We start from the raw sequence: 231,891 nt of genomic DNA on the forward strand, positions 1-231,891 counted from the left end.
ATATAAAACCCTGTATATGTTAACTTAACCCAAATAATAAAAGAATTAATACTGTATTATGAAAACAAAATGCCACTTGAAGCAACTTTCCAAAATGCATAGATAAAACATGTTCAATAAGTTGTCAATCTTGCAGCCATTGAAAGCCAGTGCATCTCACCATGTCTGTTTCCACTGCTGTTTCTGAAACATTGCAGCAAAACTCAGCTCTTTTCCAGCCATAACTCAAATTCCTATAATGCTTTGCAAGCTTTTTCTCATGTCACAGAATATTCAGGGTATTCAGGAGAAGAGTTGGATTCAGCTACATTGCATGTGAATACACATTGTAAACTTGTGGGATTCAGGACAGACCCTTCACTTAAGGCACTATATTACACAGGGGTGCCCATTTCAGCATACAAAACATAAATCATGAAAATAAATCCTGCCCTCTGGATGCTACTGTCACACATTTGATGAGTTCCCTCACTAAACTGAGCCCCTTGAGAACTACCAGAAAAACACAATAGGTTTGGGTCACCCCTCTACTCATGATACTTCTTTGGGGAAATCTCTTATCTTTCTGGCTTTCCTCTCAGTTTCCCAGACACTCTAAGTCACTCTGTCACAAAGCAAGTTCCAATATATGAGCTGGACTACTGGAATGGATCGCCTGGTCTGCTTGTTCCTTCCAGAACATTATGGGGCTCATTTATCAAACTGGGCAAATTTGCCCATGCATTAATCCATAGCAACAAATCAGTGATTGGCTTTTTTCCGCCAGCTGCAGGTAGAACAATGAATGCAACAATTCAATTGGTTGTCATAGGTTACTGCCCATGGGCAAATTTGCCCAGTGTTGATAAAAGAGCCCCTATAGGTTCGCAGACCAGACCACAAAGTCCTTTAAACAGAGAAAGCATTCTCTGTTTAGTAACATCACCCTTAACTTACATCTCTCATTAAGGGAAAACTCATATTTGTACCCATATGTTGGGTCACTCTACCACAACATATAAATAACTTTAAAACAAATGACAATTTCTATCTAACATATTATTAGACAGTTGTTAGAATTTAGTTTTCTTTAATGTAGAATTTATATTATTTACTAATATTTGGCTAAATTTCATTATTAAAATGTTTCTCCTTTTCAAAAATGAAATAAAAACAGAGTAACATTAGGTTTACAAATTGGTTTAGGGCAGTAAAATATGCAATTCCCAGACACAGTGTTGCGTATTCTTGAGCAATACTATCACACACTGTAGATAGTGGAAGAAAGGGTACATATGGCAAGGCTTAAGAGAATATACAGGTACCATCAATATGCAGAAAGCCTACCCAGTGACATGTTTTATATTGAGGAAATTACTCACATACAATATGAGTTGACAAACCAGCGAGGCAGTCCCCTAGGACAAAACTTTGTACAGCGCATCGTATAACTGCTTGGCAGCTGGCGCAGGAAATTCCTTGTAGAATATTACTTGGAGATTCAATTAATATAAAGGCAACACTGGATGCATTGATTATACAGCTATGACATGTACAGAGATCACTTTTACATTTCCTCTCACCCCTCTCATTTATCCATCACCATTATTCACAAGCTCCTCACTGTTTCATTGGTAATAAAGACAATACTGGTCAGCATTTGTACTTTCAACTCATCTGTACCATACAATTAAAAACTCCCCAGTGTTATTTTAATTATGCAGAGTGCAAGATAGTTAAAGCATTTTAAAAATACTCTATCACATACATATTTATTGTTTTCCCTTTCACATTCTCTCTTTATTATTAACCATCATCTCTTTATTATTTCATATAGTTCTTCCTGTCACTTTGTGCAAGGATCACTTTGTGTGCTTTGGGATTTATATGGTTTTCTTTGTACCTAACAAATTTTTATTAAAAGGAAAGTAAAATACAAGGGAAAAGAATTAGCAGATACAGCTACTTTCCGGTAGCATATCAAGCAGGACATTGATTCAATGCAAGAACAGTACATAATACATAATACACTTAAATTGCTCATGTGAATTCCAGAAGGGAGGCAACTTAAGGGGTGCTAAAGGAATACAGAGATGGAAATAAAGTGGGGAAGAGATGGAGAGGGTAAGAGAGAGTGAGGGAAAGGATGAGAAAGTTAAGGGAAAAAGGGGAGAATGAAGGGGGGGAGAAAGGTGGGGAAGAGAGAGAGAGAAAGAGAGGGGGGTTAGATGGGGGGGTATAACAACATAGAAACTTAAAAACTTTCAGCCTTGATAATTAAGGGAGTTTAAGATGCTTCAGGATAATTTGCACATGGGATGGGTAAGAAAGTAATTCTGCACATTGTTTAACGTCTAATCAGCGAGTCCTCTGATCACCCAAATGGATCAGATCTTCAGGTAGTTGGGGGATTTATTTTACAAAAATATTATTCTATCCTCAAAATTGTAATGTAAAAAACTTGATTGAATAAAACTGAATACAAATTCATGTCCTACTTATTTTCAATGGGTCAACAAACTGTCGAAAAAATCTGAAGATTTTTAAAAAAACTTGAATTGAACAAATTGCTTATATTTTTGCCCAGGACAGCTCCCATTGACTTCTACATGAACTTGCAAGCTTTTGGATACCAATGTTTAACATTTAAGTTTTTTGCACTTAATAAATATTGAACATTAGAGTTTTTGAAAACATAATTCGAGTTTTAGAGCAAAAAAACTTTAAGATTGCAGCTGCCATTTTAGCTTGGTCTCTATAGCTTCCTGCTGCAGCTTAGCCATTATAGCTTAAATTACACATTCCTAAACAAAGTGAGGAATGAGTTTTATGAATTCTTATGGGAGGTGGTAGCAAGAGAGGGGAAGGAGGAGAGAGCTGCACAGACTCTGGCCCCAGGAATGAAGGATTTTTCTGAGAGAGGAAGTCAGATACCCAAGAACATGTTTACAAAAAAGGAGACAAGAAATTGTGTGTTTCTTTTAATAGAGGACAGCATTTCTGTGAGTGCTTATGGCTGTATTTACCTTTCTGATAAAGCTTACTTCATTTTTTACCTTTCCTTCTTCTGTAAATTATTTTTTAGCAGACAAGGTATGGAGATCCAATTTACAGATTTATACAATTTATCTGGAAATCCCGAGCATTCCGGATAACAGGTCCCATAGCTGTACATAAAATAAAAATAAAAAAGTGGGCACAGGGCCAAATGAATTTATTTTTGGAAGGGATAGAGCTCTAATATGAAAATTGAATACCATTTCAAAATTGTGAAAAATGATTTTTTCTTTTAATTTATCAATGGTTCAGATTTCTTTTGAGCTCGATCCCAACAACAAATAAAATCAAGATGTTACAATGTTGAACCAAAATATTTTTATCACTTCATTTATCAGAGAATTCTTAGTTTGAGATATCATATACATATATATCATATATAAATTTCTTGGCCATCTTCGTGCTCTGATGAATTTATGCAAAAACTGATGAATGTGTGTAATTAAAAAAACACAGATGGGAAAAATCAAGAATTTTATCAAGCAACATATTTAATTAATGATCACGTACAATTCTGATGTAAAAGGCAGCGAATCCATGCATTTTATACCATTTTACATTGTTTTTATGCCTTTTTTATGTCTGAACTTATTTGCCATCTGAATTTTCCACATTGAGTAAAAATGCCATATTTTGCTTCACTAAAAACTAGTAAAATCACTGAATAATTTGTTAAATGGGATCATTTCACCAATTCATTAGAGTCAATAGGTTTTTCATTTTGCACTAAATGCATTGGAGCCAATGAGCATTTTTCTCAAGTTTTTCTCATACCAAATGCACTGAAGTTGCTAGACGTTTTCCCCCCCCTGTTCTAAAACAGATTCAAGCAAAGTTATGCCACTAATAAAAAGAAGAAGAGAATTTTGCTCATTTTTCGTTGAAATGGGGCAGTTTTGTTCATCAATATTGCTATTCCTACGAGATAAAAATAATGGTTAAAATAATAATTATTCATTTTTTTCCTATAGAAAATGTTAGTTTAGTTGTTAAATATGATAATGTAACAGCTTTGTAAATCGTTAAATTGCGCCTCCATCCTAGAATCTAGAACTAGAAGCTTGGAAGCAGCGAATGCAGGGTGGAACCTTCATCTGCTATAAGCACTGCATACATAAGGTTAGCAATTACTAACAATCTATAAAGGGTATAATTGTGCTTTTATCCCTCAAGTCAATGGCCTCTTTTATAAAAGAGAGTACTTTATTGGCTTTATCAGACAGTACACATTAATGCCTACAGTTGCAGAACCTGTTATTTACTACTGCCTACAGTTGTAATGCCTGTTATCCCCAATAAACCCCAAATCTATGTTGTGTTCCCCCATAGAATGATTTCCAGTTTTGTGCTTTACTTCCAATAAATCTAGCATCTGTATATAAACCTAACCCCTTTAGACAGCTTAAGCTCTCGAAAATCCTGTAATGTTTTACACTCTTGCTTGTTAAAAAGGCATCCAAACCTTTCCACAGGAGGATAAAACCTTCTTTCTGTTAATCTTAATGGATACCTTTGTGTCCCTTTGAAAGGTTTATGAATGGATAAACAGTCAGAGAGTTTATTGTACATATAACCTGTTTATACATAGTTATTCCACACCCACCCAAAACCATTTCTTCAGTGTAAACAGTTTCAGCTCCAACAGCCTATTTTTAAAACTGAGTTCCATTCCCCTTATTAACCTAGCCACCTACAACTGAGATCATGTGTTGCTTTTATGAACTCTATGAGTCTCCATTCTCTGGACAATCTCCAGTTACATAACAGCCCCCCTTTTGTACTGGAGTATAAAATAATAAAGTTGAAACAAGACATGGCTTTTCCAGTGTTTTGTAAACATAATTTTGTAGTTAGGAAAAATGCTTTCTGCAACTTAAAATGAAATTGCCTTTTCTCTTACAGCACAATTTTGTATTTTACATATTATTCATTTAGTGAGGTAAATCTATTTTAATAGGACTTTAAAACAAGATGCATTTGTAAAATGTTTCTGTTGACATTATAACAATTTTAATCCAGTTCAGTTATACCTTTGTCAACATTTTTTATACTGGTATGGGACCTGTTACCCAGAATGCTCGGGACCTGGCATTTTCCAGATAAGGGATCTTTCTGTAATTTGGATCTCTATAACTTAATTCTGCTAAAAATCATTTAAATGTTGAGTAAACCCAATAGGATTGTTTTGCCTCCAATAAGGATTAATTATATCTTAGTTGGGATCAAGTACAAGGTATGTTTTATTATTATAGAGAAAAAGGAATCATTCTTAAAACTTAGAACTATTTGCTTATAATGGAGTCTATGGGAGATGGCCTTTCCCGAACTTTCTGGATAACGGGTTTCTGGATAAGGGATCCCATACTTGTACTTGTTCCCAACTAAGATATAAGTAATCTTTATTTGAGGCAAAACAATCCTATTAGGTTTAATTCATGAATAAATGATTTTTTAGTAGACTTAGGGGACTATTTATCAAAGTACAATCGACTCCAAATACAAAAAAAATCGTATTTTTCGTACCTTGCATATTTTCACAGTTTTTTTCATTAATTTGCGACTTTTTCATCCTGTGCGTCAAAAATTATGCGACAAAATTGCATAGTCACAACAAGTACGAAAATTTCAGATTCATTCAAGCTTCGGTATCGTGACTTTCCTTGGGCCAGGTTGGAGCTGCAGAGTGCCATTGAGCCCTATGGGAGACTTTCCTTGGGCCGGGTTGGAGCTGCAGAGTGCCATTGAGCCCTATGGGAGACTTTCCTTGGGCCAGGTTGGAGCTGCAGAGTGCCATTGAGTCCTATGGGAGACTTTCCTTGGGCCAGGTTGGAGCTGCAGAGTGCCATTGAGCCCTATGGGAGACTTTCCTTGGGCCAGGTTGGAGCTGCAGAGTGCCATTGAGCCCTATGGGAGACTTTCCTTGGGCCGGGTTGGAGCTGCAGAGTGCCATTGGGTCCTATGGGAGACTTTCCTTGGGCCGGGTTGGAGCTGCAGAGTGCCATTGAGCCCTATGGGAGACTTTCCTTGGGCCAGGTTGGAGCTGCAGAGTGCCATTGAGTCCTATGGGAGACTTTCCTTGGGGCAGGTTGGAGCTGCAGAGTGCCATTGAGCCCTATGGGAGACTTTCCTTGGGGCAGGTTGGAGCTGCAGAGTGCCATTGAGCCCTTTGGGAGACTTTCCTTGGGCCGGGTTGGAGCTGCAGAGTGCCATTGAGCCCTATGGGAGACTTTCCTTGGGCCGGATTGGAGCTGCAGAGTGCCATTGAGCCCTATGGGAGACTTTCCTTGGGCTGGGTTGGAGCTGCAGAGTGCCATTGAGCCCTTTGGGAGACTTTCCTTGGGCCGGGTTGGAGCTGCAGAGTGCCATTGAGCCCTATGGGAGACTTTCCTTGGGCCGGATTGGAGCTGCAGAGTGCCATTGAGCCCTTTGGGAGACTTTCCTTGGGCCGGGTTGGAGCTGCAGAGTGCCATTGAGCCTTATGGGAGACTTTCCTTGGGCCGGGTTGGAGCTGCAGAGTGCCATTGAGCCCTATGGGAGACTTTCCTTGGGCCGGGTTGGAGCTGCAGAGTGCCATTGAGCCCTATGGGAGACTTTCCTTGGGCCGGGTTGGAGCTGCAGAGTGCCATTGATTCCTATGGGAGACTTTCCTTGGGCCAGGTTGGAGCTGCAGAGTGCCATTGAGCCCTATGGGAGACTTTGCTTGGGCCGGGTTGGAGCTGCAGAGTGCCATTGAGCCCTATGGGAGACTTTCCCTGGGCCGGGTTGGAGCTGCAGAGTGACATTGAGCCCTATGGGAGACTTTCCTTGGGCCGGGTTGGAGCTGCAGAGTGCCATTGAGCCCTATGGGAGACTTTCCCTGGGCCGGGTTGGAGCTGCAGAGTGCCATTGAGCCCTATGGGAGACTTTCCTTGGGCCAGGTTGGAGCTGCAGAGTGCCATTGAGCCCTATGGGAGACTTTCCTTGGGCCAGGTTGGAGCTGCAGAGTGCCATTGAGCCCTATGGGAGACTTTCCTTGGGCCAGGTTGGAGCTGCAGGGTGCCATTGAGCCCTATGGGAGACTTTCCTTGGGCCGGGTTGGAGCTGCAGAGTGCCATTGAGCCCTATGGGAGACTTTCCTTGGGCCAGGTTGGAGCTGCAGAGTGCCATTGAGCCCTATGGAAGACTTTCCTTGGGCCGGGTTGGAGCTGCAGAGTACCATTGAGCCCTATGGGAGACTTTCCTTGGGCCGGGTTGGAGCTGCAGGGTGCCATTGAGCCCTATGGGAGACTTTCCTTGGGCCGGGTTGGAGCTGCAGAGTGCCATTGATTCCTATGGGAGACTTTCCTTGGGCCAGGTTGGAGCTGCAGAGTGCCATTGAGCCCTATGGGAGACTTTGCTTGGGCCGGGTTGGAGCTGCAGAGTGCCATTGAGCCCTATGGGAGACTTTCCCTGGGCCGGGTTGGAGCTGCAGAGTGACATTGAGCCCTATGGGAGACTTTCCTTGGGCCGGGTTGGAGCTGCAGAGTGCCATTGAGCCCTATGGGAGACTTTCCCTGGGCCGGGTTGGAGCTGCAGAGTGCCATTGAGCCCTATGGGAGACTTTCCTTGGGCCGGGTTGGAGCTGCAGAGTGCCATTGAGCCCTATGGGAGACTTTCCTTGGGCCAGGTTGGAGCTGCAGAGTGCCATTGAGCCCTATGGGAGACTTTCCTTGGGCCAGGTTGGAGCTGCAGGGTGCCATTGAGCCCTATGGGAGACTTTCCTTGGGCCGGGTTGGAGCTGCAGAGTGCCATTGAGCCCTATGGGAGACTTTCCTTGGGCCAGGTTGGAGCTGCAGAGTGCCATTGAGCCCTATGGAAGACTTTCCTTGGGCCGGGTTGGAGCTGCAGAGTACCATTGAGCCCTATGGGAGACTTTCCTTGGGCCGGGTTGGAGCTGCAGGGTGCCATTGAGCCCTATGGGAGACTTTCCTTGGGCCGGGTTGGAGCTGCAGAGTGCCATTGAGCCCTATGGGAGGCTTCCAAAAACATACACAGATGGATCAAAGTCAGAAAGGTTTTCGGATCGCCAATACCGATATTACCGTGACTAATACGATTTTATTGTAAGCATTTTCGTGATATTTGCGATCATCAGAAATTATTGTATCTAATCCGAATTTTACCCATTTCGGGATTCAAACTCGTACTTTGATGAATCTGCCCCATAAAGTAGAAAAATGCACATTACATAAATACCTCTTATTTAGAAAACCCAGGTCCTGAGAATTCTGGATAACGGGATGGATATATATACATATTTTTATATACATATGTTACATTGACAAAGGCATCTAGGAGTTGGATTAAAATTGTCATAATAGATATTATTGTCATTATATATATATTTATATATGTCATATTCCTATAGAACGTGTCCAATTAGTTTTACAATGTTTGTTCTTGTTGCTATGCAACATAAAATTTTTATTTCTCACGCTAAAATATTTATAGTAGACAGAAACAAATGCGCTGCAGTGTATGAAACACATCATTTAAAAAATTATAATTGGCACAGAATTCCCAGTAAGACTGTACGGAGCAGTAATTGAATGCATGCAAGTGAATTTGACTCAATGAGGTGAAGGGAGGTCATTTTTAAGGTATTATTGACATTGTTTTGACACCTGTTATAAGTGCAAGTGTTTTCCATATAAAGTTATTTGAAATCCTATATTTGTCTGTTTCTTCTCTCAGACCAAAGACGCATACATTTCCTATGGCAAAACAGTCAGACAGAGATATACAGTGACAACTGAATGTTTTTTTATAAGAAACCTGTTCAAACCTCCAAAGGCGTTAAGCTAAAGAGGTGAATATGCTCTGACCTGTTTTTAAACGATGAAATAAATTTATGCTTTTATTTTTAAGTTTTTCTGTGCTCCGCTTCTTTATCAATTTTTGTTCAAACCTCCAAACTGTCTTTACCTTGGAGAATACAGGCAGTCGTAGTATCTGCTCACATATGTTTATTATTCTTGAAGAATCTGATTCTATGAATTATGATTCTTTTCCATGACAAACATATGGTGTGTGAACATATCAATTAACAAAACAGCTTACAAACAGTGAAGTCAACCATGGTAGCTTCAAAGTACATATAAACTGGATCTTAAAGGGATGGTTTACTTTTTTAATGAACTTTAAGTATTACTCGAGTATAAGCCTAGTTTTTCAGCACCCAAAATGTGCGGAAAAAGTCACCCTCGGCTTACTGTATACTTTAGTCAGGTGCCATGGGTCCCTCCAGACTAGCACCCTCTGTCCTTTGTGTGCAAATTAGGCCACCCGCAACCAGACCCTCCTGTGCCCTGGCCCGCTCCCAAATTCCCATCCTCGCCTGTCCCATTCTGCACTAGACATTGCACTTTATATACTATATAAACTATATATAGTTCTGAAGGATTTTAACTCTTTGTGTTTTAGCTTGGTTGCTGATTGAGCTAAGGGGGTAGTACACTTAAGGTATCATCGTTGATACCATATTGTTTTTGTTGACCCTCTTCTCCGCTTACAGAGCTAGTTTACTGTTTTTCTTTGAAATAAATATTGAAAAACATATACCCCACTGATGCCTCATTTAATGTAATTTTATTGGTATTTATTTTGATTATTGAAACTTAGCAGTAGCTGCTGCATTTCCCACCCTAGGCTTATACTCGAGTCAATATGTTTTTCCACTTTTCTTAGGTAAAATTAGGTATCTCGGCTTATATTCGGATCGGCTTATACTTGAGTATATGCAGTATTTAAGTATTAATTTTTTTTTAGCATTTTTTAATTATTTGTCTTCCTCTTCTACATCTTTCCAACTTTCAAATGGGGGTCACTGACTCCCACAGCCAAAAAACTATTGCTTAGTGAGATTTTCTTACAATGACAATTTAATCCCTCTCCTATTTATATTCCAGTTTCCCATTCAAACAACTGCCTGGTTGCTACGGTAAACAAGACCCTATCAACCAGATAGCTTCTGAAATCCCAAACTGGAAAGCTGAAGATAAAAAGCAAAATAACTAAAAAAAAAAACACAAAATATAAAATATTTGAATGTTAATTGTCTCAGAATATGAATGTCCATGTTACACTAAACATTAATAAACCCTTGTATTAATTTGTAGGTAGTTAGACCATATATAATTTATTAAAGAGGTTTTGTTCAGCAAAGTTATGAAATATTTTCATCGAGCCAAAATCGTTTTTTTCTGCATAGTGCACTTTGTTTTGATTAGTAAAAATATTTGGCATTTAAAGAACCAATTCCTATTTTCCTTTCTTGTAGATCGTTCCTACAACATAACTGTTTAGTCTAAGGGTTGTGACTATTTGTTTGTGTCAGGATCAGGGATACAACATTAGATCAGAACCAGATGAGAGAGAACAAATAAATACAATGTAATTGCATAGAGGTAACATGTAGAATTCATTTAAAAAATATATCCATATAATTGGATAATTTATAGGACAATGCTCATTAGTATGCTTAAGGGCTCTGGTACACGGGGAGATTAGTCGCCCGCGGCAAAACTCCCTGCTCGCGGGCGACTAATCTCCCCGAAATCGCCCTGCCGCGTCTGCCATCCCGCCGGCGACTTACATGTTCGCCGGTGGGATGGCAGGGGGAAGGCAACTCGGGGAGATTAGTCGCCCGCGAGCAGGGAGTTTTGCCGCAGGCGACTAATCTCCCCGTGTACCAGAGCCCTAAATAAGTGCAAATGATTCCTTCCCAGTGAACGGACTGTGTTGTAGAATAGTTTTGTGTTTGTACAGAACATTACTGAATCTATTAACAATAGTATCTTTATTTTCACAGATTAACTACCATTTGGTAGGGGAAAAAGACAACAGAACAGTAGATTTGAAAAGGACTGTGCTCTTCTCTGTTCAAAATACTGCTGCATCTGTTTTCACCACAGCACATTCCTACTCTGCGGCTTATTCAACATAATGAGAAGGTATCATGAATATTGGTTTATGTTGTCCTTGATCTGGACTTTCCAGAATGATCTTGTTGCCACAAGGGCACTAAAGATGTTTCTCAAATTTTCATTGTCATGTAAGAACTGTTGATTTTTGGCCTTGCTGCCTAACCATTGATAGGGGAGAATGGATAGACCTTGTGATGGGTGATTCTATATGACAACTACTTTTATTGCTTATGTGGCACTGGCAGATCTAAGAATGAGAGGGACCACAGCCCTTACAAAATCTTCTGCTGCAAGTGCTACAGTACTTTTGGGCACTAATATGGCCAGTAATAATATGCCCTCTGCATTTTATGTTTGTTGCAAGCCTGCCATCAATTGCGTTTGTTTGTTAAGTGGGAAGAAAATACAGTAATTTTTTTTAACAGGATTAGGAGCAAACAAAAGCAATTGATTGCAAAAAAACAAGTTTGTCAAGTAAGTCACTTTTTTTTTTGTTTTCTGGCATTGATTAGCCTGCCTATGAGAGCTGTCCTCAAGAGATTATATATACTCTCCATCACCTTCATTTCTTTCCATTTCCAGTGCTTAATATTTCCTAATTAATGAAAGCGTCTGTAGGACCCATAGAATTCACCTATGGCTTTGAAATTGCCCGCTGGTTTGGAAATCCCCTGGCCTTGGTCAACCAAGAGCTGGGCTTGAACCAGAAAGGTCCGACAACCACTGATGTAGGGCAATCTGCCATCTTGGCCCCTTGCATGTCCTTCTCCTTGTTGTATGCATATACTTTTGCCGACATTCAGTCTTTGGGACAGGTAGTGATAGCTTTTCATACCATTCATTCTACCTACTGTGAAAATGTTTCCATAAATGTCTTCTTATTAGAAGTTTACTGATTTATTCATTCTCAACCATAAGGCTTCAGTATGTTTATCTTTCCACTTATCTCCCCTCCAATATGTATTAAAATCTTACATTATGTATATATTTAGAGGACATCAAGGTAACATAAACTTTGGTATCAGTTTTTTTTAGATATTTTACTCATAGCTCCCTGGGCTAAACACTTTATAGATGGAAGTCAAATGCCCACCATTGGTTATGTAAAAATGCTGCATCTTATATCACCATAGTCGTGAAAACAGATTGAACAGTTTGGGAAGCAAAAACCTCAATTTATGTGGAAAATAACATTTATATTAAGTGATTTGTTCATTTAAATATGGAAAAATAAACAAGCTAAATCTGGTTCTCTCTGAGGATGGAGAGGGAGTCCTTTATAATGACCACAAGGAAAAATTATTCATTCAAAATCAATCCCAGCGTTTCCATTACTATTTATTGACCAAAGCAAAAGCAGATCTCTGAAAGGGGCAATACATGAGCCAGTTCCAAAATAAAAGATGCTTTGTTTTGTTTTAAACTGAAAATAATAACGGCACGAATATGCCTGGAAGAAGTTTCATTATAAAGTTATGCCTCAAGTAAAGCCAAACCCGTTTTCAATAATTTCTTACAATATTTTGTCAAATTGTTGCATCGTTTCTTCAGAGACTGTGCGTGTTCAACAAAGTCAGTCCTATGCCAGTTCCCACTATGAGAGAAATACTTATAAAAATATCAAGCTGCAAATTCCAGGATTCCCTGAAGTTCATTCTATAATTTCTCTAAGTTTTTAAGCTGTTAAACTTTCTCAACAGTCAGGAATGTGTTTTAGTAAACTGACATATTTATCAATGCAGATTTGTCAGTATGGCAGGACGCGTTCCGCATTCTGCTCTATGGTGTGTTAGAACTGAGCGGCACTACTGAGCTTTAACGCCTCTGAATCATTATCCCCTACTGAAAACTGCACATGGGGACTAAAGATTAATTCCAGGGTGGAAAACAAAGAGTTAAATATTGAATCAAAAAATGCACCTCCCTGCATGGTAGCATTTCTTGGGAAAAACATCTCCTGACCAGGGCTTAGTCCTTCTCCGCCATTAGCTTTTATAGGAGAGAAATTGCCTAGACCACAGCATTGGTTTCACAGACTTGTGGCTTTTAAAGGAGAGAGACCACCCAGGCTGACACCCATTTTTAAAGCCATACGACCACCATTTAAAGAGATGGGTGTGGGAGGTGCTGTACATGGAAGTGTGGCCCTTCTTTCTGCAGAGAAACTCTGCTGAAGTAGAAACATTCACAAAAAGGGGGTTGTGAGATCACTCCAAGGCAAAGTAAAATGATATAAATACAATGGAAGGGAACTGACCTGGCCAAATTATCAGGATGGTTCAATGCACATTCCCTGATCCCCTGTTTCACTAGTCATTTAGTATCTATGCAAGTGCATGTATTTACCCCCTATTGTGTCAAATTCACACTGTATTTCTACTGTATATCTGAAGGCATTGCAATACACTTTAATGACAGATTTCTCAGTATTTTAGTTCAATAGTAAAAAAGCACTTTACAATTAAAAACATTTTTTGTTTTATTCTCGAGCCCTAACATATTTAAGCAAAAACTTGTACAGAATAGCGGTACCCAAACAAAAATCACATTGTTCCAGTCATTTTTTAATGAGGCTGAAAATCTTGATTGTTTAATTTCCCTAAGCATTTATTTTCTTTTTTTCTGTAAAACTTGCTAAACTTAATTGACAGTCATATAATGTCATTTTAAGAGAGCATTTTACATAAAATCCTGTTTTCACCTTTCTTGGCTGGTTTTCTTGGCTTTCTGAATTGTGCCAAATTACCATTGCATTTAGGGGTGCCACCTGTCCAGTTTTGACCTTGAAAGCTCAGTTTTCGGAAGGGCTGCCCAGGTTAAAACCTCCTGCCTGCTTTCCCTAATTAGGAAAACCATGCAGGACTCGGGCAATAGCCTATCACTGTGTCATGGCCCCACCCCCGTGATGCCACAAGCCCACCTCTTCCCCACCCTATGCTGTCACTGCCACGCCTCCTCCCCACCCCTCCTTACGTCACCCCCGCCTCCTGCCTGCAGAAGTGGCAACCCTAATTGTATTTGTTTTTGGTTCTTGTATAATTTATTAAAAAAAAACACAAACAAGGACAGAAAACATGTCAACTACACATGCTTTATATGAGCTGAAACTGGAGGTTGTCTAAGAGGATCCAAAGTCCTTCATGAACATCTAGAAGGTTTTTGCTCATCAACATTTTGAATTAAATATCAGTTAGGTTCCTGTAAATTCATTCAAATGACCAGAGAGCTAGTTTCTAGAATCAGCCACTTCTTTTACTTTGGTTAAAAGAACACAGTGATCCTTAGACTAGAAGAAGTAAAGCCTAACTAAAGAAGTTGTACATTAGGGCATATTCACTACATTTTCCCTGTAGTCAGTTGCTTATGAAACCACTTTTATTAAAGGTACTTGCATCAAAAAGAACTACTTGCACTTCTGTGTAGTTGAGCTTGGCCTCACCTCCTGGCCAGGCAGTAGCTGCAGCGTTTCCTTCGCACCCAGCATCAACCTGTTGTTATAGTAGCTGAGCTTGTCATTGTGTTATCATCACAACAGCTATGATAGGCAGAGTTCCCCATTGCCAGTTCATTATGCTTTTAAAAGCTTTTAATGCTACATGCGACTACGCTGTTCTATCTGTCTATTTTTGAAAGACAAATATTGGCGAATAATCGCCGTGCTGCTGCTGAAAATGTGAAAATTTGTGTAGAGCATAGAAGTGTAAGAATATGAAGAATTTTTCAGTTATCTTTTTTTAAAGAGTGCTGAGTGCATACAAGAGTTAATGATGCAGTTAGTAACCCATATAACTAAGTATAGTATAGAACAGAGGTAGGAAGTAGCAAATTGTTTCACCAGGCATGGATTCACAACGAAAACCCACACTTTGCCATTTGGCAAGTTTTTCACAAATTTTTAAACTTTTCCGGCAAAACGGGACAGATACGCTCTTGTCGTATGATCTCTATGATACTCTTGTCATACTAGATATGAATATACACACTGTATTGAATTGAATGCATGTTACTAATGCCTTTATGAAAGCAACAGATTTTCTAATAGAAGCCACATGTAGATATCACAATACTAGGGCTGCAAGCACAGGGGGTGTGACACTTCATTAGTCCAAATGGTCATCAAATATAAAACTATCTATTTTAAAGGTTCTTCCACTAATTCTTCATTGTATCTTTGTGCAGCAGAAGAACAATAGGAGCTTTAAGAAACCTTGCTGTGTATCAATGCTGAACCCCAGGCGTTCTTATGAATTGATGATGCTGATGGTTGTTGGGTTACTCCTTTCTTGCCAGCCTGCATCAGGTAATTATAGAAGTCTTTTAGTTTGCACTGATGTGCCAGTATAAATTACTTCCCCTCGCTTCCATATTGATTGGAGCTTAGCGTTTTTAATTCTTTTTTTATTTCTTGCAGCTGTGAAACGAATCACATTGTTTGAACATAAACTAACAATTAAGGCTCATACTTGAAATCTAATTCCATGCATGTTCTACCCAGACCATGCAGTTGATGCAGTCATTCTTCGAGTAGAATGGGGCAAAGTTCCTGTAGGTGGGGGGGAAATATAACCCTTTCAATTACTTTTACAACAATGGTATAAAAACCTTCCATGAGTATAGTAAGAAGTACCAGCCTTTTATATCTTTGGTGTCAAGTGGGGACTGTACATTAATCATAGATCCACACCAAAACCACAGATAGTGGAACTTATGAATGAGTGGTTGAATGAGGATCAGTATGAACCCTACTTTCAAAATCAAATTCGAGGTTTTGGATGAAAAGGAAACTTTTTGTCTTTGAGTCTTTGAAACCTCATTTTAAAAAGGAAGGGAAAGAAAAATATCATAGAAATTTGCAACTTTTGTGTTGAATGTTTTGTGGGACCTACTCTTGCCATTTTCACTCTTTACTCACCCATCTTTGATTTTTTGGTTGTTTTTATAGCTCAGTCACGGAAATGTTGGCCCATGAAAAGGTAAACAAAGAAGGAACAAATGACAACTAAAGCCACTCTAAACACCACAAACATCACAACCACTGCAACCAATGTAACGGGCAGTACAGAGTCGCCAGTTACAAACAGCAGGGATTCTATTGAGAGGGTAGGAGTTATAGCAATGATGGTTATCGAACCGGCTCTTATGTTAACCTCAATTACGACAGGAGAAAGTATTACAGAAAGTCTTCATTACTTGTAAACTCGTTGTAATTTTGTACAGTTATCTGTATTGTAAACTGAAGAGAAGTTCCATCTGGGGATGTAGAAAACCAAGACATAAGCTCCATAGAAGCACAGCCTCAGAGGTATATAAGCCTGCAGTAAATGTTTCTTTCTTTTCTAAATCCAGGACTTTGCATACAATTCAGGGATGCAAAGAGATGGTATTTAGTGCATTGGCATGGCCCAAAATGGTAAATGTGAAGTGGAACAGTAAATATACGTGATAATTGATTATTAACAGCAGATTCAAATTTTTTTTCTATTTAGTAAAAAGGCTTGGGTACCCTGGATACATTTATTATGTTAATATGCAAACTATCCATTTTTGGAAAGAAAAAAGGATTCTGACGAATCCAGAATAGGTAAAACTGTCTGTGTACTCCAAACTACCAAGTTTCAATTCTCCCCTAAAGTTATCTGCTTTTATACAGTGTCTAGTAGAATTAAGTCTAAAACAACTGGACTTTTCTGAGTTTTTCTTGAAAATGTTTCACCACTCACCGAGTGGCTTCTTCAGTTCTAATGACTGTTAGGGAATTCCCCGGCATTTAAATCCTTAAGGGTAGTACAGTCACAGACATCCAATCACATTGGTTCTATTGAACTTATTCAGTTAGGTGTTAGCTGAAACTGACAGGTGTAAGAAGGTATGATCCAATCACAATGGTACCATGATTCTCGTTGATGCAGGTGTTAATCTTTCAAAGTACATGACTGGAATTGTGAACTGTTGTGAAACCTCCGGGGTAAGTCAAAGCGGCATTGTAAGTTGTTGACAAGCGGTGTCACAGGTCCCCTCCTATGCCCAATGTGCATAGGTTTACCTAAGTATGTGGCTTTTAGGGGAGCCCAAGGTGATACCCCCATATGATTTATAATTTCTGTCATTTCAGCTCCTGCAAAATCAACACATTTAAATTATTTTATGTGGGGTAAAGCTACAAAAAATATGCTCACCCCAAGAAGCCATATATTTTAACAAAGTACACATTCCCTCGAGTCCAAAATGGGTACACATGTTTTTCGACTCTAATGTTCCAAGCCATAAAGCTTTCCTAAAATTCCTAAAAAAGAGAAAAAGCAATTTTACTGTGTACCTGGGACATTTTAGATAATGGAACCAAGTCCAGTTATGTTTAATTATGACCTTTGTCAACCACTCCACCCACTTTTTGATAACCAAACCTACTTTTTGGGTTTGCAATTTATAACTATCTTACTAAAACAGAAATAACTTGAAAGTTTGTAATATTTATCTAATAATCAGGATCTGCGGTATATTCAAAGGAATCACCATGCTGAAGATAATAAAGCAACTTCATAACATGCACTTCAGTACCTAACAGACCATCTTCAGTATCACGTACAGTGCTTCGGATACAGTATTTTCATCCAGTTAAAAAAACAAATGTGGCATTTACTTTCCTTGGCTTGGGACATTGAGAAGCACAAGCAAACATTTCATGAACAACTCATTTCCAGTAAGGACACATGAAAGCTTGGCAAAAACATGACTGAGAAATAATCTGCAAGAGGCAGATGTGAAACTACTGATGTCATACTGGAAATTTACTATTTTCAATAAGTTGCAGGTGTCTGTAATCAGGTTCTGTGGCTATTGGACCTCATCATTTAAATGGCGACTAAGGCTCCTCAAAGGAATAATGTTATTTAAAAAGTTTGTGTTTGTGTTTCAAAGCACTGTCTAACATTCAATAGAAAATGGCTTGGGAAGAAAAGCAATTCACTTAAATCTGGAAAAGATAAAGTAATTTTGTATGCATACATAGGGAAGTATTATTCCTTGGTACTATGGGGCTGTATCTACTACATACCTTCCAAGAGCCAGCAGTGCCAAGCTGTCCTATGTTATAACTGAAAATCTGTCTTCAGCAGAATATAAAGTTACAGGAATTTTGGGTTTTGTGCAATCTTTAGAAATCCCAGTGGCAATAATTAAATAATTGGTATTGATACGCAACAGAAATTATGGTACTTGGCTTTAAAAAAAAAAATCAGCGAAACACATTTGTCTCGTGACTTTTTTGTCACCCACATTTTTTTATTTGTGGCCCGCGTCATTTTTTAACGTGGGTATTTGTATATTTAGCAAGGAAATTTCAGGCACCTTTGGCAACAAAGCGCTGTGTATTCTTTTTCATCGGCAATTTACTTTATTGCTGGTGGAAAAGCATTTCGGAGAGATTTGTCATCCACAGTATACTAGATTTAAGTATGAACGATAATCTCCGTGTGCCTTTAGCCTTATTTGTCGAGATTTGTAGACTATAAATAATGGATTTGTATTACTTTCCTTTCTACTGCCCCCTTTGATTTTGATGAAGAACTAATAAAACAAAAATACAGAATGAGGCAGAAGAATAGAATATACCATTTACTTGAACAATAATGAACTACAGCAAGTTGCATAATCCCCTGTGTAAATGGTGGTAATTCAAAGTGACTTATTGGTATAGTGTCAACATGTTACTCAGCCCTTTGTAAAGATTTGTAGCCCATAATAAAAGTTTCCTTTCTCCTTCCCCCTTTGATTTAAATGAAGTACAGATAAAAGTAAACATATCGAATGAGGTAAAAGACTAGAATGTACAAGCTACCTAGAAAATGAAGAATTACTTCTAATTGCCCAAGAGCATCCCCTGTGTAAATGGGGCTAATTCAAGTAGATATATTATTTGTATAGTGCCAACATGTTACACAGCCCTTTGTGGAGATTTGTAGCCCATGAGTAACAGTGTTTTATTACTTCACTTTCCACTGCCCCCTTTGAGCTTGACGCAGAAGTGAGGATCAAGAGACTATACCAGGAGGTGCCTTTGTGAAATAAACACAAGAAGGGACATTAAAAAGAAAACATAATAATGATGCTAAACAATACATGGTACAAAGTACCAAGCAGCAAGAACTCTCAATTGTAGAAATTTATGATTAAAACTGTTTTATCTTTATACAATTTAAGTATATAATACAGGTAAAAGGACCCCTGATGTTGTGTATAGCAATGGAAAAAAGTTGAGCTTTCGGAACAAAAAAAAGCAGTGGGATAAAAGTCTAAAATCTCTTTTGTTGTATAAGAGGTAATTTTGACTATTGAGAAAAAACTATTGTGTTCACAAGGCTGTTGTTAAGAGTTTTTATGACAAACAAAGACATTGTATAAAGAGAAAGACTAAGGCTCATTACCTTTCCTATTCACACTAGCCTACATTTTGGAGTTTTGCCTATGCTGTATATGGACATATTAATTCCATCTTTATAAGCATTTTTAAACATGTAGACAACAAATATAACAAGTGGGTATATAGACCTGCCTTTGCTTCTGTCCTCCATGCTTGGTCATTAAGCTACACTCTAGTTTGACATTCAGTAGGTTCCTAACCATGCCTGTATCTGGTGTTTTTCTGTTGCTGACCTGGCCTTTTCTCTGCTCTGATCTTGACACTTTGACATTTAAGGTCCACCTGCCCGGATGACTGGCCATTCTTAGTAATAGTTATCACCGCACTTCCCATACTGTATAAAGCCAACACATCTGATGCTTATCAGCTTCAGCCTGCCTCTTCACAACCTGCAGTTCTTGGCAATTTTCTGAGGAATTAGAGCGTTATCAAATTTTGTTTGGCTGTTCGCTTTGTAATTGATCCTGAGCTTACCCCAACACATATCTGGCTTCTCTACTAATTTGTAGCTCTCAGAGCTAATAACCGGCTTATCGAACTTGTTAACCTTTCAGTTCAACACAATGTTTAACAGAAAAAGTTACATTATTTCAATCCCCTCATAGATGCTTCCCCAAAAACATCAGTTTGTCAAGATAATAAATCCTATAACAGAAAAAGTTGGAAATGTTGGAAGAAATGTGGGATCTACAGCTGCAGAAGTTGAAGCAAATAAAGTATTCTTCCCTTCTTCAGAGACTTCTTTAGATTGGAATCTATTACAGGTATAAGACCTGTTATCCAGAATGCTCAGGACCCGGGCCTTTCCGGAAAAGGGATCTTTCCATAATTTGGATCCCCTTGTCTTAAGTCTACTAAAAAATAATTTAAACATCATTTAAACCCAATAGGATTGTTTTGCCTCCAATAAGGATTCATTTTATCATAGTTGGGATCAAGTACAGGTACTGTTTTATTATTACAGAGAAAAGGGAATCATTTAACCATTAAATAAACCCAATAGGACTGTTCTGCCCCCAATAAGGGGTAATTATATCTTAGTTGGGAACAAGTACAAGGTACTGTTTTATTATTACAGAGAAAAGGGAATCATTTAACCATTAAATAAACCCAATAGGACTGTTCTGCCCCCAATAAGGGGTAATTATATCTTAGTTGGGAACAAGTACAAGGTACTGTTTTATTATTACAGAGAAAAGGGAATCATTTAACCATTAAATAAACCCAATAGGACTGTTCTGATCTATTTGTACCTTGTACTTGATGTTATAACCAAGCTAGCATCATTTAATGCGGATAGTAATCATTTTTTAATTATATTTAGAATTCCCCATATTACAGTAAGACCCAGGTCCCAAGCTTTCCGGATCAGAGATCCCATATCTGTACTGCACTGATAACATTCTCAGATGACTGCAATAATATTATAAGCTTTTGAATGTGCCTTCAAAGGGAGATAAAAAAAAAATCAAAGTGAAGGAAACCCATTATTCCTTTTCCTTTTGTAAATTCCACATGTATATTCATTAAATACTGAATAGTAAATTAAAACTACTGTATATTGGGGTTTGGATTACATACAGTAGAAAGTATATAATAAGATATGCAGAAAACCTAATTTTGCTTTTATCTGTATGCATGGGAAATAGTCTGTGGTTTATTCTTACACACATGCCATATACACTGTGTATAAGCTCCTTGTACAATAACCATATTTTTTCCTACTTATGGGAAATAATGTTAATAGAGTAGTCATCCTTCTTATAATGTTTTTCACTTGAAAAACTGAAAGTTGCCTCTTTTACTGTACAGGTATGGGATCCCTTATCCGGAAACCCAATATCCAGAAAGCTTCGAATTACAGAAAGGCCATCTCCCATAGACACCATTTTAATCAAATAATTCAGATTTTTTTAAATTGATTTCCCTTTTCTCTGTAATAATAAAACAGTGCTTTGTATTTGATCCCAACTAAGATATAATTAATCCTTACTGGACGCAAAATAATTCTATTGGGTTTAATTAATGTTTTATTGATTTTTTAGTAGACTTAGGGGCTGATTTACTAACCCACGAATTCGAATCCGAATTGGAAAAATTCTGATTGGAAAACGAACATTTTGCGACTTTTTCGTATTTTTTGCGATTTTTTCGGCGCCTTTACGACTTTTCAGAAATTATCGCGACTTTTTCGTTGCCAATACGATTTGCGCGAAAAAACGCGAGTTTTTCGTAGCCATTCCGAAAGTTGCGATTTTTTCTTAGCGTTAAAACTTGCGCGAAAAGTTGCGCTTTTTTCGTAGCGTTAAAACTTAAAAGGCGCGACGTTTTGCGCAAGTTTTAACACTACGAAAAAATCGCAACTGTTTGCGCAAGTTTTAACGCTACGAAAAAATCGCAACTTTCGGAATTTCTACGAAAAACTCGCGTTTTTCCGCAAAAATCGTATTGGTAACGAAAAAGTCTCGATAATTTTCCGAAAAAATCGCAAAATACCGATCATTATGAAAAAAACGCAATCGGACGCATTCGGCCCGTTCGTAAGTAAATGGGCCCCCTAAGGTATGAAGATCCAAATTACGGAAATACCAGAATACCCTTGGTCCTAAGCATTCTGGATAACGGGTCCTATACCTGTAATACATACAAGGATAAAAAAATAAAAGACATACATTAAATACACAGAACATCCACCAAAATTTAACATTGATTTCACACATATACTGTATATATCTATGAATAATACAAATATACTATGTAAATATATTGGTTTATATGGAATTTAAGTCCTTTGTTTTAAAATAAAAAGAACAAACTATAAATACCAGGAAGTCATGTCTTTGTTCCTTTGGACCTTTCTTCTCCAAAGCTGGTCAGAGCCTATTTTGCTTTGGGCTGGATCTTAAATGTTTGTATTCTATAAGGAGAGAAGCCTATGGAGGAAATGCATTATTGTCCTTAAAGTTGGAATCAGAATTCCAAAACAGCTACAGTATTGTCCCATAGGGAATCAAAGTGGCAGGTAGCAAAAGGAAACCTGACTGAGGAACAAATGAAGGAATCAGTGGCGTAACAAGTCAGGAAGAGGCAAATGCAAAGACAAAAGGACCATACTGAGCTAAGAAGGAAAACGAGCTGCTTTTACAGAATATACATCTAGACTGTGTCCATGAATCATTTATGGGACTTATTAGGGAACAGCATGCCTGGAAAGGAGGGAACTGATAGAAAACATAAGCATTCCCCCTTGTTCAACATGATTTCAATGAATGGGTTTTCTGTTGAACATACTTTTTGTCTGTTGTTCCAGCCATGAAAAATGTATGGTTTTTATTATTTCTTGAGCTAAACAGGGCAGACAGGGAAACTGAAGCTACTCTGTGTTTGGTCCTTGCAAGGCAGTTAGATTAAAAGGAAAAAAAAAAACATTTTCACCTTTTGTTATGGTATGTTTTGTAAGCAGAAGTTCATTATAAAGGGTGTTATTGTTGAACATAGGGAAAAGGGCAGTCCTACAGAGACAAAATGTGGTGGTATAGTCTCATTCTAATGCATCCCCTCCCTCACATGTTATTGAGTCTTTTCCAGCTTTCTAGTATAAAAGTGATCAACCATTTCCTTTGGTCCTTTAGTCTTTGACCTGAACTCATCCAATACTGAATCGTTCATGCATGGTGAATCAGTAAGCAGAGTTACGCAGGCATACAGGGAATGATTTGCATAGAAATTAAATGGGGGCCTATCTTTAGCTATTAGTTGGTAGATTATAGGATCAAAGATAGGGAATATGAGACAATGTGAGGACGTGGCTACGTTTCATTTATGTCTAATTGCTACCAAGCTGCTAAAACAGTGGCAATAAGACAAAAAAAGGTTATAAGTTCACATACTAATCCCTGTTTTTCAACATTAAAATGATATTTTAAACATATATTTCAGACACTTCTTTATGATAATTCCACATATTAAAAGTTGTCAACTTTGAACCCAACACAGAGACTCTTGTCCACCTATGGTAAAGTTAAAGGGGAAGTTCACTTTTTAATGAACTTTCAGCATGATGTATTTAGTGATATTCTGAGACAATATACAGTTGGGCTTCACTTTTTATTTTTTGTGGATTTTTTAATTAATTTTTAATTATTTAGATTTTTATTTAGCCTTACAGAGCAATAGGGGTTTGGCCCGCATTTGAAACCCTGAAAAACTATAACAAATAAAAAATGAAGTCCAAGTGAAACATTTGGTGGTGCTGTATTGACGAGGGCCAGGAGGAGGGAGGCATATAGGGGTACCCTTCTCCTGGCCCCTCCCAGCCCCTAGCTTGGGCATTATGTGCAAGTTAAGAAGCAGCCATGGATGAAGGCTGCAACTGTGCCCACCAGTGCTGGGATTAGTGTAGGGATTACAAACTAAGAGTAATGGCCAAGCATTTTCTTTACTCCAGATGTGGTCTGGTAAACTCATGTCAAAGCTAAATCTCACTCTATGGATGTAAGTCTCTGACATTCATGTAATCTTACTGAATGTAAAGTCCTTAGCAAGAGACTACATTTGTTCCCATAAAGCTGGCAATATGCTAGAAGCCAGGATTACCAAATATGTGAATCATGAGGTGGTAGGCCAAATCAAGTTCATGCGTGCAAGCAATATAAGCCATTATATGGCTAATTTTTATATCCAATATTAGGATATAATTCATTTAACAAAATACACACTTAGGGGCCCATTTACTTACTCACGAACGGGCCGAATGCGTCCGATTGCGTTTTTTCGGAAAATTATCGCGACTTTTTCGTTACCAATACGATTTTTGCAGAAAAACGCGAGTTTTTCGTAGCCATTCCGAAAGTTGCGATTTTTTCGTAGCGTTAAAACTTGCGCAAAAAGTTGTGATTTTTTCGTAGTGTTAAAACTTGCGCAAAACGTCGCGCCTTTTAAGTTTTAACGCTACGAAAAAAGCGCAACTTTTCGCGCAAGTTTTAACGCTACGAAAAAAGCGCAACTTTCGGAATGGCTACGAAAAACTCGCGTTTTTTCGCGCAAATCGTATTGGTAACGAAAAAGTCACGATAATTTCCGAAAAGTCATAAAGGCGCCGAAAAAATCACAAAAAATACGAAAAAGCCGCAAAATGTTCGTTTTCCAATCGGAATTTTTCCAATTTGGATTCGAATTCGTGGGTTAGTAAATCAGCCCCTTACTGTATTCCAGTTGGTATATGGAGTTCCCTAAAGGCAGTAATAACACAGCGCAATAATATTGATAATGTTTGTCAATCATAAATATATTCAGCCACTTGTAACTTAACCTGGCAATGACTTCCCCAGAATTCACAGAATGACAGGTTACTTCTCCTTTAGATACTGAATAATGCACAATAAGGTAAGAAAGCAACTGCGTTTAACTTGATCTTGAATATGTGTGCAATTCACCATGTTTCATGACCTACCTAATGTGCTGCCCATTGTGCCTTATACACAGTATAAGAAGCAACAGGTACTCAGGTGCAATGTTCAAGCTTCCATAGAGACAAACTTATTGTGTATTGTATTTTATTGGGTCTAATCTCTATAAGCAATGGAAAAAAACAAAAAAAAATATGAATAAGAAGATGGGGGAAAGAATATACAATTAGCTACGTATATATTTTATTGCCTTATGCAAGTCAATCAGTGGTTCTTAATGTATAAAGAAAATTAGAAGTACATCATCCATATAACCATGATTCAGGCAAAGATTGATGGAAATGTAACTTGCTGACCATATACCTTACCCATACTCCTTTAATAAAGGTTATCTCCTACCCAGCAGTGCCCAGGTTTTGGTATTTAGCTGCTGGCACTCTTCATGCAGAACAGGGTTAATCTTCTTTCTGAAAAGAAAATAACAAGCTTGTTGCTCTTAATTTTCTCTGGCTGACTGACTTTCCTGGATCCTCTATTTGTTAACACAGGGCCAGTAGTAAGGCGTCTTCTATAATTCATCAGTGGATCTCTTCCATCCCAGCTACTGGGTGATTCCAATAGATTCCAAGTTTTTCATAATACAGGAATCACATATTTGCTTTGCTGGAGAGTACAGTGTCCGTATTAAAGCATCGTTGTATTTTATGTTCAAAATTCAAGGTACCCATTGGTTGTACTGATCTCTCCGAGCACTGACTGTGGTTACTGACAGGATGTACAAATATCCAAGTATGACCTACAACCTTTATCTGATCATTTCATGGGTAATTATTAAGCTTTATCATACTGATAAAAGGAAAGGCTTTCAGGAAACTCAAATTACCCATCTTCAATTCCAGGACCAAATAATTCCTAGGCCCAGCATGCAATGCAATGTGACATTGATAAATGAAGTTGATTAGGACTAAACAACTCCTCCTCACTCTCTGGTATATTGTGTGGCTAAATGTTCTGTCACATTTCAGTCCGCAAGGTTATTAAAGGTTCTTATCTTACCTGAGATAGCTAGGAAACATGTCCAATATCCACTCCACTAAATCAAAGCCTCCTCAAATCCTCAACCTTCTACAGATCTTAAAATCCAGCTTTTTTCCATTCCTTTACTGTCTTAACCTTTCCATCGGAAATATGGATAAATCACCCCATCTCCCGATTCCAACTGGCTCAGTCTGAGCTTTATCACTTTTATTTTATTACCAGGCATCCAAGCATATGGCAGAGGGAGGGTGGAATCCAATTGCAACCAGAGCAATATGGAGAGTTGGGGATAAATAAATCTAGGAGTTGTACTTCTCCAGCTGTTGGAATGTTGCAGGTTGCCTGCTCGTCTTGTAAATGATCTGATTCCTACATCTGCTCGACTGGTCCAGACGCTTCTCCAATCTGTGAGAAAATCTAAAGGGGGTTTAATTATATCATCCTTTGCTTCATTCTTGGCAATATCTCTGACAACGCTTGAGATTTACATTACAGATACATCAGCAGCTGGTTTATAGTCTGCAGTTTCCATGACTTCAAGAAAATGCAACTAGATTAAGTAAATAAACTAAGCAAAAAAAAGATTTTTTAAAGGGATATATAGATATATATAGACAGCAATGATCTATAACGAATGGTAATTGGTAAGTAAAGCAAAGATATTCCCTTGTAAAGCAGATGAGCATTTTGCCATTGTCTATTGATAATCTGTCCATGGTGGAGATATTGGCAGTGGTATCTTTGAAAGATATGTCATTTATCTGTTCAGGTTGAGCAGTCTGGCAACTCGCACCATTTTTAAAATAAAAAAACAAAGCTTTATTGCACTTGTGTGTGTTAATTTTAAAGCTTAAAGGAGAACTAAAGCTGAACTAAAGAAGTCGGCTAGAAATGTTGTACATTATATTTTGAGGTTCAGTACCAGCCCAGGGCAACCCCAGCCCTTTAGCAGGGAAGATGTGTGCCCCCAAAGATGCCCCAGTAGCCCCCCATCTTCTTTTCTGCTGATTCCCTGCACATGCTCTGTGCTGCTGTCACTTACTGAGCTTAGGGGCCCACTCACAATATACTGTATATATAGAATATAAATGGCACAATATACTGTATATATAGAATATAAATGGCACAATATACTGTATATACAGAATATAAATGTCACAATATACTGTATATACAGAATATAAATGTCACAATATACTGTATATACAGAATATAAATGTCACAATATACTGTATATATAGAATATAAATGTCACAATATACTGTATATATAGAATATAAATGTCACAATATACTGTATATATAGAATATAAATGGCACAATATACTGTATATATAGAATATAAATGTCACAATATACTGTATATATAGAATATAAATGGCACAATATACTGTATATATAGAATATAAATGTCACAATATACTGTATATATAGAATATAAATGGCACAATATACTGTATATATAGAATATAAATGGCACAATATACTGTATATACAGAATATAAATGGCACAATATACTGTATATATAGAATATAAATGTCACAATATACTGTATATATAGAATATAAATGGCACAATATACTGTATATATAGAATATAAATGTCACAATATACTGTATATATAGAATATAAATGGCACAATACAAGGCTGATTAGTAATTAAAGGAGAACTATACCCCCAAACAGTGTAGGTCTCTATAAAAATACACTGCATAAACAAGCTCATATGTGAAACCCTAATCAATTTAAATAACATTTTTTATAAAAATATACTTTTTTAGTAGTATTTGCTATTGGGTAATCCTAAATATGCATTATTTCCTGTCAGCTGATCTCTGAGGGAGCACACAGCCCATCACTAAATGGCAGCTCAAGGGAAAAGATGTAAAAGGGCAATATTTACTGATATATAAATTAGAGTTTGCCGAGATTCTTTAATAGGTCACTTAACATAATATAAACTGTCTGTTGGTTAAGTGTTCATTCTGGGGGTATAGTTTTCCTTTAATACAGCTAATTACTACCTGGCAGCTCAGAAACCAGTGCAATTAGCATTAGAGTTTAATAATGAATCCTGTAGCATCATACAAGACTAATTTTGAGCATGTGAGGCACAGACACTTTTCAAGATGGTGATCCCCTGTGACAAGTTTGAAGTCCTGGGTCATTGCTGCTATTCAGATGCTGGAATTTTAGGCTGGTGCAATAAGTTCATTATATAAAATATGGCATTTTTAGCTATATTGATTTTTAGGGTTTAGTTCTCCTTTAAAGTCTCTATACTGTATTATGAGCAATATCCAATCCCTGCTCCTTGCATCCCTGGCCAGCCTCTTCATGTGTTGGGTGCCCTACTCATACACAGAGAAATACAAACTACAATGTCAGTGGGACTGGTAGACCCCACACCAGAGGATATATAAAAAAGATGAGGCAAGACTGAGGTGTGATTATGAGGGGGGGGGGGCGGAGATGTTTGGTGCACAAGGCTATGGTTTTATAAGAAAACCCCTAAAAGCCATGGAGATCCCTTGAGAGCAACAAACAGACATTTACTATTTAATAAAACTGAAAATACAAACACAACAAGTAGATGAAAGAGGATAGAATAAACTGAGATAAAAAGTTCAGCTATTTCCACTCATCTTTTCATTGGTTATTTCTGGGAACATGAAGCAGAAGTTGACCCAAGTCAGATAAAAGTTTATTTTCTTTTTTATAAAGTTGAAACACTGATAGAAATGGTGCAGCTTTGACCCTCTGAATTCTGGGATGAATTTTACTTCTAGACAAATCCTTCACAGAGGACACACAAGCACCTGCAAATGGTTATGCCATGACAACATCTCATAAACCTCCTAAGGTTGTGGAGGGCTGTGGTTTGGGTACCAAGGGGTAGCTTTAAATCACCCAAACTATTTCAGGAGTTCCCTTGCTCCCCAAAAGTGAAGTCTGTATTCTAACCAGGATACACAGTACAAAACAATATAACAAGTATAAAAGCCTCAGGAAATCCGACTAACCTTGAAAGAGCAGGTATGATCACTAGAAGGGGGTGCAGAAATATTACCCCCCCCCCCCAGTGATTATGATCACATACCTGGTACCTGCTACTGTAGGAGTGCTACATTGGCATCTTCTTTTTTTTTCTGGATCCTATTTATGCCCTGTCTGGGTGACCCGAGCAGCACAGTTTTCAGTGAACAGGAGCACCATCCCAGGGTCTCAGTTAAGAGATTATAATGGGTTGAATGTACCCTTCATTTTATTTTAATTCAGGAAATGTAAGTTCTACAGTTTTCTTGTAGACAACATAGAATTTATGTTATTAACAGGGAAATGATTACATTAAATGGAATCTGTGCAGCCCTGGATTTTGTGTCATTACTTAAAAAAGGGCATTGACTCAAGGGATGGGAATATAATTTTGCCCCTTTATAGGTCCCTGGTAAGGCCTCACCTTGAGTATGCAGTGCAGTTTTGGGCTCCAGTCCTTAAGAAAATTATTAATAAGCCGGACAGAGTGCAGAGACTGCAACTAAACTGGTAAAGGGGATGGAAGGGTTAAACTATGAGGTTAGACTGTCAGGGTTGGGGTTGTTTTCTCTGGATAATAAATAAAATTTAATTTATTTGCATTAGGAAAAAATATTACTTACTTAAACACTGGTCGGGTTCAATAACTCCATCACAATCAGCTACAGTATAAAGCCTTTATCCAGGCACCCGTTAAACACTCGCTGGCCACTCCCTGGCATAAAGAGAACAGCGCTCTTTAAGTGAAATAGTGCAGATTAGTAGTACCGTAACCAAGACAATATGGGAGATGATTAAATGCAAAGTCATTTGATGACGAATATGCAAAAAGAAATACAGTCTTCCTAAGCTACACATATCATGTAACTTTAGGCATACCTCTTTATCTTCCGTGCCTTTAGGTGACAATTATAATTAGTTTTTCTCTCCTGGCAGAATAATGTAATCACTTATGATGCATTCTGACATCATTTGGGTTTATATTCCAACTGAAAAATGTTGCAGAAATAGTCATCTTTCTATTCATATTTCCATCTGAGCAAAAAACATCATCGCTGTTCCTAAGATTATTAGTTTACAGAAGTCATTTGCGCACGTATTTGGAGAAATATAGGTTTTTAGTAGAATCCCAACACTCAATTTAATATAACAGTAATTTGATGTAGAAATGTCCTGTAGTTGATAAAGAATTATCTGATTTCAATGCAAATGACCATAATTCCTCCTTTGCCTAATGCAAGCAGTGTAGATTTGAATCACATTTCCCACATGGAGAGAAATAAAATGGCATTATGCATTTTAACAGAGTACCAGAGGCTGAAAAAAAGACACACGTCCATCCATTAAGTTCAACCTTTAATTTCTATTTGAAACCTGCCTATCTGCTGTTTGATCCAGAGGAAGGCAAAAAACCCATCTGAAGCCTTTCTAATTTTCCTCATATAGGGATTAAATTCCTTTCTCATGCCAAGAACTATTTATGTTTTTGCTCACTTGCTAAAAACCCATCCAACCCTTTCACAAAGCTATCTAATGTATCTGCCAGTACAACTGACTCGGGGAGAAATCCACAACTTCACAGCTCTCACTGTAAAATCCCTTTCCAATAATTGCCCAGATTGCCAGTTTGTCAAGATCCTGCTGCAAGGATGCCACTTTCTGGCCGGAATAAATTTATGCTGCATAGTTTTGAGTTATCTGCACACATTACTCAATACATTACTGAATACCCTTCCCAAAGTCATTACCAAACAAGTGGACTGAATACATAACTCTGAGGGACCCCACTAAGAACTTTAATCCAAGAAGAGAATGTGCCAGTGACAACCACTCTCTGTGCATCAGATTTGTCTGACATGACCTACAGTACCCTGCATAAAGCCATGCTGATTACTGCTCATAATGCCATCCTTCAGAACATAATTTTTAAGGTGATCCCTTGTAATGTCTTCAAATAACTTGACCATGACAGATGCCAAATTTACTGGCCTAAAATTGCCAGGTTGAGATTGTAATTTTTTTTAAATACTGGGGTTATATCAGCTTTACTTCAACCCATAGTTACCACACTATAAGAAAGCAAACCTGAGAAAATCAGAAAGAGAGGCCTTGCTAAACCAGCCGGCCACCTCACCACTCCCCCCCCATGCGAGCGCATGTGCAGTGATGCAGCAGGGGAGGGCCAGAGAAGCGTGCAGTAACAAGCATCGGCTGCCGAGGGCAAGAGAGCCAAGTCTAGGGGCAGGCAGAAGAGGTACCTGTATAGAACCCCCCACCGTTATGCCCTTGGCAGGTGCCTCTTCTGCCTACTCCTAGTTCCAGCCGTGCATTCCTCATATCTTTACTATTAATATACCTTTTTTGGAGGTTAATCTTAGCCTTTGCCATAATCTGTTTCTCCTTTTCTAACTTCCTGAGACAAACAGTTGTGTTGTTTATATTCATAAACACAGGTTCTCTCCCCTTGGCCTTATATTTTTTAAATGTTTTCTTCTTTTTTCCTATTAAGGCACAGGTTACATAGCAGATAACTAGTAGATAAGCTCCATATAATGGGGGTTTATCTGTTATCTGCTAAGTAACCTGTGCCTTTTCTCCTTTGAATGGCTGCCCCCATGGCTACACAGCACCTTATTATATAAACTATAGTAGTCTTTCTGAGGCAAACACCCCAGCTGTAGCAATGCAGGGCAACAGCACATTATATTGTAATTACTTTTATACACTTTCATTTTTTGGTGTTACTGTTCCTTTAAGGAAATAAATTGAGAACAAATTTATTGTCGTTTTAAATGACTGTTCTGTGTTTTTAGGGTAAAATCTAATGCCCCAATCTATGCTCTGAAGTACTGCCCTTTAGGAACTAAAATTTACTCTTCTTAAGTTCAGAGTCTTGCTTTCCCCAGTGTAAATTTGTATTTTGCAACAAACATGAGATAACATTTTGTCACTATTGCCCAGGAGTTTTATTACTTGCACATTTGCTATACGTTCTCCATAAGAGATCATTAAATCCAGTATGATCTCTGGTTAACTTAACAGTAGTGTAACTATGTATACTGTAGACCCAACGGTTACGGGAGGGCCCGGACTGCAGGGTCTGCTGTACCATAGTCCCCCCTCCCCGGCCCCTCTCATAACTTAAAATATAGCGGTGCAAGAGAGGCCAGGAGGTGCGGTGTAAGAGGGCCGGGAGTGGGGGGGGGAAGGGACTGGTCATGCAGGGCACCTTGGAGAATTTTCCTGCAGGGGGGCCCGGAGCGACTAAGTTATGCCGCTGCTCCTCAACAATCTGTAACATAAAATTGTCATGCAGCAAATTTATAACTTTGTTCCCATCAACTCTCCAGGCAGTACTATTATTCCAATACCTGGGTATTTAAAATGTCCCATTATCATTACTTGCCCCAAACTAGCAGCCTTTTCTATTTCCAACTGGAGTTGAGCCTGTTGAGGGAGTCCATGGCTGGGCAAACAGACATACCCCTGCTCCTTTTCTATTTCTCCTGTCCCTCTGAAACAAAGTAGTGTAACCTCCTATACTGACTTCCCAGTTGTGTGACTTAATCAGCCATCTTTTAGTGACGCTGATTACATCATATTTCTTCATCTAAGGTTTTCTAACATGGTTAATTCTCAGATGTTTGCAATTTGGGTTCGCTGCGTTTTTTTTTCCGCTGCGTTTTTTCGCTGCGTTTTTTCTCGGCCTAAAAACGCCGCACAAGCCACACATGGCGTTTTTCAGCCTAGTACTGGTGTAAGCAAATCCCGTTTCCATGGTGCGAGATAGCAAAAAACGCAGCGTATTTCCGCTAGGTCTGCCAGCTGCCAGTATTTTTCAGAGAAATTTTTGCCCTTGATCCCCCTCCTGCATGCCACTGTCCAGGTCGTGGCACCCTTTAAACAACTTTAAAATCAGTTTTCTGGCCAGAAATGGCTTTTCTAGGTTTTAAAGTTCGCCTTCCCATTGAAGTCTATGGGGTTCCCAAAGTTCGCGAATATTCGCGCTTTTTGGCGTAAGTTCGCGAACGGGTTCACAAACTTTTTTTTTGAGGTTCGCTACATCCCTACTCAGTGCACCCTAGAGTCCATTTGAAACTAAAGCTTAAAGAAAAACTATACCCCCAGAATGAATCCCTAACCAACAGATTTATATCTGTTAAGAATCTCGCCAAACTGGAATATACATATGTATATATATGATTAAATATTGCCCTTTTACATCCTTTCCCTTGATCACATGACAGGAAATAATGCAGCTCTAACTGTAACAGGAAGTAGTGTGGAAGCAAAAGACAGAACTCTGTCCATTAATTGGCTGATGGGGCCTAGCATGTGTGTGTGTCTCGGCTTGTTTGTGTGCACTGTGAATCCTATGATCCCAGGGGGCGGCCCTTAATTCTTAAAATGGCAACTTTCTATTTAGGATTACCTAAGGGCTCATACTATTAAAAAAGCATATTTTTATGAAAATGGTTTATTTAGATGAAGCAGGGTTTTACATATGAGCTTGTTGATACAATATTTTTTATAGAGACCTACATTGATTGAGGTATAGTTTTTCTTATCTACAGAATCTACTGATTCCCTGCACATGCTCTGTGCTGCTGTCACTTACTGGGCTTAGGGACCAACTCACAATATACTGTATATATATAACTATGAAGGCCTGGATCATTACTACTATAGAGACGCTGAACCTTTAGGCCAGTGTAATAAGTTCAGGATATAAAATATGGCATTTTTAGCCGCATTCCTTTCTAGAGTTAATCTTACACACTTTTTCTAAAGAGACCTGTATGCTGTACCCCTGGCATTCCTTACTGTTCTATTCTACCTAATATTTTAGGAAAAGCCTTTCTCTAAGATTATTCTTTTAAAGATGAAAGAAAAATCTCTATATGTTAAATAACAAAACAATATGTTTAAATACTGACAAATGAGCTTTTCTTCCCCAAAAGAAGTGCTCCAGCAGCACAGCTAGACAGAACTAGGGCACAGCAAGATCTGGACAAAGGGATAGGAATTACAGTTCCCACATTGTACAACATAAGTCACATTGAGTTTCTGTATGCCTGAACTAAAGTTTAATCCTTCTCTGCATAAAGAAAGACACAGGATTCCTACAACTGAACAGAAAACTCTTTCGGTTGTGCCAACTTGCAGACTCCAGTAAAATGTTTTGATAAATGAGGTGTAATTTACCATCTTTGATAGGAATCATTGGACAGCATGTGTACTTCAAAATACTGGCACAGGAATATTCCTGCATTTATGAGTCTGTATGGAAATATTCAAATTGATTAATAGCAAACACTACTAAAAATGACTTTAAAAAAAAAAAAAGTTGGGTAAACACATTCAGGTATTGGCAGCCAATTAACCAGTTTCCATTCAATATCTGCTCGTGTGTTTGTGCTGGAAGGATGCAGTTTCTAGCTGGATTGGTGTGTGAGTAACCAGCTTATGTTTATATCACTGGCTGTATAGATTAATACACCATCTGCCAGGTAGGATCAATTGGGCTACTAGAGTGTGGATGGGTCATGTTTAAATGAAAAGTTTGATTATTCCCCCATCATGGACATATGCTGATATAAATCAGAACACACTGCAACCTAGAAAGCCACACAGTTAATTATGTTTTTGTGTTATACCATTGTGTTTTGGCAACAGAAACAGCTGAGGATAATACTGAGACTTGATGAAACGCCGGCCTTTTGCAGCTGAATCATCTGTTTTGTTGTTATTTTGTAAATTAAACCTCCCAAAAGGCTGTTTCTTGGACAGGATAACGCTGTGTAATGTTTGCAAGCATCAAATGGCTATGGCGATACCGTTTCAAATCAACTCCAGATAGGGCCTTTCTTATATTGTATAGATTTACTGACACCCAGCAAAGGGGGTAGAAAGTGTAACCCTTTAGAAGCCACTCGTCTCCAGAGGGTTATTTTAAGAAGACCCCATGCTGGGAGCACTTACATCCAAGATCATGCTTTATACCTCTCCCGATAATTTGAATCCAGACAGGGGATGAATGAGCAGAGAGTGCAGCAGTGGGGGCAAGGCAGCCCTGTCCTTAATACCCAGCAAAGGCCAGGATAGGGCTCCTTCGCACCTATACAGCACTCAATCACATGGGCATCTGAATGATGGGCAAGTTAAGGGCCAATAGATAGTCAACTTGCCTTCCTCCACCTGTCCCCAATGAATACAGAAATGATGAAGGTGGGCCATATTTATGGGGTTTTTGTACTTCTGTGGCAAAAGGCACTGATGTCAGAGCAAAGTGAGAAAATCATGGTGATTTGTGTCTGTTTCTTTGCATATTACACCCTGCCCCATTAGTAAAAGAGCCCTTGGGTCTCCTCGTGCCTAACTTAAGTGTTCTAACCTTTGTCCTTATTGACCATTTATAACACAGGCAGCAGAGTGGCACCACAGAGGCCCTACAGTAAAAATAAAAACTCTATCTTCTTGTTGCAAAGGGGAGGTACCCAAGTTATTAAAGAGGAAATGTGCCAACAAACAAGCTTCCTGATGGTGCTTCACCACCTCAAACAATACATTTTCCCACATTCTGACATTATTAGGGGTTCCTTCTAATTTACTTCAGATTGAGAACCATAGTGTAGCTGGGATGCCCCTACCCAGCTCTTAAAAAGGCCACCATATGCATCATCAATTCCGGCCATACAATATTGTGTCTGAGGGTCTGGTGTCCAGGGCAAAAGTACGGTACTAAATTGTCATTTTTCTACAAAAAAATAAGGAACAAAAAGAACAAAACTAGAATTAAAGGTAAATACAAATGTTGAAACTATAAAAGGAGCCTCACAAAGTAGGGTGAAGCAAAGGCTACCCCAAAACCAAAGGAGAGCATTGATGTTTTATTTGCTGCCTGATCTGTTCTGTGCAGCAGGCTCATGAAGCATCATTGATTGGCTTGATAAACAAGGTAGCAGTTGCCAGGAAACCAACTCATTCTGGAAAGGGGAGATTGAGAGATGACAAATAGTCATCAGCTGTAGAGGAGATATGTAAATGTATGAACCATTCAGGAACAGCTGAGCCTTCTGTCAGAAAATGATTGGCATCATTAGACAGATCCTGATGCACTACATGTAGGCCTCAAATACAGCAAAGAAGAAGTCTATGAGTTAATACAGACTGGAATTTGCTTTGGTCCAAGTTGCAACAAATGTAATAGGCAATTGCCATGCAAGTTAATGAACAGCTCACCAGATTGTCCACTTGTTTTTATTCTTTAGTTACAAGCTAGACTGGCAATCTGTGGGTTCTGGCAAATGGCAAGGGGCTGCTGTAAGATGCCATAGACTAGTGGCTCAGGGGCAACATGTTGCTCCCCAACACCTTGGATGTTGTTCCCAGTGGCCTCAAAGCAGGTGCTTATTTTTGAATCCCTGGATTGGAGGCAAGTTTTGGTTGCATAAAAGCATTTAGGCTGCCAGTCCACATAGGAGCTACCAAATAGCCAATCACAGCCTTTATTTGGCACCCTCATGAACATTTTTCATGCTTGTCTTGCTCGCCAAATCTTTTTACATTTGAGTGTTGCTCACGTGTAAAAAAGGTTGGGCATCCCTGCCATAGACAGTCACTATTTTTGGGCTGGTGGCCTCGGTGTACTAGAAATACCAGAGCCTATATTTGAAGCCTGTTTATTTATAATACCTATCCATCCCTGTCCCAGTGGAGCTTACAATCTAAGGTGCCTGACACATTTACACACAGTAGGGTCAGTTTTATCAGGAGCCAATTAACTTGTCTGTAAATATTTGGAGTGTGGGAGGCAACTGTAGTCCCCCAAGGACTGCACAGACAAAGGGAAAAAATGCTGACTGTGACCTAGGACACCATAGCTGCAAAGCATTTACACTAACAATTGCCCCACCACATCACTAAACTGGTTATACTTTCAGGCAAATGGATACTTGCATTAGAAATTCTGCATATGTGCAACTTATAGTTACCGTATATACTCGAGTATAAGCCGATCCGAATATAAGCCGAGGTACCTAATTTTACCTAAGAAAACTGGAAAAACCTATTGACTCAAGTATAAGCCTAGGGTGTCACCAGTAGGGCTGGTGCGAGTGAGCCAGCACACAAAGTGTGCTCACACTTTGGTTTAATTGAGTATCCCAAAAAGATTTATTTATTATAGCCAAAACCAAATGCACAGTTTCATTTAGAAAGTCATTTGCTCAGTTATGATTGTGTATAAACAGCAGCTGAAGGTCATGGGATTCCAAAGTCTATATTGATTACCAAGAACAGCACATTTAAGATTAGCAGAAATAGTACAGGAGTTGGTGCAGCCATTGGTATTCTGTGATGTTCTACCAATACCTAAGGTAATAAAAACAGCAATGACAATAGCCCTTTCCAGTTTGATACTATAAATGCATGGATTACAAGTGTCGGTGAAACAAAATAATTTTTTATTAACCAGAAACCATCAATCTAAAATTCAAAGATAAAGTTTCCCCTGACTCCTACATAGCAAAATCGTTTAGGATTAATTGCATACCCTTTAGGCTCTGTAAATTGTTCTAAAAATTACAAGAGTTATTTATGATGTGGTGGCAGCCATGAAGTAAAATCCACCTCAGTTCTAGGACCAGTCTTTGAAGGAAGTATAAAATAGTCAGACTAATACAGACCAGTGTCTTTTAACACACAATCCCCCAAGTTTGTAAATGTTCTGTCTTGCAGTTCAGTTTGGATATACTGCAGACCATTACTGGCGCCCCCCGACAGACTTGTGTCCTTGCGTACCTGTGCCCGCGCTCTCCCTATGCCAGCTTCCCAGAACGCCATCCTAACCGTTCGCTCTTCTCCTGTGCGCTCTGCTCTTCTCCTGTGTACGCTTCTGATCTGCTTGGCGCCGCAGTCGCGCCAGTGACGTCACGCGCCCCCTTCAGTTACTCATGGCCTGATCTTACAAGGTCTAAGATCAGGCCATGAGTAACTGAAGGGGGCGCGTGACGTCACTGGCGCGACTGCGGCGCCAAGCAGATCAGAAGCGTACACAGGAGAGGAGCAGAGCGCACAGGAGAAGAGCGAACGGTTAGGATGGCGTTCTGGGAAGCTGGCATAGGGAGAGCGCGGGCACAGGTACGCAAGGACACAAGTCTGTCGGGGGGCACATCGGGCACATCATGCCATATACTCGAGTATAAGCCGAGGGCTACTTTTTGAGCACATTTTTAGTGCTCAAAAACTCGGCTTATATTCGAGTATATACGGTATGTTTAAAGATGTCTGTGGATTCCCAGAGACTGGATTAACCTGGTTCTTAGTGAGATAGCTTTCTTTTCAACAGTACAGTATATATTATGAAGCCTGTATGATTTGCCATTCATAAAGCAAACTGCCTATACTTGTAGTTTTGGACACCTGCAATGCAAGTGAATTATTCTGCTGCTGTGCTGGCAGGGCAGGCTCAGATTTATTAAAGAAGCGCTTTACAGAAGTGGAAATAATATCCGCATTTTCATGAGATTATTTTTCAGGTGAATGCCAGTGATCCATATTCAAATTACAATGACAAATAGGACCAGCAGAGGTATAGCGATAATAATAGAATTTCCAATAATAATATCTCATTCCAGAAATAGAATTTGTCATGCGACCTTTTCATAGCTCAGAAATAAGTTTAGATGTAAAGGGAAAAAGGAAAAAAAACTAAGAAAGTAAAAGGGAAAACAAGCAAAAGTAGAAGCAAACACAAGAAAATACAATGAAGATTCCATTTACAAATGCAAAGGACAAAACTGCATGAATTTAAACACTAGTCGCTATGTACTGCTAGGCATCTATACACCCTTCTTTATACTTGCCCTTAGAACACTTTGGATCCAGGCTTATATCTCTGTGCAGGGCATGGGGCAGACATAGCGGTTTGTGCTGATTTCTAGCACTTTGCACACTGCCCTGAATTTTGTAAATGGCCCCTCGAATTCTTCCTTCTGAATTTAGGCCAAGGTGCAAAGTACAGGGAACATGGGAGCCATGGAAGTAACACCCGACTGAACCCTACACATGCATCTAACTTACGCATAATGAATCCTACACTAACGTGGCAAGCATTACAGAGCCAGAAATGATGCAATTCACAGCTTCAGCTGCCTCCAGCAAAATGCAAGAACAATAAGATTTACCAATGCAGACGCTAATTAGTGCCCATATTGGTAAATTGTGTGCGAGTTACATGATTTGTGCACATAGCGAATGAGATTGCAATAAGACACACACCCATCAAGATCAACCTTTTATGTCTATAAAAAACCCCATCTGAAGCCTCTATAATTTGCCGCAGAGGGGAAAAGTTCCGTCCTAATTCCAAGATGGCAATCGGACCAGTCCCTGGATCAACTTGTACTAAAAGCTATTTTCAATAATCCTGTATTTCCTTACTTGTAATAAAAGCTATTTTCAATAATCCTGTATTTCCTTACTTGCTAAAAACCCACCTCTTCTTGAAGCTATCATATGTATCAGCAAGTACGACTGGTTCAGGGAGGGAATTACTCAACTTTACAGCTTCACAGTAAAAAATCCTTTTCCAAATGTTTAGATTGAACCTCCTTTCTTCTAACTGGAATGAGTGCCCTCTGCTTAAAGGATCTGCTGGTAAATAAAGCATCAGACAATTTATGATATGATATTTATATATTTATACATAGTTATCATATCACACATTAAGCGCCTCTTATCCAATGTAAGAAATCCCAACTTGGCCAGTATTTCTTCATAACTGAGACATTCTATACCTTTTACAAGCTTAGTTGCCCTTCTCTGGACCCTCTCTTATTCAATAATGGTTCGTTTGAGCACTGGAGACCAAAACTGAACTTCATATTCTAGATGGGGCCTTACCAGCTCTCTGTAAAGTGGAAGAATAACCCCCTCCGCCTGTGAATTTATGCTCTTTTAATACAAACCTTATTTGCCCTAGCTGCTGCCATGCATTGCTTGCTACAGCCAAGGACTCCAAGGTCCTTCTCCATTATGAATTTGCCTAGTGCAGTCCCATTAAGAGTATAAGTGGCTGCAAATTATTATATACCGGGTGCATGACCTTACATTTATTGACATTGAATCTCATCTGCCACTTAGTTGCCCAGATTGGCAGTTGGTCAAGATCCTGCTGCAAGGATGTCACATCCTAAATGGAATTAATTGGGCTGCAGAGTTGGCTACAAACACTGATCCAGTGGGCAAGGTAACATGGCATAATTCAGAGCACTTTGGGGCTCATTTGCCAACATAGTTGCAATCTGCATCAGGTATTTCAAAAGATAATTGTAAAAAATGTAGCTACCTTGTGTGCATTTTTTGCACTTTTCCCATACTGCATAAATGAGGCTGGATGTAGTTTATTTTTTCCATTTGCAAATACAAAATGCATTTGTCATACCACAGAAACTTATTAGAGAACCATATTAAAATTATGGCTCATCATTCTCTATCTCACAATACAAAATCCATGTAAATTTATATGAAATCTAATTTTCCACTGATCCAGTTGATATTATATAGCTAGATTAGGTTTTTGGTAAGAGTAAGTCTATTAAAGAGATTGGTTTTATTCTTTGCCTTAAAGCAGTCTGTTCAGTTTACCGAAGAGTATGTTGTGCAAAAGGTAATTATATGAATAAAATCAGTGCATGCATTAAGGGGAGGGAGGTATTACTGGTACTTGGGTGGGGGTGTAAAAAAAGACTGAATTACTCACAGTATGTTTTACTTAAATATCCATGTGTTCAAAGGGAAATGTTTCTTTTAGCTGAATTCTAGAAATCTTGTTTTGCAGGTGTCACAATCTCCAGGTGGGACAATGTCTATAAAATACTTTATTACTACACATAGTAATACATATACCCCCAAGAGAAAACAGGAATACAATTTTAAACGAAAACCAACATGAGTTTGTGCAAATAATCACACTGTATACCTATGGAGGCTTATGTATGTGTACCATGGAATTTTTTTGTCCCAAGCCACACTGAGCGCCAACAGTTACTTCTCCATTCTGCTCTGTGGATAAAGTCTTATGAGATTTGGAATCCATTTCTCATGTCTATAACTACTCTGCTCCCCTCCCCTCTTAAATTTTCAAAGGTTCAACATTTTTGTGTTTATACTATATATTGTCTTTATACTATATATTAATAGTCTAGAAAGTCTTGTTCTTTGGATCAAGTGGCTCATAAGCTGTGTTACAGAACTTCAAACCAGCCACAGCCATAAGTTTCCATGCTATTCCCTGCTTCCTCGCCTGCCTCCGCCAGGTCAAGACAGAACCATTACAATGGCATCATAGTATTCTTTTCAATCAGTCTGCTTTGTTATCTAACTACTGATCATTCTTCTTTACTTTTCAGTCCTGTTCTCCTTATTAATGGCCCCGAGTCCATTTGAGTCTATACAATATTACTGCTGGAGATGGCACTGGGTTTGACTACCATAACCAGTATATATTTCACTCTGAGCTCTTTTTGCCTGCTGGCGCCTTTCCCTGCCAGTGCTGAATCATCTCAACAAACCCACGCCATTCACACATTCAGTCTTTTTTCAAACGTCTGGCAGGCAAAGATTGAATGTGTGGGCAGTGCGGGTAGCACGATTAAGCCACATCAATATTAGTGATTTATTTTAGTGATTAATAGAAATACCAAAATTTTGCACTCTAGCACCTTCTAGAAGCAGGATTTAACACTCAAAAATGGTTTCTGGACATGGTAAGACAAAATGTGAAAACTCGGTAGAAACGTTAAAACTAATGTAAATCCAAATTAGTATTTCTGCTTGATAAGTAGAGACTTCAATTAAATCATATTTTATTTCTGATCCTTTCAAAGCTGCAGGATTCCTCTTTATAAAAAAAAAAAAGTATTGTCACATGACAAGAGTTTTTCTTAATAAAGTTAATAAAGTTTTTGCTTAACACAAGAACAATTACTTTTCATCCTTAAAATGTTATCCACTTGAAGGCGCCCCCCCATTGGAGCCTGTAAATAAAGATGACCACCCCACAACCATCATGGGTGCTCTCACTCATATAAAGTAGCATGAATAAACAGGATAGCACCAGTATAATTATAATATTATTAATGGAATGCAATGGATTGCACCTTTAATCCTTTTTTCTTCCTGGTCTTAGCATCCCTTTGAATCCAGAGACAGGACTCTGTTACCAGGTAGGCTGCAGTCCCTGGGGAAATACTGTGCAAAATGATACCGTTGCCTTCTAAATAAGCAATTATTGATTGCGCTGGGATCACTGCTTGTCTGTTCTGGTTTGTGTGATGGGCAAATCTCAAGCAGCCACAGTTCAGAATGCCAATTGAAGCCAAATGAAGACAAACACACGAATAAACAACATAAGCATGTAAAACAATTTATCAAAATATTTCAAATCTCTGGAAGCAGTTTCTAAAATGCATTGCCAGCAGTTAATTTCATTAGGATGGTTCCTCATACTCACTGGAAAGAGTTGATTTAATTTTGAAAAATGATTTGTGATGAATGTGCCACCTGTGCAATGGTGCTGACTAATGTCCTGCTTTATCCAAACCCCTAGACGACTGTTCAAGAATGAAGATATCCATTTTTGGCTAGTTTGTACTTAGTTACTTGATACAGGTCATTTACCTTGCAGAACAGTCTTTTTTTTTTTTTTTTTTTTTGCATTTCACACACATTCTGCTCTCATGCTTTGCCATTTCAGAGCACAGAGGCCGGCGGCTTGCCCCACAAACACTGCACTAACTATGTATTGGTGATAGAAGATGAGGGGGCAGCACATAGGCAGAAGGTAAGAATAGGACTGGCCTACATCCCCTGAAGCTGCTCTCTGCATGGAGTGCTGAATTTTAAATCTGCTGCTTGGTGCAGAGTGCGGCATTTCCTGGGGCACACTTGTCTCCTGCAGGTCAGCAGGCCACAAAGGGCTTTCAAATACCCAATAACAGCTCTTATTTGGCATCCCCAATGAACTTTTTACATCTGAGTGTGGCTTGAAAGTAAAAAAGGCTGGAGATCCCTGCTCTAGGGAGAATTAGCTTCCCTTGAGATATAATGAGTTACTATGAGATTTATTTGTATTATGAACTGGGCAAGGCAAAAACTCACAGACATAGCCAACACACATGGTATGCAATGTATTTTGAGACCTCATTAAAGCTCCAGAAAGTTCCCATCTGATCTGAAAACAAACACTTACAAATCTAGAAAAGGGGTTGTGCATCTTTGACTAAGGTGAACTGAAGAACCAGTTATGTGTATTATGCAAGCAATTTTCATATTTCTCACCAAAGTATGTGCCTCCCAAAAAAAGGTATTTGATAGTTTATGAAAAATGAATTTAGTGATAAGACAGAAGCCCTGAATGGTTCACAGCTGAGGAGGGCTTCTATTGTCATTCCCAGTGATGGTTATCCTTGCAATGAGTATTACACATTTTTGTACAGATCTATTTAGATTACTGTTGCCCATAAAACCTTGCTCTGGTTGACCCTTTCCTCCGAGTGACCAGTACAATAACATGAGTAACCAAAATTCATTTGGGCTCTGCTTAGTCACAACTCCCTGCCTTATTAATGTTCAACACATGTCTGCTTTTATTGCTTCTGGGAATTCCAATTGCAGGGCGGCTGCACTACCTCCTGTAAAATGATTTATCCAAGCAGCAGCTCCATGCACCATAGCAGTTTGCAGTCCATATAACACTCTGAATATCAGAAGCTATAGATTTTTATGGTGCATTCCTGCAAAAGATACTAAACAGGTAGATTTATGAGGTTTATATATAGAAGTGCACATAGGAGTGTAATGTGTGTATGAAGGGTTGGGCTGCTAGTAGCTGGATGCAGGTACATGTACAGTAACTGCCCCTACAGGCAATCCAACCTCCTCTGGATACTGTATTTGTGCCCAGAATAAAGGGTGTGAATAAAGCATGTGAATAATGTGTGTGCAGGAATATTATATACATGACATTACCCTTCATATACAATGCTTATTCCCAGCCTCTCCATTAACTACAGGAACCTTCCCTACGTGTGTATATATATATATATATATATATATATATATATATATATATATATATATATATATATATATACAGTATTTGGAGGTAGAAATTTTTCCTGCTGGGTGAGTTCTGTGGCCAGAAGGGCAAAAAATAGTTTTCTTTGCCCTTTTCCTTATCATTTCCCATATTTATCAGATAAAAAATGTCTTTGGCAAGGGTTCTAGGACTCCCAACCATTAGCATACACTGCCGAGAAGTGCTTTCTCTTGTGCAACACACATAGTCCTGCAAGGGCACAGCCAACTTATTAACCATTTCCGATTCTAATGAGGGCACTAGTTACAGGCACAGTGTGGACAAAGCCTATCTACTTTGTCCAAAAGGATATGGGCTAGGAGATAATGTCCGGACCTGACTTAAACCAGTTTTGTTGCCAAAAAGAACATGCATAGTGGAAGGAGATACCACAGAGACATGCCCAGCCAATTTCAGAGCAGATTCCTCATTGACTGAGTGTCAGGTGTGGCTCTACCTGCCCCTCCACCCTTTTAGTTTATTAAAGAGCAGAGTTAATGGGGCCGCTTCCTAAGGGCAATGTCAGATGGGCTTTTTATTGCCTGCAGGAAATGACAAACCCTGTGAATGACAAAAAATCTAAGGATATCTTGCTGTAGTTATGCACTGTTGCAAGTAAAACATTAGAATCATGTAAAAATGCCTTCATCTGTTTTGTTATGTAATTATGAGATTTAAATGTTTGACCCATTGCAATTCACATTAACAAATACAAATAATGTATCTTTGAGCACAATTCAAGCATGGAGCAATAGGTGAAAAAACAGCAAGTACAGGTATACCCTTGAATGTAACCATCGGTATACACATGACCTCCCTTCTCTCCTCCTCACTCATTACTTCTTCTCACGGTCACATCCAGGACCTATTAAGTGCTACACCCATCCTCTGGAATGCTCTGCCCCATCCCATTAAACACTCTCAGGTCCTCCAGGGTTTCAAACATGTACTTTGCATTCAAGCCTATAACCTAACAGTGCTTGCTCACACACTTTACTACTGGTTCCCATTTTTCACTATGCACTTACCAATGCTATCCTAACCAACAGAAACTCTGCAATCACACTGGTTACCCTCAGCACATGTTTCACTTCTTCTCCCTCGTGGATTGTTTGCTCCCCCTTCTTTAAACGTGTAATTTAACAAAAAATAAAGTCCTTTTAAATGAAAAAATATATTACACTTACAAAATATATATATCTAAAATTAGTTATTAATTTACAATTACAATTCAGGTAAGAAAGTCTTCTGGTGGGAGCAACTGCATTTTTACTGTGTTTTCTGAGCCCTCTCGAGTGCTGCACTTGACTATGTTAGCACAGTACTAAGTGCCACAAGGCAGGCCATTAAGCGAATGCCAACCACTTTATACTTTAATGGCTCTAAAGAAATCGGTAAGCTTTTTTTTGTTGTATATTTAGAATATTGATTTATAAAGGACTACATGTTCTTGTAGTTTGAATTTCATTGAGGCCTTATTTTACAGGTGCCCTATTTAGGGTCCATTAATATCCTTTGGCATCAGCATGGGTCCATATGGTTTGGCAACTTTGGAGGGAATGAAATATTAGTGCCCAAAGTCACGAAAAGAAAATAATTTTCTCAACTTGGCCATTAATTCACTGGTCCCTACAGGGTTTTTTTTAAAACCTTAAAGGTCCAATAGGCAGCCAACTTGTTTTGGAGGGGCAGAGTTGGCATCTTATAATGGCCGCTTTAGGCAAAAAACCTGGAGTAGCACCTTGTGCATACTCTTCACTCCTGGCAAAGCCATTTCTTGGGCTGCATAGAGCTGCTAATCATGGGAAGTGACACAGCAGCCATTTGCCTTATTTACCAATATTAAAACTAAAATACTGAACCTTTAGTGACCCTTTAATAAAACTAAGGGGTGCTCCTGTTACACATGGAATAAAATGATAGCAAAAGTGCTCAGAAGAGCGCTCTGAGCAATTTTACACTTGACTGTGTCCCCTTTAACTGTGCCAAGTAGGGTAGGACTGGGACGACGGGATACCGGGAAAAACCCAGATGGGCCCCCGGCCCTCACCAACCATGCCTGCTCCTCCCACTCCCCCCCATCGGAAACTGCATGCACCAGCACTCCCACCCCAATCGCTGAGGGTGGTGCTGTACACAGTGTGGGCAAGCAGGACCTCGCAACTTGGGTTGGGGGCCCCCTGATGGCAGCCCTGGTGGGCCCCTGGCACCCCAATCCGACACTGGAGCCAAGTAAAAGATGATGCAAATGCTAATTTCCTCAGCCTTTGAGAAATGAAGGGGGTGGCTTTTTCCATTTCCTGCCCAACACACTAATTATGTTCTTATTTCAAGGTTTAATGCTTTGCCCATAGGAGAATTTGCTATACAGTACAATACAAAATAATGTACAAATATATACTGTAAATATAATTATATGCAAAGCAAAATTCTGATAATGCATGAACCCAAGCTGAAATTTAAAACTCTTAAAATGTAATTATTGTATTCTGTTAGAAACATATTGCTTGCAAAATTATATTCAAAATAGAATTAAACTCCATTGTTTTTGAATGTCCTCATATTTTCTTCACGAAGGAGATTGGCTCATGTTTGCCATAGTTAATGCTTTATTTTTCAGTGTATCAAACCAGTAGCCCTTATGGCCATGGCTACCATGGCTACCATGGCAGGAAGCTTTCCTCACTGATACGATAAATCAGTTAGAGTTGTACTAAAGGTACAGTTGCCACTACTGGGGCTGAAGGTGACAGCTAGGTGGAACATATTCATTCCTATTTAATGTTTCCCTTTAACAAATTTTTTAGCTTCCTTTACAAGCAATTTCATATCTTCAGTGTCTTTTTCCTCTGAATCTGGCATCCAGTCAGAGTCTTCATCAGTATTGTCAAAATCCTCCTCCTCATCATCATCTAGGAAGCTGTCCTCCAAGTCATATTCGTTGGGATCTCCATCATTATCGCTGTCATCATCCAAAACACTTTTTCCTGTAAAAAAAAAAAACATATAAGGGTCACTTAAACATTTAAAAGGGAATGCAATTGACCATTATTATACTGTAGACAGTAATATCCTGTGCCATTTTTCTGCAGTACAGGTATGGGACCGGTTATCCAGAATGCTGGGGACCTGGGGTTTTACGGATAAGGGATTGTTCCATAATTTGGATCTCCTACCTTAAGTCTGCTAAAAATCACTTAAATATTAAATAAACCCAATAGGTTTGTTTTGCCTCCAATAAGGATTCATTATATCTCAGTTGGAATCAAGTACAAGGTTCTGTTTTATTATTACAGAGAAAAACAAATCTGTAGTATGTAGCCCTTTTACTGACTTGGACCTGATAACCCAGTTGGTGATATCATAGAGTGGCTCAAAGGTTAATGGCTATGGGAACTAAAAATCATACTTTGTTGACCTGTGTCCCCCCATAACCCACAAAGTAATCCTTTAAGCTGCCCAAGCATCACTAGCTGCCAAGGCTTAATAAGCACTTCTCTTATTCAGATTACAAATAGTCACTGAGATAACTGCCTGCTGACCCTAGAAATATGAATTACAGCTGTATAACAAAAGGTAGAATTACTACACCCCTCTGAATTCTCTGAACACCACTGTCACATAATACCTAAAGTTAGACATAAAATGGTAGGAAACAGACACTCACGTGTAAGGCTAAAAAGGATGCCTGGGTGCAGTATTGTAACTTGATATACAATAGAAAGAAAGGTATCACACTCACAGGACTTAGTGCAAAAATTGTAAAGATTTATTTCAAATGTATGTCTAACATTTCACCAGTCTCCACAGCCTTTTTCAAAGTGACTAAACTACACACAAACCTACTGATAAACCCAAACTGGCACAAAAAAGGCTGATAAAAACACAGTGTGTGTGGCCAGTAAACTACTCCAAACACGTACATAATAGAAATAAATACATATAAATAAAAACAACAATAGTAGGCAATATTACAGCAAAGAAGCGGGAAACGTGTGTACAAAGGGTAAAGCAAATAGACACTGGGGAAAGAAAAGAGAAAGGTTGTGACAAATATTCTTCTGAGTCTCCTCTCTTTCCCCAGTGTCTATTTGCTTTACCCTTTGTACACACTTTTTTTCAAACCATATGGGTTTGTTTAAGACTGAACTGGGGAATCCAGGACACATAACAGTTCCATGTTATTTCCTATTCTATAATTTTTCTGGCTTGCAAGAAGGTGTGACTAATTTATCAAAGAATATATATGTGTCAGTTTTTCAGAATTTGTATAACTGCTTTGAGCAGTTGAATAAATTGATTTTCTATGGGTGTCAGCACTCAGACCAACCCCACCTGAATTCTTAATCCCCAATACAGATTGCATATAGGGAAGATTCAGACAATAATTGTATTTTTCATTCTCTACTACCAGTGTGTTTTCTCTTCTCCTTCCCATTTTTCCTCCCTTTAGTATTTCTCTTCTTCTTCACAACTTTTCGTTTTCTTTGGTTTTCCTATTTATTTCCACCATTTCAACTCTGTTTGTCGTACATCTACCCAACTTTAATTCTATGGTTACTTTCTGTCCTGTGCTTTTCTCTACTGCTGTTTTCAGTTCTTCTCTACTATCTCATTAGTACCACTTTTTCAGTGGTATACCTTGAAAGTACTGGCTCCCAAAACATTTTAATTGGGGTGCGTGCATACTATGCAATGTATTTATAGAAGTGGCATAGCCCAATGGAATCAGATTGCTTCTTAGATGTAGCCATGGGCTACAAACATGTAGGGCTCATGGTCTCCTCTGACATTATATTCCTGTGATATACAATGATTTTAATGAGATAAAATAAAGGTGGTACTTAATATATAATTGGCCAGATGCTCATGAAAACTCAATAGAAGTCTATGAGGAAATATGGAATTGAATAAGTAGATACGGTTTCCCCCTCCAATCAAATCTGGCCCATTATGGTTCCCTGGGTGCACTGCAATTTTTGTTTCTTCAAAGTAAGTCTTATGGACACACAGAAGTGTACTTCCATGAAGCTGCAAGGAGTAAAATGAATCCAAAATAATTTTTAAACCATGTAAATAGTAAAAAAAAAAAATGATAGAAGAAGGGGTTGGACTCTAAGTATCAAAGGACGGTAAATTAGTTGATGAGTGCAGGGATAAAGCAGTGGTTTCAAAGTTTTATTTTTCATCTGTTTACACAACCAAGGAACCAGCTTGTGAACATTACCCAATTTTAATAACATAACTATTGATGGCTGGTTTACTGAGGAGGAATTTCAAAAAAGGCTAGAACACATGAAAGTATATAAAGGTGGACAGAATGGTATACATCCCAGGGTACTAAACAAATCAGCTTTTCAGGATTTTTTGTCTGACGTGCTGCTGAGAGACAGGAGAAGTTCTAACATGGTGTTAATATTTAAAAGGGGATCTTGCTCTCAGCCAGCAATCAGACTTTAAATCTCGTTGTTTACTATGTGACAATGACAATAAAGATATATTCTAGATTCTAGATTCTAGAATACCAGAATATCAGAATACATTTCAACACTAGAGAGCTCATTTACATCTGCACACATTTGGCAATCGCCATGTTTTTTCCAACAATGCAGCATTTTTCCCCCAGGATTCCAGCATCAATGTGGTGTGCAACAATTAAATGAAAAAAGGTTGGAGACCCCTGCACTAAATGGTAGTATGTTGGGTGCCTGTTTAATTGACAATAATGTGTGAATTTTGTCGATCATAAATCATCATTTTGCCTCTTTATAGATTCCTGGTAAGGTTTCACCTTGAGTATGCAGTGCAGTTTTGGGCTCCAGTCCTTTAAAAGGGTATTAATGAAATGGAGAGAGTACAAAAACATGCAAATATAAATCTCCAGAGAGTTGGCGCTCCTCTTATATAAGTGAACACAAGTGTTTGTGTTTTAAATAAAATTTGTTTTTATTAAATCCATAATGTGGCAAATTCATCAGTGAATTCATGGGCTCCATTTTAACCCGTTTGAATTTGTCTATTAAGGGTTAGCAGTCTGATATTGTCCCTCTTTTAAGCCAGAGTATGTCCTATTTCGTTTGAACCGAGTGTGTCTGAGCTATTAGGTTTCCCACAACCTGGTGTATATAGCCCATCCGGCTCTTTTAATTGATTTGCATATATATATGTGTTATGTAAATCACGGTCATTATAATTGATGTATTTCACTGATGAATTTGCCGCATTATGGGTTAAATAAAAACAAATTTTATTTAAAACACAAACACTTGTGTTCACTTATACAAGTGAGCGCCAAATCTCTGGAGATTTATTTTAGTGTGTATTAATTGGGATTAGGTGGAGGAAGGCAGCTCACAATTTTGGGATTAATCTGTTAATTATTCACTTTATTCATATACATATTTTTTTCTCTCTTTTTTCTTGTTTTCTTTTTCACTTGTTTTTATTATAGAATTAAAGGGATACTTACGCTTTGGCACGGGTTGGCTATCTTAAAAAACATGCAATTAGACCAGTAAGGGTAAGAAACCATGGAACGATTCAGTCGCCCACAATCGATCTCTAACCACAACAATAGGAGTCGCTGGTGGAAAGCCCTTTGTATTGCTTTGTTTTCCGAAGTCGTGCAAATTTGCCTGCTGGAGGAAACTTTGCACGACTTCGGATTACCGAAGTAAACAATAAACGTCACCGGTGAAAAGCAATTTTGGAGAGGTTAGTCCCCTGCGATAGCAGAGATCTATCATGGGCAATTGAACTGCTCCGTGGGTTTTTATCCTTAAAGGGATGGATGATTTAAACTGTGAGGGTAGACTGTCAAGGCTGGGGTTGTTTTCTCCTGGTAGTGGACATAATTACACTTTACAAGTTAGATAACAATATAGACGTTTAGATAGATGTAGATGTTTTTTCACATAGAAAAAGTCAAAGAACAAGAGGTCACCCCTTTAGACGTGAGGAACAAAACTTTCATTTAAAGCAGCTAAAATGGTTTTGCATAGTAAGGTCAGTGAGGTTGTTTAATACCCAGGGATCATTTGGAGTAGTTGAACTTGATGGACTATTGTTTTGTTCTTCATCCCAAATTAACTATGTAACTATGGGATGTTTTGGTCCTGAGAGAATCATTATTTTAAAAATCTCAGTGGATCTTATCAATTAACATTAATGAGAAAAGCCAAAACTAGCCCACTGCCTGTTCTTATCATAAGAGTAAACATACAGGCATGTTTTTCAAATCATAATAAATTGAAAAGTATCACTGCTTTGCTAACTTCCTTTAGAAGGCATCATTTATTACAGCAAACATAAATAAAGAAGACATTTACAAATAATTAGTTTTATTTACTAATGAAAGGTTGAAGAGCTATTGCAAGTTACTAAACAAGGCTCAACATAAAGTCAACTGATAAAGGTAACTTGAATAGTTACTATCTGTTCAGTTTCTACATATGTGTGCTATATTATTATGCACTGCGGCTCGGTATTCATAAGGCACTGCTAGCTATAAAATACCAGGCCCAGTTCCTACAGAGATTTCTGCTCTATCCCACTCTTACTAAAAGGGGTTTGGTTGACAACAGTAATGAGTTCATTGCTACAAAAAAGAAAGAGAGGGGATAAAACCTATATAAAACCTATACTGATGTTTGCTGAAATTCCCTTGGACCTGCTAGATTGATGGTTTCCCTTTTAATAAAGACACAATCGTCTGAATTTATTGGTAGTGCCTGCTAGTTGGATATGAATAAAACATTGGCCCATTTTTCTGTGGAAAAAATGTAGTGTATGTTATTATACTGTATATAGGTATAGGATCTGTTATCCAAAATGTTTTCTGGTTAAGGGATTTTTCCATAATTTGGATCTCCTTTAAGTATACTATAGTTTAAGTATACTAAAAAAATTTGCCACCAATAAGGATTAATTATACTTTAGTTGGGATAAAGTACAAAGTACTGTATTATTAATACAGAGAAAAAGGAAAAAAATAGAATTATTTAATTAAAATGCAGTCCTTCCAATAATTTGGGGCTTTCTGCATAAGGGGTTTCTTGATAACAGATTCCGTACCTGTATCACGTATTTACACTTTTTTGGACAAAGTGAAAAAAAATATATTGGCAAAATTTAATATATGAAGAAAAGGGCAAAATATTCTAAAGCACAGTGGATATTTATGTGAGTGATAATGCAATTAACTAACTCCTCTTTTTGTCTAACTTTTTAGTTTAAAAGTGGTTTCATTGGGGTGCTAAAGGTACATCAAGGTATGATATTAGTAAAATTATATGTAACCAAAGTTAAAACAACTATAAAAATAAGTAGATGTTGCTTATGTTTGGTCAATGTACAAAGATAAAATTGTAAAAAAAAAATACAAATAAAAAATATATACAGTATATATATATATATATATATATAAACATTTGGGAAACAGTAAAATATTACCTTTCTTTGCTGGCCTTTTCCTTAACCTTCTACCCCCTTTTCCTGAAAAATCAAAGAAATAAAAGTGTTACAGCACCTTCATTTATTTTGCACCATTATATTATTTAAGGCTATATGGTGATTTCTTCATAAATTAATAAAATATTTAAAACTATTTAAAGCCAACGTATTAAATACAGTTTTTTGGGGATGTCAAAACCAAACAGTTCTACATGCAATGAAACGCTTAGTAGTTCAAATACATTTAGGGGCATAGTTATTATGCTGTGTAAAAAAACGGCGAGAAAATTCGCCACACATCGCCAGGCTTCGTCGTGTAAAAATGGCGTAAAAACGGCGTAATTGTTTTACGCGTTTTTTTCTTCCACCGGAACTTATGGAAAATAACGGCGTAATATCCGGCGTTCAGATGGTGATCTTTTCCATTTATTTTACACAGCTTTTTACTCCGTTTTTTCGGCGAATTAGTTTTACACAGCATAATAAATATGCCCCTTAATCACATGGCAATGTATAATATTCATATCTATATATTATTCATATCTATGTAATGTAACACTTGTTACATAGATGATTGATAGATGATAGATAGATAGATGATAGATAGATAGATAGATAGATAGATAGAGATTTCCTCTAGTTATTGTTAAGTCTAAGAGTAGAAAATATTTTATTAAAAAATAGTGCAACAATTGTACCTGGAGGTTTGGTGTGTTTATATTCTAATTTGTGCTGTGGATTTTTCCTGCAAAGAAAGAAACATTTATGTAAATGATCACATTTATTTGCTAGAAATAACAACTGTAATTACTCATAACAAATATTTTCTCAGTTTTGGCACGGAAAGCATTTTTCTGCATAAAGTTGCACAAATTGGTATCCTGTACATGCATTTACATGGGGAAGGGGGAAAAGCAACTCCATGGTGCCCAAATAATGTGCCAGGGAATACACAAACTTACCCCAATATGTAGGGATTTTATTAGTATTCCCTAAAAGAATATACTTTGCAATATAGGGGGATTATATTTATGCACCTTTTAGGACATATATTGAATTATGGCAATTGGAATTTATTATTGTTGTCTCTGCGTTCACTCAAAAATACGGCTGCTGATTGTGCTGGCTTGAAGAGGATCAAAACTACAGCTGTCAAATTTGATAAGAAAACGAGGACTATCTTTTAAACAGTACATAGAAATAATACATCTATACTGCAATTTACCTTCTTTTAAGACATTGTTTTTTAAGAATTGCTGGGTAAATAAGAGTAGTTCTGGTCCTGGTAAGATTTACAATCCAAAAGGTATTGCTTAGTAAAACAAACCAGATCTCATTTTTCATGGATATTTGGCCACTGGCAGGTAATGCTTCATTGTCTGAACAATCATGGCTCTTCTCATCTATCTGAAACTATATGTACTAAATATACACTTGCATCATAAATTCCACCTCAATTATTCATTAAACAATGCACTGCGCCCTAACTTAAAGTTGGTAGGGGTCACTACTATGTCATGATTAATGTCAAAATAAGAGCAAGATTAGATTTATTTACCTGCTTGTTTGCATTTGTTTGGCTCACCTACCTAGGCGTTCATAACCCTTACTGAAGAGATAGATATCTTGCATAAAAGCATTTATACATCTGTGACAAGAAATACATTTTGCCTTCTAAACACAATTTCCATGGATTTTACAGATAAGTGGAGCACATGCAGGCCAGCAGAAAACCTGCCCTTGAAGACTAGTACAGATATGGGACCCATTATCCGCAAACCTGACTCACAAATTACAGGAAGACCATCTCCCACAGACTCCATTTTAATCAAATAATAATTTTGTGTAATAATAAAATAGTACCTTGTACTTGACTGCAGCTAAGATATTAATAACTCTTATTAGAAGCAAAACAATTCTATAGGGGTCATCTAATTCTTAAAGAACCATTAGTGCGAGGAGAAATGACTTGGCCAAAACTTTGCCTGTTTTGCAAGCATATGCTAAAATGGAGTATCATTCAAGGCCCCACCTTCTGCTCTCCGCAGCAGCTGCTAGGTACCTAGCTGCCCTGTCTGAGTGCTGTGTCAGGATACAAAACTAATAAAAAGTATATCAACACTGTACATGTTATTATGGGAATGACTTATGGTGTTTATCATAAATAAATCAATAGATCATTCCCTATGTCATTTTGTATTTTGATTGCTGACTTTATAAGTCTACTTCAAGCCTGACAAATATACCCACAGCAAAGTATAAATATCTCCGCTGACACAGTTATCAGGTTTAGGTGAATCTCATCTTCTCATGAGTTTACTGCGATGTGGGACAGATATATACACTTTTCAAACAATGCATGTCGCATTAAAGGAGAAGGAAGCATTTTTCTTCCAATAGATTTGCCACATTAGTGCCACCTAGAATGCTATATTTATTCTGCATAAAGCATTACCATACCTGAGTAAACAGCCCTAGAAGCTCCCTCCATTTGTTTAAAATAACAGCTGCCATTTTAGCTTTGTCTCTGTAGCTTCTTGCTGCACCTCTATCCCTTGGTAGCTCAGATCACACATTCTGATGGGAGGGGAAGGGAATTCTTATGGGAGGGGGAGCAAAAAAAAAAGAAAAAATGGAGGGGCAGAGGGAGAGAGCTGCACAGACACATGCCCCAAAACTGAAGGAGCCCTAAAGGAGAAGTCTGATACCGAAAAACATGTTTACATAAAAGAAGACAAGAAATCCTGTGTTTCTTTTGAGGACTCAGTGCAGCTTTTCTGTGAGTGCTTATGGCTGTACTTACATAGAACTTTCTGATAAAGCCTACTTAGTTTTTACCTTTACTTCTCCTTTAATAAACACAAAACAGGCGAGGAGAGGTAATAAATGCTCTAAAAATATTTTACATAGTAATTAATATAGAGACTAGTAGTTACAAAAGAGAAAACCCACAAGGCACCCCAGTCTATGGGTCTGTAGTATATAAATCAAAAAAGGGAAGTAATATTCATTTATTTAGGACAAAGAAATGGCCTTTTGTCCTAAATAAATGAATTTTACTCTTTGTTACTCTTTATTTTTTGCATTAATAAACAAAACAACATTTACTAAACATTTTAAAAATGTTCTTCTCTTTCCAAAACAGAATGATCTGCTTCTTGGCAAAGCAATCACAGCCTTTGGAGTGGAATTGCGTAGAATGCATTATGATGATATATTTCTGACTATCTTATCAGTGTCATTGGATGTGTTAGCCATTAAGCAAAGGCATTGTTTGGCATATGAAGTGCTTATGGGTTTTATCATGACATTAACATACTGCAACAGACAAGGATTGCGTTAAGTCAGGAAAGTATTTTTTTAAGGATTATGTAACAGTAATGTGCCCCCACAAGCTGTGGAATATGTCACTGCTATAGAAATAAAGTATTAAAATAATAGCCCATACATTTCCTCCTAGCAGATTATGGAGGACATATAATATATTACACCTACAATGTTAAGCTGACACCGTCTCACAATAGGCAAAGCAATCACTGTATAACTACCAATTCCAGTATATCTCTTCTAATGTGCCTTGTTGGAGAATATTAAAGTTGTAGTTATGCAACAGCTGAACAGTCTATAAGTAATTTAAAGTGGAAGTGATGTTCGTGTTTTTTAATTTAGGCATATTTTTTGCATAAAGGTGTTTCCATGAAACCTGGAGGTGCCTGCAAAAGAGGCCCCAAGTCAGGTTGGCAGTATGAGGCTCTTACTAATATCATTTCCAAAAGCCAAGAGACTACAAATGTTTGCAGGAAACTTCTATAGAAGATAACAGCATATGATTTAGAGGGTTTTGTCCTCCCCTTACCGAGCAGTTAATCACCAGAAGCATCAAAATGCTGGAAATCGATCTATCTGTCACTGCCCTTAACCTTGAAAGTCCTCAGTGTCAGCATTAATCACCTTATCAGTATTTCCCGCAGGTTCACAGGCACTTACCGGTTTAAGTCAATGGATCTGCTGAATGCAGGCTGTAATGCGCGGCAGCAGGCTTTCCTAGCTTTAGATATAATCAGGTACCTACAGGAACTTTGAAGTGCCAGGCATCCCTCAATAAAAGTATCAAGTACAAAAGTTTTGCCTACCTGTCATGGAGGCACCCAAATGTAACCAACAAATTAGTTTATTACATAAAATGGCATTTAATTATATATAAACACTGGTTTGGCAAACATTATTTAACATTTGATAGATCCTATTTAACCCTTTGTGTGTCCTGCTGGTTTCCCCCTGCAGGATTGCAATTTGCCTTCAAAGAGGGGGACCTAAATGGGAACCTGAAAATGTAGAATGCTGAAGCTTGAGTATTACAGCTTCTTTGCAGATAAAAGATATACTTGCAAAGCACTCAAAAAAGGCAGAAAAAAACAAAATCTTTATTTGTATTTATTAAGTGGCAAGATGTAAGGGCAATCTCCAAATAAGACAACATTGAAGGATGTAGAGGATTTAATTTGTAAACAATCATCTGTCCTTTGTGAAAAACAATAAATGCCTCAGAGTTTATGTGTAAAGTTGGTATTGAAAGCTATTCCCTTTCCAGTTTGCCAGACTCCAATTCCCACAATGCCTTGAAAACTTTTGCTATTCTCTCTTTTTTATCATGATATGCAAGCATGCTGTGGGAAGGGAATCGTGACTGGAGAAGAGTTGACAATCAATACAATATTTTAGTGGTAAAGGTATGGGATCCCTTACCTGAAAAACCCGTTATCCAGAAAGTTCTGAATTACGGAAAGGCCATCTCCCATAGACTCTATTATAAGCAAATAGTTATAATTGTTAAAAATGATTTCCTTTTTTCTCTGTAATAATAAAACAGTACCTTGTACTTGATCCCAACTAAGATATAATTAATCCTTATTGGGGGCAGAACAGCCCTATTGGGTTTATTTAATGGTTAAATGATTCCCTTTTCTCTGTAATAATAAAACAGTACCTGTACTTGATCCCAACTAAGATATAATTACCCCTTATTGGGGCAGAACAGCCCTATTGGGTTTATTTCATGGTTAAATGATTCCCTTTTCTCTGTAATAATAAAACAGTACCTGTACTTGATCCCAACTAAGATATAATTACCCCTTATTGGGGCAGAACAGCCCTATTGGGTTTATTTCATGGTTAAATGATTCCCTTTTCTCTGTAATAATAAAACAGTACCTGTACTTGATCCCAACTAATATATAATTACCCCTTATTGGAGGCAAAACAAGCCTATTGTGTTTATTTAATATTTAAATGATTTTTAGCATGGAGATCCAAATTATGGAAAGATCCCTTATCTGGAAAACCCCAGGTCCCAAGCATTCTGGATAATAGGTCCCATACCTGTACCAGTAATTGGCGAAAGTGGAGGAGAGAATTGCTAGAAACAGAAACTGCTTTCAATAGAAATTACACTTACAAATACAGGTATAGAATCTCTTATCTGGAAAGCTCCAAATTACAGAAAGGTCTGGGATCTCCCATGGACTTCATTTGAATAAAATAATTTAAAATTTGAAAACATATCACCTTCTTCTCTATAACAATATAACAGTACGTTGTACTGATAAAATGAATTCCTATTGGAGGTAAAACAATCATACTGGGATTATTTAAGGTTTAAATGATTTCATAGATTTAAAGCATTCTGGATAACAGGTCCTATAGCTGCAACTTTAAAATAAATGAAAATGTTTAATTACATTGAAAAGTATCTTAAAATAAAATTTTCTTTCACTGTGCAGAAATTATAAAGTAAAAAATATTTGTTCATTCTTTGCATGGACAGTGAGTTAAATACCAAATTGTGGCACGCACCTGCAGCAGAAAGTAGCGCAGCACTACAGAATACCATGGCAACTGGCCATTGTTCATTTTCCGTCAAAAATGCTTAGTTAAGGAGAAAACTATCGGGTCTGTTATTGGCTCAAAATGTTGCGATTTCTTTCTTTTATTGAATCCTAAGCTAGGCAATAGAGGTCTATAATAAATTACATTTATTAAAAATGTTTATTGCTTTAAAAGTTACTTGTAAATGTATGCAGCATTTGCTCAACTCCTGGTTATAAACGTTTTGCCCCCAGTAAGTGAGGTCTGTCACTTTGCTGCCTTGTGTTAGATTGTTTCAAATGCCAGAGCCCCCAGGGCAGGGAATAGAAAAGGACATACTGTACAATTCTGTGTTTATTAGCAATAATATATAGAAATAACTTAAAAACCATTACAAATTTGTAATGAATGTATATTGCAAAGTTACTTAGAATAATGTTTTCTTTTATTAGGCACAAAAATTATTTTTGGGGTTGACTTGTCCTTTAACAAGTAATAAAGTATGGAATTCGTTATCTGAAAATTCATTACAAAAATGCCATCTCTTATACAGTATAATTTAAGCAAATAATGGGCTAAGCCTCTAAAAATCACATAAAAATCCCTTCTGCCGACTAAAAAAAAAAACTGCTACTATTGTAACCACTGGATTGTGAATATTTTCCAAGTGTCTTACCGGGTTTTAGTTCATTATTTACACACATTTAGCACTGTCTGTGTGTTTTTATCAGAATATTTCAACAGAAAATATGGTTTTTGTAAAGGGGATTTAAAGCTTGTTTCTGTTAACTTGATAAATATTGATACTGACTGATATTTTAAGATTATAAGTTCTTTTGAAAAAAGCCTTCCTTTCCTGTCTGCTTGGATGAGTATTTGTATGTCATAAGTAAGTTTGATGTATACACCCTTATGTTGTACAGAGCTGCGGAACATGTTGGTGATTCCTAAATATCTGATTAATAATGACCAAATAATAAAAATCTGATATAGTAAAAATATAAATGATCATTATTTCAAAGCAAATATACAACAGATTACACTCTTTTCAAAAATGATATGTTGTGCAATACTGGAACGAAATGTTGTCATCATTCCAAATAGTAATCTACTGTATTTATATTATTGTGCTGATCCTTACAAACAGTGAAAGTGTTACGAACGAAAACTGTAATTTATAATGGAAGTGCAACAAATATTTTTTTTCTGTAGTATTTAGAATGTAAGTGGGGTTATCTACTGTAGTAAAAGGGAATCATGTTTGTCTCAGTACAGTACCCCACAGGAACCAATCAGCAACTGATCAACTATAGTTGAAATACTAAAATTTACTAGTGGGAAATACCTACTACAGAAGTACGTTGCTTTGTTTGAAGGAGAAGAAATAGTAAAAAGCCGTTTAATTCACGGGTATCTAAACGAAGAATAAAATCCTGTCCTTGGTCAGAAGTATATCAGGCTCAGAAACCACACACACAGATGCATTCTGTACACCCTGCAGCAAAGAATGAAGATATGTAAATGAGACTCCCCTCCAAATGGAAGGGGATCAAAGGGAGTAAACTGGGACTGTTTGTTGAGTCTAGAGTGTGAGAAGACTAAAAGTCTGCTGCTTGATTATTGCAGAGGAGATAAACTTTTTACAGCACATTATGAAGTTCTGCACTGATGTGGCTTCATATTTCATAACCAGACAAGCCACATATCCAGACTAACTCAAAGATACCTCTCGTTTCTCTCTTTATGTACTACGGTTCTCTATATAGAACACTACCATCCAAAAGAGAGAGTTTTAATGGAGCAGTTCAGTGTAAAAATGAAACTGGGTAAAATAGACAGTCTGCGCAAAATAAAAATGTTTTCAATATTAGTAAGTCAGGCAAAAATGTAATCTATAAAGGCTTGAGTGAGCAGATGTCCAACGTAATAGCCAGAACACTACTTTCTCCTTTAAAGCTCTCTAAACTGTTAGCAGTCAGTAACCAATCAGTGACTTGAGGGGGGGGCATATGGGACATAACCCTTCAGTTAGTTTGCTTTTGAATCTGACCTGCAGGCTCACAAACTAACTGAACTATTATGTAGCATGTCAGTTAGTCACTGATAAACTAAAAAATTAGAGAGCTGTAAAGGAGGAAGTGGTGTTCTGGTTATTATGTTAGACATCTGCTCACTCCAGCCTTTATAGATTACATTTTTGCCTAACTATTTTTGAAATATTTTTTTTTGTGCAATCTGTCCATTCTACCCAGTTTCATTTTTACCTTGAACTTTTCCTTTGATACCTGAAAAAAACATGAAATAATGTGTAAATTAGATAAACTGATATTTATTAGGAGATACAGTGTCATTGTCGCAGTTAAAGTGGTACTCACACGTCTTTTAAAATTTGTTATAAAGACCTGTGAGTGATGTCACTTCTAGTGTATATAGTAGAAGCTATGTTATGTGGCAACTATGGAGTGCATTCTATCTGGCTCTGAATATATTTCGGATTTCCCCTCCTTCCAGACATAAGATTCAAGCTGTTATTGTTGCAGTAAATGTATTTTCATACATTTTATCTATCATTTTATGGGAGGGAATGCACAAACCAAAATAGGCACCTTTCACTGCACATTATTTCTTTCTGACAAACCTAATGCATACAAGCGACATAATATTTCATCACAAAAATTTTATACCAAGGTACATGATGTATCCTCGTTAAATAGGAAGGCAAATGAAGGGTTTTGAATCAATTGAGCTGATGATTAAATAAGCATGTTTGCTACAAAGTAAACAGTAATAACGATGCAAAAGGCAGGAGCTCCAAGTCTTTGAGGAGCGCTTCAGCAAACACTCAAACATTCTCTAAATGATGACGAACATCCAGAAATTAGAATTCCTGAATACATTCTGCTAGGCTACTAATGATGTTCAAAAGTTGTTGTCTCAAAATTGTTATAAAATCGACTTTTTCATCAGAGTCCAGGATGCTAAAAGATTTGTATGTACTGTGTAATTAAAAATAAACTCTTAAAAAAGATTTTATGGAAATAAGCGTACATAATAGTTATATTTGGACATTTACCTACTCCTATACATGCAAAAAAAAACCTCTTCCATGGAAGTACTATATCTTTGGAACTTCCTTCTTTGACAGTCACTGCAGTAATTTTATCATGTTTGCAACTGCGGTTTATAAATGAACCCTTATATATCCCATTCTTTGGGTGTTTTATGCTCTCCAATGCCTGCAATAAAGACTGCTAGAAAGCTGTAACATGGGCAATTTTAAAAGAGAACTAAACCCTACAAATGAATATGGCTAGAAATACCATATTCTACATACTAAACTGACTGCACTAGCCAAAAGTAGCAATGATATAGGTCTTTACAATTGTTACAGGAGCTCCCCATTTTAAATTCTGTTAGAACTGTCCGGGACACTGCACATGCTCAGTAGAGTCTGGGCAGCTGTTGAGAAGCTGAACTTAGGGGTTGTTGCAAATGATCAAGCGGAAAATGAAGCTGACCTGTTATATAAACTGATGTTGCAGGGCTGATTAGTAATCCATTCACATTCAAATTACATGGCAGCTTTAAAACCAGTGCAATTAGCATTATAATAGCCTTATATTGTGATATTTATATTCTATATATACAGTATATTGTGATATTTATATTCTATATATACAGTATATTGTGAGTGGGTCCCTAAGCTCAGTAAGTGACAGCAGCACAGAGCATGTTCAGGGAATCAGCAGAAAAGAAGATGGGGGGCTACTGGGGCATCTTTGGGGGCACAGATCTTCCCTGCTAAAGGGCTAGCTTTGCCTTGGGCTGGTACAGAAGGCCAAAACTTAATATACAACATTTTTAGCCTATTTCATTCATTAAAGTATCACTCCGAATCACGAAATCCGATAATTTCTGATGACTGCAAAAGTCACGAAAATTCCGTTGGTTTGAATACGAAGATTTCATACTTATGATCTGAAAGTTCTGAAATTTTCGGATGGAAACAACCATTTGTGAATAGTGATAGTCACGAAATTTTCGTATCCAAATAATTGGAAATGGCGGGAAAACCTTTCTGAACCTTCAGTGCATGATTTTGGAAGCCTCCCATAGGGCTCAATGGCACTCTGCAGCTCCAACCCGGCCCAAGGAAAGTCTCCCATAGGGCTCAATGGCACTCTGCAGCTCCAACCTGGCCCAAGGAAAGTCTCCCATAGGGCTCAATGGCACTCTGCAGCTCCAACCTGGCCCAAGGAAAGTCTCCCATAGGGCTCAATGGCACTCTGCAGCTCCAACCCAGCCCAAGGAAAGTCTCCCATAGGGCTCAATGGCACTCTGCAGCTCCAACCCGGCCCAAGGAAAGCCTCCCATAGGGCTCAATGGCACTCTGCAGCTCCAACCCGGCCCAAGGAAAGTCTCCCATAGGGCTCAATGGCACTCTGCAGCTCTAACCCGGCCCAAGGAAAGTCTCCCATAGGGCTTAATGGCACTCTGCAGCTCCAACCTGGCCCAAGGAAAGTCTCCCATAGGGCTTAATGGCACTCTGCAGCTCCAACCCGGCCCAAGGAAAGTCTCCCATAGGGCTCAATGGCACTCTGCAGCTCCAACCTGGCCCAAGGAAAGTCTCCCATAGGGCTCAATGGCACTCTGCAGCTCCAACCCGGCCCAAGGAAAGTCTCCCATAGGAATCAATGGCACTCTGCAGCTCCAACCCGGCCCAAGGAAAGTCTCCCATAGGGCTCAATGGCACTCTGCAGCTCCAACCTGGCCCAAGGAAAGTCTCCCATAGGGCTTAATGGCACTCTGCAGCTCCAACCCGGCCCAAGGAAAGTCTCCCATAGGGCTCAATGGCACTCTGCAGCTCCAACCTGGCCCAAGGAAAGTCTCCCATTGGGCTTAATGGCACTCTGCAGCTCCAACCTGGCCCAAGGAAAGTCTCCCATAGGGCTCAATGGCACTCTGCAGCTCCAACCTGGCCCAAGGAAAGTCTCCCATAGGGCTCAATGGCACTCTGCAGCTCCAACCCGGCCCAAGGAAAGTCACAAATACGTAAAAGTTGTAAACTTTGGAAAAAATACGAATTTTTTGTAATCGGACCTGTTGTACTTTAATGAATGGGGCCCCTCAGGTGTTTGGGAAAGTGAAAAAAATTGTTGTGGGCTAAATACTTAAAATCTCTCAGTGTTCTATTGCCTATAAGTAGCAAATAGCCAGAATGTTCTGCATAAAGGATGAATCCACCTGTGCCTCTAACATAAAGTATCTGTGACTGTTCTGTGAATCATCCTCAGTTAAAAAGATAGTTAAAAGATAATTGGCTTCAATGCTCAGTGATATGCCAGTAGTGATTCATATACTGTGATTCATATACTGTGACTTGCTGTAGCATTTGCCTTGCATTAAACAAAGAAAAGCTCCTGTCCCTTCTTCAGACGCCAGAGATGAAGTGAAAAAAATCATAATAATAAGGTATAGCAGCAATACTGAAACTGGAAAACACTTACATAGCTGTGTTCTGTGTACACATGATCAACTTAGAGTTTATCACATATATAATTATATACACTTTTAAGAACTGCTGAATAATGTAACAATGTATTAAACCCCCTGTATACTAGCACCCCCATATCTGTAAGGGGTAAGAACAGAGATGAGAAATGAGAATAAGAAATGTACAAAAACATTTTTAAATAAAAAAACAAAAAGGCATCACAGTTAGGATTTATACATGAAACATTTAACAAAGGAAAAGCAAAAACCAGCATTCTATGTTAAAAAAATACTGACATACAACTTACAACAATCTGACATACTGCAAACTAATATGTAAAAACGTGAACAAAATATCAACTCTTATATGTAATAAAAAAGCACCAAGTTTGCCCAGTAGCAGTAACCATTAGCAACCAATATGTTTGCTTTTAAACAGGTAAATTCTACCCGCTGATTGGTTGCTCTGGGTTACTGCTCCTGTGCAAACTTACTGCATTTTATTATATAAGACCCTAAAGGCTTTACTTTCAAAGTAAACTTTGGAAAAGTTAAACATTAAACGTGAGCTACTGACCATGAATAAGAAATAATAGAGGCACCATGTGCAGAATGTAATTATCGAGTTTAGCACTGTAATTTCAAACACAATCAAACACAAGCAAGATGGATTTATAGGTTATGCTCTGATTCAACAAAATAATTAAGGGATTTAATATACAACAAAGTCACATAAAATGAAAATGAAAAGCAATTTATTAAGGTAAACTAAGCTTTTCTCAATGCAATTAATAAGAAATACAATCCTGCAACAATCATTTCCAATACCAAAAGGAAAAGTACAAAGTTATAATCATGTGCACACATTCATACACACACACACATTTATTAAGGGGGGGTGCAGTGTGCATTGTGTTTCACAGGAGTTCTTTTCTATCTTGGGTGGGGTACTTTTACATAGCATTTAAACCACTTCCAATCTAGGAATTCTAGAATTTACCCTTTGACTTCAGTGGGTAAGACAGGTCTAGATAAACTAATAGTGTAATTGTTGGTGTTCATTAATCATAAAAAATACACACACATATAAATATATAATAATAATACATACGCAATTGGATTACATCAGTAACTGGAATGCATTGTTGTTAAGAAAATATGGTATTTATGTTTGTGGCATACATAGTTTTAAGTTTTTGGCAAAAAAAACCAAAACAACATTTTTAGACACTCAGACATGTCACTTGGTGTCAGAGTTATGCTGAAATCATGATATGGTTGCCCCATACCTACAAGAAAGAATGGGGTTGGTAACATCATGCTAGTGGGCAAATCTTGAAAAATAAGAGGATGAATGAGTGGTTAAAGGGCACCTATCACCCTGAAATTGCTTCTTCCACTAGGGGTACAGGCTAATAGAGCCCACACTCTGGTTTATGGAAACAATAATCCTTTGTTGTTTTTATTTAAGAAAAAAAAAAAAAAGCCTGCTATAGTGCTAGGCTGCCCACACTGGGAGAGAGCTCTACAAAACATTAACATGTGGGGAAAAAATACTTATGCAAAGAACAAATTTCAACAACAATGTAAACAATCCCAACAACTTTTTCTGGGAAGCAGTTATTAAGCAAAATAATTTTGGAATGCCTTTGCAAGGCACTGTATAGTGAATGGCCGGGAGAGTCTTAGAGGTGAGATGATAATGCTCCAGACCATGTGACATTGCTATAACTTGCTGAGACAGGAGAATGGGATCATTTATTTTAAAGGAGAACTAAACCCTAAAAATTAATATGGCTACAAATGCCATATTTTATATACTAAACTATCTGGCCTAGCCAAAAGTTTCAGCATCTCTTTATAGTTGTCACAGGAGCCTTCCATCTTGGATCTTGTTAGAACTGTCCTGGACAGTGCGCATGCTCAGTGGGCTCAGGGCAGCTGTTGAGAAGCTAAGCTTATTATTCAATTCTGATCCTAATTACACTGGTTTCAAAGCTGCCATGTAATGTAAATGTGAATGAATTACTAATAAGCCTTATACTGTGAGATTTATATTCTATATATATACAGTTTATTGTGGGTCCCTAAGCTCAGTTAGTGACAGCAGCACAGAGCATGTGCAGGATTGTGGAGACTTGTTCCCTCCCATTATCACTCTTGCCCCATTGCACCTAGCTGACAAAAGACGCAATGACACCATTGTGTGGGTGGAGTTCGGCCACAGCTTTGTTATCAAATAAAACGTCCAAAATTAGTCCTTGCCATCTATATTCAAACTTTTCCAAACAATAAACCATTTTGTTAACGAATGCCGGCCAAGACTGCACAGCGCTGCGTACCCTTGTGGAGCTTTATAAATAAAGTTATACATACATACATACTGCGAACGCAGTGGGCATGTAGAAGCCATAAGACAACATCAGAACTTAAATGGCCAAGGACTACCCTCTGAAAAACCACAAATTTATATTGATATGATGATTTTTTTTTTTTTTTTCATAAACAGAGTGTGCTTAAACAGGGAGGGTGGGAGGGGGATGCCACTCGGTGGAATCCAGGAAGCAGAGTGGTGGCAGCAGAGCGGGAATGCAGACACAGAGGAGGGAGGAGGAGCGAGCAAGGGGGGGGCTGCCCTTTCCTGACTGCACTGGTAAGTTAACCCCTTCCAAGCACGGAGGGAACTGGGCCACAGCTGGCTCCACAGTCCCTCCGCGCTTTCATTATTTATTTCAGCTCTCTCTAGGAATCAACAGAAAAGAAGATGGGGGGCTACGGGGGCATCTTTGGGGGCACAGATCTTCCCTGCTAAAGGGCTGTAATTGCCTTGGGCTGGTACAGAAGCACAAAACATAATGTACAGCATTTCTAGTCTATTACTTTAGTTAAGCTTTAGTTGTCCTTTAAAGAGTTTTTATTTTAGAAAGATTTGCAATCGCACTTACAGGCTGTGGATATATGACCCTCTTGTGTACACAGTGGCTGCATGCCAGGTTCAGAAATAAAAATGATGAAATGTAAAATTTACATGCGCAATGACCTGTTTTACATGAACGTAAGAAGCTGAGTAGTATAACTGAGCCTGCACTGTGACAACTTTATTTTTGCAGATCCTCTCAAACATTTTCTATGGCACACTTTACTCAAACAAACCTGTGGCATGTGTAAATGTATCCAAACAAAATTGATAGAGAATAAAAAGGGCTCCTTGTTCTTTATAGTTAAATCGTGATCTGTTTTAAATTTGACCATCCCTTCCAGCAAAGTATGCAAGAAATACAGTGCAATGCATGTAGAGAAAGAAATATCTTCACAAGATTTGCTTTGGTCTATAGAACAGACTGTGAAACAGCCAGATCCTGAAATAGCAGGGCTTAGCTCTTGGGCACACTTCAATTGAAAGGGTTCCCTGCTTTCAAATTGCCTCCCCCTGGAAATATTTTAAATCTTCCTAGATTAGATTATATGTATTATGCAGAGGAGCTAGTTGCACGTGTCTCATTGCATGAAATTACCCTGCAGGAAAGAATCGCTTTTATATTATGTTTAAATGGCACATTAACAGTCTCAAGGAGTGAGGGAGAAGTGTAATAGATGGAAATCTCACTGCAAACATCTTACTGGTGTACATTTATTTAGAGAGAACACTCCAGGGAAATGTACTTGGTGGTCATCAATAATATAAAACTTCCTTTCAACAAATTCATTTATGTCATTATTACTACAATATAGGCAAATAATCTTAACGGAATTGAATATGAAGCACTGTGTTAAAACCAGTAAGTAAATAGGGAGATTTCATTAGTAAAAAAAAAAAAACATACATATATGAAATACATACAGATATTGTAAAATCACATTCACAAAGTCCATTACCAGTGAAATTAACTACAAATATAAAAACAAACTAGACTTTGGTTCTAACTGGCATTTATAGTACAATTCTTCTTCCTTTTGAATTATTTGATAAAAACAGAGACTATGGGAGATGGACTTTCTGTAATTGGGACAGAATTAGGACAGCATGTGTGTGTGTAAAACTAGAAAATGTTTTGGAAATAATGTGTCCCCTTTTCATAGTACCACCATGTTCATCTTTACATTATATCAAGGCCATAACAGTTACTAACAGGGTTATGCATTGTACCAGTGCAATTGTTATATCAACAATACCATTCTAAACAACACCTCTCTGCTTTTGGATTTCTTAATAAAGTGAACTGCATATTGAGTAACTCTATTAATCTAAGGCTGATATGACATGTTGGCATCATTACACCTCTTTTGTTCTGTGGCACTGATGACTATTAGACCTTGGGGTTGATTTTTGAATATAAGTTCTAACTTACCCCAGTGACGTTACCTGTAGCAATCAGATTTGCTTTATTTTTCTAGTTTGTAGCTGACTGCTCAGTTGCCAGTGCCAATATTTTGTCACTAGCAAGTGAAATGACATGCCGTCCCTATGTTAGTAAATCAACCCCCTGGTGTCAAGGCACTCTGTTCAAAGAGCTGAAGAGTGTCCTCTTTCCATGACCCAACTAAGCTTTTTGCTCCCATCCTAATTCAGTTCTAAAAAATGGGTCAGACCATGTCTAATCCCTTTACTCTGGTTTGGTTTTTTTCTTCGGGTAACCATTATTTTTAGTAGTGATGTGCAGGTTGGGAAATTTCAAGCTGTGCCTGTTGCCTCTGCTAACTTTAACTTGGCTGGTTTTCTATTGCTTATGTCACCAGAGAAGTTGGGCTATTAAAGTTACATTGCAAGTAGGGAGGGGCCTTGTTAAAATGTATTCCCACAGTCTGCTGCCAAATTGGTCAGAACATAGTTTTGGGCTGACCCATGCACCTCTACAGGCCAGTAAGCCTTTTTTTTTTGGTTGCCTTGTCATATCATGTCTCCCTCAAATGCTTATATAGTATAATAATACATTCCAGGGAAACACCAAACCCAGTTTTTAGGGTTCAGCTGAACCCCCAAATCCATGTTAAGGGATTCAGCCAAATACCGAACCGCACGCATTAACCCTTCCAAATCCTAATTAGCATATGCTAATTAGGATTTGGATTCGGTTCGGCCAGGACCACCAAAAGCCTGCCAAAAAAGGGTGAATCCTGGATTTGGTGCATCCAGAATACATTCTTTCATAGAACTCTTAATTATCTATTGTTAACCTCTACTAGGTTTTCATTTTCTGGAGGCGATCTACTCTACCACTCTAATTCATATCTGTCTTTCATCCATTCAATCATCTACCTCTATCCACTATCTCTATTCGTCCATCCATACGTCTGTCCATCCATCATGTATGTTCATAAAAAGCCCACATATACCATTTTGCAATGCTGAATACAGGTAACCAACACAGGTAAAGCCACACTGCCAATAAGTGGTTTATAACTCCTATGAGCAGTGGCATAACTAATAGATAGATAGAAAGATAGATAGATAGATAGATACAGAGAGCAATAGAAAGGAAAGCATCTGTATGTACATACATTTTCAGGGGGATGTTACAACAGCGAAAGTTTTTTTCTAGACCTCTTGAGAATTTTATATAAGTGCCGAATCCATTAACAACCACAAACATGTCTAGTAGTGCGTGGGCAACTCTGGCCAGTTTGCTCTCTCTCTATCAGTACGTGTTTTCCCATAATGGACTGGACATTAATCATTGAACTTGAAATTATGGTTACCAGCGAGAAGGAGCTCTAACTTTCATCTTCCATTAGGGACACCATAATATTTCCTTTGATGCGCAAGAATGTATAAACAAATGCACATATAAGGTCACCTCAGTGGTGTTATATAATAGACTGGAAGACCCCGCAAGGAATAAGTGAATAGTCTGCCACTGTGAATCTAATTCTTACTGTAGTGGCTACATGGTTCCGCACAGCAGGTCAGCATATAAAGCATTCAGTGACCAGGTATTTTCAAGCAATGAAGCAAAAAGAACTGCAGCGACAATTCCTTCTTTCTCAATAGAGCGAGACTGCAGATGAAGTGCTACGTGCTGTGAAGAAATTGCTTGTGTGTTCAGCTGGATGTTTAACAGTTTTGCAAATTAAAGACTGGCCATATTCCTGCACAAATGCCATATGCACATCTGATCTGCTATATATAATGATTGCTGTTGTGTGTACGTATCTTCCTGTATCTAATGAATGGGAACTCTGACTGACTCCATTAGGGACTATCAAAAATCAATGATGTCTTACATTTTAACATAGGAAGAGCATTTAGAATAAACAAGCTCCATTTGTTGTCACTATATTTATGTTGTAAATGGATTAAAACTACATTTTATACGATTTTTGGACCGTGTGTGGGCTCCAAATTATCGTTTTTATAAATGTTTCTGCTGTGTAGCCATGGGGGCAGCCATTCAATCTGAAAAAAAGGAGAAACGGCACAGGTTGCAAAGCTGATAACAGATAAATATACCATTGTAGTCTACAGAGTTTATCCGATATCTGCTATGTAACCTGTGTCTTTTCTCTTTTCTTTCAGCTTGAATGGCTGCCCCCATGGCTACACAAGCAGGGTATTTATATAATATATAATAATACTGTATATAACTATAGAAGTTTTTCTAAAAAAAAGTGCAGGGCAACAGAACATTAATTTTTTTGGTGTTACTTTATTTAATGGTATTTATATAGCTCCAACAAATTCCGCAGTTCTTTACAGAGATTATACATCAGTCATATCGCAGGACCCCAGCACTGCCCATAGGACCATGCTGTAAATACAATGATCTGATGTGCATTTTCCTAATCTGGGATATTCTAGGATATTCTGTGATACTCTAGAGAGGTCAGTCCAGGACCGCCATAAAAAGGGTAAAAATTGGTACTGCAGTCAGGGGTCCCATGGGGAGGGGCACTAAGAGACATAAAACTGCAATTTGGGTGTGCTTAGCGTGGAGCATAGGTGAGGTTCTGGCAAAATGGTGTGTGGTCAGGGTAGATTAGGGGTGTGTTTGTAGATTGTAAGCTCTTTTGGGCAGGGCCCTCTTCACCTCTTGTATCGGTAACTGATTGCTTTATATGATACTCTGTATGTCCAATGTATGTAACCCACTTATTGTACAGCGCTGCGGAATATGTTGGCGCTTTATAAATAAATGTTAATGTAATGTAATGTAATGATTGTGCATGCAAGGGCCATTTTTCCATTGGGGTCCCATTCTACTTGTTGGCAGGGCCCTCTGCTTAGGGGACAAATGGCTTAATAACTGGAGCCCCCTGGGGGAGGGCCCTGCTAACTCAGTGGAACCCAGTAAATCCTGATGGTGGCCCTGGGTCAGTCCAACCCTGTTTGACAACCCTATATGACTGGTGCAACTGCAAGGGTTACTAAACTTAGGCAGTTTCTAGATACATCTAAGCTGCAGCTATAAAATTTCAGTGCAACAGTGACTCCCAAAGTCCTGATAACCTTTCCTTAAAAATAGTAAATAAAACAGTTAAAAAATTCCAATCAGCCAGACAGCCAGAATGCAAGGGACATAAACTATATTCTGACATCCAGACAACTAGGCAGTTTAAATGACATAGCTTGCACTTGATAAATGTGCTAACCAAACATTAAATGCTAAAAATTATCTTGCCCAAACATTAATAGTAGGATTATAACCATGGATATAACTTGCTTAAACTGTATTTTGTTTTATTAGTTCAAATAAAATAATTAACCCACTGCTTTATAGATAATACACACTATTTTATATGCACAACAATATTAACAAATAACCTTTTACAGTATGTTATCAAGTGTTTGCTTTAATAAAATCTCTTACTGATAAGCTAGGGGCTTTATTTCCACAACATATCTCCCCATTTGTCCCAGGTTAGAAGTGTGATTTCGGATCCATGGACCACAAAAATTGGTGGGCTTGCAAGTGGCTGAGGTTTGAGGAGTATCAGTGGGGCAGCTGGATATAACTTTATCTGGTCAGATTGCAGGTTTGGCCTTAATGTCCTTATTTTTGATCATGTTGGTTCAGGAAGGGACCAAAGAACATTTTTTTTAAACTTTGCATGAAGTAAGAAAAGAATTAATGTGGTCACAACAATTTGCAGCTTTAAAGAGTTGTGTCCAACAGCAGACAGAGATTAAAAATACAACCCTTCATGTATACTTGTAACTGTAAGCGAAATATTCTTGTTTGTTAGAGATTTAAAACAAAGAACAAAAAATACTATTATGGGTCAGGAAGTAGTGGGTATTTAATAGCAATCCTTTTGCAGCATAAAAAACAAAAAGCATGCTAATTCACTTAAGTGTACTATTGAGCAGATCAAAGTGGAGAATCAGGAAAGACACTACATCAGATATCCTGGTAAGGATGAGTAGACAGACTCAGTCCGCCAAAGATTGTCACATGACAATAGGAAAGGTTTATCAAAATTTAAATGTGTTTTTGTGCCAAAAATTGCAAATTCAAATTTATACACAAAAAAATGATGTAGAAGTTATTGGGAGTTGCATTTTCAAAATTCAAGCTATCTTTGAGATTTATCTGAAATTTGGCTCACTGAAATAAAAAAGTAATTTTTTTTAATGTTTTTAACTGATCAAGTTTTTTCTTTTCAAGTTTTTTCATAAAAAAAGCACATGTTCGAAATTTTTCAGGCTTTTTTCAAATTTGGAAGAAAACTCAAAATGTGGAATTTTGATCAAGCTTCCTCCACATGTTTTTCCAAACCGAAATCCATCTCTGAAGCTTTGCTCAAAAGCTTCTGAATAATGGAATCACTGACAACAATGGCTACAAAAATCTGTACAGAAAATTATGTTTTTAAAAATAGGCAAGACGCATTTTTCCAAGACAAAGTAGATTTCAGCCAATGCCAAATTCAGTCACAAAATGAGTCATTTATTGTGAAGAAAAAACATATAAGTGACTTTTTTGTTTGAAATGAAAGCAATTTCTCTATAAACCTGTCAGTCTCTAACTTTGGTTTAGCTATAGTGTTGAAGAATTATTAGCTGAATATTTCTCTCTAGGTAGAGTTGAACAGCTTTATTAGAACAGAGCATATGACATGTGTGTAATGGCAGAGGGAGATTTAGCATGCATATTCAGCCAAAAATGTACTAAGTGCCTTCACTGAAGTTTAGTGTGAGAAAAAGCAGAAGGCAGATCCCTGAAAAACCTCAGCATACCAGAATGGATGATGATGGCAAATTGGCAGGAAACCTAAGATCAGAGGCAACATTTAAAGAAATATGAGAAAGAAAAATAATAGATGTCTACTCAGGAGTAACAAGGATACTGGCCAGTACTAAATTATAAGCATTATCCTGTCTGTTACAGCACATTTAGAACAAGATCAGTGACAGAACATTTATATGGCGGCACAAAATGCAGTCGTGCAAAATGGTGAGCGACTCTTGGGTCAGGCACTGAGCCTGTAGAAAGTGTTTTACAATCTACACTCTTTTAGAATATAAGTATATTTATGTCATTGTTTTAAAAGGAAACTCCATATCATTTTGTTAACGTGTGAGCAACTATATAGCAGAGACATATGCATTATATTCTGTTCTTTTAAAGAAGGCAACCTACAGCCTAATACAGGGGTTCCCAGACTTTGACACCCTGTGATCTACTCTTGCCACCTGGCCTCCACCATGAGATCTACATTAATAAAAAATAGTATGACATCTATCATTAGGCACAAGCCAAAAGAAAAAGTATCACTCTTGATGTTTAATACACATAGCAACATATAACTACAGTGTCAAATTCACATGGAATGCCCATATAACATAGTACATGTGCCAACATAGCAATATATAAATACAGTACCAACTTCAAGCTTAAAGGAGAAGGAAAGGCTAAGTCACTTGGGGGAGCCAAAATGTAAGGCACCCCAAGTGACTTTAATCGCTTACCTTTTACCCCGGGCTGGTGCCCCTGTTAGGAGAAAACCACACCAGCCTGGGGTATCTGCAGTGAGCGCTTCCGTCTTCCTTCTATCGTCAAAATCCCTGGGCCGGCGCATGCGCAGTAGAGTGAAAAGCCAACTTTTTGTTAAAGTTCAGCTTTTAACTCTACTACACGTGCGCAAACGTGCGAAGAATAAAGAAGGAAGAGGAGACCATGCTCGTAGCTACCCCGTGCTGTTGCGGTTTTCTCCTAACTGGGGCACCAGCCCAGGGTAAAAGGTAAGCAATTAAAGTCATTTGGGGGTGCCAAAATGCTAGGCACCCCCAAGTGACTTTAATCGCTTACCTTTTACCCCAGGCTTGTGCCCCTGTTAGGAGAAAATGGCAGTGATTTAGCCTTTCCTTCTCCTTTAATGTGAAAAGGATTGTAGTACTTTTTACTTCCCTTGTTCACAGGCCACTCTGTAGTCTGCACACAGAAACATATATACAAATGAAACTACAAGGACGGAAGGCAGGAGTGGCCACACTCAAAAGCTCCAGTATGTTGGGGGGGGGGAAGTGGTGGGATAGCATTCAGCCTAGCGGTCTACAAAATTACAAATATGCCCCTATAGCCTCCTTTAAACTGTTAAACTACCCCTAAAGCCAACATAAATACATTTGTATAAGTCATGTGTAATTATCACACAATATGTATGCAACGTAACAAAACTTGCGAATACTCAAGGGGTATAAAAAAAATTGAATGATAAACAATTTCGCTATATTCAATGTATGTCATCAAATGGTACATAAACTAAAAAGATTCAACATACACTTGATTACTACTAAATATTGCTAACTGACTTTCCTTTTCAGTGCTGCATTAGTACATACTGCTCGAGAAAATAACACATTCCCAATAAGAGTTGTCAAACTGCCAAAAAGAAAGTAAAATGGAAAAAAAAGTGGCAAAAGCTTCTGTGCTCAAGCAAAGAAAAGTGTGTGCCAGTGCATTGTCTAACCTGTAACAGTCTGTGCCATACGGGCACTCTGGTCTTTCATCACTGTCATCTTGACTTCCCTTCTCAGTGTTATCGTAATCACGGTCTCCGGGGTGACAAAACTCTTCAAAATGGGCAGGGTTTTTTCTACAAAGAAGAAAACATTACATCAGTTATTTCAGTGTTTTTCTTTTAAAGATGTATATTTCGGGAGAGAAAAATAACAGTTATTTTTACGAACAAAATACTTTGGTACTTAGAAGCTCTTTTCTATATCATTCCATTTCAACCAACCCTATTCTATTCTGTATCATAACCATTCAACCACTTTACAAAAAGACTTTCAGTGTGTGCATTTAGGATATCAAATGATATCACTCACATCACTTGATTATTTACTTTTCATGTTACATACACATTTAAAAAACAAAAACCCTGAGGTGAAATAAATATGAAGGCAGGTAAGCCATAGGTTTAAAGTCTACTGTTTGTCAAGTGGATGAAAATCAGGTGCAATTGACTTTTTTAGCCCTTTGAACCCTGTTTTCCTTCCTAAATGAATTGCTCTGCTGCCACCACCATGATCACAGCTCCATGTTCTCCCTCCTGCGGGAGGGCTCAAACTCCACTCCGCTGTATACCTGCACTCAAACAGAAGCTGTACTTTTCAGTGCAAGTAAAGGAGCTACGTAAGGTAGTAGATACAATTCTCTCAGACTGCAGAAAGAAATTCTAACGCTAAGGAAACGCTCTGTGTGCCCAAGGCCTAAGTATTTAACTAGCTGTCTTACTTTTACTTTTCCAGCCTCCCCTCCATACACAACAAAGGCATAATCAAAATTAAAGCCACCTGATTTTAAGGGTTCAGATTCTGTTTGGTCAGGCACATGGATTAGGCTAAAGTCTGTAAAAAAAAGGCTAGGACTGGCTAAATCCAGGATTTGATGCATCCCTAGTATATAGTGCCAATTCTTATGCAGATTTTTTGTTTCTAGTTATCTCTTATACAGTTTCTTTTTCTAATTTACCTAATGGCCTTTAATAAATCACACCTTACTTTGGATGCCTGGAACAAAAAGATATGCTATACTCTGTTCTTTGTTAATTGGATAGATATTTGGTAACAAATGGATACATGGTTTTCATTTTATTCATTAAAGGGGATCCTTCTTTTATGTCCTTTCTTTTCTTTATAAACAAAAGATGGGTGAAGATTGAAGGCTTTGCGGAAAGACTGGAAATTTATAGAAATTATGGCCCTTGGGCCATAGAAAAAGAAGCCTACCTCTAAATAATAACAAGGGTTTCCACTTGCATATGCTACACTATTCAGGGTGCTTTAAATTGTCTAGGGTCAAAGTCCCCCTGATAATTTCCTAGTAGAGCACTGTTTCAACAATTCCAATATGTTTTTAGGACCAGGTACAATATTATTACAATAATATCTTCTAAACAACGGTAAACTTTACTTATTCTCCGGAAAAGCTTCCTCAACAAGTAAACTGTCATTTGCCATTAAAGGCAAATGTTTATGCAATGCACTTCTGGTGTGAGTGTGTTAGTTTGCAGAGAGCATGTTATAGGAGAAGGAAATGCTTAATCACTGGAGGGTGATCCCACTGACCTCCACTGATTGTAATGGCTTACCTGATACCCCAGGCCAGTGTTCCTGTTAGCAGAAAACTGCACTGGCAAAAGGTGTTTCTGGAGGAGCACCAAAAAGCGATACATTTCCTGCTTCTTCTTCTTTCTCAGGGGTTGCATGTGAGTAAAAAGCATGCATCTGCGGAAGCAGAAGAAGATTGCTCACTGACCCTAACCCGACCGCTCCCAACCCTGGGCCCAACCCGACCTAAAAAATCACCTGTATTTTCAGACCTGTGTCTGACCTGCCCATCGCTGAAGTCACAAAGAGACGCTTTCTATTAAGTACAGGCTGCTTGTGGCAGATGTCGGGCATTGTAAGATCATAAGCAGGGTGAGTGGAAGGAGAAGTTCAGCCCCAATGTGCCTGCAACCCACAAAGCATGTTTGGGTGTTGGCTTGAACCACCCCTGTGACCTGCAGAGTGTTTATGGATGTCAGCTCAACCCACCCAACCTGCGGCATTGGTTTGTTGCTTTGTGACTACCTGAATGGAAGGACATGATTTATTAAACTCTAGAAAGTAACTAGGCCTCCTGGGTGCACTGTACAGTATACCAGTGGTTTCTGGGTTCAGGATTTACTTTATAGACTGACAGCATTTTGTGGAGGATAATTATGTGTCCACCAAATCCTGCTCTTATTAGCCTTCAGGGATGTCTAGAAAAGAAAATTAGCATCTGGTGCACACTAAACAGTCTTAACTATATTGTGAACATTTTAATAAACCATTAAGTCTTACAATCTGGCAGATTTCACTTAGCTAATGAAAGTCAATCCCTTTAGATTTCCAACTGTACTGAACCTTGCAAAGTCTGTTTTTTTCTATTACAATAGTTCCAGGAATATAGTATGAACTTGTGGAATATGAAAAGTATTTGTGGAGCCATCAAACTTTAACTGTGGTATTAAAAAACTCTTAAGCCAAAACCATATCTCAGTTCGTCAAACATCATGCCTGACATAGGGGCATGCCCCGGAAACATTACTCTACAGGGGTTTCCCCGCTTCACTTGCCATGTTGTTCTATTTTGTGTTGTACTGGAATTTAGGAGAGGTGCTAACCCCTTCAGACTAAGTACCAGGTGTAACCTACAGGAGAGAAGTGGGGGGAAAAAGCAAACATATTAAGGTATCCTGGTCCAGCATATGCAGAATAAAAATAGCCTAAGCTCAATCCTTACATTTTTATTGCTAAATACTAAATATCCATAAGTTAGAGACACATACTTTTCATAAATTTAAAGGGGAAATAATACTATTTTTTTACATAAGTGCATTCAGTTGGTTTTATTCAAATACAAACTTCATTGAGAAGTGATGGATTCTGGGAAGATCTCTTATGCTTTCCAATAATGCACGGTAATTCAGAGATTCTCTGGAAATTCAAAGACCCCCTGCACTCACCCTTTGTCAATAAATATAGTACTATAAGAGATTATATATAGTTACTATAGTAAGAGATTATTTGAATTAAGCTACCTACTAAACATGCCCCCCTTTAAACAAAACAGGGACTGTTTGTCCATATATTCACCTTATTCATTAAGAATTCAACCGCTTCATTTTACATTTTTTCACAGTGAGTTTTACCTGTAACTCGAACGCTTTTAAGGTTAAAACCCCTAAATGGCAGTGGATGGGGGCTTTTGCCTTGGGGGTTAGTTCTCCTTTAAGTACTAGAATCCCTTACTTCTCAATGGAAAAATGTGAGGGATGGGTTAATTGACTAATGTCAGCCTAAGGGGGGGGGGGGGGAAGGTGCAAAAATGGTTCCTACTTGTGTTCAGACCCCCAGACGTCATCTTCAGCATACAGAACCCCCAGGAGTCCCTACATTGACAGACTACTGACCAATTGGAATTAAGAAGAACTGTCACAACCTTCAAACCCTTAGTAAGAAATACTGAATCTTTAAATACGTCTATTGATGAAAATGAATCACTGGATATGGATGAGGTCACTGGATGAATCACTATATGAGAGGTCTCTGAGGAAGTGCGCTGTCACGAAACACGTAAGACCTCAAGCTGTGTTTTTTAGATGTGCAAATAAAGGTTGATCGATTTTAATATTAACTGTTGAGGCTTTTTATGCTGACCTAGAGCGCACTGCCAATGTGTGAAGTTTTGTCACTGGATATACCTTGTTAATTATAAGGTCAAAACTTTGTTAAAACTACTCATTTTACCAAATAATATGTATGTATGTAAATACAGCCATAAGCACTTACAGAGTTCTCTATCAAAAGAAACACAGGATTGTTTGTCTCTTTTTTTGTAAACATGATGTTCCAGTGTCTGACTTCCTCTTCCTCAGAGTCTGTGCAGTTCTCTTCTCTCTCCCCTCTTCTGCTCCCCCTCCCACCAGAATGCTAAGAACTCCCTCCCCCTCCCTTAGGAATGTGTAATCTGAGCTATAACAGCTAGACTGCAGGAAGGAAGCTACTTAAAATGGCAGCTCTATCTGAAGCAAACTGAGAAAGCTTCTAAAGCTGTTTACTCAGGTATGGTAATGGTTTCTGAAGAATAAATATATTGTTCTTGGTGGCACTAATGTGGCAAATCTATTGGCAGTAAAATGCCAAATTGACTTTCCTTCTCCTTTAATCTCAAAAGTATGTATTACTTTTATTGTTATTTCTAATAAAGATATTTTAAAATTGGTTCCTACAAAGGGCAGACTATTATGGATTCCTTATTATTTAATGTAGTTTTGATATAGGTTATACACCGCTTTTAGGGTCTGAATGGGCCCAGACCCGATCCCGTCAGGTGCTCCCCCGGGCCACAGATGTGTCGGGGCCCGATCCTTACCATTTTTACATAAACCTAACTGAATGAACATATGTCAGTATGAGGTATATATTTTCCCTTTTGCATCTGGCTGAAGCACACTAGTCAATTGTATTGAATCATTCCTATCCCTTAGTTTATATATCTGATAACTGCAAAGGTTCTGACTTAACTAGATAATGATCTTTTAAACCTAACGTGCCATCTACTATGAGCAACAATCAACTGATCACAAAGCAAATTGCTCTATAGTATTAATATAATTAACACAGCAAGAACATTTGAAGCACCAACCACTTTTAATATAAAAATGATCATCCTGCCAAAATATAAACAATACATTCTTCTTTTGCAGATGCGGAATGCTAATCTATCATGTGAACATAAATGTTATTTATTACAAAGATTGCTAATGTAGTCCTTTGTGGGTTTAGAGATCAATTCAAACACTGTGACTTGATAGCATATCAATTTTTTAAAATGCCATTCAAAAATACTGATTTCCTTTCATTTTATTAGGAAATCTATTTTATTAGTATGCGTCCTACCTTGCACACAATTAAGTATGCATGTAAAATGATTTTAAAACAGAATACTAATAAAAACTGACAGAATTTATTGTTTTTCCAATACCCTGTTCAATCTCTCTACTTCTTTCTTGTTTTCCTGTCAAGACAGCTATAAAATAAAGAAGAGCCATGTTCAAAGGTCAGGCCCCGAAAGCTCAATAAAAAGCTGCTGGTTACTTTAAAGAAACAGTATCACAAAATAATTTGTGTATCAACGTGCCTGGGTAAAAGTTGCAAGTTTTCTGTAGAAATGCTGCTACAGTTTATATAACCAAAACTCCTGTGTAGCCAGGGGGTAAGCTATTTAAATTGAAATAGGGCTAAAAGGCACAGGTTTCATAGCAGATAACAGATAAGCTTTTTAAAACACCATTGCATTCTACAGAGCTTATCTGTGACCTGCTATATAACCTGTGCCATTTAGCCCTATTTCACCTTGAATGGCTACCCCCTTGGCTACACAACACCTTAGTCAACTTTCTAAAGAAAACACACAACAAGGGTGAAGACACACAGAGCTACAAGTAGCAGGTACTTGTTATGGCTACTAAAATAGACAATGCTGATCATTTACTGATAATTGTTTCTATGTGTGTTTTAACAAATAACATATTTCAGTGAAATTTATTGGCTCAAAATTAAACAAACAATTCAAATGTTGTTCGTTTGTTTAATTTTAAGCCAATAAATGTTTTGTTTATTTCACTGAAATTGTTGTTATTTGTTCAAATATTGATTCAGGACCTATCAGTGGGATACAACTTATAGATTCTCTTTCTTAATCTAATCTACTATTATAATTTGCTATGTGTGTTTTAGCAGAGGCAACTCTCAGTATTTTCTATGACAGGGTATTTTTTGGAATTTAGTAGCCTTGAAAAAAGTAGCTGCTACTAGTAGCGCAGCGTGTCTTCCCCTTTACCAGTTAAGGGAAACAGTACATTATATTTTAATTACTTTAAAACACAAATTTTTGGATGTCACTGTTTGTTTATGATTCATCCTGAAAATATGGAATGGAGTATAATTATATATAAAAAGCCACAAAAATCACAGTTCCCTGCTCTATATTCTATACAATATTAATTGTACTGCACAAATTTCCTTGACGTAAGACAATTTACATTTTTATATCCTTGTTCTATTTTACATTTACTTAACAAGCCTACAATCTTCTAGAGCAGTGACCCCCAACCAGTGGCTCGGGGGCAACATGTTGCTCACCAACCCCTTGGATTTTGCTCCCAGTGGCCTCAAAGCAAGTGCTTATTTTTTAATTTCTGGCTTTGAGGCAAATTTTCATTGCAATAAAACCAGGTGTATTGCCAAACAGAGCTCCCTGTAGGCTGCCAGTCCACATAGGGGCTACCGAATATCCAATCATAGCAATTATTTGTCACCCCCAGGAACTTTTTTAATTCTTGAGTTTCTACCTTGGTCTTTTTATTATTGAATGTAGCTCACTGGTAATAAAGTTTGGGGGGCAAGAAATATGTTAATACATATACTAGGAGGCTGTATACTGTATTATCTTGTGATTTGAGGACATTTAATAAAAATTAATTGCACTCATTCTGCATATGGTAGACCAAGATACATTGGCCCTTGCATTGTTCTTTATACATCAAAATGGAACTGTTATTCTGAATAAAATAAACTCTATTGGATCACTACTTGCTCCTGTGTATGTTTTATTTGCATGCAATTCTGTAAACAAGAACTCAGTTATATTGAGGAAGCTAATTGTACTATACTTTCTGTAAGTGTAGTTAACACAAGTCTTCCAGGGGTTTTTATTTCTAAAATAAAAAAAACCCTGGTCCGTATGTTCTCCGTTTGGCAACCCCATCTAGGAAACCAAATAAACCAAGAACTTATGGTATTGCTTTAGGGGTTCATTAATATCATGGTTATAGATGACAGCTCCACAAATACTTTACTGATATGCCCATGCACATCAATTCTTTAAGCTGATGTAAAGGATAAGCAATTATTTTTTTATACTACCACACACCCTGGCCTAGAAAAATACATATGTTTGTGTATGTGTCAAATATAGTTCCCCCCCCCCCCTTACGTTACTTTTCATTTCACAAGTTCTTTCTATATTGATGAAACGATGGTAAAAGAAAAAACAGACTCTGCATAGTGCAGTACAGTTGGAAATCTAAAGGGATTGACTTTCATTAAACAAGTGAAATTTGCCAGATTGTAAGACTCAGTAGTTTATTAAAATGTTTAGAACATTTTTAGGACTGTTTAGCGTACGCCAAATGCTTATCTGTTTTGCCAGACATCCCTGAAGGCTGATAAGAGAAGCATATGCGAGCAGATTCGCGGTGAATTCTGCTTAGTGTGGCTGCACCTGGGTCAACGCAATGGCTCTGAGCGCAGCCACAACTAATGTAGGTGCAGATTCTCCCCATGTGACACTAGCCTTAAGTGGACATTTACTCTGGAATTCTAAAACTGCAGGAAACCGAAAGCAGTCGACTCTGTATGACAAACAGGCAAACATGCTGCATGATTCAAGGCTGTTAAAATGAAAAATGTTCCAGTACAATATAAAAAAAAGTGTTTAAAAGTGCTTTGATGGCAGCAGGGTTCTCAGCAGCTATATATATCACTATGGGAATTTTTCAGCTTAGTAAACTTCATGAGGCAAATGCAATAATAAAGGGTTATAATGCAAGAACTGAATGACACTGTTTTTATGTTAATGGTGGCTAAAGAGTGAAAATAATAACAACATACAGCTCCCAATACATCACTTGATAGCATGCACCACTAGTGAAATGTAATATTCAATTATGACTCACTAAAATTAAGCAGCTTAATCTGGCACACGGGGAAGATGTAAATCGCCGGTGGGATGGCATACGCGGCGGTGCGATTTCAGTGAAATTGTGGAAGTTGCCTTGAGAGGAAACTTCCGCCACCACGTATGCCATCCCACCTGCGATTTACATCTTCGCCGGTGGGATGGCATTTCGGGGAGATTAGTCGCCTACGAACAGGGAGATTTGTCGCGGGCGACTAATCTCCCCGTGTGCCAGAGCACTAACTTGACCAAAATGAAAGTATTGAATTTACACATCCTCTAAAATTGAGGGAAAACCACAGAACCATTGTGGTTTCAAACAGCGAATACAGCAAATCTCATTAGTTCTGCTTTTAGATAATAATCTCAAAGAGTGATTAGATCACTTACAAAATGTATCCAAAAAAGTGTCCTTATGAATTCATGACATTGCATTGAGAAGTTCCAGAACAGGTTATTAAAAGATCCTATGTTAGTCGGTATTACGCCCAGAATTATTTTGTAAAGAAAAATCCAAAAGACATTGGTATCACTTTCTCAGTACCCAACATATTTTATTGAGGCTACCCTAAAGACCCATACTAATCTATGGTTGCTGGGTAAAAGGTAAGGAGGAAGTAATAGTGACAAAAAATATACTTTATGGGTAAGTAACACAATATTTACTCCATTTCCACCCCCAATTAAGTTAAGTACCACATATCTTTAGCCATAAACAAAGTCCTTGCATATCTACCACACAGTTAGGTTGCCACACAGTTAATTGGTTTGTCCATTTTCAAACAAACTGTCTATTACACTTGGGTATATCATTGAAATCACACAAAAATGCTTCAGAGGGCACTTTTGCAGGACTAGCCAATTTGAATATTTTACCGACTCATTTATACTTACAATGGCACAGCATTTTTGTCATTTAGTCACAGCCAGCCAAATGGCCCGCGTGTCAATGAGCTGCCCAAGTTGCTATACTAATGCATAAAACATGATGCAATCACAAAAGAACTAATCACCCAAAATGGAAAATGCAGTTGACAATTATCCCAATCATTGCACCTTCAAGCAACTTCGAGTTTCACATACAAGCTACGATTTATAGGAAGGCCATCTCCCATAGGCTCCATTTTAATTAAAGAATTCAATTTTTTAATGATTTCCTTTTTCTCTGTAATAAAAAAACAGTACCTTGTACTTCATCCCAACTAAAATATTACTAATCCCTATCGGAGGCAAAATAATCCTATTGGGTTTCATTAATTCTTAAATAATTCTTTCAGAAAATGTAAGGTTAGGTGATACCTGTTATTGGCTAAATGAGTAAGTAATAATCGCAAGTTTTTTAAGATTATAGTATTACATCTCTTCTTCAGGCTTAAAGCCTGAAGGTTAAACATTTCATTTTCTGCAACTTACAATGGCTAACATGGTACAACATCTTACTACTTAAATATTATTTTAGCAGACTTAAGGCATCAAGATCCAAAGTAAGGAAAGGTCTCTAATCCAGAAAACCCTAGGTCCCCAGCATTCTAGATAACAGGTCCCATATCTATATTTATAATGATCAAATCCAAAGGGCCACTGATGTGGCTACATTGAAGGACTTACATATAAAAACTGGCCTGCATTAGGCCCCAATTACTCCCTTTTTCTATAATGTTAGGAGCCATAAATATGATATTATTTTACATTTTATTTCCATGTTGTTTCCAAAACTTGGAAACAAGGCAGAAATTCACTAAGAAAATCCTTGGGATATTAAATTGTTTCAAAAGCCCTGAACATTAAGTCCTCTTAGCCTTCTTTTTACTCTTCTCTAAAAAAAAATGAACAAAAATTGCCTTAATTAATGTTGTCCCTTTAATGATCATTTTATTCCCTTCAGTCTGTTCTGAGGTTTTTTTTTTAAATCATAACATTTAACATAAGTAGTGATGCACAAAAAATAAACTTCAATGGGCACAAAAAAAAGTAGCCGCAAAATGAAAAATGTTGCAACTTGAATTTGTACTAAGACATGTTGGTATATTATGGCGGCTTGTTGCAATTGTTTTCTTTATTTTGGAGGTTAAATGTATTTTTGCTGTAGGGTATATTATTTCTTACATTTTCCATTAAGACAACATGATTTAAGCTTATAATTTATGCTCAATCTCATTAATATACATTTATGTACAATAAATGAAAATAACAATCAGGTAAATGAATTGAGACAAGTAAGATCACCTTCAGAAAAAGACAATGTGCACAGAAGTTAGTAAAATATTACCTGTAGCAATTTTCTCCATACATACAAGGTGTTCTCCTGTTTACAGCTTCATGGCCGCCATTGAAATTTGCCTTTTCAGATGATTCATCTTCTTCTGGGCTTAGACTGAGATCATCGTTGTGGGATGTTTTTGACGTCGATGCCTTAATTTGCTTAACTGAAGTACTATTAGATTGTCTATTTTCACTATACCTATTTGTCACTTCTTTAATATTCTGATTGCTCTCAACATCCAAACAATTATTTTTATCGTCATCATTTGACTTCTCACTCGGGGTTTTGGTCAGCAAACCTGTACACAATGTTCCAGGCGAGACCTAAGAGAGTAAACAAGAGAAGTACATTAAGTAAAAAGGGTTAAAAGATATGTTTTATTCATTAAAACACAAATTCTGAAATAATATCTGGATTATGTGCGTATACATGTGCGTATACAGGTATGGGATCTATTATCCAGAAGAACTTTCCCCAGAAAGTACAAAACATGGCAAATACCATTAAGGTTTATTTAAAAAGTAACCTGAAAAAACAGATCTAATGGGATGAAAGACATATGCTAAAATTACAAAGTCCTGAATGTCCTTAGGCAGTTACCATAGCTATGGTGCCTCGAAGAAAGGGGCAATGAATGTTTTGGGTGTCTGGAGGTGTATGCAAATGTCTATCCCCCAACTCTATCCCTCAGTGAGACCACAATCCAACTACCGAAATTGCTACAATGTACATAATGACCTTAACAATATTACTATTTATATAAATTCTTAAGGGCCAGGCTCACAATTGTAAGACTTCTGGAACCTTCCATACTACCGAAGAGCTATTAAACATTTACCTGTGCAGAAGAAGGAGCAGTACAGCAACTGCAACTAAGGTAGAGTGATATACTGATAAATAAAAGCTTTGTTGTATGTTTTACTATATTAGAGACAAAAGTTGGAGCCATTGTCATTCAGGCGTTCCCTGATCATACAAAAGCAAAAGGCCAAGTACTTTTATGCAGGCCGTTGGACTCAGCCATGACTTCTAATGTAATGTAAATTACATTAGAAGTTTCAGCAAAGAATTGTGACTGGTAATAACCGATTACATTACTAAGCACCATTACTATGAAGATTTTCATTGATAGAGGTCATGGTATATTAGGGGGCCCATTTATCAATGTACGATTGTGTCCAAATACTAAAAATTAGTATTTTTTCTAAGTTTTAGAACTGTGCGTATTTTCATTAATTTGCACAACTTTTTCATATTTTGAGACAATTTGTGTGACAAAATCGTATTTGTCACAACGAGTATGAAAATTTCGGAATTCATTCAAGCTTCGGTATTGAGACTTTCCTTGGGCCGGGTTGGAGCTGCAGAGTGCCATTGAGCCCTATGGGAGACTTTCCTTGGGCCAGGTTGGAGCTGCAGAGTGCCATTGAGCCCTATGGGAGACTTTCCTTGGGCCAGGTTGGAGCTGCAGAGTGCCATTGAGCCCTATGGGAGACTTTCCTTGGGCCGGGTTGGAGCTGCAGAGTGCCATTGAGCCCTATGGGAGACTTTCCTTGGGCCGGGTTGGAGCTGCAGAGTGCCATTGAGCCCTATGGGAGACTTTCCTTGGGCCGGGTTGGAGCTGCAGAGTGCCATTGAGCCCTATGGGAGACTTTCCTTGGGCCGGGTTGGAGCTGCAGAGTGCCATTGAGCCCTATGGGAGACTTTCCTTGGGCCAGGTTGGAGCTGCAGAGTGCCATTGAGTCCTATAGGAGGCTTCCAAAATCATGCACTGATGGTTCAAAGTCAGAAAGGTTTTCGTGCCGTTTACAAACGTTAGGAAAATTTCTTAACTTTTGGATAGTACCACAATATTTTGTACAAGCACGACGCGACTTTTTGCAAAATTAACGCACATCATAAATTTTCATATTTAATGCGAATTGTAGCAAATCGTACTCGTAATTCGGACTTTAATGAATTGGCGCCTTAGTGTAACTAAATCTAGAGCAACTCGGTAAGACCAGTTGCTCTAGATTTACTTATACTAGATATTACTAAGCACCAATTATAAGGATATACTTTACAGAATTTAGGAATACTGCAAAATACAAGCTGTTAGAGAGCTTATATTTCATTTATCAGTAATAACTTTACTGTAATAAAGTTTTAACCTCACATTTTCTTCCTTTGCCTCTTGTCCTCATATATTTTAAAGACATTATGACAGATAAAGAGAGAGATTTATAAAAATTTTTGTTCATCTGTCATGGCCTCCATCCCAATTCAGCATAATCCATTTTCTTCTTCGGTTCAGCTGCCATCTAAGAACAGTGTTGCTTCATAACTGACAAAGGGGAACAGATTTCTCTAAAACCTAGTCTAATGTAATTGGTAGTTGAAGTTCTCTTGGTATATTTGGTCTATTGAACACAAAATGCATTTTTGTTTCCTAGAAAATGATGGCTTTTACTGGAACATATTACAGTCAGAAAAGTGTTTTTATAAATAATTCCACAGAGCTGAATGCTCAACATTATTCTTTTATGTTTGAACAAATAGATCACTGAAACCAGTGGTAGAAGTTTACCTAGAGAAAAATAGTGTTTCTTTGCCAGAAAATGTTTGAGAATTAATAGAACATTTTAACTAAACACTAAATTAGATTCTAAATCTTGCCTGCACAAGATAAAGTATCTTCTTCTCACCCTGAGTCCTGTTCGTCATACATTGGTGGATTGCCACCACATGAAAAATGTGACCCAGTGTTTGTTAGTTTTGCATAAATATAGAAAGTGAGAGTGTCTAAGGGAAAACAGCTTTAAACCTTTCTTTCTTGCCCTCTACCAGTGGGGTAACTGTGCTAAAAAGATGTGAAATTAATAAAAGGTATGCTGTAACTCTGACTAGGCATCAAATCACTCTGCAAAGAAATGTCATTGGGGGTGTTGAGTAGTAAGGAAATTACTGTGCTGCTGCCCAAAACAGGTTGTTTGTATAACTGCCACGTACTGGGCCAGATTAAATTCAGTGAGAAAAAGTTATCTTATTCTCTTACACAGAGTTTATATCTCTTGTGATAAACTGAATTAAATCTCGTCCTTAAGTTTTCATGTGATAAACCTTTTTCTCACTGAATTTAATCTGGCCCACTGTTTTGAACATTGGTGAAATACTGCCAATGCTCCTGCAGCTATAAGGGTTCATTTGTCATGGTGCACTGTAAACTATACTTCGACAGCATATCATAGCTACATTAATAACATTTTTTTTAAGCATAGTGCAATGCATATATGTATACAGAATTTAACCCCAATACCGAGAGTCTGCAGCTGACTAAAGATACTCAAACACTACTCAACTGGAAACTATAATAACACAGTTATTGTAACTTATTGATAGACACCACAATCAGATGGCCCTCAGAAGAGCCCTTAGACATTGGCCATGTAACTTGGCAGGAGTGCTGAATAAAAATTCCTGATTGGGAGAGACAATATGTCTGTGCAGATATCATAATGCTGTTATGTAACTTCTTTGAGCTGTTGTCAACAAATGCAATACAAATGTTGCAAATGCAAATTGCACTGATATTTGTCAAGCTGAGTGCCTCCAAAAACCTATAGTATTGGATGCCTGACAGGTAGACAGCTGCAACACATACAGGCCTGGCATTCAGGACAATGGTTAGGGCAGGTGGTAGGCAGATAAGCAAGCCATAGGTCAGGACAGGTAGTAGAAAAATGCACTAGATCAGAACTGGCCATGAGTCCAGATAGATAGCAGTCAAGACAAATACAATAACTAGCCACAAATTAGGGTAGGCTGCAGGAAAATAGTTAGCCTAATATCAGGGTAGTAAGCAAACAGACCAAAGCAGTTGGACCACACAAAATACAGGCGAGGAGAGGAAAAGGAAATCAAGACCTGGCTAGATGAAGAACAGAGAATATTAAGGTGCAGGCTTTTATAGCCCTAAATGCAAACATGAAGTTTTTTCCACCTCGATGTTGGCTGGCTTGGCTTTTTCATGGCCAGTGTGCCTGAAGTACATGACTTAAAGGAACTGAGTGTCTTAATTATTTGCAAAGCTGGACAAAGCTTTTGTGACTCAGCCAGCATGTGCACTTGACAGATAGGAGTTAGTACGTAGGTTGATCAGAGACGCAGAAGTGCCTTCATAGCAGAGCTATGTGTACCTTCACATTAGTCACATAAATTGGATGGTGAAATGCATAGGGAATGCCACTTGGTAAATCCCTCTTGGTAAACTTCGATAAATTACTTTCTCAGTATTGAATCCACCAATGACTATAGACATAATTTATCATTGTATTTCAGTGTCACTTTATATGGTCTATAATATTATGAATACCCGTTTTCCTCAGTTGGTACAGTATATGTTTATGAACATTAACTTTATGGCATTTAAAAAGACTTCTAGTTTTGTAAATAGCGTATACAAACTGATTTTAATGATTATGCTATCAATTAACCTGTCTGGTTTTGGAGTGAGGGACAAAACGCATAAAGACACAGGGAGGACTTACAAAACTCCATGCAGACAGTGTCCATGTTGGTAAAACTCCAACTGTCTTGCATATAGCTGGCCATACAAGCACCAATGATATCGTACGAAACCTCGTTTCGTGCGATATTCGGTGCATGTATGGTGGATCGGCGAGACGACCAATATTGTAAAGGCTGAGGACATCAGTCATCTCGTGGCCTGGTTAAAAGATTTTGACCGGGCACCAATAACGGAGCCCAAACAAAATCCACATTGAGGGCTGAATCAGCAGATGTAAGTAGAATTCCTATTGTTTCTACAGAGGGCATCAATAATATATAACCTTTATAGGTTCCTGATAGGGCCTATGAGTATGCAGTGCAATTTTGGGCCCCAGTCCTTAAGAAGCATATTAATAGAGTGCAGAGATGTGCAACTAAACTGGCAAATAGGATGGAAAATTATGAGTTATATAAACTATGAGGCTAGACTGTCTTTTCTGGAGAAAAGTCCCTTGCGGGGGGACATGATTACTCTTTGCAAGTACTTTAGAGGGCATTATAGACAGATGGGTATGTGATTCCTGCTGAAAAAGGCCAAATCTTGGCTGAATCCTGAACCGAATCCTGGATTCAGTGCATCCCTACTAATTAAGTAAACATCAAGTCCAAAAAGTTGCATTGTGTAAGTCAGTAGTCAGAATGAGATATATTGCATTTATAATACGTGTATCAATGAGGCCTGGTAGATTAATTTATATTAATTTAAAGTGCCCTTAAATATACCAAAACAAATCTGGTTTATTTAGAAAGAAACGTAGAAGGCAAAATAGAACTAATTATATCTCTTTCTATAGAAAAACGTTTTAGAAAGGGAACAGCTATTCTTTTATTCTTAAAAGTTAATTAACCTTGGGCATTTAAATCCAAGGGGACCATAGGCAGAATGCAGCATTATATGCAGTACATTAGTGACAATACACAGAGTAGTTTTTAGCTTATAAATAATTTATCTAAGTGTCACTTTTCCAGTTGAAACAATAACTTGTGCAAATGAAAAGAAAGATTAAAAACATCTGACACGTGAAAGTATAATTAAGCCTGAATATATGATTTTTTGTTCAAATGAAAATGACTCTTGGGAAAAGATACCACAATAAATGACAAACTTAATTATTTTTTAAAACACAAGCATTAATATAAAGGATAATGGAATGCAGCAATTGATTTAGAAACCGGTAACTCTTAAACAAGACAACTAACCATGGGATGTCATTTAGCTATTCAGTGGCACTAAATAATTAAACAATAATAATTTTTAGGGTAAAAAATGTAAATATAATGTTGTTTTTCTAGCACTATACTACAGGCTTTAATAAAAAGTAGCACAGTGTCAAAGTTATTTTGAGCTTTGCACAGATTAATTAGGTATAAAATAGAAGAAATGTCTTATAGTAGAACAGAATCACTTTAAGAGAAGAATACAGGCATGGGGGGGATCCATTATCCGTAAACTAGTTTATCCAGAAAGCTCTGAATTATAGAAAGGTCATCTCCCATAGACTCCATTATAAGCAAATCATTCTAATTTTTAAAAATGATTTCCTTTTTCACTGTAATAATAAAACAGTACCATGTACTTGAACCCAACTAAGATATAATTAATTCTTATTGGAAGCAAAACAATTTAGGGATGTACCAAATCCAGTAGGGATGTACCAAATGCAGGGATTAGGTTCGAGATTCTGCCTTTTTCAGCAGGATTTGGATTCGGAAGTTATAAAAGGTAACAATAACAATAAAACTGTAACCTCACAAAGCAATAGTTTTTGGCTGCCGGGATCAGGGATCAGAAGGCAAATAATTTAAAAGCTACAAAAAAATAAGTGAAGACCAATTGAAAAGTTGCTTAGAATTGTTCATTTTATAACATACTAAAAGGTGAACCACCCTTTTAATATTAGAAATGATATGCTGTACTATATAAATATATACATGTCAGTATATGTCAGTACTGCCATAGAAACACTTATATTCACCCAATGAATACAGTGTTGCCTGTGTTCAGCAGCACTGTATTCAGGCATAAGCCTGAACAGAGAAGGCTTTGGTGCCCTTAGTGCTCTAGCTTGTATTATTTCTTTTTCCGAAAAAGTTTATACTAAACCCAATATATGAAGAGAGTACAGTGAAAGAACTGGTTATTTTAAAAGTGTTACACTTCTGATTAGCTCTGAATACACAACTGTCTATTTTAACTGAACTTTACATTGCTTGGGTTACAAGTAGAATGCAAAATTTTTTTTTTTTTACAAAAATGAAGTCTGTATTATTTTAAGCAAGTAATGAGCTGCCTATACAGCATGCACTACATCTACTTATGGCAGACTGCAGATTCATATAGAAATAGTATTAGAGCTTATAGTAGGTATGCATTAATCCATATGGTAATGTGGTTTCTATATGTTCTAAAAAATGCTTTTAAATTATATTTTTTGAAACAATTTAATCAGAATAAAAAAAGTCCAAAAATAAAAATATACATGAAAGATTAGAACAAAGTACCTGTGATTCAAGAGTACCCTTCTTTGTTACACAAGCTTCTTCTTGAGGTTCCTTAATAGAGGAGGGTGCCAAACATTTGTTACTTGATATACTTCTGTCTGCATTGCTTGTGGTTATGGTTTTTTCTCTTCCAATCCTCTTCTTTTTTCCTAAAAATAATTTGCAAAAAAAAAACATCAAAGTTATTGTCACATTGGATACTGATATCACAGAGCAATTCAATAATATCAATAAGTGCTGCACAACCTGTTCCATTCAGTGGACCAATGATCCAGAGGGAGTATAAAAATGAAGTCAAAAAGGTTCATGCAGTGGCCATAAAAATCTTTAAATATCTGGGCTTTGGGACCAGTGCAGCACAACTTGTTCCATGTAGTGGAACAATTATTCCATTCAACACAATTTTTCTGTCCGGAGAGAGTCAAACAAAGATGTTTATGGAAGGGCCACAAAATTCTTTGGTCATCTGGCCCATGGGACTCGGCTGGAAAGCCATGTTCTACATCACAAGACCTTATGGTGGTAATAATTTTGTGGAGTCCATTTCTGGTTTAATCACTCTAAATTAAAATAAATATTGATCAGGTTTTTATTTTGACAATTCTTTCCTTTCAAAACACAGGATTTTTGGCAGTAATATTGCCTACACTTCTGACTAGAATCACTGTAGAGAACAAGGTTCCTCTATACAAAACAGAATTTTGTTTTGTTATCTTAATGATATTGTTTTCTTGTGGATAAAATGTGGAAATTGAGAGATATGCCAGCTGGCCTTTAGTTTAACAACCCAGTTATCTGAATTGCTTTATAGAGATGTAGGGAACCTCACAAAAAAAGTTTGCGAACCCGTTCGCGAACTTCTGCCAAAAAGTGTGAACTTTTGCGAACTTTGCGAACCCTATAGACTTCAATGAGAAGGCGAACTTTAAAACCTAGAAAAGCCATTTCTGGCCAGAAAACTGATTTTAAAGTTGTTTAAAGGGTGCCACAACCTGGACAGTGGCATGCAGGAGGGGGATCAAGGGCAAAAATTTCTCTGAAAAATACGTTGTTGACACAGCGCTGCGTTTTGTGCTGTAAAGGGCAGAAATCACACTACATTTCTAAACTTGTGTAATAAACTGCTTTAAAATGTCCGGCGTCTACATGCCAATCAAGTCGTGTAAAGGTTACAGCCGGTTCACACGCAAAGACAAAACGCTGCAGTAATGGATACGGAATATATTATTGCTGGTGGAAAAACGTCGCTCAGGTGATTTTATTGCAATGCAATGTCACTACTATGGGGCTGATTTACTAAGACACGAATTCCGACCGAATTGGAAAATTTCCGATTGGAAAACGAACATTTTGCGACTTTTTCGTATTTTTTGCGATTTTTTCGGCGCCTTTACGACTTTTCAGAAATTATCGCGACTTTTTCGTTACCAATACGATTTGCGCGAAAAAACGCGAGTTTTTCGTAGCCTTTCCGAAAGTTGCGATTTTTTCGTAGCGTAAAAACTTGCGCGAAAAGTTGCGCTTTTTTCGTAGCGTTAAAACTTAAAAGGCGCGACGTTTTGCGCAAGTTTTAACACTACGAAAAAATCGCAACTTTTTGCGCAAGTTTTAACGCTACGAAAAAATTGCAACTTTCGGAATGGCTACGAAAAACTCGCGTTTTTCTGCAAAAATCGTATTGGTAACGAAAAAGTCGCGATAATTTTCCGAAAAAATCGCAAAATACCGATCATTACGAAAAAAACGCAATCGGACGCATTAGGCCCGTTCGTGAGTAAGTAAATGGGCCCCTATATGTAACGTGTTTGGTGCACTACTATGAACAACAGCAAACAGCACTGGACACGTTAAAGAACAGTAAGTTAAATTTAAAAAAAAAAAAAATTAATAATAAAAAAAAAGTGATCTCTGGTTGGTGCTGGGGGTGAACTACTAGGAGCAGCACACCAGTCCCCAACACAGCTAGACTAATAGCACTGGGCTCTATAAATTACAGTAGCAAAGTAAAAAAACACAAATAAAAAAAAATGATGTGAATGTGTGGTTGGTGCTCACTACTATGAGCAGCACACCTGTCTCCAACACACACAGACGGAGCTGCAGTACACAATGAAAAGAAGAGTAATAGTAATCAAAAAATAAAAGCAGTCCTTACAAGGACTATTGGGTTACAGCAGATGAAATCAGCAGGACAGCTGTCCACAGCAGCTACATACAGAGCAGTAGAAAGTAGATCACTAGTCAGCAAAGCTACCTAAACTGTCCCTCAAACCCCTGCACAGTTCTCTCCCTATGCCAACTCATCAAGCACACACAGGCAGAATGTAAAATGGCTGCTGGGCTTCGGTTTATATATGGAAGGGAGTGGTCCGGGGGTGGTCCAGGAGGGAGAGCTGCCTGATTGGCTGCCATGTATCTGCAGGCTCTGGGGTGAGAGGTCAAAATTTGGCTCCAGCTAAGGCGAACCCAAAATTGCGAACATCGCTAAAAGTTCGCGAATGATTAGTTCGCTGGCGAACAGTTCGCTACATCTCTATTGCTTTAGAGCCCTTATTAAGATTTCTACTTTTCCTAGGTTGCCTGAACATCCATAACAAAACAAGGTAGCTCCAATCATGCCCATAACCCCATTGGTAGTAAAGAAGAATTTGATTCCTTGGAACCGTATTATGAAAAACATTTAGAGCAACTCTAATAAGGTTGAATTATACTACTGCTAGGTGTCAATGCTGTGTTTAAAGAGAAACCTTTTCTATACTAATTAATTGTAATTGAAACTTGCCCTTATTTTTGGGCGATATTCTTTCATGCCCCATATCTATCTAAGCTGTTTTGAATTTGTAGTGAGACTACTGCATATATTGCTTTAGAAGAATTTACATATATTCTTTTTTATTTCATATAGAAATATAAGATTCTGAAGAAACAATTCAACATGAGTAAGAACAATGAAAAGAGAGCCAACAGCCTCAAAAATGGTAGAGTCCTATAGTGGGCCTAACACAAGATGATTGAGTGGAAAAAAAATGCTACGCCAGTGCGTTTTGCTAAGTATAAATACGTTCTGTGTAGATGCAATGGCACTGGCTGCAACACACAAAGTTAGCCATGAAGGGAACTCTTTTTTACTGCAGGTGTTTAATACAGGGCTCCCTTGCATTCATGCATCCAATATATTGTACTTTGCATGTGATTTATTTATTAAATCAGATTGAACCAGTACATTGGCACAAGGTACAAGTACCTTTGCTAATAGTGTATTTGCACAATTTCACAATTTACACTTACACTTGTGCTCATTCATGAACCCTCATGTTGGTCACATACTGTATCTAGCAAAACAACAAAACAACAGGACCAGCAGGATGATGGCTTTGTATGCTGCACCCATCAAGAGCATATTCTTTATTAATGAACATTTCTGTATGGCATTCTGTTCATGCCATGTACATGGAATAGTGATTCTTTTAGGAAGTGCCTATGAATTGGCACAGAGAAAATGAATGAAGACCTGATAGATAATGTACGAATGTTAATCAACATGTATGATTTTCCCATTTTCAGAAGTGTTTTCATTGCACAATGAAGCAACATTATGTCACATATTGTATACTCTATTTATCACTTAGAACTATGAAGTCACATAGGAATAGATGACTTTGAGGCAACAGAACAAACTTTACTGTAAAAGAGCCATAGCTTGGCTGGATTAGTGCAGGTTAAGGGTGCAAACATAGGGTACCTGATATCCTGATACTAAACCCTTGTTGCTCATCCACCAAATGTTATAGCTGACAATATTCATTAGACAGGATGGTTTCTCCTGGCATCCACCAAAATCTGACTATTTTATTAGACTGCCAGATGAGGATACATTTGTCACACCTGAAAAGTGTTTTCACAGTTTTAGAGTCCAGTTGCTGAGACCTTTATACCTTGTGCATTGTTGTTGTGCTAAAACTGCATCTAAGACAATTTTGGAATGGCTATCTTTGGGCATATACAGATACTTTTGGCCTTATAGTACAGGTATGGGATCTATTATCTGCCAACCCATTATCCAGAAAGCTCCAAATTAGTGTCCATCTCCCATACACTCCATTTATATAAAATAATTAGAATTTTTAGAAATGATTTCCCTTTTCACTGTAATAATAAAACTGTACCTTGTACTTGATCCCAACTAACATATACAGTAATCCTTATTAGAGAAAAAACAATCCTATTGGGTTTAGTAAACCTAAGGTATAAAAACCTAAATTATGGAAAGACCCCTTATCCGGAAAACACCAGGTCCCTAGCATTCTGGGTAACAGGTCCCATACCTGTATACATAGCTATTGGAAAATGCAAAATACATGCCCATAGTGTAATGTCCTGAAAAATATAAGGGTAAAACTTCAACTTACATCAAAAGAAGAATTTCCAGGGTTTAGTCACTGAACATTTTGGTAATGCTAAACTGAATGCAATACCAAGAGAGGATTTCATAAAGATGATATATTAGCAATTATGCTATCATGCAGAAGCATGGAACCTCACTGCTACATCAAGCAAAATAAAGCATAGAAAAATGTGTTCAGAGTAACGGAAGATATAGAAATTACATCTTGACGAACCCTTCTGATCCACAGTGTACTCCAGAGTACAAAGGAAATCTAAGAAGTATTTTAGTAAAGGAATGAGCCTTTATGAGACAACTTCGTTTTTTTCAATTTGTATTGCTTGTTAAAATAAGGAGCAAGTATAATGAACTTAACAGCATGAATTTAAAGGTCCCCCACTAGGACCAATTGCCCCCAAAAACATGCAAAACAAACTATTCATTGCATACACTGCATACAGATATGTCCCCTGATGCAAAGAAATTAGAAGTAGTCCGATTCAAATCATGGGGAAAATGCAATCAAATTTTGTTTCAAACACAGGTTGGTGTATTCTGTGGCAAATTAAATATTGTTTGATTGTTAGAGACCTGCAGTGATGTGCGTAATGTCACCATTGTCAGATCAAACACACGAAATATCAGTTGCCATGGAGAATGAAAGTGACTCAGATTAAAAAGCCACAAAACTTTATCAGAACAGCGGCTGATGATAGGGAATAACATTTTCATTAAAAGCAGCTTTCTCAAAAAATTCTCATATTCATAAAATCTTACATAGGACCTTATACAAGTTTTTTTGCTCATCTGCACCCCATCCAAGATAGCGGAGGCCATGGTTGCAACATGGGATGTGACCTTGGTGTAGTGACTTCATCAAGTTGGTGTGTGACATCATCGCACCACAGTTTAGCGCCAAATTAAAAAATGAAAGGACGCCAAGGATGTGAGTTCAATGCCCGATTATAGGACTTTTAAGTACCTTGGTGCGTTCTAAATTGATGGTGCATTCTATATTTGTTGCAATTTGGGTTCCTGACCCTCTTGCCTGATTCTGATTGCCGCCTGGCCTGAGAGCTTGTTGGACTGAGCACTTGTTATCCGAAGTGCAAAGCAAAGACCTGAATGATCACAAAAATATACCAAAAATGTGTAAAAAGTAATAAATGACGTTAAGGACACAACTGTTGAACTGCAGAGACACAAGACCACTTCCATACACTCAATGTAAAGCTGGCCATACACGTGGCGATCCGACGATGTTTCGTACGACCATCGGTCGCACGAAACATCGTAAGATCCGCCACACACCATTCAGGACTGAATCGGCAGGTAAGGAGGTAGAAACAATAGGATTTCTACCTCCTTCTGCCGATTCAGCTCTGAAGGGAGAATTTTGGTCAGGCGCCTTCTATGGCGCCCGATCAAAATTTTCAAACTTGTCCGATCGGCGAGTCGTCCGATATCGGCAGTTTCCTGCGATATCGGTCGACTCGCCGACATGCCATACACGCACCGATTATCGTACGAAACGAGGTTTCGTACGATAATATCGGTGCGTGTATGGCCACCTTAAGAGCTTGTTGCATTAAACAAAAGAAACTGGCATATAATGTTTGCAAATTTACAAAACATTAGAAGATCAAAGTGCCATACAGGTCAGATGTCCTGGAGTGTAAACTGATAAAAGTAGCAGCTTTCTATACAACAATTGTGGGTCAGTTTGATGTTTTTAGCTCAAATGTTACCATATGACATTCAGTGCAGTGCATTTTCACTGCCAACACACAACTGCTGTGGACCCAAACCATATAGCAACAAATCCCTTACAATGGTCACTTTATGGCAAAATGGCTGATGTAGCTGGATGAATATATACTTTATCATATTCCCCATCCATTAGCAACTTCAGTTACTTTGTTTTCAGAGATTTCAAGTGATCACTAAATCTAAAATGCAAATCTCCTACTGAAAAAGAAATTCAGACAACTTTTATATATGTAATGTGGCAAACTGACATATTAGATTTCCAAAGTCCTCTTAATAGGATACTGTCATGGACTTGGGGGTGTCAGTACCCTTTGTTCTTGTCCACTTGCTAAAATACAGATCCTCTTCCAACATGTGCTATTATCAGTGTTAGAAACATTGAAACATCAAAATCAGTTCAGGCAGCCGAATCCTTCATGAGAGGCATCAGGGAGGTTATCTTGTTACCTGTCAATAGTTCTGCTAATAGGCTAACCTAAAATAACTCAGTAGGTATATCTGTGGCTGGGGAAGAAGCAGGGTTTGACAACATCCCAGTAAAGAGAGGCTGAAGCTTATCAGTGTTCAAGTCACAAGGCTGAGGACATTTCCCCCAGTCTTAAGTCACACATATTCACATGAGTGAGCCAGACATGGCTGCCTGAACAGGGATCCCCTCTGACCAAACATGGCCCCCTTAACTAGAGATTCCCTCTTGGAGAAATCATTTTACTATGATAGGTGTCTTTGAACTGTTGTGTTTTGAAAAAAACATATTTTCTTGTCACAGCTTCATTTCATAAGAAATCCAGCAATCAAAACACTTACAGAATAGGTACTACGAGAGAGAGCTCAAATTATAAAAACACATCTATTCCAAAGGCTCAAGGTATTCTGAGGCTAATGGTACTTGTGACTGTCTGAAACCAACCCTTCAATTGACTTCAATGGGATCAAGCAGACACCACTAGTGCAAGCAGCTTTCAGTTTGCAAACACTCTAAAGTGCATTTTCAGGCCTTTCTTCGATGCCTGATATATTCTGTTGGGGAATGTCCACATGTGCCATTAGCCTTAGAAGCAAATCTCTACAATATGGCTCTGGACGAAAGGGACATTCTATGCATAGATGACTTTTTGTATGTAACCCTGGAAGCCAATATGAAATTTACTCCACGACAATAACTACAATGCAAAAACAATGAGCCCTAGCCAAAAAAATAGTTGGCAAAAGGTTACTTTTTCGCTCATTTTATCATCGTCTTCTACCCTGAAACATTAATACAATTTTCAAGATGTTTTTCTATTTGTGCCTGGTGGCTATTAGATTTCTAAAAGATTATATTTTTGGAAAAATAGTTTTTCTACATTTGCTCAGAAGAATGCATGTGTAGGTAAAATATACAATTGTATTAGTCCTATAATTTTTACTTTAAGAATTATAGGGCAGCATATAGGTCAGCATATGGGCAAGCTGCCTTTTTTCCCCCCAAGATTTTCTGCTGTTTTGACATCTTCCCCTGGAAATGTAAAATCGGGCTCTACTGCATACAAAACCTTTTGCTCTTCCTGGTCTCTATTGCACTCATGCTTTTTTAGCTTAGTGGATTATATTTTCCCTTAATCTTTATTAAGGAATTTAGGGAATTATGGGAATTAAGGGAATTATTATTATTATTATTAGTAGTAGTAACATTTATTTATAAAGTGCCAATATATTCCGCAGCGCTGTACAATAAGTGGGTTTCATATAGGAGGTGAAGAGAGCCCTGCCCAAAAGATTTTACAATCTTCAAGAAAAAGGGTTGAGACACAAGGTGTGGGAGTGGCCAAGAGCAGAGTTGTGAGAGGTGTGGCACTGGTTATTGCTTTCATGCACGCTGAGGTCATGTTAAACTAAATTAGGGTAAGCTTTTCTAAATAAATGTGTTTTTAGAGATCTTTTGAAGGCATAGAGATTGGGAGAAAGTCTGACAGATTATGGGCCAGTAAAAGTTGCTGAATCAGCATCTTGGCCAGTATATAAGGTCCTCCAACAGGTCTGCCCAAAAATTAGCCAGATATCTGCAAAAAATATTGGTTAAGACAGTTCCCATTGACTTCTACATCATTTGGCAATGAGTATTTTTACGTTTGAATGCATAATAAAAAGCGAAACATTCATGTTTTTTAAGTTGAAAAAAGAGGTTATCAGTGCAAAGAAATGCAAATCATGGACGTTATAAAGGAACCTTTCCATATGTAGACCATAGTAAGCAATGAGATATTTGCTTTAGACAGCAGCAGCTACCTTCTGGTTGGCTGTTAATGTTACTACTGCTGAATAAAACTGTTACTGTGGTGTTCATATTCTATCAGCTCTGATTAAATTACAGCTGCACCATTGCAATTCATTATATCCTGAATACCCCCTGTACTATTGTACCCCACTTAAGATTGCACATAAGAGGGACTAAAGCTTTCAATTTAGTGGCTAAACATGAAGAATTAACTTGCTTTGCTTTAGTCTTTAAACACAGTTTAGGGAACTACACAGTATAGAAAAATCCAGAATATCCTTTGCCTATCATTTCCTACTCACACTATCCATATACTGCACACACATGCTCTTTTCTGATTCTGCATTAATTACAAATTTCCATTGAGGCCCCCTAGAGTTTCCTCACAACTGCGCTAGGTCTGGGGTGTTCACACCCAGACCTATATATTTATTTGGTACGGGTTTTGATTTGTTTGGGGCTTCAATTTGTTATTCGTTTACATTTACTTTGTTATAAATACTATTTAGAGTAGAGGCTTTATTATTTGTTTTCTTATTAAGTAGCTGACTTAATCTCACACATGCTCTTAGCCAATTTTCTTTGTGCGTCACTGATTTATTTATTTTTTTTACAGAAAAGATACATAAGGTTCTGCTATGTTGCTTCCCCCCATACATTTGATACTTGAAACATTGATAGTCATGTTTTTATTTATGTTCTAATTGTAGGAAAGTAGATTCATTGCTTTCTGCAGCATGGCCAATTTGAGGCACTTCTGGGAATAATTTATGTTTCATGTGCGCGTCCAGGAATAGCAATGTCGATATAGCCTCTTTCTCCATCTTTTGTCTTGAATTCTATATAAGCGTTTGAATTTTTCTAGGAAACAATGAGAACTTTGTAAGAACACCAGTGTACTTTTCGCTGAAGACCTATTTACTTTTAGAAGTTAATTTGTAAAACGATTATCTGTTAAACCGTAATTGCTAGTATGAAAATTATTTATTTTAGCAAAAAAAATGTCTTTTGTAAAGTGCATATCACAAAGTGCTTTGAACTTCATATGTCGGATTTCCAAGTAAAGTCAACCATATAAACAAACAATACAGGTATTGTTATCTGGATATTATACTCTTATCCAGAATCCGTTACCCAGAATGCTCTGAATTATAGAAAGGCCAGATTTTTAGCATACTTCAGGTATGGTGATCTAAATTACTGAAATATCCTTTATCTGGAAAATTCTAAATCTGTAGAAAATTCTAAATTCTAAAAATCTGTAGAAAATGGAATTTAGATGCAAAAATAAAAATCTGAGTTCTTAAAAGATAGAAAGAAGAACTCACTTTTATAGCCAGCACCCAAGGGCTTGTATTGGGAACATCAAGGTACATAGTCCATTAATTTATAGTAGTTTATCTTACCCCCAACACAAAATGCCAAAAAGTGAAATGCACAAAGCACCCATTGATAACTGACCCATTCATACCCTGCCAAGTATTACTGATACACAGGCCGATTTCATTTGCCGATGATGCTCATTTAGACCGATTCAGCAGCTTATCTGCCCATGCATGGGCACCACTGACGGGACTCCCTGAACGGCATCTGGCCTGAAATTGGGCACATCTCAGTTGGGCAGGTTTGATTTTTCCATTAGATTGGGGACCACATCAACTAGCCAATGCGGTCTGTGTCAGATGCTTTCATCAGATCGTATGGCCCTAGGGCCAAACAATCAAATTAGCCCAATATAGCCCGCCCATAGGTCGGCATTTTGGCAGAAGATCCACTCGCTTGGCGCCAAACAAGCGCATCTTACAGTATATGACCACCTTTAGCCTAAGAAATCTAAATAAATTTAAATAAATATAAAAAAAAGTTGGGGAGCAACACAGAAGGGGTGACCAATGTCTCCAAAACTTGCCTCCATGTAAGAAATGTAAAAATGGGTACCTGCTTTGAGGCCACTGGGAGCAACATCCAAGGAGTTGGAGTGCTTGTGAGCCAATGGTTGGGGATCACTGTTGTTTATTAACTGTCTTGACCTTTGGCTTTTTATGATTTGTCTCTATGTTTTTTGCCTACTTAGATCACTGGCCTTTCTGTATGGCTAATTTTATGCTGAAACGGAACCTCAAAAATGCTCACTAGAATGTATCTAAAAGGGCTCACACCTTTACCTCATGGCATTTATCAGTGATGTAAAAGAGAGTCAAGGACACTTTCCAGCTGGCTAAAATACACTGGGATTAAAAAAAAATCAGTGTGCTTTATAGTGTGCTGGATAAAATCACTATTCTGCCTATACTTCATTACATATTACCACATACTTTGTTTAGCCTGCAGGAATTGCCAAAATCATGAACAACAGAAAAAAAATGTTTCTTTTGCTAAAAGTGCATCTAAATGTATAGGCAAAGAGTATCACAGCACCAAGCCTTTATACTGAGCATATGATCCTGCTATGTTAATACTGCTCTGCAAACACTGTAGTCACTAAAATCATCATTACTCAAGCAGGTGGTTTTAAAGAAACACTAGTAGTGAGATTACTAACCAGGATGAGCATGTAATGGATGAGGAAAGTGCAGTTTATACTTAGCTTCAATTTCTGTCATCAAGTCAGCCTTAGGTTTTTTAAAATGGCTATAAAGATTTCACTCTCAATTTTAGTCCAACAATAACCTATGAAATTACTGTCACATTTACCTATAAATCAAAACCATCTGAACAACAGACCGCATGCAATGAATTTAAAATATGTTTTATTAGTTACTTAGCTGCTAGGAATTGCCCCTTACACTGTTACTGCCACTCATTTTTTGCATATATCCAGGAATAAAGACAGATTCTTTTATAGAACGCATGTTAAATATATGAATTAACTATGATGCATAATATGTATGTATAACTTTATTTATAAAGCGATACTTATGTACGCAGCGCTGTACAGTAGAATACATTAATATAAACAGGGGTATTAAAATAGATAAATACAAAGTATAACAATAAATACAAATAAATACAAGATACAGTTGCAATAAGTTAAGAGTCAAAGACACAAGAGGATGGAGGTCCCTGCCCCGTAGAGCTTACAATCTATATGACAACAAAAGAGTTAACAAAAATATAATACAAGGAATAATGTGGACAACTAATTCATAATGCAAGGCAGGAAGATTGTCTTTAATTAACCATCATATTATTTGCACATGAAGAAGTCAATATAATAGTAATTATGTATCAGTCAATATCAAAAAATAGGTTTTTTTGGGGGGGGGGGGTGGCCCATGGGTGCCTATATATATATATTTTTTTTTTAATTAAAAAAAATGCCCCCAGCCTCCACTGTGGATTTCCAATGGAAATATGGTGACGAAGCAGGGGGTTTGGGGGTCGCGGGGTTTGCAGAAGTGACGTCACATGCAAGCTGCCCGTGATGTCACCAGCAGCGTCGGTGACACGTCACATGAATGACGTAGGGGCCTAGGGCAGCACCGGACCTAAATATGCCCCTGGCTTTTCACCAAGGACCGATTTTTTTTAATATGGTGCTCAGTGCAGGGTGCAGCATCCAAGGGGGTTTAAGTGCTTAGGAAACTAGCACTAGGGGTGAACTCTTGCCAGCCAGAACCATTTTAAGCCCCAAAGACATGGGCAGATGAATATCGTGCAGTACTAAGTGCTGAGGGTTAATAACACACAATAGCATAAATATCTTTGCATGAAGAGAACGGGAATCACTGTATCCTTGCCAGTAACATTACATTTTCACTTCCATGCTATCTTAATAAAACATAAATACAAACTTACCTGCTTTACTTGTAGGGGAAGACAGACTCTTAATCTCAAGATCATCATGTAACATCCAGTCTGGGAGAACCCGTTTCCTTTGTACAAAACTGGCCATTTCAGATGATATTTTATTGTCCGCAGAAAATAACTGGGGGGAGAAAAAATGAAATTTGTTTTGTTTTTTTTTCCCCATTACTCTCAGAAGAACTTCTGCCACTCCCATGTATGAACTGAACTTCATAAATGCTGCCAAATAACTCAACAAAGAAATCAATTTCTAGAACAAATATGGAATCTCATATCCAGAAACCTGTTATCCAGAAAGCTGGATTGGGGAAGGCCATCTCCCACAGACTTCATTTTAAGCAAATATTTAAGATGATTTCCTTTTTTCTGTAGTTATAAAAAAGTACCTTGCACCCAATGGTAATTAAGGTGCAAGAATCCATACTGGTGGCAAAACAATTTTATAGGGTCTATTTGATGCTTAAATGGTTTTTTTAGCAGATTCAATTATGGTGATAAAATGGAAAGATCCCTTAGGTGGAAAACCCCAGGTCTTAAGCATTCTGCATATTAGATCCAATACTTGTACCCGCCCTAATGCTGATTTACCAAGGAAGGATACAAATAAACCTGTCCCTATACTTCATTTTAGGTTTTAAAATCACAAATTTGTGAAGTCACTCAAGTAAACTCCACATTGTGGCCCTACCTATTTACCTCTGGCCATATAGATATTTTATAGTACGGCGCTTTCCTTCTTGGTTGCATTTTTTGGGAGACATGTCTCCTGACCAAATCATTGGTTTAACAGGCTGATACTTCCCTGCTGTAGATTTTATAACACCCATTTTATTAATATTCTTAAAAACCAGTGTAGCTACTGGGATACATCAAGCTGGGCTCCTATATCTTTCCTTTGACTTGCTGGATATGCACAAGAGTCAAGCTCTCATTAGCAGGTGCCTCTGCATTTGTGGTGAGGTGAAAGAAAACTTTGAAAATGTACAATAATAAAAATAGTGGAACTGACCAATGAGGACACAATCAAACAATATTTTAATGTTGCATCATAACAATTAGAAATATTATTTGAGTGTATGTGTCTAGTTTAGAGCAATTTTATCACATTAAAAAGATCCTCAAAATAAATGTTCATTCACTAACTGGTGTGAGCATGCCTGGCGCACTTGAACGGATAGCATCCGCTTTCTTTCATCATAGGGTATCCAAAGATGCCATCATTATTGTATTATGAGAATGATGATGCCTTATTTCGTTATCAAAATCAGCAAGGAGCTTTACAGCAGAAATGGCCTAACTGTAGCAGAAAAAAAGGCATTAAGGGGGTTATGTAATAAAATAATAATTATAATAAATTGTTGGTTGCTATGGGTTCTGTTACATAGGGGGCATGATGTATGCCTCACAGAGAAGTTCTTGGCAAGGGTGTGGCAACAAACTCCATCCAGAAATGGTTGTCAGACTTTTTCAATTTAGGTCCCTTTGGAGGCCATGACTTTGTTTGAGCCCCACCCTCCCCCTTGGCTCAAAACAAGGTTACAGATATAGGAAAACATTGGTGTAGCAAGCATTTAGACATAGCTCTCAAACGGCAAGGCAGCAAATTAGTTTTAATATCTCACCCTAACTGACCTTCACACAGCAGTTTTCTGGTGTATACGTTAGAGCAATCAAGAATTCTCCTTAAATCTTACCCTAACTGGCTTTAAAAATGCCCCCTCCCAAAGTTGTTTAAAGCCCCATAAAAGATCGAGCAAAACTGTATCCAGCTGCATTCATATTTCAGCCCAGAGGGAGAAAAAGAAAGAGAACAAAGAGGGAAATAGCAAATTGTGCCAGAAAATAGAAAAGAACCCCTTGCTTCCCAAGTCACTATACAAACACGCACTGATAAGCCAAGCATCTTAGAAATCCAACTTGTTTTGCGACAAATTGAGTGTTGTATTTAACCATGCACAAATGTACAATGAGGCTAGAGAAATACATTTTAAAAGTAAAAGCTGGTATGTTTAAAACTGGAACAATATAAGGATCTTATCACCTTATTTATTTAAAGGGTATTTAATTACAAATATTTCATTATACATAACATCTTGCACACCAGCATTATATTGCCCATTTATGCACTGCTGGTTCTGTTTCTTAAAACAAAGTACATGGAGGGGATTTATTGCCCAGAATGTTAGGGACCTGGAGTTTTCCACAAGATCCACGATACGGGATCTTTCCATAATTTGTATCACCAAACCTTAAAGGAACAGTAACACCAAAAAATGAAAGTGTATAAAAGTAACTAAAATATAATGTGCTGCTGCCCTGCCCTGGTAAAAGTTGTGTGTTTACTTCAGAAAGTCTACTATAATTTATATAAATAAGCTGCTATGTAGCCATGGGGGCAGCCATTCAAAGGAGAAAAGGCACAGGCACATAGCAGATAACAGATAAAACACTATTGTATTCTACAGAACTTATCTGTTATCTGCTATGTAATCTGTGCCTTTTCTCCTTTTTTCCAGCTTGAATGGCTGCCCCCGTGGCTACACAGCAGCTTATTATATAAATTATAGTAGTGTTACTGTAGCAAACACACCAGTTTTACCAGTGCAGGGCAACAGTGCATTATATTTTTATTACTTTAAAGCTCTTTCATTTTTTGGTGTTACTGTTCCTTTAAGTCTGCCAAAAATAACTTTTAAACATTAAACACAATATTGCTTTGTATTAAAGGGGACATACAGTATACCATACATTTTTACAATGTACTAAACCATGTAACATAATGTAAAATAGAAGTGCTTTTATTTTAATACCTTTGGATCCAAATATGTCCATAACTGCTTGAAAACTGTACTCTACCCACCCCTTTTGCAAGCTTCCAGTTTAGACTCTTATGTATGTGGCTGGGAGCCTGTCTGCTATGATGGCTCCTCTCTATGCTCTGCTTGTTCACCCAACAACTGATGGGTTCCCTCTTTCTCCCTCTCTGTGCTCAGATCGGTCCCCCCCCCCCATCCACGTTCATTTGTGAATCATGCACATTTGCTTTGAAAAAATACCATTCCACTATAAACAAAGGAAAATGTTACTATTATATTTTTTTTTACATTTTACAACTAAGGCTAATGTCAGACCAGTCGCATGGCGTATATTTTCGGCAAGCTGAAGAACGCTTGCCGAAAATACCGCCATATGCCTCCTACTTGTGCCTGCACCCGAATGAATGGAATATGCTCAGGTGCAGGTAGCTGATATCCACCGAAAAAAGTGAGACTTTGCATTCTCTTGTGTTTTTATGTGGATATCGGCTACATGTGCCTGCACCCGAGCATTTACCATTCATTTGGGTGCAGGCACAGGTAGGAGGTGTACCAAAAATATACGCCTGGTCTGACATTAACCTTACTGATGAATAACTAGCTTATTGATCTGGCAGCTGCACAAGCAAAACTATGCAGCCAGGGAGCAAAGAGACACAGAAGATCTATTTTTCCAAACTAGCCAGTCAGTTCTAAAACCAGCCCAAAACTAGCCAAAAGCCACTTTGGTAGTAGCCCAAAAATAGCCCAATATGTGCCATGAAAAAAATAAAAAATAAATAAAAGTATATATGGGAAAACATGCCGTTTTAAAGCATTTAATCACTGCCCATACTCTGTGCCCCTCTCCAGTTACTGAGATGGCTGATAATTCCCTGCCCTCTTTGCCAAGTCCAGCTGGGAAGTATGTCACTACAGAAATAGATTCTGAATGTTGCATCAACCCCAGACATGATATATATATATATATATATGGGTTCAATGAACTACAACTCTCAGAAGTCCCAAAATATCCTGAAAGTTATAGCTTAATGATCAACTGCAGAACTGCCTCCACATCACAGTAGAAAGTAATAGTACAATCACATACCCTATAGAGCAGGGAGCAGGTTGCAGAACATACAGGTTGAGCCTGAAAGAGCAAAAAGAAATACAAAATGGAGCCTGCGTCTATACTGCCCAATTGCATGCTGGGTATTGTAGTTTTATATTAATCCTAGCTGTAGGCTAATTGTTAGATACAAACGACATTATCCAGCATGCAGTGGAACAGGCACACTAGGGAGAAAAACTTTGGCTAGTTTCAAAACAACAAACCCGCCAAGGCTCCAAAAAATAGCCCAAAACTGTACCTTGGCGGGTATGTACTTTGGAAACCCACCAAGGCTTTTAATTAGTAGCCCAATTTGGCCAAAAAACGCCAATCTGGCAACCCTGCACAGAAGGAGGAAACTAGGAGGGGTTTTCGCTGCTACTGTTGAGTTACGCTTGTCAGTCAGTGTTGTGACCACTTCCTGTGGGAAACTAAAGCGACACTCCCACCTTTCATTTCACCGTGGCTTCTGACTGTGGAGGTTGTCCATGCAGCTCTCATATAATGACAGTTTTAGGAGGTAAAATGCTTTCAAAACATCTTTTTTTCTGCACCATTTCAAATTTTCAGGGAGTATGAATATTATAACTGATAATACAGAGGAAAAGAACATTATTTTTGTAAATATTGTATTTAAAATTGAATATACAGATGTATACTGATGTAATTCAGAGATTTCTGGATATCTGTTTTCTGAATAAAAGATGGGCAGAGCAGAGAAAAGAAAGGTTCAGAGAGATCCTGCTTTCAATATCAATTACAGTTATATATAATTTTAAAACCACTGCAAGTTTGTAATGAATATATACAGGGAAATTTATACTTAATTATATGTTCTAGTTACATGTTCATTCTTAAAGGAGAAGGAAAGATAAAAACTAAGTAAGCTTTATCAGAAAGATCTAAATACAGCCATAAGCACTCACAGAAACTCTGCACTGAGTTCTCTTTAAAAAGAATTCTGCTTTACAGGCTCTGCTGCCTTAGTGAAGTGACCCAAGTACTGACAAGGGTATCAGGAATAGTCTTCTCCCTGATCGATGTCTGCTGTAGGGGATTCGGACCATTAAGTTAGAAACCCTAAGGATAAAGAATTACCATCCAGACTACTCTCTGCAGTGGTGCTTTGCTGTTAAAGTTGTCTCACCTTGCCCACACACTGCTGTGCTTGGATAAACTGGTGGCCACTATTACAAGCTGCTTGCTCTGCATTGAACCTTCCTTTGCCATTCCATCTGCATTTTATGAGTATTTACTGCATTACCCATTTGTCTTGGACAATAAACAAGTTCAATTCTGTTTTGCTGCAGGAACCTTCTGGTGTCCATTCTTTTATGACTTTGCACTCAGTCTAAATGAGTTGTAGTTACACTACTTCCACCTTGATTTTTCCACATAACAAAAGCCCATCCTGTGTGTTAGAGTACAGTGTACCCCATTGCTCTACAGCTTATCTAGCTGGTCTTGTCCGTATCACAGTCACATAGGGGTTACAGAAATATTAACCAAGGGAGAGGGGGAAGACATATGAGAGATGAGACAGACAATAGACTTATTATGTGTTCATTTTTGGGCAGTGAGTGTGTCCAGAGATTGGACTGGACTTGCTGGCAAACAGAGCAACATATTATGTTATAAGATTTACTGGAGCGAAAAATAGCTACAATATATGTTTTCCAAGCAAACATCATTTGACAGCAGGGGTGTAGGGAAATAAGGCCATGCTGTCAAAGTCACCAGTACAAGTATATGAAAACAAGGTCTGTCCATTAATCTTGTCTGAATATACGCACAGGAGAGACAGAGGAAAAAGGAAAGGTCGCGAGAGCAGAAAGGAACGGTGCACCTAAGAACCTGCCAAGTATGGTAGCGAAGCGTTTGGAAGCATGAATAATGAAACTCTGTTCGTGTTGACGCATTATATGTCCTTAACTGTATACAAATGAATGCAGATGTGTTGGCAATATAAGGCCTACAGGGAAAGCTCTAACCATCTCAAGAAAAGATACAGAGACAGTTTCTACAATTTCCTTTCATTGAAAGGGGAAAGCCCATAAATAAGCTCACTGATTAAAAGGAGGACTTTCATCTTCAAATATAAATGCATTCTCTGAAACTAACATTGCTGGTAATGGCAACGTAAAAACCTAATTACAGACCTCAAGCGGAAACCTTAAAAAAGACTTGAGATAAGAGAGATGCCTCGAGAGCTCTCCTGGCTGCACAATAGGGAGAAAACATTTTCCTATCAAATTTCGCTTTTGCCATTACTGGACCCAACGTACTGTAAAGGCCTTCTCAGAACAAATCAACGCTTAACAACCATATTCACTGAGAGACAGAAATACAAGATAAAGGTAAATAAATATATATATATATATATATATGCAATAAAAAAACTTTTACAGTATAAAAGCCATCAAAACAAGAATAAAGGCATGGGATCTGTTATCAGGAAACCCTATATCCAGAAAGCATCAAATTATGGGAAGGCCATCTTCTAGAGATTCCATTTTAATTGAATGATTCAAAATTTTAAAACATAGGGGCACATTTACCAATCCATGAATCCGAATCCCGAATGGGAAAAAATCGGATTGGAAACGTATATTTTGCGACTTTTTCGTCGCCGTCATGTTTTTTTTGTATTTTGTATGATTTTTTCGTTGGCATCACAACTTTATCGTATTTTGCGCAACTTTTTCGTCGCCATCGCGATTTTTTCGAGTTGAGCAATTGTAAACAGAGGAAAAACCAATCCGATTTTTTCGCGACGGCGGTGAAAAAGTCGTGGAAAATATACAATAAAGACGTAACGGCGACGAAAAAATCGCAGGACATACGAAAAAGTCGCGACAGCGGCGAAAAAAAGTTGCAAAAATACTGATCATTGCGAAAAAAAACGCGTTCAGACGCTTTCGGTTCGTTCGTGCATTAGTAAATCTGCCCCAGATTTTCTATAATAATAAAAGTACCTTGGACTGCATGAATCAGCATTGGTGGAAAAACAATCCTATTGGGTTTATTTGATGTTAAAATAATTTTGGGGCAGATTTATCAAAATTCGAGGTTTGTGGGGAAAAAAACGATGATGTGAAAAAAACTGAAACTTGTCTTCTTAAATGCAAGCTTATTTACAAAAAAAATTCTCTCACACTGGCGAGAATCACAAACTTAGTAAGCTTTAGCAGAAAGGTCTATGTAAATACAGCTATACGAATTCTAAGAAGAATTCACTCCGCCTCCCATCAGAATGTGTGATCTGAGCTACCAGCACAGCACAGAAGCTATGAAGACCAAGCTAAAACGGCGGCTGCAATCTTAAACAAACAGAGGGAGCTTCTAGGGCTGTTTACTCAGGTATGGTAATGCTTTCTGCAGAATAAATATAAAATGTCAAAATGACTTTCCTTCTCCTTTAACTTGCTTTTTTTTTTTCTGGTGACTTTTCGAGGATTTTTTTCTTTAATAAATATCAACCATACTGAATTTTGATAAATCTTCATTTTTAAGTATGGCGATCCAAATTTTGGAAAGATTCCTTATCCAAAAAAATCCCGGTCTAAAGCATTCTGGATAACAGATCCCATACCTGTACAACAATTACAATGAAGTTACAAATATAGAAAGGAAATTCAACTGTGCCTGTCATACATGATCCAACTACATTGCAGAAATGAGTTATGAAGGAAAAGGCAGCAGAAATGTGTTTTCAAATATTTATACATATTTAAAATTAGATTATGAAAAAACAAAAAAAAAAATGTTGTGTCAGTACGAGTGAGAACATTTTTTGCAGATAAAAATGGATGATAAGCAATGACATGTGATTGATAAGCAGAAATAGCCAGGGAACAAATCAGTGTGGCATTTGAAACAATAAAAAGTGCTGTACTCTGAATATATTATACCAGCTGAAAATGTCATAGAAGGCTACGTTGTGGTGCATCTGATAAAAATGCCCAAATATAACATTTATAAGGATAGTGGAACTAAAATTAGGTTGTAGATAAGAAAAAATTAAAATCTCAGACACTCCTTTAACAATTTAAAGGGAAACAGGGAAAGACAATAAAGGTTACCATACACAGTTCAGTAGGGAATAGGATGTAAGACTGTATTTAAACTACTTCCAACAGCTATTGGGCTTAAATGGTCAAAATATAGGTTTATGTGCTGCCTTTTGTCAAAGTGGTAGTTCCCCTTTGGAGGCGGATTTATCAAAATATGAATTTGTGAACTTTTGAGTTTTTTAAAATTTGAATAAACTCAAGTTTTTACCAAACTCGAATGTGATCTACAAACTCTAAAAAAAAAAATCAAAACTTAAATTGAAAAAACCGACACATTTTGCTAGGACAACTCCCATTGGCTTGTACATGAACTCGCAACGTTTTACATTTGAGCTTTCTGCTTATTTTTTCTTAAAGGGATACTGTCATGATTTTTATGGTGTACTTTTTATTTCTAAATTACTGTATTTTTCGCCATATAAGATGCTCCGGAATATAAGACGCACCCAATTTTAAAGGCGGAAAATCTAGAAAAAAAAGATTCTGAACTATATAATATACTAATTATCAAGTACTTGCCATCCTGCTGTGTGCTGTGTTAATTGTTCCTCCCTCTGTGGACTGCAGCCCTGCCTGTCTCTGGGCTCGCACATAATGAGGCATGTGATTACTGCCTGGCTGCCCCAGCAGCAGCAGGAGGAGGCTCCAGGATTTGCATGGGCTGAAGGCTGCCGCACAGACACAGCCACTAACAGCGCATCTTCCGATCGGCACTGCAAGGGGAAGAGGACGCATGGTACGGACATCCACGGAGGGGGGGTGGATGCGCAACGAGCGAAACAATCGCCCCTCGATGGTGCAGCGTCGCGCCACGCATTATGTCATGCGCGCAACGCAGCGCAAGGTCGTCCACGGGGGGGGGGGGGGCTGGGTGCGCGCAACAAGCGCATATTGCATATACATATACGGTATTTGTTGTATAAGACGCACCAACTTTTCCCCCCCAGTTTTGGGGAAGAAAAAGTGCGTCTTATACGGCGAAAAATACGGTACACTGTTTCCATAGCAAATAATTCACTCTACCATTTAAAATTTTATTCTTGAACCAATAAATGTACTTTTTTTTAGCTGTAGTATTGTTGTGTAGGCGCCATTGTGCATTGTGCCTGAGTCTGAGCTTTCAGAAGGTGCCAGTGCTACACACTGTTTCTCCTACTCCCATGTAACTGGAGGAGTCCTAAGCCAGACTAGGATTTCTTACTATTGAGTGCTATTCTGATACCTACTGGGAGCTGCTATCTTGCTCCCTTCCCATTGTTCTGCTGATCAGGTGCTGGGAGGTGGGTGATATCACTCCAACTTGCAGCTCAGCAGTAAAGTGTGACTGAAGTTTATAAGAGCACAGGTAACATGGCTGTGGCACCCTGGGAAATAAAGAATATGGCTAGCCCCATGTGAAATTTCAAAATTAAATATAAAAAAATCTGTTTGTGTTTTTGAAATCAGATTTCAATGTAGGATTCTGCTGGAGAAACTCAATTAACTGATTCCTTTAATAAATATTGTACATTTGAGTTTTAAAATGGCTTTTGCACTCAAACACTGATAAATCAGGCCAGCCCCTTCAGACAATGCAGGCAGATATATTGTGAGACATTTTTTGACACTTTTTGTTTAGTCTGGAACTTTTTGTTTAGTCTGCTCTTTAGTTGTTTGAGTTTGAGTGGTTTGAATGAAAGACTGGAAGATAAATAGAAGAGGACCTGTATTGTAAGATAAGTAATAATAAAAAGTAAAATTAACAATACAATTGTAGTCTCATGGAGCAATTTTCTTTTGGCTACATTACTTATTTTAGTCGCGATTGGGGAGGGATCTCAGGGGGAGAGTGTCGCTGGTGATTGGGTCTGGGTCCCACCGTTTTTTTTTCTCAGTGCCCTGCCAGCCCAGTCCAGCCCTGTCCATAACATACTAAAAGTTAACTTGAGGTGAACTATTCCTTTAAATGAACTGGAAACGGTGGGATACAGGTGTCAGCATAGGCGGATTTTAATAGAGGCTTAGGGAGGCTAAGCCTCCCCAAACTTAAGTCCTTTGTAAATTTACCTGAACTTGTTTGCAATATAATGCTGTACAAGTTTCTAACTGAAAACGGAATGTGAGGGAGGTTGCAGGTTAAGATTAGACATCAGCGTATCACTAGCAGGGCTGTGTGGGGAAAGGAGGGTTGTGATGTGAAGGGGTGCAAGTATAATAACAATCCAGCCTTAATGTATGCCACCTTTCAGGCTAAGTACAATCTTCCTTTCTGCGCATAGTCTGCTACTCTCCCCTGCCTTCCTTCCCAGTGTAACATTAGCCCGCCCAGCAGAGGGAGTAGCTACACGGAGCTAAAATTACTGAGGGAAAGCAATGCAGAGAGCTAGAGAAGGTGCTGCTTTACCGTATTAGTAAGATAAGCACACGTATATTCCTTTATATATCATTTATTTTTATAGTCTTGTACTATATCGGAACTGTAGGAGTGCTGGCAAAGTTTTACATAGCTGTAATAGATCTAATGTTCAGCTCATAAAAATTAGAAGTACACCCAAGTTAAGTCTGAGGTGGAAACTGATTCTTTTGGGGCTATCTAGATTACTCTTTCTAGGAAATGATAGGGAGTGATAAAGGATTGGGGTGCTAGAAATATGAACTAAAGTTAAGGGAGAAATGTTGAGCTGGAATTGGTTATTGTAGGGGCTTAAGTTTTGGAACTGGAGATATTAAGCTGATAATGGCTGGACTGGCTGGGAGTTGACAGAAAAATGCAAGAGACAATCTGTAGAACTTCAAAATAAATGCTGGGAGTTGATTGTAAGGCAGCTGTTGGTTTAGAATTAATCTCATATTAAGTGTTCTTAGAGAGACAGCGTTATGGAACTGAATAGAGTTAAAAAAAAATTTCAGCTGTAAAGGACCAATGCCACCAAAACATGAATGTTTTTTTTCTGCTCCAAACTGCATTTTTACGTCAGAATTTTAAAGTTGTCAACGTATGTGTGTGACAAAAGCTTAAAAAAAATGTGTTCATGGCTCTTACAGACAAGTGTTTTTCCCTGCGTTTCCCTGTGCTGGATCTTTCATGTGTTTTATGTGCCACCTCCTCTCCCTATATGTCACTCTCATCCAACCACTATGTGTCAGTTACTGCCTTCTTCATTATTTTTATTTATTAACCTCTCTCCTATCCCCATATATCCCTCATGTAATGCCGGTCATAACAGGCTTTTCACCCATATGCCATTACCCATGTGTCACTCACTGCCCAGTGCCATCCTTGTGTTCATGGGGGGACCCATATAATTAACTTGTATGGGGACCCAAAGTTTCTGATGGCAGCCCTGATAAAAGTCTCTTGTGTTCTGGCACTTCCCACTGATTGGCAGCTCTGTTCCTGTTTGCTCATCCTGCTTCTAAACTATCTACCAATATCTGTCTGTCAATATACACATTTAAAAAGCAGAAACATACATGATATAAGTGGCCGGCCAGCCTTCTATGGAAAGTCTCTCATAAAACCCACATAGGGCTTTATTGGGTCCAGCTTGAATAGCCATACAAGCACCTGCTTTCAGGTCAAACACTTTTCAAATAGATGTTGTGCCTATTTTTATGTTATGAATAGTGCAGCACAGTTTCCAGATTAATTCTCTCTACTTAATTAACAGTCCCCCTACTCATACAGGTCTTGGTGCAAGCAGCTGGCTTTAACCCTGAATGTTTCCTTCACACACCATATCTAAGACAACAGACCAAAAAGATCCTCCTACAAGTGGGAGGACTCAGATAGCCTAGTGGTTAGGGAATCGGCCTTCAGTGGGGTGACTCACTGGGACTCGGGTTCAATTCCACCCTAGGTGCACCTTGTGACCTTGGACAAGTCACTTAACCTACATACCCATGTCCCGGCCAGCAAGCTGCGCGGGCAGCTTGAGAGCCGTTTTTACTTTTTTAGTGGCTACATTTACCTTTCCCCACCAATCCTCTAATGATTTATAATAACAGCTATGAAATTACCTGCCTTAATTATGGTTGATTGTCCCTGCCACAGTTAGTGGAACTGAGCTGTCCATGGCAGCTGAAAGTAACTATCACAGGAAAAATCAGTTTCTTTCCACTGGCAATAAGAAGTCAATTGATACACATTCCTAATGCTTGTGATATTAACTATGAGAGTCCACTAGATATCAGACCAATGCCAATGGCAGTAAAAGACTGAAAGCAGTTGCAGATCAGCAATAGCTGGATATTCTGAAGACGGGCGCCGCTGCCATAAGCCTGCAAATTACTATGGGCGGCAAAAAGCTGCTCCTGGTAGCTTTAAGAGCTGAAATTCAGATTTCAAATCGCATTTTCGACTCTGTACTAGCAATGTGGCCCCCTCTTCATACCTCTGCGAGGGAGGCAGCATCTGAAAGGCTGCCTCAGGGCAGCATAGACCCCAGAAACACCCCTGTTTGAAGATGAATAGTTTTATTTATGATTAATCTTTTTAGGAAATGATACGGAGTGATAAAGGATTTGGGGTGCTAGAAATATGAACTCATATTAAGTGTTCTTAGAGAGACAGCGTTATGGAACTGAACACAGTTAAAAAAAAAAATTTCAACTGTAAAGGACCAATGCTACCAAAAAATGAATGCTTTTTTTCTGTTACCCTAACTGCTCCAAACTGCATTTTTACTTCAGTATTTTAAAGTTGTCAACGTATGTGTGTGACAACATTTTTTAAAAATTGTTCTTGGCTCTTACAGTGTTTTTTCCCTGCGTTTCCATGTGCTGGATCTTTCATGTGTCTCAGCACAAGAAGAAATGCAGGCCTATTTACGTATTAGGCTGTACTCTTTGTGGTGCAGGTAAGCCCCTAACAGAGCACATTACACCTGCATTCCACGCTTGCCTGTGCCACAGTGACTACAGTCACAGTAAATAGAAAATACAGGCATGCGTTTCTTTTTGTGTTCCCCTGGGATGAAACACATGCAAGATCCAGCACAGGAAAACGCATGTAAAAAATGCTTTTCTGTATGAGTGGGGTAACTGTCATTGCATATAGATACCCAACATTTTTAGCCTCCCCAAACAAAAAAATCCCCATCCGCCTATGGGTGTCAGTCAGGTACAGGTAAAATTACTTCTTGTACACAATTACACTCTGGACTGTATTTAAAAGAAGTCCATTCAATAACCAGCACATCCTGAATACAAATTTAAATATACAGGTAATATCCTTTATGAAATAAATTCATAGTGACTTACCTGACTGTTTAGCAGGGATTTGGTCTTCTCACCTTGAGCATCTGAAGCAGGATTTGGGTAAGGTTTCTTAGCACCCCAGGCTGAGCAAGAAGGTTCCTCATCTCTTGTTTTAGTAGTATCCAAAGAGCAGCTGGGATTATCAGCTATTTCACTCGTCTTGTTGGTGATATGAACATTTCTGTAAAGTATAAGAATAGGTTTATAGATATATAGATACACACACATCCATGTACTATGTACTATTTTACTATGTGTGCATACCAAGAACAGACAGCAGTACCTGCATGTAGGTAACATAGGCATAGAGGAAAGCGGACAATATATTGAACTGTCAGGTCTTAAAAGGATAAGTAAACACCAAAAATGTAATGGAAAATTGGAAAAAAAGTGGTGCTGTTGTTACAAAATTCATTATATTGGCAGTTAATAAAAACTTAAACAGCTCTAAAACAGAAAAAATAATTAATATAAATTGCAAATGTGCTTAGAAAACCACCCTAAGTAGTTTTACATTGCTTATTTAAGGTTTAATTATCCTTTAATAAATCAAAATTTTACCTTTACCTGCTTATTCATTTAATGTTTCAGAGCCATTTGAAGGCCTTCACAAGAAGGGAAGTTTTTATTACGGTACATTTTTAAAAGATATGTGAGTGCAGTATATTGGCTGTTTTGCCACCTGACAAACACATTCATATTTAGTTGTGCGTGCATGATAACATAAAATTAATATTATAATGTATATTACTATATATTATTATAATAAATAATTAAAATAACGTGTAATTTATGCCAGGATTTATTTCCATGGATAGAAGAAAGATAAAATACAATAAATACAATAAATAAGTATAAATACGGAGAGGTTAAGTGCCATGTGGTATGAGACACAGTAGGAAGGAGGTCCCTGCCCCGTAGAGCTTACAATCTAAATGGTTGGGTAACATACAGGAGACAAATTGTACCAGGTATGTGCATTTGCCCTTAAGCGCAGGACTAGACAAAATAATGTTTTAGTGCTCCAGAAGGTAGCATCTGACTTTTATCTTTAAGAGAGTGAGTATTCCCTACGGAGGGATTCAAGGATAGAGTTACAAGGGCTAGTAGGAGATTGCAGTAATCTAAGTGGGAAAGGATACGGCCATTAGTCCATTAACTCCAGCCACAGGCATAAGGAGAAAATGCACTTTTCCACTTTAATTCCATCAAGTCACATAAGTTATTTAAGCAATCAAAAGGAGCTTTACACAAATGCCTCCTAAATAATCAGAGTTGATTCTTTACTTTCTATGAGTTTTACTCAACATGGATATAGAAGGGTTTGTTTATAAAACAGTGAAAACCACAGAACAGAATTATATTATTTTCTGCTGCCCTTTATAAAGCCTTGTAAAATCTAGAAAAACTGTGCTTCTCCTATTAGCTATTTTTCTTAAATCCTGTTTCCCATTCATCTCTTATCACCAGGGTCACTGCAACAGGGAATGTTCAAACCATAATTATCCTATAAGACTATTAGGTAGTTCAATTTATTAGAAAAAATATTAAAAAAAAAATCATGCATTTCTATGAACACCAATTATTATCCAGCAACTTGCTTACAGCCATCCTTGTGGGGCCTGGAAAAATATAGCTTTAGTAGAAAGACAAATAACAATCAGGCTGCAGGTGAAGGTTGAGACTATAATTCATGACTCATTTGTGAACAGCAAAAGCAAATTTAAAAGACATTGACAGAACCATCACCTGCCATCAGAGTGCTGTCAAGCCAAATTAGCTCTGTCACAACAGCCTTGAAACTCATGACCCAAAAGTAATAGCACGTTAGTTTAGACAACAGTAACGCCAAAGCAGACACATCATCAATCGACAAGCCTGGTGTTCTGGAAAAATAATTTAAGACGAAGTGCACTGAATCACGCACTTTCAACCAAAATTTTCTAAAATGATAAAAGTATACTATCATGGTAGCAAGCTGGAATTATATATTCCCATAAAATCAAGGTAATAAGGGGCTATTTAATTATTGTAAAAAAAACTTTTTTTTAAATGTGATGTTGGTTTTTAACATTAAAGTTATACAGTTAGAAGTCAGTTTGACTTTCACACGTGAAAAAGTTTTTTGATTAACTTTTGTTTTTTGAAATGCAAAAAATTAAGCCCCAACTAAACAAGAATAACAATGGCTAATATCAGCAAAACTGGCTGAACCAACAGTTCACAGGTTTATAGGGTTCTGTATTCATTCAAAATATTAAATAAATATAACTACATTTCAAAATATATCTGAACAGCCCTTAGATCATTAAAGAAAAAGTAAACCTTTTAAAATCCCTAAAAAACTCTAAATGACCCCGAAAGTCTCTCCCTACATTGAGTTTCTAAGATAGAAACTGAAACATGCTGCAGAAATCAGTCACTTTCCTTTTATAGGGTGAATCTCTGTTCCCCTTTAGTATGCTGAGCCTTCCTTCTACTTTGAATAGGTCAAGGAGCTGTCGGAACTTCCCACTAGATCGGACATCGGACTCTAAGTAGGGAGGTGTGTCATTTTAGAGGCTGTTTAGAGTCATTTTAGGCATTCTAAAATAAAAATGTGTACTTATTCCATAAAGGGGTGGTTCACGTTTGAGTTACCTTCTAGTGTATTATAGAATTCCCTATTCCTAGCAACTTTGCAATGTGTTATTACTATTTATTATAGTTTTTGAAATATTTGCCTTCCTCATCTGCCTCTTTCTAGCTTTCAAATGGGTGTAATTGACCCCAGCAGCTAAAAACTATTACCCTGTTGTTAAGCTACAATTTTATTGTTATTGTAACTTTTTTTGTTTATATTTTTATTCAGGCCTTCTTCTACTCATTTTCCGACCTCTCATTCAAACCACTGCCTGGTTTGCTAGGGTAAATCCCTAGTAGCCAGACAGCTACTGAAATACATACACAGACAGACGCCTATTACTTATTACCAGTACAGGTATGGGACCCATTATCCAGAATGCTCGGGACCTGGGGTTTTCCGGATTAGGGGTCTTTCCGTAATTTGGATCGCCAAACTTTAAGTCCAAAATCATTTAAATATTATTAAACCCAATAGGATTGTTTTGCCCCAGTAGGGATTAATGATATTTTAGTTGGGGTCAAGTACAATGTTCTGTTTTATTATTACAAAGAAAAAGGAAATCATTTTTAAAAAGCAAAATTATTTTTTTATAATAGGAGATGGCCTTTCCGTAATTCTGAACTTTCTGGATAACGGCTTTCCAGATAACAGGTCCCATACCTGTACAAGTCACAGTTAAAGCATACTTATTTTTTAAAGGGGTGGTTCACATTTTAATAAACTTTTAGTATGTTATAGAATGCCCTATTTCTAGCAAATCTATGGTTTTTGTTTTCTTGAGGGAAATTGAAGCTACTGCATGTTTGGTCCTTGTGAGGTAGTTTAAATTACCAGAATACTATCCCTAGCTTCCCTCTTTGCTGTGACTGTTTTGTTAGCTAGGGGATTACCTGTGTACTGGTATTCTAATTATTACCACTCAAGGGCCAAACACAGAGTAGCTTTAATTTCCCTGTTTAGCTCAAGAAATAACAAAAAAACAGATTTTTTGTGATTATAACAATAGGCAAAAAGTATGTTCAGCATAAAAACTATTCATTGAACTCAAGGTGAACAAGGGGGTGCATACCCCTTTCTGTACTGTTTACATACCCTACCCCACAACCCCTCCCTTTGCAGCAGATCTTCATTCATATGATCCTTCCTCTGCTAGGAATCTATGTATAAAAAATAGCAACATATATATATATATATTTATATATCACTTGAAATATGTTACTTTACCTTTCAGTACTCTCCTCTGTAGAAGTGTCAGCAATGACTTTGAATGTATATTTATCTGGCAAAAGAGAAAAACAGTCCCCAGAGTGTAACCAATGCCATTTGTCTTTTTCCAAAGGAATAAATGTGTTTCCACCAGGACCTTGATAAAAACAGGGATTCACATGCACCTACAAAAAAAGAAAAATTGCATTTTTGTTATTACAGAAAAGGAGATCAAAGAACAGCAAGTGTTTCAGCAGGGGGGACATCTTTTTTTGCAGTTGAAACCTGTCATTTTTTTGCATTCCACATAACGAAATGAAAAGCACAAAGAATCCATTGAAACTGAAGAAACGTCTCCTAGGGTATAAACTTTTGCTTTACAATTTTAGGCTTTCCAAATACAGTACAGTTATAGTCACTGTTTGACAGCTTTTCCAGACTGATCACAGCAATCTGCATCACTGGAAGGACTACAGCAGCCTAAATCTACAATCATTCACATTAAAGTTACACGTAATAAAAAGAAAAATATAACTATGATATAAAAAAGTTTGAAATATGTTATATGTAATTATGAACAACACATAAATAGGATGGAGGGTAAAAAAAGAATCCCAAAAAACAATTCTATTGTGCTGGTATTGTACACTACTTTTAATCTATATAGGATCTAACCCTGGCCATATACTGAAAGATCAACTTTATCAACCCTATATGCCAACCTTGAAGTGGGCAATATCGGATTGATCCGATCAGATCACATTGACATGATGCAGGCCATCGGAACCAGGACCACATTAATAAGCCTCACTCTTCACCCTGATGAGATTTTTAAACCTGCCCAATCGACATCTGCCCAATTTTCACCAAGATATCGGTCAGACAGACCTGTCTGAGGGCCCCAAACATGGGCTGATAAACTGGCATCTTAAATCGCCCTGTGTATGGCCACCTCAAAATATATCTGTTTAGGACTGTGCTCCAGTGTGTTGGAAGGTACAATGATCAGTGCATTCCATCAGAATTCACAGTTTAAGAAACATTAACCTAGGGAACTGCTTTGCTTTATATTTTTTATCTAGGCCTTAAATACTACCCACAGTTAGCACCTGGGTTTACTTACCAAAAAAGAAAAATCAGAAGGCAACATTTTATCTTACATATATTTTTCCCCAAAATTTCAGCTTAACTGCAGCGATGCATAATTGCAGGGTGCTACAGGAACCCTGGAGCTATCACTTGGTTTGGAGGTGGCAGTAGCTTCAGGGTTTCCATGCATTAATAGGTGCAGCAACACCCATTTCAGAATGGAAAACAGGACAGACTGAGCGCCGCTGAGTGCAACTATAGAGAGAGCACATTTTAATGCAAGTACCTTTTTTTACGCACAGCTGACTGCGGGGAAATTACCTGGACCGCAACTGGACTTGTGGACGTACATGAGCCCTATTGTATTTTACTAGCTTGTTGCTGAAACTGCTATCTCTTAGTTCATTTATAAGCAGAACATTTCACTCCCACGCTACAGGAATGGTAAAGATTACATACTGAAATCATAATGGGTTTGATCACCTGTAAGCTCTCTGTGAAGAGTTCCTTCATGAATGCAATCTCTGAATCTATTGTTCTATCAGCTGGAAGTACTAGGAGTTTTCATCAATCACAATCAACAAGAGCTTGTTTTCCATAACAACAAACTCTGCAGGTCAATTCCTCTATTAGTTGAAAGTTTGAACATCAATCACTTCCTCAATACAGACTCTAAAGTTAAAGGCAATTCATTTTTACACTGCATAGTGGGTTTCTTTTGTGCAATTATTAGGCTGTAAAACTGTAACTATGTAACATTTCCCATAGCTAGAAATAATTAATTTGTTCCCGAGAGAAGCGGCCATTTAATTAGGAACAGCAGGTATTCTACTTTATTACACAATGATCTATTCCAAGAATGTAACATGAAATAAAATTCAAATAACCAAACTTTTTTGGTCTCAATATGTAGATTTGCATGTTAATATAAAAAGCACGGAAAAGATCAAGAAATAAATGGTTTATACCTGCCGATATGTAGAATACAAAATGTACTTTTTTTTTTAATAGGACAATGAACGCGTGAAAACCAACTGCCCCAGGGTCTATGAATGTTGATGCATCTAGAGAAGGTCTACAGTGAAAGTAATTTAAAAAGAAGGAAACAAGTGACCACAAAGCAGATAACTCTGTTTTACACTTGGTGATGCTAATACACAAAGGAAGATGGAAGGCTAATGTCTTTAGGTGAGAAAACATCAATACGGAAAACATCAATGCTGATACTACTTGTGCCTGCAGTCAGTGACCAAAGAACCCCATCTGACATTGTATATATATGGAGTGGATTTCAGCCTGAAAAAGCTTGTGTGCGCATTTTTGGGCCTTAAAGGGCATGTAAATCCGCCCACAAAAAATCAGTTAACAGCCTCTCTGAAATCTTTAAATACCTGCCACTCCTGTTGGTCAAAGGTTAATAGTAAGGCTGCAGCATCCCCTTTATCACTTTGTGATTCCTTCTCCTCCTCTAACCCACTCAGCCCCTCCCTTGGGAATGTGTTTGGCTGTTGGCTACTGATCATGCTCAGTTCTTTATGGCATTACTGGTTTCCATGAAAACTAGCTGTGCACTCTGCTTAATAAATATGTTTTCTCTCCTAACCACCTCTCCTGGTCTCAGCTTAAAGGAGAAGGAAAGGCTAAGCCACTTGGGGGTGCCAAAATGTTAGGCACCCTCCAAGTGACTTAGATCGCCTACCTTTTACCCTGGGCTGGTTCCCCTGTACGGAGAGAACAGCACCAGCCCGGGGTAGCAGCGAGTGCTTCCTACTTCCTGTAGCGCCGCGCGTGCATGCGCAGTAGAGTGAAAAGCCGAACTTAAACAAGAAAGTCGGCTTTTCACTCTACTGCGCATGCGCCGGCCCACGGATTTCACCGGCAGAAGAAAAAGGAAGGAGGAAGCGCTTCCTACAGGTACCCCGGGCTGGGGCTGTTTTCTCATAACAGGGGCACCAGCCCAGGGTACAAGGTAAGCGATTTAAGTCACTTGGGGGTGCCTAACATTTGGCACCCCCAAGTGACTTAGCCTTTCCTTCTCCTTTAACCATTACAGTGCTCAATCCAAGCAAAAATGTATATCTCCATATGTTCTGCCTGTGTAAGCCTGCATTCTTCATTGCATTAACATTACAGCACATTTGTGCTGTTTGTAGATGTAAACATCACTGATGATGTGTCAGAGGGAAAATGGCCACCAGGTAAAAGCTGCTATTTTTTTAGTAACATGTAATGGCGCTGGCAAACTGAAGGGATATATGAAGTACACATCCTTTAATCCACCCCATGTTTTCAGTGAAAGATGGATGCCATTCATGTTATTGACTACAAGCATGGGCAGAATTGCCATTTTCTCTGCCAGTGAAGAAACTGCTTTCAATGGTGGTCGTTACACATATTCTTTGGAAAGCTTTAAATAATCAAGTAAAAATGGCCATAGATGCACATGGGCCGGAAGGACCAAGTTAGCAGCTTATAGGCCCTTGTATGGGGCACCCTGATGGCCCTGCATGAGTGGCAGCAAAATCATGCAGAAATCAGAGGGGCAGGTTTGATTTTCCCATTGGTGTATTGATGCTCTCCTCTTCTGATGGTGTGCAATGATGGCTATTATAATTTTTGGCCCAAGGCTGATCAGCAGACCTTGGCAACAAAGCTATTGATTGGTTTGGCATTTGCTTCCCTGAGACTGGTGAGTGTACACACTTATTAAACCACACTGGTGGAGGAGTTTATTAGAACATTGCACTTTATATTTATTGTGTGTTGCACTCTTTCATTTAAAATGTAATACACCATTTTTGTTTTCATGCGCTTCCGTTACATCCTGTATAAGCACTTTTGAAGCCCAATCAAAAGGGTCTTTATCAAGCAACATTTTCTGTGCTTTATAGAAGACTTCACTGGGAGAGGACCATATATAATGCTAAGTACATTAAAGGAACGCCAAAAAATTATTGTTGCCCTGAGCTGGTACAACTGGTGTGTTTGCTTCAGGAACCCTACTATAGTTTATATAAATACCCTGCTGTGTAGCCAGGGGGCAGCCATTCATGCTGGAGAAAAGGAGAAAGGGCACAGGTTACATAGCAGATAGCACATAATACACCATTGTATTCTACACGTTTTAATCTGTTAGCTGCTATATAACCTGTGCCTTTTCGCCTTTTAAATGGCTGCCCCCATGGCTACACAGCAGGGTATTTATATAAATTCTAGTAGTGTTTCTGAAGCCACCACACAACATTTACCAGTGCAGGGCAGCAGTACATTATAGTTTAATTTCTTTAATATATTTTCATTCATTGGTGTTACTGTTTCTTTAAATGCTGTAACAAATGAGAGTATGGTTAGTAAACCTTTCTAGGGGTTTATGCAGTCTGTCCTGGTCCTGTAGCATCCAATCTGTAACTTTTACTGGTCTATAATAGTTAGATGGTGGATAGGGGTTCCGAACATTACTTCATAACCCCCGGTGGCTTTTCAGAAACCATAGTTATTCAATATGATACCTATTTAATTAAAAAAAACTAATCTGGTTTGCACTTTTTCCTCCTTGTCATTACTGCTAGGTCAGCAAGTTGGCTGAAAATCCATTCAACGGGTCCCATCAGTGAAACAGCTGCACCGGGGAAATCGTTGTTAATAAGAATTAGAAGCCCTATTTTCATTAGAGTATTTTTCACAATGATCCCTTAATCGTAGACAATAAGGATATAGGATCACGCGTGCATGCTTCAATGAAGAGAATATAGCCAGTGCACATTGCCCATCGATTTTTCTAAGCACATATTTGGACTAATAGAGCACAGACTGTGTCCAGATTTATAAAAACATTCTTTCGAGGTTTTTTATTAAATCAAAATTGATTGTGCACTTAGATGCTTTATGGTCTGTTGCGCCGCAAAAATAACTTATCATGGAGGGGAATGACTTAAGTGGATTGTTGCAGTGCCAAAGATATTTAACATGTTAGGGTCACACTTATTACGAGGGTCCTTCCAAGGGTGCATGAATACTGCATTATAAATATTACGGACATGCATTTTACAATCTCTGCTTTGTGCTTAAATCAGCAAGGAAAAAAAGATAAGTAGAAAGCAAGCATATTTATAATTTTCTAAACCAATTTTATATAAAATCTCCAGATTAGTAAATGACGTTCTTTAGTGGGTAACAAATACATTCTATTTGTATAAAGGTTTGAACTCAACAGCATTATGTCAATGAGCAAGTATGTACAAACAATCTAATCCCATTCATACCATAAGAAACAAGGTTAAATACAAGATTGCAATCACTAACACAATCCAACACAGCTCAGTTAACACAATATAGCGTTTCTCGCTCTGAAATCATTCAGACTTGCACGCCTACGGTTAGGGTTTACCAAATATAGTATTGTAGCCATATTAAGCTTGTACGTTAGCTTAAAAAGTAGAAAAATAGACACCGTAAGGCAAGGGAACATTGATTGCACCGGTGCAAGTACTACTGTCAAACCCAATTATATATCCCATATTATGTTTTTCAAGGGGCTGGAAAAACTAAAATCAGGGAAATTAGTTACATTAATAATCATATCAAAATATTTTGCATATGTGGCAAAATAAACATACAACAGAACTCTTGGGACCTGGGGTTTTCTGAATAAGAGATCTTTCTGTACTTTGGATAACCATACCCTAAGGGGGTTATTTATCAAAATTGTATTTGTGCAATCTTTTCTACTTAGAATAAGTTAGAGATTTTAAAAAAAAACCCATAAAAATGTTATTATTACTAAATTATATATTGAAAGTGCTGAATGAATATGGCAAAATCAAATAAAACCACAAAACCTCCAATACCTCGAAATGCTGACAAATAAACCCAATAGGGTTGTTTTGCCACCAATAAGGACTTAGGATACTTATTTAGGATAAAGTATAAGGTACTGTTTTATTATTACAGGAAAAAAAGTAATTCATATTTAAAAATTAGAATTATTTTCTTTAAATTGATTCTATCGGAAATGGCTTTCACATTATTTGTAGCTTTCAGGTTTCCAAATAAGGAATTCCATAACTAATGAAAAAAGAAACTCCTAATTCATTGCAACCAAAGGGGGCAGTCTAAAACTGCAACAGACAGAAGAATAAGGGTGTAGCGAAAATCTTGCACAGAGATGCTCAGCCCCAATAGGGTTGTTCTGCCACCAATAAGGACTTAGGATACTTACTTAGGATAAAGTATAAGGTACTGTTTTTATTATTACAAGAAGAAAAAGTAATTCATATTTAAAAATTAGAATTATTTTCTTTATATTGACTCTATCGGAAATGGCTTTCACATTATTTGCAGCTTTCAGGTTTCCAAATAAGGAATTCCATAACTAATGAAAAAAGAAACTCCTAATTCATTGCAACCAAAGGGGGCAGTCTAAAACTGCAACAGACAAAAGAATAAGGGTGTAGCGTAAATCGTGCACAGAGATGCTCAGCCAGAATATTGCAGGGAAGCCCGAGATTTGGCCTTATGCTTGTGATGTATAAATGCACTTAAATGGCAGATTTATTTGATAATACCATTTGATGCACAGATTTACCATTTGATAATTACACTTCTAAAAATCCCATAGAAATTAATGAAAAAGTGGGTGAATTTTTCCATGGCGAGCTCTGATCTCATGTTTTGATAAATCTGCCCCTAAATCTTGATTGATTTGTATAATGGCTGCACAGACATAAGTATTCTTATGTCTCTAATACTTTTTACAGAATGTTAGACTTTTCCTACAGAGTTGTAAAATGATGAACATTTATGCATTATGTTATTAAAAAAAGGGGATATGAACCCCAAATTAACATTTTCTCTAGTAAAAAAAAATATTTGATGATCTATACAATATTTTAATGAATTTTAAATATGAACTCCTTTTTCCTCTGTAAGGGGGCAACATTGCATCAAAATTCCGCTTGCACTTCATTGTAAATGAGATGCAATTGCACTGACAGTTTCCTAAGTCTGGTTGACATCATTTTGGGTGTCTGCTGAGTGAAGCACGCGTCTGATTCTTTAGGGCTGTGACAGACGGAGAGATTAGTCGCCGCGCGACAAATCTCCCTTGTTGTGGGCAATTAATCTCCCCGAAATGCCATCCCACCGGCTAGAATGTAAATCGCCGATGGGATGGCATATGTGTCGCGGCAAATGGGCGAAGTTGCCTTGAGAGGAAACCTCAGGGATTTTGGAGCCACGTATGCCATCCCACCGGCGATTTACATTCTAGCTGGTGGGATGCCACTTTGGGGAGATTAGTCGCCCGTGACAAGGGAGATTTTGTCGCGTGGAGCCTAAAGGCTGCTACACTGTATACTTGACTTTCATTCTCCTTTAAGCAAAAGGCTCAGTGATCTGTAACTGCACTGTAAGTTTATTAGATTTCTAAAAAAACTGTGTTGTTCGGAAATTAGTATTCATTACTCAAGGTCTGCAGAATGACACTTTGCTAATGAGGTGATTCATATGGTTTCTTGTCCATAAACTGAAATTCTATTAGCATATTTTAGCAGTTTTTTTATTAAATAGCCCCTTGATATATAGTTATGCAAATATGCTAAAAGAAAAGAAATATAATTAGACCTTAATAAAAGGTATGGGAACTATTATTCATATTGTTCGGGACCATGGCTTTTTGGATACGGTTCATCTGTAATATGGAGCAACATGTCTGAAAAATACTAAAAAGCATCTGAACAAGAGAATACCCAATAGGATTGTTATTTCTTTAACATGGATTATTGCTAGCTTAGTTATCATGGGGTACAAAGGTATAGTCTTAATAATACAGGGAAAGCGTAACATAATCGAAAATAAACAGTCATTCATTTAAAAATGACACTATGGGAAACAGAACTACAAAACATCACACTGAGAAAGTTTATTGCCAATAGATTAGTCACAATAGAAAGCTACATTTATTCTGCAGAATGCTTTACAAGTAAACAGCACTAGAAGTTCCCTCTGTTTAAGATAGCTGCTGCCATTTTAGCTTGGTCTGGCTTCACTTCCCTGCTGCCTGTATCTCTTGCTGCTGAGGGGAGGGGGGGAGGAAGAAGAAAAAGGGGGGTGGGGGGGTGGTAGAAGGGAGGGAGAGATAGGAGGAAGCTCATGCCACACACTGACGTTTTTTCCTGAGAAGTGTGACACAGATGCTCATGTGTACAGAATAGAAGGAAAGAAATACAGTGTTTTTTTCACAGAGGACTCAGAGCAGCATTACTGTGGGAGTCTTTATTGGCGTATTTACATAGACCTTTCTGCTAAATCTGCCACTGGTAAATGGCTACTAACTGCTGCCTGAGGCATGGTTCTAACCCTGCCTAAAAGCAGTGGCCCTAATATGCACCACTGGCATCACTTGCTTTACCATATATACTGTATGTGTGGTAGGTAGGCATTCCCTGTCAAGCCCCCTAGTTTGCATGTCATTTAGATGCACAAGATTAGGAAGCATCAGTGAGTGCAAAATGCCCTGTACTTTATACCTGCCATTGGTGAGTGTTAAGTAAAGGACAGCCCTGGGTCCAACAGCACGGCACTCTGCTCCAATGCCAGGTGGAGAGCACAGCCATTGCAATCCTTTTTGCACTCAGTGCTCTTACACCCATAATCACAGTGAATAACCCCCATGCATATTAGAAAATATTTACATTTAAAAAATGCAATCGGTCGAGCGGTTTGCTGAAACAAAGCACGCTGGAAGAATTCTCTGTCCAATCGGCACATTTCCGTTGGGATTGTATCAGGGATGATGCAGTATGTGCAATGCTTCAGCAAAAATAATATACTCTCCGAGCTGTGGGGTGATTGATTTACCAGTGTTTGTTATGCAGCTGAGTAACGAGAATAAAATGTACAGACGGAAATAGAATAATAAGTCATCTGCCTCAATTACAAAATTATTACGATTGCCTAATGTAAAAAAAATATATTTACACATCAAAGAAAAGTCCTTCACTTCAGTCTTGATAGGTTTCATGCTAATAAGTCCATTAGTCAGAATGGAACAAACTAATAGGCACATACTGTAGTGAATTAATATATTCTTGGGAAAAAATAAAATCCAATTAGACAGCTTTTAGCGACTGTACACACCACTCAAAGCACAAATCTTAAACAGCACCAGACTGCTTTTAAATCAGTTCTAGAGTTATATGGTGAATAGTAATAATACAGTAATACAGGTATGGGATCTATTATCCGGCTAAAACAGGTTTATTTAAACTTTAAATAAATATAGATGGCCTTCTGGAAGTTATTTTGGAGCTTGCTGGATAACAGATTTCAAAACAAAGGATCCCATAATATGGTATAATGCATAATTATATTCTGTGTTGCAACCTACAGATCTCTTATATTGTTGCTCTGTTTCCCGTTCAGCCAATACTTGGCTCTGAGCCTGGGCAATTTATAGATAACATGTTTGGGCCACCATGATTTGCTTAATACAAACCAGATAAACGTCATTGCACTGAGAATATAAGGTGAAAAAACAAAAAGCTTGTGGTCCAAATACTTTAGTTCTTGGACAAATATTCATGGCCCAGTGGAGCCTAAAATCAAAGGTCCCTATAACATTTACAAACACTATGGTCAGTTTTATCAGGAGCCAAAGGAAACCCATGCCAACATGGAGAGATACAAACTGCCTGCAAATACCCAAGCTGGAATTAAAATCAAGACCCCAGTGCTTCAAGGCAGAAATGGTACCCAGTCAGCCACAGTGGTGATCTAAAGATGGCCATACACTGTCCTTTTGGAGTCAGCAGCTTAATGGCCTGTGCATGGGGCCTTCCAACCCCTCAATCATATCAAATTAGGGGAACACCATGGACACTGTGAGTTGTTAGTAATTATAAAAGGTTTACCTGTACTCATGCTTCCTGAATATGTCCTGCAGCAATGGTACTGCAGATACAATATTAAAAGTACATTGTGTGTTCCCAGGGGCTTGAACAACACCTTTTAATTTGCCAAAACACAAAATTAGCCAGTCTTGAAAATGGTCCTGGAGAGTGGCCAAGATGCTGACCTGGTGATTTTGTTTAGGGAGGAATGAAGATATTTTTTCATGAACATTGTCAAAACCTGCACCAAATAAAGCTTTATACTGAGAAACTAGCCTGTCAAATCTGCTACATTTTAGCTGCAACTTTCCCTAAAATATTGCCAGTGTGCATTTACAATACCTGTATGCAGCACTGCCACCTGCTGGCTGATAATAGCACCTGGATAATGCAGACTAAACACACTTTAATGTGAAATGACACTGGAGCCAGTTCCTCAATCCACAATAAATTTCTTAAGAAACCTATCAAGACACCACAAGCAAGTTGTTATTTAAGCCCAAAAAGGCGTGGCATCATATCATGTCTAAGTCTAATAAAATAAACCAGTGACAGAAAAGTCACATCTTTCCCAGGGCTAAGACAAAAATATCAAGCACTGAACACCCTTTCATAGCAGCTCTGAAATAGCTTATCAGGGAGCTCCATAAGTGCAGAGAAGCATTTTCTGGACAGACGCAAGGGTCCACTGATAAGCTCTTTTTGGGCAGGGCCCTCTTGTGTTGGTTATTGGTTGCATTGATGTTTTTTTTTTCTATGTTTTTTGTATTCATCTGTTTATTGTACAGCACTGCGGAAAATGTTGGTGTTTCTTAAATATGTGTTAATGACAATAATGGCAGAACTATACCCCACTATAACCAAGGCCAGTGCATTTGAAAGCAGTATTTGTTTCCTTTTTTTGCACTCTGGCTCTGCATGTTGGAAACAAAATGTAGGGGAACTTTGTTCTCATCCAGGTCTGTTATTCAGCTGGCTTCTGCTACATTGTTCCAGGAGTCAGTAGTGCACAAAATATTAACAGCTGGACAAATACTGCTTTCAGTAACAATTAAGACAAAAGACTTTAAAACAATTTAAAATTCATAACTGTTGACTCATTACATTTGTTTTAATTGTGAAAAAAAGGTTTTTAGTGGTGATTCCCTTTTAATTCTAAACTGTCTGAAAACTATTGTGATCAAAGTAAAATTTTCTTAACCCCATTATGTTACAGCCGTATGTTCAGAACTGACATATAATACTGTGAGTGCAATTAAGTCTTTGAGTCTATACACCAGAATAATTACTATTTGTTCACTGTAGATGGTACCCTCCTTGTATACAGTTACAGCTCCTCAGAGAGGCCGCTCCTATTAATTAATATCTGGTACAGTAACAATGTCAGAATTGGAGTGATACTGTTTTTGGTTTTTTTTAATCACGTTTATCATGTAGAATTGGATTTTAAACCCTGAAGGCACCAAATTTATTAGTAAAGCACCGAATTCACTTTTTCGTATTTGGCCGAACCCCCAAATCCTTTGTTAAGGATGCAGCCGAATACTGAATTGAATCATAATTAGCATTTCGCTAATTAGGTTTCAGAAGGGTTAAATGTCAACTTACGTGTACTTGACAAAAAGGTCAGGTGATTTTTAGGATTCGGAATCCTGACGAAAAAGGCTGAATCTTGGCCAAATCCCGAATAGAATCCTGGATACGATGCATCCATAAAATATATATTATTTATTTTTTAAATAATAAAAGTATTATGTCTCTGCATGTGGCTGAGAGGGTACAATCTATTAATATGGAACACTCTACTTATCCCATACACAGGGGGTAGCAGGTCAGACTTGCCTCTGTTATTTCCTGAAAGCAGTGCAGCAGTCAGAATGCAATGTATGGCATAGCTCTAAAATGGTATCGGTGCAGGTGTGCTAACTGTAAATCATCCTGCTTAACCTCTATTTATCAAACTATTGCACAACCATGGAAATATATCAATAACAGCAAGCCGGAGCTGATGCAAAAGTTAAAATTTGCAAGGCAGTGGTGAGAGGGGTATAGAAACTTATATTAATCATTTCTTGCTTATTATAATAGTGAACCAAATACTAGATGAAGTGTGAATCATTTAAACATCTGTATAAATGGGCAATTGGAGTTTATTGAAGATTCATCCTGTTCTCATCAAAGAGGGGCAGAGGGAAGCTATACAATGGATGGTACAGGGCATGCAGATAGTAGATGGGATAAAGGCTGTACCTGGGTCCCCCTTGAAGTACTACTCACCAGCACCTATTTACTTTGTATTCAAATGTGTTAAAGATAAGCACATGACCAAGTGAGCTGGCCAGTAACCACCAATTTGTACGGTCCCTTAACTTGAAAGAAGGCTATTTGAAAACCTACCCTACTACCATAATTGTTCAGAAATGAAATACTGAAGTAATGTAGGTTCTCACTACTAAAAAGGCCTATACTTGTTAAAGCTATAGTTATATACACACACAGATCAGGGTAACATTTCCTTTAGCATTTCCTTTACCGTAAAACTTCGTTTTAATGGTCTGTGGTACGTGAATTTCTGGCTGTATCCAAAACACTGGATTTAGCAGTAGTGTACTGCATGAAAAATGAGCAATCAGAGTAATTAGAGCACCCTTAAAGCCTCACTATTGCGTGACAGCGTAAGGGCAAGTGCTTGTTGATTGTGACAATTGGCATTCCCTAAGGCATGCTGTGCATATATCAGAAATAAGCAATTTGTTACCAATTATTTAGCAAGAAAAAGTATTACGTTGCATATAAAACCAACTAGGCAGACTTGTAGCTGCACTGCAACCCTCATCATTCTTTGCCTATGGTCCTTCAGCAGAAATTTGCCACCTTCAAAGATTTTTATGGCCCTCAAACCTGCAAACACAGGATACATGATTTGAATATGGCTTGATGACACACAGTTAAGAATACCAGCACTGGCTTAGAAGCTTACACCTGTCACTCCTTTGATACTGTATTCTAAAGTAGCTGCATATTTCATAGAATGACTTATTGGCAAAGAAGACCAAAGTCATACATAAACCACTGAGTAGAACAATGGGGCTTCTTGTAGAACTTATAAATACTTTTCTGGAGTGTTCAACATGCAGAGACAATAGGGGTAATACTGAGACAGACGAGCCCTATTCTCCCATGTTGCTTTAAGACCCCTGTTTACATCAGCCCCAAGCCAGCCTCAGTGAAGGCTATGACTTGCAAAGAAGATGTCACCCCCCTCATAACTAATACTAATAACTCATATCTAATCGAATTCACTTCTTATTCTTGAAAGAGGAGGCCATTTACACATCTCTAGTGGCAGCCCTAAATCAGAGGTTGCCAGACTGTTAGACTGGCCCCTTGAGGTTCAGCAGTAAGGCAGTTAGGGTGCCATTTGTGGAGAACGCCCCACTGCTGTCCTAGATACCAGAAGCATGGTATGAATGCAAATTAGGGTAAAATTGGGTCTATAAACTTTCTTATGTCCTAGACATTTTTGGAACTATGGCTTAATGTCTGATTCACCACTGTTGTCCTACTGTATATCTTTAACCTTTTTATGAACTACAAGTGCTATGACCAAAGGTTGGAACTCCAAGTGGGCTTGAACTGGAAAAATCTTAACAACTACTGTCCTTAATCCATGAACCATGCTAAGCTCAGCTAACTCAATAATAGGATCTAAATAAAAGCAAAAACAATGATGCTTATACCAGGATTCCCCTTGTTTAATTATACAATATACAGCCTATGTAGCAGCGTCAGCATTTTCTCTGAAAAAGATTTAAAAAAATGACTTGCTCCTAAGAAAGAAAATTGCACACAACACATTTTACAGTAATTTCCAGTTTTCAGAAATGACAAAGTGATATCAAACATTCTTTATACTTCTTGATTGAAATCTGAGGTTTTGTAAGTGCCAGAGAAAAATATGATTGGTAAAAGCAGTACTAGATATTAAAGAAACCTATAGAGACCTGCACAAGGAAATGATATGATCAGGGGTCTGAATAACTTGGGTCCTGTTAGAAACGCAGAATCCAACTTTCTTGGTTGTACAAAAGTGCAATACAAATAATAAGACTAAATTGATACAGAATGTAAAGTTCAATATATAAAATACAAATAATATTATCAATGTGCTGAGGTGCTGAAATAATTTCTGATCAATTTAATGAAATTATTTAATAAAAAAAAAGTAAAAATTCCCTATTTGCAGCACGCCTTCACAGTAAGCTCAAATGAATTAAAACAGTAAAAATTTCAGTTCTCCAGCACTGCAGCTGGGGGGGAGAATATATATATATATATATATATATATATATATAAAGAGAGAGAGAGAGAGAGAGAGAGAGAGAGTGAGTGTACCGCACACTCAGGGACTTGGTGCAAAAAAAACCAAAATTTTATTGAAAAAACTCCAACGTTTCGAGTACAAACAGTAGTCTTCTTCAGGGACAAAACCAAAACTGAAGAAGAGTACTGTTTGTACTCGAAACGTTTTTTCAATAAACTTTTTTTTCTTTTGCACCAAGTCCCTGAGTGTGTCTTACTCTTTCTCTATATGTCTATTTTTTGACCTGCAAAAAAGAGTGTGCCCCACTCTGTCCCTCTTTTTACAGCTCAACCCGCAGTCCCGGATTCTTACTGAAACGTCCCTCATTTCCCTCTGATCTCCTGCACTGAAGCTAAAAAAGATACAAATTTAATTTATAAAAAGTAGCTTTGGGCAGAGAGCCCAGAAATCTCAACGAGCGTCCCCTGCACTTAGAAACATTGTTTCTCGCTTTTAATTAAATAAGTGGGCTTTTGGCAGAGAGCCAAGAAAGGTAAAAAGCCCCCCTGCACTGAGATACAATTGTAACTTGTAACGTAAAGGGGCAATTTCACCTTTTTCAGCAAAACTGTAATAACACATGAAACAGGACCCCAAAACCCCCAGAAATGTGTTCAAACTTTAAATAACCTGCCAAACATAGTCAAAAGGGAGTGGTATTTAGGGGGTCTGGTCGCAAAATGGGCATGGTCAAAAAATTGCCATGCTACATGCAGCATTTATATTTCTCCCTCTTTTCGTTTTCAAAATGTTGGGAGGTATGGTCTAGACTAGATTAGTAGATTAGCCATTTTCACACCAACCATAATTTAAACCAACCACAACCCAGCAGCTAGCATTTATGGTGTAGGTGGGCAAACACATGAACATGTAGCGCATATCAATTAATGCAGATCTGCAACCTGTAGTTCTGGCTTCCTATAAGTATGTGTCTCTATGTAGGAGCAGCGCAAAAATTGTGTAAAACCAATTTTAATGACATATAAAAAGTATTGCACTTACAAATTGTTAAAAGTTATATTTCTTAGCTGGTGTCTTCTTCCACCTTGTTTTCTTGGACTGTCGACTGATGGCGTGACCTCTGACATGTGCCCATTGCGTTCCACTGCTCCTTTTACGTCTATCTCTACGCATGCGCATCAGACTGTATTACATATATTTTTTTTTCTTTTCACTTGGGTGAAACAAAAAACTTTTTTTTATACAACACTATATGAAAAAAAAAGTTCTCTTCTATGGTCTATTTAAACTAACCCCAGCTGCAGGGCTGGAGAACTGAAATATTTATTGGCTCACGTGGGAAGATCATCAAACTCTGGCTTTAAAGGGGAATTTAAGCATTATCTGTTAGGGTTTTACTTTTTATTATATTTTATGGATTAAAACAGGCTATATGTAAAACCCATATCTAGAAAATTAACACTGTATAAGAGTAAAGGTGGCCATACACGTACCAATAACTATCTTTCCTGTGACTATCATATGTTCCTTCCACTGACGTTCAGGGCTGAATCGTCAGATATGGAGGTAGAAACAATAGGGATTCTACCTCCATCTGATTCAGCCCTAATTGCAGATTTTGCTTGGGCGGCTTCAACAGCGCCCAATCAAAATCTTTTAACCAGCCCGATTGAGGAGACAACCGGTATCCGTCACTCTAGCAATTTCGTCTCATCGATCATAAACACATCGCATATCGTACGAAACAAGGCTTCGTGCAATACTATAGGACTACTGGTGACCAATAAATATTCAGGGGCAGATTTACCAATATGTGAGATTACAGCTCAGAAAAATTCACCCACCATTTATTCCTATGAGATTTTTAAAAGTGTATTAATCAATAAGAGAAATTTAGAATTCAACATTTGATAAATACACTTCTAAAAATCCCATAGGAATAGAAAGTGGGTGAATTTTTCTTTGGAGAACTCTAATCTCACATTTTAATAAATCTGCCCTCTTTGAGTTATATCTGAAATTCAAAGACTTTAATAAACCAGATAAATGCTTGCTTTAAAAATACTTCTGACCCATAAAATTACTAAAATAAAACAAAATGATTTGGTAGTAGATTAATAAATCATCGCTGGATTCCTTTGAACTAATAGCAAACATTTAGAAAAAAAAATAGTGCGTGTGATCGACAAAATAAAATTAAACAGATTCTTTATCATTCTGGAAAATATAATAAAAAGCCACATGTTTTCAGTCAATTATACACAAATACACGGAATATGGCATTCATTTTTAAAATTATTATCAATAAAATTCTTATGAAAAAAAGGGTACAGGGAGAAAAGATTGGTTTGGTAGAATGAACGCTGGATTATGCAACTATCCTTTAAGCAGAACCTCCTTTTCCATTTTCATAATGAAACAATTTCCATGTTTTTTATCACTTTTTTGAGATGAAAAACAAAACATATTGTATCTATAACAAAAGCCCCATTAATATCGGCTTAAAAAAACCAGCAGGCGCGGCATCTGCGCAGCAATAAAAGCGAGTCTGTTATTTTGTTTTTTACATTTTCAACTAAAATTTTAATCAACACCATTCTGTTTTTATTTGCATGGCAAACCAGCACAGATTCAAAACATTCTACAATCTGTCATCTTCAAAAATTCCCAATTTGGGTTCCCCCCAAAGAATGTGTTGTTTAGTAGAAAAAATTTTTGGCTTATAGTAGACTGGAGAATGGCTCTTGTCTTTATTTCTCAGTCATACCCAGGGAAAGTGATCAGTGCCATCCAAGCTACAGTAGGTGTAAACTACTACTACAAAAGAGGGAAGGAATTGCTTAAGGTCAATGCTTGAGATCCTATCACAGTGGCTTACTGCTCTAGTCTAGAGACTTCAAAAGCAAAGTAAATTATCGGGATGAACAAAAATGTACGGTAACAGCTGCCAAACAAATCGAGTTTTTAACCCAAATGAGCAGAAAGCATTGCAGTCATAGTTTTCAGAAGTGTTAAGAGAGACAAATCATTTGCTTGCCTACCAGTCTGACTGAGGTTGAAAAAGAAAGAAGGGGAGGAAGAAAGTTAAAGAAACCGTATGTGGTTGCAGATCTAATTGCTGTCTCTCAGTGATCTGACTCTAGCTCCGTCTTATCCAGACTTACGGTATTGTTGTGTTATGTCACAACTCAGTGTTCCGTTATTCCCTATTTCCACCCTGCATATTAAAAAGCTGTCTGGTTGTCAGAGTAATTGGTCCTGGCAACCAGTACTTCTTTTTTTTTACTTCTCAGTAATTTTTATTGCTGATTTTTTTCTATAGGCTCTTTCCTATTCCTTTTTCTACTCTGACTTCTGCCGACTTGCTAGACTAATTAAACATTTCCAGTGGTTTTAGAGTTATTTGTAAATGTGAATACTATCAAAAGTACAATTTGTCTGCCACTTTCACTGCTGGTTCTGACCTTTTCTTTAGTGATGTCAGAACAATCCTATTGTTTTAAAGGAGAAGGGAAGTCATTTTAGCATTTTACTGCTAATAGATTTGCCACATTAGTGCCACCTAGAACAATATATTTATTCTGCAGAAACCATTACCATGCCTTTGTAAACAGCTTTAAAAGCTTTCTCCCTTTACCTAAGATAACAGCTGCCATTTTAAGTTGCCTCCTGCCTGAAGTCTCTAGCATTATAGCTGGGATCAAACATTCCTAAGGGAGGGGGGGGCGGGAGTTCTTAGCATTCTGGGGGAGCAGGAGAGAGGAGGGAGGAGTAGGAGAGGGGAGAAAACTGCGCAGACTCTGTCCCAGGGAATTAAGGCTGTTTCTGAGAGAGGAAGTCAGACAGAGGAACATCATGTTTACAAAAAAAGAGACAAGAAATCCTGTGTTTCTTTTGATAGAGGACTCAGTTCAGCATTACTGTAAGTGCTTATGGCTGTATTTACATAGACCTTTCTGATAAACTTACTTCGTTTTTACCTTTCCTTCTCCTTTGATGTTTAAATTAGGGTGACCAATATGAATTACAGGAAGGCTATGTCCCATAGACTCTATTTTAATCACATGCTGAGTGCCGGCGGCTCCGATGCACATCCAGAGAACTCAGCTAGCAGGAAGTGGAACAGATGGGTGGGACTAGTAGGTATAATTCACTGATACGTTCTTAATTTTTACATGATATGTCTTCTTTAAGTAAAACAACATTATACAGCCTCGACCAGGTAATTACAAAAAAATTTGTTTAAATACTTTTTAAACTTTAAAATTTTTAACAATTTCTTCCAGTGCAACAAAGTTTGGTGACTGTTGAAATCACCATTGACAGAATGATAGCACAATTCTACAATTTGCCATACGTTATATATACCACAACTCATATATACAGACACCAAGTTCTATGGCCATGTAAGGTATTTTATAATATCCTTGTATTTTACAACTGGCGTACATTTTTTTTTTTTAATAATACAGAAGAACTATCCTGTAAATTATATCCTTATAATAGGTGCTTAGTGATGTCATAAATTATAATCAGTGTTTAGTGCTATAATTTCACATGACTCACAAAAACCTGTGTACTATAATAATGTGCCCACTACTTTAAAATATGAGGATATTAGAAGTAACTTCTGCCTCTTACAGTAGAACCCCAATATTATCTCCCCAGGTTTAACGTTTTCACAGATTTTGTCACAGCCCCATTCAGGCAAGCTGCATTTTTTTCTTTCCTGGATTTAAAGTTTTCCTGAATTTTATGCCATCTTTATGCAACCTCCTAGGAAATGTAAAATAGGGGCTCTAATAAGTATGGTCATGAAAATCCTTGGTGACTTATAATATCCTTATATTTTACAATACAGTAAATATACATGTTACATATTTCCCTATGTAACATGCAAGTTTCAGTAATCATATGACATAATAACGCTGCAAACTGTCTGGTTTCGACCTGGACAGCCTGGTTTTCGGTAGGGCTGTCCGGGTCAAAACTGGTTTTCGCAACTTGGCAAACTGGGAAGGATTCTCAAAGACTGAGGTGGCGATTGGCCAATCGCCGATCACCACGTCATAACCCGGCCCCCATGACATCTGTAGCCCACCCCGTGGCGTTACTATGCCGCCCAGTCATGCCCCACTTTCCTTTCCAGAGATCCTGTGCAGGAGATGTGGCAACCCTAGACCATAATGACATCACTACAACACAAACTACCAACCAACTACTAACTGGTGAAATCATTAAACACATTTATAACATTATACAGGATACTTATGGCTCATGGGTATTATAATGGCAAAAAAAAAAAAAAGAAATTCAAGAACTGCTTTAGTAAACTGAATAAACTTTAAACTTCGAGAACATTGCAGATTTTTTTTAAATATGAAAAAAACACTCAATTTTGGTGCATTAAAGTTGAGATTTAAACTCCTATTTTTTTCTTACACATGCAAATTTCTAATTTTTGTTTTTCGTAAGGCATAATACTGTTTGCAACAGAGAGAAGAAAAATGAAAATGAATGAAAATGAAACAGCTGTGGTTAAACAGTCCGGGAAACAACAGCTCTCCTACCTTTCATAATGCCCCAGATATCTGTACACAGCATATCCTTAAGAAGCAAATATTTGCAAATTGGCTTTTATTTCCAAATCATAAACTGTATATATAAACTTGTCCCTCTGCATTTAGCACTGCATTAAATCTGTATTTATACACAATAAAGATTGTATCTGTGTGTTGAAAACGAAAAGCTGCGTATCTCTGAAGAGATTAGGGTTGTTTACTTGCTGTATACTGCCTCCAGCAAATGATTACTTTCATACACTATTTATAGGGGAGCAGCACAGTGCATAGGGAATAGTGATTACTACTCTATCTCTTGTAAAAACACAAATATGTTCATACATGTGTAAAAGCCTCACTATCGTTTTGGACTAAGTTGCATGTAAAAATCCCTGTTTTATTCGCAGTTATATAATACCAATGCAAAATATGGAGAAACTACTTACTGGACTCTCATGTTGTCAAATACCTGTACAGGTATGGGATCTGTTATCCAGAATGCTTGGGACCTAGGGTTTTCCGGATAAGGGATCTTTCTGTAATTTGGATCTCCATACCTTAAGTCTGCTAAAAATCATTGAAATATTGAATAAACCCAATAGGATTGTTTTGCCCCCAATAAAGATTAATTATATCTTAGCTGGGATCAAGTACAAAGTACTGTTTTATTATTATAGAGAAAAAGGAAATCATTTTTAAAAATTAGAATTATTTGCTTATAATGGAGTCTATGGGAAATGGCCTTCCCGTAATTCAGAATCCGTAATAAAGGGTTTCTGGATAAGGGATCGCATACCTGTACCTGTAAGGATCTTAGTAGCGTCTGGGTAATCATTCTAACTGTGTAAACGTTTAACTAACTGTCTAGCAAACTCTAGCAGCGCTAGTGCTTGGGGACCATCAAAAGCTGGCAAAACTCCAAAAAATTATGCTATTAAGGGGCCCTCTAAAATTTTCTAGAGCTCCGCCCTACAAAACCAAAACTCCCGGCACCAGAGTATCACAGTGCAAAGGAAAGGCATGTACACCCACAGCCCTGTAAGCAAACAGCATGGCCAATTATAAATATCATTCAGGAGAAGAGTGGGGCGGTATTGGGGGACTAATACATTAAAGCAATGCAGCATGGTTTTGGAGCATGAAGGGTTACAAACATGTACTCTGATCACCTCTTTGCAAAGTACAGGCGGGTAAATTCAAACGAGAGGCGCGCAATATAAACGTGGGACTTTGCCCTCACTATTGTATCTCCTGACCAACTCAGTGGGGATAAGGTGTTACCATGTGATTGGGTCCCTGTGTCCCTTAGCAACAGAGAGCTCTGATTTCATATACGGATAAAGCTGGAGCACAAATACGGTGTAACAGAGTGGAGGGAACCAATGCGGGAGTAGTTTTGGTAAGTGATTAATCTTCTAATTGTGCTCCCTCACTTAAGAAAGGCAGAGTCAGGGAAAAAGTGGAATCATTTGTGAAAGGTGCGGTGCTCCTGCTATTGCTCCTGCAACCTCATCCTAGTGAATCTCTTTGCGGAGTATGACAGCATACTGCATACGTTCCTGTGGGACCTGTGTCCTAAGTATTTAGAAAAATTGCACACAGGGTGGTTTCAGGCACTCTAAAGAGATAAGACACCTTTTGGGTAACTTTTAGCATGTTATAGAATGCCCTATTTCTAGCAAATTTATAACTGGTATCAGTTTTTTCTTCATAGTTTTTTAATTATTTTTCTGCCTTTTCCCAGTTTTCAAATAGGGGTCACTAACTAAAAATAAAGGCCAACTGGAAACTGTCTTATAATATCACTGTGAACATCATATTAAAAGTAAATTTAAATGTGAACTAGCCTTTTAAGCATCATGTTTTTTAGTACAGGTATGGGATCCCCTATCCGGAAACTCGTTATCCAGAAAGTTCTGAATTACGGAATGGCTGCCTCCCACAGACTCCATTATAAGTGAATAATTCTTATTTTTGAAAATGATTTCCTTTTTCTCTGTAATAATAACACAGTACCTTGTACTTGATCCCAACCAAGCAATAATTAATCCTTACTGGAGGCAAAACAATCCTGTTAGGTTTATTCAATATTTAAATTATGTTTAGCAGACTTAAGTTATGGAGATCCAAATTACAGAAAGAGCCCTTATCTGGAAAACCCCAGGTCCCAAGCATTCTGAATAACTGGTCCCATACCTGTACAACATTTCTAGCCAACTAACTTAGTTAAGCTTTAGTCACCTAGACACCTAGGAGTCTACATAGACCTGTTTGTCAGGTACAGGTATGGGACCAGTTATTCAGAATTCAGAAAATAATTGAAATATTAATTAAACCCAATAAGATTGTTTTGCATCCAATAAGGATTAATTATACCTTAGTTGGGATCAAGTACAAGGTACTGTTTCATTATTATAGAGAAAAAGGAAATCATTTTCAAAAATAAGAATTATTCGCTTATAATGGAGTCTATGGGAGGTGGCCATTCCGTAATTCAGAACTTTCTGGATAACTGGTTTCCAGATAAGGGTTGCCATACCTGTACATTATGTTTTGGGCTCCTGTACCACCCGAAGGCAACCATAGCCCTTTAGCAGGAAAGATCTGTGCCTCCAAAGATGCCCCAGGAGCTCACCATCTTCTTTTCTGCTGATTCCCTGCACATGCTCTGTGCTGCTGTCACTTACTGAGCTTAGGGACCCACTTATAACATACTGTATATATAGAATATAAATGTCACAATATATGGCAGATTAATAATATATTCAAGTTCACATTACATGGCAGCTCTGAAACCAGTGCAATTAGCATCAGAATTAAGCCCTTTACTATCAGCTTCTATGATAGGCCAGCCTCATTTTCTTCTAATTTGCGATGGCCCCTAAGCTTAGCCTCTCAACAGCTGCTCTGAGCATGTGCAGTGTCACTGGCAGTCCTAAAAAAAATCCAAGATGGGGAGCTTCTGTGACAACTGTAAAAACCTGGATCATTACTACTTTTAAAGATGATGAAACTTGTGCCCCATGAATAGTATGATCCCAGGTGGTGGCCCTAAGTACAGGTATAGGACCCATTATCCAGAATGCTCGGGACCAAGGGTATTCCGGATAAGGGGTCTTTCCGTAATTTGGATCTCCATACCTTAAGTCTACTAAAAAATCAATAAAACATTAATTAAACCCAATAGGATTGTTTTGCATCCAATAAGGATTATTTATATCTTAGTTGGAATCAATTACAAGGTTCTGTTTTATTTCTACATAGAAAAAGGAAATCAGTTTTAAAATTCTGAATTATTTGATTAAAATGGAGTCTATGGGAGACAGGCATTCCGTAATTCGGAGCTTTCTGGATAACGGGTTTCCGGATAAGGGGTCCGATACCTGTACTAATAATGGCAATTTTCTATGTAGGATTACCCAATGGCACATAGTAGTAAAAAAAGTATAATTTTATCAAAATGGTTTCAACACATGGGGTGTTTTACATGATTTATTTTTACTGAGGCCTACATTGTTCGAAGGTATAGGTTTCCTTTAAGAAACTGATGTAAATTGGCTGAAGAGATGAGCAACATTGATGAGGGATACACGGTGCAGGGAAATCAGGCTTTTCATATCTGATATCTTTGACATTTATTTGACTATTATTCTGGCTATGAATTGACTGCTGTTTTAGCGGAGCAGAGCTTTAGTTCTGCATATATACATCTGAAATGACTATGGGGAAATAGATTATTCACAAGAAATACTATCTTTATTTAAACCTCTGGATAATTTGGTGTCCCAGCAAATTACAGACAAATGTACCAGTATTATAAATAAAGAAGTTATTAAGGAACCCTATCCATTGCACAATATTACAGCGTATGCTAGGATATATATTTCCTCGTGTCGTGGCATTTTCATCCAAAGTGAATACAAATGAATAATAACTATCAAATTAAATTCTATGGAATTCATGAGAAACTGTGCAGTAATTCTGCATTAAATAACAGCTGTTATCCTGAAAGGCATGCTAACACTGAAAGATGATGTGAGGATGTAAAGAGAGTGGAGGCAGGGTGCTTCTGGCTTCTGGCTTCTTTTCCCTAACCACTGCTAGAGAGGCAGCTGAAAGGCTCCTGGTGAGTTTGGGCTTATCTTCCTTGCCTGTTGTGTGCATCAATTCCCAGCAGCCTCCTAGGCCATGTAGGGCCAGCCAATCACAGCTGAGTAGTCCCTGTATTTACTCATTCCCAGGCAAGGTTGCATCCTTAGCTCTTGCTTCTGGCTGTTCCTAACTTGCTACTTTTGCTATGCCTGAAAACTACTGACTTATCTGTTCTATGCCTACTTTATCTTGCTTTAGCCTGTATTGTTCTTAATCTATCCCAGTCTGTTCTGTTCTACATCCAGTCCAGTCTGTGCCATTTACACCCACCCCATCCTGCTTCAGTCTGTCCTGTTCTACAGTCACTCTAGTTCAGGGGTCCCCAACCTTTCTTACTCGTGAGCCAAAGCCAAATGTAAAAAGACTTTGAGAGCAACACAAGCATCATAAAACTTCATGGAGGTGCTAGGATTGGCTATTAGGCAGCCTCTCTGCTCACTATCAGCTTACAGGGGGCTTTATTTGGTAGGAAATCTTGTTATTATTCAACCAAAACTTGACACCAAATCAGGAATTAAAAAAATAACTACCTGGTTTGGGGACACTGAGGCCAACTTCCAAGAGGTTGGTGAGCAACATGTTGCCACCTAGCCACTGGTTGGGGATCACTGCTCTAGTCTGTCCCTTTCTACACCCACTCCCATCTTCCTTCACTCTCTTCAGATCTACATCCATTCTAATCAGTCCTTTTCTACACCTGCCCCATTCTGCTCCAGTCTGTCTTGTTCTACATCTATTCCAGCCTGTCCCATTCTACATCCACTCCATCCTGCTTCACTATATACTGTTCTACATCCATTGCCTCCATCCTGCTTCAGTCTGACTAGCTATTCATGTTAGTTCCATTCTACACCCCCTCTGTCCTGCTCTACATCCATCCATTTGGTTTGAAGAGAATTGGAATTGTTGTATTCTTGCCAGAAGTATTCAGTGAAAATGTTACCATCTTCACTTCTGCGCAATGCTTTGATTCTACTAGCAAGGATATGCCAATTCATATTCTCTACAAAACAAATATATGTTTTTTAGTATATTTTTTCAATTACACATATGGGATCCCTTATCCAGAAACCCGTTATCCAGAAAGTTCCGAATTACGGAAAGGCCATCTCCCATAGACTCTATTATAAGAAAATTATTCTAATTTTTAAAAATGATTCCCTTTTTCTCTGTAATAATAAAACAGTAGCTTTTACTTGATCCCAACTAAGATATAATTAATCCTTATTGGAAAAAAATATTTTGGGTTTAAATGATGTTTAAATTATTTTTTTAGTAGACATAAGGCATGGAGATCCAAATTACGGAAAGATCCCTTATCCGGAAAGCCCTTGGCCCTGAGCATTCTGGATAACAGGTCTTATACCTGTACCTGAATAAGATTTTACAGGGGTGTCAAAACACCCAGTACACCATTACACTTAGGGGCACATTTACTAACCCACGAACGGGCCGAATGCGTCCGATTGCGTTTTTTTCGTAATGATCGGTATTTTGCGATTTTTTCGGAAATTATCGCGACTTTTTCGTTACCAATACGATTTTTGCGAAAAAACACGAGTTTTTCGTAGCCATTCCGAAATTTGCGCAAAGTCGCGATTTTTTCGTAGCGTTAAAACTTGCGCGAAAAGTCGCGATTTTTTCGTAGAGTTAAAACTTGCGCGAAACGTTGCGCCTTTTAAGTTTTAACGCTACGAAAAAGGCGCGACTTTTCGCGCAAGTTTTAATGCTACGAAAAAATCGCGACTTTGCGCAACTTTCGGAATGGCTACGAAAAACTCGCGTTTTTTCGCGCAAGTCGTAATGGCTAGAAAAACTCGCGTTTTTTCGCGCAAATCGTAAAGACACCGAAAAAATCGCAAAAAATACGAAAAAGTCGCAAAATGTTCGTTTTCCAATCGGAATTTTTCCAATTCGGATTCGAATTCGTGTCTTAGTAAATCAGCCCCTTAATGTCAAGTTTAGAAATAGTTTTTTCTGACCAATAACACAACAATATGAAATACAGTTGAGGAATAGTACTATAAAGTATAAAATTAAACTGTAACAAAATATAAAAAAAAATAAAGAGAAATAAAACTGATGTATTTAGTCTGAGCGAGGTTAAAAAAAATAGACAAAGAATAAGCACTAAAGAACCTTATATTGGTAGATTAGTTAATAACATAAAACCTCTGTAATTACCGGCTTAATGCGCAGCTTGCCATCCACCACCTCCAGCAAAGCATGACTTCTGGATACTCTTTTGTCTGAAATCTGAAGAGACAGAGGGAGGAAAAGTATGAGGTATTAGTCTGGATCTCCATCTTTTGAGCTCAAAGCCGTCTCCTCTAATTTAACCTGGGACCCAGATGCTACATTTTATGGAGACTGAAGGTTCTCCAAAATGTGAGCCAGAGAAGCTTTCCAGAAATAAAGAGAATATTTATGGATAACGCTTTTTCTTTTCATGCTATTGGGTTCCCCTTTGCTTCAATAATATGGCCTTGTATGGTGATACGTATAAAAAAAGGAATAATAGATTAAGGAAATACATCATCCTGCTTCATCCTAGCTGAAAAGAAATGCGTTATAAAGGACAAGGAAAGCTCCAAATGTAAATCTGCAAAGTGGTTGGGCACAACAAATGCTATATTTGGCTTGCTTCAAAATGTTACTTTCTTAAACCGCTCCTTTCACAAAACTGCTGTTCTTTTCACATGCATGGCAGCCATTTTGTTTTTGCTGACGTCATCATCGACACAAGCATGTAGGGACAGCACATATGCTTCACCCAAGTCTGAAATCTATTTAGATGGAACCTTCTTTTTTCTAATGGATGCTCTTGTGTGTGCTGGAAGGACCTTCTGATAAAGACCTTTCATACCCTTTACGAGCTTAGTTGCCCTTTTTTGACCCTCTCTAATTCAATAATATCCTGTTTGAGTACTGGAGACCAAAACTTCACTGAATATTCTAGATAGTGCCTTATCAGCGCTCTATAAATTGGAAGAATGATCCCCTTCTCCTGAGAATTTATGCCCCTTTTAATACAAACCTTGTTTGCCCTTGCAGCTTCTGCCTGGCATTGTTTGCTACAGCCAAGTTTATTATCTTCAGGGACTCCAAGGTCCTTCTCCATTATGGATTTGCCAAGTGCAGTTCCATCATTTCCTAAAGTGCACCTATCACCATAAAATGGTTCCCCCACAGGAGGTGGAAGGACCATACCCCCTGAAGCACTAGGCAGCCCACTCTGGGAGGGCACTTCCGGTGCGGGCAGCCATCTTGTGGCACACACATGCGCATAGTGAGCAAGTGGAGAGTCTCTCTCATTATGTGCATGCACCTAGCGCCGGTGGGGCTGTTTTTTTTTTTTTTTTTTTGCTTTCCCCAACCGGAGTGCGGGTTCTTTTAGCGTGAGGTGAAATTAAGCAAAAAAATCCTCTCTGGCAGAAGATCTAGCCCTATGATATCACTAGTGAATTATAATCTTTCTGATGTCCGAGCAATAGAACTTCATGAGCTGTATCCCGGTGGCCAAGCAATGGCTACAACACTCAGCAGAGTCTAGTTTAACAGATATCTGGATTGCTTCCACTTTGCACATAACTTGGCAGGAATATGCAATCATCCTCAAACCCACTCATTGTTCACCAACCCATATAAGCAATTCTTGTGACAGGGCTGCTTTCTAAACGTCATTTGTGCTGTTTTCATATATAAACACTCCAATTATTTCCCTGTTATGCCACTTTTTTTGACACACATACAGAGGGCTGAAAGCATTACTTTTCTCTTAGTAAGACAGCGAAAGACGTTCTCGTGGAGCTAAAATGAGAAAATAAGCTGCCTGCTATCTATTATGGGCAAGGATTGTAAGATTTAATTCTCCACTTCTAGCAGCCTTGAGAATAATCTTTGTGGGCTTTTAGCTGGTTAGACTGGATGTTCTCTAAGCCACAAACCAAGGGCCTGCAAATGTAATAGAAAGTGGGGGGAAAAAGCAGCCTAAGCATAAATACATTAGTGTCGAATGAATACTGTTAACCCTTGGAGTAACAAAGCTGTTGGTGCATTTTTGTGGTAAAGTTTATATATTTATAATATTTCAAGTTGTACTCTGTTCACAGCCTTGCCATATGGCACTGGAACAAAGGGGCTTTAATTATCATGGTAAACAGAATGTGGCTACACCACAATGCTAAGAATGGGACATCAGGCACCCCAAGCAATGATTCCCAGCAATTCTATTTTACTAGACAGGCCACATTTCATTCACTTTAAGTATAGCTAGTAGACTTGTCTGTTAAAACCCAAAAGCAATAAATCTCTAGCAAACCTATTATTTTTAGTTTCATCTAAAGCAACTAAATGGGTCAGCCCACACTTGCAACGTTATCCTGACTATATGCATCAGATCAAATGCAATTCCGTATGTCATTTTCAATGTGTATGGTGCACACAAACAGCAAAAGTGTATGACCTGCTTAAGCAGAATGAGGTCCTAAGCTGAGAGATAAGGGAAAATCTTATTTGTTGAGGAATGGTTTTTGGACAAAGGAGTGTAGCTTTATAGCTGCAGATATGAAAGAAAGACATGAAAATGAAAAAGTAATTGGGACTAATGTATACATACATATATATGCATCATATGTACTTGCATGCATGTGTATACTGGCATTTGAGTGTACAACTACAGTTTTAGTTTCCTTCAATATTATTATACTCAACATATAATATTATTTCTAACAGTAGGTTAACAATGAAACAATGAATATTGCTAAATACACAATTCACAGCTGAAGTGCCTAATATTTTTACAATTTAGTTGCAGTGTATTATACTCTCAAAAAGCTGGAAACTATGGTATAAGTAATTAAAATAATACACAGCATTGGAAGCAACAAACTTTTTTTTTCTTTTAACTAAAAACTTTTAACATTCTCCGGCTTTACAACAGCACCACCTACAGACTCTTTACAGTACTAACAGCAAGAACAATGAAATATACAGTACAGTACTGTAGCTGACTATAATTGGTAGTGTGAAACTATTGTGACTGTATGTATGTATGATGTATGTATAACTATGATTTTAAGTACTGTAGATAGTATGGCTGGCACTGTGAAATTGATCCCATAAAATATGGAAAAAGATAGAAAAGATAATGTCAGACAGGGAGCTGAGGAGTAGCTGCTGCCTGTAGCTGGCTAGAAGTAGTTTTCTTTTTTCCTAGGGGGTGCTTATTCGGATTATCCTCAAAAGGACACAACTACAGTATTTTCTAATTCAACTGCTAGTAAAAACTTTGCTTATATGATTTTTGTAATTTTCCCATGAAAATGATGAAACCTACTTCCAGCCAGCTACAAAGAGAGAATACTTTTCTGCTTGCATAAACAAGAAAACCAAAGCACTTTCTGGTTCTGCTCCATTTACATATCTATCTCTATTTACATCTATATACTAAAACAAATTACCAGTCCAAGATATTCTTGACAGGGGTCCTTTACAACCACAAGTTGTAATGGGCAAAGTGCAATTTCGGGTGTAATTGAATTTTTTTACCCACAATACAACATGTTTTGCATTTAGAAGCCTTATTGCAGTCGCCTGATGCAATTGTGGGCATTGTGTCAAAACTGACAGAGTTGTGTTTGCACTATGATGAGCATTGGAGTTGTTTTAATTTGGGGCATACCAGAATTGTAGCTGTAAATTTGCAATAACTTGTCCTCCACTATTTGCCCTGCGGCTCATCAAAGTCATGCCCTACCCCATTTACATCACAGCTCCGCCTCTGACATCACAGACCCGCCCCCCTCATGGGCCCACCCGTGCCGGTAAAAAGATTAAAGAAAAGGTAGCAAACCTAAGCACAACTTTTGACACAAGTGACTTTAATGAATAAGACATTGCTATACATTGCAGTACATTTTTTAAAGGGGAAGTGAAAAACTAAGAGCCCTTATGGTACCAGGTTCTTTATTAAAAATATATATTTTTTTAAATATACATTTATTAAAAAAAAAAACATACTGCTTTGGGGGTTTTTTTGCTTAACAAAAAACAAAATCCAACAGTAAAACAATTGGCGCTGCTCCTAATTCTTCACGCGGGGCAGCAGGACACAGTTGTTTTATGCCTTTACCTCTCACCATATCCAACCTTGGTCAGAAACAACCCTGCAAGCTGCTTCCCTGCCATCCAGGCCATCAGACCATCCTTACTATCAGGTAAGGATAATGGTTTGGATGTAGTGAAGTTAGTACCATGTAAAGCTTTATGCGCTCAGTAATCAGAATGAATGGAGTGAAGGGGGAAATCGCAGGCAAGGGATGACATTTTTTATTAAAATTGTATAGATTTTTTAATAGATGTATATTAGAAATATTTTTCTCTTTTTAGGGCGAAGACACACAGGGCATTTAGTCGGCGCAACTCTTAATTAAGACAGTCGCGGCTACTTTTCCCCCACAGTCTATAATGCCCATCGCAGCGACTAATTGCGCGTGCATTTTTTGCTGCGCGGATTAGTCAGCACGAATTTTCAAAAATTTGCGGCAACTAATTGCCCCGTGTGTCTTCGCCCTTAAGGAGCACCTGGGACCATTATGTCCCCTGGCAACCATTGTGTTGTGCGTGAGTCTTCCATGGGCCAAGCTAATTGTGTTGTATAGTGCCCTGTAAGTTCTGATGGCAGTCCTGACAAGACAAACACTTGAAAACACCCCATATTCAAAGAGGATGGAAATCACTGTATAAAAGGTGCACCCCAAATTCTCTGTGGAAATGCCCCAAACTGTGTAAGGGCACACACACCATGGAGCAGAAGAAAGGGCACCAGCCTTTTTAAAATTAATTTGCATTGCAAAGTGCCCAGCTGTTCACATCCAATACAGGAGCCAATCCAAGCAGGCTCTATCTTTGACCACCAGGGACTCCCAGTGACACAACCTGATTACACCTTACACAACAGCAGAGGGAACGTTTGCTACACACCACTGAGTGTCCCTATCATTTAGCCTACTGAGAAAACTAGAAGGCAACATTTGGGAAAAAAAAAAAAAACCCGACAGAAGAGTCCTCCCTAAACACTTGTGTTTGGTCCAGCAAAGAATCCGACTGTCTCTAAAGTATAGTTAAGTCCTCTTTCAAATACTGTAAAACGAATGTACACATCTAATTCTCCCAACGAGCAGGAATAAAAAACCAATAACCAAAGACTTTAGATGGCACCATCTGAAATCAACACCTTAGCGATATTTACAGAGTTGGAAAAACAGTTGGAAAGAAATTCATTAAAGGAGAAGGAAAGGCTAAGTCACTTGGGGGTGCCAAAATGTTAGGCACCCCCAAGTGACTTAGTACGCCTACCTTGTACCCCGGGCTGGTGCCCCTGTACGGAGAGAACAGCACCAGCCCGGGGCAGCTGCCGGCGCTTCCTCCTTCCTCCTCGCATGCGCCGGCCGGCGGATTTCGCCGGCAGCGCGCAAAGGAAGGAGGAAGCGGTGTCTACAGGTGCCCCGGGCTGGTGCTGTTCCCTCCGTACAGGGGCACCAGCCCGGGGTACAAGGTAGGCGCTCTAAGTCACTTGGGGGTGCCTAACATTTTGGCACCCCCAAGTGACTTAGCCTTTCCTTCTCCTTTAAGGACAAAGTTGGCTTTATATTTGATTTGATTTGTACATTGATAAAGGCTAAGAGCAACAAAGTCACAAAGACTTAGCGGGCAAACACGCTACACTAACACCCTCCCTGGGCTCCACAATACCAGAACAGGAAACTAAACGGCCATGCTCCCAGGGAGGGGCGTGGGCTGCATATTTTGGGACACTGACTCCTGGGCAGGTAAAGGGTCAACAAGTCCCACAATGAGAGCAAGCTGCAGGGCCGTTTTAAGGCCTTGGGGGGCCCTGGGCAAAAATCCAAATAGTGGGGCCCTATTATCCTGCTGCATGCAGCATGGCAACATATTTTTTTTAACTACCTGAACTTTTTGGCCACACCTCTAAACACCACACCCGTTTCACCAAAACATAACCCAGACATGCCAGAATAATTACCACATAAAATGGATACTCAGCAAATTTACCTAACCGTGCCAGTATAATTAATACGAAAAATGTTAACCCCAGCTGTGCCATTGTAATGACTGTAGAAATGGCCAATCACCAAAAAGGGCAATGAGCACTCCATTAAGTCCAGACATGCCGAAAAAACCACTGAAAAATGAACAATAAGCACCAATAATGCGTAAGAGAAAGGAATACAGAGTAGAATTTCTTCTATAAGGAGTAATACTCAGCAGTGGTAGTAGCCTCCCCTGTAATATGATTTACTGTGTCACAGCCAGCACCGCTCCATTCCTGCACCTTTCATACGCAGGGGTCAGTGACGGACTAGGGTAATATAGTCCATCCAGACAAGCTGATGTGAAGGGCCCATAAGCCAGCTACTTCATTTTTCCACAATTATCACGTGCCTCTGGTTCACAAGTACACGCACAGGCACACAATTCAACAGTTGGAGGATGGCAGGTGTTATGGTTTATCTTTCCACTTTTATTCTCTACTTCTCTCTCTCTTCTCCACTACCTTTATACCACCTTTATACTACCCATCACGATCACTGAAAATCATTGTACTGCTTCCTAAGTGCACCCTATTTTTCAAAGTCATGCACTTTGTCACCGTTTTTTTACACAGCGTAATAAATAGGCCCCCTCAATGTTTTCCTGCTTCCACCTGGCTGTGTCATGTTGTACTGAATGTACTGAATCTGCCTGTTTGGTGTAGACATAGATATTCTGAGACAATTTGCAATTGGTCTTCATTTATTTTATTTTTTCATTTCAATTTCATTTAGGTTTCTGTTTTGCACTTCTACAGTTTGGTTTTCAACAGTTATCTGGTTGCTAGCGTCTTATTTACCCTAGCAACCAGGCAGTGGCTTGAATGAGAGACTGGTATATATATATATATACACACACTCACGGCACTCACGTGTAAATAGGTTGCTGGTGCCTGGGTGCAGGTTCAAAAAGTGTTGAATATACTGGAGGAAGGGTCAGCACTCGCAGGACTTATACAAAAACGAGTGATTTTATTAAGGAGACTGCGAGTGCTGACCCTTCCTCCAGTATATATATAGATAGGCCTGTTCTCTTTTAATGATGAGGTTTAATGCTTTTTTGCTTGTTTTTTTTGTTTGGTGTGCTTGAACTTTCAGACTTTATATATATACATCATACAAAAAAGACCAGCAACACTGTGATTGCATATATACATATTGGCTGTATATGCACATTTAAATATACTTTTTTGATTTGCACAGAAATCCCAGTGTTGCTGGTCTTTTTTCTATGATGTGTTATATTTTTACCGTGCACCTGGGTATATTATTAAAGCGGTATGCCACCCTTCTGGTAATATCTATATAGGTGAGGTAATAAACACAAATTAAAAGTTATGTAACAAAAATTAACAATAACAGTAAAATTGTAGCCTCGCAGAACAATTGTGTTTTGGATGTTGGGGGTCAGTGAGTGACTCCCATTTGAAAGCTGAAAATAGTCCAAAGAAGAAGACTTAGTTCAGAAACTTAGCAATAAAGCGCAATTGCAAAGTTGCAAGGAATAGGACATTCTGTCACATAGCAAAAGGTGAAGCACCCATTTAAGCCGCGAGCATGGGGAGTTCCCAGCAGGCTCTGCAGCGCTTGTGCTCACCCTGCCCAAGTGTTTTAGCTCCTGCTGGTGTTGTCCTCTTACCCGCAGGCCAGAACACAGACCCTTTTCATTGTGTCTTGTACCTTAGGGCTGTTCTCTGTTACCTACAGCACAAGCGCAGCAAAACAACCCCAGTTTGTGGATGTTACTGTCCTATTTTTGAGCATGAAGGACTCCTAATAGTTGTGAAAGTTGTCAATAAGCAGGCCTTATGTTATGCCCCAATGAGTGTTGCTTTGATTTAGTGAATTGTATTTATTGGTGTGTTTAATAAAGTGTATAAATAGTGTGGATTTTTCCTATATAGGCCCCTAGAGTTGTGAATAAAAAGATGGAGGTCCCCTGTCCCTTGAAATTTGGGGGGGGGGTTGAGGGGGCGCGGCCGGCATGTCTGAAGGTCATCCTGTTGGCCTTAGGGAGAGTAAAGAAAATGTTGCATTTTCAGTGCACAGTGTTGTGCATGTTATCAATATTACCCCTGCATGTTCCTCGGTTTCTTAATCAAAGCATAAATGAACATATTTCTCCCTTTGTAATGGATTCTACCACCATAACTGATATGCAAATGAGCTACCAGTGCCTCAAACGGTTGCTAGGCAGCTCCTTGCCCAGTAGAACAGACAGCTCTACTGCTGCTGTGGGAGAGGGAACTGTTATTTAATGGGGGGGGGGCGCGCAGCATCACTACTTGCTGCAGGTTTAACTATATTGAATGTTTTACAAAAAGTTTTGAGATTCTATTCAGCTGATGAGCCCTAACTTGGGTGCAATGCTCTATCTTTGACCAACAGGGACTCCCAATGGCACAACCTGATTACACCTTACACACCACTGCTACACACCACTGAGTGTCCCTGTCATTTAGCCAATTGCCATCTTATTTATTGCTTTGTGTTCAATACCAGGGGTATTATTCCAGTTATTGCTTTGTTCGCACAGACTATCTGGCAGATTGTACAGGCTATACTGAGTAAAAACTACAAGGCAACATTTGGGGAAAAATAAATAAATGAATAAAATTTATATATAAAAATATATAGAAAAACAGACCAGCAACACAGGGATTTCTTGTGAAAAAAATGAAAATGTATATTTAAAGCAGCATAAACAGCCAAAGTAATGTTTCGGTACCCATCGGGACCTTTCTCTGGTCTTTTTTTGTACTATTGGAGCCCTTTACCGAGCACCCGAGGTATGATATGTAGCAGTGTGCCAACTTCAGGAGCCACAATAGTAAAAGATAGTTTAGAAAATAAGTGATATAGAATTAGAAACCTACATACATATATATATATTATACATTTATAGAGAGAGAGAGAGAGAAAGAACAAAGTGGAGCACACCCTTCACCAAAATAACAGCCCTGGGTGCAGGTCAGAGTAAGAGAAAGAGTAACGCATGCTCAGGGACTTGGTGCAACAGAAAAAACGTTTATTGAAAAAACTTCAACATTTCGAGTACAAACAGTATTCTTCTTCAGGGACAAACCAGCTTTGTCCCGGAAGAAGAGTAATGTTTGTACTCGAATAGGGGGGTGGCTGCAGAGGGAACTCCTCTGGCTCTGGTCACATGGTCACAGGGGGATCTCTTCCGGTCAGAGGCTCCTGCTTGTTTTAAAACTACTGCTTCTGGTCATTTAAAAAAAAAAAAAAAGTTATGGTATGCCATTACACTTAACACATACCTATTGTTAACTGAAACCTGAGAGGTTCTCTTTAACACTGTAGCACCCTTTGCGTGCCAGAGTGAAACTCCAGTAGCAAAACAATCACGTGAGCATTAGTGACAGGTGACTTACAGTAAGGAACGGGCCTCTGCCTATCATGGTCTCACCCTTGGGGAGTGACACGCACTCGCCGCCTCCCACAGCCTCTAGTCGAAACCCTGACATCGCGAACGCAGGGACCTCTCAGTGACACCGCTACTGTACAGTGCGACAAGTCTGTGCTCCTACAACAGAAAGATCCCTCCACCTCAGTGAACACTTCCTCATAGAGGGCGAAAGGAACTAGAGCATGTGGTGCGGGGTAAGCCAACCAGTGCACAAAAAATCCAATCGATGGGGGACTTGCCCCTAACTTTTTATTATGCCAAAACCACACAACATTTTGGGGGGGTGCCCATTTGTAAAGTGATAATAAGTAATTGAGCACAATGAAGGGCCTAAATACTGGCACACGCAACACTCCTTCCCCTCATCAATTTACATAAGGGCAGCAAATTGGTCCCTCTTTTTGTAAACACAAACGTTTTGTCCACATCATATAAACAATGTCCAATGTAATTATTGGAACATATTGTCCCATTACAACTCAAAACTGTGATTATGTCGAAAATTAAAATGCATCATGGCAATTCCTGTAAACAAACTGTTCATGTTGGAGTGATCACCTGCCATGATAGATTTCCCTGTCTACTTCCCTACTCTGTTTGCCCTGGTTTACCCTGTCTATGTGTGCCATACTCTGCCTGTCCTGCTCTACCCTGCCTATCTCTGCCATACATTGATTGACCTATGCTACCCGTGTGTGCCATACTCTGCCTGCCCTCTGCTGCCTGTGTGTGTTATAATCTGCCTGCCCTATGCTGCCTCTGTGTGCCATACTCTGCCTGCCCTATGCTGCCTGTGTGTGCTATACTCTGTCTGCCTTATGCTGCCTGTGTGTTCCATACTCTGCCTGCCCTATGCTGCCTGTGTGTGCCATACTCTGCCTGCCCTATGCTGAGTGCAGGAGGTGAACCTAGCAGGAATAACCAACAAGAAAGTAACTTCAGCTATCTGTCTATCTATCATCTAATTATTTAATCTACAGCATCATAAATTAAAACACTGTAAGCATTGTGCAGTTAAACACCATAATTGTATCTAACTTTTATAGAGTAACACCATCACTCAGCCTTTCTCTTTTAGTCAAACGCATTAGTGAAAATAGCCAACCCATGGAGAATCCCTGTATCACATAGATAAAGACAGTGCAAAGACAAGAAAGTAGCATGTGGGAAACTTATTCCAAGCTAGTATGAAAGCAAGCAAGGTAAGACGTTTTAGTGGGAGAGCCAGGGTCGCCATCTGGGGGGAGAAGGGGCACTGTTGTGCCGGTGCCTTTGAAAATCTGCTTCTCTAAAGTTACATAAATTGCATATAAAGTTACGGAAACCCATTATCCAGAAAGTTCCAAATTACAGAAAGGCCATCTCCCATTGCTTTATTAAGGAAATAATTCACATTTTTAAAAAAATATTTCCTTTTTCTCTGTACTTGTACTTGGTCCCAACTAAAATATAATTAATCATTATTGGAGGCAAAACAATCTTATTGGGTTTAATCAATGTTTAATTTTTTTTTTAGCAGACTTGAGATATGGAGATCCAAATTACAGAAAGATCCCTTATCTGGAAAAACCCAGGTCCTGAGCATTCTGGATAATGGGTCCCATACCTGTACAAGCAAAAGACAATGTAGAGATGGGGCACTCACTCACCACCAATGAATTAAACATTCTACTTCCCTCCATTGAAGCAACGGACATATTAGCACATTCATTATTCATTTTAACTATTTATATGAACTGATTAATATAATGAAAGATCAGCTGTTTATTTCAGCTCTTTATTTTGGGAGCTATTTTCTGAATTTTATTAATGTCTCCTATGTGAAATTTTAGCAGTGGAATGACTGGGTATTGGGCCCCACAGCAACATCATTGGGCCCCTACACTTTTTACGCAATTTATGTAAAAACTTCCGTTCCTTTCAAAGAAACTTGACTTGACCTGTACACTCCACTGACCCCCATTTAAAAGATTGACTTATTACCACATTATTTTTACTACATTTTTACTATTTTTACTGTTAATGAACTGACCATTGATTGGCATATTAATTAATGAAACTCTTTCTATGAACTGCTTATTATAGGGGACATCAGCTGTATATATTGCACATAAAAGGGGCACGGGCACAACGTTCATGGAGGGCCCTATATAAATAACTTGTACGGGGCCCCAACATTTCTGATGGCGGCCCTGTTTAAAGGGGTATAATTCACTGGTACATTCTTAATTTTTACATGATATGTCTCCTTTAAATGTACAATGAGCTACTCCTTATCAACCAAAGGCTTTGGCTTAGTGTGTTTATACTAAATATTTTCCTCCCCATTAAAGGAACAGTAACATCAAAAAATTAAAGTGTTTTAAAGTAATTAAAATATAATGTGCTGTTGCTCTGCAAAAAAACTGGTGTTTTTGCTTCAGAAAAGCTACTATATAAATAAGCTGCTGTGTAGCCATGGGGGCAGCCATTCAAGCTGGAAAAAAGGAGAAAAGGCACAGGTTACATAGCAGATAACTAGTAGATAAGCCCCATATATAAGATAAGCTGGCCATACATGTGGTGACCATCGGTCGCACGAAACATCGTCAGATCCACCACACACCGTCAGGGCTGAAACAGCAGATAAGGAGGTAGAAACAATAGGATTTCTACCTCCTTCTGCCGATTCAGCCCTGACGGCAGATTTTGGTCAGGCGACTTCTATGGCGCCCGATCAAAATTTTCTAACCTGGCCGATCAGCAAGTCGTCCGATATCAGCAGCTTCCTGCGATATCGGTCGACTCGCCGACATGCCATACACGCACCGAATACGAGGTTTCGTACGATAGTATCGGTGCGTGTATGGCCAGCTTAATGGAGTTTTATCTGTTCCCCTCCTTGCTGTGCCTGTGACCGGAGGAGTCTGTTCCCCTCCTTGCTGTGCCTGTGACTGGAGGAGTCTGTTCCCCTCTGCAGCCTTCCTTGCTATGCCTGTGACCGGAGGAGTCTGTGCCCCTCTGCAGCCCTCCTTGCTGTGCCTGTGACCCAAGCGGAGGAGTACCCTCTGCAGACCCCCCCTTCCCCTGCATGTGGAAGGCACCGGGTGGGGGCTGCAGCTGGGCTGCCTTATGCAGTTTAATTGAAACTCCTCCGTTCACAGGCGGGGGAAGGGGGGTGGCTGCAGAGGGAACTCCTTCGGCTCGTGCACAGTTTTAAAACTACTGTTTCTGGTCATTTAAAAAAAAAAAAAAAAAAAAAAGTTATGGTATGTCATTACACTTTACACTCTAAACACATTCCTATTGTTAACTGAAACCTGACAGGTTCTCTTTAACCCATGTAGCACCCTTTGTGTGCCAGAGTGAAACTCCAGTAGCAAAACAATCACGTGAGCATTAGTGACAGGTGACTTACAGTAAGGAACGGGCCTCTGCCTATCATGGTCTCACCCTTGGGGAGTGACACGCACTCGCCGCCTCCCACAGCCTCTAGTCGAAACCCTGACATCGCAAACGCAGGGACCTCTCAGCGACACCGCTACTGTACAGCGTGACAAGTCTGTGCTCCTACAACAGAAAGATCCCTCCACCTCAGTGAACACTTCCTCATAGGGAGTGGAAGGAACTAGAGCACATGGTGCGGGGTAAGCCAATCAGCTCACACTCACAAGTAGTAGCTGATATAAACAATATTGTCACGTGATGATGTGTTGCCAGGGGGAACCAAAGTAAGCGGAAAGAAAATACATTGTGAATCTTGTGAAACTTGTCCCGTCATATTGTCCAGGGAGCTAATGACTAGTCTGTGATTAAGCTGCTGTTTGCGACAGTTCTCCCACGTTAGCTATACAGTCCACTAGATGGTAGTACAATAACCAATTTATTAGAAATGTGCGGAGCAAACTGCTTTTGGTTTAACTCGCACAGAGATTGCCACACTACATTAAGTTGGGTTGAAACAGTGTTACCACCTGTCCTAGGGGATAAAACAAGTATTGTTTACCCTTCTTCCATATGAGTAACTGTGGCATTTAAAGTGTTAATTGCCAGGTTCATCATCCTACAGGACAGAATCAGTACGATTTTCAAAATTGCATTGTGTCCCCTTTAATTTGTTTCGGGGGATAATTTGATGCCATTCAGTTCAGAGAGAGGGCTCTGTATAGTTAACTTTTAAGTTAACCACTTTTAGGGTGAAGACACACTGAGCTACTAGTAGCAGCTACTTTTTCACGGCTACTGAACTCCAGAAAATACCCTGCCATAAAACACATGTAGAGACAACTATCAGTAAATGATCAGCATTGTCTATTTTAGTCACCACAACAAGTAGCTGCTACTAGTAGCTCCATGTGTCTTCACCCTTAAGGTGGCCACATACATGGCGATTTGCGATCTTTCAGCGACCATCAGTCGCACGAAGGATCGTACAATCAGCCACAAACCGTTCAGGGCTGAAACGGCAGATAAGGAGGTAGAAACAATAGGATTACTACCTCCTACTGCTGATTCAGCGCTGAAGGCAGATTTTGGTCCGGCGCCTTCTATGGCGCCCGATCAAAATCTTTTAACTGGCCCAATCGGCGAGTCAACCGATATCAGCAGCTTCATGCGATATCGGTCGACTCGCCGAATATCGTACGAAACAAGGTTTCATACGATATTATCGCTGTGTGTATGGCCAGCTTTAGGGCAGTGGCACACGGGGAGATTAGTCGCCCGGGCTGCGACTAATCTCCCCTCAATGCACAGGCGACTAATGTCCCCGCAATGCACAGGCGACTAATCTCCCCGCAATGCCATCCCACCGGCTAGAATGTAAATTGCCATTGGGATGGCATACGCATCGCTGCAATGTCCCGAAGTCGCCCAAAGTTGTCTTGAGATGAAACTTCAGTCGACTTTGAGGCAACGTGTATACCATCCCACCGGCGATTTACATTCTAGCCGGTGGGATGCATTGAGGGGAGATCTTCGTTGTCGCGGGACGACTAATCTCCCTGTGTGCCGCTGCCCATACAGCTGTTTTACGTGTCATTCCCTTCCCCATAAATTTACCTTTATGACATATAAAAGAATAAGAAACAAGTATAGTTCTGTATAACAATCACGCTACCATTGTCAACATACACCAAGCCAAGTTATTGGCAACTGCAGACTGTCTGAATCTTTATAATAAGTAAAACCTGGGGAAAAATTCAGGACAATTAAAGTACAGTAGGCAGTTGGTAGTAAATTAAGACAAGACAAGGAAAAAAGAAGGTATGGAAATAATGATATCCAGTAATGAGTATTGTAAGCTCTTGTGAGTGGGGCCTCTGATTTTAACTCTGAAGCCCTTGTTTGTTAAATTATTGTAAGAAAGTACTACATAACTTGCTGGCACTATATAAATAAAAATGATAATAATGATGATGAATACTGGAAATCTTATTCACGAACAATAGCTCCCCCTACTACACGAAGTCCTGCCAAATTAGTATGATTACAGGGTATTTGAAACAAATTACCCTTCTGGCAATGAGCACAAGCCTCACAAATGTGGAAGCTCTAATGTAGCCTACATTGCCAGTACTGAGTGCACTGCTACAACGTACTATCATTGAGCTCTAATTGGGAACATTGCCCATATTATCCCAATTTACAGGGGACAGCTCAGAAAATCTTGGTCACACTGCACTTTTTAAAAGAAAAAAAAAAAATGATAGAAGCCACAGGGTCAGTGACCAAAATCCAGATATAATTTATGCATGGATCTGCCCATCCCCATTCTTTTTGGAGCACCTAGTGCATGTGGGCCATGCCTGCAGCATGCCCTGGTATATGTGGTGACATTTGGCCATCTGGAGATACACACAGGCCACAGGGTAACACTGCAGGACATTTTTAAGAGAAGTGCTATTTGACAGTATCTCATCTGGCCTTGCCTTAAAGGAACAGTAACACCAAAAAATGAAAGTGTATAAAAGTAATTACAATATTATGTACTGTTGCCCTGCATTGCTACAACTGGTGTGTTTGCCTCAGAAAGACTACTATAGTTTATATAAATAAGCTGCTGTGTAGCCATGGGGGCAGCCATTCAAAGGAGAAAAGGCACAGGTTACTTAGCAGATAACAGACAAACCCCCATTATATGGGGCTTATCTACTAGTTATCTGCTATGTAACCTGTGCCTTTTCTCCTTTTTTCCAGCTTGAATGGCTGCCCCCATGGCTACACAGCAGCTTATTTATATAAACTATAGTAGTCTTTCTGAGGCAAACACACCAGTTGTAGTAATGCAGGGCAACAGTACATTATATTGTAATTACTTTTATACACTTTCATTTTTTGTTGTTACTGTTCCTTTAAGGAAACTTCACATCCCACATCATGTTATGTCTGCCTTATAATGTGGAATAGTGCCCTCTAGTGTCGAAATAGTCATGGCACTGCTTGATCATTATCATTAATGCAGAACTCCACCCAAACACAACTTAAGCTTTTTAAAAAGTAAACATAATTTCAAGTAACTGTAAGGACCCATAGGGTTAAGCTCCCCTATGGCTTTAAACCCTACCTCTTCACATATTCTACTGTTACTAGGCAGAGTTCCATGTATCAGTTTCCAGTTATACACTATACCCTATTGGTTTAGTTTGGTCCGCACCCCCTGCAGACTGATATAGTGTCTGGCAAGGAGGTGTGACTTCCTCTTTAGCTGCCTCTGCTTCTCAGGTGAAGGACCACTGAGCCTGGGAGTAGAACAAAGGCCCCAGTCAAACCAATTACCCCAGAGGAGAAGTTGGGGACAGGGCCCTGTGAATGAGGTTAAGCAAGCATAGTAGGTCTGTCATAGCACTTTCTAGGAAAGTGATATAGTGAGCTCCAGTAAGCAAGGGCAGTTAAATAGCCCCAACAAAGGAGAATTCTGGGAGTATTCTCCTATCCGGCAATGTTGCCTCAGTGTAGGGCCACGGAGTAGAGATAGGTGACAGGTTAGAATAAACCCTGATCCCTACTCACCTGGAGGACTCATATGCTAGAGGTTATCAACTTGAGGGACAAGATATCTTCCCAGGCTATCTCATAGGGGTATTGAGCTGAAAGGTGTATTTACCCTGCCCAGACTCTACCAAGAGATGGAATAAACAGGTGTACACCCTCTCTTTCTTCCTCAGAGTGTACAATCAAGTAACATCTACTTCTGCTTGTTGTTGTGAGTATGTGATAACCCTACATTACATTGTGTTTGACAATAAACTGTACTATAGTTGAACTGAAGAACCTTCTGGCGTCCATCTTTGATAATTTGCACTACACAGCTACAGTGAGTTGTAGTTCTACTACACCCTTGCTCTGTCAGGTCTCTTCCACCTAAGTAAAGGCCCATCCTGTTTAAGAGAGTCGCATGTAACGCATGCTCTTTAACTATACTAGCCTGGGGTTTGCCTAAATATAGCCAAACAAGCGTTACATAACTTTTCAATATACAGTACATCATTTTAAAAAATATGCAGCCTTTTCAGGATTTTTAATGTAATAATATGTTTTGCAAGAGTTACCTAAGCCTGCCCTCCTGTTCTTCTGATCTGGCTGACTAGTTTGAGTCTCAAATAAAATGTAACAGTAGTCGACTGTCCTCATCCTTCCTTCAGCCTGCATCCTCCAAATCCCACAATTCCCAGCAGATGTGATGTCAGTAAGGAAAGGAACATCGCAGTGCAATGTATTTTGGGTTATGTTGTTCCTGCATGCTGTCTGTAAGCTGTGCAGAAGTTGTTACAATTTGTAACATCAATGTTTTAGTCCCTCCTCCCCTGCCAGGATTTCAGATCATGCAAAAAGAGAAGAACCGTTTTGCAGCTGGATTTCAGCATATAAAAATTTTATTTATTCATGCTATTTGCAACAGATTACAGTGCTAGGTATATTAGGGGTTGGGTGTGTATGGGGCTCTTTAATGCATTTTGGTTTGGAAGCTGAAATATCCCTTTAAGAGTGCTAATTTACTAATATAGGTGCTACATTAAGTGGCGTTAGTTAAACTTATGGTAGACAATTGAACTGTTGCTTTATTCAAGTGTAATTATCTACACCCCAAATTTGTCAGTAGAATGTGCCTTAAACAAACCTGTTTGTGATTTCAGATTTGTGCAATCCGTTATGGCTGAAAAGAAGAATACACTGGATGTTTTGCCATCAGAAATGGTTTACAAAATACTTGCCTATCTTGACTTGAAACATTTATATGTTGCAGCCAGAGTATGTAAAACATGGAACAGCGTAGCAAAAGAATATGATATACTATGGAAGAAGTTTTGTTTGGCCCTACCAGATGCATGTAAGGAAAGAATAAATAATTATCGAGACTCTGGATATTCCTGGAAGGTAATGGATATATTTGGTGCTAAATGAGAAGGTTAGATGGTTTAAATCCTATTAGAAAATGACAGGCTTTATTGCATTAATGGGAATAATTCTTGCCTGTTTCCTGGGGCAGAATAGCCAGACCATTATTCCTGTGATCATATGATGGAGATTGCAAACCCCAGAAAGAGAAATCTAACATTTATTAAAAAGTAAGAGGTTCATGTGGTTATTTATAAATACCTTCTTGGGAACAGGGCTTAAGGTAGCAGCGGGCCCAGTGCAAAAATGTCATTAGCGTTCCCCCCCCCCCCCCCCTTGAGCCTAATGTTGAATCCAAGCACTGCAGGCACAGCAGTGTTAAAAAAAAATTCTTACAGACTCAATATTCCTCAATAGTGCTGCATGTTTTGGGAAGGCATATATATATATTTACTTTTCAGAACCTGGCAACCACGTGAAATGGTCTGTATTTATTGAAGTAGACATGATCCCCTGGTGTACTATCCTGGACAGCTATGGGAGCAGATAAATTATAGGGATGCCATAATAAAGAAAACACACACTGTAGAGCTCTTCCACTTAATTGTAATGATGAGTCATGCCAGCATTGTGTGATATTCCTGTAAGTTATATTAGGTGAAATGTTTGATAGTGGTCTCCATGTCCTGGCCCCTGGGCAAATGCCCCTTTTTCCCATGTCCAGTGATTGGCAAAACATCACCTATTGTAACCACTTTCACTTCTGTCAGTTTGTCCTCACAAAGAAACATACTGGAGGAGGCATGGCTGGATCAGCTGGAGTGGGTGGCATGTTGGTGCAACCATACAATATAAGAAGATGAGAATAGTGATGAACTACAACCATAAAACAAACAAAAAAAAATCATATTGCTGCAAACATTCATCTCAAGCTACACAATAACAAAGTTAATTTACCCCCCCCCCCCCATAACATTGTGAGTTCTCAGCAAGCAGGAAGAAGAAATAAAATTAGTCCCAAATATAAATATGCTGATTATACCCTATACATTATAGCATTCTTTCTTGTTTATAACTACATAGTGCCATAGTGTCTTTGATATCCTTTCTTTTGCTCCAAGGAAACCTTAGAAAGAACCAAAATGGATTCAGCAAGAGAAAGAGTGCAGCAAAATTGGCTTAATGGACGGTATAGTCAAATTAGATCGTTTAAAGAGCTTCCGCAGAACAGTATGTGTCCACTGGATAAAAATACTTGGGGGGAGATCCTTGAAGCCGAAGAGAGAAGGAACTAGGCAATATATAATGACATTTGGATGGGGACTACAGCCATGTATAGAGCCACAGGTTCAAGTGACTTATTACATTTATCTTCATCTACGACCATGAAGGAAACCACTGATGCAACATATTCTTAAGTGAAACATGCATTCTACTAGTTTTATTGTAAATAGATTTTTAATAGTTATCTTTTTATAACCTCTTGCCATATCATGTTAATAGTGCAATATAACATATGTACTGTACGATGGTGACAGCCTAAAATATTACAAATACAGATGCAAAATGCAATTACTTGTGTTACCTGGCCCAAACTAAGACGCACTTTCTATGTGTCACAGTTCCTCTATCTTTCTAAACAAGTAAACCATGAATATACTGTATATTCACATTTTGCTTTGCCCCTATGGCTCAACTCCTGCAGCATATCACTATGCACCTCTTTCTCTATTCCAAATCTGTAACTAAAGAACTAAGAAAGTGTGAAATGGTTAGAGCTATGTATTCAGGGCTGTCCAACTAGAGGCCCACAGATAAGATGCAGTGTTCCAATGGCTTTTTATAGTCTCCTGCCCTTCCAAGGGCTAAATGTATTTGTATGCCATTGTTATTATTTTAAAAAATGTGGCCCTTAAACATTTATCATGACAAGAAATCAGGCCAGTACATGTAAAAATGCATACTGTAGCACTGATCTAGGCAATACATTTTGCAGATAGGCAGAGGCTTGAAGCCATTAAGTTTCTCTTTACTATTGCCCCTCTCTACAATCTTCTTTCTCATCTCATGACAGGTAGGTCAGAAAAGAGCATCCCTTTCCTTGCAAATCTATAAAATCTAACTCAAATAAACAACTCCAACACAAACAAACAGCTAACAATGCTAACAATAACTGACTCTGGCACAAATCCAGCCTTTAGAGAGTCAGTTATTTTGTAAGTGTAAGCTCTAGTTCATCTTCTAAGCCAGTGCTGTCCAACTTCTGTGGTGCCGAGGGCCGGAATTTCTTTAGCATACATAGTGGATGGGCGCTAATGGAAGCCAGTTTTGACCACTCCCCTTTATAAAACTGCACCCATTTCAAACCACACCCATATTATGATGATGGTCATAGCGCAGGAAAAACCCAAATGCTTGGTCCTTTCTGTGAGGATATCAACCATCACTCATATGTGAAAGAATTATATTATGTCACACCCTTAAATCCATATGCCTCCTCCCCTGTGGATAGCACAGCAACCCCCAGCACATAATTACACACCTTAGGGACTTAGGGAATCTGAGGTGTGAACCAAACAGGGGGGCAGTTAATCTCAGTACTCATACCATTTAAAGCTTACACAAAGGTAAGCCATCAAAACAACCAGACAGGTGGGGGGCCAGACAAAGGGGGCCGCCAGTTGGACAGCACTGTTCTAGGCAAACAATTGCCCGCTTAAAGTTGTGTTAGACCTAACTGTTATACAAAATCTGACTCCGACTCCCACATGAAGAGAGACAGGTTGCTAATATGTGTTGGGCAGGGTGAGTGAAGAGCAACTTGATTATTTTAGAAACAATTTTTAATGGATTATATTTAGAAAGCTTTTTATTTCAGTGAGATGAAGCTTATATTAGCTGTTAATTTTTTGCGATAGTTATCCTCTAAGACAGAGAAGTAATTGATAAAATTGACAACAAAGATTGCCATTGATACTTGTCCTCCACAGTTACACACCAGTTTGCTATGCTGTTGTTGCTGCTGCTTACATTATATACTGTAGGTACAAAGTGCAATATACAATAACAACCTCATGCACACCACTGTAAATGTATGACTTTTTTAATCTGACATTTCAGAGTTGCTTATTTTATAAGGTAAAATTGTTTAATAACTTTAATAAAATATCATAAATGTTACTTCATACTTTCTATTAATACTATAAATTATTTAACATGTACAGGTTTTATTGTATTTAAAATCTCTGTGATCCTTAACTGAATCCCAGATTCAGTTTAATGAGAAAAGCTTATATCACTGTTTATCCTATGAAAACTTTATTGAAGTCTATGGGAAACTTGACCTGAATTAGGAGAAAAGCTTTCTCTCCCCAAATTGAATCTCACCAATAACATTTCACGTGATAAAACATAAAATAATATTTTTTTCATTGAAGCGAATCTGGCCCATAGTCTTCTAACTCCTTCCCTGCTAAGCTCCGTTGGTACTTTGTTTTTTGCCATCCAACCAGCAGTGCGGCATCGATCAAATAGCAACCCAGAAACGTACAGCCCACCATTGATTAACCAATGTGTTTAAGCTTTGGAATGTTTTAGGACAGACCAAAAAACTCTGGATAATAGTCACATTTTTGCTTTTCACTTAACACTGTGTTGCTCTCTTATAAATAAATTAGGAAAATTAAACAATTTTTACAAAAATACCACATAAGTTTCCATGTATTTTTCTGTAGTAATTAAAGAGAGAAATATCAGCACCTAATGCTATTCATGCTTTTGGGTATGCCTTTTGTGGTTGGAAAATAAGTATTGTTCCCTTTGGCTTGGCACCCTTCTGTGCTTTCCTTTCACCTAAAATGCCCCATTATTCCTTTAGGTGAACCCTCTAGTACATTGTGGTCCTCAGGATTTAGGCACAAGGTCAGACACTTGCCTTAGGAGAAGTTAAGGGCAAACCTTCATAGCAGAAAGTAGTCAAACATAGCCAGTAAACAGGTGAAAGTCAAACAACAGAATATCAGGAACACCCAGGACACAAGCAATGATTTACAAGAAACCAAAAGATAACTGGGAAAGATCAGAAAGCAGGAATTATGTTGAAGGAGACACCAGCCACGCATTCTTACACATGGATATAGAGAAAATGCAGCAATATACTATAGTATATATATATATATATACACTATATTCTATAGTGTAGCTATGTGTGTTGGTGATAAATACATATGTTTATATACAGTAGTTCTCACATTTTACATTTTTCAGGGGACCATAAAAAAATGGTATAAAATTCAGGAAAATGTAGAATTGGGGAAATGTATGTGGGACCACAAAAAACACTGTAAAATGCAGGAAAACTTAAATGTAAAATATGTAAAATTGAGGTTTCACTACAGTATATTATAATTTTTTTTTTTACTCCACATGTTTCCCTCCCCCTGTATGCCCCATAACCTGGCTTACCCAGAGAATTTGGACTGGCTCGGTCCTGCCCTGCCCCCGCGACATTACTACTCCACCCCTATGACATGGCAGTTAGTGTTTTTGAAACAGGTCATGCTTCCTTAGATTCTGGGGTTTCTGTAGGGTCCGGAAACTTGTAGTTACACCACTGATTGTGGTTTCTTTAGATGTTCTGTGATGACGAATAGAATTTGAAAAGACCCAAGTCACTTTTTTGTGAGGAAACAGTTTTCTGAGAAAAACAGACCAGCCTTTTTAGAGGTAAACTACTTTATTCAGTAATATGCAAAGTTTTCTCTTAAATGTGTTATTTTAAAATAAAGTGGTTTCTCACACATTCATTTTATCAACTATATTACAAAATCATTTATATGAACCCCTGGCTCATGATTCTAAAGCTGGCCATACACGCACTAATGATATTGAAACAAGATGTACGACATTCAGTGCGTGTATAGCGGCTCGACGAGGCGACCGATATCGCAAAAGGCTGCAGATATCGGTTGACTTGTCAATCAGCCAGGTTAAAAGATTTTGATCGTACCCAAGCAAAATCTACGTTCAGGGCTGAATTGACAGAAGGAGGTAGAATTTCTATTGTTTCTACCTCCATATGTGACAATTCAGCCCTGAACATCAGTGGAGGGTGGGAACGATCTTTCGTGTGACCGATGGTCGCACGAAAGATCAAAGTTGCTACGTGTATGGCCACCTTTAGTTTTGTGAGAAACCTCATCCATTTCCATGGAGCAAAGTAAAATCAGTTACGCAGTGGCGTAACTAGCTGTTGCTAGGCCCTACAGCAGATTCAATTTAGGGCCCCAAAACATTGACCTATTCTACAAATATTGAATTTGTGAATTAATTAGGGCCTCCCGGGCCCCCCTGCAGCTGCAGGGTCTGCTTCCCCTATATTTTAGAAGTGTTTTCTGCAATAAACAACTGAAAAGTGTAACCTGAGAGCAGTCTATTTAGACAAATGGGACTATGGTCAGACCTATAGACTTTGTCATTGTGCACAGATAAGAATGCTGCTATTATAATACTACTGGTATTGGGAATGTTATATTGTAAGGAGTAGTTCTACATTGGTTTCCATTCGCAAATGTGCCAATTTTTTCACAAATCAATGTGATAATCTTTAATGTAAAATAAATTAATCAAATTACTAATATATCATATAGCATACTTTAAATAACTACACCAGTTACCCAAATAAATTACCCCTCTACAATGTCTCTATTTGTACCCCATTAGAGGTATACAATAGTTTTTTGGGTATAGTCACTTCTCACAATGCCCATAAAGCACAATATGCACAGTACAGTGCCCATCGATTCTACCCTTACACCATGTAGATGTAATTTACCACCATGTAATAAGGGTACAAATCATAATGTAAAATCAATGGCATTGCTGTGGCACCAAACTAATGTCCACTGTGGGGATCACCAGGATTATTTATTTTGATATTTATAATTATTGCTGTGTCATGCCCATTTAATTACAGTGTATGAGTTTACAATAACCCATAGTGACCAATCACAGAGTAGCTTTCATCTGTCCGTTGCATGGCAGAATAATAATAGTCTATTCCTAATTAGCTGCAGTGGACTAGTATACTGGTTCAAATTTGCCCAGTGTTAATGAATGAGCTCTATTCGAGTATGTTATGTAGGTCTAGGCAGTGAAAGGCAGCATTTAATAACATATTAATAACATTCAAAATCATTCAAAAATCTAAATTAAATAGATTTATTTCCCAATTTTGGAAGCGGTTTGTATTGCTTTGATCCACTCAGTGCGCTCAGCTGAGGAAGCAGCCTGCAAGATGTAATGAATCTCCGATGCTGTGATGATCTCAAACAGATTGCCTTCAACTTCCTGCTTTTTGGCTAAAATAAGAGCAGAATAAGCAGAAAAACAGATTTTTCTTTTGTTTAATTTAAACATTAAGGTGGTATTAAACCCAAATATAACAGGGGTCATTTATGTCCATTACTGCAATTGCTTTCCCACGAATTTCCCCTAAGCCAGTTAAAACCCATTTGTTAAAGGTACTTTACATTCCACTTCCATATAGTTGCACTTGACACTGATCTGGTCTTCTTGCTTCTCATTCCAAATCTAGTTGCATCTATTGATACAGGGGGACCCTGGAGCTACTGCCACCGGTATACCAGGAGGTAGTTCCAGGGTTCTCTAGGCACTGTGCATCAATAGGAGCAGCGTATTCGCTTCCTAAGAATCTGGCGCATGTGTCACTCTTGCGCCAAATTAAAGCAACAGGACAACAAGACTTTCAGTGTAATTTACTTGGTGGTAGGAGAGCTGACTACTACTATTTTTTACTGCCACACAGTTACTTAAAACTTTTATTTATATCTTCCTTAACTTTGATAAGATGATGTTTTAAAAGTTTGCAATTTTTATTACAGTTGTTGAAAATCCTATATTGCTTTTTTGAGTACTTACAAAAGTCTTCCACAGCTGTTACGACACATCCTCGCAAGTGGATAGCACCCAAAGGATCTTCGCCCTGCCAAACCAAAGTAACACAGAGCTATAATGTTGCAGATTGCATATACAGGCATAGGAATTATTATTCAGATTATTTGGGACCTGGGATTTTTCTAGATCTCTCTGTAACTTGGATCTGCTTGCTAAAAAAAATCACAACATTCAATTAACCCAGTATGGTTATTTTGCCACCAGTATGGATTCACACAGCTTAGCTAGGGTCAAGTACAAGGTGCTATGTTATTATTATATGGCCTTCCCATAATTCAAAGCTTTCAGGATAACAGTTTTCTGCATAAGGGATTTCATACTTTTATCCCATAATGAAGGAAACCCTTATATTAAAGGACATGTAAACCCAGTACAAAATGTTGTCTGCTTCTATTTTGTCTCCTTACACCCTGTCCTGAGCTCAGTCTAACAATTACAGTGCTCAGTCCAAGCAGGGCCAAAATAATTTCAGCCTGTGTAAGCCTGCATTTTTTATTGCATTAATTTTACACTAAATAAGAGCCTTTGCAAACATGCACGTCCCTGATGATGTGTCAGAATGAAAATGGCTGCTGTATGAGAGCTTTTGTTTTATTAAAATGTGATAGTGTTGGCAAATGAAGGGGATACATGCAAATTATACCATTTTTGCTGGGTTGATGTGCCCAACTTATATACATGATAGGAAAATATAGGGTTTACATGCCCTTTAACACCATCTATCAGTGGTGTATACAGATATTACAGGGCCCCACAGCAAATTCATTTAAGACCCCCCCCCCCAAAAAAAGTATAACTGCTTTACAAACGTGTATTCAAATTAATATTGTTATTAATATTAAATTAGGGTCCATTAGAGACCTGGATACTCCTAAAGCCACAGGATTTAAGCCACAGGATAGTTAATCCCCTGGTTTACAACTAGTTATTCATTTGTTCAGCTACTCAAAAGACATCTGAGTTGATATATTAACCCATAGTAATTATTAATGTTTTCCTTTTCTCTGTTTTCATTTCTCTTTTTTGTCATACACTGATGTTAGCATTGGGTACCTTTCTTTTTTACTGATAATAATATCTCCCCTTAATCCCCCCCTTAATCTCAATTAAGGTTATGTACATGGAATAAGGCTGTACGTCCAAGATTTATTGGAAGGTTGGTCAGTATGCCTTCCAGTCCCAGTTGAGTCCTGAATGGTGGAGCTTCTCATATTTCAAATAAATGTGCATGACAATTGTTTTATGTTTTATTGAAAATATCCATGTCTGTAAAACATTTGTGCCTAATGATCGAATAGATAAACCTCGCCCTACTGTGAAATGACATGATCCAGCTTGACGTAACCTTTTAAGCTGATAAGGGAAGTTTTTGAGTTTTGTTTCTGAAACACCTGGACCACAGTTGCCTCTCTGACCTATCCCTGATCAAGGTTCTCTATATAAATAACTAAAGTCCTCTCACCGAAGCTGGGTCATAGTAGTGCAGATATGCCGGGTCATCCCTCAGAACAAATTTTCTAACTTTCCAGTTCTTCCTTCGGTGTCCCTGTGAACAGAGAAAACAGGGTATATTATTCAGAGGGGAGTGGGGCTAAATCATTGCATTGTCATGTACAGGTTTGGAATCTACTATCCGGAATGCTTTGGCCTTGGGCTTTTCAAGATAAGGGTTTTTTTGCCGTAATTTGGATCTGTATACCTTAAAGCTAAAAAAAACATTTAAATGTAAAAACCCAAAATTATTATTTTGCAGCAAATATAGATACTAGGCTTCAGGATAACAGATCCTATATCTGTACATGGTTTAATACATAGACATACTGATTTCATTACAAAAAGTAGCCATTTTAAGATAAAAAAAAGTTTGGATCTTCCTTGACTCTATGGGGAGATTTATAAAAGTTCAAACTGGCGCTCCAGGTACTGTATGTTTCAAGTGTTTTAAATTTTACTGACATTTTGGGTTAAAAACATAGTTTGTCAAAGCTATTTCCCCTCTGGCTTTTTTGTAAGTGTTCTCCAGCTTTGAGCAGTAAAATTCTATTGTTTCCTACTGGCTAAAATTGTGCAGATCTGCTCAGAATCCTATTTCTGAAATTATGTTTAGGGTAATGGCGCAGTGGCATACAGGGCAATTCCCAGAATCATCATTTTAAATTCAGACTGGAAATGTTTTTTCCCTCTATGTTACATAGTTACATTGACGTAGTCATATAGAACACGAGATTGAACACAGACACATGTCCATCATGGTTATTTTGGCCAAGTAAATTCTAACTTCTTGTTTATCTAGGAAAACAAAACCCATTTGAAGCTGTCTCCAACTTGGCCCAGAGGGGAAGAAGGCTGTTTGCCTCTTTATCTGGGAAAGTTAAGGAGAAAGCACATATATTTTTGATTGACTTGTGGTTGTCCATGTTCAAAATTAACTTTGTTTCCTTGCAGCAAGATAAGACTTGACATTTAAAATGTCTTAAGCAGAGGAAATGGTAATTACCACAGGCTGAGCTGCTGAGTCATTTCCCACAACACTACTTCACCTTAGTCCGAAGTTTGAAGGCATCCTAACAAACTGTATGTGTAGTTTCTTTACTCCAAGTACACTATGCCAACCACCCCCCCAAAAAAAAAAACTTACTGGATTACATCTCTTAAATTCCATTTACAGCCACCACAAATTGTTGCTCCCAGTGGCCTCAAAGCAGGTGATTATTTTTGAATTTCTGGTTAGGAGGCAAGTTTTCATTGCATAAAAACCCAGTGTATTTGCCAAACAGAGCCTTCTGTAGGCTTCCAGTCAACATAGGGGCTAAGCCAATTATAGCTCTCATTGGCACCTCTAGGAACCTTTTTCATGCTTGTGTTGTTCTCCAAAACTACTTCCTTTGAATGTGGCTCACGGGTATAAAAGGTTGGGGATCGCTCTATATCAGGGATCCCCAACCTTTTTTACCCATGAGCCACACTCAAATGTAAAAAGACTTGGAGAGCAACACAAGCATAATACATGTTCCTGTGGGTGCCAAATAAGGACTGTTATTGGCTATTTGGTAGCCCCTATATGGACTGGAAATCTAAAGGATGTTCTGTTTTGCAGTATATCTAGTTTTTATGCAACCAAAACATGTCTCCAAGCTCATAATTTAAAAATAAGCACCTGTTTTAAGGCCACTGGGAGCAACATCCAAAGGGTTGGAGAGCAACACATTGCCCCCGAGGCACTGGTTGGGGATCACTGCTCTATATTGACCAACAGGACATCTACAACCACGCTGGTCACCTTCACATTATGTCTTGCTTTCTCTACCTATTAGGTTGTAAGCTCTTTTTAGCAAAGCCTACCCCCTATTTTCTCTTGATATGTAACTGTAACAGTTTGCATTTACTATGTTTTTATGTCGTAACTTTTATGTTTCCCCCTTACTCTGTAAAGCGATAAGAGAGACAATGGCATTATAGAAATAACAATGAATATATAAATGTTAAACAAAACACAAGGGTACAAGTTAGTCTATGTATATGTCATTTTATCTTATATAATAAGTAGAAGCTGATAAAAAACAGTCATGACGAAAGAGAAAATACTTGCTTGCGATAACCTAGAAATAACTTTCATAATAGGCATCTTGTAGGCATGGGTGTCCCTTTGTGGGCTGCAGGGCTTAAGGACCACTTATTCATAAAAAATGAACAATTGGGTGTCCCTTTAAGATCAGTTCCTTGAATACTTACCTGTTTCAGCAAACATCCTTGCTTAATCACATTTCCTCTAAATTCCTCCTTGAAAAGTGCATCATCGTCACTAGAATTTTCTTCACAGAAGAAGCCACTGTCTGGCTGTATGAACACAAGGAAGGGAGAATAGTGGTTTTGGTGAAATGCTCTTTTTTAACTCTCTATCCTCAAAATAAGCAATTAATAGAGGCCTATTTATCAAAATTCAAATTTGTGGACTTTCAAGTTTTTATTAAATGCAAAAGAGCTCAAAAACTCATCAATCGCTTTACAAAAACTTGAATGCAGTGCAATCAAATTCTACTCATCATTTTTAATGAGACAACCAACTTTTAAAAAGACTCCAAAAAAATACAACTCTCACTGACTTTTACATAACTGGATGAGCTTTTCGATTCTGCATTTTAACATTCGCTTTTTTAGAAATTATTTTTGCTTAATAATTCTTAAACATTCAATTTTGGAAACTCTTATTCAAACTCATGAGATTTTAAGCTCAAAAACATCTGATTGCATCTTTGCAGTTGAAGCCCAAATTATGTATAATATAGGTATGGGACCCATTATCCAGAATGCTCGGGACCTGGGGTTTTCCAGATAAGGGGTCTTTCCATAAATCGGATCTCCTACCTTAAGTCTGCTAATAAAATTATTTAAACAGTAATTAAACCCAACAGGATTGTTTAGGTTCCAGTAAGGATTCATTATATCTTAGTTGGGATCAAGTATGAGCTACTGTTTTCTTTTTATAGAGAAAAATGAAATCATTTTTAAAAATGTGAATTATTTGATTACAATGGAGTCTACGGGAGATGGCCTTTCTGTAATTCGGAACTTTCTGGATAATGGGTTTCCAGATAAGGGGTCTGATACCTGTAATAATAATCTTCACTTGTACAGATCTAGAAGAAAGTTGAGTTGTGGCAACCAAATATGTTTTATCCCTGTCAGTAACCTCTCATTATATGGAATAGGAAGTGCCACACTTAGATAGGGGGCATTCACCAAAGTGGAATAAAGTACAACAGGAGTAAGAAGTGTATTTTGACTTTAAACTGTCATTATAATTAACATCAAATGACAAAAATACAACATTTGTAGGTTCTGGTAGTAAATTGTCTGGATCCCACTTTTATTAATTTTGAGTGGCAAAAGTGCTCCTTATAAATCTGTCAAAACATCTTAAGACAGTTGGAAGTTGGTTGCGATATTAGCGACATTTTGCTGACTCCGAGTAGTATTACTCCAAGGGGCCCATTTACTTTTTTTTCTCTCTTTTTTTTATGCGTCTAAACTGTGACAAAATTTTGAAAGTAAAAATACGACATCTATAAGGCCATGTAGAAGTCAGCGGCAGCTGTCCTTTTTCAATGTGTGCGACAAAATAAAAAATTTGTGGTTTTCGCTTTTTTGCATGTTTTTTTTTTTTCATTTTTGCTTTTTTAAAAGTCTGTTCAGAAAATAGGGTTTTCCTGATACTGTAAGAACTTACAAAATAATACAGTGCGTCGGAACTATCGAGCAATGTCGTTTCTGCTAGCCCCTGTGCTGCATTTTTGGAAATATCTCCAGCAGGCTGAAGGTGACCTTCATTCAGTAAGGCAGACGCCAGCATAAGACCCTCTTGGCGGTTTCTCACCGAGCGGTTTGCAATTAACCAGTCCACTACACAGGTGCCTGAAGAATATACATAGAAAATGCACACAATAATGTTATCAATAAAACTATTCCAAAATATTTTAACCCTCACAATGCTTTCTCTAAATTCACTATGCTAAAGTGTTAGCTCTGGCCATGCTATGTTGCTATTTCATAGCAACCAATCAACATATGGGGCAATGGGGGCATGCTTTGACTCCTTAATATACCAGCCTCTTCATAGTGTGGTTTGATAGGCTCCTGGATTTTGGTCTTAAGGACTTACATTGTGCACATTTTTTTTTAACACAAATGTCTTTAAAACATAAGTTTTCAATACATATACCTTTTACACAGATGATCACTACAGAAGTGATACTACAGTGTTTTCTGAATAGCTACCTCTGTGGCCGTGTAGCTACTGAAACGGAAATAGGGCTAAATGGCACAGGTTACATAGCAGATAACAGATAAGCTCTGTGAAACACCATTGTATCTGCTATTTGCTGTCTAACCTGGGCCTTTTCTCCTTTAGAATTTTGACCGGTGAATTCTTACCCTATGTGAAAGGATGTGATGATCCTCTATTTTCCCTTATCTGCAATGTTGGTAAATGGAATTCAGGGAGAAATAACATAAATGCAGGTTGTGTGTTGGGGGTTTCCTTAACTGAGAAAGATCTGGGGATTATTCGCTTTATTCAACCCAAATTATCTATGTAACAAATATTTTGATTACCTGAGACAAGCCATTTTGAACCACAGAATGAGCAGTTCTACTGTATGGATGTACAACTATACACTCCTTAGACAATTATAATTTAATTTAAATTATTTCTCTAATCTTGAATACAGATTTTTGTTCTCTGTGATAAATAAGGACATATTTAATACAGTGTTCTATACATTACAAAGTCAGAATAGTAAAATATTGTCAGTTAACAGTATAATACGTTAATATTTTACAAGCACAAAAACATTCCGGGAAAGTGTTTCACCTGTAAAACAGTGATTGAAGACTTTTTTGTCCTTTTCCAGCTTTAAATCTTTTATTCCTTTATCTGGATCTCTCATGGAGTGATATAATTGGCTGCAATCAAAACAAATAAAGTGTAGTAATAAGCATGATCAGATAGGTAAATTATACCACTACAGGAAATGTATGGATAGACGCAAATTGTGAAAATATACATTTAAGAAAATGCATGGAAAACAGTTTTATCGAATGCAGATATTAGCATGAGGAAAATATCTTAATCCAATGCCAAAGCAGACTTCTGTTGAGTTTTATGTAACCATGAGAAACGTTTTTCTCATTGAATTGAATGTGACCCAATATAACAAATGTGTCATTATATTTATGTTGCAGGGTTTCCCCTTGTTTCTGTACAGGAAGTTTTTAAGACAGTCATTTAGGGAGTGATAAGGCTGGGAATTGTTTTGTTTAACTTTATGTCTTGACCACTACTTTACTATGGCCATCTCAACATTTCTTACAAACTCAACCCACTCCTATTTCTCAAAATACCCTGTGGCAGGGATTCCAAAAATATGCAACAGTTCCCCCCTCTGGGGGCTCTCAGTAGTAGATAGGGGATCTGTCCTTATAACCAGCAATAATAACATGTTGGTTAGATGAGCATAGTCATTGACTCTACCATATCCTTTGACTGCAATCTTGTTTTGATCAAAGGGCTAACCAAATGTAGGTAGCAAAGAGGCATATGGCTTTGGTTTTATTTAAGTTAATTTCAATAAAAAACACAGCATTGACTGATTTAGTCAGTGAAAGTTAGGAGCTGTGGAGTGATTTTATTAAAGAAGGTTTTGGAGAATGGCTCCCCCAAGACAACCTTCTGAAACACACTTGGTATATCGCTAACCTCAAGTTAATGGTGTCAGGCAATCTGATTGACTTCCTTGTGGATTTCCTAGAAAACCTCTGACCATTTTCAATGCACGTTGAAGCTTTTTTAAAATCTTTAACCCAGGCATCTCTTTCTTCATGGTGAGAAGCTTGAAAATAATGATCCTGCAGCTTTGCTGTGGTGAGCTTAAAAACAAACTAAAGCAAGAAAAGACATAACAAAAAGAGTATAGGTTTTTCCAACTGAATTTAACAATTATTGTTATTGTACAGATAAAACACATTTAATTTATATTTTCAATAAGAAGACACGCACAATTATTGTTTTACTTTTTTTCTACTTATTATTTGTCCCATGTCTCATTCAAAAAACAGGTTTCATTTTAGATGCAAAATATCATGTTTTTTTACCCACAATACATCATTCCCCCCAGTGTCAGACTGGGGTGTGTGGGGCTCACCAGGGCTGCCACCTCAGGATTCTCCTCAAGCATCAGCACTATTTGCAACCCCGCTGTATGCATGCCTGTTTGCCTTTTTATGAACAGGATCGGGGGTGGAGTGGGGAGTGCCAGGAGCACCCACATACAGTTCCCGGTGGGGCCAGGGAGGAGGACTGGGTCGGCAGGGCTCCACAAGGACAAAGTCCACCGGGTTTTTTCCCAGTGTCGCACTGGCCCAGACCATGATTCCTCCCCCATAATTTAAGCTTAATTGCAGCTGCGTTTTGAATTGTGTTCTCTGCAGTTTTGCCTGATGTGTCAAAATGGGCGTAACTTGCATGTAGCAGTTTCAGAGCTGGAGTTGTGGCACTTCTGGAGTTTGTATCTGATTCATTGGGCACATTTCTGCAGCGCCTATTGACGCAATCCACTGTGGAAACCTTGTAAAGTGGTGGTAGCTCCAGAGTTCCCCAGTGGCAATAGGTGCAATTGGGCCCTCATTCATCAGAAGAAGTAGGATGAACTCATTGGTAACCAAGTGGAAATGCAGGAGCTTGTTTGGACACTAGTGCCCTACTGATTTGCATCAATATACATTTTCCATTTTAGAGCACCCACATTTACGGGTGTGTCATAAATGACCCCTTAGTTCACTCGGACATATATGTTCTTCTTGTCCCCTTAAATAATCTGGAATTAAGCAATGGAATACATATAAACAAGGAATGTCTATTTCTTGTATGAACTACATCTGGGATAAACATCTGGGATTTGAACATTGTCAGTTCAAACCCAGTAATTAAGGTGAAGTAAGACGAGGCACAATGACAAAATATTATTGTGCTAATCTGATTCTAATACACACAAGCAGACTAAATACAAGCAAATATATTACACACCTTGTACAGTTTTTAAAACTTACCATTCTTTTACCAAACTCCTGGCAGTGATTACTTATAACGGTCCCCTTTAATGGGATCATCCCTTTGGGGCTGTTATCATTTTTCTTTTTGTAGAATTCAATTCCATCTTCCAGTAATGTCACCCACATTGGCTTCCACTTATTAAACATTGCCTAGAACATTTGGAATATATAATGTGAGATTTAATGGCAACACGATTTGGGATTAAATGAAAATTATATTCCATATGAACACAGACCAGTACAATGCACCCAGGCCTGGACTGAGATTCAATATAGGCCCTGGCATTTCAAGTACACAGAGGCCCAAACAGCCCCATCAGCCCAATAAATAGTGACTGTCTGTGGCATCTTACAGCAGCCCCTCCGGCATTTGCCAGAATCCACAGATTGCCGGTCAGGGTTTAAGTAATTTATTAACTAGTTCCTGGCCTTATCCTACACGCAGTGGCAACCAGACCCCTTCTTTGGGTCACTTGCTAAAGAACAACAATATGGGGTAATAGCCTACTCCTACTGTAAATGTTTGCAGCTATAGGAAAATGGCATTGTAGTGTTGTGCTTTTTCTGAAGACAAAATCCCATATTTATTATATATTTTTGATTTTCATCTATCAATAACATTTGCATTTTACTCATCTTTACTTATTTTGACTAAGCAGGAAAAATTTCCGCTCCATATTCTGAACCTCTCAAGCACCATCAGTTGCACATTTATGCAGACACATGTATTTCTGTGCTCGAGCTGTCACAAAATGCTTGCAGTGAATAACAATTCTGTAGTGTTAATCGTATTCATTTAATTTATGCATTTAATTTATAAATTTTCTTCACTAAAGTGCTTTCTTTTACACCTACGTTCTTTTTTCTAAAAACCTTTATCTTAGTTTTTCATAATTAACACAATTCTTATCCATTGCCTTAGAAAAGGAAACCAAAATGGAGATGTTACTGTATGTATATATATATATATATACATACAATACTTGAGGCCACAATTGAGTAGGTTTTCAATTCCCAAAATAACTTAGTGGTTAAAATAAGAAATTAGAAGTGATGAAACTAACCCACAGGCTTTTTGCTATCCATGCATATGTCACTAATCAGCCTTCTGTCTATTATTAGAATCTGGAACAATTTGCACCACAATTACAGAACTCATGTGACACTGAATAAACTATAAATGTGCTACCAATTCATACAGTTTTTGCATATTACTAAAACATTGGAGGCAATGGAATTATTGTATTTCCTCCTAATAATGCCAGTTCCCTCTATCAGTTTAGCTCTTCATGCAAAGCTGAAACCCATAGGCGGAGGGTGATTTTTTTGTTTGGGGAGGCTAAAGATGGGCCATACATAGACTGACCTATAGCTAATGTGAGACTTAGTGGATTTGCTGGTGTAAAAAATTAACCCCTCAACTACCTCTTGCAGTTCCTACTGACTTTCAGGGATACTGTGCAAAAGTGATACTGATCCAATCAGAGTGCTGCTGATTACAATAGAACCGGAGCTTGCAGGAATGCAGGGGACCTACTAAGATGTTAAAGTAGCAGCACAGAGTCATGTACAGAGTGAGTTTTTTTTTCTCTTTTTGCTAATCTGCCAAGCAGGTTTGGGGAGGCTTAGCCTTCCCTAGTCTTATTGAATAATCGCCTATGCTGAAACCCAGTAGTGCACTTAAAGCTAGGGGCACATTTACTTACTCACGAACGGGCTGAATGCGCCCGATTGCGTTTTTTTCGTAATGATCGGTATTTGGCGATTTTTCGGAAAATTGTCGCGACTTTTTCTTTGCCATTCCGAATGTTGCGCAAAATCTGGCGATTTTTTCGTAGCGTTTCTACTGAGTTACTACTGACGCGACTTTTTCGTAGCCTTCGCGCCGAGTACGAAAGATTCGGATTCATTCAAGCTTCAGTATGGTGACTTTTCTTGGGCCGGGTTGGAGCTGCAGAGTGCCATTGAGCCCTATGGGAGACTTTCCTTGGGCCGGGTTGGAGCTGCAGAGTGCCATTGAGCCCTATGGGAGACTTTCCTTGGGCCAGGTTGGAGCTGCAGAGTGCCATTGAGCCCTATGGGAGACTTTCCTTGGGCCGGGTTGGAGCTGCAGAGTGCCATTGAGCCCTATGGGAGGCTTTCCTTGGGCCGGGTTGGAGCTGCAGAGTGCCATTGAGCCCTATGGGAGACTTTCCTTGGGCCAGGTTGGAGCTGCAGAGTGCCATTGAGCCCTATGGGAGACTTTCCTTGGGCCAGGTTGGAGCTGCAGAGTGCCATTGAGCCCTATGGGAGACTTTCCTTGGGCCGGGTTGGAGCTGCAGAGTGCCATTGAGCCCTATGGGAGGCTTTCCTTGGGCCGGGTTGGAGCTGCAGAGTGCCATTGAGCCCTATGGGAGACTTTCCTTGGGCCAGGTTGGAGCTGCAGAGTGCCATTGAGCCCTATGGGAGACTTTCCTTGGGCCAGGTTGGAGCTGCAGAGTGCCATTGAGCCCTATGGGAGACTTTCCTTGGGCCGGGTTGGAGCTGCAGGGTGCCATTGAGCCCTATGGGAGACTTTCCTTGGGCCGGGTTGGAGCTGCAGGGTGCCATTGAGTCCTATGGGAGGCTTCCAAAATCATGCTAAGTCTGAAAGTCTGAAAACTCGCGTTTTTTCGCGCAAATCGTATTGGTAACGAAAAAGTCGCAACAATTTCCGAAAAGTTGTAAAGGCGCCGAAAAAATCGCAAAAAATACGAAAAAGTCGCAAAATGTTCGTTTTCCAATCGGAATTTTTCAGATTCGTGGGTTAGTAAATGTGCCCCCTAGTGTTAGGTGAAGACTACTGGTAAAAGTAGTTCTGGTTAACTAATGGTTTGCTCCACTTATTAATGAGGCTGAAATGCAGCTGATTCACCCACCTTTTGCCGCAGTATTAAAGGGGCACTATACTAAACTTTGACCACAGTTATATAGTAAAAACCACTGTGCAAAGTTTGGGGACCCTGGTTTTAATAGTGTCTGAATGGCAGCAATTTAAATTTCCCCTCTGAAAGTCAACGAATGACATCTGATTGGCGGTCGGTTGCTCCGCAGTATATCACACCCACTCAATGTGTCCAACAAAAATGCTCACCAGACATGATTGGAGTTAAATATGTAGGATAATCAATTCACCTATTGATTGCAGTGAATCCTTAATCCTCAGAGTATATAGAATGGAAAAGAAAACCAAAATAGTGTAAAATCCCAGTTTGTTACTTTTATACCGCTGTACACTGTAAGTACCCTGCATTGTAAAGGGGTTCTATTTATTAAACGATTTTACACTATTTTCGTTTTCTTCTCCATTCTATATACTCTGAGGATTAAGGATTCACTGCAATCAATAGGTGAATTGATTATCCTACATATTTTACTCCAATCATGTCTGGTGAGCATTTATGTTGGACACACTGGGGTTGATTCACTAAAGTGCGATAAATCTTATCGCACGCTTTTTTGCGTTAAATTAGACGCTATAAATAGCGCACATTATTTCGCACTTTAGTGAATCGGCCCCATTGAGTGCGTGTGATTTACTGCATTGGGCTGATGCATAAGCACCTTTGATGTTTGGTTCACAAAGCAAATTTGTACGTTTTGCACTAGATTTTGTTTTTCTTTAAATTCTATGCACTTCCATCAACACGATTGCACACATCTGAGGCGCGTCTAAAAAGGGAGGCAGCACACGACTACACTGTTCCTACAACACTGAAGACCTGATCTAAAAGATCTCCACCAAGAAGCGCTGAGTATTGGGGACTCCACCCTATAAACTGTTCCATTAAAATTGTGAGACTGACAGCATTTTACACTTCATCGTTGAAAGTAAATAGGTGAAATGTTGGCTGTTGATGGCTCCACCCACATTTTTCTAACTTTGAACGGCAAATACCCAGTGACAAACTCTGGAAAGTTTAACGACCCTGGAATTAATACTGAAATAATTAAATATAAACCAATAAAATTAAATGGGTGGAAATGGATTGGCTGTTGGTGGCTCCCCCCACTTGTCTAACCCTGAATATGTAGTCAGTCAGTGACTGACTGTGAAAAGTTTGGGAACCCTGACATAAATAGTATGAGAAAGGCAGCAATTTAAATTTAAACCAAAAAAAAAAAAAAAATTCAATGGGTGAAGTCTGATTGGCTGTTGGTGGCTCCACCCACTTTTTAAAACCTAAAAATGCAGTCCCCTAGTGACCCTGGTGTTAATACTGCGAGAATGGCAGCAGGTTGAATTTCCCCATTGAAAATCAATAGTTAAAATCTGATTGGCTGTTGGTGGCTCCACCCACTTTTTTTCTACCGCTGAACTGCAGTTACCTGGTGACTAGCTCTGCAAAGTTTGGGGACCTTAGTATTTAAAGAATGGCAGCAGTTTAAATTTAAACATAAGAAGTCTATAGGTGAAATCTGATTGGCTGTTTTCTAAACTTGGAACATAGTCACCCAGTGACAAACTGTGCAAAGTTTGGAGACCCTGACATTAAACGAGAATGGCAGCAGTTAAAATTTCCCCACTGATAACAATGAAAGAAATGTGATTGGCTTTTGGCGGCCCCAAGTTTGGGGACCCTGGTGTTATTACTGTGAGAATGGCAGCAGGTTGAATTTATATTGCTTAGAAAAGCACAAGGAACCTGCTCCGCTATAGGGCGAAGATGTGTGGGGAGTTTGGGTGTTGTACCCCTAAAACTGTAGGAGGAGTAGCGTTTAGAAAATGGGGGGCGCTAAGAATAATAAGAAGCGGAAGAATAAGCCAAAGTGGAAGAACAGTATGCTGGGGTTTCCAACCCAACGCAATTATGGACTTGTAAAACAATACAAATTTTGCAAATAATTGTCATTGTTACTACTTGATCCAGGGTGCTTTTAACATTGTGGAGTTAAAAAGAACTTAAAAATTGTTTTCCCCCTATAATGTTAATTTGTCAGCTATGTAACAATTAATATAAAGTCTGTGTTCTAGCAGTTGCGATAAGGCAAGGTAAGGCAAAAAGCCACCATTAGTAACTTTAACTAATTTAACATTTAATTGCATTCTATAGCAGTAAAATAATCTTTAGAATAAGGAAATCAGTGTTGCATGTAATTACAGCATGTGTCATTACAGATTGTATAGAAAGCAAGGAGTTTCCCTGATGTGGAAAGACCCATTTATCACCCTATTGAGGTTTCACACCTGCCAGTGGATCACCCCACTCCCCCCAGAGTACTACGCAATATCCCCTTCTGGCTTCTTGTTATTGACATAAACAAACTTTTTCCAGGAAAAAGGAGGTGCCATCTAATTAAAACTATAACCAGAGCTGAGCTGAATTTTCATTTAAAAAATGGCAATTAAGCTCTTAAAGTTACCAGAGTGGGCTTTTTGCCGCCTCCGGTAACTGGCCTCTCACTGCCGCCTGAGACAAGATTGTCACATTGCCTCACGTCAGTGCCCTGCATTCATCTTATTACTCCACATCAGCCACTCCCCTACGCATTTCCCTTAACAATAAAGCCCCTCCCTATGAGAAACTACATGAGACTATTTTATGCTGTATTTATACCTTGTTCCTTCAAAGCTGTTTTGCTTTTATTTGCTGTTATGTGTTTTTACAGGCACACCACATATATATATTCAATAATTTGATGCTTTTTGTTTCTTTTTCTGTGGCAGTTATATCAGCTCTAGGAGATACACAATGCTTAGTTCAGGGCACCACATACACTATACAGTACTTGTGGACTTAGTGGGAGATATCATATATTGCAGTTATATTGAAGTGCTTAAATGCAAATATAGTCACTGCTTATAAACTGCAAGCGCAGTAATGGCGGCCATACATGGTCAGATTTCATCTTAGGTCGAGGTCACATGGGGCGTTTTTACATCACGCTTTCAAAAACACAGATTTGATTTGATCCGCCACATAACACAAGTGTTTGCGTTTTTCAGCAGAAACGCCAATACGTCAAGGAAACGCCATACCATTGAAATGCAGTTAGCTGAAATACACCACGTATGTTTAATATGATTACTTTCACAAAATGGACTGTGCATATATAGTATGATTTGCATCGTATGCTAGTGACATAATTGTTATGTATTGACAATTAATCTGGCTACATTTTGCTTTTAAATTTCTTTTTTTGCTTGGGTTTTTTCGCAAACGTTTAGTAAAATTCTCTTCCATACAGAACGTGTACACAGCATGTAACATTTCCACCACTGTGGAAATGATGGCGCACAGAAGTATTGGGTCATTACAATCATGCACAACAGCACAATTATGGTGAATGAGAAAAATCTGAAATGAAAAGAAAACTACAGGCTGAGAAATGCATTCAAATCAGCTGCATGTGGTTTTATTGGCGTATTTACTGTGCGTTTCAATGCCCGTTTGAAAAACGCAACGTAAAAACGCCTTGTGTGACCTCACCCTAAAGCCCGACTCGCCAGCTTATCTGCCCATGTATGTGGCCCTTTGACAGGCCTCCCAGATTGATATCTGGTCAAAAATCATCCAGATGTCGATCGGACAGGCTTAATTTTTCATCGGATTGGGGACCGCATCAGATTATTAATGGAGTCCTCGCTCCAACTTTTCCTATCCTTTTCATTGCAATGGGATCATTTGGCCCTATGGCCAAACGATTGCATTAGCACAATATCATCAACCCAGGGTGGGCACATTGGAGGAAAGATTTGCAAATCTAACCATGTATGGCCATCTTAAGGCTTCATTGTCTTGTTCCATCGCTATTTTTAATTCTGTACTTATGAAATTGGTTTTGACAATGCAAATATATATAAAAAATTAGTAACAAAAATGTTTTAATAGTGCCAAACTATAAATAATCCAGTTTCCAGTGCTGCATCAGCGCATGTGATTATTTTATGCTTTTTGTTCCCTTTTTTTTATGATCAGTGCTGTTCAGCATCTGTGGTGTAGCGCAGCAAAAACCCAAATGCTTGGTCCTCATTGCGGGATATCAACCATCATTCATATGTAAAAGAATTATATTATGTCATATTAAGACACACCCTTAAATCCATATGCCTTCTCCCCTGTGTATAGCACAGCAACCCCCAGCACATTATTACATAACTTAGGGACAATGTAATGGCTATTTCCAACTGCTAACAAACTTCCAGAACAAGCCCCTGCCAGGTTTACCTCCCACAGGCAGCATAGGGCAGGCAGAGTATGGCACACGCCATACTGCCTGTGTGTGCCATACTTTGCCTGCCCTACCCAGCCTGTGTGTGCCATACTCTGCCTGCCCTACCCTGCCTGTGTGTGCAATACTCTGCCTGCCCTACCCTGCCTGTGTGTGCCATACTCTGCTTGCCCTACCCTGCCTGTGTGTGCTATACTCTGCCTGTCATATGCTGCCTGTGTGTGCCATACTCTACCTGCCCTACGCTGCCTGTGTGTGCAATACTCTGCCTGCCCTATGCTGTCTATGTGCCCTACAATGTCTGCCCTACACAGGCCAGGCTGTACATACAGTGACACAATGCTGGCACTACTCCTCCAGTCTGAGGTGTGAACAGGGGAACAATGTGGGTTATTACAGCCTGAGCCTGAGGTGTGAACAATGCAGGGGGTGAACAAATGTGTGAATAGTACAGGGGATTACATGTTTAAACAATACAGAGGGATTACAGCCTGAATCTGAGGTGAGAACTATGCAGGGGGGGCAGTTAATCTCAGTACTGACATCATTTAGAGTTTACACAAAGGTAAGCCATCAAAGCAGCAAGACAGGTGGGGGGGCCACACAGGACCACCAGTTGCACAGCACTGATCTAGAATGATACATGGTGCATTGTTCAAGGCACAACTTAATGGAACCTTAAGTGTGGAACTCTGCAGGCAATATTATATATGGTATTCATAGTTGTGGTGAATGTAGTTGTGGTTTTCCCACGCTGTATATGTAATAATATGTATCTCCTATTAATACAACTAATAAAATTAAGCTGAAAGGCTTTGTAAGATACAGTAAGCATAAGTTCCACAGAATTCCTTAGAAGAATTTAAGTTACTGACCCTCAAATATTTTCATGTAGCCTAGAAAAGAGGTTGAAAGAAAGTGTTTTGTCCAACACATTACAGCACTGTGAACAGAATTAGCATTGTCTACTTTAGCACTTTTTGCTACATAAAGAAGAAACCGCAATGGTCAAGCAGCCAGCAACACAGAACTTTCTACAAAAGCTTTATCTCCCTTAGGACAGCAGGTTCTAGTGCTGAACTTATCCTGAAACAAATACTGTATCTGTTGTGTTTGTGGTTTAAGACGATGCTTAAAAATAATTATACGTAATTGATGGTTTTAAACCACAGACCCAGTGATATGCTACATTGTACTCTTACTTTACTATTTCTATTTCTGTACTTACAAAAATGGTATTGACATGAAAATGTGTGCAAAGATCAGAAACAAAAGTATTGTAAATAGTACTTTTGTGCACACTGCATGTCATTGTAGAAAAGTAATCAGAATTCAAGGGTCCTAAATATGGCCCCTGGTAGCTTATAACTAGGTTAATATTATGTACTAAAACACTGTAATGACTCTCCATTCAGCAGTTCCAGGAGCATCCAGAACAGCCCCTCCCCCATCCACATTTCTGTCTCATAAAGGTACCAGCCTCACTGTATAAACCTTTGGGGCAGAGGCATGTCAGTAGAATTTGTTTATTATCTCCAGTAAGCTCTATGCTTTTACATGCTGTTACAGGTATGGGATCTGGGGTTTTCTGGATAAGGGGTCTTTCTGTAATTTGGATCTATTTAGGTCTACTAAAACCAATTAAACATTAATTAAACCCAATAGTATTGTTTTGCCTCCAGTAAAGATTAGTTACCATTAAGTACAAGGTACCTTTTTATTATTACAGAGAAAAAGAAAAGCATTTTTAAAAATGATAATTATTTGCTTATACAGGTATAGGACCCGTTATCCAGAATGCTCGGGACCAAGGGTATTCCGGATAAGGGGTCTTTCCGTAATTTGGATCTCCATACCTTAATTCTACTAAAAAATCAATAAAACATTAATTAAACCCAACAGGATTGTTTTGCATCCAAAAAGGATTATTTATATCTTAGTTGGGATCAGTTACAAGGTACTGCTTTATTACTACAGAGAAAAAGGAAATCAGTTTTAAAATTCTGAATTATTTGATTAAAATGGAGTCTATGGGAGACAGGCTTTCCGTTATTCAGAGCTTTCTGGATATCGGGTTTCCGGATAAGGGATCCCATACCTGTAATGGAGTCTATGAAAGATGGCCTTTCCCTAATTTGGAACTTTCTGGGTAATGGATCTCATACCTGTACAAGAAAGTGGATAAATACATACTTCATACTCCATTTACTAATATAATCTTAGCAATAGCACTTCAAAAATATTTCTATTTTTAGGGATGAAATGGAACAGATTAGAGAATTTATTCTGTTATATACAAGAGAGTATATGAGCTCTACCTAGGTTTACTGTATGATTCAGTTTGTGGGAACTGACAACATAGTTTTAGTTCCTTTTTTAGCAATGATTACAGTTTAGCCACAGGAAAATATGAGCAGATCTTTGTAAGTACCATGCTTTGTACTCTCTGCCGCAGACTGAGCTGAATATAATTAAGCCGTATCTGAGTTACAAAGTAGCCCAAAGGAGATGCTGAAAGCTGTAGTTCATGAAGAAGGGCAGCAGGTTGGATACCTCTTATTTATTATTCCCAAGGCAAAAGACAGAGCCTTAATTTACTGAATAGCAATTCATTCAGATTAAACTCTTTGTCAGGATAAATCACCCTGATATTGTTGTATTAAACATACCTTTTTAACCAGGTACCCCTCTCTTATTTTCTGTGGCTCTCTTTCCATGTTGGCGTTCTCTCTTCCTCTAACAGTGTTAGGAGCCCAGCTACAGTTGTAGGAAACAGAGGCGCCAGTCACTGTATATCTGTTTCACAAGAGCGCAGTTGACCAATCGCATTTGAGTTTGGTTACTTCTCCTTTTTTGTCTGAATCCGGAAAGATGCAATGCGTGTGCTTAATCAGAGGTCTGCAGGCAGGGGCAGTCGACAAAGAATACGTGGGTATTGACTGTTATACCATTTATCATGCACGGTGCCCTTACCCCAGTACTTTCTTGCTTATTGCTCACACCCTATAGCACATACCCTATAGCACATACCCGTGAACCACATTCAAATGGAAAAAGTGTTGGGGAGCAACACAAGCATGGAAAAAGTTTCTGGGGGTGCAAATAAGAGCTATAATTGACTATTTGGTAGCCCCTACTGGCAGCCTACAGAAGGCTCTGTTTGGCAATTATACTTGGTTTTTATGCAACCAAAACATGCCTTCTTACCAGAAATTAAAAAATGAGTTCCTATTTTGAGGCCACTGGGAGCAACATCCAAGGGGTTGGGGAGCAACATGCTGCTCACGAACCACTGGTTGGGGATCACTGCTCTATATAATTGTGGCAGACAAACACTGCATTTACCATTTCACAGAGGTTGAATGAGAGAAGTGAAGCAAGGGGATATTTATTTTTATCCAAAAATAAATACAGGACAGCAGCCAATCTTCCAATAAGAATAATACTTTATATTAGCAACAGAGCCTTAAGTGCCTTACACGTTTGGGGTTCTACCACCCTTAATCATAGGATATTTATTTGTCTTTCAAAAAATAAAGGTGAAACAAACAAGTATTTGCTCAAAGTTTGGATTTCAAATAAATAGGTATTGGATATTTTTGGTTTCTGCTCATCACACTGCAACTGAGCTGTGTATCCTTTCACTATACATTCACGTTTAACTACTCATTATCCTGGCCCATTCTGTATAGGTCTATTTGGCAATACCATTCATGGTTGTGGTTTGTTTTTTGGGTGGAAGCATCTGAACTTTTGTTCCTTTTCATTCAATTTCCTTCTTTGCTGTTTTTCCTGACTTTGCTAATAATAATGTATCATTTCAAGAGAATCTAAGTTGAAAGTTGTGCTTTCCTTTGAGCCTTATTCACACAACCAAATAAGCAGATCTTGGTCTGTAGGGGCTGAATCAGAAGTTTACATTGGTCCATGAATGGTTATGGAAGAATGCAGAGTGGCCCACAAAATAGCCCTTTAGCAGGGAAGATCTGTGCCCCCAAAGATGCCCCAGGTAGCTCACCATCTTTTTTTCTGATTCACTGTACATTTCTGTGCTGCTGTCAATAACTAAGCTTAGGGACCAACTCACAATATGCTGTACATATAAAATATAGAAGTCATGATATACTACTGATAAGTAAATAAATTCAGATTCTTATCACATGGCAGCACAAAACTCAGTACAATTAGCAACAGAATTTAATAACTAGCCCTGTAGCATCAGCTCCTGTGACAGGCAAAACTCATTTTCTGCGTTATAATTTGTGACAACCCCTAAGCTTAGCTTCTCAACAGCTGCTCAGAATGCACTGAGCATGTGCAGTTTCACTGACACTTCTCACAGAATACAAGATGGGGAGCTTCTGTTTACAATTTGAAAGGCTTGGATCATTAGTGTTATACAAATCCTGAACCTTTAGGCTGGTGCTGTAAGTTCAGTATACAACCAGTGGCTCGTGAGCAACATGTTGCCCCCCGTGGCCTCAAAGAAGGTGCTTATTTTTGAATACCTGGTTAGGAGGCAAGTTTTGGTTGCATAAAAACCCAGTATAATGCCAAACAGAGCCTTCTATAGGCTGCCAATCCACATAGGGGTATAAAAGGTTGGGGATCCCTTAAATACAGCATTCTAGCCATATCAGTATAGGATTTAGTTCCAATATAAAGCCTGCAAATTTTAAAGATAAGAATAGACAACACTGCTGACCTAAATGAGACAGTTAAAAAGTAATAGGAAACAGTCTACATAAGCATCAACCCCTTCCCTACTTTGCATTCTTGTGCTCCATTAATATAATGGGGCACACGCGGGATCAAAATACTCATCTGTATATTCATTAAATGGGTAAATGGGAAGGTTTGTTCAAACAATGCAGTATATTGTGTGCTAAAAGTTTTCTAAAGTTTTTTTTAAACAGTAAATGACCCATTTCCTCCACGTAATGCTATGTGAGTTTGACTAACTTTACAGAATGGAATATAATGTCAGCATTTACTCTCTTGCACTTCTCTCTGTCGGACTTTTAGCTTTATACTTTGTCATACCCACTTTAGCAGTTTATAACATCCATAGAAATGCTAAAATGTGCAGTTTTATTCTTCTCTGTGTGAATCATTGGGATCTGAGCACAGAAATGCTGTTCTGTGGGCAAGGGGTTATTTTAATGAATAATGTACTACATTGTTACAGTTACTTAAGTGTGTTTTTTTCCTTTGTAACTCTTTTTCACAGATTACTTACTTATTCCTTTGAAAATAATGATACAGAGGCGAACACACATTTAGGCTGGAAAAATCATCTAAACTCATTCCAAAAAGGGAAAGTTGTTTAAGGTTTAATCCCCAACCAAGCTTTTTTCTGTGCCGTAGTTTCTAAAATAGAGTTGTTCATGAAAATCCGTCTTCTTCTACTAATAAGAAAGATAATGGCTTGATACACAGATATTTCATGATTCCTTCTAAGAGACCAATCTACTAATTTTCCAATGCGACTCATTTTTAAAACTCGATTGTGAAAAAAAGCACAATCGTAACATTTGGAAAAACCTCAGTTTTATTAATTCATGAAAAAAAACTTGATCGCCACAAAGTGAATTATAAAATAGCTTGAATGCTAGAAATACACCTCCCATTGAGTTATATAGATGCTCCCTAGGTTTTAGCTGCTGAATTGTTTCATTTGAGTATCTTAGATCTTTCAATCGATGAATCCCAAAAATTCAAATTTGGAAAACTCAAATTCAAAAGTATTCATGATTTCTTGCCTCAGCTTTCTCGAACTTTAGTATTCAACCCCAGGGAGGCTGATTTACTAATTTTCATGGTCACGGTTAAAGAAAGAAAAAAACCCATATTCATGAATAGTCATGGCTGTGTTTTTTGCAGAAATCAGATTGTTTTATTAAAATTCAATGAGAAACTCACCAGCTTTTGCTTCCAAGTTTTTTCTTATGACTTCACGCATGTCTCCTTTCTCCACTAGTTGAGATTCCAAATACTATTCAAGCAGGTGCAAGTGACTGCTTATTAAATGTTTTGATATCCCAATAACTATCCTGACAACTGGGTGATTGTCACTATTGTCATTTGTATGATATACAGTAAGTTACAGATAATTCTGTGTTTTTTTCTATTTTTTGTTCATATATTCTTTTTCCATAATTACCTTGCATAGGTTTATGTAGAAGCTATCATGAAACTTAGGGAGTTGTCCCTGCTTTGTAGTATTCTATTTATGGACAAGTTTGGCTGACCATGCCCCCGATTACGCCAGACCTTGTCTTGGTTAGGCTGATGCCACACCAGGCGTAGGGCTGATTTTTTCGGCAAGCGGAAAAACGCTTGCCGAAAAATCAGCCCTACGCCTGCTACTTGTGCCTGCACCCGAATGAATGGGATGCGCTCGGGTGCAGGCACATGTAGCCGATATACGCATGAAAACGCGTGAGAATGCAAAGTCTCGCGTTTTCATGCGTATATCGGCTACATGTGCCTGCACCCGAGCGTATCCCATTCATTCGGGTGCAGGCACAAGTAGCAGGCGTAGGGCTGATTTTTCGGCAAGCGTTTTTCCGCTTGCCGAAAAAATCAGCCCTACGCCTGGTGTGGCATCAGCCTTATTCTAGTCCCCACCCGGTCAGTTCCTTTTAAAAGAATTGCAGCACAATAGAAGAGCTGTAGGAGGTTATAGGGAAGTTGTGAGGATACCCAATGGCAGTATAGGCCAGGCTTCGAAATTTGCAAACTGAGAAAGTAATACTTCCACGAAATATAGGGGAACTTAAGCAAAAGAACAATATACACACAGAAAGCTTATATATTCATTATTTATATTACAAAGGCAGAATAAACACACACTCAATTTCATTATTGTAGCTTTGTATGGTTAGTATCAATAGTAAAGGAAATAAAAAAGGGGGGGTTGCAATTTGCTTGACACTCCCAGTGACCAGAACCACTGACCCTTTCTGCAACCCACTGACTGCCATTAAGCAGGAAGTGCTGTTGTTGCAAACGTGGGTGGGGCAGAAAAATGTTTACAAATGTTTAATTGAGTAAAACACCCGCAAACCCACAGACCCACCAACCTGCATCTAAACCCACATCCAAAAGTCCTACCTGCAACCCATAGGTTACCTGCTTTTTTGTGTATAACCCACAGGTACCTGCCCCACTGCAGGCTTCACCTTGCAATGCTCAGGGCTGACCCATATGCAATATAGCCCTTATGGGAGATCACTGTACTGCACATGAGCCAAGGGCAAGGGAGAGCTTATAGCGAGGAGACCATGACAGCACAGTGCTTTGGAGAAATGTCTCCTTGGCTGGCTCATTTTTATTTTTTAAAGAAAAGGAGTGCCAGCCCTAGGTAAAGGAATCTGTTTAAAAAAATGCATTGGGTGGTATAATGAGTGTTTAGTATGACAAAAATTAGCTAATGATAAAAATGTCAGATGTGTATTCCAGCCTACACACCTTCCAAGGGTGATATAATGCAGACAGGGAAATGCATAACAGTCTCTGCCATTGAGCCTACACTCCTCCCACAGAATAAATATGATTTAATCAGAAGCACAAATGGCAGATGCAGAAGGCAGCTGGTAGAAACCACAATGTTTCAACTTTTAGATTGTTATGTAGATTCCCCATTATGAAAGCTATAAAGATGGGATTTCTCAACCACAGCCACCCTGTTGTGGGTAATGGGGTGTAATTAACAGAGCATTCACACATTCACACACTGAGCCTAGTTAAACTTTTTAAGGGATAGAAGTGTTTCTTAAAGCACTGAAAAGTTTACCGTCAGTGTCAAGTAATTAATATCAGTATTAAACCTACAGCACAATACCACAGGTGTGGGATCTTTTATCCAGAAACAAGTACTTGGATTCCCACGGTACCTGCAGGAAACCTCTGGTCCCAAACATTCAAGAAAATGGATCCTATACTTGTATAATACCTAGGGTTGCCACCTCTCCTGCCCGGGTACTCTGAGCAGGTAAGGCAAGGTGTGACGTCACAGGGGCTAGGCATGATGTCATGGGGGTGGGATGTGCCATCATGGGGGTGGGGCTATGATGCGTGTGTAGGCGCCATCTCAGAGTCTGAGCTTTCAGAAGGAGCCAGCGCTACACATTAGAACTGCTTTCAGATAACCTATTGTTTCTCCTACTCCCATGTAACTGGAGGAGTCCCAAGCTGGACTTGGATTTCTTACTATTGAGTGCTATTCTGATATCTACTGGGAGCTGCTATCATGCTCCCTTGCCATTGTTCTGCTGATCGGCTGCTGGGGGTGGTGGGGAGGTGGGGGATATCACTCCAACTTGCAGCTCAGCAGTAAAGTGTGACTGAAGATTATCAGAGCACAAGTCACATGGCTGTGGCACCCTGGGAAATGAAGAATATGGCTAGCCCCATGTGAAATTTCAAAATGAAATATTAAAAAATCTGTCTGTATTTTTGAAAAACAGATTCCAATGCAGGATTCTGCTGGAGAAGCTCTATTAACTGATGTGTTTTGAAAAAAAAACATGTTTCCCATTACTGTATTCCTTTTAAGTTGTACTTTAACTTTAAACTAAGTTTTGGTATGATGTAGACTTGTTCTTCTTCTTTTTTTTAATTATTTTACTTTTTGTTCAGCAGCTCCCCAATTTAGAATTTTAGCAGATATATGGTTGCTAGGCTCCAGTTTTCCCTTGCAGCCAGGCTGTGGTGTGACTGAAAGACTTGACGATGAATAGGCCTGAATAGAAAGATACGTTATAAAAGGTGCCAGTAACAATAAACTGTAGCCTCACAGAGCAACAGCTCCCTGTTTGATGAAAGAAAAGAAAGTAATGAGAGAAAGAGGACAACATAACAGAAAGGAATGGAAGAGAAGAACAAAAGAGGTAAAGGAAAATACAAAAGAGATAGGAAGAAGGAAAATAAGAGCTTTCTGTTCTACATCAATAAGTAGATCACTATAGCTAGCTCTGTGATCTGCAAAAAGCTTTGATTCAGTCATAGAATAGTATAGTTAGTCCCAATAGATTCTTCAAGGCAATGCATACATTTATATTAGTCAGATCTGTGACTGCCACCTTGTGGATGCAGAGATATATGCATTCTTTCAATCACTGTCAAAGGGAAAATCATAGTACAGGTATCGGACCCCTTATCCGGAAACCCGTTATCCAGAAAGCTCCGAATTACGGAAAGCCCATCTCCCATAGACTCCATTTTAATCAAATAATTCAGAATTTTAAAACTGATTTCCTTTTTCTCTGTAGTAATAAAACAGTACCTTGTAATTGATCCCAACTAAGATATAAATAATCCTTATTGGATGCAAAACAATCCTATTGAGGTCCCGTCGGGAGATTCCCTATATCCCTACAGGCCAGCCCGACCCTGGTTGTCTGGTGAGGTAGAGCTAGAGTTGCCACCTCTCAGGTTTTGACCAATATATTCAAACTTTAATTCTGACTGCAGATTACACTAGGCAAAACAAGCATTGTTTTTAATGATTTTATTGGATTTTAGCAATTTTATTGCATTCCGCATTGCTTTTGCACTTGGAAATTTTGTCTGCTGTATACCGATTTTGGTGTGTCTTTATACCACGTAGTTTGGTAAATCTATGCATATTGAGCATCAAACTGTAAAGTAGACCCCTGACGTTCATGTATAGAATGTTGTATGTTGATATGTTATGAAATGTGGGGTATATAATAGAGTAAAATGCAAGCGTTGTGACGGTTTTTAGAAATTTCGTAAAAACAGCTACATTTTGCATTGCTTTATAGTTTGGTAGTTTGTAGTAGAAAGATGTATTTACCCATTTTTGTATATATATATATGGTATATATATGATTTTCTAGGTGATCCTAAGCACAATGGGCATCAAACTGTTCAGTGGACCCTTGCTTTCATATTTAGGATGTTTGGTACCTAATACTGTGTGAGAGATAAGGTGCTGGAAAGTGGAAGCTTTGAGGCGATTTTTAGGTATATCATCAAAACCGCCAATTTTGGGAAAGCATTGCGACTCCGTAGTTTGTAATAGAAAGACATAGGAACCCATTTTGAATTTACCCGAATGTGTCCTTTCTAAAAATATATGGTTTTGGGGAGCCAACGTATTTTTTGTGTTTTTACCCTACACCAATTCAGTAAATGTGGTGAATTTTCAATAGCTAAAGAGATCTCCGGGGCAATTTGTATGCATTAACTTCTTTTTGGGGTCTCTAAATGCCAGATACTTTGGTGATCCTATGCACAATGGGCATCAAACTGTTCAGTGAGCCCTTAGCTTTCATATTTGGGATGTTTTTTCTTGGTACCTAATGTTATGTGGGAGATAAGATGTTTGAAAGCAAAAGCTTTGAAGTGATTTTTTAGAATTTTCATAAAGTTCAGAAAAGCATTGCTGTTTGGTACTTAGGAGTAGAATTACATGGTTACCCAATTTGGATTCGGCAGAATGTCTACTTTTCAAAAATATATGGTTTCCTGCGTAAACCTAACGTTCCAGGATTTTTGGCTTTGCAATCTTAAGTATAATTTACTGCTGGGAGTTTTTGATCTATGCACGTCAGAAATCTCCATGAAACTATATATATCTGGTATTGGCACGTTCGAGAGACATGAGGCTTTCCGAATCAGCTAAATTATTGTCCATAAAATATTTTTCTGGTATAAATCCCTATATCATGAAAAATAGTAATTTTTCTTTTACAGGGTTAAAGGAGCAGTAACACCAAAAAATTAAAGTGTATAAAAATAATTAATATATTATGCACTATTGCCCTGCACTGGTAAAAGTTGTGTGTTTGCTTCATAAACACTACTACAGTTTATATAAATACCCTGCTGTGTAGCCATGGGGTAGGAGAAAAGGCACAGGTTACTAAGCAGATAACAGATAAGTAGCAGATTCCCATTGTATTCTACATAGTTTATCTGTTATCTTCTTATGTAACCTGTGCCTTTTCTCCTTTTTTCAATTTAAATGGCTGCCCCCATGGCTACACAACAGCTATTTCTATTAACTACAGTAGTCTTTCTGAAGCAAACACACAACTTTTACCAGTGCAGGGCAACAGTACATTATATTTTAATTATTTTAAAACATTTTTATTTTTTAGTGTTACTGTTCCTTTAATATGATCACATTTAAAAGAAACCAACAACACACAGTATTGCAAAACATAGCAGTGTATCAGACAAAAAAAAAGGAAAACATACTGACAATTTTTTCTCCACAAAGTGGCAGAACAAAGGCAGATCATATAGAAAATAGAATCGGCTATGTTCCTTCTATTCTACAATAATCTAAAGAACTATTCAGGTACTAGCTTTCCGAATGGAACTACAGAGTAAACAGAGGTTGCGCAAATTACATAATTTCACAAGGGTAAGTAAAAAATAATATATATATATATTAAGCAACACTAATGGAAACCTTTACAAATAATACAAACAAATCAATAATATTCCATTTAAATAAACATCAACATAGTGGCCATAGCCAAAACCGCTGTTGTAGCTTGTGATATGCGTTAGGTGTCGTGAGTTTAAGGCTGATTAGCCTTTTGTGCTGGTTGTAGATTTTGCAGGGGATTGTCCAGCCTTGGATGCTTCCGAAAACCTTTAATGGAACATTTCTTTGTTTATCCACATAAGGCTGCGGGTTTCGTTGGGCTTGCACTCATATTCAATGCAGCTGAAGCTGTTTCCCCACTGGCAATGATCTCTTTTGTGGTAATTGTAAAACTTGACTTGCCATACAGTCTCGAAGCTCCCGATTTCTTCGAACTGTCAGGGAGACAAGACAATGGTTATTCATGCATATGTTTAACATTGTACCTTTTCATTATTTTACTGTATTTCTCATTTCGAATAACATTGTTTCCTAAAAGCAGTTGATTTTACTTATTTATTTTAGGTTTCTGTGATCTAAAAGATCTGAGACCTGCGCCAAGTCGCACAATGCACCATGCACCATGCAATGTGCAAAATGCAATTAAATGTACAATTGGAAGCAAAGTGAAGAACATAAATAAAATCTGCTATGTTTTTTTGCACTTTTCCCTGCACCTAAGATGATTTGCTGCAGCAAGTCTTTGTTCCCCCAATCAGAGACCTGCGCCAAGTCGCACAATGCACCATGCAATGTGCAAAATGCAATTAAATGTACAATTGAGGCCTACAGAGACTTTAATATGCTAGTTTTGGAGCGAAACTGCCCAACCCTCATGTATAAAGTGTGTCAGCCCCACATTGTACTATATTGCATGGGAGGCATGTGGGCATTGGAGGTAGCAGTCCGTTATATAGTTCTGTACTTACCACCCTTAGGCAGATGATCAGGACAAGGCCGACTTGGGCCACTGGTGCTGCACTTTGCACCTAGCGCCAGATTTGCAATCAGATTTGATTGCAGTTTTGAGCGCTAAGAGGAACACGTTTATTATGTGCAGGGCAGGAAGCAAAGTGAAGAACATAAATAAAATCTGCTATGATTTTTTGCACTTTTCCCTGCACCTAAGATGATTTGCTGCAGCAAGTCTTTGTTCCCCCAATCAGAGACCTGCAGAAAGAGTGCAGAGGCCTGCTTGTCTCCGATGAATACAATGTTGCCAGTGTTCAGCAGCACTGTATTCATAAGGGCCAGGCGGGGAGACGCAAATAAGGAGAAGGAATAAGGAGAAGGAAAGGCAAAGTCACTTGGGGGTGCCAAAATGTCAGGCACCCCCAAGTGACTTTAATCGCTTACCTGTACCTGTACAGAGAGAACAGCACCAGCCCGGGGTACCTGCAGTTCTTCCTCCTTCCTGATCGTTCGCGCGCGCATGCGCAGTAGAGTGAAAAGCGGAACTTTAACAGAGAAGTCGGCTTTTCACTCTACTGCACATGCGTTGTCCGGGACAATTGGCTAGCGAGCGAATAGGAAGGAGGAATGGTATTCATGTAAAATAAATGTGATCTCCCATGTAGCAAAGTGCTGCTTAAATATAGAAGATATAAATGGTCGAAATAAAAATCATTCTGGTTTAGAGTAAAAACCAAAACATTACAAAGATGGAACAATTTTGCACTAAGCAGATGGAGCTTGTGCTTGTGAATAATGACAAACATGAGAAAGACAGATGGGAACAAATATAACACATAACTAACAGAAAGCAAAAGTATCCCTCATTGATTAAAACTGTCGAGCATGGAGCTTATCCCCATTCATTTCAGACCCTGCTCCAGTGCAGGTTACAATACAATAGGGATCATTTATGATGTGGGACTTCACACTTTCACCCTAGTCGATTGCTGTAGGTTGGAATACAGTGATGCCTGTGGTCAACAGCAATGTATTCATGAGGGGCCAAGGGAGAACTACACAATGTGCAAGTTGGGGAGCAGCAGTAGACACAGGCACAAAAGGCCTTGTAGTTGCTGTAAAGCACTGGTCCCCAACCTTTATTTCCCCAAGGACTGGTTGCAAGGAAAAAAAAAATTTCCACGGACAGGAGGGGCCTTTTGCGCCTTCATGCACATGTGATGCCTTCATGTGATGCGCGTTGCATTTCCGCCTCTCTGTGTGCGCCGGGGGGACTCGGCGGCCCAGTGCCAAGCAGTCCACAGCCCGGCACCGCGGCCTGGTGGTTGGGGACCCCTGCTGTAAAGGACAGGGCTGCACCTGTTGATGCTGATCCTGTTGCAGCTGCACCTGCCAAATGTTTTATCCAGTGCACAGTGGGGAGCACAGCCAGAACTAGACAGAAGGACACTTGCACCCCTTAATCCTCTTGCGCTTCTGTCTGAAGTCTTTGTTAATGTCCAAAATGCCCCTACTACCTACACACACACACTAGGGTCTCATAACTTGCCTGTAAGTTGTTGCGACTTATACTTGTGTCTGCACAAAACTACCTTATCCATCATTCATCCCTCTATGAACATTTAGCACTTAAAGTAATACACCAATTTTTCAGAATCAGTTTGCTCTTCTCCCAGACCTACTTCTTTATCAGTTGTATCACTGAGGGGTATATTTATCATGGAGTGAAGCATTACCAGTGATGTTGCTCATAGCAGCCAATCATGCTTTTGCTTTGGTTTTCTAACATCACCAGTAATGCTTTGCTCCACTTTTTACACAGCATGATAAATATACCCGTAGGTGTGCACCCTGCTTGCTGGGTTTTGGAGCAATACACAGACCAAAACACCTATGTAGACAGTATCTCAGATGGGGTCCCACCAGTATGTAAAGTATGTGGAAATACAAACACTGAAACAAGTACTGCAATTGTGGCAAAAATCTGGCGACCAAGTGCTCCAAAAACCACATGATTTGCAAGCACTTAGAGATATAAATATTTTGCACTCGTAGCCATAAACTGCATTTTCACACAGGAACCAGAGAGAATATGGTATTAAGCTACACCTAGGAATTGTGGGAAGGCCATTTATGCCTATAACAGCCTAATAATGGTTTTCTCAGTACCGAACCAGGGATATGGCTGATAAACCATAATCCTAGGAAGACTGTTAGATAAAAGATGTTTTCCTTTAAACAGGTGACGAGTAAATGCTGCCTGCTGATTGGTTGCTAAGGGTTACTGCTTCTGGGCCTTTTATTACATAGCCCCCATAGATTATTAAAAATCTTATGTGACCAGATTCTGGAGTCTCCCTCATGAAAGCCCAAATCCTTTTTGGTGCAGAGATCTCATGAGACTGACACAGGCCCCTATGAGTTGGTCCTACAGCTCTTCATGCTCTGTGCCCGATCAATGCTTCTATAATTGAGGATGGCAGAGCATAGTTGGAATGCAGATTATAGATACAATGTAATTTAGAGGATGGAGTGATTAGATGCAAATGATTTAGAAAGTGTAATATAGATCAAATCAGGATTAGCATGCAGCAGACAGATGTATGGGAGCTGAGCACTGAGTGTTTAGAAAGAACAATATCAAGCACCACATCAGCCTAAAGGCTCTCTGTCTTCTGATTTTAGGGGCACATTTGGCAAAGGTATATATTAGAGGTCATTGCATTTGTCCATTAATAAAAATGCTCCTAAAAATGCTTTAATATTAAATAAAAAAACTATGAAGATTAGTGGTGGACTCTACTTCCATCCTTTGATAAATACCCCCCTTAAAATTAGATCATTCCCCTTAAAGTCAGATAAATAAAGCGAATTCCGAGGGTTCTGGAGTGCATGAATAATTCTCTTACACCAGAAACTCTCTTACCCCAGGCACAAGTATAGAATACAGAATAAAGGAATGAAGCTAAACAAAAGGAAACAATTCTAGATCCTTTGCTGTCATGTTCACCTATAATATTCATTAGAGCATTAAAAACACAGTTTTAGTTATTTACTAAGTGCAAGGCTGGGTAAACATCATGTTTTCTGCAGTTTGCACCCTGCCCTGTTCTGTTATATATTTACACATTGTTTTACTTTCTTTAAGTCACAAGGTTTTAGCATTCTCCCAACATAACATCCAGGTTACTCACTTCATTTTCTATTGATAAAAATTGTCCTTCCATTTCTATAGCTATTTCTTGCACTTGGTGTTACCATTCAGTTTGTGGGCCACATGAATAAACTGCCCAAATCTCTGACTTTAGTGGCCAGCTTAAGGCAAGCTAAACAACCATTCATGTCAACTATTTTGTGCACTACTGCCCCCTAAGAAGCCTAATCCAGTTTATTGTCATGTTTTTGCAGGAAGGCTCAAAGCTATGACTTTTATTCCTATGTATTGGTGTACGTACATAGCCTAACTTGTACAAATAATAGTGTTTATATAGTCATGCACTGGCTCATATTGGCTACCGCTCTTTACTTAGTGGCCAGGCCTTGGAACCTTGTGTTTATGCATGACAGCTAGTTTTTAAAGTTTGTAAATAATAGTAATTTATATGTTACAGCAGTAGTTACCTTCCCAGTTATGGGGCTTCCTAAGCCTGTTTCTTCCAGCTCTCTGTGCTGGATCATTGAACCATTCTCTGTGATCTAGGCCCATGTATCCTGAGTATCTTGATAACTAGAGTGTTCTAATTGAAAATCACAGACACAGGCATAGCCAAGCCTTGTTCTTACTGCCAGGGCAGGATGTAAAGACATGGTCCTTTTGCACCTCCTGCTCCTCCCTAACTAGCACATCTGAATGAAGAGCAAGTTAAACATGGGTATGGGCAAGGGTGGGGTGCCTTTTTGACTCCCCATGCCCATCCTTCTTGGGTAACAGTCAGTGCTCTATTCAAGGGACTATCCTCAGATCTCTGTCCTCTGAAATGGAGTGCAGGGACCTGCGGCCATTCTGCAAGAGCAGAAAGCCAAGTGCAAAGTGCAGAAATTACAGCCTACTTTTTGCACTTTGAACACTGTATTCTGCAACATAAATGACCCCTCAAGTTAGCAGTTGTCTTCTGTGTATGAGGCTAACAAGATTGCATTCCCAACCAATATCTGACCAGAATAAGAAGAACTTTTTATCTTCCGTGTTAGGTTGCAAGATCATGTAAAAATCAGAGGGGTAATTTATATTTATAGACTTGGGAATAGAAAAGGTGGAAGGGCAGGGAGTAGTCTGAAATGAGGGGGAAAGTATGGTTAATACAATGGCAGTGATGGGATTAGTGTTAAGGTTTGTCTTTTTAAGAAGAATCCTTATATCTGCATGACTGTGTCTTATTCCTGCACACTAGAAATTAATTATTCATTTAGTGTCTTTTGCTGAATAGTATGAAATTGGATATCAGTTTTGTCAATAAAATACCAATTTTCTTACTGAAAGCTGTAGCCATAAGTCTAAGGTTAAACAAGTGACTTTTCTTGTCACACGGCGCCAGTGCAGCAAACTCTGTCACTGCAACATCACAAAGTCGCTCAAACTGACTGGTTTTTGTTTTGTGGGCATTGGTCATTAGTCTATTTGGCTTACAGTATAAGCCCTATTTGTTCATATCCAAAGACAAATTGTAATTTGCCTGGGGATAGATAATGTCCTGGACTTACAAGACAAAGACTCTGCTGGCATGTTCCCATGGCTAGCACTAGGGGGGACAACTCTGCACATTTTGTGGCATGCTATTAAGAAATATACATACCTGAATGATAACTTGAAGTGGTTGCCTTTCCCCGCTTTTGGTGTGTGCAACCCCTTCTGTATCATAGAACGCTGTATAGCAGGCTTGCTGAGGGTCCCTTGATTTCTCCTCCAGGGGAATGATCACACCTCCTAAATTAATGGTCCTGAAAGATGTATTAGGTAACAAGTCACCGCCCACATATGTGAAAATATTGTAACAATAAGTATTTCATTATTATAACTGATTATGGAACTATAAAAGCAGTCACTTAGGCAAACAACGCCATATTTTTGAGACATGTCTAGCCCCAATACGCACCATATTGGGGTTAATAATGCTGTGACAGAGCTACCAAGGCAGGTACACAGGGCTATGGTGGCACAGGGCTGACTCTCAGCCTGCGGTTAAACGCAAGCTCTGAATCAGCTCCTATGCTCCAAACGGCCTTTCCATGTTCCTGCAGCCAGGGCTGCCTGCACCTGGGCCAATGCAGTGGCTCTGAGTTCAGGCACATCCAAAATTGGAGTGCAGGGGCTGATTCTTGGCCTACATTTATCCACAGGCTAAGAATAAACCCTGTGAGGCTTAAACTTTAGAGGCTGTGGCTATTTTCCTTATGTGTACTTGTGTACTAGAAGAAAACCCCCCATATGTTATAAAAGTTTTCCCAGTAGCAGTAACCCATAGCTACCAACAAGATGACCAGTAAATGCTACCTGCTGATTGGGTGCTATGGGTTGCTGCTCCTGGGCAAACTTAAGGGGTATATTTATCACAATGTATAAATAGTGGAGTGAAGCATTACCGCTGATGTTGCCCAGGGCAACCAATCAGCAATTAAGATTTAAAGAGACCAAATCAATGCAAAGCATCTGATTGGCTGCTATGAGCAATATCACCAGTAATGTTTTACTCCACTTTTTTACACAGCATGATAAATATACCACCTTGTGTCTTTTCTTACATAACCCCCTATTTTAAGTACTAAAAATTGATTGTCTAGCTATTAATGCTACACTTAATTGATCTACACACACATGTATATATATGTGGACCCATATCACCACCATAGGACTGCATTACAGTGCAATGATCTGACTAGTGACTAATGTCAATACAACTGTTTGGGCTAGTGTTCTGGTGAAATGTGCAGAAATGAATGAGGCCTAATGCACACTAGGGAAGTGTACAGGGGCCCCCAAGCTGCACTTGTTATATGGTTGGTTACTGTAGGCAGTACATTTTACTGTATGTAACAGTATGGTGTCACCACAGGCAACTGAATTTGAAATCATTCCTAATAAAGCCAGCATTTGCAGGGGGTGGGGGGTAAGAGACACAGACTACTGACTACTTTGCACATCCTGCCCCGCAGAAGACCCCTGCCTTACATAATGAGGATGTGTTTAACAGGAAATATTTTATTTTTGGAGATAAGCACTACACCAGGGAAGGATTGTTTTCTATGATAAATAAGCAGAAACCTTTGCATTTCCTATTTGATGGTTATTGTTTAAGGGGAAAGTGGTCTCTGCCTTATAATAAGTGTAAAAACCCAATCTTGTGTCTCATCAGCATCACAGTATGTGGCTTATTTACTCCCAAATAGCAATGCTTGATCTATTGTCTCATAATTTGTGTGTCTTATGTTCTACTGTCTATCATTAGCATTATGTGCACTATTGTCTCATAAATATCATTACCTATCAATTGTCTTAGCATAATGTGACCTATTGGCTCGTGCTTATCATTATCTGACCTTCTGTCTGTGCATTAGCACGACTTGCCCTATTTGTGACAAAATGTTTATTCACTGGCTAAAAATCCCATTAAATCATATTCATTTGCACAGGAGCTGCATTATTACCTCACTGTGCCTTGAATGGACTGAGGGCTCACAATATCACTGCATGGAACTGGATAGACATAAATGAATGTACGTTTCCAACAGATTCGCTGATTTCCATTTGGTTTCCAGGCATTATCAGGACTGGATTTATACTCGCCCCTGCAGAACCATCTGTCCAATAGTTCAACATTCCCCAAATCCCTATAGGCTTTCCTTTGTCACAGGCCTTACTGTGCCATGTACAGAAATGGGCGGGTGAGTTAATAATACATAGACTGGGGTATTATGGATACACTGTAAATAAAAACACAAATGCCTATATTAATGTTATATTAATGTGTCTGCTGGCTTGGCCTGCTTATAGGAATGTGATCTTTATACCTTATTACCTCCTTCCACTGACAGCTCAGCCCTGAGAGAGAGGGGAAAGGCAGCAGTAAATCCCTCAACCCCATTAGCCAGGGAAATTATAAATAAATACCAATATTAACATTTATAATGGGAGTAGATTGAAATTCTATAGGAAATGAGGACCATGGCATCTTAGGCACTGCTGCACTACAGCCCTACACATATACACAGTGAATAGGGAGAGCCTGGGAGGCACATATAGACTTTATATCCCTATAATACCATAGCAGACACTTGCTGCCAGTGATTTTGTAGGAATGGCGGGGCATCACCCCCAGCTAGCGGACCGTGAAGCAGCCCAGCATCCTATAGGAGCCTATGGGGGAGGCAGCGGTACTTACGTGGCTCTGACAGCTCCAGGTTTCAGAACGACATCGATTTTGTATTTGGCTCCCGTTAGCAATTTAATTGTCCGGTTCTGGCCGAAGCGCTGCCCGTCCACCTTGAAGTAGACCGGCCCGTCATTGGGTTGGATCTTCAGGGAGACGGCGATCTTCACCAGACTCGGAATCTCCCCCATTTCTTGCAGCCGGTAGGAGCAGTGACAGTGAGTGTGAGGGAGGGATCAGCCCCTATGGGAGAGGCAGCTGGGAGCCATGAGGGGCAGGCGGGCACACGCCGCACTATAATCCCTGCACATCGCTGCCTTCTAATCCAAAGGGGGAGGGGGGGCCGCTGCTGTCTCCTCCCCGCAGGGCTTGGGGGGGGGGGATACACCGGGCGGCCTTCCTACCGCACTGCAGCAGGGCTCCCGGTACCGGTGTGTGTCGGGGTATCAGTACGTTACTATGGCTCCGGGACAGGCGGCCACATTGGGCTGCACTGATTGCAGACTGGGGGCCACCAAGCTGGGCTGAATAGGGGCGGCGGTCTGACAGGGGTTTACTGTAGGAAAAGGATTTTGCTCAGATCCCCAGCATTGAGCCCCCCAACATGTACAAGTGCTACCACCCCCCCAAATAATTAAAGTAAATGTCACCCTAATATGGGAGTATTAGTATCTATGCACTAGAGACTTGGCAGAATTCATAATACAGGTAGGGGATCCGTTATCCGGAAACCCATTATCCAGAAAGATCCGAATTACGGAAAGCCTGTCTCCCATAGACACCATTTTAATCAAATAATTCAGATTTTTAAAATTGATTTCCCTTTTCTCTATAATAATAAAACAGTACCTTGTACTTGATCCCAACTAAGATATAATTACCCCTTATTGGGGGCAGAACAGCCCTATTGGGTTTATTTAATGGTTAAATGATTCCCTTTTCTCTGTAATAATAAAACAGTACCTGTACTTGATCCCAACTAAGATATAATTACCCCTTATTGGGGGCAGAACAGCCCTATTGGGTTTATTTAATGGTTAAATGATTCCCTTTTCTCTATAATAATAAAACAGTACCTTGTATTTGATCCCAACTAAGATATAGTTAATCCATATTGTATGCAATATAATCCCATTGGGTTTAATTAATGTTTTATTGATTTTTTTAGTAGAGTTAAGATGTGGAGATCCAAATTACGGAAAGACCCCTTATCCGGAATACTCTTGGTCCCGAGCATTCTGGATAATGGGTCCTATTCCTGTACTAGTAAGATCCAATATCATCCAATCAATGAATAGATTTAGTAGATGGATGGTGGCCACATGCTGTCAGTTTCTGACCAAATTGCCTTTGCATTGACCAAAACCAAATAAACTGGGCCACATAAAGGCTCAATATGAATCCATTTATTGGGTGGGCAGCCAGCCCAGTGAAGCCCAAGTCTAGTTTCCCCTGACCAATCAGCCTGCAGTCAGTGCCAACTGAGCATGCCAATGGCTATAATGTCACAGAGATCCTGGATGGGCCCCTATGTGGCCTGCTTAAATAATTGCCATGGGTTTCTACTCAAGTAAAACTGACACCTATTTGGCAAAATCACCCCCCCCCCCCATCATCCTGGCACAGATGTGCTTCATTTAATCCAGTCTGCAGGAGCCATGTGTACCACTTATGGGTATTACATTCTCTTCTGCTTACCAACAAGGTTGAAACTATGCTCGGGCCACCATCAGGAATCACAGGGGCCCCATCCTATTAAGTTAGCCTCAATTATTAACCATTGGTTACTTGGGCCCAAAGCTGAGGGCCCTGCCAGTAGAACGGGTACGCAAAGGAAACAAATGGCCAGTACGGTCACAAACACACCCCTAATATACTCCTCTCACCCCCATTATTTCAACCCCCCAGATGAATTTAAACAAACAACGCCCACTCACCACAAGCTGTCCTTTGGGCCCCTCAAGGCAGTACTTCCTTTATCTTCCTGCCGTGGCCCTGGCCCGTTTTCCCTCAAACCCAGACCAAACCTCCGATACAACATAAACCTATGATGGAGGAGCAAATTAAGCACTAATATTCGTTGTCTGGTATTGTACATATGAAACAGGTGAGATTTTATTACCTTTAGTGCTACAGTGCTACCCTGTACACACCTACATAACAGTAGCACTGATGTAATTAATGACAAGGGATTAAGCTTACCAACTGGTGCCATGTGGGAGAAGCAAATCTCAGGCAAAGCAATGGCACACAGAGCACTTTGACTATATAGTCTAGGAAAATGCAGGCATTATGGTTATATACTATATGCATGTTTGTTTACCATGGAAAACAGGTAATCATTTCTATAGAGCTGCCTGTATCCAAATGTCGAGGCTGCCCTGGGCCCTACATGGCTGCATTTGTAGGTAGGAAGAGTAGAGGATAACGGATAAAGGCAGGGTAATATGTCCCCATATTCAAGGCTGCCTGAGGGCCCTGGGAGTTGTAGTTAATTACAGCTGATGGACTCAGGCAGACATTTTAGAGGGAATATAATTATGGAACTTGGGTGGTTTTGCAACTGTGCTGTCTGTGCCTATGCCCATAACCAAATTACTGCCTACTTAAGGTGGGCATATACAGAAGGATCCTAAGGGATGGGCCAACTTTAGGAATCCAGAGCCATGGAACAGATCATATAGGGGTCTGTGTATATCTGTTGGCCATGGATCATATCTATAGCCTGATGAGCATTTGGCCAGTAGGATTTTCTACACCAAGCACAGCAGTATCTTTAGGTGGTTGTGTAGGGAATCCCAATGCTGACAGGTTTGACCTCCTGTCCCTTGTAGAAGATTCATTGGTGGATGTGCCGGCACATAGTAATTATACTGTGCTTCCCATGGGCAAGAGGTCATAAAGCCTAGCAGAGGGGCAATAATGGATTGTTTGTCAATATTCAAATATACCTTTGTCTGCTTTTCCATTCATTGTTACATTAATTTGTACTGCACAAATTTAACAACTATTGGGCATTAGTTCCTGAGGACAAAGGTGTTTAGGCAAACATGAGACTTAGCACATATAACAGTTTTATGCTTTTTATTGGACCAGTTTTTCTATTTTTCACCTTTATTCTGCACTTAATATAGAGCATCAAATGCCCTGAAAGGTTTCCATTTGCTTGCTTTGGAAACTCACATGAAATGTAATTAATGTAATGTAATGTGCCCTGATTGAAAGGAAATATTGTTCTGTAAGACAATGCTCACACATTGGATAGAAGAATCGAATTAGCTTGCATGAACCTATGGAGATGGTGCCTGCAGAAAATAATATATAGAGGCAGATTTATAATGAAGTGACCCCAGGTAAGGCAGCGAGGTTAGGGCCCTAATCTGAATAAAGAAAATTACGTCCAAGTTGTGACCGTCTACATGTTGTTTCCAGATCACATGACAGGAAATCACAAGACAATTCCTTATACACAAAGAGATGAATTAATAATATCTCCCATGATCAAATTCACTTCCTAACCAAGTTCCATACAATGTCTGGTGCATTGAAATACTCGAGTTTTCCAGTAATTCACATAGTTTTGGACACTTCTGTATAAAGATCTTTTCTGGTAAATAAAAAAATAAAAACCTTTTTATTCAAAATTGGAATTTACTACAGTGTGATAGTTGGAAGATCACAGAATGCAGAGTCCTTGACTAACCTTTTGTTTTTGTTGGTGCTTCCCACACACGGCTCAGGAATTTGGACTGTACTTAGCGCATTCCTGCCAACTCAGGCTTTTTTGGGCCCAGCAGTGACCTAAAGCACCTTGCAGAGCTCAGAGGAAGGCTGGCCATACTCAGTAATATTATTCCCATCCAGTGTGGGTGGAACATTTTGCTTTGCTTGGCAGTTCCTAATTGTGAACTAGCAAGGTACTAAAAAAGCTAGATGGACACACAAAGGGATGCTATTATCAAAATGAATGAATATTAACTTTCTATTTAATAACACTGAGGCAATTAATGTTGTAGTTGCTTGACTTCCATTACTTTAAACAAAGCAAAAATTTTAGGATGCTATACCTTCCTTTTCTACCAATGCATACATCATTCCAGGCCGCATTGGTGATTCCACTAAGTAACCCACCATATGCACACACTACTGATATAGGCACAGTCTCTCCCTAATGGCTATTATTTCCACTGCTACCATCTCTCCCTCTCCCCTATACCTGCTATCCCACAGCCACAGTCCCTTCCCAGAGGCTATTATCCCCCCACTGCTACTATAGGCACCATCTCTCCCTACTATACCTGATATCCCACAGCCCCAGTCCCTTCCCAGAGGCTATTATCCCCCCACTGCTATTATAGGCACCATCTCTCCCTACTATACCTGCTATCCCACAGCCACAGTCCCTTCCCAGAGGCTATTATCCCCCCACTGCTACTATAGGCACCATCCCTCCCTACTATACCTGCTATCCCACAGCCACAGTCCATTCCCAGGGGCTATTATCCCCCCACTGCTACTATAGGCACCACCTCTCCCTACTATACCTGCTCTCCCACAGCCACAGTCCCTTCCCAGGATCTATTATCCCACTGCTACTATAGGCACAATCTCTCCCTACTATACCTGCTATCCTACAGCCACAGTCCCTTCCCAGAGGCTATTATCCCCCCACTGCTACTAAAGGCACCATCTCTCCCTACTATACCTGCTATCCCACAGCCACAGTCCCTTCTCAGAGACTATTATCCCCCCACTGCTATTATAGGCACCATCTCTCCCTACTATACCTGCTATCCCACAGCCACAGTCCCTTCCCAGAGGCTATTATCCCCCCACTGCTACTATAGGCACCATCTCTCCCTACTATACCTGCTATCCCACAGCCACAGTCCCTTCCCAGAGGCTATTATCCCCCAACTGCTACTATAGGCACCATCTCTCCCTACTATACCTGCTATCCCACAGCCACAGTCCCTTCCCAGAGGCTATTATCCCCCAACTGCTACTATAGGCACCATCTCTCCCTACTATACCTGCTATCCCACAGCCACAGTCCCTTCCCAGAGGCTATTATCCCCCCACTGCTACTATAGGCACCATCTCTCCCTACTATACCTGCTATCCCACAGCCACAGTCCCTTCCCAGAGGCTATTATCCCCCCACTGCTACTATAGGCACCATCTCTCCCTACTATACCTGCTATCCCACAGCCACAGTCCCTTCCCAGAGGCTATCCCCCCCCCCCCCACCCCCACTGCTACTATAAGCACCATCTCTCCCTACTATACCTGCTATCCCACAGCCACAGTCCCTTCCAAGAGGCTATTATGCCCCCACTGCTACTATAGGCACCATCTCTCCCTACTATACCTGCTATCCCACAGCCACAGTCCCTTCCCAGAGGCTATTATCCCCACTGCTACTATAGGCACCATCTCTCCCTACTATACCTGCTATCCCACAGCTCCAGTCCCTTCCCAGAGGCTATTATCCCCACTGCTACTATAGGCACCATCTCTCCCTACTATACCTGCTATCCCACAGCCCCAGTCCCTTCCCAGAGGCTATTATCCCCACTGCTACTATAGGCACCATCTCTCCCTACTATACCTGCTATCCCACAGCCCCAGTCCCTTCCCAGAGGCTATTATCCCCCCACTGCTACTATAGGCACCATCTCTCCCTACTATACCTGCTATCCCACAGCCCCAGTCCCTTCCCAGAGGCTATCATCCCACCAGGTGTTTAATTCAGCCTTCATTTTCTTCTAAGACTTCCCAGGGCATAAAACTTCTGGGCATTTGTTTTGTTTGTTCTTGTTGGCTTGAATAGGAGTAGAACATTCACCTTCTCAGATGGTTATTGGGGAAAATAAATAATACTAGAAAGTACCACAAGAAATAGCAACAAGAGATTAAGGAAAAAAAAAATATATATAAGGAACTTTAGAATGTAGTGACATTTTTAAAGCTATTTGAATAATCAGGATACATACTGTAATATTAGTATCATTTATTCAGGATCTTCCTGTATGGTGTGCTATTCATTGGTGCCTTGGCATAGGGTAAAAAGTTGTCAGTTACCTCAGGAGCAATGTATGCAATGTATGGAGCAATGTATGCACGGGTTCCAAGGCTGCCTTCTGCCATTCCTCCAGTTCTCCATGTGTCTGCAGCAATGCCAAAATCATCTATCTCAGCATGGCCTGTGCGGTGCAGCAGAATATTATTTGGTTTCAGGTCTCTGTAAAGAAAGATGATTTGTATCAACATGAATTGAAATGATACATTAGTTATTTTCAGACCCAAAAATTCAAGGTCTAGTAAATTAGTCCAATGAATTTAGATCCAAGGTCTAGTGTATTAGTCCAATTTACAGGTTATTTTGTTTGGGGAATGTGTGACACCTATATCACTGTTTATGTTTTTCTTTAACGTTAGCTCATTTGGCCCAGAAGCTGCTCTGAGCACCAAATCCCTAGCTAACAAACATCACTTCTGCGAAGAACGTTCCCTCTGTGCTAAGATATGGTTGCCAGTAGCTGCCTACTCACCGATAGATAAATCCACGAGAATGAAGGAACCTCAGGACGCAGATAATTTCAGCAGCAAGAAATCTAATACATGAGACAGGGAAAGATTATCAGGCTGGGTTTTTTTCTGTGGAATGGACACATCAGCCCATCTAGGACTTACTGTATTGTGCTGATATCCAAGTGTGGTTTCCTTATGATTAAATCTCGTAATGTTCCTCCAGATATGTAGTCAAAGCAGATGTTGTCCTGTTGGAGAAAACACACACACCACCAGACAGAAGTTACAATACAGAATCAGAACTTGCCTCAAAATGTTACATACTATATAAATATAGATTTGTATGAATTACTAATACATTTCTGCACTTTGCCCAATAAAGCAACCTCCTGCCCCTCTCAGTCTTTATCCCACTCTATGTAGGTCTTAGTCTACTGTACTGCAGGCCAGGGGCTTGTAAAGTAACATTCTGAACAACCATCTGGAATGTATGCAATATATTGAAAGGTTTTTTAAGATCTTTCATGCTCTTTGTTATTACTGTATTACTGGTGCTTTGGTACCCACAAGTACGGTATGAGAATCATGTAAAAGTAAAGTACAGCTCTGCGCCACTTCTAGGGCATTCAGCTCATTCCTAAACTAAGTAAGTTTTATCAGAAAGGTTCAGGTCTGTGTAAATCTCCTGATGATGCATGTCGGACACAAGTGAAACGCGTAGAGCTGTTTCTTATACGATTACTCTTTATCCAGACACTGTGAGTAGCCTGTATTATTGCAGGATTATTTTTAATAAATGGTATTACACTATTTTTGTTCTATTTTTGTATCTCTAATCTTATGGAGGTTCTGAACTACACTTCAATCAACATTTAGGGGCTGATTTACTTACCCACGAACGGGTCGAATGGAGTCCGATTGCGTTTTTTTCGTAATGATCGGTACTTTGCGATTTTTTCGTATGTTTTGCGATTTTTTCAGATTCTTTACGAATTTTTCGGATCCAATACGATTTTTGCGTAAAAACGCGAGTTTTCCTATCCTTTACGAAAGTTGCGTAAAAAGTTGCGCATTTTGCGTAGCGTTAAAACTTACGCGAAAAGTTGCGCATTTTTCGTAGCGTTAAGTTTTAACGCTACGAAAAATGCGCAACTTTTCGCGTAAGTTTTAACGCTACGCAAAATGCGCAACTTTTTACGCAACTTTCGTAATGGATACGAAAAACTCGCGTTTTTACGCAAAAATCGTATTGGTAACGAAAAATTCGTACAGAATCCGAAAAAATCGCAAAACATACGAAAAAGTCGCAAAATGTTCGTTTTCAAGTCGGAACTTTTCCAATTCGGGTCGGATTCGTGGGTTAGTAAATCAGCCCCCTAGTCTCATTTATCTCTGCATATCATATCTGCCATCTAGTGAGAGTACACTTTTACCGTATCCATCATTGGTGGTGATCACATGTGCACTTCACTTTTGGTGTTTTAAAAAAACACTATTTGCACTTTAGTTGGTTTCAACAAATTGTACATATTACACTATTGTGTGTTTGTTTTTCACATGAGCTTCCACTGCATTGTTTCTAAATACATTCCTAAACTAAGTCAGCTTTATCAGAAAGGTTCAGAAAGGTCTATGTAAATACAGCCATAAGCACTCACATAAAAGCTGCACTGAGTCCTCTATCAAAAGAAACACAGGATTTCTTGTCTCCTTTTTTGTAAACATGTTCTTAGGGTACCTGACTTCTTCCTCAGAAAAATCCTTCATACCTAGGGCCAGAGTCTGCCCAGTTCTCTACTCTCTCCTGCTCCCCACTTCCATAATAATTCATAAAACTCACTCTCCTCTCCTTGAGGAATGTGTGATCTGAGCTATAACGGCTAGAGCTGCAGCAGGGAGCTATGAAGACCAAGCTAAAATGGCAGCTGCATTCTTAAACAAACAGAGAAAGCTTCTAGGGCTCTTAACTCAGGTATGGTAATTTTTTGTGCAGAATAAATATATTGTTCTAGGTGGCACTAATGTGGTGACTCTATTGCCGTAAAATGCCAAAATGACTTCCTTCTCCTTTGAAGATTCTCAGAGGAGTCTTTCTTATATTTTCACTGCTACATATCTATGTTTGACTCAATCTTTTGCAAGGAGCACCTTGAGATGTAATTATGTGGAAAATTAGGAAAATGTTTTAAAAACAGTCAAAAGAATGAGCATAGAATTATGAGAGATGCAATGGATAAAAGTAGGTGATCATGGGAGGGAGGAAAGTGTGCTGCTTTATATGAGAGGAAAATGACCTTCCAGCTTCATGGGGAAAAGATAAAGACCACAAATGTCACCACTGTGCTTTTACATGGTTCATGGTGCATAGTTCTATGTATATGCTACAGGTAAGGGACCTGTTATCCAGAATGCTCAGAACCTGTTGTTCTCAAGATAATCTTTCAGTAATTTGGATTTCCATATCCAAATTAAACTGCTCATTTAAACATGAATTAAACACAATTTGTTTTGCCTCCAGTAAGGATTAATAATATCTTAGTTGGGATCAAGTATAAGGCACTGTTTTATTATTACAGAGAAAAAGGAAATAATTTAAAAAAAATGTGAACTATTTGATTAAAATGTAGTCTATGGAAAATGGTTTTCCTGCAATTCAGAGCTCCCTGGATAAAGGGGCCATTTTTACAGATAGTATTAATTTTTGGGACTGAAGTGAAACCAGCACTATTTATTATTCATAATTGCCTACAAGAGTAGAGATTTTTTTCATTTATCCTGTATGTCTCCTTTAATCTATTCAATTGTAAGTAACACAGGTCACTTATATCAGTGAACAGATCTACAGCTCATGGGCTTTGTCACAAAACCACTGTCCAACTGTTTAACCAAACTGTTATATTAGAGGGGTATACGTGGGACATGCGTGTTTTAAAATTCTCTATAAGGTTAAATGGATGGTATGAATGGCACTCTATATAAGTCAGTTTCTATGAGCAATCTGCTATCCATATATACTTATATACCTTGAATAAATCTGTAATACCCTAAATGTACCCCAGACCAATATGTCCAAGGACAGTGAAGTATTTGGCTGTGACGCCATGCCCTTTGCTTGTCCTCATTGCTTACATTTTCAGTGTTTCTTCTCAATTCTTCATGTTTTCCAATATTGCCTAAATTATTCCTCAAATTTTTACTCTGTGTATATTTTCTTGAATCCATAATTTGATATAAAGCAGATAATGCATAACAGGTTGAATACCTGTATAATCAGTTACAAATTTGTCATTTCTTAAACCATGAAGTCTCTTTCACTATCCATTTCTCCCTACACGCTTTGTGCCAGAGGCATTTATTTGATGGACATTTAGCTCTAACACTTTATCATTGATCTGTGCCTAGATAATATATGAGAGCTAAATGTCAACAAAAAAAAAACTGCCACAGCCACTGGCTTAGATATGGGTAACTTGATTATTGCAGAAATGGTACTGAATTCAGATTTTTAATTGATTACATTTTACAAGTGTCTTAATTCCATGATGATTCGATTTCTGTTTTTGTGATCGTTACCCTTTAATGTCATGCATCACAATAACACAAACCTCATTTATTACAGCGAGCTAATCATTTTATAAAGGTGTATATTTTTACTGTCAGACAACGATGCCATTGTTTTATACCACTCTAGAGCTGGCGTCAGCCATATTATATAAATATGGCAAATACTTTGCATGTGCTGCTATGCCAGGACTGTTTCCATTACTACTGTAGTTGTTCCACAGACCGCATCAGGCCATGCCCCCGGGCCTTGCTGTTTTTTGATAGAGAAGAAAGTCTGTGGTTGAAGAAAAGAAGGCTCTGGCCAATGCAGATGTCATGCAGACGTAGGGGCATATTTATTATGCTGCGTAAAAAACGGTGAGAAAATTCACCACACATCGCCAGGCTTCGCCGTGTAAAAATGGCGTAAAAACAGTAAAATCGGCGTAATTGTTTTACGCATTTTTTCTTCCACCAGAACTTATGGAATATAACGGCGTAATATCCGGCGTTCAGATGGTGATCTTTTCCATTTATTTTACACAGCTTTTTACTCCGTTTTTTCGGCAAATTAGTTTTACTCAGCATAATAAATACGCCCCTTAGTAACAGCTTTATAAAGGCAAAGGAAACCTGCGCAAGAACTAAATAAATATACTTGTCCTTCTTAAAAATTCCATTAGTCAAGCAAATATATGGATATATAAAATAAAAAAAACATTAAGAAAATGTCACTTCCTTCATAATTATTAGTGAAGCAGCTGCCATGTTCTGCATGTTATTGACAAGTTTGAAGTCCTAAGTTGCTGTATTTTTCAAGGCTCATTTAATAGCAAATATACAGTGAATAATGTACCCCCCTATTTCCCTAAGGAGTGCCATGACCATATAAAAGCACAAGGCCGAAGGCTGAGCACTTTTATACAGGCCATGGAACTCTGAGGTGACTTTTAATATTCTCATATTTTACAATCGGGGTAAATTATTTATTATGATACGCAAGTTTCAGTAAGTCATGTGACAGAAGTTACATCTCTAAACACCAATTATAACTGATGACATCGCTCCATTTATAAGGATATAATTTACAGAATATTCTGTACATTGAGAAAGGGGGTGGGGCCCCCAAATTATTGGTTGCTATAGGCTAATATACTAAGGCAACATGGCACATAAATAAATGCTAATCTCCTTTGAACACATACAAAATATTAAAACTGTGCATATTGCAAAGGGTGTTCTTAATGTTCTGCTTTATTCTGTTTCCATTGTGCCAGCATTGAGCTGTTACCAGCTGTCAGAAGTGTTTGAAAAAGAAGTTTCTGTGTGACACCCACCTCTTGCCCCAAAACTTGAGTGGCCCATAGGTACCTTCCCCTTTATCTGTCTATGAAGATTTTCATTCATCCAGGTCATGGTATATCTAGTATAAATAAATCTAAAGCAACTGGACTTGTTAAGAAATCATTGAAGACGTTTCACTACTCATCCGAGCAGCTTCTTCAGTTCAACTGTTGAACTGAAGAAGCTGCTCGGATGAGTAGTGAAACGTCTTCAATGATTTCTTAACAAGTCCAGTTGCTTTAGATTTATTTATACTAGATTCCCCTTTATCTGTAAATAAGGCCCATTGCTTGTCCATGTCTTAAGCAACTCATGGCGGTGTCTGTGTGTGTGAATCTTTTCACATTCTTTGTTGCCATCTTGTGGTGTATGAAGATATAGCACTATCTGTTAATCTGTTAATTTTGTTTTTAGTTGTATTAATTTTCAGTCAACTTTTATACCGGTAAATTAATAAAAAGCGGGAGAGGACACCTTCATACCTCCCAACATTTGAAAAATACAAAGAACAACAAAAAAATGGTGAAAATTTTTGACCATGTCCATTTTGTGACCACAACCCCCTATATACCACTCCTATTTAACAAAATTTGCCAGGTTATGTAAAGTGTGAACACATTTCTGGGGGATTTGAGGTCTTGTTTTATGTTCTATTACAGTTTTGCTAATAAAGGTGAAATTGCCCTGTAAGCTGCAAGTTTAGTTCCCCCAAGAGACCTGTTTAGCTTATTAGTTACAATTGTATCAAAGTGCAGGTGTTGACTGTTGAGTATTCTGGGCTCTCTGCCAAAAGAAGAATTAAGTTTGAGGAACTTTTCAATAAGACTTTTCAATAAGAACCCAGGACTGCGGGCTGAGATATTAAATTCGGGACAGTTGGGAGGTATGCACCTTATCTTGAGCACTCATGAAACCAATGATTAACTTTTTTACTATTTAATTAATATAATAAAAAAAGAACAATTAATCAAATACAAGAATAAAAGAGAATCCATGCAAGTTGCACAATGACTGGTATTGCGCCCCCTCCAAACTAGGTTGTTTATTACATCACCTGTGGCACAATAGCACATGACTTGCAAAAGTAATGGGCCACCTAACTAATGCATTGCCCCTGCAGTACAAGAATCCAGAACAAAATACGGTAGGTTATAGAAATCCAAAAAACTCTCAGATTGAACCCACAATATACTGGAGAAATCTTAATTCAGGTGAATTATTTTGTGTTTGTAGTTGAAAACGTATGTATTTTCATTACTATGCTCATTCTTTACAGACATCCATATTGTTTCCAAAAGTCTGTTGATCACTTCAACCTGTTTTTCCTGTGGTTTAAACTTGGGGCTAATGTCTGTCAGTTAATCAGCCCACTCAGTTCACCCAAGTTTTAATGCCCAACTTCTGCCTGGGGTCCTGAATTGGGTTCTGACCACGGCACTATGTGAAAGGAGTTTGCATGTTCTCCCTGTGTCCTCATTGGTTTCCTCCAGCACTCAAAAAACACCCAGTCAGGCTGAAACAGGACACTGTATGTATGTGTGTATGATAGGGACCTTAGATTGTAAGCTCCACTGGGGTAGGAGCTGATGCAAATGATGATCACTATCTGTAAAGAGCTTTATAGCATGTTCGTGCTGTATAAAGAAATAAACAATAATTATAATAATTAGGCATAGTGATGTAAGTGCAGGGCCAATGAAGCCTATTGATCCATTTTTAGAGCCCGCTTCTGTTTAACTGATGGAAAGTGTCTGTATTACTTTACACTACCTCTCAGTGTCCCTTATGTTTATTGTCCAAGTTCCCAGAATCTATGCAATGGATATAAAGCGCTACTTATGTACGCAGCGCTGTACAGTAGAATACATTAATACAAACAGGGTGTTAATAAGATAATAATAGATAAATACAAAGTATAATAATAAATACAGATAAATACAGCAGCAATAAGTTAAGAGTCGAGGACACAAGAGGATGGAGGTTCCTGCCCCGTAGAGCTTACAATCTATATGGGAGGGTAACTAACAGACACAAATAGGCAAATATAAGTGTTGTAGGTCACAGAGGGTGACACTACAATATAAGTGCCAGTTCCCAGATCAGGTGCTGGGCGAGTGCTCCAAAAGGTAGTCTTTAACCTTAGTTTTAAAAAGACTGGGGGAGGATTCTCTCCGGAGGAAATCAGGGAGGGCATTCCAAATGTAGGGGGCAGCCAGGCAGAAAGGTTTAAGGTGGGAAACTGCAGTAGTAGTGGGGGGGCGCAAAGAAGCGATTGCTCTGCGAGGAACGAAGGAGTCGGCCGGGAACATACGGAGACACAAGGGACGAGATGTAGTGAGGAGCAGAGGAATGGAGGGCTTTGAAGGTTAGGAGAAGAAGTTTGTAAGATATTATTTGTTTGATAGGAAGCCACGATAAGGCCTTTAGCAGGGGAAGGGCCTGAACTCTCCTGGATGAGAGGAGGAGAATTCTGGCAGCAGTGTTTAATATAGACTGTAGGGGGGAAAGATGGGAGTTAGGGAGGCTGGTTAATAGCAGGTTGCAGTAGTCCAGTCGTGACAGGATGAGAGCATGCATGAGCAGCTTAGCTGTTGCAGTAGAAAGAAAGGGACAAATTTTGGCAATATTGCGTATGAAAAAGTGACATGTTTTGACAGTGGAGTTAATGTGGTTAGAAAAGGAGAGACTGGAGTCAAAGATTTCATGATACATGATTTCTAGCATCCTAATGGCCCTGTTTTCACATAAGCACGGTGTTTGTAAATAAGAAAGAAATGCCTGCATTGCAGTGATACATCATGCTATGCTATAGCCAGTTCCACTGCTTTAAAACGTTAATTTGGGACATTCTGCTGCCTCCTGGCCATCTCTAACTGGATGAACCAACACCACCTCAAACTCAACCTAACAAAAACTGAACTAATGATCTTTCCGCCTAAGCCTGGTCCTACCCCCCCCTTTTCTATCTCTATTGATGGCAAGTTCATCAACCCCGTCGATTCGGTGCGTTGTTTGGGGGTGATCTTTGACTCCAGTCTCTCCTTTTCTAACCACATTAACTCCACTGTCAAAACATGTCACTTTTTCTTACGCAATATTGCCAAAATTTGTCCCTTTCTTTCTACTGCAACAGCTAAGCTGCTCATGCATGCTCTCATCCTGTCACGACTGGACTACTGCAACCTGCTATTAACCGGCCTCCCTAACTCCCATCTTTCCCCCCTACAGTCTATATTAAACATTGCTGCAAGATATTTAGCAGCCACCAGGGGGTGCTCAGACAGAGCAGAAACTTGTGATGAGGGACTGTCGTTTTCTGCATTTAAAGACAGAACTGAAAAAAGTATTTCCTCTCAGTGTAGCAATTCAGTATCAGCTACAGTATCTATCGACTTTTCTATCAACCATTATCTCTCTCAAGGTGCCTGCAAGACTACATTACTGGACCCCAATCTCAATGGTTTGACAATTGCCATCATTTCATTTCTTTTTATTTTCCTCTGCCAGTCTCTGTTTAATCTTAGATGTTGAATGAGGAGGAAGTGAAAACCAATGTTAGCTCAGTGTACACCCCCATCAGTACCAACAATAATGTGGTAATATCCTTTCTTTAGGTACATTCACACCCCAGAATTTCACACAAGAGGCTGCTGTATTAATATCTATAAGAACTCAATTAATTTGTTCACACTGTTTAATCAGCTCCAATTTCAGAGCTGCGATACTCTGCAAACTTGGTACAAATTATCCAATAACCCAACAATCACACCCCAGTTCTATTTATGGAGTTTCCAATAATCCATAACCTATAACAGGGCTTGAAATCACCTGGCCATTGGCAGAGGACATGCAGGTAGAGCAGCCAATGATGAGTAGGAATTACTGGAGCCAATGTGGGAGCAGGTTCAGTACAATATATCCCTGTATATATGGTATCTACAGATAAAGCACATACACATATATCTGAGAAGTTTAAATAAACTTGTTATCCTTTGTTGCCATGTGATCCTTTCCATCCATATGCACCCAGTTATTATTGGTGAGGAAAAGGGGGAAGGCGCATAATTGGTTCAGCGAATGAAACACCTCTTACATTAAATACATTTTCCCTTGCTAATCCTTGTTTATAAATGCGTTCAACTTGTGGGATCCTTTATACAACTCAACTACAACCCCACCCCCCCAAATGCTTCCTAACAATCTTCTTGTCTATCTCGGCCCTACAAAGGAGCACTTGACTTATTCAGATGTTGTAGAGTCTTTGGGAGTAATGCATTTAGCTATGGACAACAATGAGGTATATATTACAAATGTGTAACTATTATACTTAGTACTTCTAGCAGCAGGGTGCTCTCTGATACTCAAAATACCATTTTTACCCCACCTCTAAAACTGACCCTGATTCTGTAATTTGCTTGCTAATCTGTTGGCTCTGTATCAGGGCCAGAACAATAAATTAATATCTGGGATACAATTTAAATCCAGGTAACATAATAGACCGTGAAGTTAGCATGCTGATCCTAACGAGCAGTGTTTGCTGTGCCTGTTGAGTCAATGAGAGCTATGCTTCAGGTATGGGCATGTTTTCCTCTCAGACACTGAGTAATCCCCATCCCTCCCTCTCATTCACTATACAGTTACACAGTGCCCTCTCTCATGGGCCTCCTCCTCCTCCCTGGCTACAGCTGGGGCTCCACACATCTCTATATGTCATGTATAAAATATGTCATACTTGTAAAAATGTGCCTAGTAGGAGTACACAGATACAATTAGCTTCTATTCTTATTCAGTGTTCTATGAAATATACACAGTGTGCAATGAGGCCTGATAAAATAGCTTCTTATGGCAAGGACTTTCCTGCCAAACCCACTGTAGATGCGCTTAGTATGGTGGGATAACACATTGTTATTTATGAAGCTAATCAGAAAGTTTTGGGTCCTGCCCAAGTTATTTATATGGGGCCCCCCATAAACACACGTGTGCAGTACTAACATTTTGAATGATGATATAACAGTTGGATGTGTGATATAAACAGTTGATGATACTCTATAAAAGTTAGTTCATATAAAGAGTTTTATTAATTAATGTGTTAATTAAAAGTCCGTTTCCTGGGGGTCAGTGGGTAAGTTTAAACCCTACATTCCTACCTGCCCCTGCTCTGTGCTGCCATTGCTTTATATGGAAGTTTTCTGTAAGTTTAATTAAGTTTGTGTACGTTAAGGGGCCCAATGATCTTGGTGTGGGGCCCAATAACTAGTTAGCAGTAGCTCATAAAAATAGAAAAAAAGTGCCAATAAGTGAGTCTTTAAATTAAGGGAGTCAGTGAAGTTAATACTTCACAGTGAAGTGAGGGGCTTGGTGCCTATATATATGTATTGTGCATGCCCAGATAATTAGACTTAACCGTACCTCCCAGCTATCCCGATATTTGCAGGACAGTCCCAATTTTGATAGCTCATCCGGCAGTCCTGGTTTCTTACTGAACAGTCCTTCATTTCCCTTTGATACCCTGCACTGAATGCTAAAAAAGATACAATGTTTCTTAAACTTAATTAAAAAAAAGTAGCTTTTGGCAGAAAGCCCAGAAAAGTTAAAAAGCCACACCTAAAATGAGATACAATTGTAACTAATAAGCTAAACAGGTCTCTTGGGGGAACTGAGACTTGCAGCTTAAAGGACAATTTCACCTTTTTAGCAAAACTGTAATAACATATAAAACAAGACCCCAAAACCCCCAGAAATGTGTTCAAACTTTAAATAACCTGCCAAATTGTGTAAAATGGGAGTGGCATTTAGGGGGTGTGGTCAAACATTTTGTTTGCAAGTAACTGAAGGTGCAAGTACTGCCAAAGACCACGCAGATGCATTGAAGTGGCGTTCACACTTTTTAAAGTGCTGCTGAACACCCTAATACAGGTCCTTTTCAAAAAATTAGCATATTGTGATAAAGTTCATTATTTTCTGTAATGTACTGATAAACATTAGACTTTCATATATTTTAGATTCATTACACACAACTGAAGTAGTTCAAGCCTTTTTTTTGTTTTAATATTGATGATTGTGGCATACAGCTCATGAAAACCCAAAATTCCTATCTCAAAAAATTAGCATATTTCATCCGCCCAATAAAAGAAAAGTGTTTTTAATACAAAAAAAGTCAACCTTCAAATAATTATGTTCAGTTATGCACTCAATACTTGGTCGGGAATCCTTTTGCAGAAATTACTGCTTCAATGTGGCGTGGCATGGAGGCAATCAGCCTGTGGCACTGCTCAGGTGTTATGGAGGCCCAGGATGCTTCAATAGCGGCCTTAAGCTCATCCAGAGTGTTGGGTCTAGTGTCTCTCAACTTTCTCTTCACAATATCCCACAGATTCTCTATGGGGTTCAGGTCAGGAGAGTTGGCAGGCCAATTGAGCACAGTAATACCATGGTCAGTAAACCATTTACCAGTGGTTTTGGCACTGTGAGCAGGTGCCAGGTCATGCTGAAAAATGAAATCTTCATCTCCATAAAGCTTTTCAGCAGATGGAAGCATGAAGTGCTCCAAAATCTCCTGATAGCTAGCTGCATTGACCCTGCCCTTGATAAAACACAGTGGACCAACACCAGCAGCTGACATGGCACCCCAGACCATCACTGACTGTGGGTACTTGACACTGGACTTCAGGAATTTTGGCATTTCCCTCTCCCCAGTCTTCCTCCAGACTCTGGCACCTTGATTTCCGAATGACATACTTTGGACCACTGAGCAACAGTCCAGTGCTGCTTCTCTGTAGCCCAGGTCAGGCGCTTCTGCCGCTGTTTCTGGTTCAAAAGTGGCTTGACCTGGGGAATGCGGCACCTGTAGCCCATTTCCTGCACGCGCCTGTACACGGTGGCTCTGGATGTTTCTACTCCAGACTCAGTCCACTGCTTCCGCAGGTCCCCCAAGGTCAGGAATCGGTCCTTCTCCACAATCTTCCTCAGGGCCCAGTCACCTCTTCTCGTTGTGCAGCGTTTTCTGCCACACTTTTTCCTTCCCACAGACTTCCCACTGAGGTGCCTTGATACAGCACTCTGGGAACAGCCTATTTGTTCAGAAATTTCTTTTTGTGTCTTACCCTCTTGCTTGAGGGTGTCAATGATGGCCTTCTGGACAGCAGTCAGGTCGGCAGTCTTACCCATGATTGCGGTTTTGAGTAATGAACCAGGCTGGGAGTTTTTAAAAGCCTCAGGAATCTTTTGCAGGTTTTTAGAGTTAATTTGTTGATTCAGATGATTAGGTTAATAGCTCGTTTAGAGAACCTTTTCATGATATGCTAATTTTTTGAGATAGGAATTTTGGGTTTTCATGAGCTGTATGCCACAATCATCAATATTAAAACAAGAAAAGGCTTGAACTACTTCAGTTGTGTGTAATGAATCTAAAATATATGAAAGTCTAATGTTTATCAGTACATTACAGAAAATAATGAACTTTATCACAATATGCTAATTTTTTGAAAAGGACCTGTATTTCATACAGCCACTCAGGTCATTTTTTAAGGGCAGGGAGCAAGGTGCAAAAAATATGGTGGACTGTGTCCATTTTTCGCAATTTGCACCCTGATAGAAACAGAACACTGGAAGACTGTGTAATAAAGAACACTAAAGGGAAACTGTAGGCACCCAGTTTGCTACCTATTGCAAACAATCAGCGTGTAGCACTTATTGATCATCAGTCTAAAAGCAAACATCTTATTTGTTGCTATGGGTTACTGTTGTTGCAATGGGTTCTGGCCGAACTTAATACCTTCTATACATATGGGGGTAAGTTTGTCTATGTGCAGTAACCAATAGCAACAAATCTTCAAGTAGCATTTACCGGTCACCTATTTAAGCACCTTATCGGTTGCTATGAGTTGCTGCTCCTGGCCAAAAGTAAATGTAGGTTATAATACATTCTTGAAACCCCATAATGACCTTTAGTGCACTATCTCTACAATGTGAAGTGTTTAGGAATGAATATGAGCATTGAATAATCCTCTCTCTTTTGCATGTAAGGAAGAGAGATGGACACCAGTACTTTTGCAGTTGAATAACATCTCCGGCTTTGGAATGTTCAGAAGACATTCTGTCTTGAATGAAAAGAAACTGAATTTCACAAAAAATTCCACTAAAATGCTGATCCACTTGTTTAAAGGAACAGTAACACCAAAAAATTAACTTTACTATAGTTTGTATAAACAAGCTGCTGTGCAGCACAAGTTACGGCTGTGACAGACGGGGAGATTAGTCGCCGCGCAACAAATCTCCCTTGTCGCGGGTGACTAATCTCCCCGAAATGCCATCCCACTGACTGTAGAATGTAGCATTTAAATCGCCGGTAGGAAGGCATACACGGCGCCGCGATTTGCCATTGCAAAGAGAGGAAACTTCCACGACTTCGGCAAATGACAGCACTGCGTATGCCATCCTACCGGAGATTTGCATTCTAGCCGGTGGGATGGCATTTCGGGGAGATTAGTCGCACACGACAAGGGAGATTTGTCGTGCAGCGACTAATCTCCTAGTCTGACACAGCCCTTAAACAGCAGATAACTGATAAACTCTGTAATATACAATGGGATTCAGCACAGCTTATCTGTTATCTGCTATTTATGCTGTGCATGAATGGCTGCCCCCATGGCTACGGAACAGCTTGTTTATATAAACAATAGTAATGTTTCTAAAGCAAACATGCCAATTTTACCAACAGTACATTATATTGCCATTATTTTAAAACACTTTCATATTTAGTTGTTACTGTTCCTTTAACAGGTGTCACAAATGAAGGTCAATGGTTATTCGACAATCTAAATGATAATCATAATATTTTAGGGGGAATAAGTCAAGTACCCTCTAGTGCTGCCAAGCTCCATTACCATTGGTGAAAGGAAGCAAAGCAGATAGAGTAACTAAAACTGAAATGTACACCTCACTTCCCTTGTACTGAATTTTCCTGAATTTTATCTTTTGCGAGTTTGGTGTTTTTATGTTGCCCTTTGATTATTATCCTTTATACTTATAGGGCCAACATAGTCTGCAGCACTTTACAGAGATTATACATCAATCACATCAGTCCCTGTCCCAGTGGAGTTTACACTTGATCAGTTTTATCAGGAACCACCTGGTACCCAGAGCAAACCCACGCAGCCAAGGGGAGAACATACTAAGGGGGACATTTATTAATGTACGAATGCTCCGAGGGTATTTTCTGCAACAATTTCGTACCTTGCGACAAACTCGTATTGTCGCGCCGGGTACGAAAGTTTTGGATTCATTCAAGCTTCGGTATTGTGACTTTCCTTGGGCTGGGTTGGAGCTGCAGAGTGCCATTGAGCCCTATGGGAGACTTTCCTTGGGCCAGGTTGGAGCTGCAGAGTGCCATTGAGCCCTATGGGAGACTTTCCTTGGGCCAGGTTGGAGCTGCAGAGTGCCATTGAGTCCTATGGGAGACTTTCCTTGGGCCAGGTTGGAGCTGCAGAGTGCCATTGAGCCCTATGGGAGACTTTCCTTGGGCCAGGTTGGAGCTGCAGAGTGCCATTGAGCCCTATGGGAGACTTTCCTTGGGCCAGGTTGGAGCTGCAGAGTGCCATTGAGCCCTATGGGAGACTTTCCTTGGGCCGGGTTGGAGCTGCAGAGTGCCATTGAGCCCTATGGGAGACTTTCCTTGGGCCAGGTTGGAGCTGCAGAGTGCCATTGAGCCCTATGGGAGACTTTCCTTGGGCCAGGTTGGAGCTGCAGAGTGCCATTGAGCCCTATGGGAGACTTTCCTTGGGCCAGGTTGGAGCTGCAGAGTGCCATTGAGCCCTATGGGAGACTTTCCTTGGGCCGGGTTGGAGTTGCAGAGTGCCATTGAGCCCTATGGGAGACTTTCCTTGGGCCGGGTTGGAGCTGCAGAGTGCCATAGATTCCTATGGGATGCTTCCAAAATCATGCACTGAAGGTTCAAAGTCAGAAAGGTTTTCCCACTGTTTACAATTGTTCAGTACGAAAATTTTGTGACTTTCGGATCGGCGATATGATATTATCATGACTATTCTGATTTTTTCGTAAGCATTTTCGTGATATTTGCGATCATCAGAAATTATCGTATCCAATCCAAATTTTACCCATTTTGGGATTCGAACTCATGATTTGATGAATGTAGCCCTAAACGTATGCTTTATTCTATTGGTTCCCCATCACTATTAAACAGATGTTTTCAGATTTTTAAGTTAAGCCCCCCATTGTGGTCCAGAATTTAAAATCATAGTCACAACAGTCACTCTGTTACTTTGGACCTCCAAGTCATAAAATAAGTATTCCTACTTACTGGCCTTCAACATGTTCCTACAGTCACTACACTGGGCCCTATGGAGGCAGCCCTGCAGTCTGGAAAACACAATTCTGTCTAAAGAACCAACAGAGTGGATCTTCTGTTTTCATGCCTTGGCTTAATAGAATGGGTTAATGGCTGCGTAGGACAGTGCAAGAGCTTTTGTGGTATTACAGAATTGTTGTATTGCAGCCAACAGTAGCCGCCTGTTCTAACTTTGCAGAAAAAAACAACCTGCATGGCAGTGCAATAAACAAATTTGCCTGAGATAATTGCTCGAAAGATGATAGTGTTCCACCGTTCCCCTGAGTGCTCGCTGCTCGCCTTGCTTTGCTTTCTGTCCTGCCCAGTTTTATTGTAGATATGAATAATTGCCTCTTTTATTCTCTTTTAGCAATAGGCAGTGTAAAGCAAGTAAAACAAATAAATTTTTTGCATTTATTATCAATTATTTGTTAAGCGCACAACTGCTTTTGCTGCTCTTTAAAGGTGCTTCATAATTCAGGTATACCTTATAATAATATAAGGCAGCAGCTGTGACAGGTGCAGTCCTGGGCAAAGTTTATTTAGCATCCTATTATTTTAGTGCTTAACTGTGCCTCACATTGACATCTGTAGGATATGTGTGTACAGAGCCTGGCTTGCTGTTGTTTTATACCCAGGGCTTCCATTACATTAGAGAACATGTACTAACATTAGCAAACAATGGCAAAACCCATAGCAACCAATCAGAAGTGAGGTTTGACTGACCATTATAATTAAAGTGTGTTTAATCTAATGATTGGTTGTAATGGATTACTGTAGTTGAACCTCTTAGTTATGCCCATGTCATAACACATGTCTCAGAGCAAAGTTGAGTTGGTTGTCACCTTTTACTCTGGTCTGGCAGCAGATGGAATATAGTGTCATATGGTCTCACCCCTGGCACAAGAGCAAAAGCACAAAGGGTCTAAAAATAGGCAAAATTTGACTTTAAGTATTGAGGCAGCTCTGTCCTTACAGCCAGCCATAGGGTAGGTGGGCTCAGTTGCAGCCTGTGCACACCAGTGCTCCCTAACTTACAAGTATATATATATTTGGTTTGTCCCTGAGGAAGAGCACAGTTAGTGCTCGAAATGTTGGACTTTTTTCTAACAAACCTCTTGTTTTTTTGCAAAGTCCTGGTGAGTGCGGTTCACTGTCTGTATACTATTATTTTTTGCCAGCACCCTGGGCATTTGGGTCTCTATAGGGTGTGCTCCTTTTGTTCTTATATATATATATATAAATTAAATAAATTAAATGTATTAATGTATTGAACAACATAATCCATGTACTTTCAGTTAGCAAAGTTCCAGGCAGTCCCTGAGCACCTGAGCACTCTCACAAACTACAGACAAAGAACAGGCACCAGAGACCAGATTGTTTGTCACTTGTCTAATAGGCTCCTGTGGGAAAAGAGAGGTCTGGCAAGTGTTATAGATCAAATTAAAAGAATCTCCTAACAAGAACAGTTGTCCTGGTACATAGTATGTAATGTGTTATCTTGTAGTGGTACGTGGTAAACATAACACACAGTCTTATCACAGTAATATATCATAAGAACATAGTAAAACAATCACATTCCTTAAATACTGCCATTCTTTACCATTTTCAAAGGTGTGCTGCCATCACTTGTTGAATTATAATGCTGTTTCATTTTTTTCACAGCTTAAATCCAGCTGTGACATCTTCTGTATCATATTATCCCACAGTCATATTGAAAGCACAGTGGTAAAATTTACATGAAAATAGGCCTAGCAGATCATCCCTTTAGACTCAGAAGATTAAGGAAGACAGTGTGGAACAGTCGGAGTGGTGACCTAAGACATGGTTTATATTTCTGCAACAAAAAAACTTCAGTATGCTTTAAAATTGAGTTTCATAGGGTGGTTTAAGCCATCTAAATGCGGGTCTCCTGTATCTCACCCGGACACTGAGAAGTACAACTTATGTTTTCAAAGAAGTGACATAAAACAGAGGAAGCTGTTATTTGCCTGGAGGGAAAGAGGGGAATTTGAAAGCCTTTACTGAGAAGCTTTATAGTCTATATCATTAACCCCAGGGGATGGGGGTACACAGTGAGTTTGATGGGTGGGCAGGGCAAACCAAATCTGAATGTATTCCCCCTGTTTCAAAGGCAAGACAAGGTGGTTTACAATTCTTGAATCAGTAATGGCTTCAAGCAAGATGAGATACAAGGTCTACCAGTCTTTTCCAGTTTGCCATTCAGAAAATGGGGGAATGTTATACATAGTAGGGATTCCTACATTTGTGGCTGCCTTGCAGGAGTGTCCTGAAAAGTCACACATTTCCTAGTACCCTGAAGACTGAGGTTTCATCTTTTTTTAGCCTTTCTGGGGATGAGATGGGCTTGTTTTATCAGCAGTTAGAATCCAGCTATTCATGTACGTGTCTTAAGAGTTGCATATGTCACTACAAGCTTTGATTTATTTATTTTATTTTTATTTTAACTCTTTCAAAATTGTCTATGTGGATCCTAACACTAAGGGCAGTCAACCAGTTGGGCACTACATCACCCAATAGAGGAGATCTCCATGGCCAGCCACTATAAAAAAGTAGTCCTGAAGTTTCTTCTGGGTTAGGACCTTCTTGTTTTTCCCTTAATCAGTCTTAAGAAACCTTTATACTTTATAAATTGTTCCTG

At 38.8% G+C, this 231,891-nt stretch overlaps 4 protein-coding genes across 6 annotated transcripts; 1 reads left to right on the forward strand and 3 right to left on the reverse strand.

Moving 5' to 3' along the window:
- Nucleotides 1-46,338: 46,338 nt before the first annotated feature.
- On the reverse strand, nucleotides 46,339-160,323 carry aplf (aprataxin and PNKP like factor). 3 transcript variants are annotated; one of them, XM_012962662.3, is made up of 11 exons: nucleotides 160,089-160,323; nucleotides 147,332-147,403; nucleotides 121,152-121,318; nucleotides 117,305-117,482; nucleotides 104,073-104,202; nucleotides 91,864-92,012; nucleotides 84,817-85,133; nucleotides 74,740-74,865; nucleotides 53,172-53,218; nucleotides 52,474-52,515; nucleotides 46,339-47,009 (listed from the first exon to the last, which is right to left on the reverse strand). In XM_012962662.3, the coding sequence occupies exons 1-11, from the start codon at nucleotides 160,179-160,181 to the stop codon at nucleotides 46,801-46,803; spliced, it is 1,530 nt and encodes a 509-aa protein (XP_012818116.1). In that variant the 5' UTR covers nucleotides 160,182-160,323; the 3' UTR covers nucleotides 46,339-46,800. The 3 variants fall into 3 exon arrangements, with proteins under 3 accessions (XP_012818116.1, XP_012818115.1, NP_001106602.1); XM_012962661.3 differs by lacking the exon at nucleotides 160,089-160,323 and adding an exon at nucleotides 156,657-156,759; NM_001113131.1 differs by lacking the exons at nucleotides 46,339-47,009; nucleotides 52,474-52,515; nucleotides 53,172-53,218; ... (1 more) ...; nucleotides 84,817-85,133; nucleotides 91,864-92,012 and adding an exon at nucleotides 100,856-101,135 and having other exon boundaries at nucleotides 160,089-160,261.
- fbxo48 (F-box protein 48) lies at nucleotides 156,798-167,481 on the forward strand. The gene is made up of 3 exons (XM_018093984.2): nucleotides 156,798-156,885; nucleotides 164,806-165,046; nucleotides 166,129-167,481. Exons 2-3 carry the CDS (start codon nucleotides 164,822-164,824, stop codon nucleotides 166,300-166,302), a joined length of 399 nt encoding a protein of 132 aa, XP_017949473.1. The 5' UTR covers nucleotides 156,798-156,885; nucleotides 164,806-164,821; the 3' UTR covers nucleotides 166,303-167,481.
- A 2,242-nt stretch (nucleotides 167,482-169,723) lies between these two features.
- plek (pleckstrin) lies at nucleotides 169,724-190,535 on the reverse strand. Its single transcript, NM_001030356.1, is given in 9 exon segments — nucleotides 169,724-171,366; nucleotides 171,947-172,010; nucleotides 173,445-173,528; nucleotides 175,715-175,819; nucleotides 177,210-177,394; nucleotides 178,353-178,444; nucleotides 179,238-179,419; nucleotides 180,587-180,739; nucleotides 190,450-190,535. Coding segments are annotated over 9 exon segments (1,053 nt in total). The 5' UTR covers nucleotides 190,498-190,535; the 3' UTR covers nucleotides 169,724-171,226.
- An 8,431-nt stretch (nucleotides 190,536-198,966) lies between these two features.
- Nucleotides 198,967-207,719, reverse strand: cnrip1 (cannabinoid receptor interacting protein 1). Its single transcript, NM_001127084.1, is given in 3 exon segments — nucleotides 198,967-199,582; nucleotides 204,893-205,037; nucleotides 207,476-207,719. Coding segments are annotated over 3 exon segments (489 nt in total). The 5' UTR covers nucleotides 207,655-207,719; the 3' UTR covers nucleotides 198,967-199,417.
- Between the last annotated feature and the right edge of the window lie 24,172 nt (nucleotides 207,720-231,891).

Source organism: Xenopus tropicalis, chromosome 5, assembly GCF_000004195.4.
Source record: "Xenopus tropicalis strain Nigerian chromosome 5, UCB_Xtro_10.0, whole genome shotgun sequence".
NCBI lineage: Eukaryota > Metazoa > Chordata > Amphibia > Anura > Pipidae > Xenopus > Xenopus tropicalis.

What these genes read in the sequence shown, in the direction of transcription:
- aplf (XM_012962662.3), bottom strand. Translation starts at nt 160,181, where the DNA reads ATGTCAGGGTTTCGACTAGAGGCTGTGGGAGGCGGCGAGTGCGTGTCA. An exon ending in GCAGAGGCCCGTTCCTTACT is followed by an intron (nt 147,404 to 160,088) that starts GTAAGTCACCTG and finishes CTGTCTCTTCAG; the next exon opens with ATTTCAGACAAAAGAGTATC. An exon ending in GCAAGCTGCGCATTAAGCCG is followed by an intron (nt 121,319 to 147,331) that starts GTAATTACAGAG and finishes CTTTTTTTGTAG; the next exon opens with GTGCATGTGAATCCCTGTTT.
- fbxo48 (XM_018093984.2), top strand. Translation starts at nt 164,822, where the DNA reads ATGGCTGAAAAGAAGAATACACTGGATGTTTTGCCATCAGAAATGGTT. An exon ending in ACTCTGGATATTCCTGGAAG is followed by an intron (nt 165,047 to 166,128) that starts GTAATGGATATA and finishes TTTTGCTCCAAG; the next exon opens with GAAACCTTAGAAAGAACCAA.